General features: G+C 40.3%; 5 protein-coding genes across 19 annotated transcripts; 3 read left to right on the top strand and 2 right to left on the bottom strand.

Moving 5' to 3' along the window:
• Nucleotides 1-2,098: 2,098 nt before the first annotated feature.
• On the top strand, nucleotides 2,099-66,918 carry APBB1IP (amyloid beta precursor protein binding family B member 1 interacting protein). The gene is made up of 14 exons (XM_065830576.2): nucleotides 2,099-2,598; nucleotides 19,125-19,196; nucleotides 21,130-21,217; nucleotides 22,981-23,273; nucleotides 26,652-26,729; nucleotides 29,540-29,699; nucleotides 33,034-33,155; nucleotides 40,955-41,029; nucleotides 42,369-42,512; nucleotides 45,288-45,398; nucleotides 58,199-58,297; nucleotides 59,259-59,376; nucleotides 63,116-63,213; nucleotides 65,463-66,918. Exons 2-14 carry the CDS (start codon nucleotides 19,125-19,127, stop codon nucleotides 65,988-65,990), a joined length of 1,986 nt encoding a protein of 661 aa, XP_065686648.1. The 5' UTR covers nucleotides 2,099-2,598; the 3' UTR covers nucleotides 65,991-66,918.
• Nucleotides 66,919-72,156: 5,238 nt separating this feature from the next.
• On the bottom strand, nucleotides 72,157-96,724 carry LOC136097808 (protein adenylyltransferase SelO-like). Of its 2 annotated transcripts, none has more exons than XM_065830577.2 (19): nucleotides 96,425-96,724; nucleotides 95,134-95,252; nucleotides 94,760-94,888; nucleotides 93,937-94,001; nucleotides 93,776-93,832; nucleotides 93,578-93,676; nucleotides 89,467-89,534; nucleotides 88,696-88,783; nucleotides 87,006-87,075; nucleotides 86,338-86,410; nucleotides 85,574-85,657; nucleotides 83,351-83,480; nucleotides 82,683-82,727; nucleotides 82,515-82,596; nucleotides 82,333-82,425; nucleotides 79,388-79,467; nucleotides 78,548-78,591; nucleotides 73,179-73,258; nucleotides 72,157-72,864 (listed from the first exon to the last, which is right to left on the bottom strand). In XM_065830577.2, the coding sequence occupies exons 1-19, from the start codon at nucleotides 96,621-96,623 to the stop codon at nucleotides 72,742-72,744; spliced, it is 1,728 nt and encodes a 575-aa protein (XP_065686649.1). In that variant the 5' UTR covers nucleotides 96,624-96,724; the 3' UTR covers nucleotides 72,157-72,741. The 2 variants fall into 2 exon arrangements, 1 of the variants encoding a protein (XP_065686649.1); XR_011737764.1 differs by lacking the exon at nucleotides 72,157-72,864 and adding an exon at nucleotides 73,554-76,639 and having other exon boundaries at nucleotides 73,177-73,258.
• Nucleotides 96,725-96,843: 119 nt separating this feature from the next.
• On the top strand, nucleotides 96,844-120,227 carry PDSS1 (decaprenyl diphosphate synthase subunit 1). 4 transcript variants are annotated; one of them, XM_065830579.2, is made up of 11 exons: nucleotides 96,844-97,197; nucleotides 98,873-98,937; nucleotides 99,799-99,922; nucleotides 100,292-100,422; nucleotides 107,438-107,579; nucleotides 108,339-108,450; nucleotides 108,539-108,648; nucleotides 115,168-115,248; nucleotides 115,439-115,552; nucleotides 118,864-118,944; nucleotides 119,700-120,227. In XM_065830579.2, the coding sequence occupies exons 1-11, from the start codon at nucleotides 97,066-97,068 to the stop codon at nucleotides 119,838-119,840; spliced, it is 1,233 nt and encodes a 410-aa protein (XP_065686651.1). In that variant the 5' UTR covers nucleotides 96,844-97,065; the 3' UTR covers nucleotides 119,841-120,227. The 4 variants fall into 4 exon arrangements, with proteins under 4 accessions (XP_065686651.1, XP_071661357.1, XP_071661358.1 ...); XM_071805256.1 differs by having other exon boundaries at nucleotides 96,860-96,922; XM_071805257.1 differs by lacking the exon at nucleotides 108,539-108,648 and having other exon boundaries at nucleotides 97,031-97,197; nucleotides 108,339-108,443.
• Nucleotides 120,228-120,928: 701 nt separating this feature from the next.
• On the bottom strand, nucleotides 120,929-204,600 carry ABI1 (abl interactor 1). 10 transcript variants are annotated; one of them, XM_065831156.2, is made up of 12 exons: nucleotides 204,300-204,600; nucleotides 179,260-179,427; nucleotides 151,560-151,736; nucleotides 141,526-141,540; nucleotides 140,703-140,803; nucleotides 135,988-136,128; nucleotides 133,899-133,999; nucleotides 132,640-132,720; nucleotides 130,805-130,981; nucleotides 127,920-128,006; nucleotides 123,646-123,831; nucleotides 120,929-121,979 (listed from the first exon to the last, which is right to left on the bottom strand). In XM_065831156.2, the coding sequence occupies exons 1-12, from the start codon at nucleotides 204,414-204,416 to the stop codon at nucleotides 121,804-121,806; spliced, it is 1,527 nt and encodes a 508-aa protein (XP_065687228.1). In that variant the 5' UTR covers nucleotides 204,417-204,600; the 3' UTR covers nucleotides 120,929-121,803. The 10 variants fall into 10 exon arrangements, with proteins under 10 accessions (XP_065687228.1, XP_071661355.1, XP_065687231.1 ...); XM_071805254.1 differs by lacking the exon at nucleotides 141,526-141,540 and having other exon boundaries at nucleotides 204,300-204,599; XM_065831159.2 differs by lacking the exon at nucleotides 127,920-128,006 and having other exon boundaries at nucleotides 204,300-204,599.
• Nucleotides 204,601-226,088: 21,488 nt separating this feature from the next.
• Nucleotides 226,089-256,386, top strand: ACBD5 (acyl-CoA binding domain containing 5). Of its 2 annotated transcripts, XM_065830930.2 has the most exons (14): nucleotides 226,089-226,150; nucleotides 226,384-226,566; nucleotides 227,750-227,870; nucleotides 229,363-229,435; nucleotides 233,113-233,224; nucleotides 233,351-233,383; nucleotides 244,392-244,529; nucleotides 245,286-245,486; nucleotides 246,219-246,325; nucleotides 247,897-248,158; nucleotides 249,528-249,727; nucleotides 251,323-251,373; nucleotides 251,652-251,761; nucleotides 255,461-256,386. In XM_065830930.2, the coding sequence occupies exons 2-14, from the start codon at nucleotides 226,491-226,493 to the stop codon at nucleotides 255,471-255,473; spliced, it is 1,497 nt and encodes a 498-aa protein (XP_065687002.1). In that variant the 5' UTR covers nucleotides 226,089-226,150; nucleotides 226,384-226,490; the 3' UTR covers nucleotides 255,474-256,386. The 2 variants fall into 2 exon arrangements, with proteins under 2 accessions (XP_065687002.1, XP_065687005.1); XM_065830933.2 differs by lacking the exon at nucleotides 233,351-233,383.
• Nucleotides 256,387-257,836: the final 1,450 nt, after the last annotated feature.

Consider the following 257,836-nt stretch of genomic DNA (forward strand, 5'->3'; position numbering starts at 1 on the left):
AAGAATGATTTCTAATTGCATGTGTTAGATCTTGAGTCATGCAACTGCTGTGAGACACACAATTGTAACGTGGGTGGGGCGTGTGTCACTTCTTTCCATTAGAAAACAAAAAGCTTTTGGAGAAGAGCAAAATGGAGGGCCGGGATTCAGGCGAATGATTCTGTTCCACATTAATTTTAGCTGAGAGAGGATAAAACAAATTAGGAAGCATTACATATTTCCACCTGCTCCTGCCACAAACTTTGCCTCTCTCTGAGACACACACTGTTAATCAAGTCCATATCTACTAGAGCGCTTCCCTCACCACATTTCTTCCTCATGAAGACATAGTGGCCTCCACCCATCCCACTGGAGCACAATGCTCATGCTTCTGGATGCAGCCAAAAAACTTCTCAGATAGCATTCTGGATTTTCTGGGCTTTCTACAGTTTTCTCCTTGCCTTCTAGAGAAGCACCATTCTCATCTCCGCTGTTGCTCTTAGAGAGATTGATGTCTACCTGTTACAGCCAGGTACAAGGAGAGTTGGAAAATGCTGCCATTCAACTTTCTCAGCCTTATTTCAGGATGCTCTGAGAGGACAGGAACAAATCTAGACACAGAGAAAAAAAAAAGCTCATTTGTACAAGCAGAATAAATGTTTTTTTACATTATCATAACAAATATATTGGTCACACATTTCAACAGCAGCAAAAATAAGTGCAAAACCACTAGTGTAATCAGGGTGTGGCCATTTTATGGATAGGTCGCATGTAGAAATGAAATAACACTTTCTGACTAAAAAATACACCATCAAATATTATTCTTTTAATACATGCAGTATTCACTGCAAAGTGCTGATTTAAAAATTGACTTTGGGATAATTTAAAAAAAAAAGTTAACTGCCAGTGAATCTTTCCTGGGCACCACAATGCTCCCAAAAGCCAAAAAGAGCAACTGCAAAGAAAGGTGGCAAAGAGAATACGCAGTATCCACGGAATCTCAGATTCCCAAGCTGCCAAGCTAACAACTGTTTATTAACTAGGTGCATGATTTTTCAAATGCTAAGAAGTTTGCCAAATTTAGATGCATTTTCACGTGCCTGGCCAAAGGCACAGTTCTGACCTCAGCAAAGTCTCTGGTAAATTTTAGCCAGCTTCTCAGTGAAATAACTTTTTTTTTTTTTTTTTTTTTAATAACACGAGCAGAACAACACACTATTCCCTAAATGCATTTTTAAGTATGGCTGAGCTGTTTCAGCTGGAATTTTTCAAAGCAATCGTCCCTTAAAGTATTGAAACGTATTTGCTATGCAAAACATGGTGGTAATTTAAGATGCTACCATCCTTCTGCTATGATTATTTTATCTCTAGCAGTGTTGGAGGAACAGAACATGGGATTTCTTGGCTGCTTTGAAGCAAAACCTGATGCTTTAATATAAATTGCCTGTAAACGTTAGATTAAGCTAAACTACCCAAGGAGTTTTCTAAACTAAAGTAACAAATAGGAGATGGTGACATCTTCATCCTCATTCACACTGTCAGTGCCTTAGATATCTAAGAAAACGTTTAGCTAAAAGCATTGGTTTGGCAAAGTTATGGAGAATGAAAATAGGACCTGTGATCAGGAGAGGGGTCTCTTTGCCTGCCGCCTGCAGCATGTAGAATCTCATCTTTTTAACTTGATGACACTAATCCCACCAAGGCTGCACTGAATTTTCTAAACGACCTTTGCCTTTTGAACTTCAGATGGAAACCCCTGAATATTTTTTTTTCTCCCTGTCTTTTTATGGACTTTAACATGTTATTAAATTATTTCTGCTCAGTGAAAAAAAAAAAAAATCCAAGTACACTTCAAAGCAGCACTTTGCAATGTTACAAAATGATGTAAAACCGCCATAAAAGCAAGTTGCTGCCTTGGGGCAGCATTACTTAAAAGAGATGTAGAGTCACTAAACGTAGTGGGGTAGGAAACACATTTCTGTCTGAAGACCAGAGGCACCTGACAGTACTGCCCTGCCAAGAGCCGCCGGGCCGAGCTGAGGTGACCCAGGAGCGGTCGCAGGAGAGGAGCAGAGCAGGGGAGGCAGGGCTGGGCTGGGCTGCCCTCGGCACCGCTCACAGCCTCTCCGCCTGGGCCTCCAGCTTCCCAAGCCTTCGCAGGCCGATCCTCAGGCTCCATTTTGGGGACAGCCCAGGTGCCCCTGAGGCTCTGGGGAGGAGGAGGCCTCAGCACAGCACAGAGGGGACGCGGCCGCCCAGTTCTCCACAGCCCTCGGGTGGCCGTCGAGTCCCCGCGAGGGGCAGCCGTCACAGGGAGCGGGCCAGGCTCCCCCTGTCTCCGCAGAAGGGCTCTCACAGCCCGAGCAGACCGTCTCCTGCGCGGGCTCTGCAGGGCGGATGCACCCCGGTCCAAGGCAGAGGGCGGCGCTGCGTCCCCCGCGGCGGCTCCCGCGGAGGTGGCCGCTCCTGGGCGCCCGGCAGCCCGCGGGGCGGCCTCACTTCCCCACAGGCTGAGGGCGAGCGAGGTCGCGCCGTGCCGGGGCAGAGGCGCCTTGCCGTCCCGCGCTTCCTGTTCGCAGAGCCTCCGAGAGCCGGCGGCCCCCTCCCCAGCCCGCCAAGGTAAGCGGCACAGGGAGGGAGTAGCCGGACCCCCAAGGGCTGGCAGCAGTAGCGTGGCAGGGAGTCTCCTACTCGCTGTGGTGAGAAACCGCCCCGGCAGGGGATGGGAATGGGGGAGAGCGGCGCCGCCCTGCAGAGCGGCAGCCCGGGGTGGGCAGCGCGGAGCGGAGCCCGGCAGCCCCCGCCGTGCCGCCCGGGAAGGCGCCTCACACACCGCCTGCTCCCCTCGGGGCAGGGAGCCTTCGGGCGGCAAGCGTGGCCCCGGTGGACTGACATGGGTTTTAGCGTTGCGGTGGTGGGTCCCAGTGTTGGTTGTTCCCTTCGGTTGGATTAACCTGGATCAGACCCTCGCTGTGCGCAGACCCTGAAGGGGCCATTGGGAGATTAATGTTTTGCAAGGCAGGATTGTAAAAGCTTCCTCGCAGCTTGGTGGGGCAGGTGAGATCCCCAGGGATGCACAGGGCCTGGCTTTCGGTGGCTGCCTTGGCAAAGTGGACGCAGGCTGGAGAAAATGCGGTCCAAAGCTGCCAAAAAATACACCATGTGAATGTGCTAATCTATCAGTCTTAAACTAAGTATGTAAGAAGGTGGTGTGGTTAAGGCAAAACAGCCAGTAGAGACTTCCAAGGAAGGCAGTTTACATCTCTTCACTGGTGGTGTTTTTGGCCATGTGGTTTAGGGAAGAAATAAATGTGTGTCCTGACTCTGAGAAGGCCCATCCTGCATGGTAACCTCATTGAACACCATGGAGAAGTAACATAAATACAGTCTCCACAGGCTTGGGCTGATTTTTCAATCCCTTGTGCACCAGAGGAGAAGCTATTAAATCCATTCATTGTCACACTGGGAAGATGTATCTGGTAGGCCTTTTCAGAAGTATATCACCCAGCCTGTTTAAACTGTCATTAAAAATTTGGATACAGAAATGCAGCCTGCAAACAAAATATGCAGGGTGCCACCAAACTGGGACAGACAGTTTGGCTTTCTGAGGTCTCTTCCTGTCCCACATTACTCTGATTCTGTGATTAGCATGCGTCCAGCTTGACTCTACCCATCAAAACTTCTGTTTGCAGGATTTTGGCAGTCATCTTTTGTCTTTGGTTCCAGTTCCTCTTTGTGAATTTCATGATATGCATGTTTTGTCATCTGTTCCTACTTGATTATAAAAAATACTCATTTCACAGAGGCTCTGTTGATATCACTGTTAACTAATTATCCTGCTGCTGCACGACAGTGGTGTAAATATAGTGTTTCCGGGACTCAATTTAGTATATTTGTTTCATTAGAGACAAATAGGTAAGCCCCAGTGTTTCAGAGGGATATACTAGGTGACTTGCTCCACCTCTGCAGGCTCCTACTCATTTATGTTCACTAACTTTATGAAGTTTTTTTCTAGAAACTTTGTGAAGAACGTGAATTTAGGTTAAAACTTTCTGTTTAAAACAGAATGTTTAACTTCTTTCTGAATCTGTTCAATTCTGGTTTTACCTGTGGGCTTTCTAAGGAGACTATTACATTTAATTGTGCTTCATGCTTTGTGCAAGCATTGCTTAAAAATGGAGATAATTTGGTTTGATATATGGATTACAGATGTCTTTGGGAGGTTTAATCAATTGAGCATTACAAATAGCTGAATGATCTTTGTTTTCTGTTCTCAGAGAATTCTGATCCATCCGGGAGGGCACATAACTGGAAAAATGTACTGTCTCTGAAAGGGGTGCTTCTGTGTCTTCTTTTTCTTCTTTAAATACCTCCTGTGGGTACTAAAGACTCTTCTGATGTTTGGAGGCAAATATGACCGAATGCTCAAAGTTATTATTGAGTAAATTGTCTTTTAATTGTCCATGATGGAATCTACGGTTATTTGATGTGCAGTATCTTCAACAGGGTATGATGCCTTCGAAGTGCTGGTGTATTTTGTTACCAAATGTACTTATTCCAGCTAAGTTGGATTTTTACAGATCAAGACTCAGATTGTCACTATACTTGAGCAGTGTCTACTAGATCACACACTATAACTCATGCACCTGTAAATTAGGCTGTAAACTTTTTTTTTTTTTTTTTAATTCTTAAAGATTTTGAGACGAACACCTTTTGGAGGGTAACAATGTCCATAGAGGGTGCAGCAGTATGAACAGAAGGGCCAGCTGGAAGCTGTAACAGCTTGACTTAGTACTGTGGTCTGAGATTTTTTAGGCAGTAAAGAATTTACCCAATCCACTGAGATTTTGCTTTTGTTGTGTTTCACCTTTTTTGTCAGAAGAAATGTCTCGCAGCAATGAGAGCAACAAGAGGCAGAAAGCTTTCCTTCTCTTGCTCTGTAGCTTGTGGTGAAGGGAGAGGTAGGACTTCAATAACTTCTGGATGGAGGGATCAGCTATTGCATCTCTTTGGCCCTACAAAATGTCTAAAAAAACTACCAGTCTGGAATACTACTGGAGCTGAGAGGAAGGGTTGCCTTGTTCAAGAGAGGACCTGTCTTGTTTGCAGATTCATGAACATCTATCCTTTGAGAAAATGTGGGAATGTGGATTTTCTTGGAAAGTTTATATTTCAGAGGTGGCTTTACAGCAATGTAGCTGAATTTGGTCTTCCTGTACACCATTCAGATATCAGGGCCCCTGTCCTTTCCTTTCCTGCTTTCTCCGCAAACTCTGTGTGTTTTTCTTTCCCACAGATTTTTTTTTCATCTTTCATTTCAGTACATTTTGACTTGTCTTATTGTAGGCACATCTGAGCTGTTGTGATGATGACTTCACGGGGTAAGGTGTGGATCTGGGGTGAAAATGAAAATGAAAATAAGACTTCTTATTTGCCTGCAGCAATATAGAAACTTTAGCTTCTTTCAGAAGGTCTCTATAGTGACTCTTGACTTGCATCCGTGCAGACCTTCCAAAGCGCTTCTTGGACTTTACGGGCAGGATCCTGCTCACCCAGACATTAGCATTTTAGTCAGCTAGGGTTCTGAGTCACCTTTACAGTCAATGCTAAAACTTGGTTCAGCTGCCCAGTTTTAGACAGCTACCATGAATCATGCTCTATATGATTGCCTTTCCCTTCATTGACTAGAAGAGCCTGGGATGACCAGGTCAGAAGCAGATGTCATAGAAACTCCACCATATGACTCTTTGTGATTAGGAGTGATCCATGATGTAGCAAAATTGCTCTTGGAAAAGCAGGCACTTCAGGCAGTTTTCCTTATCATCCCGCCTGTTGATTCATGGGTGTCCCTAGACATTAACAGCAAAGCTGCCAGTGTAGAAGATAGCATGTTGCATTGTGAAAGAAATAAGCTAGGTGCCATGTTCTTCTGAAGTTTCTGTGGGAGACTTTTGAGCATCTGCATGAGCATGCATGAATGTGTGTTCCTCACCACCCCTCGATATTAATTTATGGCATTGCTCCTGGACTGAATGAAAAGGAAACACAAATTGCTTTCATCTGACTTAGAACTTTAATGTGGGAATTTACAAACTAGTTTGATAATGACTGTTTTAAAAGTTTAAGTCTGTCATTAGTTTCAAAGCCTTTCTTTCAATAAAGTGACCTTTTAGATCTGTGCCTAGCTAATTGCTCTCATAATTTTTGCTATCAGAACGTACATCAGCCTGCACACAGCACTGTTTCTTCTTGTTGAGCGTTGATCCAACATACCATGAGATTAGACTCAAATAAATTATGGATACAGTTATTGGGAGTAACAGGAGTATTTTTGGGAGTATGTGCATTATGAATCCTAGAAGAAAAAGAAGGTTCAGTATATATGAACCAAATTTTTCTATGATACTCTGTTTAGAAATGCATACAGAGACATTTCTGTTAGAAGTTTTGCTCTGGATGTATTTCCTCAGTCCATTTCCATTTTTTACTTTCACTCTGTATTTGCTTGTGGTTTAAAGCAGTGGATGTAAAAGTGTGGCATGTTAACACTAATATTAAAGGATGAAGCTCCATGTGTATCTGCTATCAGTGATGGGCAGACCCTGCATGGCTGATATCACAGACAACAGCAAGTTCTCAGTTGTTCTCAGACAATCCAAATGATAATATGAAAATGTTGGTGAAAATGTTGTCATTGTACATACACCTGTCAGGGAGAGGGGGGATGTATGGGGAACAGATCTACCTCTAGCAACATTTCTAATACATCAAGCATAGAGAGGACAGCTAGGAGCCAAAATCAGAGGCACTCATCAGATCCTTTGCTGATAAAAATTGCAAAGAACCTTCTGAGTCCCTAGTTTTAGGCAAAATAATGTGTCTGCCTAGAAGGCAGCTCACCAAAAGGGTGGGCAAGCTCTACAGAATTGTCATTTACCTGCTGACATCAAATCCATATAGCCAGCAAATGAAAACTTGCTCCTCAGTGGCTTTAGCTGACCCATTTTGGTACTCTCACTGCATCTTCAGGTAGACCAGACTGCAGACACGTGATTACTTTCTTTCTACTTCAGAGGAAGATTTTGATGTGCTTTTGAAGATTTTCTAGTAGTTTCTAACACTAGAAGCCCCCATTGTTTCACTTGCTATGGGAATTTCATTGAAGCACAGAAATAGGGATGATGTATCAGCCCAAAAAGCATTTTTGAAAGTTGGTATGTTTTTTGTCTCTGATTGCAGATTTTAAAAAATAATCATTTAAATAACAGTCAACTCTACATTCTCTGTCCTTTTTGATGAGATCTTACATTTGGAAGATCTGCTGTACATGTGGCTTGGGGGGCCTAAGTTGGTGAGATAATCCTGAGCAAGTGAGAATAGGTGCTAAAAACGTGAGCACAGATACTATTCCCAAATACATGTTGTGGTTACAGCTTAGTTTTGTACTTCAGTAACCACATCTTCATGACTGAAGGGAAGCCAGCACACCTAATGTTTGAGAGAGCAAATATGAATAAGCCATTGGTTTTGCATGTCTGTCCCAGGAAGAGATACAACATGAATGTAACTGCAGTTTTGTCCCATGGGGACCATGTTCTTCCATAAAATTCAGCAAAGCCTTTAATATCTGTCACTTGATCGACCCCCTTTGTTTCCCCTGTGTCACAATGTAGTTGCTCTCTCTGACCAGATCAGTTGTCCCATCACCCCTCCACTTGTTGAGGGAAAATTAGAGGGAGGCAGTGGCATTTCCTTCTCATGGAAAACCTTACGGAAAAGGAATAATTACACTGGAAATGTCACAAGGTTCTTCTCCTTTTGCTGCATTTTTTTTCCCCATAACTGTTTCCTTTGTGCGGTTCAGGGCTTGCTGGGCTGAGGCAAAGCAGCCGCAACCATACTAACGTAACATCCGATCTGTGGTGACTCCACACTTCCACTTTCCTTATGGATCTTCATCTGAAACCCACTGACTATAGCTGTTTCTGATTACCTTGCATTATGTAAGCTGGAAGAAACAGGTTTTCTAGGTGGAAAGCTAATAATGGACCTTGAAATTGCACCTGACTCTGCCGTCAGTAGTAAAGCTGAGAAAAAGGTTTAGAAAAAAAGTCTTTGTTTAGTTTTCCTACCACTCACTATGGTACTGAACACTGTATTACAATGAAATACCTATAAATTAATACTAAAGCATTAGTTGCTTCATTTGATTTTAATATATGAGCTGTGTATGAAACAAACAGATGGGTTCAATACAATTTTTACAGATTTGTTTTCACCCTTTTGCTTCACTCGTACATGTTAGAGGATTTTATGCTAGTGTCTTTTCATCTTTCAGTCTTCCTTTCCCATACTATCTATGTGTGTCCTCCCTTAAACATTTCTGGCAGTAAAAAGAACCTTTGATTATAAGAGATAAGATGGTGACTTGGAGCGTTTGCTGATGACTAGGGCCTAGGAAAAAGTTCCTTGTATGTGTAGACCGTTTTGTCATGGACCCTTATAGCACATCTTGCACTTACATCTAATGGCTCATTATGGGGGGAGTGAATGTTGGAAAAGATGAGCCATTGATTATTTGACATAGCAGCTCCTGCACTTCAATTTTGTACTGTAACTTTTCACTCATTTTTTCCTCTTGTTGACTTTGTGCTATAATTTTCATTATTCCACCCTTAATATTTCTTGAATCTATAGGGAATCGGTGAGGGAAATTTTTTTCTGCTGTTGTGGATCCCTGTTCCTCTCTCATCTGTGGGCTTCCTTGTCTGCCGTTTTCTGCTTGTTAGACAATCTGCCCATGTGGCATCACTCTACCGTATGGATTGTGAAGCTAAATATCAAAATCTTCATTTAGTAGAGAGCCGTAAGACACAGTTTCTGTAGATCAGTGACCTGAGGATAAGGGAGTTCTGGGAATAGTTCAAAAGTAGCAAATGAGAATGAAATGTTTATAGCCCATCTGTGCCATTGCAGGGTGGATTTAGGCTGAGCATTCTGCTGAATCTAAAAATTATTAATAATTGCACTATTCTCATTTGCTGGCAATCTTTTTAAAGTACAATACAATCTCTTATTACGTAAGTTCCGTATAGCAATGTTGGGTAACTGGAAGAAACAAGAAGGAAAATGTTAACCAACATCAGCAAACTACAAATTATGGGAAGGAATGTGGAAACAAAACAAATTTGTGCTACTCAGGCTTGCATTACTCTTTCACTATTCTGGTCTTCCATCATGGCAGGGAATGGGAGGAACTTGTAACTGACATTCGTATTTTCTGCAGTTGTTTATACCTGAATGCTATCAACACAACACAGATGAGCCTTGATCAGCTGGTTGTTCGTGAGCTGAATTTAGCTCAGGGGACATACTTCCATCCAGATTTCTGCCTTTCCCAGGAGAAAATAAGTTAGGGGAATGGAGATATTGTTCTTATGGGCCATTTATCTGGCACAGAGTAGGGAATTGTTTCTTCTACCAATCTGTGTGAAGACACAGGACTGGAAATACATCTCCTGCCATTTTGTTCTACATGGAGAGTTTGTGCTGCCTGTATGGCTCATGGGGAGAAAGTCCCCAAACTGGACCATTCTGCAGTAAATAAGTCTGTGACAAAGGAAAAAGAAGACGATCCAGTCTATAGTCGTACAGTATTTCTGTCATGTTTTTAGACCCACAGGCCGGATTGAAGCACATCTGCTGGGAGGATACTATATAAAGATGAGCAGAAGTGGCACTGCTTTCCAGCTCTATTAAAGCAGTCCCCTTTGGGAAGTGACAGGAGGCTACAAAGTGAAGTTCTGTTACACAGAAATTGCTCCCCAGCTTTCTCCTCCCTGAGTTTGTGCTTTACACTGGCGTTTCTTTTTCCCGTTTCATAAGGCACTTTTAACTCATAGTCCCCAGCTGCTGGAGTACATTTAGGATACATTTGCTGGAGCCCAGGATCCAGACTCTGTGTCTGGCCTGAGAGCGATTCTGGAGAGGAATGAGCTGTCTTGCACGTAGCTTGCATGCCATGTCCCTCTGTACTCCTTTTCCACAGTCACAGCCTATGCTGTCACTGGTTAAATGTTCTTCATCTTAGCCCAAGAGACCTTTGCTAACCCCCTCCTCTTGCCTTGAGTAACTTCCTCCTGACACACTTTGAGTAGGTGTTTAGGTAGTCCCTTGTTCCCGTCAGTCTCTCTTAACGAAGCCTCTGGGACCATTCAAGAATCCTGCCATCCTGCCTCACCCCGAGAACAGCACCCACAGCTGCTTCTCCCAAACACCGCTTGCAGCAAATGGGGTGAAGAAGAGACTGTGTTTGGGGCAGAGCATGGAGGAGGGTGGGGACCACTGGGGTGATGGATGCTGAAGCAGCAGCATCTGAAGGACCGCCTCAGACCTAGTGTCCTGTGGTGCTTTACAGACATACTGAAACTCTTCCTCTCTCTCGCCAATGGAAAATAAAGTGCTCAAATATATATCACTGAAAAAAATGGTGGTTAACTTGCGCTCAGTTGGTGTACTCATGTGTAGGAGTTTCTGTGGTGTTTAAATTATCATCATCAGCTTGGAAAACAAGGATAAAATACAACAACTGTCATCATTAAAGTGCAGCAGGGTAGCTTTCAAACCTATGAAATCTCGGTCTTTTGGACTAATAAAGACTTCTTCCAGATTCACTCCTAACTGTAGGCTTGCTTCTGTAATACAAGTGAGTTAACTGTGAACATCTAAAACAGCAAAAAAGGGAACAAGCTTTCAAGAGGTTTAATTCTATAAATGGCATAGTTAGAATTTCTGTGAAACAGAAGTGGGATCTGTGAGTCTGGAGTGCTCTTATCTAAAGATGTTTGTGCTTAAATCTGTGTGAATGATTCTGGAGTTAGTAATGAGCCTAGATATCAAGTGCGCCTTTAGTCTTGGTAGAGTCATTATGAGCAATGTGATACCAGATAACAAGTCCACTGGAGTAAAAATTGGTTCCACAGTGTGTGTAAAAATGTGTTTGGAACAATCAATGGAAAATGCTGTGATGTGGTTTTTGTAGCCTGGTCACCTGAAGATGCTCTAGTGCCCCAGGTTAGCCTTAGAAAAGGATTCTCACACATTACTGCTGTTTTTATTTTAATACAAAGCCAATGTGACTTAATTTTAAACTAGGAAGGATATGTTGCAATTGTATCAGTCTTCCTGCAGCATCTAGTGTTTTAGGGTGTCACTGTCATTCCATCATGAGTGGAGTTGTGACATGTCACACCCATCCCTGAGATAAATATGCAATATAATTTAAGCTGCAGATAAACCTACGGGCATTGGCACACAGGATTTCCCAGAAGAATAGGTGATATGAGTAAGAAACTGCTTTCAGAATTATCTATGTGTACAAGCTTTTTCTTGGAAAATGCCATGCTTGTGTTAGGAAAGTACAGTGCTGGAAGCAGTCTGAATGCTTTTGATCCATCCTTTTCAAAACATGAATTAGTAGTAGAAGGGAGTTACATGATACAGGGTCATCTTATGTAGGTACAGAAGAGAAAAGTCTTTGGAAAATGCTAATTACCAAATCTGATTCTGATAGCTTGAGGGGGAGCTGCCATTTCTCCTTTATTACTCCAAAACTTCAATTTCTGTTCTTAGTACCTACTAGAATTAGGAACTAACTGGATTATTCTTCTAGGCAGAGATGTTTTCTTATTCTATTTCATAAAAATTTACCTAAATATCTGTTAGGGGCTTTTTACTAGACATGATGCAATAGCTGGTTAAGGAACTTCCATCCTGTCTCGCTTAAATATTTAAGAGACATTTCAGTAGTCAGAGTTTTTCTTGACACCTAACAGTAAAATCATTGTAAGAGACCTAGTTAGATCTACTTCAGACCTGCAGTTGGTTTGGCCAGCAAGTTGTCTCCCACACCAGCTGGCCTCACGTGCTTCAGAAAGAGGGAAAATAAATCCTGTGCTGGAAAATATGGCATAACCTGTGTATCATGAAAGCTTTACTCTGTTTGCAAATTGGTGGAGCTTTTGTTTTAGGTCTTGAAACATGAGGTTCATTGTCCTTGTCTGAAACTCTCTGAAATACTGATACTTATATGATAGCGACAAGTGCTTATAGAGAAAACCAACTCCTCAGCTTGCTACCTCACCAATTTTGATGATGGGTTTCACAATTACACTGTGCACATTTCCCTGGAACAGTTGTGCAGACTTTCAGTTTCATTAACTATCCCATTTATTTTGTGTTATAAGCCAGGATGAAATGATGCCTCAGTAACTTTCTTCTAGGTTTTGATGTGTCTTTTTGTCACACTACTTTCCTGTTTCCTGTGGCAATCACTTACCCTCTTCTCAGCTTTGTTCTTTACAGTGGGGCTTCTGTTACTTCCATCTCACTTCCCTGATTTTTCCTCTTTTATTCTGTCTTTGATATGGCATGATCTACTTTGCATAGTCTGCTGTAGGTAAGGATGAACCTCTGATCTGAGAGATGTAATCATTGGTCTACTGGTAGGTCTCTCTAAAATGTTTAAGATTTCTTCATTCCACTCCAGAAAGCATTTAAGCATCAAGCATTAGTGGGGAGTTACAGTGCTGGTGGTGGTCATGTGGACAGCCAAACAGCTTGTGTTCGTTTTGGTGGGCTTGGTACTCTGATGCTTACACACTGTAGTGCAGGGACTCGGAGGTGAAGGTCTGCTTTTGGTCTTTCCGTGTGACTTGTAAAAATATAATGTATTTTTATCCTTGCTGTTTGCATATGTAACAGTTTAAGAATAACATCAATGCTTTTAATTTAATGAATGTGTCTGTAACTGTTCACCAGACCACTGTGTGGACTGGTTCCTAATACTGTTGATAGCATGAGTCCGCTGTATGTCTTTGTTCTACTGATACGATGCTGTTTCTCGTTCCTTTTTTGTTTGTAGTCCTTAGGTTGATTGAAGTGCATCAACTCAACTGAGACTGCGTTGCAGAGATGGTAATCTCATGTGCGATATCTTTGGTGTTTCCTGTTCGGCGTTGCACAAGGGCTTTGAGCTTGTTTTCAGATTGCAAGTACAGAAGCCTTGTTACCATGTGACTTAGACCATTCTTCCTGTTGAAAGGGACTGACTTTTGGTAATTCTCAGAGGTATCAGATATTAACAGTTCAAACTCTGCGTAGTACAGTACCATGCCTGTTTTTTTGAGTTACACCATATGATTACCCTGTCAGCTTTCATGATAGTTAATAGTTTCTTTTTTCAAGCAGGGTGAATTTCGTGCCATTGTTTTACTACTTGTTCTGTTAGCTTTCTGCCAAGTGATAATGATTCTATCAAACAATTCCATTTCCTATGTATTGTTCATAGACATAGTGCTGTTGTCTTATGTAAGTGTGCAAATCACAAAACTTTCTTAAAAAAAATAAAGTTGTTTTATTATTCTCTCTAGTATGCAACCATGCAGAAATCGTATCCAGATTTTAATTACAGAGTTCGTATTATAGACTAGGAAAGGCAGTTCCTGCTTCACCTGTCAGTGCATGGCACTAAATAACACAGGTGAGGTTCTACTTAGTCCAGGTAAGATTGTGCATCTTGAGACAGAGTGCAAGGACTGCTTCTCCATCTCGCATCTGAGCAAGAAACCTCTCAGTCAGTGTTTTCCTTTGGTACCCTTGAATACTGGGCCGTCCCCATGGAAAAACAGTGTTGTTCGCTGTCAGCAAAGTCCGTTGCTCATGCAAGCGCAACGGGTTGGACCAGGGAATATTTCCCATCCATCTCTGTGGGCTAAGTTTTCTTTCTGTGCATCTGCCAAATTTCTTTGACATTGGAAATGAAATAACTTAATTCCAACCTCCTATCCCCATCGCTCAAAAAACATAGAAATTTACATCTCAATTTCAAAATAAGGCTGTATATGGAGTGGATATTCAGGAGAGGGAAGAAGCTTGGTGTGGGTCTGTTAACAAGTTTAGTGCACAGGAGTTTCGTATTGTCATCCAGGGAAGCAGGGCTGGTTCTTGTGAAAGGCAAATGGTTGGAGGTCCCTCACAGGGGCACCTGAATGGATGCAACAGGTATTTGGAAATGGCAACAAAGTGTGTGACAGAGAAAAGACAGATATTACAAAAGACAGACACTAACAGGCAAGCAGAAGTAGGAACAAATACACAGCAACTGTATTTTTTCATTGGGTGAGTTGAAATACAAAGAAGCTGGAAGCACAAAGACTACAATAAAATACAAGCTATTCATATCTCTTTATTTAGGTTTAAATTATTTTTATCATCAAAGAGGCTGCTAAATCTGAAATTGGGAAGGTAAAAAAACAGATCTAGTAGGTCAGGGGGACTTCTGGTAAATGGTGGAGTGAATAAATGTGTTGATGAGTCAAAATACAATGAGTCCATATTTATGTGTTCTATAAACCTGTGAGAGTTTAATATGTGTAAAATGAATAGTGAGACTTAGTGGTTAGAATAGCAAGCTGAAGAGAAAATGCCCCAACCCCTACAGTATGAGAAATGTGGGAGGTTTGGTTTGGTTTATTTTTTAAAAGGTGTTTTCATGAGACCTCAGTGAAGATTTGAGAATGTGAAATTTGGGAGAAATAAAAGACAAGGAATACCTTTGCCTGCATGCTTGGTGTAACTTCAAAAAGTGGTCTAGAAGACATCAACTTGAAAATCAATCACTTTAAAAATAGGTTAGGTTTTACACGTATGTCTTCCCACAAGCCCCTCCTTACCATGTTTATTCTTGACAACCGCAATTTCCGCTTTTTATTTTAATTCTGATTTTTTTTTCTGCTTAAATCTAATATATATAACATGGGAAACATTGTAAAGCTATTATCTTTTTTTTTATCTTCAGTTTATTGCAGTTCATAGTGATTTTTAGAGTTACTAGTACTATATACCAAAAAAATCACAGAAAAGTTACTGTTTAGTGGATATAGAGGAGGACTGAATACAAAACTCAGTATTAATCTGGGGACTTTGGTAAACCTTTTCCCCTTTTTTGCTAATAATAGCTCATACACCTGCAGGTTTCACTTTGAGTTTCTGGTTTGAATAAGTTCAAGGCTGTTTATGAAAGTCAAAAGAGTTTAGTGGTCCAAAATGCGGCAACATCTTCCCTAAATGGGGTAGATCCCAAATCTGCATATTGTTATGTCTCTTTGTTCCTACTATGGCAATCAAATTAAAAAAATTGAAATGATTGTGGAGAGGAATCAAAAAGAAGGAGAGTAGATGAAAACTTCCATATTTTGGGAATTTGTTTTGCTATCTTTTGCTTTTCCAGCTCTTGACAAAATCCCTGCTGAATTTGGAGAGTTCTTATATCAGCTTAAGAGATCATTCAGTGTGTTTTAACATAAAAAATATTTTCAGGGTATTTGGTGATTGTGATGCTAATTTTGTCTTCCTAAACCAAATCAATAAAAATTCAAGGGGGAGAAAAAAAGATACCAGGGAGGGCAATGACTTGGTGACAACATGGCCTTATCAGCCTGGTGACAGTGAGGGGTGTCTGTTCGTTGAAAGTGACACTTGAAACAGACACAAATGTATTTCCCTCTCAAAATATATGTTCAGGCCTTCTCCCTTCCCCCATGTGCCTAAGGTCAAAAAAACCCTAGTATTAAATGTCATTTATTTGAAATGATAAGAAAAAGTCATCAGTGACTAAGTGAAGTCCAACCTACAGTGGAAATTGTAACACAGTTATTTGCACATTGCTTTTTCATAGGTTTACATTATTTTCCTTATGAACCAAATGTGTCTGAAGATTCAGAAAATCATATAACTGCAAAGAAAGAAGCTCTAAATTTACTAGAAGCTCTAAAAATCCTGTAATTTGATGAAAGTGTTGTATAATCCAATATTCAATTCTCTTGTCTTTTTTTTTTTTTTGTTAACTACTGAAGAGGTTTCTTAGGGGTTTGGTTTTGGTTGTTTGTTTTTTTCCTTTTTAGACAATTCCTCCTCCTCCTCTTGATGAGGTCTCCTGGTTGTAACCCAAGAGTAATTTTACTGCTGTTTCATAATATAACAGAGGAGGATTTCAGTTTGTCAAGGGAACCAGTACGAAGACTTGTCCCTGAAAGTAGATCTAGCCAGTGCTTAAAAAAACCGCAAAAACGTACAAATGGCTAGAGCTGATAAGATTCCCCTGGCAGATATTTTGTTCTCCTAGATCACAAAGCAGGAAAATATAAAATTATTCAGTATTATTTAAGCACTAATGAGATACTTGTCAGCGTGAAGTGCAGCTCCATTTTTTGTCACATAACAAATTTAAGTTTATTCTGTCTGATCAAATAAGTGCCATTTTATCTATCCTTTTTATGAAAATTGATTCTCCAAGTGCCAGGTGTGTAGGAAGTTACACAGCTGTTGATTCAAATAAATTAATTAAGATTCAGTAATCGTTCACTCAACCAGTATAGTGCTGGATCTACAGAAACAGAATTTTATATAGAAAGCTCTGTATGGTAACTATGATACATTCAGAGAGAGTGAGCCATCCAGTATGGGTTTGTCAGCTGAAAGCAAAGCAGATGACATGACTTCAGGTCTCCATTTGCTCAGTCACGTGTGAGGTGTGTTCCCTGCTCCATGGGCACAGCTGTGGGCTAGGGGTACCCTCAGCCCTGCCAGCCACATCCTACTAAAATGTCTTTAACAGCATCCAGTTCACAGATCCTTCAAGTCTTTGATTTCTGGGATCTGAGAGAACTGTGAAAGTTCCTGGTTGCCTGTGCCTTGTTTAGTTACACCAAAACAAAGTCTAAAGTGGGTAGAATATGCCCCAACCCTGACTGACGGAAGCTGTGTGTGCCTACTCCTAGAGAGTTGGGGTGTCAGAGATAACACAGGCGGTAAGAGAACAAGTGGAAATCAGACTGGTCTTGCTTATGTACATACCAGAAAGACCAAGTCCAAAGGAGGCAGAGTAGCTCAGATTGCTCCAGTATTAACTGTCATATTAAAGACATGCTACCAAATAATTCTCAAACAACAAGCGCTGACTTTAGTGGTTCAGTGGCCTTTATCGTGTAACTATGGAATAGTTATGTGACTCAAGATGCTCTATTAAAGGAAGAGCACTAAGATTGAAGAACAGGATACTTGCTGGTCTTCTTCTCTTGCCAGTCTTTATAGTCATTTGAGTTGTTCCTGTCCTCAGGTGATTGCTTTATTTCATCAGGTTGGCCCTCATTCTCTAAGGTGCTGTTGCAGTTGACCTTGGCTGGTCAGCCAATTACTCACCAAGCTGCTCTATCACTCTCTTTTCTGAGCAGAACAGGAGCAAAAAATATGATGGAAAAGCTCATAAGTCAAGACAAGGACAGGGAGATCACTTACCAACTACCATTGAGCAAAACAGGCTCAACATAGGGAAATTAAATGGATTTATTGCCAATTAATAAGACAGTTGAATAATGAGAAGTAAGAACAAAACTAAAAATGTCTTCACCTCATCCCCTCCCTTCTTCCCAAGCTCAGTTTCACTCTCAACTCTTCTACCTCTTCCCTTCAAGCAGCACATGGGGCTGGGGAATGGGGATTGTGGTCAGTTCCTAACGCTTTGTCTCTGCCGCTGCTTCCTCCTCACGCTGTTTCCCTGCTCCTGACTGGGGGCCCTCCCATGGAAGACGTGAGCTTCTCCAACATGGGACCTTTCCACAGCCTGCAGTTCTTCAAGAACTGCTCCAGCATGGGTCCTTTCCAGAAGGTACAGTCCTTCAGGAACAGACTGCTCCAGTGTGGGTCCTCCACAGGGTCACAGGTCCTGCCAGGAAACCTGGCCCGTGGGGACTCCTCTCCACACGCTGCAGTTCCTGCCAGGAGGCTGCTCCAGCGTGGACACACCATGGCATGCGGTTTCCTTCAGGGCATATCCACCTGCTCTGGTGTGGGGTCCTCCATGAACTGCAGGTGGATGTCTGCTTCACCGTTAACCTCCATAGGGTGCAGAGGAACATCCAGTTTCACAATGGTCTTTACCACAGGCTGCAGGGGAATCTCTGCGCTGGCACCTGGAGCTCCTGCTCCCTCTTCTTGTCTGAACTTGGTGTCTGCAGAGCTGTTTCTCTCACATGTTCTCTTACAGTTGTGGTGCAGCATTTTTTACCCTTTCTTAACTATGTTGTTGTAGAGGTGCCACCATCATCGCTGATGGACTCAGTTTTGGTCAACACCAAGTGCATCTTAGAGCCAGCCGGAACTGCTGTCTATATCTGACATAGGGCAGCTCCTGGTGTCTTCTCACAGAAGCTGCCCCTGCAACCATCCCACTACCAAAATCTTGCCACATAAGCCCAATACAGATGCACACAAGCCCAGTGAACCAGTAGCAGTGAAATTATATTTACATTTCTTGTCTCTGGCAGTGTTCCATGTCAGCCAACCTTCAACACTACTTCTCTCCTTGGAAAGGAACACATGTATGAGAATGAGGAAGAGGGTTATTACAGAAGCTGCATCTCCCCAGTATGTCAGCACCACCATCGTGTGGTGGCTGCCCTCACACCCCCCTCTTGCAACAAGAGCCACCAGTTACTGTCATGCACCATGTACCCATTCTCTTTGTCTCAGTGCTCTCCCTCAGGTGTTTTGAGGTTAGGTAATGCTGGAGTTCTCTCAGTGCACTGGTGTTTGAAAGAAAATAGGGAGAAATATTGAGACAAGAAGTTGGTCACGTACCTAACTGTAACCAGGTGCTGCACTAGATAACACCTAATAAACTCTTGCATTGGTCATCCTAGCCAAAGAAACAAAGATTTCGAGATGAAGCATTCAGGGATTTTTCAACCTCAGACTTTGCTTCCATCTCTTGCTAGCTACATTTCTTCGATGTTTAAGATACAACTGTGCTTTATTAGCTAGTGACTTCGTATGAAATGTAAATAATACAAGGACTTTGGAACTCCTAATGAGTGTAGAGCCTAAGTATGTGTTCAAGCATATACAGGATTGAGATTCTGATCTGTTAGTAGTTATTTCTCAACTATGGATGGAGGGTTTTGCAAGTCATGAACAGTTGTTTTAAAGTTAATTGGGAATGCAATATAAAAGAATATTGTATGTCCTCTGGTTTTGACCGTTGCTGGCTTTCAAAGGAACTTGTGATGATTCTTTGTCTTTTCTTTCAGATGGAGCAAACATGTGATGATATAGATGAAATGTTCAGCAATTTACTTGGGGAGATGGACATGCTGACCCAGGTAAATAATTCTGGTTTTCCACCAAAATTAGAAAAATAGCTGTTATGTGTTAGAGAAAAGAGGTGACCTTTCTACATTTTTAATGTGCCTCCACTCTGAATAAATACAGATACATTATTTTGAAAAACCTTCAACTAAATTTCTCCTTGGCCTTTTCCGCTATTTCTGTATGCTTCATTTTAAATCTTTTTCAGCATTTCATTTGTTTTCCCTTGAATTTCTCTTTGCATGTACTTTCAGTTTTTTTCCTGGGCCATTGTAAGGTGTTACTTGTTAGATTAGTAATGAAAGTATTTCCTTAAGCTCCAACAGTCTGTTTCATCAATACATTTTGTGCTCTCCCTGGCCCTATTTTTCTTTTCCTTGGGCACCATACAACTGTCTCACGTGTTTAATTTCTTCCTCTTCCCCTATTTATACCAAGTCTATTTTTATGAGAGTATTAACACTGGAACAGTGTTTAAAGTTATCACTGCTTGAGTTTCTAGCTCTGTCTAACTTCAGAAGAAACCCACATGTCCTGAGTGGGAAATAGGTGAAAAGAGCTGCCAAGAAAAACTTTTGCATCAATTTTCCTGGAAAATGCCCATCAGTTTCAGGCAACTCCAAGAAATGTAAATGCCTCTGGTAAAAATTGAGTGAGCGTGACAGACATCTCACAGGGATGTATAAACACGGGTATAGCTTGTAGGAAATATGAAGTAATCCTTCCATTCTGTGCAGCGTTGGTAAGACCTCAACAGGGAAACTGTGTCCAGTGTGCGCACTGCATTTTAGGAGAAGGACGGTCAACAGGAGACAATCCAGAGGAAAGCAATGGGAATGATGAGATGGAAAAGAAACGTGACCTATAAGAAAAGATTGCATGAGGTGGTTTCGTCTAGGGGAGACAAATAACAATCTTAAAATACATAGAAGGCAGTGTCAGAGCAGAAAGAAGTACTTCATTCCTCATGTCTGTGGAGAATAGGACAACAGGGAATGGTCTTCAGCTGCAGCAAAGGAAGTTTGGATGAGTGTCACAAGAAAAGTTTGATAGCAGGAATAGTGTTCTTGACAGTGAAGCAGTCAAACAGATTGCCAAAGTTGATGATGGAATTTATCTAATAAGAAGCTTTTTAATTCAGGTCACGTATACATTTTTCAGGTATGACCCAGGTATAACTGACCTCCCATAAGACATGTGCATGGTCTGGACAGACCCTTGAAATTCCTTCCAGTCTTGTCTTCAGTGCTTATTAGAGCTATCACCTTCCTCATTGTGGGAGAATTTATCTTTTTTATCTTCACTGTATGCACTTTTCCTAACTCGTGAAGCACTGGTTCCCTGCCTGCTTCCTAAACAACAATCTACAAACTAGGAATTCTCTATTTAACTATGCAGATTTGCAGTTTACATTGCAAAGAGCAGCATGTTTTGTTGTTTGTTGTGTTTGGTGTTTTTTTTTTTTTTGCAAACAACATGAGAAAGCAACAGCTTGGTTACATTTAAATAAAGAACCCTGGAGTAAGTGGCACTGTGTAGTTCAAATGTGTACATGTACGCAGTTGACTCTTTCAATACTCCCCTTCCTTGAAAACAACCTAAAAATCAGTCTGATTTTATCCACTGTCTCTGTAAGAAACAGCCCTGTGTTCTGTCCCCCCCACCAGGCCTGGATGTTAGAGTTGCAGTTGGCACGGGGCAACATTGTATTGAGAAGTATGTAAACCATTAAACACTTGCGGTGACTGTGAGATGGTACTTGTACACTTGTCCTGGTCCTATTTAATTTACCAGTCTAGGCATAATCCCAGAAACTAGTGTGTCATTCTGTTCCTGGAAGAAGAATTTATTTTTATTAAATAAATTCAGATAATTGATTTACAAATGTTAATGTCTGTAACAGTAATTATGTCATCAGATAAATTTCTTTTTCTTTTACCTTAACAGAGTTTAGGAGTGGAGACTGTACAACCTCCATCCCCCAAAGTGTCCAACGATGAATTTAGCTTTACAGTTGGTTTTAAAGATTTAAATGGTAAGTAGCTCAGTGGACTCTTTCATGCCTTATATGCTTATTTAAAATACCTCACAGCAACAAATGAGAAAATTTTGAACACCCTTGATTAAAAAAAGAAAAAATCAAACCTGAAAACAAACTACAACAACAACAAATGTTTTGCTAGAGGGGAAGGTATATTTGTATGTCTCAGTGTAGGAAGCTTCAAAGGGGCCAATTTTTTTTGAAGAGACATTACCCAGTCTTATATAGAAGTCAGACTTTTTAAATGTCTGATTGTAGAGGTAAACAAAAGTGAGAAGTACCTCTAATTACTTTCTAAAATGCAACTTTTAAAAGGTAAAGATTTAACTTAAAAGAAGACAAACTTGTGAGGTCAGAACTGCACAAGCATTTTTGTCTGGTGGAGGGACCAGCTTCAACTGCTTCCACTTTACCTTGCTTATTCTCATTCTGGTTTCCACTTGCAGCTGCTTGTTGAGGCTGTGTGACAAACCAAAGGAGCTAATTTATCTGTGTGTAAAAAAATAACCCTCCCTTTTAATTTTGTTTGTGTTTTGTTTTGTTTCTCTTTTTACTGAGGGGTGGTTGTTTGCATTTGTGTGAGTTGGTTTTAACCTGTGCTTTTGTCGCAGAATCAGTTAACTATTAAATTACCTAATGCCTCTACTGACAAAGTGGGTAGAGGTATGTAAATAGAGGGGATCATAAGCCAACTTTCCCACCGGAAAGCTTATGAAATTACCCTATTAGCATAACAGGTAAAGCAGAGTAAACTGAGACGGTCTAGTGACATGTTCACGCTTTGGCTGATGAATGATCTATTATTTCTTGGACTAATTAGCATTTTTGAATATCTAGTTCAATGCTCTCCGTCCCTTTCCAAAATCCTACTTAAAGCTTTCCCAATTTGTGACTTTTTTTTTTTTTTTTAAATTAGACTCTTTAAAGAGATTTAAACCGCTGAATCTGTTGGTTCTTAAAGAACTCTTCTAGAAAGCTAAATCATCCTACAGGATGTTATTCTACAGGATTTCTTGTGCCATTGCTAGTTCAAACAACCAAAGAAGAAATTGCATACGAAGTTCCAGTACAGGATTTTATCTTATACTCTGGCAGAGTAGAACACAGAAAGCAATAGTAACAATATTTCTGCCTTGTTGGTGCTTTTGAAAAAGAGACTGTCTTGGTTTGTTCTTTTGTGTAAAGGATCCTCAAAACCCCTGTATATTATATGAAGTATGTCACAGATGTTGATTACACAATTACTGGTGTGCTACAAATGATACTATACCATTTCTTTTGTCTTTTTTTTCTTTTGTCTTTTCTCTAATTCTGCTTCGTGTTAATTTTAGAGTTGTAGAATAGTATTAATATATGAATATATTCTTGATCTAGGGCTCAGTTACATGTTTTGTTGTCTGCCATGCTAAAATTTGCTAAGCATTTACGTATGAACTTAAGTAAATAGCCTACTGGGAGCTAACGGAATTTCTTGCATCCGTATCACTAAGCATGTGCCCAGAAACCTTGCTGGATCAGGGCCAGGTTTTGTAACATCATAAAGGCCTGAGAGTTCCTTGTACTCTGACCTTCAGTATGACCACATTAATAGCTATTCCTAAAACATATTTGTTTTCTTGAACCCATTTAAAATGTTGTTTCCCATAACCCTTATATCTTACAGTAACTGTGCCTTTTGCAATTTTATCTCCACTGAACTGGAAATACAGTGTTTTGCATTGCACTCACTCTGACACATTTTGTGGTTTTCTTTCCAGAATCCCTAAGTACCCTAGAGGACAAAGACCTGGATGCTTTAATGGCTGATCTTGTAGCAGACATAAATGATGTTGAACAGAGAACTTTACAAGCCCAAAAAACTTCTTCTGGCAACCAGCAAATTGTGGTCACTCAGCCTTCAACAGGTTTGGATAGTGACATCTATTCTAAATCGAGTCCCTATGTTACCATTACTGGACAATTTGGGGATGATTTGCCCCCTCCACCTCCAGAACCTGAGTTAGACCTTCCTCCACCACCACCACCGCCTCCTCCTGAGCCCCTCACCCAGGTAAGCCTGCATGGAACCTTGTTCTAAGTGTTCAGTAGTTCTTGTAATTTTACAAGTGGTATTCAGCAAAAAGAAAGGTCTAATAGTATCTGTTTGAATATTCATATGCATAGTAACCACAATGGAGAGAAATTGTTTCCACTTAGGGAATGGAAGAATTTTAGGGAACATGGAAAGTGTTCTGTCTCAGTGAGTTTTGTTTAAAACCATGGGTTATTCATTGCAATTTAAAAGTCCACAAAAACTGAATATGAATCTCCTCAACACTACTGCTGCCTCTGTGTTCAGCATCATACAGCAAACATATTTAGTGAAAGGAACAAAAACTTTGGTAGGAGGAGGACCTTTCTGATTATACAAGAAGTGATTCACTGTATAAAGCTTCATTTGCTGCATGGGACCTTTCAGTGCTGTTTGAAGAGTGAAAGTTGTAAACATGTGGGAGGAACGTTGCTATTTTTCCATATCTCAAAGATAATAGTTAACTTCCTATCTTAAAGGAACATCAACATTTGCAAAACCTGCAGCTAGACAGCTTCAGAAGCTCAAGTATTTTATTTAACTAGTATAAATGATATAGAAGAGATGCTGTCAATGTGAGTTTTATCCATTGTCCTACAAACATATCCCCATTTAGGCATAAGATCCTTAAGGAACTACCAAGCTTCTAAATAGTACAATTTCGAAGCTGAGAAGAACAGTCTGGAAGGATAGCTAGTTAGGTGGGCTCAGACTGGCCAGATTGCCTGGCTAAAAGTGTAGTAATCAATGGCTCAGTGGCTGGCAACAGGTGGAATCAAACTGGGGCTCATATTCCTTAACATTTTCATCTGTGACCTGAGTGATGACATAGAAAAAATCACCTGCAAATGTGCTGAGGCTGCTTTTAATTAAGGGCACTGATGGACAAGATGAATGACAGCTTCAGTGCAGGGAGACCTTGAGAAATATGAGGACTGGGCCAGCAAAACCCTGAGGAAGCCAGCAAGGTACAAGGTCCTGCATCTGCAGTTGGCACAACCCCATGTGTTTGTACAGTTTGAGAGGCAACAGACCAAGCAGCAGCCCTGCTGCAAAGGAGCTGGCGGATGCCACATTAAATAACAACCATGAGTGCAAGGTCATCTCAAAATGGGAAACTGGATTGTGTTGGAGGCAGAATGGCCGGCAGACTTCATCTTGGCACTGGTGGGGCCACACCTGGAGTACTGCACCCCATTCTGAATGTGGAGATACTGCAGGGTGTCCAGCAGTGAGCTACTAGTTTGGCCAGGGGCATGGAGTGGTCAGGGGCCAGTGAGGACAGGCTGATGCTGAGGGAGCTGGGCTTGTTTAGTCTGAAAGAGGATGCTAGGCCATCTAATGATGGCCTAAAAATACCTAAATGGCAGCTACAAAGCTGGTGGAGCCAAATTCTTCCATGGTAGTATTGGGTCATATAACAAGGGGCAACAGCTACATGTTGCTTTGTTGTTTCCAACGGGACATTAGGAGAACTTTTCCATTCCAGGCAGTGGTGTAGCACTGGAGCTGGTGACCCAGAGAGATCACAGCTTCTGTTTCTTTGGAGATTTTCCCAACTTTGCCAGGCAAAACATCATGGCTGACCTGATCTGGTGTTGGTGACAGTGTTGCTTTGGGCAGGGAGCCAGATTACAACTATCCAGACCTTTCTTCCAACAAATACTTTCATGGTTGCTGTGATCTAAAGCTTAATGAAATCAACAGTACTGCACAGTTCTTTCGCTTGGGTCTTGTACTGTAATTCTCTCTTAGCTGGCATCCTGCATTACCTGAGGGTCAAACAAGATTTCTGAGTGAAAAGAGGATATGCCTGCTAAACACAAATGCAATTTTGTATGCAAAAACTTAACTGGAAGTCACCTCTGTCTCCCTCAATTAAAGCATTCCTCTGAGATAGTGGGTTAAATCTCTAGCAGTGTTTTCTGGCCTCTTTCCAAATACAAGGAAAGGGCAACAAAGGATGGGAACAAGAGGTAGATGCATTTTTAAGGAATCTGTTTGCAATAGTTGATTTCCTCATTAAGGCACTGGTTCTGCTTTCTCCCATAGCCCTTGCCTCTTTTTCTGATACAGATTGTATTCCTATACTAATTGCATACCTGTTGTGTGGCTTACTGTCCACCAAATTGCCTATAGGGCTGTTACACAAGTTGCAGTGTGAATGATGAAGGTAATAACCGTTTAAAATTAATATGGAAAGAACTGATTTCAAATTAGTATTTACTGTCTTGCTTAGTATTTGCTTTGACATGACATTTCTTCTCAGTAGAATGAAATGCAGCTCTCAGTGGAATATCTTTTTTTTCATCAAAGTCCATGTTCCTGTTTCCCAGGATTCTTGATAAGTGAAACACTTCTTGTTGTCTGTAGTCAGATAAGACTAGTGTTAATTATTCCCAGTGCATCTGTGATACTAAAACTCTATTCTCTAACCTTTAAGTATGCCAAAATAAAAAAAAGTACAGTGTTTCTTTCAGGGAAACATAGAGCGGTCTCATAAATTTCCATTAACTCTGATATTTTTTTGAACTGTTCTTAAGCTTAATAAGGTTTCTACATTTTCTGTGACATTGTCTGTGTGACTATTACGTGTTTCTGTTTGACAATCCGGAAAACACGGTGGTGATACTCTAGTGCGAAAACAAATCTTTTAGTCTGTCAAGGCATTTCTCTAACAGTGCTAAATTTTTGCATCTGTTAACGTATTTACTTTGCATCATTTCCTTTTCCTGCATTAAGACAGACGAAGGTTATGAAAATGTGAAGGCTCTCAGGTGAGAGCTCTGTTGCACAGATTTGTGCAGTGTGTGAACTCTGTTCAACACAGGTCGCATGGAGGTGAAGCCTGAGTTACACCTGCCTAAAATTCTCAGCAGAAATCCTGCCTGCACCACACTTGACTGCTTTGGTGAAGATGATTTTCCTGCTTCCTGCAGAGAGGTGTTTTGAGATGGGGAGGGCCATAGTTCCATACTTTTGGATTCTCAACTTAAGCATCTCTGAGCTGTAGCATGAAAATTTCCATACCTGTGGAGAAAAAAAAAAAAAGACAAACTGATTGCTTGGTATTTATACTGGAGAATTTGACAACAGCAAACATACTTGAAGCCATCTCGTTCGGGTTGCACACCTCACCTTGTATTTTTGACATCCTAAAGGATCCTGGTACCCAGGGGAAGCAGTGATAAAACAAAAGACATTTAGTTTAGTGAGAGAGATGTCAGTCAGGAGAGAGGGGTGTGATATTGATACAGATGCTTTGTAAAAGAAGAGCCAGGCAACACTGAGATTTTTAGGAATCTTAAACTGCTGACCTTACTCAAGAAGTGTACCAAATATCTTGTGTCTTTTCAGGAAGAAAGAGAGGCACAGGCTAAAGCTGAGAAGATTAAACTTGCATTGGAGAAACTGAAGGAAGCCAAAGTTAAAAAGGTGAGCCTTAAAATAGTGAAATCCTACCATAGGAACTACCAGCTAAATATCTATTATCGTTCTTTGCAATAATAAAGTTCTTACTAAAGTTGCTTGCCTTTTTCATATGCTGTTTGTAACTTGAGACATCTAAAGATATTCTGTGGAGCTGTCTTGTCACGTACCATGAAGAGAAGTCTCCAGGAGAATGCTACCTCTGAGGGACTTCTTTTTAAGAGGACTTTTTTTGCAATGTTGGGGCAAAGCTCAGTGTTCTGATGGATTGCATTAAAGAAAGCGGAATGTACGCAAAAATGTTGCTTACTTATGCTGTGCTGACTCCAGAGTATTAAGCTTTTCTTCTGCAGTGGATGTGGATTTAGCTAATCCCAATTAAATTAATGAGGGTCTTCTTGCTAAATCCTTTCACAGCAGCGTAGTAATATACAAGAGTAATAGGAGTTATTTTAGACCAACAAATTAGAAAGCTTGCAGGCAGTGTCTGCTCAGTGCTGCATTGTGTCATGTCATTATGCCCACTCATCCTAAGCCAGTGTTGTGGCCCAGCTCAACAGAAGCTGCAGATGTTCAGTAACTCTGAAAAATGGATGTGAAAAAAAAAACCAGTCATGACCTTTCAGGGTTGCTCGAACAGGAGATGGGAAGTGCTGGAGATCAGAACCTGCAGGGCTTCCAAGAAGAATTGAAGTTTCCAATAAATTTGGGGGTGTCCAGGCTTGAGATTGTTCCCATGGAACACTTCACATTTATGTACAAATGCTACTTGTGAGAGAATGTGTCGGGAGGATTTCGCCTGAGTTGTCTTTGGAAAGCTCTATAACTAAACTTACCACTGCTCATTGGTCACTCTCTTTCTCTTGCAATGTTAGCAATTCTTCTTTGGGAGGAAACATTTATTTTGAAGACTTTTTTCACTTTCTTTTTCCACCCTGAATGTTTGGAACCATAGGGCAAAAGTAAGGCATAATCTTGTGGCTGTGTCACTATAATGAAATTACTATGTCACTCCTGAATTCTAAATTGACTAAATAATTGTCAAGAATACTAGTCTTCTCTCTTTTATGGAAATCAGAGGGCAGAAGCCAGGGAGTATGGTGAAAAGCAAGGTCACAGTCCTGGGCTTCAGGAGAGCAGGCTTTGGCTTCTTGAAAGATCTGCTTGGAAGGGTCCCATGGGATAAGACCCTGGAGGGAAGAGGGGCCCAAGAAAGCTGGCTAATATTCAACGAGCACCTCCTTCAAGCTCAAGAAAGTTCTATTCCAATGAATGAAGGTCCATGAAGATAAGTAAGGAACTGGAGCATCTCTCCTGTGAGGAAAGCCTGAAACAGCTGGGACTGCATAGTTTAGAGAAGACTCTGGGGGAATCTTGTCAATCTGTATAAATACGTGAAAGAGTGCAAAGAGCATGGAGCCAGGCTTTATTCAGTTTGTGCCCAGTGACAGGACCAGAGGCCATGGGCACAAACTGAAACACGGGAGGTTCCCTCTGAACATCAGGAAACGTTTTTTCACTGTGAGGGTGACTGAGCACTGGCACAGGTTGCCCAGGGATATTGTGGAGTCTCCTTCCTTGGAGATACTCACAAGTCATCTGGACGAGGTCCTGGACAATGGGCTCTAGGTGGCCCTGCTTGAGCAGGGGGTTGAACCAGGTGGTCTCCAGAGGTGCCTTCCAATCTCAAACATTCTATGATTCTGTGAGGCTGGAAGCTGCATCCATGTTTCTGAGCAGTCCACTATAACCAAACAAAAATACCCTTTTTTTCCCCAGACACATTGTAGATTATGCGTGTACAGCATTTCTTTTTCTCTGTAATCTGCACTATGGCTCAGTTGCTTATTTTAGAGGGGAAGATACTTACAAGGGTTGGAATCAAAGCAAGTTCATGTTTTTTGTTACATTTGCTTTTACTTTTCAGAGATAGTGTAGATTTTCTCTTGGGAATCATCACTCTCTGCTTCTATGTCAACTTCAACAGCGATTGTCTTTTTTGGGCCAAAGCTTCTTATGCACGTTTTAAAATAAGGGGCTATTTAAACAAGACTATATGGAGAAGTCCTCCCAGCTCATCAGTTTAGTTCCAGTTTCGATGTACAGATTCTGTGGACAATTTTTCTTCTGTTTTCAGTACTAACGGAGCATTTTTAAATACTTTCCTTATAATGTATTTGCAGTTCTTTATCACATTTTACGTACTTCAGCATTTTCTTGCATTATTTCTCTCTGAAGAAGTGCACAGTTTCTCATTTAAGAAGTACTTTGCAATGTGAAGAAATAATGAGTATCTCAGTTTAATTTGGTCAATTTAAGTAACTCATCTGTTTGCTTATTGATGGGTGTTGGACTACAGCCCATCTTTGTACAATCTGATTTCAGGTTAGTCTATTGCCATGGCAAGATTCCTTCATTTTCTCATTTAAAAATAAGCCTCCCATATTTGCAGCTTGCATTAAGGACACTGTCCTTTTGTACTTGGTTTCCCTATCAAGTATTTTCCTTAATTGAACATCTAGTAGATTTAGAGAAGAGATTAACTTCTGTTTTTTCTCCATAGCAATTTCACCTTTTCTGAAGTCATGCACAGAACGAGGTTCAATTTCCTTTTTTTGAGAAAAGGTCTTTATTTTGGTGGCAATATAATGTGAAAGCTTCCAAGCTGTTTCATTCCCTCAGCTCACTGCGGGACAGGGTGCCTTTGAATCAGTAATAACCTTCAGCCTTAGTTTTTCTTATCTGTGTTAGCAGATTCAGATGAGCCTTTCACTTGGTTCTGAAATTAACTGACTCTTCTGTGACTCTGTACTCAGCTTGTTGTCAAGGTGCACATGTACGATAACAGCACGAAGTCACTGATGGTGGATGAGCGTCAGGTGACGCGGGATGTTTTAGACAATCTCTTTGAGAAAACCCATTGCGACTGCAACGTGAACTGGTGTCTGTATGAAATGTACCCAGAGCTGCAAATTGGTAAGTGGCATGAAAGAGCATGTAGCACATAGATACAGTGAGTCCTATGCTATTGGTAATCTTGAAAAGATAATTAAAAACAGTTATTCTGCCCACGTGTCCACTGGTCCATATGTCCAACATCGCAGTCCCTAAGCTGAGGAGTGCTGAAGGAATGTACTTGGGCTGTTCTTGCTGTAGAACTGAGTATTCCATTTATCTGTGCTGTCAGCTGCAGAAGGCTCCTTGCCCACCACCATTTCCATTATTCTGTTTTACACAAAGTGAAGGGGCTGTGTGAATGTCACTATTTGTCAAGACACTGACAGACCCAGACACACCAGTACTCAACTCTGCTCTTCAAAGAGAGGATGCAGTGCTGAAGTACTGTCAGCAGGTTGTTACATGCTGACCAAACACATATTGTAATTAAACAGGACTGTCTGAGAAGTGTTTCAGCCGTTCCTGATGCTTTTCACTTGTGATAGTCATTTTCTAGAGTATAGTTGTGAACAGGATATTGCTCTCTAACAGGGCTGCAGCTCTGCTGGTGGTACCTGATGATTTAGGATGTAACTAACCTGGCTTCCAGGTCCCTAGAAAAAAGCTGTGCTAAACTTACATATTGTTTGGTGCAACTTCATGAGTTCTGTTTCAAAAAGGCTTTAAAGCCTGATTAAGAATTGAGTGTTCTCTAATTGTGAGTTGTTTCAAAATCTATTTGCTGTCCAGACTGCAAAAATATTCACATCAAAAGGAAAATTGCCATAACTTTCTTCCAGAGTCACATTTGACCTAGAGAAACAGGAAATTGTCAAATAGCCTTCAGAATTTGCAGTTTACAGACTCCCAGCTTAGATGTAAAAGTGCATAAAGGAAGTTAAATATCAATATTGCACTTTAAAAGAGCCCCAGGAATAATAATCCTGCTAAACTAAAACAAAGACATGTAAAAATAGCTGGAAAAAGCCTGACTGCTCATGAGCAAGGAGATACTCATCTGCTTGTAAGAATGGCAGAGATGTTAACTGCCAGTCTGTTCTTTCCACTTTGTTAAGTTGATATACGAAGCAAGGTTGCTGCATGATTTTGTACCTGCTTATCTTAACTAAGGAAAAGCTTGAAATGTCTTTAGACCCTAGAAATGTCACAAGTTTCATTTGAATAATTTTAGTTTTTTGTTGTCTTGGAAAGTTGCTCCATCTGGTCCAGTGTGACTTGGACAAACATTTCAGAATGTTAGGATAACAGCATATGAACAAATGGTTTTCTGAATCTCCATAATCATTAAAAATAATGTAGTTGTGTTTCCTTATAGTCTGGATAGACATTTTTAATTCTGTATCACACAATTAAAACTGAAGACATCAGGGAGATTGTATACTACAAACATTGGGGTTAATGGTTAGGCCTTTTTTTGTAAATAAAAATTACTTGTGTTACTTTAGCCCCAGCTAATCCCAGTTGCTTTGGATTAGGGTATTGGTGTGGTAAGGAATTGCTCTCATAATGAATAAAAACTGTTTTAAAAGCCAGGACAGAAGAAGAGTAGGAAATGAGATAAATCAGTATTTGGTTCAGGAAAAAAAGTCTATGAACTGATGCAGAGCTCTGTCACCCGGTCCAAATCTGCCGGGAATGGAGCCTTTTTGTTTGCAGAAGGGAATTTTGATATGCATGGAATGGTACATATTCTTTCTTCTGCTTCCAGTGCACAGCAACATGCAGTTAATTTTGTTCAAAATCAAAACAATATGAACTATTCTTTATTCTTGTCAGTATACTTCTTGGCAGTTCCAGATAACTCTATTACTATCCGCATGCTTAGAAGACAGGCTTTCTACCTGCTTTCCATGTTAGTATTCAAGAGAATAAAATTAATTTACTTTTAGAAGTAAATCTGAGTAGCAAATATTTCAGGCTGAACTGAAAGTCCAAGCCAGTTTTTTTATCAGAAGATCCTTGACAGAGTATCTTGTATATACTGTTAATTTGAAAGACAATCATTACAAGTGAAATAAACTACAGTTTTAGATGTTAAATATCACAAATTCTCTCAGTAGTAAGATGGTGATATAACACTGATTTGTACATGCCAGCATGTATTTTGCAGTATTGGCTTATAATAGGCATTGAAATTTGACCTTTTTTTTTGGTAACAATAATTATAAAAAGACTTTCCTGAGGATGGTAAGATCATATCTTTTATACAAGAAAAGCCTGGTACTGGAAATGAACAAACAAATGTGTATGTGGCAAAAATGAGGGTTAAATAACTAGTGTTACAACCCGACAATTCTTTTACAGCTGTGCTGGACTATAAGATACTGTTTACCCTTCAAATCATTACTTGGATTTTATATAGTGCCTTGCAGAAGTATCAGTTGCTAAATGAAATCATTACGTTGCTTGTGTTGTTAAAAGTTACTGTGTACTGAAGATTGGAGCTGGGTGAATTCCCAGCCCAATACTGAATTTGTAGAAAAATGCAGTTTGGGTCCTTCCAAAATTGCCTGTCAAATTATGTTCAGTTCCTTTCCTTCCAAAGCGGGTTTATGTGAGTGTTCAGCTACTTTATACAAGTGAAACCACAGAAGAAGAGATCAGACTTGCCTAACCTCAGCGTACCCTGTGGCTTTCCTGGGTGGAGGATCTGGGTTCAGAGCAGCTCAGGAAGGGAGAGAAGTGACACTGGGTCTCCCACATCTCTGGTGAGATTTTTAACTACAGAGATGCTGGGTGAAACAGTGTATCTTCACATCAGTTCTGTCTTCCTATTTCCTGTGTTTTGCTATTTCTGTTTTTAAATACAGTTGCTTGAAACAAAACATTTTTCTTTTCAGTACATAGAATTCTTCCTGCTGACAAAAAGCAATTTTGCATTTGTTCCAATTAGCAAAAAGGCAAGGGAGGAAGTTTGTACTGTGGTTTTTCTTTTTCAATTCAGTAGCCAAAGTGAATATATACCACCTCCCCCACCCCCCCAATCATACTGAAAACCTTAACAAAACCAAAATTAAACAAAAGCAGAAAGCCGTTGAGAGACATGGGTGTAACCATCTGCTCCTAGGGGGTCACTGTTTCCATCCTTTGCAGACTTTGGGCAACAGCACGGAGATGCAGGAGGAATCCAGGACCATGCCAGAGCCACATAAGGCATCCTCTAGGTGATTTGCGCTTCCACATGACACTATTTTCGTGTGGTTTTGCTCCCTTCTGTGCAGTGGAAAAGAGTGCTGGGCTTTCCAATTCTGAGCAAACATCAGATAATGATTACATTCTTGCACAAGAATTTCTGCAGCCTCAGGAGAGGGGAGAGTTTGAGTGTCTTACATTACCTTTTCTGTCTCTCCAGAAAGGTTTTTTGAAGACCATGAAAATGTTGTTGAAGTGTTATCAGACTGGACTCGTGACACTGAGAATAAGATTCTGTTTTTGGAAAAAAGTGAAAAATATGCTTTATTTAAAAATCCCCAGGTAAGCTAACGTGGTATTTGGATCAGAGTCTAAAATTATGTCATTTAGTCTGTATGCTGCCTGTTGCATTATTAATTTGCTTTCAGATGTGTCAGTTTGGAATTAAAGAAAGCAAAATTGCAACAAAGGAAAAACAGAATGTTGAATGCAAGAATTTTAAAATCAGTGCTTTCTGTTCTTTTCTGATACTCTTTTAAAGTCCCATCTGCAGTGGTAAAAAATGAAGCATGTAGTTCTCCGCTGGTACAAGCTGTTGCCTTAGGCACAGCTCTCAGCACTGGGGTGAGATGGCATAGCGGTAAGAACCTGGCCTTTGTCATTACTGCAGTTTCTCCAGTACTTCTGATGAAAATCAACATTTCCTTGAAGGTCTTGTTTTTGCCAGTTGTATGTGAAACTTGGTAAAGAGTTTGCAGAGTATTACAAAGAGTTTATCTGGATTTCATTTAGACTGCGGAGAAGAATTAGGTGAACAGTAACTCATGCGCACTAACTTTGTAAAAAGAGGGTCTGCACGCTGAATTGCATCAAATTATTCAGGATAGATATATACAGAAATGATTTATTTCTCGTGATATGTGGTCAAAACTGTATCCTAGCATGTCCATTTGATGGATTCTGGGGTACTAGGTTTCTTCTCCTTACCAGGGGTCAGTTAGCTTACTGAGCACCTGGTTTATTCCTGAGGGCAGCAAGAGAAAAATTAGCAACTCAGCATTGCTGAAAAAATGAGTCAAATATATAATTTGGCAGGCAATCTCGCCAAGCTGCTCATTAGGAACTTCTTTTTCTTGTTTTTAGAATGAGCCAGTGTTTCAAATAAAACCTGCAAATAGGAAGTTTCCTTCGTTGACATAAAAAGTATCCACAGTCAGGGAAAGAAAACTTACCCTGCAGTCTACATGGATTGATGTTGATTTTTAATATGAAACAGTAAAGCCAAATTTGGAAGTAAAACGTACATGATGGCTCAAGATGTCATAGTTTCTAATGCACATGAACATACCCAGCAGCAGAGGTTCGACTGTACATTTGATTTGGACACTAACGGTGTTATTTGGGCAAGTGGCTTAGGGCAAGGCTGGGAACCTTCCACAGGAAGTAAAACCGATGAAGATTCTGGACATTTTGAGTGCAATGAACTCTAGAAATAAACAGGACCTAAACCAAACCCAGAATTAGAGTGTAGCTCTGTCCTTTCATCTCAGGACATGCTGAGCTTGATCTGGGCATGTCTGCAGTCCTTGAGCTTCAGCTTTTTTGTGATAAGCTCCGAAATGAACAGCCTAAGGAAACTGGATCAGTTGCGGCTATCACACTATTGAAATATTTTGCCAGTAATAAAGTGTAACCATCTGTTGGACTGAGTAAATTCAAACATTGTGCAACAGGCAGAATAGTACAGTCATATTAGCAGTTTGTCTTTTTGGCAGAAAATAACCAGTATTGTACAGAGAAAGCTGGCACTAGATAACAAAACACGGTAAAATACACGATCTGGAATGAGTCCCTGAAAAGGTAAACTGAGCAGAAATGCTGAGTTGGTGGGGGGCAGGGTATATGATTACCTAACTAACTACTTACGGAAATTATGGTGTAACCCATAGGAAACTGAAATCCAGTGCTCTCATGCTGTATTCTCAGTATATTTGGCCTCCTCCTAACTCAGTCAAAGTTACTTTGTAAATTCATTTTGTGAGTTAAGAAATTGCAGAATGTGTTTTTTTTTGACATGGTCAGTAGTAACACAGCAGCAGTTCCTTGTTCTTATTCAGTGCTCATTCTGTCAAGGACTGACTGTGGATATTTCACAGTTTAGTAATTTGCAGGTATTTTTCTGGAAAAAAGGAGGCAAATTCAAAAGGTGGCCAGGTGCCTACAACTTATTGTTAGATAAATTAGTGACACTATATTTTCATTACAATGATTTGATGCAATGACGTGCTTTTAAAAAATAATGATGAAGATATCCATATGCGTTGCTAAAACAAGTAGACTTCTGGAGTAGGTCTATGATCTGTGCCGGTATTCATTGTTCCTTTCTGTGAACTAGTTACATATCTGGTATAGACTAAACAATTAATTAAACATGTTTCATTTTCTAAGGAGGAACTGGTGTTTCAAGATGCAGGATTTCTGCTCCATGCACTAGCAACATGCTGCTCAGCTAATGCCAGTGACATTCTTTGAAGACTGTCATTCTTGTCGTGTAGTCCTCTAATATTTTTCTGCAGCTTTGTTTCTGAAAACAATTTTTTAAAGTATTTGGAACACATTTTGGAAAAGCATTTGCAAAATCCTCAGGTCTCCCTCTCTTCACAAAGACAGGTACACTTTTGCCCTTTCTTCACCGTGATACAATTTACCCTGCAGGGAACTCACAGTAAAAGAAAATTCCATGAATGGCATCAGTGACTCATCTGCAGAGATGGAGCATCACAAGTTTATGACTAAACAGTGAAACAAAAATACATACTGGTACATGTGCAAATAAAGAAAACCTTTAAAACATAGGAAAGGTATTGCTTTGTCATGCAGTTGAGTGATACTGTGCCCGACTCTTGAAAGGGAAGTTTGTTGGGTCTCAACACCTCTTTTCAAAAAGCTCAAAGAATAATTCTCAGCTGAAAAGACTTAAAAAGAAAGAACAAAAAAGAAAAAAAAAAAAAAGAAAAATGTAAGAAATACTTTTGCTTCATTTAAACAAGGTTATTTGGCCACCTTTATAAATCAAGATTTTTCTTTTGTCTCTGCTGATACCCAGTGAAGGAGTCATGTAAGGGTGGCAGGGAACCTGATTATTGAGTGTGCTGGCAAATGTGAAAAGAAATGGAAGTGAGAAAGGGAAGTGGTTTTCACTGTAGTCCCACTGTTTAGTAATCTTAATTTATTTCTCTACTAGTGTATCTTAGACCATGGTACAGTTTTGGGTTGCAGATACTACTTAAATAATATTTTTCTGCATTGGGACTGTAATGCAGAAACAGTCTTCACACTGTTGAACCATTTTGCACGTGACTTATAATCAGCCTACTAAGTGCTTTGCTGTTAACTGCATCCTAGCTTGTGTACATCTTTCATTTGTTCCATATTCCCCCCTCTTTGATGATGAAGACAGTCATCCTCAGGGCATGAAAAATCAGATGTAGTGGGTTCTTCAAACAATATAAAATCAAGTAAACAGAGTTGAAAATCGGTTTTTAAGGCTTCGGAAGAGCTTTGCCTTTAGCTTCAATTTTTTATTTACATTTGTCATCTTCGGAGCAATTATAGGTATCTTCTAATATTTTTAATGTGCGTTTTTTTTAGGGGGCACATCATGATATAGGTTGCAAATATGACTGTGTTCTTTATTTTTTCTGCACGAACCGTGGTACACTCACGACACAGTTGCAATGGGCTGACATGGGACATGAGCCAGCCAGTTCTTGCCTCATTGCGGGTGCATTTTGGATGAGCGTAAACAGGCAGCTCATTGCACAGAGAGGACAGTCATGAGTAGAGAGCAGCTGCCTTGTTTGGTGCACAGTCTGAACTGTGCTGTTGCAGACCTTCCACCAAACAGCTGCCTTGTTTGGTGCACAGTCTGAACTGTGCTGTTGCAGACCTTCCACATCTTCTGGAAAAACAGTTTCAATAGCTTGAAAGCAAAAATACAACCTAAGCAGAAAGGGACGCAGAGGGATGATACTGCCTTGAACACCTGGGTTTTTTTTGCTATGTACTGGCAAGAAGCTGCTGCATTCCAGCTTGGGTGAGGCTGTGTATTAAAAAAGATGAAAGGTACGAGAGAGGTGTTTTTTCGTTTAGGAAATTCTTTTTTATGAATATAGAGACATGGAACACTGACCGGAGAGTTTGGCAGTGCAGTGGTTAAAGCTACTGTTTCCACCATGATCAAAGTTTGGTTTGCTTACATGCCACCAGAGATGTTCTTTGAAACTATGGAAAACACCTTCTGTCTTCTACTGTTTGAAGGTTATACAGTGGAGAAGGATACAGCCTTCCACACAAAAGGAGATGACTGTATCTCTAAGTGGAAAGGTTGTATGCATAGTGCTACTTGACAGTACAAACCACAAAATTAACTTAAGCTGGTTATAAAATCATTACAGGTTTCCTTTTGTGCATATGGAATTCCCTGCTAATGCAAAGCTGCAGATGGGTTATCAGCTAATTTTGCCAAAGTCCTGCAAAGCACAGGGGGAAGTGCTGGCGTAGTGTCTCTTAAAGATGTCATACCTACCTAGCATTACATGTCAAAACTGCCACTGTAGATCCACATTAGCCTGAGTCAGGCAGAATGTTGTGGGAGAGGAGCTGGCTTTGTGTCAGTCTCAGCTCGTCTGAGGTGTGTAGGCACAGGGAATAAAGCAGGAAAAACACTCAACTGCTCATGTCTGCAGCAAACCCAAACAGTGCGAACAAAGCAAACCCAATGACAAAATGTGCCAGCATATTTTGTTTTGTTTGTCCAAATAACCCTTTATGTTTGCTTTTTTTATGTCATCAGCCCAAAGGGATGAATCCATCCTGTTAAGTAAGCTCAGCTCTCTATCAAGAGAAAGACATTGTCTTTTGAATGTAACAAATAGTTAATTCTCCAATCTGTACATGTATGCAGAGATCTGCCCTGTAACCACATCTTGTCCCATTAATGGCCTGACATCCAAAACCAAACATGCGTTTCCCAGTGGTGTCCTCAGACAGGAAAGAGCTTGCCTTTTATCATGACCTTTGACTACTGGACTTGGAATGACCTCTGGTGGACACATGTGGATTGCCTCCTGTAGGATAAATGCTTCTGATCAAAAATAGGAGACCACACAATGATAAAATGAGTACAGCATACAGTCTGCTCCCCAGGTTTTTAGCCACTGACAAATAATAAGGACCATGTACTTCCAGATTGCATGGCAGAGACATAAAGGAGGTAATCAGTAATAAATGAAATGTGTGTTGACAGGTGAAAGATGACAGTGTACATCTGTGTAAGGTTGGCTTGAGTGACAGAGTCCTGTTTCTCTAATGAAAAAGCTGCATTTTTGGAGATCCAGCATGGATATCATTACCACCTTTCTCACTTTACCATTGATTATGTCAGTACAGGGTGGTCTGTGTTTCTGCTAAATAAATGCCAGATGCCTGAATGGGAATCAGTTGTAATCAGAGGAGCTTTGTTTTCTTATTATCAGTGCGCTGAATGCTGACTGAGCCAGATGAATGCTCTCCCCACTGGTAAAAAAGCTGATGAGCCAAGCCTTGTCGAGACAGTGATAAGGTGTACTTGCCTTGAGTGAGAAATCTTCTTTGTGTATTTTAGGGGTTATACTATGTCTTTATAAAGATCTATAGAAGAAGAGGGCTTACAGCTTGCTTGTCCCTCTACTTTCCAAACCATCCCAGAGACTGAAGGCCCAGCCCAGCCCAACAGTGCCCTTTGAGGTTTCTCTTCATACATTCATCAATGCAGTAGTGGGTATGCCAACAGCAAGCCAGCAGTGCTGTGATAATTCTCCCTGTCTAGAGGAGCTGTTGCACATGGACAGGGGACTTGGCTGCGGCTGCTTAGAACAGTGGGATGTGTGGAGCATTGTCACTCAGACCTACAGTTTAGAACTGTGTAGGCAGGCATTGCTATAGGGCTTGCACTGAGAACACATTTCCAAGCAGGTTTTGTTCTGAGCTAGTTTGGTTTTTTCCTGCTATGAATACTATCTTCAGATGTAGCCATGGGGCTGTGGTCCTTAGTGTTTGCTTACCTTCATCCAGGGACTAAAAATGTGCCCAAGGACTGCCTGGGCCTGGGCCAGCTGGAGCTGGCTGTGTGCTGCTGCATATCCTAGAGAAGAACACTGCTGTGTTTTCTAGCATAAATTATCTGAGGTATTCAATGTTCAAGTTTTCTGGTGTTTATACCACAGATGTGGCATCAGCACAGGCCAAATTGCAGGTGGCTTTGTGTCTGATGTCCCCTCTCTGACTTGATGTGAACTTTTAAGAAAGCAGTTTTTAAAGAACAGTTTTCGAGACCATCCACACCTCTTCCCCTTCCTCTCCTGGTGCCCCTCCAAAAACCGTCTGCTATGAGGCTTGTGTTCTGGCAGACAGCTGTTCACAATGTGGCTTGAAAAAGGCGATGTGGTTGTGTGGAAGAGCAGGGTTTGACTTCAGATAAACCTCCTTGCTGTAAACAAGGTATGCTGGCAGGGCAGATTTACTGCTTGTTTCTTTCTTACACCATAGCAACAGCATGTTCCTTCATTTACACAATTCTCATTGTCTTTTGGTAATGTTTTTGTTGCAGTTTAGCCCTTGTGCAGTTCTAGGCATGTAAATATGTTGCCACATTCTCATAGTCTTGAGACATGAAAAATTGAGAGAGATTGAAAGTCAGATGAACTTAGTTTTCTTCCTACAGAACTGCTGAAGAATTACAGAATTAGAAGTAATTTTTAAGTGGATAGCTTTCAAAATTTGTCAGGTTTCTACAATTTTGTCTATTTCCTAGACAATGGTGTGTGTTTGTTTTATGCCCTTTGTTCTGCAGACTTAGCTTTTCAACTAATTCTGGGGAAATCAGTAAGACTGTCTCATGCATCAGGTATTTTCCAAACCCAAGCTCCTCTTCAACACGTCCTTTTGTTTAGAAAATGATAACACACAAGAACTTGGGGTGTGTTGTCGTTCTGGCCTCAAGCCCGTGAATTCAAACACTACTGGATGTATGGTCCAGCTCCTTGATCTGGCTGCTTCCTTCACACGCAGCTGCCTCACCGTCTGCAGCAGCCGGGCTCTGCTCCCTGGCTGTGCTTGCTGCACGCTCTGGCCACTGCACATGCTGTGCTGCCCGAGTCCTAGCATGCTCCAGAGCTACTATCCCACTGCCTGAATTTGCACGTATGTCCAAGTGCTGTCCTTTTGTCTGTCTGTACAGTGCAGATGGATGCAAAATTGGTTTTGCTGTTTAGCAGTGGGTGAATTTATTTTGACCAGTGACTGTGTGAGGCACTGTGCTCCCTTGTTTGCAGGGGCAGCCCAGCACTGAGGGCGGCTGCAGCTTCCCAGCCCTCTGTCACAGAAGCGGAGGGCCATTTCAAAATGTAGGCTTTTGTTTCAGTAGGCTGGAGCACATGTGCCAAGACCTCATGGTGATAATTTCTTCTGATTTCTTCTAGATTTTTGAATACCTTGTTCATTGCATAAAAATACTTTGCAAAGCATGAGCAGGGGCTTAAAAGTAGAAAGCAGTAACTTTAGATAACGGCTTTGACATATAAACACTTTTAATAAAAGCTAAGAGCTGAGTTATATTCAGAGTGTTAGATATGAAGCATGCAAATTACCAAATTGGGTTGCTAGGAAAAATGCTTTCTAGCTTTTTGATACTGCATTGTATTCATCATACATCAGCATGCAATAAAATGTTATGTTCTCTCCTGCCTGCAATAGTGTAGGGAGTGGTGAAAATTTGAATGATAAAATCAAACCCATTGATCCAGAAAAACAGCCAAAAATATAAACCAGTGTTTTTAAAATTTTGAGAGGCTGTATATACATAGGCAAAAGTAATTTTGTAGTGCTTTGGAATGATATTCAAAATAAAGAATTAAAACTTACAAGAAGGAAGCTGTGATTAAAGTTTTCTGTAAGAGTCCATAAGCATCTGCCTCTTGCATCTGCTGGCTTGAGTACTTTATATTGAAAGACTGAGTAACTATTGAATGGGCTCGTAGTGATCTAGTTACTTGTATTGCTGTCTCCATAATGAACATTAACTTCTTTTGTGTCTTAATCAGAATTTCTACCTGGCAAACAAAGGGAAGAATGACAGCAAAGAAATGAATGATAAAATCAAAGAGGCTTTACTGGAGGTAAGCCAGCTTTCTAAGTTGATGATGCAAATGTCACCAGAACTCTGCCGCCATCTGCATCTCCTCTGTAACAACAGCATTTAGTTCTTTGTGGGCAAGTGTGTAACAACAGGAAGTTCTGTGATGGTTGGTGTCTTTGTGTCTGTGGTTTAATGTGTGGATTTTACTCTGCATCTGCTGCTCACCATTAAAAATGCAAATTGTATCCCCTGTCAGAGAAATTAGATCATGGAGAATTATTTTGTTGTTATAGACCCCAGTGCCATGAAATGTTTTTACTTAGTGTTTCTATGAAGGAATGATGCCATGATAACACTAAAGGCAGTGTCGTACAAATATGAATAAAACAGATAGTTGTGCCACACCCTTAGACCAACCCTTCCAACTTTATGTTGCTAGAAGGGTTGATGGGTAGCAAACAACCACCTTTTGGGTTAGAAGTAGATTTAATTCTCACTAGCTCAAATTATTAACTGTACTACAAGAGAAAATGAACCTTTGCACTTTTCCGGACAGTCTGCTTAGTCTCTTGCCTTTTCTGCCGAAGCTTTGCTTCAGTTGTATGTTTGAGAGAGAAAAATCCAGAGCTATATGAAAGAGAAGATTATCACAGTTCCGTTGGCAAGCATTTTGACTTGGGTGAAAGTTCACAAAGGAAATGCTGTTCTCAGGTGACTGAGGATTTCCATTTCAAAATCAGTGATCTCATGAAGGTACCAGATGTCAACCAGCAGAAGTCCTGGTAAATTCTAAATGAAAACACTGAGATGTGTGTTGGCATTAAAAATTACCCAACAGTAGGTCCTTCAAGCAAACTATGAAGTATAGTAATTTGTTTAAACAGTGTTGTAAATGCTAGCATGTATTTCAAAGTGAAAGCAGAGATTGAGGGGGATTTTTTTCTGTAGCTGTTTTTAGAACTCTAAGCAGTCTCTAGAGATTTTCTCTACAGAAGTGGTTCTCTGTAGAACCTATAAATACAGCGATAGAGGAAAACCAGCAGCAGCAGTACCAATCATTCCGTTTTATTGCTTTTTCTGAGCACATCAATGAGCAGTTAAAACCTTTTGTTAAAACCTAAAAAGAGGATGGAGGTTTTGCAAGCCGCTTTTTCCAGTGTGAGCACCCAACTTGCACAGTTGAGTTACCACATTAGCTTGGAAAAGTTTCCTTTGCCTGTCTAAGGTGTTCATCTCCCTGGTAACTGCATTCCCCATGTTCATATGTTCACTGTCACAAGAAATGTCTTGGTTTTTCAAGGGAGCATTTTTTCTCCTATTTATTAATATGGTTGTGCTTAAATCGATTCATTTTGTGTATTATTATTCTTGTTGCACAGGAAAGCTTCTGTGGGGCATCTGTCATTGTGCCAGAGCTTGAAGGGGCCCTTTATTTAAAAGAAGATGGAAAAAAGTCCTGGAAGAGACGTTATTTCCTTCTACGAGCTTCTGGAATTTATTATGTACCCAAAGGAAAAACCAAGGTCAGGAAGCCAAATAATCCTTTTAGTAATAAAACAATTCATGGAGGCGAAAGTGAAGAACTCCCAAGGTGACATTTTAAGAGCACTGTCTGGTGCATCTGAGAGGGTTGGAGTTATTTTTTGTTCAACTTTGGCTACACCACTTGTGCAAATATTTGAATATAGTCACTGAACCCTGTCACGTTTCTCTCCTTTTGATTTCTGTGGATAGATAAGGGCATTAATGAAATAGCGCTCCTCTGGAAGTCAGTAGGGGAAAGAAAAATAGCACAGCACACTTCAGCTGTTGTCGTGCTGCCAAAATGCTTCACTGTTATATGGGTTTGCTGTGGAAGAATATTTTAAAAGTTCTCAAGTAAACTAATATCACAAAAAAGGTGGAATTTTATTTTGTTTGATGCTGACTTTCTGTGCCAGTAACCAGCATGCAGAAATACTATTAATTTTTTCGTACAGTGATCTTTACCTAGAGAACATGTTGTGCCTCTTAAGGCTTTTTAAGACTGTCTGTTCTGTAGAAGTGAGTGAGGCAGAGCATCTACCTGACCAAATCAAACACACTGACATTTAGTGTTGAAAAATATTTGAAGAGTCTGAGTTGCCAGCACTGGAGAAGTAAAAGGCTCCTGGACATGTTGCACATAAGGGCAACTGGCTTCCTATTTCCACAGTGATGAGGTAGAATGGTGGCTTCTGGGACTGGTGGTTTGGGTTTTTTTTTTATATTGTGAAAACTAGTTTTTTGTATTCTGTTGCCACTTACAGCTCTGTTAATGCTTCATATTTAAAAATTCTGGTGCTGCTGATAGAGCTTTATGGTTATGATTTGTGCTGTGAAACTTAACTGTGTGTTCTGCTATTTCCTGACTAAATTGTAAAGGGAAAAAAAAGTAATAGCTTGTAAGGGAATGCTTATGTCCATGTCTCAGCCACTCCAGAGGAAGTCAAGTCTCTTAGCTCAAATCTGTGTTTAATGGTGATTTCTGGGATGTGTGTTGGAACAGCTGAGGGTCAGGTACATGTCTTTTGTGGAGACAGTAACCTCTGGTAGGTGAGCAGGGCCAAGTGAGGGTGCTGAACATCTTAAAGCACTGCAGCAGAATTCAGTAGAGCTCTTCAGCCAAAGCCCTTAAATTGTGAGAGTTCATCTCATGGCAGGGTGGTATGAAGAGCACACATGCACCTTGCTGCAATCATTCAGTTGTGGGTAGAACGATCTTTCATTGAGGTACAGAAACTAACAGCTGGTGGGCAAGAATATCTTCAGCTGCTGCAGCTGTTTTGAAATTCATCGTGTAATCATGTTTTCACTTGTTATAAAAAGGCAAAGAAGTCTGGCATACCTTTGGCACTTCATGTTGGCTGTAAAATACATTGCAAATGTGCAAATACAGGGACACATTCAGATAATTTCACGCTCATGTCTTTGGTGGTTTTTGGTGGTTTTTTTTGTTATTGTTAACAAACCAGGCACCAGTCAGCACTGCTGCTGTCTGAATTTCTTTCTTTATCATTACTCCACTTGTATCCCATTCAAAAACATGCTGTTAATGGACAGGGTCACAAAACGACAGAGAGCGTTGCAGATTCAATTTTAAAATATGTTTCTGTTAATTGTGTTGCTCTGTTATGTTAAGATTGCAGAAATACTACCAAGTGCCTTTGTCCCTTGCATAAAAATTTGTTCCTTACTTGGAAGAAAATAACAACTGCATTCATATTGGTCTTAATTGCCATTACCTGGTTCGTAAAGGAAGGGAATAACTCATTGTACTGCATGGATTTCAGCACCTTTAGGAATTTATAGTGTTGGAAAATCCTAGGTCCACACAGTCAATGACAAAGTCCCTGACATCAGCTTCAGAGGAAACAGGGGTGAGAGAGAAGTAATACGGAGTATTTCCTCTGCCCACAAATCTAGCTTGCAAACTCAATTTGTAAATAAACCCAACTCCAGAGCATATCATAATGAAATTTTCAGTAAGAATGAGAACAGCATAGAACTAGCTTATGTAAAAATATGACTCCATTTTTAGGAATAGAGAGGGTTTGTGATTTGGGTTTTTTAAATTTTTTTCACAATTTCCTGATTTCTCAGTTTAGCCAACAGTGACCATGTGACACAGCCATTTTTGCATTTCCACTCAAAGGATTGCAGAAGTTATGTGTTGTATGCGGAATTCTGCACCGAGAAGTGTGCCAGCAACAGAAACCTTGTTACTTCAGCAACATATTATGAACAAGCAAATATTATGATAAACAGAAACGGAACGATGCCACGAAACTTGAGAAAATTCAAAGCAAAATCAATGCAATGTGTGCTTATTTCTTGATGAGAGTTTATGTTTGTTACATGTACCAAAGAAAATCAAGCTCCTGAAGCAATTTAGAAGCCCAAACCTTCTTTCGGCACTCAAAATTGTCAAGGTGTGCTTGCAAGGCCTATTTCTATTTTACTGAAGTTATTTCTTATTATGGTGTTCTATTTGGTCTTACCAGCCGCAAGCCAGAATCTCCACACAAAGCGGTAAAGCACAGCAAAACCAGAACAGCAGCAAAATGCTGCACTGTGTTATATATTATTCCTAATATATACCGACCCTCTTCCAATTGTTAGTTTAAGAATGCACACACTTAAAAATCAGCTTTCTTCAGTCAACTTCATAACAGTTTAAAATGCCTTGGCAGTCATACACCTGAAAAAAGTCCTATTACTGAGTTTCACATTAAAATTCAATTTGTTCTAACAATGATGTGCTTGGTTTTCATTTCTAGACATCCCGGGATCTGGCATGCTTCATTCAGTTTGAGAATATGAATGTTTATTACGGTTCTCAACACAAAGCAAAGTATAAAGCACCTACAGATCACTGCTTTGTCTTAAAGGTAATGTACAAAAAGAACAACTTCTGTAAATGCCATACACAGTTTCTTTTATATGTAAACACGTTTAAGTTTGAAATTTCAAGAGCCCTGATGAGATGGCATACCTCCTTGAAAACCATGTCTGTTTTCTTCTTTGCTTCATTATTGATCAGCAATATACCTTTAGAAGCTTAATTTTAAGGACTGGTAGTCCTATGATATATGTCTACACTGCATCTATAAAGTTTTCTTCAAAACAAGGCTGAATATGCTTCCAGTGACTGGGCACGTCTGATGACTGGCACACATGAGAAGACTGGCAGTTACCAATGTTGACGTGATGAGCACTGTGGACTATATACTAGAAAGTATGTCTACTTTTTATTTGCAGCGTAGTCATACCTGTTCAGTGGTTTGTTGAACTGAGATGCAAAATCTTGCAGGAATAGACAGATGGCATATTTTATTGCACAACTCTTCGTGGCAGGAGGGCAAAAGACTTTGTTCACCCACTCATGAAACTCAGTACTTACTGTTGAACTAGGTATCTCATTGCTGCCTCTCCAGGTAATAGCACTGCAAATAGGCTGGGAATTCTGTGTTCCTCTCAGGAAAGGGAAAGAAGCCCATGCTTTTCATTTAGTTCAGACAGCAGAAATGAAGCTCTGAGGTTGCAGTAATTAAGCCTTTTTTGCTCTCTGTCATTAATACAGATTTTAGAATACAGTGAGATTTGTGTACAAGACAGAAGGTAATCTTGTTGCTGTTTCACTATTTAAAGACCTGCAGTGCAAACAAGGTATTAGAGAACTCAGTATTGTGCCATCTCAGAAAAAAAGTAGAACAAACATTTGTATTAGAGGTCACTTATAACACCACATTTCTGGCTGTAGCTGCACACTTACAGCACTTTTTTATTCAGTTTCAGGATTTTTGAGGATGCTCGAAATATAAGCCCTACTCCAAAAACAAGCCCTAGTGACAGTTTATTAAAAAAAGTCAATTTAAATAGCATCCAGGCAGCTATACATGTAAAAAAGTATGCAACTTTTGGAGCAAAAATTAACGTAAGACCTTGTCTTATTTTCAGGGAAACAGGGTAGTCTAATTTACACATGGCCAAGCAGAAGTGGTTTATAGACTCAGACTTATTTTCTGAAGCAGATGTATCTAATTAACATAGCTGAGCAGTTTTAATACTATGGTTTTCTGCAATCCTTTTTTATAAAACAGGGATGAGCCTTCTGAAATTGACAGGTAAGCTTTATTTCTTAAAAAGACAACGTCAAATGAAAAAAAAAGGAAAAGTGGAGTTGATTTAAAAAATAAGGGGAAATTGTTTTTCTAAACAGATGACTGGTGAGAAGAGTTTCTGACTAATAACAGTTATTCACATTATATTCAGATGAAAATTAAAGCATGATTTTTTAATGTGTATGTAGCAATGTGTTTAACTGTTCACAATGACCAGGAAATCTTTCTGGGCTTATTGCCATATTTTGTGAAAAGAGGTACGCTATAAGGAAGAACTTACACAAAAAAAAAAGTCACCATTCTACTAAAATAGGTGCTTTATTGGATGTTTGGTGTTAGCACTGTACTTTCAACATGAAATGTGAAGAACAAAAGCAAAAGCTCCCTAGACCAAGCTTTATGTGTAATAGGCTTATAAATGCATGAAACCTACTCAGCGAAACTGTTCACTCTGATGCTTCCAAAATGTGTTGTGGTATACTAGAACAAACATTGTATTGATAAGATCATTATATCCAAGTAGTGCTACTTAGCGATGAATAGACTATGATACAGTGGACTGACTCAGTTTCATACTTGACTTCTTTTAACAGTTGTGTCTTGCAGTGACTGCAGTTGGTCAGGAAGGGTGGCCAAGTATTGATATCTTCAAATCTTCTGTTGTTTCAAAAATAGAAGCCTCCCAAATAGGGTGGCTTTCTGAGGGTGAGGCAATGGAGAGTTTCGTATTTGCTATAATTTCTGTACATTAATTTGAATTCTGTAGATACCTTTTTGAAGGCATGTAGCTGAGTTCTGTCATATCCTTCTTTTACCTTTGGAGGTTGGAGCTGAGTATTTAATACATCTTGAGTCCTGTGGGCTGCAGGAAAGAGCAAAGGTAAATGTTGGTCTCTCTGACTGGATGCTTGATGACACAAAAGCGTGTGGACAGGGACACAGAGCCATTTCTTAATCACATTTTGTTCCTATCTGTTTTTATATGGAAGTCTCCCAGAAGAAAATATCTCTCTTGCTGGTACACTTGTCTTGAGATGCCAAAGGAAAACAAACCATCATCCTTGAGATATTTCTCATCCTGCCATATTTTGAGAATAAAGTTCTCGAGATGAAATGATAGTACTTTTGCTGACAGGTGCGGTGAGCAAAAGGCAGTAGATTTAACAGGTAAACATTTATCTTTATTATACTGATAACCTAGTAATTTTGGAGGAATTTGGATGCCCAGCTGAGTCCAAGCCAGATGGAAATATCTCCAGAGCCAAGGCTGCACTGTGTCTTCACAACTCTTCCATTCCCCTGCATGTGTCTCAGTACGGTGAGCTCTGCATAGCTTCTCTTCCAGCTACGTGTTTGTGGCTGCAGGAGACGATTATCTGTCTTTGAAGCTAATGGAAGAAAGTAATTGAAAGTGCAGCAGCCATAGCCCATGCTAGCTGTTCACTGACAATGGCTGTAAACCAAAGGAGCTTTTCACATTTTGGAAAACAGGTTAATCTGCAGCCCTTATTAGCTCCAGCAGGCTGTAATGCCACTTGCAAAGTTTTTGAATAACAGAACACCAATATTTTATTTTTTTAAAGAATTGTTGCTTTTGGAGGACCCCCTTAGGAACTGCTGTCTCAAAACAGTGAGTGGTCACCAGCAAAGTTACTTGCTGTGATGTGTTCCAGATGTAATGAAAGAAAATGCCCAGCTCAGAGGCAAGAGACCAGCTTGTACTTTATAGTGCAGGAGAAATATCTTGCTTCTGTGCTAGCTGGAAAATTGTGATGAATTCAGAACCAGTCATAATTTGCCAGCTTTGAGCATTGAGCTGAAAAAATGTTGTATTTATTTCTGACTGGTTAAGCTAATTGGCATCCTTACTTCAAGAACAGGGGAAATGCCATTTATTCATTCAAATGGCAGCAAATGGCCAGTGAGGTGGGCTGATCTGGAGGTGAATATGGTCTCATGCTTGAAGGAAGCATCCCTTCTTTTCCTCCAGTCCCCATTTGAATGATGAGCCTTCTAAACAAATAACTAGGCTAAACCCATTAACATTTGTGCCTGCCTTCAAAGTTCCTGTCTCATATTAGCAGGGAAAAAATATATTTACTTTTGCCTCTCCCCAACCTTTGTTGTCTTTATGGTGTGCCTTTATGGAGGGAAGAGCCCTCAAGAGATATAAGAACCAACAGAACTTTCCTGACATTTTTACACCTATGTGCCAGGCATCACCAAGAACTTATGGGAAAAAAGAACCCTATATCTAATGTTAATCACGACCTTGGTGGCTTGGTTTTAGCTAGAACAATGACATTTCTCAGCTTGTCTGGCACTGCCCTGAACTATATGGACTTTTGTGTCAAAGTCTCCATGACGTTTCTTTGAATGTTGCTTCTCCTTGATCTCTCTAAATGGGATGTGGGCTTTTTGTGCCGTTTCTTCTCTTGGGCTACAGTCAAGTGAGGGGCTTGCAGAGACAGTGAGCCTTTGCTGCTAGTGCCTGGCCTAGCTAGCGATCCAATCACTGGGAACCAGCAGCTCCCTCTGGCCTGTTTCTTTTTTAATCTAGCTATTTGATTTCAGCTTCAGTGGTCATACCTGGGTTATGTAGCTGATGCTGGCTTGGGTGCTGGTGTTAGTGTAGCAATAACAAGATTGTGCACATCATGAGCGTGTTGCTTTGATACTTGGCGAGAAGCTGGGGTAGGTTTTGCAGCCTGTGATGTTGGAACTGCACCTAGACTGGCTATTTTAAACTAGCTCAAATATAAACATCCGTGGCTGCGGATCCATGCTCGAAGATGTTTCTCTCGCAGCTAGAGAAGCATGGTGTGTTGTGGGTGCTCCTTGCTTATCATTTATTCTCATTACATCAGCACCTCATTGTAAATACTGTAGCTCAGGTCAAAAATGGGGAGTTTTTTGCTTGTTTGTTAACCATCAAGACACTGAGGAGATACTGGGGGAAAGGGTGGTGTGCCAGAAACAGTTCAAAATCACATCACAGTGTCTATCAGCAAAAGAGAGCACTTTGCTGAGCTTACTCAGGAGTTTTCTTTCAGGATGATTCAGGAGACAACTGCAGTAACTGAACAAAGCAGCTGCTTCCTCATATCAGCTCCTCTCAGGCAGCAGAAAAAACAGCTGAGACCAACCAGAAAGAGCAAGGCTGGCTGGTCAGTGTCAGACAGCAGGGTCACCTTTAGCTGTCCCTGCGCAGCAAACCAGAGCTGATGTGGCTGGGACCTGAGGATGAGAGTGCAGCCTGGCACAAAGGCTCCGATGGAGTTGGCTTTCAGGAATCTGTGGGCTTTGGGGCAACTGTAAAGCTTGAAAAACTGTTTTATTTCCCAGTACCTACTTGGTCTGTGCTGAGCTATAACCTTCTTAAATTGAATTGTTCTATACCAGTGCTAAACAAGCCTCTCCCCTGCCAAGAAAGTCCCAAATTTAAAAAACAAAAAACAACACAAAGAACCCTCAACATATTAAAAAAAGAACCTCCACTTTTGGGGCATCCACTCTTGTAAACATGCAGACTCTTCCAGTTTTCTACTCAGTCTGAATGTAATGCTTACAAAAATTTAAAGATCCCACCCTTCACTGACATCAGGTAAAGTAAGTTTTTTCTAAATAGAGATCTGCCTATGTATAAAAGAGGAAAGGGAAAGGGAAAGGGAAAGGAGGAGGGCAGTGCAGCCAAGTGTGAAAGAAGACCCACACTCAAACCTGTGTCTGTCATGGTGAGGTCTGTCCCACTGTTCCAGGCGGAGGTGGGAGAGGGAAGCAGCGCTGCTCTCTGCATTGCCCTGCAAAGAGTGCTGGCCACTCCTGGCAGAGGAAGGGCAGGAGAACAGAAGTCTCTCTCCTTCACAGAAAAAGTAGTTTCACACACCACACACAGCAAGAGTTCAGGTTGGAGTGGTTTGGTTCCTCACAGTCACCTTTGCATTTACAAATGCAAATTTTTATGCATAGATCTTCTCTTTCACCGCTTACTATGTTACATGGGGAATGCTGCGGAAATGGATGAGATCTTTTGTGGTTTATTTCATGTTCCAAAGCTAAGACCCTTCTAAACCAAGAGATTCCACTGTGGAGGAGGGATCTGTTCATCGTACTAGCAACAGCATTAATTGCATTTAGCAGATATTGTGAACATAATGTGGGTTTTTGTGCATTAAGATAGTATATGTGTGTGTGCACATGCGTGCACGCATACCAGTCCAGGAGCTGTTTTTGTCACACCATGTTGAAAAATATTTCAAAGACGACAAATAGCAAGGTAATCTATATGCAAATTTGCTGGTTTAGTCTGATGTGCCTGTGACAAAGAGTGGATTTAATTATAGTTTATTGGTGCTGGTTGTGCTTGAGTAATCTGGAGGTAATGGTGCATAATGCTGAATTAATCTAGGATGAAAAAAATTGGTTTCCTGGGGATAAACTGAGACAAAGGCAAATCATCCTCTATTTCCACAGCTGGGTACATTTTCCCGTGCAATCTAAACAGCTAAGTTTTCCTGGTGTCATTGGGAAACTACAATTTAAAAAAATAATTTCTAATGATCCAAATAATTTTGGAAGTAATTTTTCAAGAACAATAGCTTCTGTTTGTAGCAGTGGCATCATTCTAGCAGGTAATTCAGTATTTAGTCGTTCAGCTCCCAGTTCCCTCCTCCTCACACCCAGTGTGCTCAGTCACAGACTGAGTCATATACATAATGCATTCAACACAATGAAGGTAGAAGGTGAGAATTAGCAGTGTTTGAGATAGAAAATGGTAGGAAAAAGATATAAAACAAATGGCTAGTGCAGGAAACGAGGATAGAAAACTGGACATTTTCTATTTCTTTATTTGACAGATTTGAAAACTGTTGTGGTAGCATGAATGCTTCACATAAATATTTCAGAGTAAAATGCACTGCTGAAAAAGCAAAAACAGAAGTGTTCTTTATTACAAACCATTTCAGATATGTGGGATTACAGGCATATTTATGTGCACACAGTTTTGCAAGATTAGTGCATAAGCAATGGTGAGAACAGAGACAGAGAATGGACAGTGAGAAATGGAACATAATAGCTTTGGAAAATATTATGTGCTGCATAAAGCCATCCTGGTTACAATGGCTATTACATATATTTTTAATGACCTAAAAGTTTTGCCTCAGTCATTAGAGAAATGTAGGTCAAAAGGATAATTTCCTTATAATAGGACAGTTACTGGTTTATCTGTACCGTTCATACCTGTCTTCAAAAGATCAGTTAAGCCTGATCATGTTAATGCAAGGAGTGCATAGCATCAGAATTTGACCACATTTACCAGTAGATGGAAATTTCAAACCACTCCAGTGTGATTTTTGAAAGGTGCTGAGTATTAATTCTACTTGCAGTCATGGAAACCAGAGAGCCTCAGCTTTTTTGAGAAGCAAGCTCACCGTAGCACAAGGTCATCCGTAGAAGATAAGGTATCCAAAACCACTGACCATTTTGTGAAAATTTGGCCTAAAGCCAAAGCTTTTGATCTGAAGTTACTCTCTTTGTGCTTCTGGCTTTTGTTTCTGCCTCAGAGACTGAGCAAGGATGCGTATATTTTAGGGCAAGGAATCCAATGAGATGCCTGAGTAACTTCCATTTACTTTTAATCTTCAGTGTTGGAAGAAGGCAAAGAAAAAGACCATTTTATTGGGATAATTTCTCATTTCATGCACACATGGCCTTTAGTCATTTGTTTTGGCACAAACCATAGAAACTACATCATTTAGTTCCCAGGTTTTCAATGTGTTCTATCTTTTTTTTTCCCCATGGGCAAAGAGCTTTTCATCTGAAAATGTAATTTATGCACAAATATTTTTAATCCTCTCCAGAAGATAAGGTCTTTATATTCAAGTGCTTCTGCGTTCTTTATCTCTAGGCAGTTGATACCTATAGAGGAGACAGTGGGTCAGAGGAGAACATTAGATGCTGTTCCACACCTTTTCAGTGCTTTTCCAGTTGGTACATGGCACACCCTTTTGCAACCTGGCATTTGAGGTGCTCAGGCCTTAATAAGTAGCTGGCCAGGTGTCCAACACTTCCAAAAATTAGGCCTGATGATGCTACTAATTCATCATTATAAAGAGTTTAACATTGACAGAGAAAAAAGGTCACTGTAGTCAAATTATGTTGTATTTTAAAACACCGTATTATTTTTGAAGCGCTATTCCACGGGAAATTTTTTTTCTGTGAGAAAAAATCTGGAGTCCCTGTCTACTTGCATATTACCACTTTTCATTCAAACCATGAATTCTGGGGTAGTTGCTTTTTAAACAGTTTTTTTTCATAATTCATTTTGGTGCTGCATGTTTCAGAGGCAAAGGTGATAAACCTTTCCAGAGGAGATGTTTCCACTTTGCTGTCAGGCGATTTTAGTGACCTTTTCCGGACACGATACGTACCATGTAACAAAATAATTTATCTGTCTCTGTCTGAGACATATAAGCTGTGGCATACTGAAATTAGTGTTACTTTGCTTCAAAATACAGTACTTCTCACATGACTGTCATGATGGATATTGTTATGACCGCTGTTAGTCTCACAGAGAGGTTATTCCAGGGACTATGAATCTAGTTTAGCAAAACCAGACTTGCCTATTGACTACAGCTCCCTACGTCTGTGTGCTGTGCTGAACAAATACCCTGAGACACTGGAGCTGTGAAAGGAGGAAATGGGTTCAAATGGACCTTCACAACAGGTCATTGTTTCCAGGGATTTTCAGCTGTCCAGATTGTTCTCTGAATTGATTATCCTGAGTCAGCATTTTTATGTACTACCTAATAGATTTTGCATGTGACCTGAAGTTTTTAATGGAGAGTCAAGCTTCTAAAGGTCACTGTTGACAGCAGAGACTTCTGCCATTTGTACTGCCAAAGCAATTTCACTGCGGTACACTTCTTCCCCAGTGAGCAAGCTGCTGTGGTGGGGTGGGACAGTTCTTGGCTGAAACATCCCTTCCTATCCAAAGAAGCATGTTCCATGCATCTAAAAACCACAGGAAGCCAAATGCCTCCCTCTGAGCCACTTTCCAATAGTCTTTTACAGGTACAAACCTTCAGCATTAAGCTTGGTGCTGCTGGTGTTTGGTGCCGTGGTCTGGCCTTGCACACAGCTGAGAAGGCAGCCTTGGCATGGGCAGCATGCAGCGGTCCTCCTTAGAGCCAAGCCAAAGCCCAGGAAAGGCAACGGAGATATTTCCAGTCAACCTCAGTGAGCTATGGGTCCAGTACCAAGTTACGTTTTATGTGTCATTGGCAAAGTTACACATAAAAAGAGAGCCAGTGCTGCTGGTGCTTCTCAGAAAGTGAAAGACAACACAGTTCTTAGCTGTTACAACATGAAGTTCCAGGCTGCCAGCATGGCTTTGAGGCATTTAGCCTTCCTACAGAGCTGGGTGTTCAGCAGCTTGCTAGTTTGGACCCTAGTGGAGAAAATACACTTGTGACTGTGCATTTAATCATGGTTGCTGACGGGAGTAATTTAATCAAGGAACTGATTGGGGTAATTTGGAATAGGCCCCTCTGGTGAATGTCAGTAGTTAAGATGAATTGCCCAGTGGAGACAATAGCTAGTAGAGGGTAGGCCATAAATAACTCCCATGTTGTCTGGCACAGGACACCCTGGCCTTGTTCATTGACAGTTTCCTCTCAACTTCTCAGGATGGTGACAACCCCACAGTCTCAAAATATTGACAGATAGGGTAAGCAGTGAGCTGAGACAGCTTGCTGGTGATGCTATGTTATTCAGATCATTGAGGAAAGGGCAGACTGAAGAATTCTGGAATGGCCTTGCAAGGCTGAGGTTCTGGACAGTAAAGTTGTAAAAAATATAGTGTCTAAATATATACACAACAACGTGCATAGGGACAAAAGTGATCAGAACTTCCCCTGTGGAATTTGTAACTTTGAGCAGACCTATACCATTCAGGAGCAAGATGCTCATGTGGTATGTATCTTGATAAAGGTCTGTTTCAGTGCTCAGTAGTGGTCAGATACGTAAATTAAGTATTAGGAATAATTAGGAAGGGCACAGATGATAAAACAGCGAACATTGCCATGCTGTGGCATAAGTCCAGGCTTTCCTCTCACCTCTGCAGTTCTGGTCCTCTCATCTCAAAGAGGATATAATAAAGCTGGAAAAGGATCAAGGGAGGAGCAACAAGGATAAACGAAGGTAAGGAATGACTTTGACTTGAAGAATTACTGCAGAGACTACAAGCCTGTAGGGTGGAGAAGAGACAACTTGCCAGGAATATAATGCAGATCTGCAGGCTCAGGAGTGGCATGGAGAGGTGTGGATAGGGGTCAACCATTCAGTGTCTCTTCCAAAACAAGTACATTAAACCACACTAGTAGCAGTCAGGTTCAGAGCAAAAAGGAGGTGGTTCATAATAGAGTGTGTACCAAATCTGGGAAGATTGTTGCTAAAAGATGTTGTGGATGCCAGAACTCTCTCTGGGCCAAATAAAAAGCTGAAAAAGTACCTGGCGGAGAAATCCATTGAAGAACCTAAATATGAAGAAACCCCATCCAGCTCAGAAAATCCCCTGACCTGAAAATAGCTACAGACAGGGAGAGTGCAGAGGGGGAAGTATCAAAGGGAAGTATCTTACATGCTTGTCTGGTTCTTTCTCCTCCCTCAGTATCCATTTGTGGCCACTGTCAAAGGTGGGACACCGGGTTCAGGGACCTTTGATCTGACACAGTACAGGTGTTCTTGTGAAACTGGTGTTTCTGTAGGCTGCCCAAGAGCAGAGGTCTGCAGCTGCCCCTCTGAGCTCCCTGCAGCAGATCCTTGTGGCAGGGCTGTGTCTACGTGCGGCGCCATTACCTGGCTTGCTCTATGCCGCGTCCTACTCGGCCTTGTTTATACAGTGCGCACTTCTGTCCAAATGTTTACATAGATTATCTGTTAAATTCTAGGATTTTTTTTCTTGTAATAAAAAACTGTTGGTAGGTGTTGAGTTTGAAAATGAGTGGAGATTCGTAGACCCATTGGACTTAGTCGTCATGAAAAAGGAGGGGATTTTTTTCTCTTTGTTTTTGAAAGCTTTGGGTGCCACCTGCTGGGTTCTGTAAGACCTTACACATAGGAGTGAAATTGCTCATTCCTGGTTGAAAAGTGCTTGAAGAATTTAATTTACTCAGGGTTGCAGTGCTTTTGTTTGCATCTCCTGGTTCTCTTGGCTCCATTGGTGATAACGTAACGCAGGTCTGTGGGCTGGGCTGGGCCATGCAGAGAAGTGCCTGCTTATGGTTTCCTTTCAGTGATACCATTCAGACTGAATTCTCTACTGGTTTTCACTGTGTTTAGTCACATAATGGAGAAAGGGTGGAAGGGAAGGGCTGTCTGGCATTGTGTCCTGGCCACATATTGCAGTAACGGAGCCCACTGTGAGCAGTGTTCAGGCTGGCCAAGGATGCAGGAGACCAGGACAGGGACAGGCAGGCACTGAGGAACTGGAGGAGGCTGTTCATCCAGGCACCCTGGTCACTGCCACTGTGTGACATGTGACACAGGTGTACAGCAGCAAGGTATGGCTCTGTATGTAGAACTGTATGAAGGGGTGGTGTGTGGGTGTTCCAGGTGGGTGAGGCACAGCACCATCGGATGGACATGGCATCTGTTCCACATTTCAGGCACCTGGTGACAGTGAGCTGGCATCTCTGGGCTTGCAGTGTGAGATGTCCCTAGCTCTCACCTTAGGTACCAATACGGTAGCCCTGGGCCCTTCCGGAGGGCTGGAGCAGACTTTGCATGTTCACGGCCCAGGGGAGATGGCCAGCTCTGTGCTTGCGGAAGAATGGTGAACAGTATGGCTCCTTCAAACACGCTGCTGCAACCCAGTTACCCACAGCACTGCCTTGGGACACGTCTGTCACTCGAGAGTAATATACATTTGCTTTTTTCTTCCCCATGGTTATGTCCCTGGTGTGTTCACTGTCACTTTGTAATTTGATGGCACGGGGCTCTGGCAGCAATACTGGCTTGAATGATCCTGTTCTCCCATCCATCCCTTGCTACTTGTTCTCTCCCCAAGCCACAGCGCCCCTTGTCTCCATCCTGTATATAGGGCTGCGCTGTACACTGCTGGGTTTAAAAAAATTAAACCAAAGCTACAGCATGATTAAATGGGTTATATTTAACCCAGACCTGTTCCCTTTTTCAAATCACAGTGTGGCCTCATAAACAGTTGGGTCAGCACAAGCAAGGGAAGCCTGGTGTCTACAGCACTGAGGGGGAGCAGGGACACAGGGCTGAGGAGCGAGACCTCTGTGTTCAGCTCTGCTGTTGAGCCCCTGGCTCAGCCGGCTGTGGTCAGGGTTTGTCCCAGCCAGCAGCGGGTGTCTGCGAGGAGACATCTGGCACCCATCTCAGCCCTGGGCTGTGGGGGATCCTGCTGCAACCCCACACCCAGCACTGCTCTGCTCTGGGGGCTTAACGAACCTTAGAAAACCAGGGTCCTTGCTGCTAGGTGGAGGTATGCTTTGAATTTTCTACTGTGCAGGCTGAAAAGAGAGTGCTTTGGCAATATCCCTGGAAAATATTTGGCTGTATTCACAATATTTCACTAATGGTGCACCTATAGTTTATACAAAGAGAAATGAACATATAAATGGGAGATAATGGACCCTTTTCCTTCGGTTTCATTCTTTTCCTTGTTTATCAAGAGATGGCAGTATATTATTCCATCCAAGTGACTGAAGTCTCTGCTGTAACAGGGGAACTAAATTCCTCCAGAGTCCTAGAGAGGGTGTTCAGTCTCAGGCAAGCACACAACCTGGCATTTTGGTGATCTTTGAGTTGTACTGGTACGGCACCACATGCCACTACGATGTTGATCAGTTAGGGGAAGAGACCCCAAATTTTGTCCAAAAAAAAATTTTAAAAGGTTTAAAAATTGTAAAGGTTTCTGGTACAAACCAAATGAAAAAGATTGCTTCTGATGGTGTTACATTTTGAATGATCCTTTGTCTAGAACATACGTCAGCTTTACGTAACTGTTGGCAAACAAAAGCAAGCGTAAAGCAGAATAAAAATCTATAGGAAGAAAGCTAGAACTCAGTTAGAAGGAAAAATCTCTTTCAGCTGGGAGTTTATGCTTAAAAAAATGTAACATACTCTTTGAAAACTAATTATGGTCAGTGTTCAGTCTGGATGCCTTACATATGGCAAACCACATTGAGAAGCAGACTTCCAGTGTTTATACATGGAGTGTTAGACCTTGAACCACAGTGTCTGTAGACTGCATTGAACTCTAGATCACTATTAGACTTCTGTAGCCCTTGAACTCGTATTACAGTGCATTAAAATTATTTCAAGCAAATGTTGCCCGTGGCAACTCATATATAGTTCATGATCACCATCTTTTTTTTATATTTTCTTATAGTCTGTTTTTGCTTCTTTATTTTTAATCATCTTGGTGTTAACATGATGCCTATAGGCAGTGTTCTCACCAAGGTCACTTACAGTGTCTTCACACTTTTGTATAGTGATTTGATTTCTGTGTTTGTCTTATTTTATGAATTAATGTCTTTCAGCACCCCCAGATTCAAAAGGAGTCACAATATATCAAGTACTTATGCTGTGATGATCAAGCAACCCTGCATCGATGGGTAACAGGAATAAGAATTGCCAAGGTGAAATTAAAAGTAAATTTAGTTAAATATGTTTTCTGAAAAATCTTGTCTTGCTCAGGTTACTGACTGTTATCACCTCAACTGGAAATATTGTGACAAGAATGGACATTCATGCTAATCTTACCTTAGAAAGAAAGAGCAGAAGGGCATGACCAGGATGGTTTTTCTGAATATTCCTATTCCCTGTTTATCAGCGTTTTTCTCATTAACACAGGGGTTGAATTCTGTAGCTATAAAACTCATGTAGTCATGAAACTTACTCCAGTTATCTGGCACAATAATAATACACTGTGGTTAAAAATGTGCAATCTCTGGTCAGTACAGCTGTGACATTTTTCAGACAGTTCTGCCCAAATTTTCTGCATCACCCTCTTCAAAAATATCCTAATTCACAGACCATTTTGGTTTGCACAAAACATAAAGGGAGATGGATTCATACAAAGCCCAGTATGCTGGCTATGCAGACCTGCTCCTGTTAGGTATTCTTTTCTGCCAGTTCTGCTGCAGGACAACTTCCAACAAAAGTATGGGGTGAATATGAAATTATTTTGTGTGTTACGCTGGCAGAGCTGTTTGCTCTACAGCCCAGGATTCAATGTCCCAAGTCTCCAGTCTGAAAATGTCATACTTGGAAAGCACTGGAAAAAGAGATGTATTGAGAATAGTTGGTTTTTAAGAAAAGTTTCAAGATGTTTACAGATACTGAAATGAATGTAAAGGGTGAGAACGGTATCAGCAGGGCTGTGTTTGGTCATGGCGATTCATTTTTTATAGTGCTATTACAGAGATGCTTTCAACCTGGTCTTATACAGAAACAGACACACCACTTGTAGAAAACTACTTTTTAACAAAATTGGCTAGGAAGGAATGGGGTCAGAAAAGTTGTCCAAGAGCAAAATGAGTTCTTGGCATGTTTAAAGCTTAACACCATGCTTATTGTATTGTTTTGATTGTTTTGCAGTATGGCAAGACGCTATATGATAACTACAAATGTGCGGTGAAGAAAGCTGGCTTGTCCTCTCGATGGGCAAATCAAGGGACGGTGGAACCAGCTGCCCCTGCAGAATCCCTATCAGCAGGTACTGATGGTGTCACAGCAGTTGAAATCACATTTATTGCCCACTTCTGTCATCATCGGTGTTGCACAGTCTTTGTTCAGAAAACTATCTCATTGATTCAGCAAGATAATATCTCATTCTAGACAGCTCAGTGCAGCTCTGACCTATAACCAAGATAACAGCAGAGCTCTCACTTTAATGTTAGAACTTGAAGAACACAAAGACAGCCCACCAAATGTCAGTTTAAACCTGCATTTTTCTGCATTTTTCTGTTGGCATCTGAATATAAATCCTTTACCCTCCCTCTGTGTTTTATGGACTGATGGTCCATGTCTTGAAGTTCTCTATTGGCTGTATTGGTGCTTTCCTTCCAACGAGTAAAAGGGATGAGTGGGATATTCTGAGAATGATCATTTCAGAAAGAGATTATGGTAGGGTGAGCCACTCTTTTTCCTAGCCTTTCACTCATTTGCATAACAATGTGGGTGTTAGGAGAAGGACATGGAGGAAGAAAGGATTAGGTTACTCCCTACTTTTCCAGTAGCTTCATCACACTGCTGTTACCTATGTTATCATTGTATGGATACAACAGTGCATGATACCAGATGTCACTTACATGATTGCTTTTAGTTTTTATGCACAAGATATGTTTTATTTATTAGGAAGGATGATGGCCAAGTATTTACTGTCACAGGACAGGCAAAGTAAAAATCAGTGTTGGCAGTTAATGTTCTGACTTGTCATGTAGACAACTCAAAATCGTCCAAACACTTCTCCAGGGGCTTCATTTTGCCTTTTCTCACTACACATGACAAGAAGGGTGTCTCTGCTATTCCTCTGAGTCAAATCATGGTAATAAATGCACATTTGGGATGTGGAGACCCAGTAACAGTTTTTTGAGATCACGGGATTTTCTGATGGTTGGGTGTGGGGGTACTTTAGGAAGAGTGGATGGGACAGTTGTGGAGCATTTCGTGTTCTGGTGTTGATGGCAGTAGGTGCTGCAGCCTGTACTGGACACGGGCAGGATCGAGGCCTTATGAAGTATATATATACATCTGTATAACTTTAGCTGCTGCCTAGAATCCAGGAACACTGCATGTGATCATAAAATATACTGTTAACCTTGACTAATGGAGCCCATTAAATGGTTAAGTAGCTTGGAAAGATTTTAGTCATGTGTTTTGTCTCTATAGAAATATCTCTGAAGGATCATTAGCATTCTAATTGAGGCAAGTCACTGTGATTTCTGCTGTCTCACAGTTGTCATTACTGCCCTGTTGATACAGGTTTTATAACCCCAGGTTTTATAACCTGGGGCTCGACTATAATGCTATAACCTGAACCGCCTGACTGTAAACAGTTCTTGGCTCACGCTTTGGAAATGGAACAAAGCATGTTTTCTTCAGTTCTGTTTTCAAAAGGCCATGTAGCCATTGGTATGGGCTGATTTCAGCATAGGCTAAAATCTGGGGCAGCCAAAAGCTGGAGGAGGCAGGTGTAAGTTCTGCTCTCGCATCTCCTATTGCCTTCGTTCCCTGGCCATGCTGCTGCAGCCAGGATTTGTGTGTTCGCCCCTAGCCCAAACTGTATCTTGTTTGTCTCTCTGCCTCACTGTGTCACTGAAAAAACAGTGTTATGTTGTATGCCAGCACAATATCGTGGTGTTTGAAAGATGAAGGATATTGCTTTATTCAGATGTTCTGTATCACTACAAGGCTCAATATTTTGCATTATGTTTTGGGTATGTATATTTTGCATTCTATTTGGACTTTATTTTTCCTTAAAACAAATATTAATTCAACGTACATTTTTGAGAAATTGACTTGCAACGAATACTGTAACATTTAAATTAAAAATAAATCTTGAGAATAGAATGCATGAACTTGGATATTGGATTGACTGGGAGTCCTTTAGCTGGCTGACTTTGTGTAAAGCGTATGTGCAGGTGCGTGGCAGGAGTTGATACATCAAATGTTGCTTTCAAGTCTTGCACAGTTTATGAAACTGAAGACAACAGATTACAATTTAGCCATGTCCCAACTTCCTGGTATATCATATTTGCCAAGTAGAACACTATACCCAGCCCTATATAGAGTGGATCTCTCTCTGATCTCTTTCATTTGGTTAAATCTCAGCAAGACTGAGGGCAGCAAAGTCTTTGAGCAGTGTGAAGCGCAAACTCCTGCTCTGCTCTGGAGGGCACGGTCACAGAACCCAGGGATTTACGTCTCTCTCTGATGAGCACTTACAGCAACAAGACTGGTTTTGTTCTTTATTGGACTTCTATGTTAGTCCTTCAACAAACACAGGCTGTAGTTTGAATGATCAAAATGGTACTTTGGATTAAATATGCCGAACAACATGCAGGCAGAGGCATAAAACACAAGGACTTCAGACCACCTTCTGTTATCCCTTTAAGCCTAAATAGTCCTAGTATATTCAGTACACCACAGAGTTTGTCTTACTTCTCTGTCAAGTGTGTGATTTGCCAGCATGGCAATTAAAATAATTTATTCTATTTATTATAGTAATGAAACCGTTTTGCTAATCAGAAAAGTACATGTTGAGATTAAAACCATCATTGTGCTTAGACTTACATTCTAGACAGCTAAGGGCTCACTAGCATCCAAGAAGTACATGAGTGGAACTTTACTGGATCTCAGAACTGTAAATTATAGGAGAGCTAAGGCAGTCATTAACGTTTACAAGTTATGTATCTAGGCACCAAACTCTGTTATCCTTTGCTATTATCCTTTGACATGTGCAGCTTCCAAAAACCCCAGACTAAACTGGAGAGTTTCTTTAATCCTCATCAGACTGTACAGGGGCTGTGGATTTTTTCCAAATTAAACCCACAAATTTGTTCTTCGGTCTCACATTCATTTACTCCATTTGCAGTACTGGGTTATTTATGTATATCTATCACAAACACAGTAATGGGGGGCAAACATTTTGCAGAGCTTTAACTTAGTCAGCCAGCAGATCTAGACTAATCTGAGAACACAGCGAGGTTCACAAATCTTCCAGAGTTTCAGGTAGAGGGAGAAGTTTCCGAGCTCTTAGCTCATTTACCAAGGAAAATGGATCAGCCTGCCTGTAGGATTCCAAACCTTCAGCTCTCGTGACTGTTACTGATATGAAACTATAGTGCTTTTAGTCTTTAGGCTAAAGGAAAAAACATGCAATAAGACTGAGAATGTAGTAATATTACAGCACACTACAGACTTCAAAACGCTATTATGAAAGACGGGTATTTAACTAGAATGCCAGAGGGTTGGCTTAACTATGCCAGTTTGACTTCTGCTTCGCTCCCCATCTTTATTCCCTTGTCAGCCTTTATGGTTGTCTTCTGTAATCACCATTTCCAACAGTCAGAAGAAAAAGCTCTTCATTTGTCAACACCTTTACACACTCTGATCATTTCCGTCTTTTGTCTTCATAATTCTGCCACTTGCTCTACCTGTAGGATTGTCAGCTACGACCATGGAAGCATGTGGACAGGTATTAGTTGTAATGTAAGGTATTATGTTTATTGTCCTTATGTAATGAACTGAATATGAAAAGTCACAAAATAAACCTGAAGTAGAGGACAGACATCCTCATGGATTTTACTGAATTTTGTATAAAACCTGTAACGAGTGGTTCCTTGCTGGAAGTTGCAAAGACGTTTTCATAGTCTTAGTTTATTATTCCCTGATCTGGTTAAGATGATGAAACTGTAACACTCTTTTCCTTCTGTATCCTCCCCTTGTCACAGGTGCTGTTCAAGCAAATGGACAGATTCCCCAAATTATTCGTCGTTCCAGTACAGAGTTTCCAGAGACTCAGAAGAAAGCGGATACATCGGAGGCACAGGTCAGCAGTTACTACCAATTCACTGGCTAAACGTTACCTGTGAACCAGTTCTCCAAGTTTGTTTTTCTTCACCCGCTGTCTTGTCCCAAGTCCCAGTGTGCTGTTGTGACAAGCATTTGTCTCCTGGGCAAAGGGGCTGGTTCCTCACTGTCCCTCCTCATGCTTTACACACTGCCAACAGTGCCTGTGGCACAGAAGCGCAGGGGTGTAGGCACAGCCACCTGCCACTTCTCTTCTTCAGAACAAATAGGTGTGAGTTCATGTAGCAGAAATAGGAATGTGCCTATGGGGACAGTCTCAAAGAGTCTGTGCTGCCAGAGCCTCAGGGATGTTTTCTGTCTCTTGCCTTAGTAACACAAAGGATACAGTAGTGTTTTTGGCAGGGAACACTCTGCACAGCTGAAGATGAGTGTGTAAGTAGAAGTGTGAAGAAGGGAAAATAGTAAATGTTTTTATTAGGCTCTAAATCCATTCCTTGGTTTCAGCTTCAAATTTTGTCTTCTTGCTCCATCTCTGGCTGTAAAAATATCACTAGGGTACAGTGTGAGGACTTAAAAACATCCTACAGAAAAAAAAAAAAAAAAAAACCAAAACCAAACAACCACCAAACCTGCATTTTTTTGTAGTTCACTATTCAATCCCTCCATCACACATAAAGTGCACAGGACAAGTGCAATGAAATTCCTAGAACTTTTCTGTCACCCGCATTACGTGTCCTATGCTGCTTCTTCATGACTTTGAGTTCCTTCTTTAAAAAGATGTTTCTCTATTCTGAACCTCACTTCCTCTGGAATAGATCACGTTCTCAGAACTCAGGCAGTGGTTCCCTCTGCATATATCTCATTTACTTCCATTTTTGTAGGCAAGGAGAGGGCAGCATGCTACACTTGGCTAATGCCAGAATTAGTACTGCTGACGGCAGGGTTGCAGAGCGCTTTTCTCTAGCAGAAGCAAACATGTTGCTGCCTTCATCACACAGCTTCTACAAGCCTGGGACCAAAGGATCAGGGTGCACTGTACTACAGTTCAGAGCACTAAGCTCGCTGGATCTAAACTGATAGTTTAGCATAGCTAGAAATGAATGTGTTACAAAGCTTTGTTTTCAGGAGAGCAGATTTCTCCCCAGGTTTACAAGAATAGGTAGCATGTTTGTGTAGTAACTGTCAACAGCTAACAGCTGCTACCCAAAAAAACCCCAGCAAATTATGTTCAGAATGTTGATTAGCAAACACAATTTAAAAGAAAAGCCACGTAAAAACTTGTCAAAATAAACATCGCCATAATGAACTGCTACCGTACATTTTATTTTTCTTAACTTGGATGAGGGATGCTTTGATTCATTTTTCCTTCAGCAAAGTTGTCAGAGGCTTTGAACATCTCGTGACCTTGCGAACATGGCTGGACTTCGTGGCTTCAAGGACCTGTTGGTTCAGAAGTGGGAGAGGTGTGTGCATGTGCCTTGCCCAGAAGGCAGAAGGCACCCTTCCCCATGCTTAGCAGTGGCCCTTGCCAGGTCACCGGTGGAAGATCTTTCCCCTGCTGTACCCCCAACAGAACTGGGACAGACGCTTTCCCAAGCGCCTCCCTTCCCAGCACTTTGCAGTGGGCCCAGGGCACTGCCCTGCGGGGGTGTGGATGTCACACGGTGCTGCAGAGCCACAGGCACCGTGAAACCAAACACAGAACTGAAGTCCCCAAATAGCTCCACCTTTTGCTCAGTTCACTGCTGTTGTGCCTAATTTGTTTGGCACAGATAGGTGCCTTCATTATTTTAGCTTTATCCAGAAATCCATCAGTCACAGCTAGTGGGGCTGGGAGCCAAAACTATACCTGCTTTGTATGTCCTCATATATTTTTCATTTTTTTTGGATGTAAAAACACACCACAATTTTTGGTTTTTTAAGTCATGTTCTCAAGGAATTAGCAGCAGGGTGGAATATCAAGGAAGTATCTTTCTATGTCTTACTAACTGCAGTTCTTTGACAGTATTCATAGTGCTTCTTTGAGTGCTGTCCTCAGAAAATGAGTGCGTTAAGATTTCAAAGGGGAGATTCCCACTGTCAGAGCTCTGTGGGCAGCTCCAGAAAAAAAACCAAAATACTATTTGCACTCTTCAGGCAAAATGTACTCCATTTCACTGCACTCTTCTCATGTATTTTCAAATTTTTTTCTGCTGTTCTTAGGCAGTGGCATTAGTTTGCACATGCACTGACTGTATCTCATCCTTTTATTCCTTCCGCTTATTAAAGGCCAAGCCAAATAACGTCAGTGCGCCTGCCCTGGCACAGCCAGCGATGAGGCCACAGAAATACCAGACTAAGAGGAACTCACTGCTGCCTCCTCCTCCACCCGAAAGGCGGTCATCTGCGATTTCTGTTTCACCCATCCTACCCTCCAAAGTCAAACGAGACAGTGGAGATTTCCTAACAGACCCAGACAGCTTTCCAGCACCACCACCTACGCTGATGATCGATTTTCCACCACCACCATCTGATTTCTCTGAACCTCCTCCTGATTTTGTGCCTCCGCCACCGCCAGCCTCCAGCAGCACTAATGGAGACCTGCCATCACCCCCTCCACCTCCACCTGTCGCCATTAAGCCACCACCTCTGACAAAGAAACCTGTGCCACTTCCTTCAAAAAGGCCAGAAAACACAGGACAAGCTGGAGAGCCACGGTCAGCTGGGCCACCCCCACCTGGGGGTGGAGGCAGGCAAGCAGATTTCATGTCTGACCTGATGAAAGCTCTTGAGAAGAAAAGGGGCAGCACCTCCTGAACTCTGGGACCAGGTGAACTTCAAGCCATAGCTGGTTTTGTGAGGCATCATGGAAGGTCGTGCTGTTGTGTTGTTTTTAACTCTTTTAGAGTTCCTCCTGGGGGTCTCAACAAGTAAGGTGGGGTGCCCTCTGTCCCCCACTTTGTTCCTATAACCTGCTGCTTCCCCCCCCCTCAATTAACAATCATCTCAGCATCAGCTCAAGGTAAGAACTGGCTGCAAGGTCTTGTTTCACTGCATCAGGCCAGCAGAGGTGGTGGAGCAGCACTCGCAGAGCCGGCCAGCCAGTGAAACGCATATTCTGTGCTGCCCCTCCGGTAGAACTGGAGCTGAAGGAAAAAATACAAAAATGTCCTCATGCAAATTTTGAGAAGTGGGAAGACCCCTTTTCACAGAATTCCTCTTACAGGTTCTTTATCAGAAAACCCCCAGTTGGTGTGTGTTTGTGTGTGTGTGTGTTTCAATAAAAAGACCCCAGTTTTTTTTTCAAAAATAGTCTGTCTTAACCAGTAAAAACTCACCTAGATTATTCTGAGATACAAAGCAGGGCTGTGGCCATTTCCAGATAGTGTCACTAAATGTTACACGCTCCTGCTTCCGTCTGCAGCTCCAGTCATACCTGTCAGCACTCACAGTTGCTGGCTTTTAATCTTGTTTATTTAGTTAATCTCAGACAAAGAAAAATTTTTATTTCCAAATCTTCTATGCTTCCCTTGGTAAACAGGGATTTTTTTTTTTTCCTGCTGGTTAACATTTGTCTTCAAACCATACCTAGAAATAGCCTGTCTTCTGGAAGATTCTGTAATTATCTTGTACCTGATATGTCTCCTCTTACATTTTTTTTCATTTGTTCTCCCATTTTAATTCTCCGTTGTTCATTTAGGCAACATTCATTATGAGTTCTCAAATAAAAATAGCTTCTATTCTATATCTGCACGAAGTGTCATAGTTAATCAGCAGACATTTTACTGGCAATTGGTACCACTTAAAATATTTTAAAAGTTTTTGCCTCTCGCTTCTGTTATTTTTATTTCTTCAAGTCTTCGCCTCTTCTCATGCACATGCTCTTCTAAGATACCATAAATAATAGATTTCTGTATTTTGCAATACAAAAAGCATAAACAGTGAAGTGTGTGGTCTACATAAATAAATACATTAAGTAGCTGACAGAGCAGGGGGCCAGAGAGCTGCTGTTTGTCAAAATGGAGCCCTGGGTCCAGAAGCGGTAGTGGGAGGCAAGAATGACACAGCCTGGGGAAATTTTGGGTCATCTCTAGTCCTATTTTTGGCTTAAAGATGGTTTGTCAATTGTCACGTACCTGCAAAACAGCCTAGCAGAGATATGAAGGCTATAACCATGTCTCTATGAAGTGCCTTTCCTTTTGAAATTATTTCCTTATTTTTTAAGGTGAAAACACTAATGACATTATGAACCACATGCGTTTTTTCCTGCCACTGAAATAGTTTTGCTTTAAACACTAGTAAAGCCCACGGCTGTGTCACCTCTGGTGGAAGAAGTGGCTGCTCGAGACAGAGCAATAAACACATCTGTATTTGGGCAAAGGTGGTTGTAGTTAATATTCCTCCCTGCTTTTGAACTTGAAAAAAAACTGTAACAGCATTTTAATTACAAAGTTTACAAGATTGTATGTGTGAGACATGCCAAGAGCAAGATGTGCATAAGCCCCTACCACACCTGCACGTTTTGGTGGCTGCATGAGCGTAGTCGTCCATGTGACAGCACAGACCAGGCCTTTGCTATGATGAAGAGCACACCAAGAGCACACAGGACTGAGGAACCAGACCTCGACAAGCAGGAGCAATGCAGGGCAGAGCATGCACAGCTCAGCGCCAGGAGGAGCTGTGGGGCCTGCTCAGAGCAGCAGGAGGGGAAGGATGGGTGCTTGGAAGGAGCTGGCAGCGAGGGCGGTGATGGGCACAGGAGGAACTTGGGGATGCACAGAAGGTGTTTCAGAATAGGGATGCTTCAGCCAGGGAAGTGCTACGTGAGTCACTGAAAAAAGTTTATGTGGCATCCCACAATTTAAGCTGGGTTCAGCTGAGAAAAGTTGAAGCTAAGGGATGTCTTTTTTCTCTGCAATAATCATGCCCATCATGCCTGTCTGAAGCGACTCTGGTGTACCCATACAGGGCTGGGGATGTTTTAACAACTGCTGTTAACCATTTCTTTGCTCTCCAGCCTATGGCTGAGGATCTAGCATTGCTAGCAAGATGCTACAGCTTGTACATCCGTGTCTCTACTGCTAAATAAAGGAGGATGAGGATGCAAGCTTGAGCACTGGCCTAGTGCTCACCCACACTGCTGAAGTCCCGTGCGTGACTCAAGGAACTGCCTGGGCTGGGCACAGTTCCCAGAAGACAACATGGACAAGTCTAAAGCCGGTTTCACTCCCTGTACAGAGATGGCATGGTCCAGCTATGACCAGTCATGGTACCAGTTCATGGGCCGAGGGACTAGTTCCTGGCCTTCCTACTTAGCAATATAGACAGACCCCATGCAACACCCACTGGTCTTCTAGCTCCCTTATTTTCACTGAACTGAGCAAAAATCTCCTACCAGGAGAACTATGTTCACCAAGAATACAAATGATGCCCAGAAGTTTCGAACTGGCATGCCAGACAATTCAAAAGGAATCATTCTCTCCAAACAGCCAAACTGAGAAACACTCTCAAGACCGGTGCAAGGCTCATAAGCTTAGTACAAGCTTTAGTTCCAAGTGCAGGAGGAAAAATACTAACTAGCTAAAAGTAGGAGGGTTAAAACTATGGTTAAAAAAAAAAAGATTAATGTTTCTCAAATGCTTTCCATATGTAACTGATGCAAGGATTATGCAGAATCATTGAACACTAAAGTGCTGCGAGTCATTTTCTGACAAGGCATTAGGAGTGCACATCTTCAACACACTTACGTGACAACAGCTGTCTGCTATCCAACTATTTTTAAATCAACTTAATTTTCTTTTATGAAATAAACACCCAGCATCAAAATAAAGCAGAACATGTCCTTAGAAAAATGTTGCACAATAAGCTAGTTCCTCTGAATGCACAAAGACTTCTACATGGCTTTCCCAGCATTCACTCTTCTTGCCAGAAGGCTCAGCCTGCTGCCCTGTTTCCTCCCTCCTCTTTTGTTACAGCACAATAAACTCAATTTTATACATTTTACATCTGCTGTCAATCATAACTCCTGCACTTAATCTCCACAAAAGAAAAAGTTGGGCTTTCTTCAAAACAAAAGAATCAAAGCCTACAGAAAACTCCAGAAATCCATTTAAATGCTGTGATGATTAGACCTCTATCAACCATTTTGTGTATGTACAGGGTTGCATTGATTTTTCTGAAATGTAAGTATTCAAACTCTCCAAAGAACGGAGATAACATCTTAATGATAACAATTATCTGGCTTTATTTGGTACAAAAAAAAGATGCTGCAATGTACAAAAATATCTTCTTTGCTAAGACTGTAAATCAAAGCCTTTGTAAAAAATATAAATTAATCCTTCACCTTTATCTAACCTATTGCCATATGAAATTGTCTTATTCATATAGACTGAGGTAGTGTGTACATTACTAATGGTTATAGTATTTTAGTCTGAAAAGATCTGAAATTGTAGCATGTTGTTTTTAACCTTTCTCCTTACCTCAAGTGGAAGCAGGCTCAGTGGTTGTCATCTTGTTTGGGCTCTTACATGACTGATATGGAAGAAGGGCCTTCTGCAAGCAATCTCTCTCCTGTCAGTCCTGAGGATGAGACAGCTGGGAATCATGGGGAAAAGTCCACCAGTGGGGCATCACCACTGCAGATGCTCCCAACTGTCCTCTGAAAGAGGGAAACAGTACAAATAAACACCTGTTTGATTACCAGCCACAGTATTTTTATTCCCCATCTGCTCTTGCAGCACTGCTGTGTTTGTGTACTGTGAAGGAAGAGGCATCTCCGGAACCACAGGTGGAAGCCAAGGATATTAGGAACTGTATCATGAGACACAGCATTAATGATTACATTGTCATAAGAAACCATACGATTAGAACCAATGATTAGAAGTGGAAAGGGAGGTGGTATCACAGAAAATGCTGAGCATGATGTGGGCTCATTTCTCTACTTTTAAAAAACAGTTAAAAGGCAGAGTGGTGATTGATAACTGTATTCTTCGTGTGTTTTTCACACACTTTTTTCAGGAGCTTTCAGAGTGGAAAAGTAGGAACTTACATGGATCATGTGGCAGCACTATAGGACAGAACTGTCATTTATGGTTTATCATTGACAGGTACACAGTAACTGGGAAACAGGCATATTTTGTTTGAGGGAGACATGCAGAAGAGATTCAGTACCTTCAAGACTTATGAATTCTCATGGCTTTGCAGCAAGAGTTACTCTAGGGTAGTGTGATCACCATTAACAGTCAGCACGGACCATTATGAAATTGGAGTAGTCAAGATTACTAAAACTAGGTGATGGAAAGTGCGTTGTAAAACTGGCGGGGGTGGGGGCGGGGTGGAAATGGAGATTTCCTTTCACATAAATCAAGGAAAGAAGACATGGCCGAGCCCATGAATGAACTCCTGGAGAAGAGATGTAGCTCACCTCATGCTCTCTGCAGCCAGAGGAATACGCAAAACCACTCTTCCTTCTTGCTTCCCCTGACAGATGTTTCTCAAGAACCCAGGAAAAGCCTCACAATGCACATCACTGCTTGTCAAACAGCTGCATTTGGGACGTTGTATTTCTGTGTGGAGATGCTGGAGGCTTTCTTTCCTTTTAACTATGGGTGATGCACACGTCCACTTGCTACTGTTATTAGGATTTAACATGTATAAAACAATTTTAAGAAGAAAGCAACATTAAAATGCTTTGCATTTCTGTCATTATGCCATGAGGTAAAGATGTACAAGCCACCGTGTCTGGACCCCAGACAACTTACCCCATGTTTGGTTCAACACAGAGTTCCTCACCTCTGATGGGAAACCAGGGTGCAAGTTGCAGAGCTGCTGTATTTCCCCTGTAGGCACAAATACTTTCATGTTCAAATCATCACTTCCTTGCAGCCTAACTCACTCCACTGCAGGTGGTAATGTTGACACTCACACATTTCATCACAACACGCTATTTTGCTTGTAATTATCTGAGAACAGACATCAACACCAACATTTCAATAGGTTGGGCATTGAAGGGCTTCCACAGAACCCCAGCAGATATACTCCTTGTACCTGGAGGTGTTGCCAGCTACACCATTAACCCCAAGGGCTGCAGAAGAACAGGTACTGCCTGCACCAGGAATGGTCACCCAGGCTGAACTGGTGTGAGCTGCTTCAACTTCAGACTGGCCTTTCATTATGATACTGCTACTTACATTCCAACAACTGTATTTACATTGGAACAGCTGTATGGCAGGGAACCATCCTGAATAATTGTGTTGATTATAGTTAAAAAGTAAAGACATTCAAATATCTTTTCAGTCATAGAAAGATTTCTAATAATATAAATTTTTCCCCACTAGTTATATTTCTAGAAATAGATTAGACAAATGCTAATTATGCCACTTAATAGCAGAATCAAGAATTTCAGAATCAAGTGGCACTCGAATTTGGAGTTTCTAAACCGATCCACTTTGGATTTGGGAAGAGATGAGCTAATGTCAAAAAGTAACAAGGCCCCCAAATAAGTGATTTTTGCTGTAAACTTTCAAGCATAACATTGCACCTGACTGCTTATGTATTCGTTTTGGCTTAAACATACACTAAGTTTTGTGATGTGGAACTGGAGTGTCAAACAAGGATAAGTAACAGGACCCAGGACTCAAAGACTAGACTTTGTTACTCAAAGCACTTCTTTGTAACAGCTTCAGCTAAATTTTAAAATTAATACTTACCCTTGCAAGATTTTTTAAGTCTCTTACAGCATCAGGTCTCAGGTTGTAAAAGGTATATTGACCTGATATAGTCATAGTGAGGTATTTCCAAGAAAGTCCTTTTCCCTATCCAATCAGTGAAAATTTTCCAAGGCATTGTATCTATGCACCAACAATCTTTCTATGACTATCAAAAGATATCATTTAAAAGAGCTATGGGCCAGGCTTCATAGGCACCTGACTCCAGCAAAGACACCAACATTATTTTGGGGCAAGTCACTCTCAAGACAGACACATTTGTTCACTATTTAATTGAATTTCCTTCAAATCTTTGTTGGCAGATTAACGGAACAAAATAAGGCCAAAAGGAGAAAAGTTGGCAAGGTCTAAGTGTAAGATAATCCTCTGTTTCAGCTCTGGAAAAGACTTAAGAACATTTATGTCTTCAGAATACAATTATATTTGTACAGTGTGTAACAGCAAGGAGAATTTTCATCAAAATACTGTATGATTAAAACTAGCTTAGATGTACTTTAAATTGATCAGCCATTAAAACTTGCTGAGACCCACATGATCAGCCATGAACTTGGAGTGGCTGTGACAGTTTGGCAAAACTTAAATATTGGGACTCAAATTAACGCACAGCTGAATATGAAGGGCAGTTATAAATGCCAGTAGATTTGCTGATGCAACCATATATCATGGTCCATTTCTTCAATCTTTAGACCTTATAAAGTTGATCAAGGCCTCTTGTGTAGCAGAGCAGCAGACAACAGCACACAAAGTATCAGGGAGAGAAGTTTCTGTGGCTTGATCCATTAATCCCATTTGAAGGACTGAGCTCCGACCCTGATAGTTTTTCTCACTGGTCCAAACTTCTCTCAGGACGAACAGCTCACTTTAAGATCCCTGGCCCAAGGCGGGGGGCGCAGGGAGTAGCCCGCTTTCTCTGCAGCCTGCTGCCTCTGGAATGGACGCTGTAAAATCTGCTGTAGGAGATGAACCTGGAAACAACCAGAATGGGTAAGTTTTTATACAAACATTTTCCTGCAAACAAAAAAAGTCTCTGCCACTTCATATTATGCACCCTCCTGGCTCCAGAAAGTATTCCAAGAGTTGCTTACTATTATTAGTGCTACTATTTATTTTATAATTAACAGTATCAGTATTTTTAATAGCTTTAATATTTTTAATAGTAATTTCTATAAACACAATGTTGGTCAAAGTGTAATATAGTTTTGAAGTGTAGATTCAACAACTCTTTCACTAACCATTATGCCAATTACTAATAAATATGTCAAGAAAGAAATCATTTTACCTCTGAGAAATCATTCAATTTAGCTTTCTTCACTGCTGACTCTGCCATCCAATTCCTAAGTATGTATCTAGGATTAACAGCTGAAACCAAAAGAAAATCATGTTAAATTTAGTTAGATTTATTCAACAAAAGCAAAACATAGTCATTGAAATGTGTCATCGAAATCTTCAACAAGGTTTAATTTCCAAATCAAGAAAAAGGAAAAGGAATTAATCTTTTTATTTTTATAAGCTGCTAAAAGGATTTTTTTTAATTTGCACAATCAGTAATGTCAACATGTGAAACAAAAATTAGATCAGTATAGAACATCACATTGATACGCAAAGGATTTCCTGTTTTGAACAACAGCAAACTTTTCAAACGAGATGAGTTTACCATGGCCTGGGTTCCTGCTATATTGTTGGAAAGCGTATTCCAATGTTGTCAATACATTCTTGGAGATCATAGAAATGGATATTATATTACCTAATTTAAGAAGAATTATTAAGATATTCATTAAAATATATGTACTTAGATATTCCTTCTTCTATATCATATATCAAAAGTTTAGCCATAAAAGCCCTTAATATGGCATTTCAGCCGTATTTTTTAGCAACTACTTTTTCAACTTTTCATTTCTGGGGGTGCTGGTGGGGGGGAGGTTCCCCAGTTTTTTCCACAACCGTCTGCTGTATCCTTTTGGAAACCTCCATGATAGCTGCAAAGCTTCTCTGGCACGTTCCAGGCTGATTATGCCTAATTAGTGGGACAGAGATTACAGGTACATTGAAAATGAAACTGCTGAATTAGTAACCCAGGCTGTATCTTACAGGACGGCAACTGATGACTCATACAAGGAGTTCTGTCAAACTGTATGCTGAGGGGAATTCTCATAAGCACATATGGCTTTTATTATCAATTTTTTAGCAGATAATGTCAATGCGGCTCTTATTTTTGCTCTGCAATCAAAGCCTAGGATTCTACTTCAGAAAGTTTTGCCTTGAATTAATGATCAAAACAATATTACAGATTAATTGTAACAATCATTTCAAGCTTGCATTGAAAGTATTAATTTGACAGTGGTCTGCATATTTTCCCAAATTCAGCAGCGGATTATTACATGAAGAGTATAATTAGTGAGACCAGAGGCATTTCAACCATGGACTTGAAACCAAAAGTCTGTGATTTATCGACACACACAAACTTCATATGTTTCTTCTATTTCCATTGATCAGAGAATCATAAAACATCCTGAGTTGGAAGTGACCCACAGGGATCATTGAGTCCAACTCGTGTCCCTGCAGAGGACAACACCAGAATTCACACCAGGCCATCTTCTGCCTCCAGTTCACACAGGTCTAAGGGGTTGGTTGTCTCACCTAGGTGCCAACATAAGTTTTGGATCAAAGAGCTGGTGGCAGAAGCAGCATTAAAGGGGATGCTGCAATGATGGAGACTGTCTCAGTAGGCTTTGTATTAATAAACGTTAGTTCAAGCCTCATACTTTATGTATTTCTTTAAAAAAAAAAATCATGTAGCTTTATAAAATTTTCTTATAAGTAGCCTTACAGCATATTTGAAAGAGGCAATTAGAGAAAAAGCAGAGTATTCATCAAAATCACCATCCTAAATTTCCCTCTACTCAATTCCTCTAATCTATTTTCCTCAAGTTGCACCAGTGGAGGTTTAGATTGGACATCAGGAAAAATTTCTTCATGGAAAGGGTTGTTGGGCATTGAAACAGGGAAGTGGTTGAGTCCCCACCCCTGAAGGTGTTTACAAGACATGTAGATGATGTTCTCAGGGACATGGTTTAAAGGTGGACTTGTCAGTGTCAGGTTAACGGTTGGACTTGATGATCTTAAAGGTCTTCTCCAACCAAAATGATTCTATAAATCTATGCTAAACAAAAGCCAATAAATACAACTAGCTGTTGGGAACCCTGAAAACCTCTACATAGTCACAACACCACTTTGCCCTAACTGCTAAAAAAAAAATTGTGTTTTCCCACTTGGCAAAATAATTTGCTCTGGCCAAGTATTTGATTTAATCCAGTAAATGGGTTTTCAAAAGTAAAGTATGATAGCAATATAAAAGAATATTTCAAAGGTGGAAAAGTTAATGTATGAATCATACAAAAAATAATAATTCACATTAAAATCATGACTCATATTAGCAACAGAATATTTGTCCCAGAAATATATTCTTAACACTTGCAAATTGACAAGTTTCACAGTGGCATTAACAATATCTGTAATTAAGACAAGTGACAAGATAATTATGAGACAATAACACAAGCCAGATAAGAAAAGGACAAAGCAGAAGAAATTTTGTGCCCTTATGAGAATTTTATGATCCAGTCTACGATTTATTTTTACATGCTTCTTTTATAAAGAAATGCAATGACAGACTTGTATGGGGATTTGGATTGTCAAAACTCCTTTATCAACTCCTGAGGACTTTTATGTTTAGGCAGTACAAGAGAAAGTGCTACTGAGGTCTAAAAACCAAATGAAGAAATAAAAAAAATGAAGATGATGAATCAACTTCAAATGCTTCAAGGTAATGTACTTTGGGACATGAGATATTTACTAGACCTACTAACGATGAGAGAAAGGCGATGAATAATAAGGTGTTAATGGCAATATATTCAAGGTCAGTCAATACTAAGGACATCAGTAAGAAATGTAGTGGGACTTACCACCCCATACAAAAATCTAGAGAGCCCTGTCAGTTTTTTCTTTAACGTGAAATGCTGGGTAAAAATGCACAGTTGACTGAGTTAAGCCAGATTTCTGCTGCAAGTTGTACTGACAAGGAACAACTGTCACAAGCAAATACTTCAAACAACCCAATTTTAAAGAGACCACAAGGGGTATCTGAGAGATATATTCAAATGTAGAGTTGTAAAAGAGAACAACAAAAGAACTCTGTAAGAAACTTCAGTCACACTGTAAAATGGAGCAGCTAGCAAAAAAAACCCTGATGATTTTAAAAGGAAAAATAAATTTTAAATAAGACAATAACAAATCTGTATCAGTAGCTTGCTACAAATTTCTATAGCTCTGCTGTATGAATATAGAGTGATGACTGATTGTATGGAAGAAAAGTTAAATAACTTTACCGTGAATCTTTGAATATCAAGTTTTGGAAAGCTACCCAAACTAAGACCACTAGCACAAGTGTGGTCTTGGAAGCAAAACCTTTTCCTTGTTTTGTCTGTCTCCTGTACTAGAAGGTCTTCTGTGGTGCATGTGGAAAAACACTATGCTGGTTTGCAGAAGATCATTCCCAAACTAGAAGCCTTTCTGATTTGGAACTCAGAACATCATGATATTCTCTAAAAGCAAACTAAACAAACCATAGAAAAATAAGAAGTGTGTTTAGACAGTTTTCCACATTAAATTTCAGCTGAGGAAAACAGAGGAGCTCAAAACTTTGAAAGAGGAAAGCATCAGTCCCACAGTTGAAACTTCTTAAACCTGCCAAAACACAAATAATGAAACTTGGTAACTGTTTTCATATTAGCTTTCTAAAAGTACAAGTAAAATTGTAAATTTGAAGGTCCATGTGATGATAAGTTGTGCCCTATGTAGTTTTTACTGTTTTACTACTGAAAGTCAGTGCTATTCCTGCCATTTTACTACTAAGTCAATTAAAGCTTTTGAAGAAAGTGGCCTATCAATATCTAACAAAAGACTACAGTCATTTCCATTAGAAATGAGAATAAAACACCCTGCAAAGCAATGGAACATTGAAGCTTACAATACCTCTCGTGCAGAATTTGATCAGATCCTGCATTTCCTTCATTCCCTTTTGGCCAGAGATTTTCAGTCTATCATTGTCTTTAACAGGCAAATTTCAAAAATTACCACAAGTTACTGCAGAGCCAAAAAGTCACTCCCTGAACAATTCTTAAAATATCATATCTGCTGTTTCTGCTGTGCTAGACAGCTAAATGCAGTACTTCTACCACTTGTATTTAGAATAAGTTGGAGAATTAAAGTACCTTCCTTTCATGACTAGATAGTCCTTTCACAAGTAAGGAGTGGGTGCCTATCAGAAACCCAAATTCTTTATAACGTGTAGAAAGGATCTGGATGTATGTGAACACTGAGACAAATTCCAGACCATTGAGCCAGAACAGGATGCCTCCCAAAATCTTGCCTGATGTTATCAAGTGTTCATCCCCGAGGAATAACAATGTTCTGAGCAATGCAAACTGATACATTCACAGACTGCTGAAGGAAGGAAGTACAGAAGATGTTTCTTGCACTCAGGAAAAGCAGATACGGCAGAAGAGGAAGGGCAGCTCTCACAGGGAAACCAGGTCTGAGGGGCCCTTTCAGAGAGCACCCTACTTTGCAATGAAGAGTTACAACCTGGAGAGCAGCCAAAGCATGTCGACCATTTCAAAACACAAAGGTAAGGCCCCACTTGAGACATGACAAGATACAGACAACCATGTTCCCACAGGCCAATAATTCTTAAGTTCTTAAAGGAAATCAAAAGGGAAAAAAATGAATCAAGTCCACAAGCACCAAAGCATGAGACAAGCTGGAAGCCTGGCATCTCCTAAGCACCTAAATGGAAATTGTAAAAAGGGGGATTTTTAAAAAAAGTAAGAGAAAAAAGAAATACAGAAAGGTAAACAACTAATAAGGGAAATAAAAATAAACAGCAGGCAAATGAAGATTGATATGGTATAGACCATAGCTGGACAGATGAGCTGGATTGCTTCAATGTCCATATTCACATACGGTGTGACACAGGTCAGAGCAGCCTTTGTGGACACTGACAGGAGGAGAAGAGCTTTTCATCACTTGTGATTCCAGTCACCCAAAATATGAATGGACGTGCGCTCTGTCCTTCAAAACCAGCAGAATCTAGAGAAGGGCCACTTGGACTAGTAGTGGTGGCACATTTCTGTGATCTCACTCTTACACCTCAGTCAACTGATAAGAGTATGACTGTATTACAACAGATGGGGTTTGGGTCAGACCAGTTTCCTCATAAATGCAGACAATTAAATTAAGGATTTTTCATTTTTTTTAAGGAGCGAAAAGGAAGGATCCCTAAAGAGGAAGAGTGTCTCATGGCCGAGGAACATCTTGATCATTTAGCTTATATAAAACATATGCACATATTCAAAGTCTAGCCATACACATGTGGCTAGATTCTAATCACAAGATTGGGTGAAACTGGAGACAGCCACAGTGATTGGAAAGTATCACAAGATTTACAGCAATGTAATGAGAGTTTCTCCTCTTTGGAAAAAGAGTACATTTTAGTTCTCCTTGAAAGGAAAAATAACTAACAAGGAAGAAACATATGTAAATAGATCGCTGCCATCTCCAAGCATATGTATTCCTTTGGATTGTTTTACTCACTTGTCATTCTTGTTCTTCTTTTGGTGTCTGAATCACCCTTGTTACTATACAAGAAAAACAAGCCAAAAGAAGAAAAAAGAAAGTGCTTCAGCTAATGAGGGTTATGCTTATTTATTTTTTAAAATACTTTACTTGACTTTCATTAAAATCATTAAGTGTTCTGTTTTTGTGTTCAGTGGAAGCTGGTGTGAATCTCTAACAATGATTAGACTTGGAAAAAACTGCACACTTTCTTGTAAGTTTGGTATCTTGTATTCATTTTTTTCCCCTAACAATTATATTTACTGACTAAAACTTCCAGGTACCTGATATGCACTTCTGTTCACTTCTATTCACTACTATCAGTCATGCATACCATATATAAATTCTATGCAACACCAGCAATTTCCAAACACAATCCGTGTATTCACAACTGTTCAACTTCCACCTGCTGTCATCCTAAAGCAATATTATTACACAGTAAAAATACATGTTTAACCAGTAATGAAACACTGTTCATTCCTACGTATTTGCAAAGTCTGACTTTCACATTCTTGGACTGACTCTGTAGGACTGGTATTTTAACAAAAATTATTAAACAAAGAAATCTGATCAGATTAATGAAGGACAACAAATACAGACCACTCCTCCCATGTCATGTGTGTCAAAACAGAATGACTACAGTAATTATTATGGAACCTAGTACAATCTAGAACCATAAAGACAAAAAAAAAACCCCATGCTTGGGCCAGTTTACCAGACCCACTAAAGACACATAAAAATCACTGCAGATTAAAGTTGCCTGCTTCTGGAAAATGCACACCTTGTATTATTTTTCACTTGAAACTGCATCAGACTTACCGACTTAATCTCAAGAGGTACATAGAAACCCACTCTGAAAATAACTTGTGTTTACCCAGATCCTGGAGAGCCCAGAACTCCTAAAGAGAAAGAAACAATTGATGGCAGGTGATCAGAATTTTATTACCATTAAGCAAAAAACAAAGTAAACACATAAATATTAAAAAGATATGAGGGAAACACAAAATGACCCTTCAAGGAATTTACTCAAAAAAAAAATCCACTAATATATTTTCTTCTGTATTTAAATTATTTCTTTTTGCTAGCACAACACGTGAATATTAATCCATCTCTGTTATGGCAAATCCTGCCCAAACACCTACAGAACTTCCCCCCTATTGTTCCTTGGCTTACTCTCTCACCTATTTTCTTTTTTAGGCTACATAATACAGGTTTTACTTTTTTTTTTCCTGAGTGGATCAGTTCTGTTTGTAGAGACTTTTCTTTTTTTTCCAAAATTGTGGAATAAGGAAAATACATTGATAAAGAAAGATAAGGTGTGGGGAAAAAGGGAAATGTAAGGCTACAGGGATAAGAAAAAACTGAGAAGAATCGAGACAGTAGGAGAGGAAGAAGGAAGAGGAGACAGAACTTGGAAAAGGCAAACAGAGGGAAAACAGAGCCTGGGGTTACTGCCTCCAGTGTTGGCCAACAATCACTGCCACCACCGAGGCCTCCCTGGCTGACCACACGGAGCCAACAGCTGCTTCATATTGCTCGGCCGAGAGAGAGCAGCCAAAGCTCAGAGACAGAAAATGAACTTCAGAGAGAGAACAGATCAGACAGAAATGGACGTGGATAAAAGGAGGTACACAGCAGATGTACAGGAAAAAAAATGGGCAAAAGTTAAGTAAGGGAAATTATAAGCAAGACCAAAATGAAGTTTTGAACACATCTGTGTTCTTTCAAAGGAATGAGAGTCAAAAAATGTAATTAAAACCACATTTGAGTATAAAAATCATTTAAATTACGGAAGTGGCTAAGAGCTGAGAAACAACAAGGTGGCTAACAGGTGAGTCTGGGAGTCATGCATTTGTTCAAAGATGTGTGCAGGGTTAAGGCTGTTTTAGGAGGAATTTCAGAATGTTTCCAGTTAATGCTAACTATAAGGACTCCTGCAGTGCTCCCAAAGGGTTCTGGCATTTTTGTGTCAATTTTGGTGTGCAACTGAAAGAAACCTAAGTGATCTACTAATCAATATGAGAACTGACTTTGTTACTGACAAAGTATTAGTGTATGAACAGACAGCAGGTGAAGTTGCTTTAATACTGAAAAAAAGAAAGTTAAAAAAAAATAAAACTTTTGACCAGCATACAATTGCACCTGCTTTACCACATCAATTCTGGAACTAGGAAATTGTGGCCTAAATAATTTCAAGTGAAGACTGAAAATGACCCTTGGTGTAGCAGCAGGGTCACAACTACACCATGATCGTTAGATCCTCAGCCCACACCTTCGAAGAAGGTGAGATGGAGTTGCCATAAATGCCATGTCTGCAGAAATCTGGGACTGACTCCATCCTGCATGAGAGTGGTTTCTGCTCTTCCTGTTGCACACAGGCTACTAAGAAATTGAAAAATCCTTTGCATTCTATGACAAAAATACCTTTTCTTACAAACATACCCATCCTCTTATCAGCCCTTCTGTACAAATAACTAATTCCACAGCTATAGCTCTTTGTATTTTTGTTGCTTACCACTAGAAAATCTCAACTTTTTAACTATTAATGCCTTCCAGCTCATAGAAAGTTCTGGTTAGATCTCTGACTTAACAGAAGAAAACAAGGAAAAATAGATAATTTGGTCAAAAATCACTTAATTATCTAGGACACAACTGGAAAAAAGAAACAGTAACTCCTCATTTTGTTTTACACACAGTCATTCTGCTCCATAAAACAACCTTGTAAATCCACCTGCTCTCATTTTAAATTAGATTCAAAGACAAACAGAAACAATTCAGAAGATACAGGAAGACAATGAAGTTTCCCAGGCAAAGTGAATAATAATCTACACATGGAAAAGGCACTGTATTAAAGCAAAAAAAGAAAAAAAGTCCATTTTGGCTCTTGCAAAAAGCCTTCCTTTTTTTTCCTTTCTAGATGAGGTACTTAAAAACTTTCCTTCAGAATGTCCCCTCTACATTTTATCCAATTATTATTTGTCCAACATCTCACTCCAGTTCAAACATTTCAGCCATATTTTCACTTCTAAAGGTTGCACTATATCCAGGTAAGAAGATAATCTCTTTTATGTTAATACTCTTGTCTCTTTTTTTGATTATACCTGGTTCTGACAAATAAGTTTAGGTTGAGTTTGCAGCAACACAGGCTGAGATTCTAGCAGGTGTTTATGATGAGATGGGATCTCATTTGTCATTAGATACTGAGACAAGCTGATGGGCCTGAGAGCAGATATTCAGGTCACCTGGTAGACCTGTGTTAAGAATAGTTGAATTGAGCCAAGGCTGAAATTTTCCTTACCAGCCCTGTCCAAGTTCTTTTGTGTCTTATGAAATACAACCAGAAGGTATTCCAAAGCAAAATGATCAAAAAGAAGGCATGGGGGGAAAGAAGGAATGTTCCTCCTAGCAGACCCATCTTAAATGTGAAAAAAAATCACATTCCCACCTGTGTATGAATCTTTCTGACTACTCACATTGGCCTTGGACTAGAGGCTGAAAATTTTACTTCAGCAATCTTCATTAATGTATCTTTCATCAGCACTCGTCATTAATGTATCCTTCAGTACTTAGACACAAGCTTAACATGGGGTGCTTATCATGACACAGATGTATTAGCCTCCCTGTTCCTTAATAACGCTAGAATGACACGTTTCCTAGGCAAATCATGGCTTGAGACATTCTCTATTACACCAGCTTATGTCCAACACAATTTTCTTATCTTATGTTAAATATTCCTAAAACTGTGTGCTTGTATGAATTAATACCTCAGGAATATGGAGCTCCTTTAACTGGTCTTGAGTAATTTCGCTGAGCTGTCGAAATGTCATTGTAAAATCAGCCTTTGTGTCTTCCATAAGCTAGTGAAAAAATATACTTCTATCAGAGTTTTTGAAGTATGGGGTACCAGTCCAGATGTCTGCCAACAAAATTAGCAAAGCAAACTCACTTTTAGGAGGAAAGCAATCAGATAGTTATCATCCTCATTCTCCCCAAGAAGACCCAGTTTTGTTTTGAATAGTTCTGTGAAACTGAAAATAGTAACCAAATAAGGAAATTGTTACATAACATAATTTATAGTATTGTGACTACGAGTTTGAGCTCTGGAACTTCATACCGGCTGTAATAGCGCTCACCATATCCCTCCAAAATCCGGGAAGCTCTGCAAAAACAAAAGAAATGTCAAATTGTATGGAACTACAATACCACTGTGGGTATAATGCTGCTGTACACTAACCAATGTAAACTTCTTCTGTCTGATACCTCACAAACATTGATATTCTGAATATACTGGGATCTGTAATGGGAAAAAGACTGATGGGAAGCATTTTAATAGGCTTCAAAAACATAAATAGCTGCTACAGAAAAGGACAATGTTATTCCCTTTCATATTGAATAAGAAGGCAAACCTTTACAATAAGATATTAAAATACTACCTCATTACTTCAGGAGGATGTGTAGTCTTCATAAGTAAGCACCTTAAAGAACTAGCTAGACAAACCTATAACAGAAAGCTACAGGCCTGGGTCCTACCTTAGGGAAAGTAGAATGGACTATACGACATCTAGGACGGCCTTCCTGTCATTTTTCTGCTACCATTTAAGCGCAACAAAAACCCTTCTCTCCTCCCCTAACCTTAATTAATTAATTGATTCAGAATCTATTTCCACTTAGAAAAAAAATATGTTAAAAGCTAATCTCTTTATTTCCTATGCATATGGTGATTAGAGCATCTCTCATCTCACTAGCTCTTTTAAGTATTAAGATATTTTAAGGATTACTTACAGCTGCTTTTGCCTGGGATCCAATAAAGGTTTTAGAGCTTGTAACAGCTTGCTCAGATTAAACAGCCCAACATTTGCCTGGTTTCCTATTTTATACCTTCTTTCATCATCAGACGTATTTGGAACAAAATCTGTTTCAAACAAAACATTACTGAAGTGCATTCATTTTTATACTTACACAGCAAACTAATAAAACCGCTAAAGTTACTAAATATTTAAAATCAGATCACAAGGACACTTATTTACAGTGAATTAACTCAAGATCTGTTATTTGCAAATCCAAGGAATACATCCTTCACAGACAAGTTCCTATATGTCAGAAGAGACATACTCTTACTCAAAGGTACAGGATAAATTCAAATGCCTAAACAGAAAAAGATCATTTTTGTGCTAAAGAAATAGTCTTATTCAATGTTTTTACTATATATAGTGCTACTAGTTAGCACACAGACTAAACAAACAGCTATACAACCAGATTCAAGATTTACAAGTATTTTTTGAAAAGTAACATGTATAAACAGGTGTTTAAATAGCCCACCTAAGCAAGATTTGTTTCAGTTGTATAAGCAAGCTTTAGGTACACACATAAAAATTATGGCTAACATGTTCCAGTATGCAAATGTATTATTGGAGAGATAATAGATATCTGCTATGAAAGTTCCAGGTAATCCAGTAGAAAACTGTTTGCACACCTCCAGCAGCAGAATCTGACTGGCTGCAGCATGTGTCCCTTGCTCAGATCCAATGCAGATAAGCTGATCAATGCCCACAGCACTGCCTGAGCCCTCAGAAGATGTCAATAACAAATGGAGTGTTGAGGAAACCTGTGACACGTGTCAGATCTGGTGAGTGGTTAAAATCTGAATTTGAACTCTAAAGCATTTCACCTGGTTCTGGGGTGTACTGGCTCTGGCTCTGACTGAGTTAATTTTCTTCCTAGAAGCCTGTTGCACACTGTGTTTTAGACCTGTGGCTAGAATGGTGTGTTTAAAACACCAATGTTTTAGCTATTGCTGAGCAGTCCTTCAAGGCCTTCTCTGTTCTCTCTGCAATCCAGCAAGTTAGGCTGGGGGTGGACAAGGGGCTGGGAGGGGACACTGCTGGGACAGCCAACCCCTGTTGACCAAAGGGACATTCCAAACCATATGGCACCATGCTTAGCAGTGAAAACTGGGGGTAGTTTTTCCAAGGCAGCTGTTGCTTGGGGACTGATGGGCCATCAGTCTGCTCTTGGGAGGTGGCAAGTGGTAGCCTTTGCATCACTTGTTGGTGTCCCCCCGGTCTTTTTTCCCTTTACTTATTCAACAGTCTTCATCTTAACCTGTAAGCTTTTTCTCATCTTTGCTCTTCCAGTTCTCTCTCCCAGTCCGCAGCAGCGGAAAGTGAACGAGTGGCTGGGGGGTCCTTAATTGCTGGCCGGAGTCAATCCACCATATAACAATCTAAAACCAGGAAAGGCCTATTTTTTCAATACAAAAGAAACAATATGTCATTTATTCACATGAGATTTCTTTAATTTGAGGATGCAATCTCATGAAAACAGATAGCAAGATAATCACTGCTAGTTCTGAAGTGCTTGGATGCAATGTCTAAAGCAGGGGTGTCAAACTCATTTTCATGGGGGCCACATCAGCCTCGTGGTTGCTTTCAAAAGCCAAAAGTAGTTTTAGAACTCTATCTAATAATAGTCTAATCTATCTAATAATACACATTTATGTACATCTTGGACACATATCTATCAATCCTGGACTGAGTTCGTACTTCCAAAGAAAGGCTGCTATGACTGGGGAGGTTTGATTTGTTTTCTTCCAACATATAATTAGCTGCTGAGACTAAAAAGCTGGAGGATGATGCATACAAAGTTACCGCACAGGACTTTTGCTTTTAGCGGCTTATAGCACTAGGCAATTTTTAGTTCTCTAGGTTTCTGTTGCGGGATCTATTCAGTTGATGAAGTTCAACTGGAAACATTCTCATGAAAATGGGTTGAATCGTAATATTTGATTAAAAAGACTTTTACCACTTGAAATGCAACCTGTATACCATAAAAAAAACTGGCCTCTGAAATAATTTTTTTCCCTAGAACTCTTCAAACAACACAGATGCTCAGGATTTTCCTGCTAATAATTTTAAGAATTTTCATGCACATAGAAACTATATAAATTAAAATTTTAAAATTATTTTAAGTAAAAAAATAATAATTAAAACCAGGTGTTACACTCACTTGGGTCATAGGAGTCCATAAATCCAAATGGACCATAATCTATTGTTATGGATAATAAACTGAAGTTGTCTGTATTGCACACACCTACAATTAAAGAACAAGGAGAAACAAAAGTTAAAATCCCACCTGAAGCCTGCAGTCTCTAGAAAATTCCCTGTGAAATAGATCAACTGAAACTAGAGAACTTTGGAGCAGTTAACTTTCAGAAATCAGACTCTGGAAAGCAATTTTCTTTCTTACTCTTGACGTGGCATGCATTTGAAGTATGAAAATGAGAAACAGTTTGCTACATTGTCTTGCATCTGTTTTGTATACCTAGGTGGCACTGTTTCCTTTTCCTTCAGTGCTACACGGTATTAAAATAGCATCCTGCAAACTGGTTATTAGCTGCTTTCTTGGAAGCTGGCTTTGTGTGCTGTATTAGCACGACAACGCTATTTTATTTTTCATAATACAAATCTGAAGAATTTATTTAGTGGCAGACTGGACAGTGTTAGGTTAACAGTTGGACTTGTTCATCTTACAGGTCTTTTCCAACCTGAATGATTCTGTAATTCTGACAGATAGTAATGTTTTGAAATATTAGAAAATGCTCCTAACTCTGTTACAAAAAACCTTGTATTTTGTATTAATGCATAACAGATGCTGCTATAGGAGAAGATATCAGAAGAACTGAAGAACAAAGTGACAGATAAAAGCCATCTTTAAACATATGACTATGAAGAGTCACTCCTGTAAAGCCAATGCCATCAGCTGCAGCTTACCATGTGCAAACCCCACAGACATCCACAATGCAATCAGATCTGCTGTCTCTGATACGACTGTAGAGAAAAATTCCTAAAATCAAATACATCTTTTACTTCAATTATTTTTAATCAAAAATATGGAATACAATAAATAACATAAACATTTGATTCAGTTTAGAAATATTACATACATTCTATTTTTAAATGTATATCTCTGTCTGGACTTTTCATTCACATTCTAAATGATCTGACTGCACAATAACCTCGTCCAGCAAAGATAATAAGTACATGCAGATGCCCTAAAATATATTAAAAAGTCCAAAAAAAGAAACAAAGACACTGTATATATCGGTGTATATACTAGTATATACTATATATACTATTTTTATACTGGCAAAAGCATAATTCATCACTTCATGACCACTGCTCACAGAAAATGGAAGTTTCCCAACAAACATTTCCACAATGAAAAATGGTGAAGAATGTTCATATTTTACTTCAAGAAAAAAAACAAACCTTCAAGCAGCAGATTTTTACTGAAGAGAATTAACAAACTTTTGCTACCAAAACCTGGAAGCTTACTTCAAACTTTAAAACCTTTAAAAACTTTAAACTTCGGAAAGCTTTGTATAATTTTTGTTCACATGCTTGTGGAACATAAAAATAACTTTTAAAAAAAGACTTACCAGATATCTGTTTGAATCATCCATGGCTATTGATGGAAAATGTTCCTGGATGATAAAGTCTAGCAATCTTCTGTAATATGAGAGGCAGAATTCTTTAAACAAAACTGGTACTTTCAGAACCGATCATTCAGAATTCTTCTTTCAAGCAGTTAAATGCTAATATACAGCTTGCTGCAAACAGTTATTAGAAAACTCTAACTATTTATTCCAATGACCCTTGGATTAAGCCCTTCCAAATGCTTAGAGATAAAACCTAGGGTTCCAGTCAAATATGACCACAGGCGGTCACATAGAGTTAAAATTATTCCCATGCGTTAAACTTTCAGAACACACCAGGATCTTGTTTTGCATGCAGCAATATCCATTTTTTAGGGTGAAAAAAAAAGTTTGCATATCCAAAAAAAAAAGTATAGGATTAAAAAAATAGTTCTACATCAGAATTCTCACGAAGAAAATTTTATTGCTGGATTCTTATAAAGTAGGGTTACTTGTCACAGTAACCAGCCATTCCCAAAACAGCACGGCATAGTCTCATGAGACCGGCTGAGGCAATTGGGATACATGCATTACAAATTGCAATGCCTGTCAGATGTATATCTCTGCTGATCTAAAGCTTTAAGGTAGAGTGGCTGGCATTTAGGACATGTAGGAGCTCCCTGTAGGATGCTCCTGTGGCCAGAACCAGCCAGGGCCATTGGCCTGGGAAGCTGGAAGCACCATCTACATGTGGGGTGGGCAGCCCAGGCAAGCGCTGGACCTGGGCAAGGACTGGACATGGGCAAGGACTGGACCTGGGCAAGGGTTGTGTGGCTGTGTACACAAATATCAAGGTTTTACCTTGTGATCAGGCTGTTGGAGCAAATCACTGAACTCTCCCCAAACTGTGATGGTTTCAGCAGAGTACCTAGCAACCTGACTTTTAGAGGGGTATCCAACCTATTGCCTCTGAATTTTAGATGGTTGCTCCTCTTTCAGGAGGATTTTCTCTGAGGAGGAAGCACAGAGAGTCACACCAGCCTTGACCTGCTCTTGGCCACTCTTCCCTTCGAAACAGGCAGGAAGGAGTCAGCTATTCTGCATGACTACGACTGATCTTCACATGCTCCTTAAATCCAATGGGTCACAAATACTTTAACCAAAAAGAAAACCAAAACAAAACTTAAAATTTGTTCCTTAATTTAGTCTGTCAGTTTTATAACAAAAATCTGCTGAAATTTCAAAAATATAGGGAAAGAAAGACAGCACAGGGGTCATGTGGGAAGCTTCACTGAATTATCAGTTACTACAACAAGCAACTGCTATGAGCTCTTGCTTGTTCTTAAGCACCCCAGAACAATGTTTACTGCAAGTGATTATGGACCTCTACATTCCTCCTGAGGAGGAATGACCAACTGTTAAATATTTACAGTGGAATTAAAAATTTGTCATGGCATAAACCACACAAATTAATATTGCTAAGAGGCTTAAAACTGTGCAATAATTTCCTATATAGCACACTTCTCTGGTGCTGCATGTTTCTGGAGAGCATACTTTATATAACATAATATATAAATAATAAATAAATAAATAAATAAATAAATAATAAATAAATAAATAATATATGTCTAAATTCCAACGGTATATATACATTCTAATACATATTTGATTGCCAAGAAAACTAATATCGTTACTATGAAGATTAAATTCAAACCTTTGTAAATCCAGTTCCCCAGCATGAGCTAAGATTTCTAAGGATCCTATTCGAAACCATGATTTGGCAAGACGTAGCACTATTGCACCTGAAATATAGACACATGTTTAAATGTAAACAGAGTATCAGCAAAATAAAATAGTCCCATAGTAAAAGCTGCTCTGTATTATTTCTATAGACACAGAATTAATATATGCATAGTTGAACTGGTATTTTTATAAGTATGCTCAACGCAGAACATTGCATAATATTACATGTATAATATTACTTTACTACACATATTTTTATGATAAAGCTTAATTTGCTATACCAGCAAACACAGGCAAAATTCCAGTACTGCATTAATATCAGAATTACTCCAAAGATGCTACCAACAAAGAAAGAACCAACATAAATAGGTTTTTCCCCAGGCTGTGCCATCTCACTCTTCTTCAGAGCAGGTGTAGATGATGCAGCAATGGCACAGCCACAGCAGCATTCCCACTGTCCTTGTATTGCTATCACAACAATGAAAAATTTCCCTAGTTTTGAATATCATTTTTGTACCTAGAATACATCACCCACAATCACAGCAGACCTGTTCATCGGGCTTCATTTCTTTAACTAACATATGTTTGAGACTGATTTTCTCAGGAAAGGTTTTATGTCTTAATAAACAAAATGAAGCCTATTTAGTACCTTTGTTACACATATATGACATTGAAATTCATTTTTGCAATGGAAAATTAAGTTACAGTGTTGCAACATATTATTTTGAAATGTGTTCATTACCTCTTTCTCTCCTAATATTTCCATCGTAAAACTGGTCTCTCCACACATCATCATCACTTACAATTAAGCTGTAACAAACAAGAAATGAACACATAAAAGTTATTTCAGGAAAAATAATTTCTTGCAAAGATAAGTAATATTTTATGTAACTTTATTTCTTCCATAAAGATCTTTTTTCTGGTACAACTTTGTGTTTACAAATGACACAGCCAATCAGTAAACTGAGGCTTAACAAGTTTCGTTAGCAAGATGTAGTTATTTTGTATTCATATAATGTTGTCCAATTCCCACTACTTACATTGTTCTTGGGGACGGGGCTGCATTCAGAAAAAGTGTTGCACTCATTTGGAACCTCAGGGACTGATTACTGTGATGATAACATTAAATAAGTCACAATTTCCCCGAGGACAACAGCAAAATTAGATGGACAGAGACATTAGAAACCAAATTGTTTTATCAGATGGAGGTTGCCCTTTACAAAAGCTAAAACTGTTGTCTCAGGAACTTGGGGGACAGATTTGGGACCCTTAGCAATCAGGAACTCTTCAAATAGTATCAACACAGAAAAAAGGCATAATTTTGATGATACATTGTAATTATCCTTTTCTTCTTCACTGCTACTTGTAGTCGGGTTTTTAAAAAAATCTCTCCCTTTCATATGCCTTAAAATTAATTTGCCTTAAAATTCTGCATGTCCTATAAATTTTCATGTTTATCCAAATATTGAAATCTGCAAGTACTTGGAACAATTTTGCTGGCTCAGGAGTATTTCACAACTTACATTCATTTCAAAAATAAAATATGTAATTTCACTGTATTTTCTGTTGTATCAGGAAAATAAAATGGAATCAATCCTCACAAACTATGGAAGGGCATCATGCTCCCCTAAGGTTACCACGTAGGAAGTTCTCTCTCCAAAGCAACTGGGATTACACTGACAATCCAGTAGAAGTAACGTGTTGTAGTATCTGAAAGAGCTGTTGTCTCCTCAACAGGCACAGAAGACTTCTTGTTCAAGCCCAGAAGCAGGAACATTTAGCTCATTTTGTATAATTCTTTTTTATGTTTGCTTGCTGATAACTGGAAAATATTCTTGTATTCCAATTATTTAGGTAGCATGCTATTTGAAAATCAATGCAGCTACTTACAGCTGCTATCTATTAGGTAGTTGAAGACTGCACCAAGAACCAAACTTTCCTTGGAGGTACACAGAAAAGAACAAGAGGCAAACCTAGTATTCCATTCATAAACATGACTGAAGACAGTCACAGGTCAAAACAACTCCCAATCGTTAAATTTTCAGAGTAAACCAGATTATGGTTTTACATACTTTAACATCAAAATTTTAGAAGTAATTGGACTAAAAATGTGGGGTATGCAGATAAATATGTACCCAAACCAATGAAAATTAAAGATTTGTCTGAATTCTTAAACAGTGCAGTTGCTTTCAACAGTAACTGTGACTTTGAAACCAAATTATTATTATTATATTCTGTATTTTTGAAGGTTATTGGTTATCCAAACTGAATATTCTCTGTCAACTGCAAAGAACAGGCAATGAATTGTCACAGAAGGAGAGGGAAAAAGTATCTAGAAATCTATCTCCTCCCATTACCGGAGCTATACTGATACAGGCAACATTAGTATTTTTTTGCAGGAAAAGAGTCTTTTGGAAACAACCATATGTGATTAGTATGTCTGTAGGAGTAAGTACAAAAAGTGCTGACATAAATGAAAGGGAAGAAAAACTTAATCCTTCGAGAAAACCAAAAACATTCAAAAACGGGGAATGAACCCCAGACACTAACAAAATAGTGTTTGCATCAGAGCACTAGGAGAGAGGAGTCAGAATAATAAAGCCATTAAATTTTACTGTTTTGAACAGACCTCTGCCAGAAGGCTTGTTTCTTTCTGACTAGGTAACTCTTAACAGGCTGTCTGCAAAATTCCTGCAGAATACAAGTGCTTCTCTTAGTACTGACAAAAAAACCCGATGATTTGGTTAGTTGTTAATACAAGTTAATGGTTGAGCAACACTTAAGAGTTGATCAGATAGCGGAGCAGCCACATAAAAATAGCTACATTCGCACTATAAAAAAAAAGTTTTTTAAAATGGTCCCTGTAGTTGGTAAGTAGCATAATTTAAGAGAAGGCAGCAGGAGACCAGACGTACACTCAACCACAGGTAACAGAGCACTGAAACTGTTCTCACACGAGAAAAGCTGGAGCAGCACTCACAGAAGGATAAATGGATTACCTGGCTCTAGCTTAAGGGCTGGAATTTACCCTGCCAAGTGCTCTGCTTGCTGTTCTGCACAAACATCAAACCCTCTGCAAGTAAGGGCCACTCTGAAAACTGCATATTGACTTGGTTTTTCGATCTAATACATAACACTGCTAACTGGTAGTCCCAGTATGTGACTAAAATGGCACCATATGAAGAAATGTTCTTTATCTGGCAGTAGTCATAAACTGTAGCACCCCGTTGGGAACACAGTACTTAAAATTAATAGAGCAAACCAGCCTGCTGGGTGTTCTGGGATAGTCTGTAAGGTTTTTCCCCGCACTTCTGCCAAGACTTGACAAGACCTCTGCAAATGCATCCCACCAGCGTCAGTGTAACTGCTCCCCATTGGGAGGAATATGGATATCAGCTGGGCTTTTTCCAAATGAAGTCTTGCAAACAGCCTGGAGAGCTTGTACAGCAGTTAAGAGAGCCAGGCATCTAACCAATTTGCCAGCAGAGAACTGAAGCACACTGTGTACTCAATAGCATTTGTGCACAATTAAGGAGTAATTTCATATTGGTTTTGCACCGAACAATTTGTTGAGACGACAGCCAAGAAAGGCTATAACCTTGCCAGATGCTTTCCTGCTGATATTCAGACAGATTTAAAGTTTTGCATTAACAGCCAACAGCAGAGGGTCTAAAGGTGAAGTCAGTAAATAAACCATCAAAAATGTCATTTACAAACACTGCACTTCAACAGAGTAAATGTGTTAGAATTATTGCCTGAGAGATTTGCAGACACTTTGCAAATACAGACACCTACTCATGTGGCAGCTGAGTACAGGCCTTTCAAGCAGAACATTTACTTTCTTTAAAACCTGAAATGCTGCAGTACAGACATGAGACCACTTGGAACACAAAATGAACTTGACATTTTAAACACCATAATCTGAAAGATTCAGTTTACTTAACTCTTAGAAAATTATCCAAATAGGTGAATGTATTAATATTAGTCAAACAGAATTAGCTTTATATTACTTTTAACAAAATTTCCTTCTCTGCTCAAGGGGTGTTTGCACAAATAAGGAATTGAGAGCAATGGCTTACTTTCAGTACTACCTCCAATATTAACGTCTGTTCATCTGAGACAAAATTTTTTCCTACCAATCTTAAAAATTGCAACTAGGTGACTACCACAATACAGAAATAGCCACTTCCAACATTTTCCTACTTGGCCTGATTCTAGAAAAAATCATCCAAATACTATACAGTAGTAAAAGACTCATTAACCATGTAAAAAGTATTAACAGACTCACTGATTATCTACATATAGTAAAGGTATTATTATTATTTACAAGGCAGGAATCTAGTCCTGTTGTTTTGCAAATCTTTTGGCAAGCAATGAGGGAGAGAACAATTTCATTTTTTTTAAAGAGAATAAACCCTTGATTGCAGTATCATAAAAGCTGGAGAGGGGAGTTAGTGTCAGATATAATAATTCAACATAACTTACACTTATTACTTTCTTTACAAAATGAACCAGATTTCAAATTAAGGTAATTCAGTTAAGACAGTCTAAGAAGTGAACAACAGCTGTTCACCGCAAGACACACACACTACAAAGTATTGTATTTAAACAAAGTAGTACTTTAAAGCATACCAAAGACAAAAGTGAATTGACTGATTTCTGGAGGTCATTATTACTGGAAAGCTTGATCCAAAAATCCATGAAACTGGAGGGATATGTTTTGTTCTGATCACATACATATGAAAAGAAAGATCTATCATCTTGGAAACTGTCTTGCTTTATTGATGCTCAATGAATCTCAGTAATAAAATTACCCGTAAATTAGGATAATATGAAAAAGAAAAGAAATATACCTAGCAGCTCTGCTTGTAGGAATTCCAAGATAGTGCATAGCTTCACTACACAAAAATTCTCGCACAGAAGAGCGAAGCACAGCTCTTCCGTCACCACTCCTACGCAGAACAGAGAAATAAGGAATAGGTCATAAAATCAAAGTAGATTTCAAAAACAAAGCATCCAGTTTTGGTGTACATAGATGAACTGCAACTCACCTGGAGTATGGGGTCTTTCCTGACCCCTTTAACTGTAGTTCCCACCTCTCACCATGCCTGCAAAAATACCATTAGTGTTCCAAACAGTACACCTCAGGCTATAAGTGAATCAGCTAAATAGAATACAGAGTTGAATCAAGTCACTTAAAAAAATATCACACCTGTTTGTATATATTCCAATCAAGTGGGCTCTTCCGTCACCCAGCTGCCCTGCCCAGCTACCAAACTGACAAAAATGAAAATCAAGTTATTTTCCTCTATCATTTATAGCATATTATATTTTAAACAGTACAAATTACACATAAGTTCTCTGTGATCCACACAATATAATGACAGATTTGCTCAGGTAGTCATTAAGATATTGATGCCTAAAGCTGTTTTCCACACACACACCAATATAAATCAGAAAACCACAGAAAAAAAAATTATGCCAGTAATCTCCATTTTTTTCTCTACCTTCCAGCTATGACATACAGCCACAGGCCAGTCTTTTCTGTATAATGAGCCTTTAAACTGACACATCTTGTAATTTTTTTTTAGTTGCAAATTACAGATCAAATTCTAACATTATTTTCCATGAATAATCTTACTAATTTCAATCAAATTTAACTCTTGGTAATCACGGTATTGCTGAATGCAGTGAGGCTCTGTCCTTCTTCACTCCTCTGAGCTGATGCCTACCATGAATCAGAGCTCGTCAGGCTGTCAGGGTGCTAAGCAGACTGCAGCTAACAGAAGTTAAAAAGATAATTTGCTTCTGGCATAAACAGAAGCAGAGAAAGTAGACATGGTACCACAAAAGAATATTATAGTTCTCTTCCACTTTCGGCCCTTTATGAAGAACAAATCCACAATCGAAGCGTCAGTAAGCGTTCATATACTTGTAGGTATATACTAATACACTTACAGATATTATCAAGATTAATAGAATTCACATGAAAAGACCTACATAATTCCACCTGGAAGAACAAGTGTTATAGTTACCTGATGACCTCCATATCTATGGGCCAATGGAACAGACCCAGATATTACTTTCCCACCACTGACGAACTGAAGAAAATCAGATGTTCCTTTGACAGATATATCAAGATCCAAAATATTTTCAAGAACCTCCTGGAGAAAACATAATACAGGTAGTACTTGAATAGGATAAAATATTCAGTGGTAATGAATGTGTTTTCTCTACCAATTTTGCTAGTCAAAGACATTTCACAGTATGTTTTATATGTTCTATTTGTTTAAAGTATATATTGATGTGATGCTTTCACAATAAATAGCATATGAATATTAAAATATACTTTAGTGCATGTACAAACAATCTCTATTAATTAGACAGGAGAAAAAAAATAATAGCCAACCTTTGAAACAGCTACAAGACGAATCCTAGATTTAAAAGGTGTAGGATAGACAACTGAAAAAATGCAGTTTCTCACATTACGGACATAATTTTCCTGGATCACATCAACTGGAAAGGGATCTATCAACAAGAAATACAGAAGAAATGTTTCTTAACAACAAAACCGAAAAGAAAACAAACAAAAAACCCCAAAAATTGACCATTCTTAATAGCTTTTCTCTTAAATCAAAATACTCCCGAAACCACCCCTCAGTCTTTACCACAATGTATATTAAACCCACGTGAAAAGCAAGCCAAAATAAATTCAGGATTTTGTTTGGGATTTTTGAAACGGATTGAATTATGCAGCTAAAGAAACTAGCAGAGCATGCCAGTTTTAAGATCTGAAACATATTTAACCATAGTTATTTTGCACTCAGTTATATGCAACCCTAAGTGATATCTGCATGAGACAGAAAAGTTCAGCTGCCATCCCAGCTGAACGACATGGTGCGACAGATGAAGTCACTGTGCACCAGCAGCTGTGGTATACAGTTCACATGCAGCAATGATCACTAAGTAACCTAAGAAACCAGCTCAAAGTCTTCTCTGAGTAATGTAAACAGCGAACAAAAGGGTCAGAAGATGCAGGTCTTGCTGTACCATAACATATGTACTCAGAAGAACTCAATTCTTCCTTCAGAGTTACTCTGCGCCCTGACCCATGGTAACAAAGGACAAATATTGTTTCAAAATGCTGCACTGTGTTTTAACATCTTTATGGATTTTTGCTTGCAATGGCCTCGTGATTCCACGTTAATTATTAGGTCCCAATACCTCATAGTCAGTGTTCTGTAAAAATCGCAAATTACTCTAGTTATCCCTGGAGACTTGCTGCTAGCTGTGTTTCTCAGTACCTCCAATGACAAACCCTGTTATTCCCAGTTGCCACAAGATTTACCATTGACTGTGATTTCTTAATGCTTGCAATTAATTGCATTACCCAAAGAAATTATTTCTATAACATTATAATATAAATTACATTAATTATTACAAGCAATATGCCTGAGAGCTACACTGCTTTGTGCACTTCCAATCAGGTGTCAGGTTATCAATTTTGCATTAACACATAATTGGGACCCACATCTCTCCACCCCGACAAATCGCTAATACAAAAAAACCCCTCATTTTGGCCAACCTAGTTTTAATTTTAAAAGTAGCATCTGATTGTGTATATAAGGTCTCCACCACACTGAACTTTCGCTTTGGTAGCTGCTACCCCCAGGAAGCAGCAGCGGCCGGGCAGGCCGTACCTAGGAGGCTCTGGGAGGACAGGGCCCAGGCGCACAGGTCGGTCGCGCCCCGCGGGCACTGCCCTGTTCCCGGCTGCGAGGCGTTGGCGCCGGGCGGGGCCGGGCACAGCCCGCGGGAGGCGCAGAGTGGGGCCGGGCTCTCGGCACCAGCTCCGGCGGCCCAGGCCAGGCAGGCGGCCAGCCAGGAGGGCCACCACATGTTCCCCTCAGCTCGCCCTCACCAAGCCGCGCACGAAGCCGGCTCGAAGTCTCCCTCCTCCTCTCTGATCTCTTCACAGAGATTTCAGGGGAGAGCTGGTCCCTCTCGGAGCGGGACGGGCAGAGCGGTTGTCGCTGAAGCCGCTCTCGCTGCACTGACTCGGTCGGGCGGGCTGGCACAGTCGGGTGCCCGGTGAAGGGCGGCGGCCCAAGCCCAGTCCCACAGCCGGGGTGTTGGCCGGGCCCTCAAAGATGGCGCCGCTCACCCCTCAGCCGCGCTCAGAGCCCCAAGGGAACAGCGTGAGTCAAAGCAAAGCGGCCCCCCGCCCGCCCGGACGTCCTCCCGGCAGCCCTGCGAGAGGGTGGTGGCGGCGCCGGGCTTCCGCGTCCGGGTCGCGGCGGTGCCGGGAGGCGGTGCCGGCGCGGCGTGGCTGGGGGACACCATGGCCTTGCGCTGGTGGTGGCGGTGGTGCGGCGCCTCGTCCCGCCGGGCGCCGGCGCTTGGCTCCCTGCCGCGCCTCCGCCCGCCGGGGCCCGGCTGCCACAGCCCGCCACCGCCAGCCCCCGGCGCGGCGGTGAGTGCGCGAGGCGGCGGGCGACTGGAGGTCACCGGGAATGAATGGGGCGGCGGGGGGGCCCGAGCGGCCACGGCTGCCCTTGGCTCGGGGCCACCGCTCCTTCGGCCTCTCTCAGCCCGCGTCCTCCCTCCCGCCGGACAGCGCGGGGCCCCTAGGCGGTTCCGGGGTGTGAGAGCCGGCCGGGCGGCTTCGTGCCCGGGGACCTTGCCGGAGGCAGGAGCGCTCTCGGCGCAAGGTTAAATACCGGCTGAAGGGCTTTCAGGGCAGGGCTGGTTGCTCTTGTGGGGAAGAACCTCTTGGACTCTTCTCTGGGTGGGAGCAGGGAAAGCGATTCCATTAGTGTGAGATTTTGAGCGTGTTTGTGTGTAACTCAGCATGACGAGCTGTAGCGGGGGCAGCTCTCTCACCACACTCGTTTACGCTGTCCTCTCAAGGCCAAGCCACTGTTCTGACCCATGGTAAAGTGATCTGGCTGTGGTGTGTCCAGCATCGTGCATGACCCAGTCTGGTAGTGTTAAGCAGCAGTGTAAAGGAGAGTCTGTCTGTGCCCTCACTGAAGGAAGAATAGGGAGAGAGTGGCTATTTTTTAGGCAACAGAAAATTATGAGAGGTATGAGAGAATGAACTTACCATGGTCTTGGCTATAGGGCTGGGCACTTAAGTCAGACAGCAGCGAGCTGCAAATCTATCATAAGTTAGGGTTCCTCTTCTCCTTCCTCTCCTTCCCTTATCTCCTTACCTGACCTTTTTTCATCACATAAACAAGGAGGATGAGAGGGTGCCCTGGAGCCCGTGCAGTACTGTTGTTTCTCTCTCTATGTCCAAGGAGAGCAACACTTGAAGTCATGTGCAAGGAGGCACTGAGGCACGAGGAGCAAGTTGGGGGAACTCTTCTGCAGTTCTAGGTCTCCTCAAGCATTTCTGTGCAGGCTTTCGCAGAGGCATTTCGGTGAACATGTGGGTTGTGGTGAGTGAGGGCTGGGTCAGCCCTGAGTCAGTGTGCGCTCCAGGGCAGGGCTGGGTGGTTCTCAGCAGCCCTGCCAGGAGTGGAGCAAAAGGTGCTCTTCCTTCTCAGCCTATCTCTGCTGGAATGGTGTACCTGGGACTGCACCTCCTCTCAGGCTCCTGGGCTCTGTCTGCAGGGAGGCATCGCTGGAGGGACTGCTGGGTTTGGACGTTAGGTTCTTGACATCTAGCAGGGAAGATGTGCAGGTGTAAATTACCATAAGAAGCAATCTGAACTAAAATTGCTTTAGGGGAAAGCAAGAACATGTTTTTCTTCTGTTAGTGTAGTGTTTTACAGAAATGGCTCTTGTCCTTTTCTATGTGACTGGTGCAGTCCAGTTTTATCTGTGAGACAGGGAACACTGGAGCATTGCCCCTTCCAGGAGTGCAAAAGCAAGGTTTCACTAGAGCAGTTCTGGGAAGTTACCTGATACGCCTTCTGGGCTGGTCCTGTGAGGGGAGAAACTCCAGCGCTCCTGAGTGGAAGAGTCAGTTTTATTGGCAGTTACTTCTCACATGATATAGAAGGAGATTAGGAGACTACCTTTGCTTCTGGGTTGTTAAAATGGAGAAATAAAGCAGTGCTGATAAACAGACACTTAATTTTTGTAATCAAATGTTCTCTGTTTGTTTGAAGTTCTGTTAACCCTGATTTTTCTTTGTGCAGGTGTGTCACTTTACCCAAAGAAGTTCAACTTTTTCATTTCCAAAAATATGTAATATATTTTGGCGGTAAGTTGGAGATTCATATTGTTGTGTATTGGCTAAAGACATAGATATTGGGTGAACTTGGTGAGCTGTAAAATTTGAAAATAAGTTTCTTTGCCCTAGTACATAGTTGGATAATTCTGTATACACTGTTGCTATGGTGCTGAATTTGAATCTGAGTCTTCTGTCCTGGGGAGCAACAAGCAAGGCAAGAATGCCCCAAGAAAACCCATCCGGTTTACTTTGAAAAAGGAGACATAATAAGAGGCACAAACTTCAACTCTAGGGATCATTAAAAAAATCAGGCCTAAGCCTACTGCATTTTAACGCATCCAGGTGGAGCTTTCACTGATGAACTTTCATAGCATCATCATGCTACCTAGAAGTATTGATTTAATTTATAATGTTTAACGTAGCTGAGTGTGTAAAGGAAAATTTTCAAATCCAAGTCAGGAATATTTTTCCAGGAGTAGATGGGAGAGGGAAGAAAGTAACAGAATAATTGTGTAACTGGAAGATGAAGACTTCTTCTCCAAATGTATGCTATATTATCAATAATGTATTCAAAAGGAATACAGTGAGAGCAATGTCGTTTTATGTGTCTCGGAAGACTTCTGTAATCAGGTAAGGGCGTGGGGGGGTGTTATTGTTTGCCAGATGCTGCTCCTAAAAGTCTGCGATCATCAGTACACAGCTGTGCTGTCCTTGCACCGTATTCCCTGGTTGAAAAGAGTGCTTTGATGCCTTCTGTTTTTATTTTAGCCATTTGGTTAAATTTTTTTGGGGGGGGATAGGAGGAGGAAATGCTTTGAAATGTTTCTGTTTGGGGCATCAGGGAAAGTTTGCTTTTAACAATGTTACTGTCTTGAAAAACACTGTCACCAGGTTTCACCATACCAGTATGTCCCACTTGTGCAGCTGCAGTAAGACAGCTAGTGATGAAAAATACCAAGACCCTTTTCAACTTGGTAGAAAAGACTTGAAGAATCTCTATGAAGATATTAAAAAGGTAAGGGATTTTGGTGACTACTCTGGGATGTTGTGATGATTCTGACTTTAATAGCAACCGCCTCTTTGGAGGATAGTTACTGAAGTAATATTCTTTATGTTCATGAACAGCTGTCTGAAACTTGAACTGAAGGCAAAGAGAGCATTACTGCATGTCAGACGAGACTGCAATTTTTGTTTTCTCCTGTTTTACACTGCTGGAAAAGATCATTTATGTTTCAGATTACTTGTACTAATTTTAAAAACTACTTCAGCTTGCATTTGGTATAATGAATACAGGCAATAACCTTATTGATACATAATGTTTTGCTTGTATTAAACAGAATGGCTTTGTGACTTTTATGCTGATATATTATTTTCCTTCTTATAGGAATTACTTGTATCTACAGTAGAACTTAAGGAAATGTGTGATTATTACTTTGATGGGAAAGGAAAAGCCTTTCGACCAATGATTGTGGTGCTAATGGCAAGAGCTTGCAACATTCACCATAATAATTCCAGGTGAGCTGGTCACTTTTAGATATATGGACATATATTGTATTTGAAATTTCTCATTCTTGTGTTCCCAAAAATATGTCTAGTAACTTTTGGAAAAGAAAAAGCTCCTCAGTAAAACCTCAATTTAAGTTCCGTTGTGAAGATGTGGTTTTGTAGTTAGCAGTGCAAAAGGAACTACTGGGTTTATTACATGATTCCATGTGTAAAACTGTGGGTTATATTGCAGTTGTAACTGGTGATGGATAAATAATGTTGCAGAATTCTGATATTTGTGAGGCTTTTAGTCAATTTTAGCCTCTTACGCAAATGGTTTATTAGAACTCGTAATACTCCTTGAAACTATATGAACTTAATTAAAAATATTTTTCATTTGTAACCATTCATGTAGCTATTAAACTCGTCACAGGTAAGACCTGCAAGAAGAGACTTCCACAGCCTTTTCTTTTTTTTTGTAATTATGCAGAAAAGCCATTAAGTAGTATTCAAAGCTGTGAGATGTTAAAAGCAGTCAGATGGTTTTTTTTCCCCTTCTAGGAACAAGTTTCCACACTTAATTGTAAGATTCTAATCTTGGAGCTGGTGTAATCCTCATGTTCTTCAAGGTACTTGTCATTTGAAAGCAGTTTTAACTGAGCAGAACATCATGCTCACCCTGTACTCTCTGTCACTCCTTGCTCTGGCTGATTGCAAACACTTCTTTCCACACTTTCCTATCAGTTACATTTGCATTTTGAGGAAAGGTGTTGGCCAGAGTGTTCTCTACCTTCCAGCTACATTTCCAGTCTTCCCTTGTATAGAATTTCAAATATGAAATATTAGGTCCTTTGCCAGAAGTGTTTCTAGACTAATTCATCAGCCTTAGGGGATTTTTCTCAGGTCTTGCTCGGTATTTTCCTTAGCGATAGGTTAATGCCTTGTTGGACTTGATTTCAACCTCAGAGCATGGCATGTACTTTGCTGCTTGTTATGGCACCTCTCCCAGTACACTCCCTCCTGTGTGAATATAATTTGGAAGAAGAAAGCAAAACCTAGTTGGCAGTGTCCTGTCCTGTGTGTGCCAGTTCCTCTTGTTTTAGGAAAATATTGTACAGGACTAAAGAACTTCATTCCAGCCTGATTCTGTTCTCTGTTCAATACCACTCCTTGTCACTGTCTTCGAGGTAGCAAAAGGAACAATATTGGTTGTGAAACTCCTCGAGTATGTCCTTTGTCACAGCACTGCTTGGCCTACTATAGCCACAAGTGATCTTGATATGGAAAACAGGAGTGTGATGGTGTCACTTTTTGATAACAGAATCATTCTTGATGACTGGCCATCCATGGTGTAATGAGAAGAAACGCAATAAACCAAAAATTTCTGCTTGAGCTTGGAGGTTCATGCATGTCCTGCTAGGGCGTAATCCCCATGTGATCTACAGCCACCTTCTCTAAGAAAAACCTCAAAGTAATCGCAGCATACATCAACCATAGTATATCCAGTTCAGCTATGGGAGTGCTGATACCCTTGTATAGTGCTTTGTGAAATCATCAGGATGCCTGGATCTTGTGATCAAAAAAGCTAAGTCCAACCAGCTTCAGGGATGGACTGCAAAGGTTAGTAGGGAGAGTGAGGGACTTGTGGTCTGCAAATTTATCAGAAACGGGCAGAAGGAGCTATTTAAGACAAAGAACAATGTTGCTAAGAGGATGGAAACATAGGAGGATATGTTTAACAACTGGGACAGTGAGTTTTTGAAGCATCCTTCTAGTCAGAATAACAGGAACAATAGTTTTATTTCATTCTAGTGTAGCATGAGAAGCTTATGAACAAAATTATGTACTGTACATGCAATACCCTGAAGGCTGGAATTGATGTCATATAGTGTAGGAGGTAAGCAGTGAATCAGAGAAGAAAGCTGTAGAAAGAACTGAATTTGCCTTTATATGCTCAAAACATATTTGCTGTCTTCTGACATACACATGTGCTCATGGACATGTTCTTGTCCACGCATTGTGCTGTCTTGAAACCACCAGGACCAGTTTTCAGACCTGCCCTATGCCATGAGAATGTGTGATCTCAGGGTTCAAGTGCCACATATGCCTGGGGCAAGTGTTTGCTTCCTAGTAGTCGACCCTCAGCAGAGTGCTCTGATTTAGAGATGCCTGTGTCATTTGGCAGCTTTTGTCAGCACCTCCAAACCATGATGTTTAAAAGCCTTCTCATTAAGCTGAATGTTCCTTATATAAGGACAGACTGAGTCACTGTCTCTGTGGTGTTGTTTTTAGAATGAAATTTTGAGTAGGGAGAACAGAAATGTTTCAGCAAAGGAAGAGAATGAAATCCCAGGGTATTTACCTTCCTCTTCTTTGCCTCATGCCACTTTTCCCCACTTTGTAATTAAAATTCACATATGTTTATACAAGTCTTCAGTGTACTGCTTTTTGGTTCATGCATGATGACCAATGTCTTTTAAGGGTTCGGTAGGCCATGTCGAAAGAATATGCTTTCTTATTGTGGATATCCACTTACTGTGAGTTGATGAAGTTTTATGGGCATTTTCTTCTCTTTTGAGCTTCTTGAAGCAGGCTGGCTTACACCTGCTTTGTCATACATATACTTCTTGTTCACCCTGATACTGCTTTCATTATTGTTGCTTCTTAAAGCAGCATTGCTTCCAGGTGACAAATTGTTCTTCCAACTTCTTGCTGTTTGTGTGGAAAATTGTATATGTAGAGAAGGCAACACTGCGTATTTGTAACTCTGCTACTTACATAGGGGAAAATAATACTTGCTTTCTATTCTGCTCCTCCTGACATTTTTTAAGATATTTTTCCTCTTCTAGCTTGTCATTTCCCTTAAAGCATTTTGTCATTCTTTTCCTCAGTTAATATTGATTCTTCTCCCAGACTTGTTTTTCTTTGTTGAAGCTTTAGTTCCTTCACATGCAATCAGAGATACTGGCCACAACATCTGTAGACGTGTAGGGCGAGCCAATATCCTGTGGTGTTCATCCCTAGCATTTCTTTTGTTCTGCCTCTGGTGTTTGTGTTACTGATGTCGAGTTTCTCCTTCATCTCACTCCCATTCTCAAATGTCATATAACTTGCTGAACACAGCATGCTTTTGCCTGTTCTTTCATCTGTTGTTGTTTGTTTTCTGTTTGTTTTTACTCTTTTTTGTGCAATACTAGTACAAAAGGTAATACTCTTTCTTGTTTGGCTGTTAAAATAACAGGATGCAACTTTGTAAGGTTATAGGTCCTGATCTTACAAGGCGGATCACGGACACCTCTTTTTCTTCACAGAGCCCCACCAGAGTCGTTGAGACTTCTCAAGTGGATGGAGGGGAACATGCAGGTAGCTCTGCTTACAGTTTAGGGGACATCATCTGTATGTTTAGATTTGAGAAAGGAACAGTATTTAGAATGTCCTCAGCAGGTTAACTGTCTGCCTAGAGTGATGTCACTTCAGTGTAGTCATAATAAGGAGAACGACAGTTTTATAAAGCATCTGAACTATCATAAAAAAATATAAGTGTGTGAAGCATGCATGTTGTCCTGTGGTGGTATGTTGATATTTTTCCCTTGAAGATCTGAGTGTCAGAAGTCCAGCCCTGAGTCCTTAGGTCCCTCAGGCAATGGCTTTTTACTTAATGATAGCAACTTACCTTTGTGCAAGAGTGAGAATTGCTGTAAAGAGTTTAAGCTGTGGTCAAACAGACCCTCAATTTCACACATCCTCTGGCATTTCTTCACATACCTGTGTGCAGAATTTCACAGAATTATCACTTAGCCCGACTGGACCTAATGTTTTTGTTTCAGGTGTATTCTCCAGAGGTGTTTGCCAATAGTAGTTGTTATTTCTATTTCTGCACCAAAATGAGAGAGACAGACAAATAAGAAAAGGCCAAATAACTACAGAGGTATCTCAATAGAGAAAATAGTGAGCACAAAAGATTTAGGTGGAAAAAGGGGAATAAATCCACCAGAACGGTGCAAGAAATGTTTAAATATAATGACCTGGCCAAACTTCAAAGAATAATATTTCCTAAAGATATGAGGACCTGCCAGCGACCTTAGTCCTCTTCTATTTAATTTCTCCAAACCATGGTTGTCAGATACCTGTACTGTGCGCTGGTTTTCAGCTGTTCTGTAATTTGCTCCCATGTTAACACATCCGTTCTCTATGCCTCCCCCCAGTTTGGAGTACCCTTCTGTGTCACAGGCTGTGTTTTTTAAATGTTTGGTTTTTTTCAGCTACAGGGACTTAACAGGAAAAACTGAGGAGTGTGGTTGTAACACAGTAATTTTGCAAGTTCTTTTGCAACATTTCCTGTCTTTAAGCTAGCAATATTTAATTGCTGGCAAACATGTTGCAAAGCTCTTTGTTGCAGACTATAAATACTATTTAAACACTGTTTAGTGCTGTTTTAAGTTCCTCCTCCCCGCGCGCCCCCCCCCCCCCCCCTTTTTTTTTTTTTTAACGAAGAGGGATATTTGGAGGGAGTTTGGTTTTAACCTTAAGATCAGCCTTGGTCTTGTTCAGTGTAAGTGAGACAAGTTCTGTAATGGAAAAGACCTCAGCGTACTGTAGGTCTGTAAAAACTTATCACAGAATCAAGCAGCGGGTGCTACTGAAAAACATAGAACACGATCAAAGACTTAAAAATTAATGTAATGCATGTGTAAAAAGATTGACTTACAGTTGTACAAAAATTTTGTGTAAACATACATTATCTTGAGGTGCCTTTACTTTGAGAATGACCTAAAATGGCATCTTTCCACTTACTGGACTTTTGGGGACCTAGTTATCTATTGACTTGAGTTACTGCTACTTTTTGCTTTTGTTTTGCAGGCAAAGCAGAATGAAAAATGGCAGGGAATCAGAAGGCTCCCGTTTCTTGTGTGTTTTCCCTAAAATAGGCATGCTCTGATTCAGAATTACTCCTACAAGATGTTTGTAGGAAACTTGACAATTTTTTTGCCAGAGATGGAAAGAACCTTGCTTGAGACCTTACAGAAATAGTTGTTTAAAAAAAACCCACCTCTTCAGGTTAAATTATGACATTTGATATAACATTCCGGGAACCAGGCACGTGAACCATGAGAATTCCTATGCCATTTTTAGTCATTGTCAGAGATGAAATGCACTATAATGCAGAACTCTTTGAAAACCTGCTTTTGAAGTGTCTATCCTTGTGCTGTCTTCATACTACTGAAAGATTTTTGGTGTGTCGGTGAGTGTTGCCATTTACTGCTACTTCCCAGCAGGAAGTCCAGTCTGCTGACATAATTAAAGAAAAAGGGAGTCCCCAAAAGGAGACCAGTGCATGAAACAGGCTGGAGACCTTTACAGTTTTTTTGAAGGTAAGTTCTCCTACTTAGTAACAATAGTTTATTTTGGAAAACTACTTACACTGAACTAGCATTTGACTAAATTACTAGTCCACAGTAAAACTTACTTTCAAACAACCGTGAAGGTTTCCAGCTCTTACTTTCTGTTGTTCAAAAACCACATTTCACAGCCTATGAACCACACATCCTGCTATTGTTCAGGATGTAGAACTCCCACTGACAGCAATGCAGTGTTCTGCATAGAGGTAGGTGTCAGAACGCAGTGTTATGTCAGCAGACTGCAAGATGTTCTTTCATTTTGTGATTAATCACTAGATTTTAATAGATATAGGCAATGCAGGAAGATTTTAAATTCCCTTCATCTGAGCTGAAATGATTGTCTTTTATTTGTCTCTGTTCTTTTTCTGTTTTGCTGGAAAAATAGTGTGATTTGCTCTGTTACCTGTATACCAGAAGTAAGGCACATATATATCTGACGGGCTTTTTTGTTTTGGTATTGGTGGGTGGTTTTGTTCATTAGTTTGGTTTTTGTGGTGTTGGTTGGTTGGTTGGTTTTTTGTATGTGTGGAGTTTTTTTGTTTGTTTGTTTTGTTTTTGTTGTTGTTTGGTTTTGTTAGTTGGGTTTGGGTTTTTTGTTTGTTTGTTTTGTCTGGTTTGGCTTCTAGTGTTGTTTCTTTGTTTTGGTTTGGTTTTTTTAACATTGACGTGGGCTTGTCCCAGCTGTAAGGCAAGGCTGACTGGGACAGCCATTTCTGGGATCCTGTATGCAACCTGTGATGAAAATGGGTAGAGAAAAAGATGATACTAGAGCAAGACAATGCCGGTTGGATACTGGGGTAGATGGTACTTTGTGTGAGCTAAGTTTCCTCTGTGTTCATTTTGCCAACCTTGATCCCTAGATAATTGTTTCTATGTTCTTCCATTATCTTCTTTTCACCTGGTATAAAAAATAAAGTAGGTGTGAACTACTGAGACTTTAATAATAGATGTTAGATCTTCCCAAAGGCTGAATTTCAGGGAGTGTTAGGTAGTTGGTGTTTACAGTCCTAAAGTGATTGCAGTATAATTCCAGCTAATTCCTCAGGCTTTGGGAGAACCTCTAAGGTCTTAAGGTAATCAGATAAGATAAAGGATAAGATCCCTGAGTTATGTCTTTCAGATACAGAATGCAGGTTTCTGTGCCTGCTGGTCTCTCCAGCTGGCTGGTCAGTAGAGTTCAGCTTTGAAGAGTTTGTGATGCTGTGTCTTACAGGTGGAGCAACACAGAGATAATGAAAACTTTACAACTCTTCTACAAAGCTACCTGGAATTCTTTTCTCTGCCGTTTTCCAGACTTCTGTCTCCTTGGAACCAAGCATCCTTGCTGCTGTGCTATTTATTGCAGTCTGGATTTAGAGGGATTAGAGTCAGTAACTCAGGAGTTTTGCAGTACTGTTAATCCAGCAAGGCAGAAACAGGCCTCATAAGGATGGAAATTTCCCATTGCACTTACTGTACTAACATGACCTTACTTTCTCTTGTCTTCCTAATTCCAGGTTTGAAAGATGGGGTTCAGACCATGGAAAAAGTGCAACAGCTGTTTTCAGAGAAACATTTTTAGTTTGGTTTTAGTAGAGATTTCTTTTAGTGTATTGCAGCACGTATAATTGAGTTAATTATTTGACAGTTCTTGTGTTTTGTTTTAGGGAGGTGCAAGCAAGCCAGCGCTCTGTGGCCATAATTGCTGAGATGATCCACACAGCTAGCCTGGTTCATGATGATGTCATTGATGATGCAAATTCTCGCAGAGGAAAAATGACAGTCAATCAAATCTGGGGAGAGAGGAAGGTGAGTTTGCTATTATGTGCAAGACTTGCCTTTGAGTTTCAGCAGAGCACAAATACCCGGGGGGTTTGTCACGTTACTGTCCTTAGGCACAGGCTTGGGATACACCAGGAAAAGTATTCAGAGGTGCGTAAAGATTGTGAGTAAGACAAATACATGTTCCTTTTCTGAACTGCTGGAAGCATTAGATAATGTCTGATTGCAGTGTGATTTTACATTCCCTATGCCATTCTCTTCAGTGTTGTTGGAATGCTTCGAACTTGTACCTCATCCAGAACTCTATAGGTTACCATGATTCAGTAGTAAATGCAAAAAGGTTTTCAGTCAGCATGAAAACTTTTTGAGGGAAGTGTTTCTTTAGAGAGCAGTAAAAGGAAGGTCTTAGTCAGAAAATACAAGGAGATGAGTACACTGCCGATGCATCAGAACGTATGGCAATTTAGAGCTGACATGGTGAAGCAGTCCCAACAAAATGGTCAAATAGAAAAGTAATGTTCAAAAAAACTTCACAGGCAAATGTATTCAGATATTGCAAACAGGGAAGACAGTGCTGATATAGAAAAATGTAAACACCACTATAAGGCAGGGATTAAAAAGTGGTTCCAATTTTAATATTTGGTTATCTTCTGTTTTCTCTCTGTTACAATGCTTTATGTAGGAAAATTATGTGATGTCAGTAGACCTGCCAAATAAAGGAAATTGTATTGTCTGTACCAACAGGAAAAGACTTAGAAGATCAATTTATTTTTTTTTTATTCTTAGGCTGTTCTAGCTGGTGACTTCATCCTTTCGGCTGCTTCCTTAGCTTTAGCACGAATTGGAAACACTACTATCATCTCTGTTCTAACTCAGGTGATTGAAGATCTGGTGCGTGGTAAGGTCTTTTTCTGTTTTTATCTTCAGATACTGCTTAGGCAAGCAAAAACCCACAAATAAAAACTCCCATCTGTGCAACTTTTTAGGTGAATTCCTCCAGTTGGGTTCCAAGGAAAATGAGAACGAGAGATTTGCTCACTACCTCGAGAAGACTTTTAAGAAGACTGCGAGTCTTATAGCAAACAGTTGTAAAGCAGTATGTACGTCTGTCTCTTCTGAAGTTAACCTACCATACTGTAAGCTTCACAGCTAAACTCCCAGTTATTCTGGTTTTCTCTGGAGACCCTCCAAAGCAAACCCTTAAAATGGTATTCTGCCAGAATGTGGATGGGTTTGTGATTGTGCATTTTATCACAGTTCAGCTCTGTAGCTCCCAGTATTACTTCTCACTCTTTCGTGTCTGTTTTCTATTCATACACAGATTTATTGTTAATCTCATTTGAATCAAAATAAGGTTCACTGTGGCAGCCTTAAATTTATTAAATTCTGCAACATTGAGATAGTGTTTTTAATCTCAGTTGATAATTCTTGAGCCTATAATTTAAGTCTTCTTTGACGTCTGATTCCACTCCTTGATGCCATGTGGGACCTTAAATGATAACAGTGGGAGGAAACAATTGTTTGTACTCTGCATTGTAAAAGAACAGAAGCATGCATTTCTTGATTTGTTTGGGGTTTTTAATTATCAGTTGCTATATCCAACCCCATCTCTCATTCAGTTCTGTTACTTCATTACAAAAAGATCTGATTGAAGATGATGTTCTTATTCAAAAAAACATGGTTACTTTTAGTGCGGAAAATGGAGAAGGTGGGCAATAATCTTACACCGAGGTTTGTGTTTGTTTTTTTTTTTTTTATAAAAGGCAGCATAGCTGGTGTATCCTATAGCAAGAGGGAGTTCTAAGTGAATTAGACTGAAAATCTGTGCTAGTGTTAGTCATCTTCCTTTGTTCTCAGAGAACCGGTACATTTGTCCAATAGACAGCAGTTGAAAATTGCTTAAATCAAAAGGATCATACAGAATGAGAGACACAGATTTTGTTGGGAGGGAAAATATCTTTAATTCTAATTGGAGGAAAGTAATTAAGTCTTCCGGATTGCTCGTATTAATAGCAATATGACCCTGGCAAGAATTTCCCTTTGGAAATCTCTATTTATATTAGGGGCCAATTGGACTAGTAAAGAGCATCACATTATTCTGCTACCCCAATAAAAACATACAAGTTTTTGTATTCACTTTGACAGTCTTACTAAAAGTACCTTCACAGATAGAAGAAGAAATCACTGGCTGGATTCTCCTTACAAATGTGCTATTTTGAGTTTTTTCCTTTTCATAGCTCGTAAGAGTTAAGGATTTAAGTGCTTCCCTCCAGGTCGTGGCTGTGATGCTGCTGTTTGGCTGCTTTTCCTTTAGTGGTTGTTCTGAGTTGTTTTATTGCCAAAGTGCTGGAATTTCATATGCAGTAAAATTTGTGTTATAAAGGCAAAACCAGAGAGGGGTCTGTCTTTATGGCAAAATCATACTTATTGCATACAGTAGCAATGACTTGTATGTATATGCCTCCCTCAGTTTCTTTCTGCATGGCCTAAGATACCATTAAAAAGGGGATTTTTGTGTGTGTGATTAGGTTTTTTTGGAGGTGGTGGGTGTTTTGTTTGTTTTGTTTTTTGTTTGTTTAGGTGGTTTTGGCTACTAAGGAAAAGGATGGAATAAGAAGGAAGTTTTCAGTAGTGAAAATTAAAAGCAGGATCCTCATTTCTAGCTTGAAAGCAAATTCAGTTGGGAATCAAGTATTCACATTTTCAGGGACAAAGCGAAGGAGAGACATTGTTTTCAGAACATCAGTTACAACCAGGCTAGTGTGCCATTACAAACAGTTCAGTTCCTGTTAATGATCAGAAAAAACAGTAGTTTGTTTTTGAGCATAAATAAAAGTATTAACTGGAAAGAAGATGTCAAACAAGTTCAGGTGGCATCTTAAGAATTCTAGAGAGTCATGCTTTAGAGATGGAAGAGTAGAGTATTCCTGGAAAAATGTCTGAACAAGGTAATAGTCTGTCAACACTGGTTAGTCACTTTATTAGATACCTTCTGCATTTAAATCAAAAGTCCTTTAAGTTGGTTAAATAGTTTTTAATGGACAGAACACTCTGTTCAAGATGTTGGAGCCATCCCAGTCTCTAGTTTATTTCTATAATAGTTCTGCATGGGGGAATGTTACTGAAATAGTAGTCAAAGTGATGCGTTGCAAAAGGAAATGATGGCAGATGGCCCAGAGGGCCAATGAAGCCTTAGTTACTGAAAGGCATTTTTCAGAGAAACATGAGAGGTGACTTTGGTTCAAGAATTCAGAAACAATAAAGCTGAAGTGGAATTTCTATTAGTCATCAGGCAAGCTGGAGATGGCAAAATAAGCTGAGCAGGTTCTCTTTCTGTCTTTTTTCAAATCCTGCTGTAATGTGACCTCCTAACCTTCACAAAACTGTTTGTATTTTGCATAGCATACTTTCAGAAGAGGGATTAAACCATGCTTGTTTTGAGATAAGCATGAAGTTGCACTGGAGATTCTTGATGATTAGGAGAAAGCACGCAGGCTCCTCATGTAAGGCGAGGCTGCGTCAAGCCTTAGGGACTGAAGAAAAGGAACAGTCTGCAGCTCTGGATCTACCTGTGAGCTCCTGCTTTAACTAGTTCATAGTCTGGTGTGCGCACAGAGCTCCATCAGAAAAACCTACCAGGGTTTGGAACTGGTGTCCAGGAAAATAAGGCCTCTGATTCCCCAGCCCAGCTAGGCATGTGGGGCACAAGGACGTCCAGTGACAGATGTAGGGCAATAGCATCAGTAGCATCAGATATTATAGTCAGCCAGTAAATGTCCTTATTTATTATTTAAAATACAGTAACTCTTTGGGGGGTATTTATTCTTCATAACATTTGCTATAAAAAAAGATTAGTATAAATATATAATATAAAATACCATTCTTCATAAACAAGTACTTGCTTAACATGTTAAAATATTAATTATTTGAGGAAAGGTCAGATGTGTGAAGGTGCAGACTCAGGACAAGATAGTTGTCTGCTGGGGCTAGGTAGATCTCATCATTTCTGTAACTACTCTTGGGAGGAATTGAAGAGCCTGGAGAAGTGAGCGCTGAGCCCTGCAGCAGTGAGCGTGGCTGCATTGCTGACGGTGTAGCCAGCACGTCCAGGGAAGTGACTTCTCCTCTGTTTGGCACACATGAGACCTCAAGGCCGGGCTCCCTCCTACCAGACAGATGTTCACACTGTGGAGTGAGATGAGTGAAGGGCCACCATGATGGCTGGGGGCTGGAGCAAGTGATATGCAAAGAGCTGGTTTTAGTGCGGAATAGAGAAGGTTCAGGGGGAATCCTCTTGCTGCCTCCAGCTGTGTAATGGGAGGGGGTAGAGAGGATGGAGAGATGTGCAGTGAAAGGATAAGTTGTACCATGTTAAAATTCAATTAGCTATTAGGAAAACTTTCTCCATGAGGTTGGTCAAATGCTGGAACAGGTTGTGCAGACAGGCTGTGGGATCTTCATCCTTGGAGATGCTCAGAATTCAACTGGACACAGCCCTGAGCAACCTGATCTAACTGTGAAGTAAGCTCTGCTTTGAGCAGATAGCTGGGCCAAATAATCAGAGTTCCCTTCTAACCTAATTGTGTGATTCCACTGGAAAGAGGAACAGTGCTCCTGTCTGGAAAAACAGCGGTGGATGAGCCATGAATGAGAAGGCAGGATCCTGACCGCTTCAGATGGGTGTGGAGGAAAAAGGCTGGAAAAGGGGAAGATTTTGGAGCCTTTTCCTTTCCATAGTGTCCAGAGATCTAGGAGCGTGAGAGCAAACATCTCTTGCACTGTTTGTACAAGCCTACCCCTGCCCGGCAGCGGGTTCTCCTCTCTTACAGGGCACTGGTATTGACATGCAAGGGCTTTCAACTCCTGCTGCTCTATTCTCACATGATAAATAACGGAGCAGGATGTATCTGCCCAGAGCTGATGACAGAATATTTTATAGATGTGAAATTCAGTAAAGAGGCAAGATTGGTTTATAGTCTCCCATGTAACGTAAAATAATAGAAATGATTTTTTATTTTAAAAAGTGTGTTTGAAATAATGCCAAGCAGATTGACTTGCTTTACTGAATTCAAAGAACCTTTCTAAAGAATTTGTTCCACTTGGTATTAGGAAGGATTTTTCATCAGGATTTAGTGGAGGACAAGTCTGACTTCTTGCAAGATTAAATTCGTAATCAACCCAGTCATATCAGGAGAACTATAGGATGCTTTCCAAGGGTGAGCTTTATCATTTAAACATATATCACAGAATCACAGAATGGTTGGAGTTGGGCTGACATTTTTATCCTGATTTTCGTTTGTCAATGCTTGGTGTTACCCCGGTCTGGCTTCAGTTAAACCATCGCTCTGAGAGCGAGTGGCTGATGGGAAAGGCTGCCTGTCTGCATCCCAGCGCGTGTCCATGCGGGGGCAATAATCCACAAGAGCAACTGGAGAAATTGGCTCCTGGAGGAACTCCCTGGTAGACAAGACCTGATCACGTTGCAGGTTTATGATGCGGTCAGAGTGTTGGTCACTTGAGGTGTGATGGGCACAGCAGTCTCCTGCATTTTTAACTCTATTTTGTCTTTGAAAATGTTCATAACGTGCATAGGAGCCATAAAGGTCTTCTCTTGCAAAGGTGCAAGAATTTTGCATTGATGTATTTCGATTGTGTTACATTCTGTAGCTCAGGCTCCTATTTTTTAAACATACATGTACTGCTGCCATTATTTATATAGGTAATGTCTGTGTCCCCAGAAAACTCTGCACCTACAGGAACAGCTCTGCTCTGACTTTTCAGATTAAATGATAAAGCTCTTCTCTTTACGTGGCACTTCCTCACCCACCTACCCACTCGTGCCCACTCTGACCCTTGGCCACTAACCAGGATCTTGTCACTGTTCTACTGAATTCCGTATTTCAATTCTTCACATAAAATGCAGTGGTAGATAAAGATTTCATTGAAACAGGGTGGATGTAGTCCTCCTGCCTTGCTGATGTTGTTTGATTTTTATTACAGAAACAAACAAAAGTTTGCTAGGTATGGAACAGCAGAAGAAGACATTAGCTCTTTGGGGCAAATACTACTATTTAAGAGACAAGCATCAGGAGGAAGATAGAAGGGGAAAATGCTGTAGTTTAGTAGTCCCTAGCAATGTCTATTTAAATATCGCCTATTAATATTTGTAGCTCACTCTGTTTTAATAGCCTTCAGGATTTCATGTGATTAGACATAAGTAGCATTATTTTCCTGCTATACGATCCTCCTCTTTTAAATAAAATTGGGAAATGTGAGATGCTGTTAATGCCTCAGGCATCCACATTCCTCTGGGTGTTAACTGTTATCCATGGATGTCGGTTATGAGTGGGAACTGTTCTGATGCTCAGTTACAACATGCACTGATGCATGAAATAGTCTCTAATCTTGTGTGAGTTGCATTGCATTTATTAGGATATAATGTTGTTTCACATTTCAATCTTCACCTTCAGTGCTACTGCTGGACTTGCTTTTAGTTTGGGATTGGTTTTTGTTGGTTTTTTGTGCCTTTTTTTCAAATTATCCTACCTTACCTACGCTTAAAGAGAAATTTTTATGTATGTATACATATTTTATGTTGTGTGGTTTTCCTAGCATGTATTTTCAGTCTTACATTAAGTAAAATGTATCTTCACTCCTGTTAGTCACAGCACATTTGGAATGTCTGCAGTGAACCAGGATGGATTTTTGCCCCCTGTTCCTAATTGCTTTATTGAAGGCTGAAATAAATCTGAGTATTTAAATATGACCAATCTCATTCTGCAAAGTGTCTAATCAATATATGCATGCAAAAGCATAAGTGCCCTCACTTTGAGGCAAGATATCAAGTCTCAAATCTTAATTTGTGTCCTATATTTTAGCTTTGTGGAGTTTATTCAGCAAAACTTTTTGTCTCTCAAGTAGTCGATTCCTCTATCTGTACTTAATGAAAACATTTTATCTCAGTTTAGTGATAACTTCTGTTTAGTTTGGTATACGTTCCTTATTCACTGTCATGTCTTTGCCACTAATTATCCCTTGATACCTCTGTCTGCAAGCTAATCAGCTCATCTTCCTGAGCAATTCCGTTATAGTTAACATCACCCTTAAAAATAATCTTCCTTATCTCAACTGTCCCTCCTATACTGGATGCAACACATCAAGTTTTGTGAATCTTTTATGAGGCATGTAATGTCCATTTATCTCTTGTCTGACCTCCAATTATCTCCTGGCTGATTTATTTATGTAATAAATTTAATTCCCCTGTCACTGGACTGTGGATCACTACTAGCCTGCATGTGCAGTGCATCCACGTTTCTTCTCTCTTCATCCTTGCATTATAATTTCTAAGTCTGATAAATATTTAATAAAGCTCATCTCTTTCCAGACCTGAATATATTTTTAATACTGCACTGCTCTTCAGCCTTGTTTTCTAGTAAGCTTGGCTATTTGTGTGTATCCATGAACTGAGATAAGCCAGACTGTGCTAGTGAGTCAGCTTATTTTCCTTTCCCAGATCCCTACTGTCCGTGCTTGCTATGTCACACCTATGGTCAGAGACTAAAAGCGGATGCTGACTGAAGCCTTCTATTTACCTGTTTTTTTTTTTTCTTTTCAGGTCTCAATTCTAGGCTGTCCTGATCCCAAAGTTCATGAGATTGCATACCAGTATGGAAAGAATGTTGGCATAGCCTTTCAGGTAGCGCTTTTGTTGAACTTAAGGGAATCTAAAATCTAGACTTTTGCAAACTGCCTTAGAAATCAAAGTCTTAATCCTTTCCATTAATATTTTCTTAACAAAGAGTATTCTGTGTTTAGTTCTCATAAAAAAAAAGAAAAAAAAAGAAAAAGAAAGTTTTAAAATAATCTGTATGTTTATCTCTTTCCAGCTAATAGATGATGTGCTGGATTTTACATCGTGTGCTGACCATTTGGGGAAACCAGCAGCAGCAGATCTCAAACTTGGATTAGCCACAGGCCCCGTCTTGTTTGCTTGTCGACAGGTAAGTCAACAGCAATCTATTTCCCCAAAGCAAAGTGTTCACTGTTCTTCACAGCACACCCAGAGGTCCAGCCAAACACGTGAAGTCTACAGTGTAAGTGATGAGCACGGCCTAGGCAGGTGTGAAAAATCAATGTGTTCCAGATCAGCTGGATTCAGTGTGCACACACGTGTTCTTTCAGGCCGAGAAACGCCTTCCTACACAAGTCCTCTTAACATCAAGCCCTTGTATCAAAAGCAGAACTAGTCATCTTTTGCTGCCTTAGTTCAAGTGCTTCACCTTCGCAAAGGGGCAGGTATTCAGAGAGTTTTTGCATGTTTTCTGCAGGTTATTCGTAAGTATTTTCTTGCTTATGTTCTGGGCTTTGTATCCATCCCAAGGCCAAGAACTTAAATCTCTGCTTAGCTTTTAGGTGGGTACCTCTGTTTATTGGATTTGATCTCTTCATCTCGTCGTCCTCGAGTCCTATCCAATTATAAACATTGGAAGCTCTCCCTTCTGAAAGTAAATGTGATAGTAGTTGGGATAACAGAAAAAGGAGTATTATAAAGAAAATAAGCTTAAAACTGGTCAAGATTTTTAGGGAAGGAGTACAAGGAAAAGAGAATTACCAGCAGCACCAAAAGAAACACTGAAATTAGTGCTGATCTGTAAAAGGGGAAGAAACTAGCTTAATGCATCTTGCTTAAGCTTCTGGTTCACCTGAGGAAAGATTTGGGACCCAGAAAGCAGTCCTTCCTACCAAACTTCACAGTATAATACAAAAACTGGCACAACTAATCCCAGTAGAGTTCTAGTCTCTGATCTTTCATTGGAATTGCTCAGAGCTTGACATGGGAAAAATTTTAACTCATTGAAAAAAATATACAACTTTATGACATTTACTTCTCCCTGTTTCTTAAGGAGCCCAGGGGTGGAGGGAGGTGGAACATACGTATGTGTTTATTTCCTCATCCCTTGGGCATTTACAAGGACGTATGTCTTGGAGAAGACAGGAAAGCAGAGAGTATCAGGCACTTAAGAATGCAGACGAGTGCATGCTGAGAGCAATCTCCTCCATGTTCTCAGTTCCTCCCCACAGACTCATCTAGGGGATTCACAAACTTATGCTTTCAGAATTTGTTGATAAGCAGCAGGATCTTGTTAGTCATCAGCAACTGGAGTTGTCTAAAGAACAGTGAGAGACTTGGGCACAGAAAGAGTTGCAACTGTGAAATGGTTTGTTTGTTTGCCTGTTAAAGCTACTTGTAGAGAGAAACAAGGACATGTTGCAAATACTCTGATTTTGGCAGAGAATGGGTGACACTGATTGTCTTGTGGGTGTTGAATATTCCATTTTTTTAAATTAAAACTATTCTTTTATTCATTTGTTTGGGTTGGCTGTCTCTGACTTCCAACTTCATCTATCATTTAATTAGCCTTAGAAGATAAATGAGTTCATAATATGGAAATACAAGAAAAGAAAATCTGCCAGTTCTATTTTAAAATCTTACTTATTCTTTGTAGGTCGCTTTTAAATGCTTTTCCTCATTGATAGATGGGAAGCATTATCCTTTTGCATTGAAAGATAACTTGAGCACCTTGCAAAGTTTTCCACATTAACTGGAAGGCTTCTTTGCTGAAAATTTCCTGCTGTTTTCATGAAACGGGAAGAACAGCACTACAGACTTAAGTGAAACAAAGTATAAGCGCTACAAAAATCTGGAGCTTCAACAGACACTTATCTGTGCTGCTACTAAAACATATTTCATCTATTTGTATCTGAGAATAAAAACTCCTGAGCCAGGATGTGCAGATAGCCCAAAATGTAATTGTTAGCTTCAGGCTGTCTTTTATCTTGAAATTAATATTACTACTATCCTGCACGCTCTTCAGTATATCTGCTAATCCTCACGTTGTCTTCTTGACAAACGTACTTTAGTTCTCAATGTGCTCTGAATTTTCAATGACAGCCGCCTTTTTCTTGTCCTCTCCCCTCCCTCTGAAATATAACCTTATGCATTAGAATATTAAGGACAGGATTTAGTACAAAAAATGTTTAGCTTGATGTGAGGCCTATTTATTCAGTATTTAGAGTTCACTCAGTAAAAAAAATAAGGAATACACTAGTATCTGCTAAGTCTAAAGCCACACTTCAACTATTAGAGCAGAAGAATGACAGTTTATTTTAAGCATTCTTGTAAATGCTTATATACTGCCCGTTAAATCTGTGGAACTGCTAATAACAGGTTTGGGGATTTTTATATCCTTTAGTGCTTAAATATAAAAAGTGAAAACATATGCATCCTATATTGATGTAAATATGAATAATATGAAAATTGATTACATGAACATTGCAATTAAATTGCCATTACATGGGAAGAAAGCTAGGAACTAGAGAAAGCCAAGTGTGAATCACTAATAAGCTTCTAAATGTATCTTCCAGGAAGACTGCCTGTGAGTAATAGGGAGATGTCACAACACTGAGGAATGCTACTTGCTTGTTCCTAACAGATTCGTAGAGTTTCAGGACCAAAGGTGTGCAAGGAAAGCAGATCATTGTTTACAAGTGTATGGCAAACTTCCTTTGGCTATAACCCTTTCAAATAAGATGAACAAACAACTCTTTCCTTTAAAAATAATTCTTCTGCAGAGAAGCTGCCTTTAATTGTGGCCTTTGTTAAGCACCAGGTTTTTCTGCTTCTGGACTGTCTGAAGAAAGTGCCTGTGTGTTTAGATAAGTGACAACTGACTTTAGTTATCTACCTGATTTGTAGGGACTTGAGTTACAAGTTCAATGTGATTGAAAACAAAATACATCACAGTTACCTTTGACTGTTATATCTACTTATGATTTCCATTGCTCTGGCCAGATATATATATTTTGTTTTAATAAGAGAAAAATGGTATCAATCATGAAGGATTTTATAGGTTAAACTCTGCAATAGAGATATAACAAACCTCCTGGGTTCTCTGTTGTACATGTGGGGGAAGAGGTGCTACTTCTAGGTGTGCCAACACTACCCATTGTTTGTGATACAGGAATACCTGAACCAGATTACACACCTGGAAGTAGCCACATCAGAATGTGCCACAGCAAATGCTGACTCTCACTGCCAACTGCCTACAGCCAACAGAGCCAGCCAGTTTAAGTTTTAAATGCTTGGGTTTTCCTGTGCAAATTAAGGGCATTAACCTACAGCTATAGCTGTAGCAACAACAGTGGCAGGGGGAGAGGTGTGTGCTTTCATTTCTTTTTGACCTTAGTGCAACAGGCAGCTACACAGAAAACAACTCCTAAGCAGCACAAAACCTTCTCTCTTTGTGCTTAGTTTCCAGAAATGAATGCTATGATAATGAGACGATTCAGTAAGCCAGGAGATGTTGAACGTGCACGGAAATATGTGTTGCAGGTAGGACTGATATCAAATATTTAACTCCTGAAATGCTGCCCCCACTCAACTCCATCTGAAAATCATCGCCTCTGAAGTAAACCAGCAGGGGTGCATTTTCAAATCCAAGCAAAGTAGCATGCTACCGGCAACACCCAGTTAGTACTCCAGCTGTCTTACTGGCACAGTGTTTTAGCAGAAATGCTAGGTACTGAAGCACTCTTTTTTTTTTTTTTTCCTCTCCAATAGCATAAAATCCACATAATTTAAAAAGCTCATGCATGAACTCAGTTCCTTCAGCTGAAGAGTAGCTGTATCCAACAACTGGTGTAAGCAGCACACAATTACCAGTCAGTGTTGTAACTGCAGTGCACATTCCATATCAGTTTTAATGGATTGCAGTCTGAAAAGACTGAATAATCCTCTGTGCAAAATGAAAACCCATTTTTTCAGCAGACCACAGGTTTTTTGTACATCTCCATTTAAGGGAGGATGGGAGGTGCTAAACCATTAGTTTCTAATCCTGCTGAATAGTATGTTCTTAATACCAGTGTTGTATTGTATTTATACTTAAGTTTAGCATGGATCAGGTTTAGTATTTTGAAGCTTTGGGGAAGAGACATAGGATCCAATGAATGCAGAATTTCCCCTTCATAATATAATTAAGTGTTCAGGGTACTTACTGACCTGGAAACTTCCCCTGTAACTGGAAGAGACAAAAGGCAGGAAAGAGGCTGACCAGTTACCCATTGCCTTTCACTGTCTTCTTACACAAGAGTGATGGTGTGCAGCAAACGACCTACCTCGCCCAGCGCTACTGCCACGAAGCCACACGGGAGATCAGTAAACTGCGGCCATCCCCAGAAAGAGAAGCGCTCATTCAGCTGACGGAAATGGTACTCATGCGAGACAAGTGAGAGAACTCCTTCCACTCATTCTGGCAGCTACTTACCAGACTGTGCCTAAATTTACTTCAAAAGTTACTTGCTTCCAACACAGGCTACCAAAAATTATTTTTTTAAAAAAACTTTTTTTTTTTTCCTGGAAGTTCTACTTTTTTTAAAAAAACAAAAGTTTAAAGTGTTTTACTGTGGGGAGTCATACAATTCAGAGCAAATCAAATTGTGCTGTACAACTGTTCTAGGGTGGGCTATTAATTGTGGGTGGGCAGGGAAGATGTTTACATGTTGATGCACAAAGGCCACAATGAGAATAAATATAAATCAGTGTATGAGAACTGAAGTTGCTCCAAATTTCACTTGTTCACACTAATAAACAGAGCATGCATGGTACCATCTGGTAAACTCCTGTGAAGAGGTTTGAATGCTTTCCCAGCTGTTAAACCTGGAGTTGTATACATGGAAATTGGTCTATTACAAAAGACTATATGTAGACTTGAATTGGTTACAAACATACATGAGAAGTTTCCAATTCAAATGAAATACAGATGTTATTTGTTGCTACTTGCTAGCAGTTAACAAGATGCAGAATTTGAGATTGCTGCAGTTAAGAAAATGAAAGGCTCAGTATTTTTAACTCAAACTAAAAATGAAGGATTCAACAACCAGTCAAAGCTTCAATTCCCTCACCTTCCATCACTCATTTATATTCAGTACCCTCCTAGAATTCAGCTTTCAAGTCCCTCTTACAGGAACCTTCCAGCACTACTAAATTCCGTGTCAGGTTAATTAAGCCACAGAATCTGTAGAACACAGCAGTACCTCATCTCTTATCTCCACCTGTGGTCCCTTAACACACTGGCTGAGCACATTGCTCCATTCCTTGGAAACAGAACCACATCCTGTCAAGTGTGCTCCCCTTTGTCACATTTTGAGGGATGCCTGCCCTCTCTGCTCAGCTGGGCACAGCACCAAGCCACATCTCGTTTCCACTAAGAAATGGCAATTGCAGACTGTGTCCAACTTGCTGCATCTAGATCACTAGATAGACTCAAGAATCCTTGCCAAAATTAATTTTGGGAGAAAAATAACTTTTTAAGAGTATGTATAAGTGTGTAATTCAGATTTAATATCTAATTTATTTGCCCTCTGTCAGTGAAAGTCACATTACAAACATTTGCTTTTTATAGTACATTGCCTGGGATAACACAGCTGTGATTTTGCTACGTTAGCATTCCAAACTTCTTTGCCAAGCCAACCAACAAAGTAATGGACAAGACCTTTGGTTCACTTATATATTTATGAATGGAAAAAGTCAATGTAAATTTACTCATTAAAAAAACTTGGGTACAAATTACACATACATAAGACCACCCATTTTTGATTCACATGGACACCTTAGACCCAAACAACTCATTGTAATAGACTTCAGTGAGAATACTCCAGGTAAAGATTACAACAATTGGAAGCATCTTGGATTTTTAAAAAAGTATATTTCAATACATCAGTTTGTATGCATGCTTTAAACAAATATAGTTCAAGAATGAGCAAAGAGTCTAAACAAAAAGTAATATGACCAGCACTAACATTAAACTTCTCATCCAGATTTTAATATGTTAGTCTAACGTAGTGTTAGTTACCATGCTGTACTGAAAAATGTAATGGCACAATCTGATCATGGTTCATTAAATATTATACCCTACTTCCCCAGAATATTTAGGCTGGTCATAAAATTAACAATGCATAAGTAAATAAGTATAACCAGTTGTAGACAGTTGCTTGTTTTACAAATTGCCATCAGATAAGACATACTGTCTCCAGAGACTTTGAGAGATGGACATTCAATCATACCATTAAAACAGAAGAAATGGGCACATTTTCTTGAAAGTATATTATGACAATTCTGTTAGCTTTTTAGTTACCCCTTGTAAATAATCATGGATGACTGAATACAAGACCCAGCTTTGAAAAGCAAAGGATTTTAGTCGGCATAGTGCATGATTGATTCAACGTAATTCCCAGGAAACAAGCCAGTTACTCGATTGCAAACTCCTTCATACCAGCCGTCATCGTTCTTCTTTATCACATAAATGATTGCACCCTCCATAAACGACAGCTCATCGTCTTTGTCCTTTGTATAGTCATATATAGCAACAACTGTGGATTGAACAGGGACACGTTTAGCATTTTATTAATAGCACTAGTATTAACATTTTTTGAGGTATAGTTATTTTTTAAGGGACTAGTTTGCTATCCTAGGGCTTTCCATGCTTTCCCTGTTGAACATTAATTTCAGTTTTCTTGCAATATTAGCTACCATTTAGAAGTGGGTGGTGACTACATGGAATGTTCAGTTAAACTGTTGACAGAGGTACAGTTGACTGTGACACAGTAAGGCAGAGCATACAGACACTTAAAAGCTGGAGTATGAAATAACTAGCTCCATGAGTATGACAGTCATTTCTGGTGATATTACCTCAAAAGCAATAGGGCCCTGTCTAAGGATCTCCTGATTAAAGCAAGCATTAAAAAAAAAAAGTCATCCTGTAGAAATGGACCCAACAGGAAAAAAACACAACCGTACACTATGGCTCCTGCAGCTTTATAGTATGTACTTCAGTGTATGATCTTGTCAACACAGGTACATAAAGCCACTGTACAGAAGTGGATGGTCTTGGCTACAGAACTGTGTGAGAAGTTTTGGTGCTACTTTTCAAGAAGGTGCACTGAGTGCAGGTGTAAAAGTTACCATAGGAAAAAGTAGAAGCAAATTTACAGCAACCTCAGCTACTTTTGGTACCTGCTTAGCGAATATATTATTCTTACTAACCTCCAACTCATTGCGTGCAATTAGAAAGTGGAGATCTCCGTAAGGAAAGTAAACATCGCCACCAACACTGGAATTAAGGAACTACCGCTAGGAATCCACTAACTTTGGACACCACAGCCTTACACTTCAAAAACAGCTAACACGGATTTATGCAATTGATTGGTTTTATGAATTCCACTAGTTTACATATATATTATCAGAAATCTGATGTCTTAATGCCTAGCAAATAATGATGTGGCATATCAGCTATTTTCATCCCATGGGTATGTCCTGCTCACAGTCCAGCCAGGAGCCAAGATGGAACGCGGCCGTTCGGCCAGGAGCGCTGCCACAGGTACCCTGCCCCGTGTCACGCGCGCTGCAGGTGCCAGCCAGGGCAGGAGAAAACTTGCAACATTGCTGTTGACAAAGCGGTCGCTGGCAGAACACAGACAACTCTCCAGGCAGGAAATGAGCACCTCAATTATTCATGGGAAGAGACATTTACTGTATGAGTTCATACCTAAGCACAGCTTATAGCCTGCTGATCTAGAGACACTGCTAAGTCTCCAAGGAAGACTCACTACATTTTACAGTTGGAAGTCTAATGATCCACTCCAGCTGTCTGGTTTGATGGGGTAAACAGAGCTCAGACTTTCTGGCCTTTTTGCAATGCTATTTCTAGATGATCTCCCAGCAATCCTGAAGCAGCTACAGACACAGGGCAGCAGCTCAGCAAAGATGAAAGCCATCCCATTTAAATCTGCCTCTCATAACTAAGGATTTTTTTAATCCACTCTAGAATGCTTTAAGGTATTTTATAATCCTTCTAAGGAAGGATTATATTTTATCACATTAGGTGTAGCTACAGACAAACTAAGAAAAGAATGGTTTGAGTTCTGACTTAGCAGGGACAATGACTGTTTTCATCAGACCCAAGCTGAGTCCTTCATTCCCTTCAGATACCATTAATCCTCTGATACCGCAGTAATACAGTTGCAACGCTTCTCTTACCTTTCTCTATATAGTTTTTAGGTGCCCAAGCAGGATCTCCGTCTGCGTAGGGATCACTGTACTGCACAACAGCGGCCTCCTCATCCTCATAATCCACGGGGGGTGGGGGTGGAGGAGGAGGGGAGTCATCAAACATCGGCATCTCATCAGGAGGCGGTGGTGGGGGAGGAGTCGGGCTATCAGCAACTAGAAATGTTTGGAGATTATTTTTTCTCTTAAATCAAAACAGTGTGGAGATGCAAACAAACCTGAGGCTGTACACTGTAAATAAAAGGGGTGGGGGGACAACATATATAGCATGCACTATAATACCATGCACTGATTAGAAACAGAAGCTTTGTATTAACAGCTACAACATACAACTACATTTGTGATTAGTGGTCAAATCTATGTGTAAATGCTACTAGAGTCAAAGCACATGCTGCAGGGTAAAAGCTGAACACCAGCAGAGAGGGGGCAAGCTGCAGCGGGAGCTATGGGAGGACTCCGAGCGGCACCCTCTGAGCCAGGCTGCAACAGGCCTCTGCACTGCACCAGCAGCTTGATTGCTTTTGAACAAATCCTTTGCCTATAACAAACCAATTGATTTCTGAACACTGCTTCCTTGGATTCCTTCTCTCTCACGAGCTCACATTAAGGGGACAAAAAAGATCTAGTGTGGATCATAAAAACAGGGAAGAGACTAGTGGTTAAGATTTAACCAGGTAAGAGAAAGCCAAGTAATCCCTTCTGCAGAGGAAAAGCTTTGATCCTTATCTTGCAGACAAGCTTGTGTGTGCACACATCCAGGATTCAATTAATAAATGGAGAACTACAACAGGCAGCTCTTGCTTTTGGAGAAAAAAAGTGCTCAACAAATTAAGTGTATAATCCAAAATGTCAAATCCCTGCCCTGAGATTCTCCAGTCAGCACATTTACAAGTTGCTTTGGGAAAGGGAAAAAGAGAAAGACATTATGGTAAAAATTGCTCTTAAAATCAGTTCATCAAGTTAATTTTCAGCAACATTCACAGCAGCTGTCAGCAAAGGAAGAGAGAGAGCACGCTCAGATGCAAGACTTCAAGTCATCCTATTCCTTGGGAACTGTGGTCACCTATACATGGAGCTAGGTGTAAGCACTATGAAGCCACAAATTGCTGAAAGGAAGCTACTGTCACTAAAATCAACTCTATTGTGTAGCAATACAGATTTAATTACAAGACATTTGTTTGGGACTCTGCACATTCAAAACACAGGCTGAAAACCACTGCTCTAGAAAAGGTTTGACTGGAAGGAACCATCAGGCTGAGCAAGTGCTCCAGCACACTACACTAATTCTGAGCAGAAAGCCCAGCTGCAAGGCAAGGAAAGAACAACACTGAGTGAAGCTTTAGCTACTGCTAGCTACAACAGCACTGGAGATTAGAAATAAGGTTTCTTTTTCCTTTAATGCTCTTTACTTTTGCCTGGCCACTACTCCAGCAGTGATGAACCTTTACTCTCCAGCCACATACCCCTGACAAGGGGCTCAAGCACAGCTCATGTGTTCCGGCTGGGTCCCACTGGCTGTGCGGGTGTGGAGGAGGCGAGAGGCAGCAGGGGCCTCAGCCCGGGCCCCCAGCCCACTAATGCTGTTCTTCACGTGCAAGCCCAGCTGAGCTGTATATCCCACAGCTCTCTCCATCAGTCAGACTGGCTGCCACTGTGTTAGTGACTCCTCTCTCATACAGAAGCCCATTTATGTCACTTGGAGACAGACTAACAAAGTCTTTGGCTGAGTGAACGCTACGTCTTGCTTGTGTTACTGAATAGCACTCACAGGCAGGCTTCATTAACCCACCACAGACATGACAACGCTGTTTGTGAATGGATTGGTTTTGTGCAGTAGTTCCGGCACACCTTTCACAAAATCTGTTTCTCCCCTTAGTATCTGTCTACGGCCAGGGGAGAAAAATAGTATTGAAACAACAATCATTTGAGATCTTAAGAAATCCTTACTTTAATAAATGCAAAAAGTTGTATTTGTTCAACAATGAAGTCACTTATTTGCAGAGGAAAAAAAAAGGGCAGGAAATGCAAGTGTGAAAGTGCCAACACATGCCCTGAGATGCAGTGCAGAAACTGCATGCTTTATGGGAAACATTTAAAACAACTCAGTTTCACATTTAAACAAGGGGAGAGAATGGAACAGAAAAATCAGACAAGTGCCACCCCATGGAAGTATCCCCCTGCCTCTTCGATTTTAACCTAGACTTCTCCTGTTCTGACCTTAAAACAGGCAGACTCTAGAACAGCATTACTTTTCCTATGGGTGGAAAAACAAAAGCATACAAAACCCCACACTAAATGAGAAGAGGTAAAAGGACCAGTATTTATACAGCTCCAAGTTGATATATCTTCTCTTGTATGTATTCACATTCCTGTTCTTAAATGGGGTCCAGCAGACTCCTTTTGAAAGGACTGGGTGTGACTGTACAGTGATTTACATCCAATTGGATGTTCCTGGGCACTCAAGACACTGGAAACCTCTCTGAAGGAGATACCCACAGTCTGGGCACAGGGCGCAGGAAAAAAATAGGTGTTACATAGTTTCTAAGCCCTCTGTCCTTGTCCTCTGGAAGAAGTCCACAGAGCAGAGGATGTTGCTTTCTAAAGCCACAGATCTTTATAAGTAACAGACAAGGCCACCCCACGTCTCCCTAACTCTGCTCCCCTGTAGACTTCTTACAGAAAATGAGTCAGATGAAAGTCTAGCACACGATGCCAAACCTCAACAACAGCCTCCAAAGCCCGTTTTGCTGAGCGTATGCGCAGACTGCCACACGCACCCCTGCCTCCCAAATGAGGCGGCAGCAGCTCCAAGCCATACTTATTATGTAACGCTCAAACCCAAGGGACTGTTAAAAGAAAGAAAATAAACAGAACAATTCCTCAGACCAGATTTCAAGCTTCAGCTGTTTTTGCTGCAATCTCATTCACAAGTCAGCTTGCATTTTGTTGTTGCACACACAAATAAGTCTGTCCCTTTCACCTCCGCTCTCCCAAGGGCTGTGTTATCTCCAGGAGGACAATACTTGGAACAATTCAGAAGCAGGTGTCAATTTTCTCAAGTTTATCTGCAAGTGAAGACATTCTGTAACCTTCATCTTCAGTAGGTTTACCTCTACACTTCAAATTTTGGAAAGGTTCATCAACACAGTTTTGTGGCATACTATTCTACATCAACATCATTCTTACTATTTACCTAACAAAATACCTTTTTGAATGAGAACCAGAGATTCCTCCTATCTCTAGAGGAATGCTCAGAACAGGACCCCTTAAAAGCTCTAATAGGAAGGTGAACAGCAGTGCTAGTCAGATCTAGGGGCCCCTAAATGCATACTGGAGCTACATAGCTTCTATGTAATAGTATCCCCTGAGATCCTAGAAGACTTTGCTGTGGCTCCCAAACACTTTAAAAACATTTTCTACTTACTTCATGCCCTCTCTACATTGCATCCATTCTGTTGTTTACAGAACTGCAAAATACTCCTACAAAGATGTCCCCAGATCAGGAACACTACTTTACACATGCACCAGCATTTGGGACAGTAACACTCACCTGAAATGAATCAATGAATCAAGCAATAAAGGTAAAAGCAGAGTTACCAGTACAAAACACCTTGCAGCACAGCTCATAGCCTGCGAGCAAACCTCTCGCAAACCTAACAAGCAGAGCTATGCTGCAAGAAGCTCAGTAGTGAAATCCAGGTAGAGAACACAAAGAAATAGAGAATGAAAGGCTTACGAGAGGAGAAATACCTTACAAGCTCCTTTGTAATGGCATTAGATCGTACAACTGCACGTTTTCAATTGATTGTACAGCTTCCTGAAAACTACTACATTATTAGAGTCAATGGTTATACAGTACATATTGTGACAGTCTACATAAGCCTTTCTAATAAAAACTCATCAATTATCCCTAGTGAAAAAGCCTCAGGCAGGATGATTCAACATGAAATTAATATTTTTTTAATTAAGATACATTTCTATATTCGTATCAAGCAGATGCCCCATATTTCACACTGTATTTCTATAATAAATGTGCAGTTCAGAACTTAAATGGGTCAGTAATAATCATGCATGTTATAAAGTATTGAAGAGTGTGCCCTTCAGCTCCAATAGCGTATTGACACTAGAATGCAAGATGGTATTAGCTTCTGGAAAAGGAAAGGAAATAGAGTCTGACTTGCCAGCCATGCATGCTAGAAGAAAGTAGGCTCTACCCTTTAACAGCTCAGCTTGTCCAAACTTACTGTTTTCCTGCACCCTGGCCACGAAGCCTGTGAGAGGTATCTGTGGAGTCAACTGAGGCATAGGGGGAGGGGGTGGAGCAATAGAAACTGGTAGCAACACACACACCATATTGGGGAAAGTCAAACAGACAAAGGAAAAAAAAAAGGAAACACAACAAAAGTAGCCATCAGTAACAAGGACCACGAAACAAAGTATGTAAAGAACAACAAGAACACATACACGGAAGAACCTTCTTCAAGCTTGTGCTTCCAACAAGGCTGAATTTGTGGTTGGCCAATTGAGGACGCAAAAGCGAAACGTGCCCGAGTTCAGCTGAACCAAAAGTCGAGTGCAGTTGTGCCTGTGAAGGGACTTGCTCCTTCACTTGAGGAGCACACAAAACTGAGCTTTCCCTCTTACTGCCAAATAGGGATTACTCAAATTTAGTAGTTATCTTTTAAAAGTACATGACTAGAAGTAGAGATGATGTTTTGCAGGATTCCAGACTCTAAAATAAGAGTGGAGTGCTACCTCGAGTGCAGCAAAGCAGCACCAACACACAGCAAAACCAGCTGCTTTACAGTGGAAACAATGCTGCAACATCAACACCTCACACTCATAGAGAGCACCTCCTGTAAGTTTGTTCTGCTGGGGCAGGGGGTTGGCCTACTATGTTTTTGTTCTACATAGAAAAAGGGGCCTTGTTGCTTGTTGGTAGGAAAATCAAATGGATTTAGAGCAGAATGGAGCTTTATTTTAAATTATTAAGTCTTCTGCAGTTAGAAGGCACTCAGCAGCCTGAGCTGGCAAAGGCTTCAGCAGCTTCAACTGGCTACACTGGTGCCCAGGGCTCCCCAGGAAACACTTGCAAGCTCATTTTCTCTGAAGTGTGTACCTCGTTGGTGAGTAATGAGCTATGAGACATGGCACCAGTGCTCAGAGATGCTGGGCTGACAGCTGAGATGTTCCACTCTTCCCTCTACAAGTAGGAAAGAGGACAAGCAGTGGTTGAGCACACCATTCAAACTATCAGCTCTGGCAGCACATCTCCTCATGAAGAAGGGCGGGAGGAAAAAGAAGAGAAAGAAAAAACCCAGCAAAACATCAACTCATTTGTTCATAACGTGCCCCTTCTCAGTGGAATTTCTATTGCACTAAAGCAGAGAAATTCCTGTGAAGGTGGGAATTCAGCAGGGTAACCAAGTTAGAACCAAATTTGAAAGAGGTTCTGTACTTCCAAGTAAGCCAAAGTTTTAAATAAAGCCATAACTAAGATTAATATTTGATGAATAAAAATGGAGCATTTAGTTCATTACAAAACCAATGACCAAATAAACTGTATGGGAGAAATGATCAATAAAAGATGGAGAACAAACAGATTTCTCACAAAACTGAAGTAAACATCTGAGAAAAAAAAAACCACGAAGCATTTGTTAGCATGGAAATTAAAATCTTACAGGAACATGGGACCTGGATTTAATGTCAAGACAGTAGCATTAAACAAATTTTAAAAGTCACCAGTTACAGAAACAGAGGAAAACAGTTTAAGTAGAAAAACACACCCATCAAAATACTGTTTAAAAATGTTGACAATCAGTATTTTGAAAATACCAGAGAGGCTAGGTTAAGGAACAGCACCTGCATTTGAGCAAAAAATTGCTTTGGACAAATGTAAATGTTCAGAAATAGTGGTGTGCACAGCATTTAAGACAACTGAACTATTTCCAGAAGTAAAGCTCTGTTTTTTCAACAAAACAACTGTTGAAATAGGAAGGGGTTTTGTTGCTATGGTGAGTTAAGTTGGGGGAACAAAAGTGTAGAGGAAAGTGAAGGGCCAGTATGGGTGAGAGAGGAAAATCAGGACTGGAAAAAATAAAAATAGATAGGTACTGCGTCTGCGTATAAAAATACTTTCCAACAAATGTAATACTTCTAAACTACTGAGAAAACTTTTCACCTCAGTGTCTCAAACATTTTATATGCATTCTTTCCTTAACAGTAATTACACAACAGCAAACACTGATCCAAAGTGATCTTCAGCCCAAACATCAACATTTCTTTTTAAAAGAAATAGCACTCCAAAGTTTAAAGAGTTGACATGCTGAAGAACATCACATCATGAGAAACCATTAGAGGGCTATCACTCTTCTTTGTGTATCAGGTCAAAATTTATGGAAATAGCAAGGAAGACATTTCTGGATAGAAACAGCCTTCTACCAATCCTCAAGTAGATCCTCGTTTTGCAGATCTTCCTGCAATGAACCTTGTTTGCCCTGTTGGGTAGGTGGGCAGGATGCTGCTGACTGAACCCTGCTCACTTGCCCATGGCATCCATCCCATCTACACTGCTACTAGAGTGGAAGCACAGTGGAGGAGTCTGCTAAAGAGAGACTGAGCTCCTCTTTAACAGTCAAGCTTAGAAATAAGAACAAAGGAGAAACTTGGAATCAGGAAAGAGACATAGACAGGGAAGAACGGTGTAATGAGAAAAGTTTGTTCCATGAGCACTGTGCTTTGCCAGTACTCTCTTGCCACTAGCCCAGTAGTGGAGGGACTGTAGGACTACAACCATATTACGACTCCTGCAAAAAAAATCTGGGTTTAGTGTATGTTCTCCAAGCACACCTGAAATGTTAAGTATAATGTGCCTATAATTAGATAGGCAATCATAATAATTTCTTGTCACGAGTAACAGCAAACAAGTCAGAGGGGAAAACAGTATAATTGCATAGAGTGCAATCACTGTACAGCTTCAATATGGTTGTTCTTGTTTGTTTTTCCTTCTATTTTAGGAAAGAAAGCAGTAATCTGATTGATGCTCTTCATAAATGAATTAAAATGCCATGCATGCCTTTACAATAATTTTGCTCAAAACAGTTTGTGATTTCAGAGCTGAGAAGCTTACTTGAATTTTGAGAGTAAAGAGGCCCGCCATTAACATGAGGTTGAGCAGAAAATGGGGCAGTCACAGAAGGATTCCGTCTGTATCCACCAGAAGATGTTGAAGAAGTGGTAGAGTTGTGTCGCGAGATTTGCCTGGTCATTGTGCCATACTGGGAACCAGGAGCTGAACCCGGAGCAGCTGAAAAGCATTAGCCAGAGGAACCGAGGAAAAGACTTAAGCAGAGTATTACTTGGGATAGAATGCAGAAAACAGAAAAAAAGCCCAGACCATAGGAAATACTTGATTACAGGACTCCAATAATTTAAGGCCAGTATCAGGAGATTAACAGAAAAACAAACATACCTGTTGTAATCAATAATGAGAAAAAACACACAAAACATAAACCATCACTCATATAAAGGGCATTTGAGAAATGCTGAGAACTATGAGAGACTGGACTGGAAAACTGAATCAGCTTCCAACTCCTAAGCACACCTCAATTATTTTACATGCAATACCCTTTATTAAAAAGCACACAGGAAAAAAAAAAATCAACATTCTGCTCAAAGCAAATGTTTTCCATTGTGAACCAGAACTTGTCTCCAATCTAATATAAAAAGACGCTCTAATAAAACAGTAAAACAACTGTAATGGGCTTTAGACACATAGCATGTTTATCAATCATATTTGTTAGTTGTGATTTTATATTGATGGAATTTGCACTAACAAATCAGAAACACCAATGCCAAATCACAGAAAGACATGTCACTCATTCTTCAACGATGAACACCCATTTTTACCTTCCACATGCTTGCTGCACAAGCCTCAAGGTTAATAAACCAATTTGAGTTCTCTTTTGGATTCACCTCTCACAGAGAGAAGAAATCACACCTTATAGATCAGTGAATCTCACATGGTAAGGTCACATGGATTAACACAATTTTTAAATGCAAAAATTGTTTTGCAATAAAATGTTTTGTGTTTTTATATACATAGGTATATATCTTAGTATGAATATATATAAGTATATACAAAACTGCACACACACATATATACACAAACAGCTTGTGATCAGAAGTTTGCAACCCTGTAATAATATCCAAAGTCACTTTCACTTAACACTTCAGTACGGGAAAGTGCAAAGGGTTACGTGGGTCAAAGCCTCCAAAGCTGGTTTCATAGCACGATCAATGAATTTTGTCATCAGCCTGTGACAGGAAAGGGTGGGGTATTTTTTCCCACCTGTTTTGAAAAGTACTACTTTTAGATCCCATCCTAACAACTGTATGTAACGCTTGAAGCAATTTTTCAAGAACTGTTAGTTCATTTTCTCAAGTCTTCCAGTTTGCCACCCGCCTGCAGTGTTACAGAATCAACCCCAAGCCACTGTGACAGACACTCTGCTTTTTGGTCACCTTACACCCACAGAACAGAACACATACATCACCCTACACATCAGCTACCATTTCTAAGCCAGAGTGCAACTGTTGTGACTTGGTTTCAGCTGTGGGAGTGATAAAGCAGAATGCCAATATTCAAGCTGATTTTGAATTCTTATAAATCAGACTAATTGTATCTGAGCTTTACTGAGAACTGAGATTTCGAGCAACTGTCAACCTTCTCCCTGTACCTTGTGCATTTATCTTCAGAGGCTTTAACAGCAGGAAATTAGTAGTGATTAGATTTGTTTAAATCAAACAAAAATAAAACAAAAAAATCCCAGAACTGATTTTTATACTAACGTCATGTAGACTCCACTACAGAAGAAAAAACACCCTCATTGAGTCTATTAGGAAGAGATGATTATTGATTATGCAGCATGACTGCGATCACTTCAGCACTGACACAAGTCTCACCTATCAGACTGCCCAGCGGGAGAGGTGGTGGCAGTGGTGGTGCTGGCGGGGCTCCGGGAGGAGGAGGAACAGAAATGTGTGCTAATAAAATAGTTTATATTCCCAATTAGGCCATATATTTTATAAAGAAAAAACAAATAAAGCACAGGCACTTCACAGGCTTTCCAAATAAGTACAGAAATTCAACGTCGGTCAACTGATACAAACTCAGGCCCTGATCCCATACAGGGTTCTGTACCTGCAAATCTTTATTTCAGTGGATTTTTACAGGATGCCAGATACCAGTAATATTTCATGCCTATTTTTACTACTACAGGATCACAAACCCCTGGGAATGGAAACCTACATGTGTGTAAAAAAGTGAAGACTTGTCATCTGAGGAACAGATATTTAAGAAGTGCAATATCAAAATTACATTACACCAAAGCTCCACTGTTTTCTCATGCAAATTAGCTTTATGTGCTTACAAAATGCACGGGTTATAAAGAAGTGACAGAATTAGTTTACTACCAAGATAATAATCCTGCCAGGCTTATAATAAAGAAGGATCCTACATATCCTCACTATTCATCATTCATAATACAAGGGAATATGCATTTGATACCAAGAGTTCCTGCACGGTTCTTTTTCATTGCTATACTATCTTATCCACACTAGTTCTCCTGCCTCTCTCAGTGATCTCCATTATAGCTTAGCAACTTCAGACCGTAATCACAGCATAAACAACACTGGCGGATAATCCTGATTTCTACTACTAGCAGTGGTTTTGTCATCTTCTGCATTTTATTTGAAGTAAGGAAATTCATTTAATTAAAAAAACAACATGTACATACATACCATCACTGGCAGATGGTAATTTTAGCAGGCTATTGCAGAAGATGTTTCCCAGCAAACATGCACATAGTTGCTGCTGCTGCTTCTCAAGGCATCCAGAAACGCCAAATTGTAGACAGGCATTTAAAGATAAACTTTAAGAGGATACACCTCTCTCCTTCTATCCCCTCCCCACCTTGGTTATCTTGTAAAAACATGGACCAACAAAGGTATTTTAACCATCTGCTATTCTGTAAGTGATTGTTCTGCAAGTACTTTTGGTAAAGAATGAAAACTTTAGATGGCCCTCAGCATTCATAAGATATTTCATGAGTAGGATGGTGCTTCAGGACAGTTTCTACCCTGTTGTATTCAGTCCAAATCCCTCTGCAAACACAAGCGACTGACATTACAGCCTTAAGTGAACATGGAAGAGTCCTACATACCTGGTCCAACGGTTGGCGGTGAAGGGGTAGGCACGGCAATGGGAATGCCAATACTGCTGCTTCCACTATTCTCTCGACTGCCACTTCCTCCACTACTACCGCTAGAAAAGGAAAACACAAGTATTAGCACAGCATTTCCTACCATTTCCTGTAAACAGTCACACTCTTTGTGCAAGCTCTGCTAACCTAACTCAATTTTAGACTGTTGAAAAATCCCCTATAAAATGCCTCTGTCTCTACCTACAATTGCATACAGCTAATCAAGTCTGGATACGTAAAACTCCTAATAAATGGAATTAGCTAAGCTGATAAACATCACTATGCATGAAATATCTAATTAAATGATTTAAAAAATAAAAAGGTAAACAATTATACCAGTTCTAGGTAATGGAGTAACAACTGCAGGAATAGCTTGGTGCCTTGTAATAATTTAAAGTAATAAGCTAGGGATGGATGAGTTCATATCTAAACTGTAAGTCATCATTTAAGATTATTTATACTGTTAGCTGAAGGAACATTTTCTCCACTCATAGCAGAAGTTTAGACTGAGAACTTCTGAACTGATAACAACCATGATAAATGAACTGGGATGGGATGTGGTGTGGATAATTTTCTGTATGTTTCTGTACATTTCTGTATATAGCTGAAAAAGAATCAAGGTTCAGGCAGAAGCTGTCCTGATTTTTATCCAAGAGCACCGCTTAGGCCAAGGCTTGAATTTACATGGAGTAAATGGATAATATAAAGGGAACTAAGTATTCATATTTTGAAGTCAAAACACCACTTTAAACCATCCATGCTAATTAAAGAGTACTCAGTGATGCTATAGTTTATTTACCATTCCTGAGTAGCTACAAATCAGTGCTGTCAAGAGTCAAGACCAAATCATACAAATATATGTTAAGAAAATAACACTGGTACAAAAAAGAAATCAGTGGCGTGAAATGGAAGCCAAGATTATTCCTTCGAAATTAGTGTTCTGTATGCTGAAGACCTTGATCTTGTCACCATGGTTGCAGCTGAATTTCTACCTGCAGTCTACATAAAAGAAAATCTTGTGAGACAAGAGTAGGAAGCATTCACAGTAGCCAGCTAAACAGATTAACAAGATCTTGGTTGCAGCCAGATTTAGGAATTATTACATTCTGACAGTATCTCATGATCAGCTGTGTCCAAAATAGTCTCTCAAACTCCACTAGTGACCTACCATGTTTAACTGCCTACTGGGAGCTAAAAAAAAATTAAGAATGAAGCTCTCAAAAATAAGCTAACATTTACTTCTAACTATATTGAATTCTTTGATCTGTTTTTCCCCTGCAGTTTGAAGCCCATGATAAAAATCAAACTGAAAAAACTGAATTCACTCAAGAGGCTCAGAGAAAGATTGAGCCTTGCAATTGAGAAAAAAAATGGCACTAAAAAAAACCCAAAACAACGAGGTACAATCTGAAATGCCCTTCTCACCCAAAACACACACTCCTCTTTCAAAGCCCTTCAGCAGGTGGAAACAAGTGGTTGATGCCAATACCTGCTCTGTGAATAGCTTTTATTTTCTACTTCTATTATGCTAGCACTGATGAGCATTAAGTTCTAGTAAAAAGAAAGCAATCAGCTCTTTCAGACTACCTTAATCATGGTGTTTCTAATCAACAGAAATTTCCCTTTGCAATTAGTGGTCTTGAGAACAACAATAACAAAAAAAACCTAAGTGTATTTCAGGCTAAGGTTTATAATGCAGTTTCAAACCCATTAGGACCCAACACTACTCTACCTTGCAACTGCATAAATTTTAAAGTTTTGCTTATTCTTGGGAAAGAAATACCATAGAACAAAATAAATTTATTATATAAAACAAGGCCTGTAGCTATGGAAGCTGCTAGATACAATGAGGCTTCCATAGAGTATGAAAGCAGTTTTATGTGCTAGAGAAGTCAACATATTCATGTTCTGTTAATGCGGAGTGGTAGAATAACTCACCTTTTGCCTCTCAACAAAAAGCTAACAGGCACAAAGCTTCAAAGCTTTTCCATTATTTTAGTAAGCAAGAGTATGCCAAGCAGGAAAGCGTTACAGTGAGAAAATGCTCTACCTGTGTGTTCTTGGTCTCTGGTTCAAGGAAGCCGTCCTTCCTGGACTGTGCTGACTGCCCAGTCTGGCAGGACTGGTCATGTAATCGTTGGGGACTGTTGGCGGTTTGACTGGCTCCAGGGTTTTGTAAGGAGTATTTCGTCTGGTCAACAAAAAAAAAGATTTGAAGACAGATAAATGAGCAGAAGATCAAAAGGATAAATGAATGAAGTAGTGAAGCCATTTGTTTCCTTAAGTTTTCATAAGAGATCACTGCACAGTGACCCATATTACAGTATATGAAACGAATTCCACTGGGCAGGGTAGACAGGTCACATTCAACTCTCTTAAGTGCTCTTATGTAGATCCATACAAGTTGGCCTACAGCACATAAAGTAGTTAAAAAAGCCTGAAGTAAATTTACCACCTAAAATATATTATTTGAACTACATAACATATAATAGTTACATCTGTATAACATTCTGGAGTTACCTTTCAGTACAGTGTTTGTGAGCAGCTCTTCCACTGTAACAGTATCATCTTTCCTCCCTCCCTCCCCATTCCCCCAAATGCTTTCCAAAAGTATTCTTGGCTAAAGGTATCCAACTCACTGAGACAGGAGTAAGGCTGAAAGATTCACAGCTACATTTGCAATCACCAATGCTCTTCCTAGCAGCATCATTTCACATAGTAATCCAGCAACCTCATATCACTTAGGCAGATCTTAAAGTGCCTTGGATGAGCTTCATTGTCTCAGTTTTCCAGCCCAAAGAAGTGAAGCCCAGAGACTCCCACAGTCACCTAGCAGACTGCATCAAGTCAGAAATATAACACAGATCTTGTGAGATCTATTTACCAGACCCGTTACTGCCTTAAGAACAGTGTGTTTATTGTACTGAATTGCAGAGCTCCTCAGTTCTCACCAGTAACTAAGAGATCCCTTGCAAGGCATGGAATTTGGCAATGCACCAGCTAAGCAAAACCAAAAATACTTAACTATTGGCATTTAATCATTTCTTCAGTGACTGGTTTTAATTGAGCTGATAAGTTACACAGCTTCCTGGTATTTTAAGAAACTTACCGACTTCCTTTTTACAATATGGAATGCAAGAGCACTAAATTTTAACTACAACATTCTACTACTAAAACCTCTAAAGGAGAGAAGTGGAAATACAAGAATTGTTTGCATGCACTGTGGTGTTTGTAAATTAGTTTGTCTACATAAAGAACTACAGATGATTTTAATATGCAGACTGCCACCACCTATAGATCTGCCAAAAGAGACCAGTCATGGGAAAAATAAATATACTTTATATTTTGGTTGTAAGAGATAGAGCTCTAAATACTACCAAATAAAATGATAATCAAGGAAGATTTTAAATATGCTTCCAACAGAAATAACCTTGAAAACATTTTAAGGTATTCTACCCTGGAAGGCCCTGGCAATACTGCTACTCAGGTCTGTAGTACTATTTATTTTGCCTGGACAATTTAAAAATACTGTCAAAAGCAAACCCCCACTACACCATCAGGTTCAGCCATGCCTCAGTTTCTCCTTTGCTCTTCTCGGCTTCACTGAAGAACTCCAACACCTAAGCACCAGAGAAGTCAAAAACATTTTCTTTCCATCACTCAAGTCCAATCCTTCCCTTTGCTTCTCTGCCAGCCCTAGAGAGGAGAACCCTCCCTCCTGACACTGCCTGGTGCTGCAGTGTGGTGTGATGCCCATTGCCACCAGGGAGGGTTCAGGGACCCCAAGACCTTTGCTCTGCCCCAGCACCCTCAAGGCACAACGGCTACTCCCCTCCATCCAGCTCCAGCAATTCACTCCTCCTCTTGTGATACTTCCAGCCAGAGCATCCAAGCTCTTCCACAGTCTCTCCCAGGTCCAGTGAAGAGATCCCTGCTTCCCGCAGCCCCTTTCCCTTTTCAGCCCACATGATTTCTGTGCAGAACTCCATCCCCACCATATTCCTTCAGCTAGTCCTGCCTCGGAGGGACAAGCTGCACAATAGAGAGCACATGCTTAATGGCCCGTGTTACACATCAAGCTCAGTTCTGATTTTACATGGTTCTCTCTGTTTTCTGGATCAAAGGGAGAAAAGTAGTGTCTTTGCAGTTTCTAGCAATTTTTTCTGCATATATTAGAGAAACAGTCATGCCTATGATATTTCATGCTTTGGCAGAACACGGATGCTCGAGACAAGAACTGTGCTTCCTGAACAAGAAGGGCAGATAGAAATCTCTGTTACCCACCCACATTATTCCTCCCCCTCAGCCAACTGCTGTCTCTTGTCAAGCTCATCTGGAAATGACATTCAGCTGATTAATCCTTATCAGGCATCAGCTAAGGCAACCAAACAGCTCTGTCTTGTTCAGGGGAGAGCATTAGAGAGAGGCAGCTCACCAGCACATCAACACTGCTGTTTCAATAGCAAGCATCCAAGAGGACATGAAAGCGCTACCCAGCTTGCCAGGGCTGATAAACAACTCTTTCTCAGCTGGGATAAGAGAGACAATTGGAATACTGATTGCATGCCCTTGAGCAATGGGAATTTTCACAAAACATGCTGAGGAAACCTCCAGGGTAATTTCTCTGCAGAACGCGAAACAAACACTGCCATGGTAAAGCAGCAAAACACCAAATCAGGATCAAAAAAAAAAAAAAGCGCTAGTATTTGACAAAAGGAGTTGCTGCTTCTAATTTTCCTTGACCTCTGCTGCTCGTCCGCCATCCTGTTCCATCTCATCACTCCTCATTTTTCCAGCTCACCACCTGTCCCAGACAACATACCTGAAGCCAACACAATGTGGCGGATGCACTCAATTCCCCTACAGCCAAACTGGCAGCAGTTTGGTCCAGGCTCCAGAGGAGGTGAGGGCCTGGGCCACAGTCAGGCAAAACGCTCTTCCAGGAGACCCACAAGGAAGCAGAACAGCACACTGAACACCGGTAACTTGTGGGCGCAGGGAGTCTCGTGCAGACATTCCTGCTGTATGCAATCTGACTGTGAGTCACCCACTTTATTCTACACCCTGGATGAGACCACTTTGAGCTCTGCCTGCTAAATAAGGGAGCTGTATGGCACTGGTTTTACTACTCACAGGTCAGTGGATGTGCCCAATTCAAGTTCAATATAGTAATCATTTAGCTTAAGTAGATGCATACTAAATGTAATGAATTATTTAGAAATATAAGGTTGTATGATTTTCGATATATTCTTTGCTTCATGTTACTTCGTAAACTGTTTTTTCTAAAATTAAGCTGTAAAGTTCTGCTCATATTTACCAAAAGCAACTACAAACTACACTGAACACTTAAAGATAAGACCTATTTTGCACTTAGCTGAGAAAAAAGGATTTATTCAGACAAAACAGTATCTGCAAGGCTATGGACCATAAACAACATCTACAGCTGAACAAAACAAAGGCCCACATGGAATCAGACAAAAAAAGATCCAATGAGAAGCAAGAAGATTCAAAGTGAAATATTGCTATTGGACTGAATCATGGTATGAATGGCCTGTAAAGATACAGAAGTTTGTAGTTTTCTATGCCTGGGGGGACCTCTGTGCAGGTACCCAGCTTAAGCCAGCCCTTCTGCTATTCTGCTCCATTAAATTTTTATTTTGTAAAAATTTTGTCTCCTGAAAGTCTGTTCTGCATACAGTTACCAGGCCTTGCCTGAAAGTTTGCCTCTGAAGTTCTAAAATACAGACTCCAGAGTGAACAGTTATCATGGAGGGAAGGTGTCTGAAAGTTTGCTTCATGAACAGGTACGGGCACCTGGAGAGGTCAGCAGCATGTGGCTTGGCATATTTCCCCCATGCAGTAAATAAAAGAGTGAACCTGCCACTGAACTCTTAAGTTGCATTTCTCTTTAAGAAATCTAAACATTGTTCTGCAGTAAGCAAAACCCTAAATTACTCCCCCCGGCACACAACCATGCCACAGCTTTACAGTGCCACAGTCCCTCACAGCATAAAGGAAAGACTGAGAGTGACAAATAGGCAAGATGGGCTTGTTTAGGATGCCTTTTGGAAGATGTTGCACAGCTGGACATACAAAACCATATGGTACCTGCTCTTAGTTTCTCAAGCATTAATGTTTTGCTCTCTAGCAACAAAACTACTTGCTGGCACATGAAGATAAGCAGATTTCATTACCCACAGGTCCACAGCAGCAAAATAGATGCTACAGCAGGGAACTCTGCTCACAGAAGCACTTGGGAATAGCAAAATCCTTCCTCATTTAAGCATAAAAACAGAAGTGCACAAGCCTGTGAGAATCAACTTTGCCAACGTGTTCACAATGCCACTAATTTTGCTTTGATAATGCAAACAGATATGGCACCAAACAGACACTTCATTCCTCTTATAATATTGAAAAATGAGTAGACAAAAACTTCAACAATAAAGTCTCTCCCCCACTGAAGTTAAAACCTCATTGATATTCTTTTGTGTCACTAAGGATTTCTCCCCCAAAATTGGAAATAACAACCACCCCCTCATTTACCCATATGTACAATAAAGTCTTCCGCCACGAAAAAAACAGTCTTTCAAAAGGTCATAATGAAAATAAGAGTTAATGCAACTGAAAGGCTTTATACAGAAGAGGTAATTATGTTTTTTTTCTGAAGAAAATCAGAATTGCCATCTATCCACGTATTTAAGAAACACCAACACTGGCACAATTAAAACTGTTACCCAGGCGGGACCAAGCAGTCTTTTTTCTTACCCCAGAGTCCCCCGGCCTGACATGGGAGGACTTGGTGGTTTTTGCGTAGGTGGATTTGTTCTTGACAAGGTGCCAGTTCTTGCAGGCTGGTTATTTCCATGCTGAAATAAGGGAAAACATGATTTTATTTTTATAACAGAGCAGCTCTATTATTGACAGCTTTTTTTTTTTTCAAGTGTAAGAATATGAAGTGAGAATTCCCAGACAGCTGTCAAACTGCAAGTTTTCAGCTACACGCAAGACAGCAGTAAACACAGACTCTAAATACAAGCTTAATGTTATTTTTGCTATTAATTTACAACAGACATCAGAAAGGTAGGCAATTGACAGGTTCATGCACAAATCTCTTACATCCTCTTTTCTTTAAAAGGAAGCCACATTTCTGTTCATCTCCATTCGGGTATTAATAATTTAAATCAAACTTTAACACTGACAGTACAATACAGTCAGCATGGGCCAGAATTTCTCAATTTGCCCCTGCTATTTGACTAGCAGAGTCATTCAGGTTGTCTGGGAAGTCTCCTGCAAAAAATGTAAGTGAAGGGAATGAAGGCGTCTACTTAATTCAGAGCAAAGCACTACATGTGTTAGAGAAATTAATGTATCTATGTATAAATGCAGATGTCAATGTATTGCAGTTATATTGACACACTGTAAACACTGTAAATTAAAAAAAATCAACTAGAGCTTTTTTAATCTAAATATCCTATGGAAAGCAGAGGAGAGCATAAGAGAGCGCTAGTTTTCAGTTTTAATGGCTCTGCAGCCTCTACTATCAGTCACATGAGGCACTGTGGGTCAAAGGAGAAATAACACTTCTTACCTTGGCTTTTAGCCACTTAACGTTGGCAAAAAAAGGGGGGAAAAAGGTAGAAATTAATGGCAGATCCATCATAACTGGTAGGACAGGTTAAACTACAGATTATCACATTTCAAAAAAGCATTTCTATCTACTGATAATTAGCTGCACCCCAGTACACTAACAGAGATTTTAACAGCTCACTTTGTCATTGAAAGTTCTGTGTCTAAGTAACCACAGGAAAACCGCCTGTGTCAAATTAAGTCTAGCTAAGCTTTGCCAGATTTGTTTGCCAGGCTCCTCATGGGCAATAAAGGGTTGAAAAGCACTTTGCTGACCATTCAAGTCCAAACCCAAATCAATGCTATTTCAATGGCAACATGCACTTAAGAATTCGTTCACAAAACCACAGTTTCAGCTATATGATGCAGAATAGACTTGCCTGTTGTTTTGACACTTAACCTTCATGTGCTGTGAAGAAATCCTAGCAGCTGCATTAAATGATAAATAAAGAAAAGGGCTTTCTCAAACAGGATGAGCAGCAACGCCTTTCACCTCTGGTTTATTGATTGAAATCTGACTCAAGCCAGCACAGCGCTGGCTGCTCAAAACTGTATTGGTAGTGCTCTAATGATGGTTACTCTGAAATTTCAAATCTTAGAATCAAGTCATTATATGACTCCACCACACCATTTTTACAGGCTTTGTAATTGCAGAGTTAAAAAAAAAATTGGCATCATAAGGAAAATGAATGTAAAACTTTAAATAAATTCAAGTTCTATGATTTTATTTGGGGGGGTGAGGGGGGCATGACTCAGGTTTTTGAATGGGGAAAATTATTAGTTTCACTGATTAAAAAAAAAAAAAAAAAAAACACACACAAAACAACACAACTAACAATCAACCAACCCCAAGCAAATACAAAACCCCCAAACATAAAATAGTCCAAATTTTTTTTTGAGGTTGTTTGGAAATAAACCGTCGCATCCAGAACAAGCCTCCTAATGCACATGTTTTCAAACTGCCCTTTGCACCTTCTCCTCTTTCAAGACACTAAGACCAGTTTAAGGGTCTTATAAAAACTCAGAAAAATAATTAAAACATGCTATACAGCAATGCGCAATGAGATTTCTGACAGGGTCTGCAAAACCACTGAAAAACAGCTGGAGTTTAATAAATTGAAAGAGTTTGAAAGCAACTGCCCTTAAGTTATTCATATTACAAGAACAGAAACAAAAACCTGCTCCAAAATTCAAATTAAAAAGTTTAGCTGTGGTAAGTTTGAAGGTTTTGGGCAGAGGTTCATCAGCAGAGTGGCAGAATTAAGGCATTTAAACCATGCTGTCCACACATACTCATTTAATGGAAAAGCATGAAGGCTCAGTTTCCAGGATGCCAGGGTAGTCTCCGAAGTATTGTATTTTTAAAACAGGCTTTCAGCAATGAAACTTGCTTTACCCTCTCACAGAAATATGTGACCCTTTCCCTTACTTCATCAGTTGCCAAGTGCAACGGCATAATACAAGGAATTTGTTAAAAGAGACCAAAAGGCAAAACTTTTGGTTTTGTCCCTCCCTAGCAGCCATAGATAGAAACCTTTTAAAGGCTTAAAAGGAAGGGTGGCACGGGTTCCCACCCAGCCTCTACTACTAAATTTGCCTGCCTCAAAAATACAAAGCCCAAAAGCTTCCTCTCTTTCCTTATGCAGTATCATTCAGCACTTCCTGTGAGTCTTTCCACCTCCTCCCTAATCACTGTTACATTCTGCCTCTGCTGCAGCAACACAAATATCAACATCTAGCAATGATTCAGGAATCTTCATCTTATTTCAAACCTTTCTACTGCTAAGTATTGCTTAACATACTAAACGTGTATCCAAAGTCCAACAGCTCTTGACCTTTCTTCCTATCTCTACCACTGTATCAGGTGACCTTCATCTCTTTTGCTACCAGTTAAACAACATGCAGACAGATGTACACACTTTACTGTGCAGAATTAGTAACCGCTGTCACACTGCTTTCTAGAAGTAAAAAGCTCTGTACATGTCCTCTCTATTGCTGTCAATACAAACAAGAGTCATATGAGCAGGAAAACACAGAAGGAAGGAACACAAAAGGAACAGGGATCCTTATGGGAGAGGAACTCCTGATCCAAAAGACAGAAGTAAAGGAGGAAAGCAAATTAATTGAAGCAAGATGAACCATATGGCTATTTAATCACAGTTAATAACCTAATTAGCTAGAAGGAGACATCATCTTCTATTTATTGGCTCAGCTTGAGGTCAACCTTGCCACATTTCTTGGTCTGAAAACCAAACATAACACTTTCTAAGCAATTAAAAAATTGCTCGGAACTGGGAACAGTTTAGGCAGCAGAATCTAGACTCATTATGATTTTAGGAAAAATGAGAGAACAAAAAGAAAAAAATGGTACATGTTTAATGCAAGTTGGAGCATCTCTACAAGAGCCTCTATGCCAGCCAGCCAGTTGGTAGAACATGACCATCACCAACTGCTTGATTGGTATTGAGAAGGTCAGAGTCAGGAAGGAAGGAAATGCAGGGCGTGAAGAAGCAAAGCAGCAGCAGCAGCGTGCATAAGGTTCACAGCTTGAAGAGGGAAGAGACTGTTCTGAGAGTGATCTATAAAATAAGAGATAGGAGGTGCAAAAAGAAAAAAGCTTAGTCAAATGAAGAGCAGCACTGGGGACTCCCACAGAATCTGTAAGGAGCACAACTCCCTTCTTCTCCCGCTAGCTGTACTACTGTACATGCGGGAGACAGTTTTCAGCCAGATACCAGCATCGTGGATGGCATACACATCCAAACAAAAACACGGTGTGTAGGCTTGCTGGGGATGCTTATGATGCAGAGGCAGAGAACTAGACAGATCAGGTTGTTCCCAGAAACAAGACAGCACGGTAAGCAGCAGTATTGGTTGAGGTTTCTTGCAAGCATCAGAGCATAGAGAAGTCTTAAAGAAGCAAGCAGAACAATTTTGCCTTTCCAAGGAAAACCTGCCAAGCATGTGACAGTCCTGAATAAAGTTTTAAGGGTTGTCACGAAATTAAGAGCATGAAACCACCGTCTCAGGTTCAAGAAATAGGAGTGAACCTTGCTGCACTTCCAGAAGATCCCAGCTAGGGCAGTGGCACATCCAATGGGTTCTGACAGTGTGGGAGAGCAGGTCGGCCAAGGACTGAGAGAAAGGAGTAATGCAGTTAAGACAATGGCCAAAACAGGCATTTGTAACAGCCATGCAAGGCGTTTATCAAAGCCAAAAGTGAGGCTGCTTCTGTAACCAATGCCAGGAATTCAGAGCACCTGGACTGAGAACTTTAGCTGTGGGTTTGGACAGGACAAACAATGTTTTCAGACAGTCAAGCATTGACTATAAGTACCAAGTAAGAGGCTTACTTGCTTAAGGCAATTATTTCACCAGTTCTGGCATGCTCAGTTCTGGTGGGCTAAACAGTACAAAAAGACCTGCCAAAAGAGAGAGTGCTGCAGGTGTCTGTAAAAGGGGGCAAAGGGATGAGACCAAGCGCAGCACAGAAGGGTAGCGTGTGAGGCAATCAATACTATCTACTGGTGGCCAAAGGGTGTCCAGAGATTGGAGGGACTCTGCTGGCTGGCCTCAGGAGGCAGCCATCTAACTGGTTTAATAGTTTCCATGCCAAGTAACAACTCATAGGGGAACATTAGTCATGATTAAGGGAACCAGAAAGTTATTATTTGAGTTAGGAACTGTGTTTGGAAAAGTAGGGTGAAGGACATTACACACAACTCAGTGAGCAAATGTATCTAACACAAAAGGCCACTTGCACACATGAGCAAAATCCTTATCATGCTGACATCCAGCAAGATTCTCCTGCACGCTTCAGCTGTGAACTGGTCAATTTCAGACTGCAGACACAGGTCTCTGTGCAGGTTGGTTGTACTTCCCCTGCTGATGTCACTCACTATTACTCCAACTGGTGAATTTAAAGAGCCAATTTCACACTATATCCTGCCACATCTAGGATCACTGAAAGTCGCCATTAAAGACCATCCAATATAAATGCTGACCAATGGAAACAAACGTTTAGAACTGTGCTAGTCTAATATGCATTAGCAGTAAGTGGCAAACTCAGAACTTCAATATGTGTGTTCTGTAGAAGCAATAACCACCCCTAGATCTGTTACCTTTGACCAGTAATCACAGTCATCAATTGCAGCAGAAAAAAAAATATGATTGCTTTTGATCACTCTTTAGTTAACCTCCCCTTTTACTTAAAAAGGTATTTCCTGTATTAGTCAAGTGAGAATTACCTGAAACATCCCTACAGAAAAGCAGCTGGCCTTAAGACCTTTTGAAGTGCTATTAGGGATCTACAGCTAGGAAATTTCATTGCCCCACAGACACCCTCAGTTTTTTGCACAAGGTTGCCTCCTGTCACATCAGTGGAGCATCTGGAGTACCACAAGATGCCACAGTCAGAGAAGGAAAAGCAGCTGGAAGGGCACTTGTACATGAAGGTATGGGATGCCTAAAGAAAAGATACGGTAAAACACTAAGTCTAGAACATGGTTTCCTTACATAAATCAAGATATGTAATCAAAGATGTTTTTCAGAAGGCAGACTGTACGTGGGTGTCAGACACTCTGGGTAACATGCTTCTGCCACTAGTTCTGTGCAGTTTTAAAGAAATTATTCCTTTCTCTCAATTTCCTTAATAGAATGGGTCAGAAGCCTTTTTTTGTTCTTTATTTCTTTATAGTCTATTGCAAGGCAGATTATTTTGAGAAAATTTAGGTTCCAAATCAATATTTCGTTCAAAATTGAACATGAGTAGGTAAGTCCCCCCCTTCAGGGTAGTTTTGCCTTTATCTTTTAACTGACACCTCTCCCAGTATTATTTGCAACCTAGTAATTACATTGTCTTCTCTTAACAGTAACCAGCTGAAGCTTGTCAGTATTGCTTCTCTTTTTTTTTGTTTCCAAACTAAGCAGGCAAAAATTTTCATGTCACATTTGACCTTAAAATGTTTTACCGTATTAAACTGCTATTAACATTTAAAATTCCACTTATACTGTTCCCTTAGCACTCAGTAGTCATGTTCAGAGAAAGATACCTAGATTCTTGCCTTTAAATACTTCAAGCTTTTTGAATTCTTTGAGCTGGTAACTTTGAATCTAACTATAATAAAATAAGGTTAACGTAAAAAAATAATAGAAAATAAAGAGACCTCTTAGTTTTGAGTTTTCTTTGCAAGCAGAAAGGCTTGAAACCTACATTTTATCAGATGACACTAAACACGCTTTCAAGTGCCCTATGAAAAGCACAGTGTCAACACTCACAACAGAGTCATTAGAATTGGCAATGGGATGAGTTACTTCTTCCCCCAGAGAATCTTTTTTTACCCTAGAGCAATATTTACTGTTTGGCCATGACCCCAGAGGGATGATGTGACATTAATGAAATTGGCAATATAACATCTTTTGAAGCGCAAGTGTCTGGTAGACGCTAATACAGGGACAAAGGCAGCAGAGGCTCAGGTTCAGGATCCCCATCTCACTTTATTTTCATTACAGTGAATTATTTAAAAGTTAATACTCGAGTGGCTAACACATAAAAGGCCTTATCCCATAGGAGCAGCAGGCATGATTCTACCCTCACATCAGCACCTCATCTGCATTTTCGTTTTGCGCTGACACAGATGTGACCGTGAGGACCGCAGGTGAGCAGAGCAGGCTGAGAAGTGTAACACCCTGAGAGCAAGGCTCTCTTCTCTAAGCTTAATATTTGCTAAGTTTTGGTCCAATCCCTACTTTAAGGGAGTCACTCCATTTGCTCCAGAAAGATTTCCAAATAATTAACTCCTGCTCAACTTCCTAGGCTAGAAAGCTTCTTACAGTTTTAATGCACTGAAATGCAAGTGTGACAAAATCCCAATTTTTTTTTCTCAAAACAAAGCTGAAAAGTGGTCAATCTTCATATAAATTTTTAGTCCCATAAAACAAAACAAACCCCATTACAGCTATTAGGCATTTCAATTTAGCATGTATTCAACATTTTATCTGCCTTTACCATAAGGCATCATTTCTATTTCCTACTTAGATGCCATTTTACAAATTGCTGTAATTCTACCTGCCCATTAAAAAAAAAAAAATTGTAATAAATTCGAAGGCCAACTTCAGGGCTTTTAAGGCAGCTTCCAAGCTTCCTCCTCCTTCTCCCCCCTCTTAAACTGAGGATTTTCTGTATGAGTAATTGTATTTGACCTATTTATTTGCTGGCACACTACTATTTTTTTTCATTTCACAAAGGAAGGGGAAGAGAAGGAAGGAAATGTTAAAGTAGCCTCTGCCTAATAATTTTAAGCCAAGCTGTACACAGGAAGGTAGGTTCTCACATCATGACAGTTACTCTTATTTACCAAGAATGACTTCACCTACATTCCCCTCTCGCCAGAGGGTGACAGCTGAGCAATGATTTAACAGGCCGGCAAAAACTGCTTGCCTGTGTGTTTCTTGGAGCCATCTACACAAAATATTTCTGTTGCAAGGGAAAGCATTCTCACTAGCAAATCACCTTTAATAGCTCTCCTGATTTTGACTGATGCTAGCTTTGGCTCCATAGGCATGAATATATATATATACACATATATGTAAACCAACTTTACTCCTTTTGGAGACTTTGTGCATATCCGCCCCTGCAAAGGGAAGAGGCAGGGAGTGGGGCAGCTGGGGCTGCCATGGAGCTTTCAGGCCAAAGGAGAAAGTACCTCTGTGATCCTAGGATGCTCTTAAAAAAGCTTTTCTACCAAGAAGCTGCTGGAGGTGAAACAGCACTGCCTTCCAAGGAGGTGTCTCCCATCAGGGAGAAAACCTGCTAAGGAGAGCAGCCGCTTGCCATCACTGCCACCCTCATCACCTGTCCCCACAACTGCTGCATGTGAGACAGAGGGGGCACCTAGCGCCCTTCCCCATGGCTCAGGCATTTGCCTTTGCATCCCCTCTGCACAGCCAGGAGAAGCAGAGACACACAAAGAAAATGGGCTCTGTGTGTGCAAGAGGTGTTTCTGCATTTGCTCAGATGGGACATGTACAGGGCAAGACAGGATTTACCTCAAGGATTACCCATCTTTCTATTTATCATTAAATCTGTGAGACAGTAATTTTATTTACACTTTTTATATAAAATCATTCAGGATTGCTCCTTAAAATATACCACATATTTTAATGATATTTTTCCTAGGTTCAGTATTTGATGAAATAAAGAGAAGCAGAAACAGCCTGTATCTTTGATTCATCTTTCTTATATTTTTCCTTTCTGTTTCTTTATCAAATCCTTCACCAGAACACAGCACAGAATCTCATTAGCAGCAATAATTTGCCATCTACAGATTTTGAAGTGTTGCATACTTTTTTTAATACTTAAATGTCAATGTACATGTGGTACTGTATTTTATTGACAGTTGTCACAGCAGAAGACATTCAAGGATCTGTACTGATAGTCAAATCGACAATTGCTTTACACAGAACTCAAATTTCTTTTCCTCTAGAAAACCATGGTTTCTAAGGTCTTATTGGAAATGTTGCTGTCCAACTTGGGGTGAAATCTTTGGTCAAGAAAATATGACTTCAGAGTCTTAAGCATCTTCTAAGACCATTCTGGACATGACAAATTTTGTAATTCAATTTATTAGAATCACAGAATCATTTCAGTTGGAAGAGACCCTCAGGATCATGGAGTCCAACCATAACCTGACTCCAGCACTAAACCATGTCCCTAAGAATCTTGTCTAAATGTCTTTTAAACACCTCCAGGGATAGTGACCCCACCACTTCCCTGGGCAGCCTGGTCCAACACCTGACAACCCCTTCCGTGAATAATTTTTTCCTAATATCCAATCTAAACCTTCCCTGGTGTAACTTGAGGCCATTTCCTCTTGTCCTGTTGTACATTTACCCTATAGTGTATGTTCAAGAGGCAACTCAGATTCTCAGTGTCATCTGTGCTGACTTCCAACAGGACCTCATCCAGTTTCTTAAGTTGTTGTGGTTTGATTTTCTTATAACAGCAGTAGCTACATCTAGGTTTGCAGACAAAGCAAGCTACTTCCTTCAGAGCTATGATGGCCAGAAACATCTAATTATATCACTCACTACCTCAGCCCACTCTTCTCAACAGTGTGTCCAATGAATGTCAACACTGGTGAAGGTATCAAATGCATGACAACCAGCTTCAAGTACAGACCTGAGGCCTGGCTGGCAGCTTGTTTCATTTGTGTAACAAGTCTATAGAAAATTTTCTATAGAATATACCAACATCATTTTTCTACTAAGTCTTTCATGCCTTCCACAGTCAAAAACAGACTTCGGCAAATCACTCAATAAAGAAACAATAGCCAGATATAATTTGTAGTTGACTTGTAATGAGTTGTTAATTTGGTTATTACTGGAAGGTATTTTACCTCTGAACAGACCAAGCTTTTAATATAAAATTAAAACACTAGGTTCAAAAAACCTTTGCTAAAAACGTTGTGTAAAAGCTGCACAGAAATAGGTAAGCAGCACCTCATTGCTACCCCCTAAACAAAAAAGGGTCACGTTAATAAAGACCATTACTCCTAAAAGCAAATAGTCATATTAGAAAATACAACTGCTACACCTTAATTTTGGCATCTATGGATCAAGCAAGCAACCTGTTTTGGGCCTGCACAATACAGAGCATCAACTTCAGAGACTAACAGTAATTACTCTACTCTTAAAAAGCCTTCTGCAGCACTTAATCCCTGGAACACTTATATGCAGAAACCAATATCCTGACATTGAATTTGTGGATTCCTGTATTTGCTATTCATAGAGCTCTCTCTTCAAATGCGGAGAGTGTACTGAAAAATTATCACTTCCTCCGACCCTAGTGTTTCTCTTTACAGCCATTCAGAGTACGTCTTTCAGGCTTGTACACAGGACTGTGCCAACTCCAGTCTTGCTTAAATTATTAGTGTAAAACAACCTTAAAGAGTTACAGGTTTAGCTACAGACAAAACAAAACATCAGGTAGTCTGAAATCACTACATTAATTCATAGCCTAGAGATGTCATGCTATAGAGGTGCTTTCTAACTTAGGCTGGAATTAGACTCCTGTGGGCATTCAGAGGGTTATTATGAAGCAAGAGGTGCCCTGACACTCTTTTGTGTGGAATAATTCTGAAAGATCAGTTCCTCAAGAGCTCAGGGATTCAGAGGGCACATGATGGGCTGCACAGCTGACTGACCAGAGCACATCAAGCTTTAGAGGATACACAGGGTTGAATAAAAGCTTTTTAATGCCATTCAAAGGAAGATCGTTGTGAACTGAATATATCTGGAAGGCCTGCTCTAGGGGGATACAAAGCTTTTTTTTTTTTAATCAAAATGTGTCCAGGGAGCAAAGGGTGTTCTATTAATTCACTTCAACTATGACCATTTCAAAGGAGGTAGACATTAATTCATGAAGGCTTTTGTTTAAAGAAAGTGAAAATGAGGCCATACAAAAGCACAAATGGGAGTGAGACATCAAATGCCACCAAGATTTAAGTGCCAACTAGCTGACCCCCTTTCTGCTGACCGCCCTCCAAAAAAAACCCCAACAATAAAGACCACTCCACTAGCCATTTTCCCCATAAGAGATTACTTAATTTTTGTCAATAACAAAATAAGTAAGGGGAGTGGCAGAGACAATTAATTCAGAGGAGGAAGGAATGATAATTTTAAAAGTCAGTCATGGCTTTTTTGACCAGTCTTTAGTCCAAGATCATACGCTATTATTTCCAGACACCGTGACTACCACTGACAGTCACAAGGTTACAGCAAACATTGCTCAAAAAACCCTCACTGTAAAAAAAAAAAAAAAAAAAAAAAAAAAAAAATCCATTTTGTTATTAAAATGTGTGCATGTGGGAGCATACTGAAACCATAATCCTTTCTGCCATAAATGAACTAAACATTCTAATGTCATTAACATTCTGCCCCAAGCCTATCTCCTGGTCTGTGTTACTTGGGAGTCCTCAAGTGCCCAGGTATTCTTACCTTCACGCCATGGCCAACATCATCCAGCACCGTGTAGTCTATAGGTTTTCGAATATACCTTACAGGACGTTCCATGTTCGCTGGTGCTATAATTTTGTGAGTTCTCGATGTGTTCTTATTGGTCGTCAAAATGCCTATCTCTCTGCGAGCGACCTTTTCTTTATGGATGTCCACAGTCTAGATTAAAAACAAGAAAGTATGGGTTTTTTTAGGCATTTGCTGCTTTCTTTACAGAGCTATCTACATGTTTAGGCTTCACTATGAGACAGAGTCTGAAGGAGGTTAATGCTGCTGGAAGGATGCCACTTTATTGATGAAGTGAATTTAATCTACATGAACACTGTTTGAAAATTACCCTTTAATGAAATAACCAACATCAATAACAAAATTACAATTATACATTACTACTTCAACACTCTAAAGACACTATGCAGATCAAGTACTTGCAGATTAACCCTCAACATTCTTATGACTGGCACTAGTAGTAAATTACTCCAACTTCACATCTTGGGAAACCAGGACAGACAAGCTAAGCAATTTGCCTGCAGCCTCAGAGAGGGACTAAGCTTGGGAAGTCTGTGCAGTAATTTCTTTCAGCAAAGTTATCAGTGCATATAAGAGCCTGCACAGAGAAGGATTTATTTCAGCACTGAGGCTCGTTTCAGTCATACTGTTTATATAGCAGCTTTACTAAAAGAAAAAAACAAAACATAGGGCCTTAAAGATGCAAGTAAAAGAATATCAACATGTTCAGCTCCATCATTTTATTAGGAAATGCTTAAATATAACCACTGCTTAAACCATAGCTAAGGGAGACAAGTACAAATCAAGCATCAGATGCCACAGGGAATCTCACCTTCAGGAAGCCTATTTCAAGATTCAAGGATTGCATTTGCTGATTTAAGTACCTCAGGATCTCATTGCAGGAGATGGTATCTGACAAAAACCACCAGACTAAGTGACTTTGAACAAAAAGTATCAAGCCATCACTTTTTCCACTAAAAACAATAGTTCTCAGCCTGTAAGCATCAATTCCTCCTGGAGAGATTGTCACAGAAACAGAGTCAAGGTTCACAAAGAAAAAAAAAAAATTTTGTTTGGGTACATCTCTATAATTGGCCTCATCTGAAGTGGACATCGTGACGTGTAAGGTTTTGTTTAGTGAAGCAGAGTCAAAGATGAAGCACAAAATTACTTTACATTTAACTCTATTTCTATATGAGGCAAGATGAATAAAAGTAAGCATCCAAGAAACAACCATTTCTAGGAAAGCCAGCATTCAGTATTCAGAGTTCACTACAAAATGCCTTCAGTTGAACTGTTTCTTTCACTAGCTAGTACACACACTCAAATTAATCTTAAATTCTGCTGAGTAAATCGAGAAAGAAATAAAATCCTCCTTAACAGCTTTGAAACATGGCATTGCAGATGTGTGAAAACACGTGGAGAAGCACCTAGAACAGTGATATCAAGCAAGCTTGTTTTCACAGCTTAAAGCTAAATAACAGACAACTTCTAACATCGCAAAAAGTTTTTACTTTAGAATCGTGCGGAATCTCAGTGAAATAAGAGTTGTGACTTTCCAGAGCAATGCAAGACGTTAAATGCATATGACTGCATTAGCTTACGTGGAATGAGTTAATTAAATATCTCAGTAAAGCTGTGGAGCAAGATTTATTGTTCTATATACTCATTTTCTGAAAAATCTCGAAGTCAGGAATAAAAAGCACCTTTCCAAATGAGACAATCCTATACATCAAGCATTTACCACTACACCAGTATCAGATACCAGCCACTATCCCACATTTGCTCTGGCAGCCAATTTCAAAGACAGAGTAAAGACTTAAGAACAAGACTACCCGTATTTCTTCAAATCGAGCTATTATTTGTTCTTTTCCTTTTAAGACTAAAATACACGTTAGTTTTGCCTTTTAGTTTGCTTTCAGTGAGATCAAGAAGTGTTACCTGAGTGCTGTGCTACATGTTCTTAAATCACCTCTTTTCCAATTCCTCCATACAACTTGAACCCTTTTGTCAAATGATAACACCACGTCCCAAACTATCTTAGAAGACTCTTTAATTATATGCAGCTCTTCATGTTTTGTAATACATTAGCACTGCATAGGTGAAAAAAACATTTACAGCCACCTAAACAACAAAGCAATATATTAATCCGAGGACATGCATTTAAGGCATATACTACAATGTTTTAAAGGAGTATTTTAAAATATTACTACATCCCTTGAAATAAATCCGCGCTTCTACTTCATTGTCATTAGCAGAATCTGTTGCTACTAATAAATTCATTTCTTGTTCAGTGTATGTATAAAGATGCATTTTTGTCCAAATGTTGATGTCAAGTGAAAAACAATGAAAGAAAGCCTTTCACAGTACAAAAAGATGCATCTTCTCCTAGCAGGTAATCCACAAACACTGACTTTTCCGCCCTGCTATGAATAATGACAATTCCATAAGCTACCAGAGCAGAGTATAAGAAATTCCAGGAACAGATGCTGTACCATACACGCTTTAGAAAATGACTTAAGTTATCTTGCAACAAATTCTTCTTAACAGAAAAAACCCTTAGAACAGGAAAAGAGCATATATTAATTACATTAGACAGCTTATCCAAAATTAAACATAGAGCAGCAATTCGTAAAGTCTTTCCACAGATTTCAGTACTGTAAACCAAACAAAGAAGACTATCTGTAACAGGGTACAAGGCCAGCATCTTATGGTACATATGTAAATCTTGAAAGGCATGCAGGCGTGCCTGCACAACAGACTGATTTGCTGTTCAAAGCAAATGAGGCTGCAACTCTTACCACATCTGGGACACTGCAAAAGCAAGGTGGTATTTGGCCCCTAAGCAAAGCAGAGGCTCCCATCATGCGCTTTGCTCAGAGCCATATGCTGCCCATCAGCTACTACACAGCATCTTGCGTCAAGAAGAAATGATGACTTCTAGATTTTATAAAGACTGCATGTTATTGTTATGTGATCATTACGCAATAGAAAGCATGTAACTTATTAATTTTTGTATTTTATTTATATCTATTTGCTTGATGTTAATGTGGAAGCTTATTGTTTAGTCATAGGCAATGTTTTTCACTTCCAAAAGAGGAAAACCCCAAAACACAAGCAATTTTTAGCAGGACAGCATAGCTATCCAGCCAGACAACAGTTAATACCCAAGAGACAAGCCACATATACCACAAAGCTCACACATTCTCAAAGCTCTGGCCACTCTAGGCACCTACAGCTATGCCTAAGTGTACGCTCCAATATGGTAACAAAGCAGCTAAAGAGTGATTTTATCCACAAAACCTACTTTTAAATATCAAGGATGGAGAACAGCAAAGTATGGCAAAGTGGCTTGGCTTAATGCAGATAACAAGCCCTAGCAAACAGTCAGACCAGCTTTAAGTATATTTGGCCTATTTTGAAACATAAATACATAGCATAATTTAAAATTTGGGGAATAGGAATGGAATTCTCACTTCTAGGCAACATAATCCAGCAGGAATAAGTCCAGCACTATACTGATTTGGAGAAGAAGACAGCCCTTCCAAAAGCTCAACATGTTTCCTTTGGGAAGCAAATTTAAGCCATCAAACAAACCCCTCTGCCATTGCAACTGGGTGCTATGGACCATACCAGCTAATCCCAGAAGCAAAGTTAAACTCTGAGGTTGAAGGGACTGTTAATGATTAGCTGCCTCCACTATCTGTCTGCTTCAAACCATATTAAAAAAAACAAACAGTTGATCAACAGGATGTAGAGTTAAATTTTAACTCTTTGCTTCCTCAAAAGTCGTCTCAAGGCCAAGTGCGGCACGGAAATGATACATCAAATAGTTGTTCTTTTCTCCTCTTTGTGCTGCAAATACCAGTTTGCCTGTGTGCTACAGTGTGAAACCCCAGGACAAACACTCTGCAAGAAATAGAGACTGCAGTACATTCAGCAAAGCTAATTTGAACATATCGAAATATTTTAACAAAGCACACATATAGAGGGATAATTAAAGAAAAAATATAAAGAAAAACTACTTCAACTCAAATTTATGAGCCAGATACACAGCCACAGCTCCTCTCACTAACGGCACACGCAGCTGATGAAGAGCAGGGAAGAAGAAAAAAAAAAAAAGCTCCATCAAATCAACTCAGCTAAGCAGGCACTGCCAACTTCAGGCTGTCCTGAAAGACAACTCACCATACTAATGCCAGATTTACACCACGCAAACACCTTTTAGATTGGCGTTACATTAACAGATACTCCAGAAGTGTCGTGCAGGAAAACTGCTCTGCTGCTCCCCAGTTCCTGCAGGATGAGGCTGTGACAGCACAGCCACTCAGCTGGCAGCGGGGCCAGGACAAGCTGTGTGTGCCGCACAGCCACCCTCACCAGCCAGCTGCACAAAGCTGCCAGGCGTTTGGGAAGAGTGGAGTGGTGCTGAGGGAAGAGAACAGCTGCCCAGTCCTGAACAGCGAAAACAGTGGCTATCAGGTAAAAACACCAGGCAAACAAAGCCCCCTAAAAGAGAGTCTAAGATACTGTGTTGGAAGCTACATACTAAAAAAAAACCAAAACACACCACATACTAAAACCACTAAAACACCCAAAGGGAAAAGGGGGGGGGGGGGGGGGGGGGGTGGGAATCAAACCACCACACTTTCACTCATGAATTTGAGGATGAGTGAAAAGTCACTTCAGGGGCATTTCCTTGATTTAAAAATCTAACATCCAAAATATATTAGACGTAAAAACTCAAAATTACACCACTTTTACTGACAGTTTTTCAGGCCATTTCATGCAATGGTTTTAAGAACTTCTGTTTTCACATCATGAACATCCTTCAAACAAATGTCCTGTACTGTACAGAGCTGCAAGTCCGTTAACTTTTCAATTTGTCCCTAGGCTCACCCAGACAAGAAGAAAAAGGCTCAAACTCCACAGGTTTCCAAAAGCTGCTACTTTGGAGAAAGTGAGGAGAAAAGGCAGGCCAAACAGGTTGTTATTAGCAACAGTCTTCTGTAATTTTAACATTGCTTCCTTTCAGGTTGCAGTTGAATATCAGGTTGGGTCTGTTACTAACCTTTTATTTCAAATAAGTAAAGCCCTGGTTACAGGGTAATCAGTGTTATACATATCTAAGTGTTAGCAGAACAGATCAGAACTACTTTATACAAGAAGAAACAGAGACACAAGACACATCAGCCATGCATGCAGCATGACCTGTTACCACTTCCCACCCTCATTTTTCTAGCGTACTTGGTGTAATTACACTTACTTAGTCTTGGTAACCTGTTCTGCACAAAGTTGGTGCTGGACTTCCCAAAAGTAATCTGTTCCCCGCCTCAAGTACTGTATGCTGTTTTAGGCACCTCAATGCAAGAAAGATATCAAACTATCAAAATGTGTCTAGGGGAGGGTGACCAAAACGGTAAAAAGTCTTGAGGGCAAGACTTAGGAGGGGCGGCTGAGGTCACTTGGTTTGTTCAGCCTGCAGAAGAGAAGGCTGAGGGGTGGTGACTGCATCGCAGGCTGCGATGTCCCTGTGGGGTCAGTGGAGGGGGAGATGCTGATCTCCGCTCTCTGGTGACCAGTGACAGGACACAAGGAAATGGAATGAAGCTGCATCAGGTGAAGTTCAGATTGGACACCAGCAAATCGTTCTTCACTGAGAAGGGGGTCGGTCACTGGAACAGGCTCCCAGGGGAGTGGTCAGGGCCCCAAGTCGGCCAGAATTCAAGGAATATCTGGATGACTCTCTTAGTCAAAGGCTTAGACTCTGTGATGGGTCCCTTCCAACCTGAGATGATTCTATGCTAAAGCCAGCATTACTGAAAGGCAAGTTCATGGAGAAAACAGTATTTTATTCATTTCATATCCAAGAGCAGTTAACTTTCCTTAACCAAAAGGCATTGCTGGCAGTATGAAAGAAAACAATGGCATAAGAAAAAAAAATTCTAGTCAAAGACAAGCCAATTGGAACACTAGATTTGACGTATCAAGTCAAGCTAGCAATCCATCAAATACAGCATCTTCTTCCAGCAGAAACTGTGCCTGATATTACATAAAGTGCTGGGCAAAGATGCAGGTTTCAGATCAAACCCAGTCAATAAAACTATGTAATACATGTGACAGTGAGTGGTGCAGAGAAAGGAGTTTAGTTTCCTTCTTCAATCTCTGAGAAAACTCTGGATTCCAAGCTTACTTCTCTATGTTTTAACATGAAAGATAAGATCTGTTCTTCTACCTGTAAAAATAAGTCACAGCTTCAAGTTTAGTTGCTCAGAGCAGTAAAATACATAGATAGTTGAATGTTACAAACAGTATAACAAACACCAAACATCTTATAGTAAATACACATTTTCTTTTAAATACCACAAGCTCATACACTCAAACCATTTCTTGTACTGTTAACCAAAGGAAACATAACTAAAGAAATAAAACACTATGGTGCTTTCAGCAGCAGTTAGAAAAACAAACAAACAAAACCCCTCACTCTTTGCAATTGGCTCCTAGATCCAGCTTTAATATTAGCCCTTATTGTCATACTCCAAAAATGCACTTTCACTGTCTTACTATACAGTTTACACAATAAGCTTCCCTGAAATGAAAAAAATCTGACAAGATTAAGAACATTAACCTGTTCTGTTTTACAAATAGAGATCTATCCCACTGGTCCTTTCATAAACAAAGTATATTTAATAAGACTTTTTAAGTAAAGAAGTTCCAGTTAATTGAATAACAGCACTGAAGACATCCTGGACAATGCACATTGTACAGACTATCTGCAAGGAAGTCAGTTTGACCTACAAAAAGGATAATAAAATCCCTAGCTTCAATGAGCTCAGCCAGACAGCTAACTTCTTTCGGGAGAGTACCATTTTATGTGGTTATTTTGTGAAGGAAATTCAAAAGAAAATTTAGTATATTCAACGCAGGAAAACGTGACCATATTCACACTGCAAGAGAAATATTCTACAGAAAAGATCAATTATTGTTTCAAGGCAAAAAGCATAAGTGAATAGTTCAGGTTTTTTAAGACATCATTTACAATCAGATGTCTACATAATGTTACAAATTACATTTTTCGTTAACTCCTGATGAAAGTGTAAGTAACTTATTTGATTCGATTATTATTGCTTATATATTGTCTGATGCCCATCAAGATAGTGTTCAAGAAACTCAAGAATTTACTTACAAAAATAAAATCCTTTATTTCCATCTCTTGCCCAGCACAGCCTGAGTGCTAAGCAAGCCTGGCCTCACTGGCGCTGTGGAGAGCAGAGCACCAGCGCAACTGGCACCGCTCACCCTTGTTTATCATTGTGCACACACTCGTTTATCCCAGGGGGATCTTCTCCTAGGTATGAAGCTCTACTGGCTTTGGGAATTATAACTGCCAATTCCATTGACTAGAAATAGCTTCAATACCCCAGCTGTGCCATTTATAGACCCAAACCGGGCACTTCGGTGAACCTGTCTCTTCCCAGTTCTTCAGTGCAGACATCTGGTTAAGTTAACCAACATCTGAGGAGCATATAAAAAACCTGAAAGAAACTTTGACAGAATCACTGCTCTGATAATTTACCAGTGACTGAAGGGTCAATCCTACCTCTCAGGTACAAGACTGATACAACCTTTTATTATGCCCAATTAGCCATCAGTTGTGTGATTTTCAAGTCCTTATTCAGCTTTGAACAAATATTCATCTGAAGGTACCATACTAGAAGCTTCCTACTGGTTATCTTTCATTTTCACAGTAAAAAGGAGAAAGGCCCTCCCTACCATCCCTGCCCCTCCCAAGAGATGAATTCATTACATCTTTAACAGCCCCTTGGACAGCCACCAGAATCGTCTCTTAAAGTACAGTCAATCCACAGAAGAAAGGCAGTGCTAGCAACAAAGTAAGAGTTACTAGAGAAGAGGAAAAAAAGAATTGCATTATTTCAGTCCCCCAGATTTTTATAAGAATATAAGGCTTTGTTATTGTACAACCCTTCAGTCCAGTTTTCACTAAGACTAAAAGTCAGTTGCCTGAACAACAGTGTCTAATGTCATCTGAGACTCCTCAGGGTATCCTGCCGTGCCTTCTGAAGCTGCACCATGAAAGACAGGTCTCCTGTCACCTCTGAAGCATTCAGACATCTAAATTTCACCTTGTGTGTTTGCTTTGCATGCAGTGCTGGCAACGTAGGAGGCAACTGAAGTAGATTTGAGAGTTTTATTTCCAGAGCTGCAAATCCAGCAATATTTTCTTCTAGGTTTATAGATAGAAGTTTTTCACAGATTCCCTTCAGCATACAGACAAGTTACAACAGTAGGACAGGCTCTCCAGAAAGCTTCATCTCCCAAAGTCCTGCTAAGTCCAGGTCTCTTAAGGTAAAAGGCTAGATGAGCCAGATAAGCCATGTCGCATGTAATCTGATATGTCATCTTCCTTCTCCTGCAGAGAGAGTTCACAAGAGCTTTCACAGATTAACACAAAGAAACTGACCATCAACACAGATGCAGCAACTTGCACAGTCTATGTAAGATGTTTGCAATCATCTGAGGTGGAAAGGCACTAGACAGAACAGAGGAAAAATAATGAAAGAAATATTAAATTCTATTTCCAGAGGTAACTCATATGTAAAGGCACACATTTTTATACATAAGCAATATATATTTTAGTATATGTATATAAACACAATGCTAACAACGCATTTTACTAATACCATTCAATGTCAAGGGGGTTGAAAAATGATGGTTGTGTGTTTTTATTTTGGTAGTTTATCATTTGACTTCTTCAGCTATGTCTGAACACAGATTATATGCCAGTTTATCATAGGGAGCTAGCCTTTGACTTAAAAAATGTTTTTCTGTATACACAATAGCAGATTTTCTCAGATTCTCCTAGCAATAGCTATCAGCACAAAGCAGACCAGATTTCAGCAAAGGTTTGAAGTTATTTGCTATTTTTACATAAGTATTTTTCCTGGGATACCAGGACAGCTGGGGGGGCGGTGTCAGGGAAGGAAGTTTACCATAGCCATCCCATTTACTAAGGACAGTTTGCTTGATGTATGATTTTAGAGTTCAGAAGCACAGAATTTAAAACAATAATGCACATGGCCCATAGCGTGTCCTGCTCCACAATTGTTTCTTAAGCTGTACCACTTTACATGCAAGGCATATTTAACAGAAAATTGATTCCTGACCAACAGAACACGTGTTTGAAAGCGTTGAAATAGTCATATGCCTTAAACAAAAAAAAATGGGTGCATTGATAAGCCTCATTAAAATAAAGAAGCTGAAAACAAGAGCTAGAGAAACAGGTTTAAAGCGTACTGGCTGTAAACAAATAGCCTCACCTTCATGCCTCTTGCTGTTACAAAACTGGAAGCCTTTCTTCCGAAAGGAAGACTAGGATTCACTGAGAATTCTACTCAAAGACCCCAATTTCCAAAACAGACTCTGAAGTGGCACATAAACCTATACAACAGCATTGAAAAGGAGAGGGAAGAGAGGTCTGTTCAGCTAAAGGATTATTTCTATAAACACTTTTCAGAGTACCCTGTTGGCAAATCTAGTCACACATTCTGCTGGAAAAGCTGAGCAGAAAGGGGACACGAGGCAAGGACAGACCAGAAGGGCTGGGAGAGGATGCATGATATTCTAGGACAAGAATCAGAGCAAAGAAACCAGCCCACTCGTCCAAGAGCCAGACTTCGAGTTCACATCTGATTTTTCTTCCCTGGTGCCAACTGGAAATGGGAGGACTGCTATGGAGAACACATATTCATCCTTCAGTCAGGACAGAAGTAAAGAAGCTTCTCACATTATTCTTTAACAGCTATTTCAGGGTATGTACATGCAAGTGTTGGGAACATAAAATGGGGCAGCTGAAGAAAATCAGTAAGTCTCATCTGTGAAATGCCACCTTGTAGAATTAGGGTCTATAAATGAGAACCATCTACAGAGAGGTACAAGCGCATCTCATAATGGCCTCACCCTCTGCCCCCCACCTTCCCCAATTGAAAGGAAGATTATGTCAACACAGAGCATAAGGAAGGAAGGTCTGCGGGAATATCTTTGGGAACATGGACAGGGATATGGGAAGGAAGACTAGCAGATGGCAACCAAAAGCAAATGGAGTTTAAGTCCTACAGATGAAGAGATTTTTAGCAGCTCTACAGAGGCCCTCGTTATGGAAAGAAAGGGTTAAGACAACAGTCCTCCTTCCTCCCCTTTGCATTGGTAAAATGCCAGAATCACTTTGCTAAAGTTCACATAAGCATGGGGGAAATGGAACTTCAAACATCTGGAGTATGGAGGTCAGACAGTGCTGCAGAAGCAGCTGGCCCAGCACACAGGAGGCGGCCCTCTGCCAGCACGTCAGTGGAGTGAAGGGAGGAGGTGGGACGGGTCCGTGTCTGGGAGCAAGAGCCTGGGAAATGGCAGACTGAAGCTCTATTCCTGGCTCCATCAGACATCCCACACTACACCAAGCAAGTTGCTTCACTGCTCAGGCCAGCTTCTCAGAGCTGCCCACCTGCAGCAGCTTTGGGAACAGACATAGAGCATAGGCGGGCACAGGTACAGGCAACACAGTCATGGGTGTCTGCTCTGAGCACGGTGAAATGCAGCAACAAGCATACCCAAGATACCTTTGTAAAACAGCTTCCACCGGTGCTTTTAATTGCTAGTGAAAACACAGAAGTGAGTTATGGATCATACAAATGTACATGTGCTTCAATAAGAATTTTGCTGTGAACATTATTATTGAAAAAAAAAGCAAGCCCTCCAATGATCTCTGATACATGTTCATGGGCAGCACAAATTTTTACATTATTATTTTTTGGTCCTTCAAATTCAACTGCTAGTTCAATTCCCTCTTCAAGAGTCTGAGTATAATAATCAGGTAGAAAAGAATGCCTCCCCAATGCAGATCTCTGTGGGAAGACACAGAAAAGGCGAGATGGGCGATAACTTGCAATTATCTTCTACCTGCTTCCTAAAGTCTGCGGCTTTTCAGCATCAAAAGCTGGGAACGGGGGAGAGGGAAGCAGCTTCCATGGTGCTGTTCTCTGTTTTAACACAAAATCCCCCATCACTCTAGAATATGCTTTCCTGTACTTGCTGGAGGTTCAGCTGTGGGCGAACACCACAGCCCCCACTGCACAACCACTGTGCGATAGGGAGCACAGACCCAGCTCTGCACCAGGTCAAAACCACAGCGCAGGGCAAATTAACAATTGTCAACCATCCACTTGAGTGTCACGGTGTATGATGAAAAACTTTCTGAAGGGCAGTTCTCTTACAGTCCTCCCTCTGCCCCCCTCACCTTCCATTCACCAAAACAGGATTCTGACGAGGAAACTATCGAGGTACATCCCCTCTCCTCTAGTGATCTGTAGGTGTTCTACACAGTGAACTGAATAGACATTTCAACGATTAAGTAACACCAGTTGCATCACTAATACAAGTTTTCAGAGGAAAATACTATCTAAATGGAACCAAAGACTTATTATATTTGAACACAAGCCAGAAATGCAAAAATCTGCTGATTAAAAAACAACTTTAAAATAGAAGACACTTCAAAAGAGAAGTGTTTCAAGTGTACAATCCTACTGATTGATTTTGACAGAACAACATTTGGGATATGCAGTCTTAAAAAGCAGATAAATGCTTTTGATTAGGCAAAGTCAAAATCCCAACTGTATGTGCAAGCGTATTTCAGTACCTGAAATTAGATTTTAGTCATTTCAAATTTATTTTTGCTGGGTATTCCTCAAGATACGTATGCATGAGCAGGCTCATTAAAAAAAAAAGGTAGAAACAAAATATGCTTATGCAAGCTCCCACATGAGAATTTCAGCATTGTAAAGTGGCTGAATGAGTCCCTCCTTTCCTTACTGGAAGCAATGAACTTGTCTAGAATTAAACAAAACATATAAATCTAAAAATATTTTTGACTGAAGGAAAGCACAAAGATAGAAAGGAATAATTAAAAGGCTTCTTCAGTAGTTTGGACTCACTAAAGAACCAACATGGGAGCAGAACAAAATTGTATGTTGAACGAAAAGCATTTTGTGCGCCAAAAAAAGCAACTTCATAGGAGATGAACATGTGCAATTGCAAAGAGCACTGCAGGTGGCTGAAAAGAAAACCATCTGAAAAAAGCCTATAAAAAAAACTTCTACAGAACAAGTTTGAACTTTCTGAAAGATTGTCTTAGGTAAGGAACTGACAAAACTGGAATAATGACAAACCAGAATGCTCATACCTGAGGAAAACAGAACAAAAACCAACCAAAGCCAAACCCCACATATTTATCTGTAACTTCACATTTCAAATTGGGAGGAGGGGAACCCATGAAAAGAAGCAAGCCAACATAGCCTTAGCTTTCATTTATAATCGCTTTAGTGCTTTAGCTTATTACATCTAATAGTAAAAATATTTTCCAACAATAAAGGTTATATTACATGGTTGGGATAGTGGATTTAATGCACATCTCAAAAATAATCATTATGCTAAAGAATAACAAAACTCCCACATAAAAACTATTCTGATCTGTCACATGTACTTACTTTAAGGCTTTCTGAACTGATTTTCAGACACATGCTTTTCTTAAAACCAAACAGAAAAACCTGGACAACCCAAAATAAACAAAAAACACACAAGCAAATGCCACACACCCACACACAAATTCCTCTCCCAAGCACCCTCCTTCTTCATGTGAATTCAGAGCCTATCAAGTGTCCAAGATGGACAGTTCTGAGAGAGATTGTTTCTCTAAGATATAAAACAGGGACAATACGTGTGGAAATGATGCTGAGTATCCTTTAGCCACCTGCCAACATAGTTTTGATTACAAATCATCCAAGGTACAATGTTATTTCTATACCTCTTAGTTCATATCTCATTTGATGGCAGTGATATAAGCTAGCAGGAAATCTGCTGCACCAAGAGTAACTCAAGAGTTTTAATTAAGCAGCCATCAGATGGCTAAAGGCTGTATTATCCACACCACAAAACCTCTTGGTTTAGTGCCACAAACACAGCTTACCACATGTAAAATTTCTTTTTCTCTTCCTTTATTTCCTAAATGTTCAAAATTTGAAGATTGCATTTTTCTCCAGAAGAGAACTATTAAAGTTCTAGATTTTTTTCAAGATTTTGTACAAAGCAAGTCTCTATGGCAAACAACTTTGTTGCAACACTACAAAGCGTTCCTCCAATGGGAAGATAACCAGCAATGGCCAGATTTTTCCTCTTATCCCCATTGCCAGTGAGTAAAATACAATGGCAGGAACAACCCTTAGCCACTATAGATCCCATTTAAATGTTTTCATTATATTTATTCCACTCTGCACTTAACTTACTACCCATACTACCACCTTCAGCATATTATTGCAGCCCAGAGCTCTTCCATATCACTTTAATATCAAAACAACTATGATCTGACAAGCTCCTCACTTTTATTTTCAAAGGCAAAAACAGAACAAGACAGTTAAAGTCTCTGACCTAGACTCCCGCTTTGCAAACTCTCTTCATCAACCAGCTATCCCTTCTCAAAGTACATCAGAGGACAAGCTTAGAAGCATCATGAACTTCACTCAGTTCAAACTTCTTCTGAAATCCCAGTTTCTGCAGCATTGCGCATGGAAGCCTATTAAGACATTCTAGCAAAAAAGGAGTGTTAAAAAGTCCCTCACATGTTTTGTAAGACTGCGTTACTATTTTGGACTGATTCATACAGACTTCTTGTAATTTGGGGTATATTAAGTAAAAGCAGAAGACAGACAATCAAATCACAAGCATGTATGACATTTACCAGTTTAATAGGGCAGGGAGGAACAGGGCACAGATGGAATTGCTAAGGCTGCTCTACTTCTCCATTTCCATTTTAATCTCCACACACAACTAAAACAGGAAGTTACACATTGTTTCTGTAAATGGATTTCCCTTTGCCTCCTACTCTTGGCCACCACCAATATGAAACACTGCAGTTGCATCTGCTGCGAACATCCACACAGCCTCAACAGTCCTAGCAGCACTTAGTACTGAACAACAAGCTTCCCCAGCCAACATTTTTATACTGGGCACTCTGGTAGAAGACCCTGGCCCAAGAAGAAACCATGGCACCAGTCAAGCCCTTCTCCTGGACCACCTCTCAGACTTGCATTTGTATACACCCAGCAGTGGGTTCTTGGCTCTGTCCTGTGCACATGCACCTGAACACAGACGCTGCAGTCTGGTGGCAGGCGGAAAGGCAGTACAAGTCTTGAAGTCTTGTGTGTAGGCACACAGAAGAGGACATCTGTGTCCCCATGACTGAATGCATTATCCCACCACTGTTACGGTGAACTCATTAGTCAGACTGATCATGTGTTCAGAAAGTAGACATTTCCACTGTGTAGTTATTAGCATGATGATTAAATTTGATTGCCAACCCTTGGGGAGGAGTGTCAGCTATTGGGGATGACATACAGAAAGAAGCCTGTAGTTCTCAAGATCCTGTCCCCAGGATAATTGATCCTGCAATCCAGGAAAGGGGAGGCAGAGAACAAAACATTGTTTGGCATGAGAATGGCAGGAGAAAAAAGACTGGCCACCTCTTAGAGTCACTTTAGGCAAAAGTTAAATGTATACTACACAAATACCACCCAGTGAAGTGTTTAAAGCTAACTGAGGAAGGTACACCAGTGCCCTGGGGACGGTGCTCCAAACACTGTGGTGGGTTACAAGCTTCTGACCCGCACCACAGCATTTCAAGAAAAGGCCTTACAGCTCCACAATAAAAAGCACCATGAACTGGTGCACGACCGGTCACTGCCCTCTGCAACACCGCACAGCTGAACACATGCTGAAAAGTGACTGAACTTCTCTTCAAGAAACCAAACTGCATGGGGAAAGTGGCTGGGATCAACATGCTGCTACAGTTACCCCAATTGGGGAGGGAGGTGTTGGTGAGGAGCAAGATATTTCCCTGCAAGATAAAGGAGTACATCAGGACACAATTTAATGGACTACAAAAATACAGCTGTGCAAACTTCTGTGGCCTGCTTCCTGCCCACAGCTTTGGTAAAGCCTGGTTTTCCTAAGTGAGGTCAATGTACTTTCTGGATTTAAGTTGTGTATATCCATCCAGCAATACAGATAGTGTTTACTCCCAGAAGTATAGCTAATGTAAACAAAAACTATGCATTTGTTTTAAGAACTACCATGGATGAAGAAATTTAGGTAACGGGGGCGGGGGGGGAGGGGAGTGGAAGTGCACACAGGAAAAGCATCTTTATTCCAGTAAGATCTGCAGGCTGCTCACAATCTGTTTTTCCAGGATGTTTGCTTAAGTCATGTAATTATTTGCAGAGCGTCTGCTTTCTAAAAATGCATTTGGAAAAATTCACACCACATTTTTTTATTCCATTTCTGCTGATTAGGTGATGCTTTTAAACAATATTGAACCAGGTGACTTGTCATTATCCAACAATGACCAGTCAGCAGCATTCTTCAATCTTATTTCAGGCAAATATTTCACATGGAAAACAGTCTTAAAAAGTTTTTCAAATAATTTCCAAAAGGATAAATGCATTAGATTTATTTATTCCAAGTAATTTAAGCAACTCTAGTAGACAGCATCTCTGAAGAGTTTCTGCACTGACTGAAGGACTACACATTCAATACAGCCCAGGGAAAGACAGTTTCATAAAGATGCTGAGTTGAAAGTAAAATGCAAATAACTTGAATTCGTGCCATTAAGCTCCTTTTGCTCCCAGGTCTGGAGGTCTGGAAGTAAGAAGCAAGCTAACTGGGACTGAGGCTTGATATACTCTCTGCCGCCAAGAGGCACACTGCACTGCAGGAGGATTGCTTAAAACAGCAAAATCCCAAGTGATTCAACTTTAATTTCTCTCAGTGAGAGCTTACGGAAACCATCCCCCACTTCCTGAAGTTTCATTATTTGTTAATGTGCCACAGCCTGTACTAGAAAATGGAAAGCCACATTATTTTAACTGAAATACTGTGAATACCTCCAGAAGTTCTGTCCTCCAGTTTTAGCATCCAGAGTAGCAAACAGTACAACTACATCAGGGATGCTTCAAAACTGTAACATATGAAGGACAAGCACTTCTGTGGTCAACTGTCAAACTACTGTCAAAATAAGGCACTGACAGGCATGTCGTATGGATTAACATCATCCATGTAGCACAGAAACAGATATACTTAACTACACATCAGTTTAGGAGGAGACTGGAACAGTGATACCTGAGTGGCAATTAGACCATCCTCAGTGCACAGAGAGGAACAAATAAAATAAGGGATGGTCTTGCTCCTAGCAGTTTACAGGCTTACAACCCCGCCAGTGCTGTCTCTTTACATAAGATTTAGGGTGTATGAGGAAACTAAATCGAAACACAGTGTCACAGGTAAGAGATTATATAGTTGAGAAAATCTAACTTGTTTCAGGCTGTTTGACTGGACTTCTCTCTTTACCTTAAAGACCCATAATTACATGAAGATAGCACATTTCTGCAATGAAGTTGCACCTCCCAAATGGAGCTTATCCCCAGTTACTTCAGCACCTTACTCATCAACACAGTAGGCAAACAGTGTTCAGAGGTAGAGCACTAGAATAACATTTCTACCATTCATCCACTCTCAAATGCCATGTTTTATTTGCCAAGATTCACATGCAGATCAACTGCATAATTTCAAGCTAAGTTTATTTTTAAAAAAACATCCAGGTTTAAATAGTACTTGTATTTCTTCTGATTAGGAAGAATAAACAATTTGCTAGTCCACACGAGCTGGCATGTTATTAGCTTACTGTATACCACCTGTCTGCTATTAGAGAGCAAAAACACATACACTGCTCAAAAACTTCAGTAACATCTTTTCAGCCTAGCATAGGAGACAAGCCTTATCTACAGTATAACTTATCTCTTTTAGTCCTGTACTACATCTGGCTATTGCTAAGTCTTGCCCAATACTTAACAACAAACGTAAGAAAATCCTATAAATGGACAAAGAAGGATCAGCTTCCCAAAGACGACATTTATCCCCTTACCAGTCAGATAAAGGTTGACTTGTGGTTTGAAGGCTTATCCTGCAACCTTACACAGCCTAGTTTTGAACACAGTTCAAAAATATAATTTAAGAAAAAACAATCCCATAAGACATTGAATTCAACAAAAAAGCAGAATTTCCCACGATCAAATCAAGCCTTTCACTCTTCAGTCAATATTTCCTTGCTCTTATATTTTCAAAAGACAGCCCAACTGACCTTTCCTGAAGCAATGATATGTTTTAGCATTTCCATCATGACCCATCTTAACTCTAGGGTCCCCATGCTACTTGTTCTCAGTTTGTATAGAAGCCTAGTAGCTTTTAATCACACCTTACTGCTCCTGGTTTTTGAGATAGCACGACAAGATGAGGTTGACAAGACATTCTTCTTCAGAACAGAGAAGCCAGTTAGAGAAATAGCAAGCTATGCTTCAGTCCTCATGTGACACCACACCGAACTATACTGATAGATACATTGTAAACTACTATCGCAGGACAACATACAAGGGGAAAAATGAAGTGCTTTCAGGCATGAACAGGTGAAGGTGCAAAACCACTACACATTAGCATTCATGCAAGGGTACATTCAGGAAAAAGTCACAGCTATTTAGCAGATTGTCCAAGAGGAAGCAAATGAAATAGACGATATGTGATTCCATGGTTACATACTACTTAGATTTTTCGTGTCCATAAGATATAATTAGGCACAATATTAGGCAAAATTATTCAATAACTTTTTGCTAGAACCAGGAATAAACATTAGAAAGGAAAATGACAGCTTTAGTCACCTATCTTTTGAAATTGAGGAAAAGGCAGACACTTCTACCTGCACAACCAGTGTTCCAAATGGGAAGGACTGAAAAAGATAATCATGGTCTCCACTAGCTGTCACTCAAACTGTGCTAGCCCAAAACGTATTCCAATTTTTCTCAAAAAAACTCTACATACAGTACAGTTTTTATCCAAACAAATCTACAATCTTATTTCCACTACCACCATAATTCCATTTCCATCGTGGCACTAGCAGAAGAGTCAGTTAAGAACTAACAATATTCTCCAATGGAACAAGTAATTCTGAAAAAATTTCTCTTTAGGTGTTTAGCCATAAATTATATCAAGTAATAAAATTTCACACACTTTTTTCCATTACAGTAAAGGGAGAATTTTCACTTCGTGCTCTGCAACTGCCCAGTGATGCAGAGGTGATACTGTCCCAGATGGTGTTGGGGAAGGGACACACACTGGGTTACAGCAGCCACATGACAAGCATTCGATAAGATCAACATGGATGGATGGATGGATGGATTTCCACACTTTATACACACTCTTTCAAAGTTACAATAAAACAGCAAAAGTTGTCCCAGCTTCAGAAGAGCAGCTAAAAAGTCATTCAAATACCTCCTATGAACTAATAACAGAGAGTTTGTTCACTCCACATACAATCTGTAAGGGAGGTTTTACAAGAGGTGTAACAGATACCAGTGGGTCCCAAAAGGCTGCTTAGCAAAGAAAAGTCAAACCAGCAGCAGTATAAAGAGAGAGCGTTGCTGCTGGCTCATAAATCACTCATGTGTATCATTACTTGGGTTTCCATCTGCAGATTACCATTAACTAAGCACTTTTGTGACCCCCAAATAAAACCAGCCAGCAGACAGCACTAAGTGGGCCTTCCAAACGGCACAAGAAGTCCAGCCACAAGCACCCAGCAACACATGTTCATGTGCCTGAGTGGCAGATGATGAAGAGGGGGAGCTCTGGTGATGCAGCACAACCAAGACTCATCTGCTCCACAATAAGCTTCTTGTACTCACTTTTCCTCTCCTTTTCCCCAAATAGTCAGTTCAAGCATAAAACTACCCAGCTACCATGAAAACCAATGTCCAAATAGCTACATTAGGTAGTGCAAATACAATGACCCACTTAACGCTTTGCTAGCCCCTTACCTGCTGCTGGTTTAGATACAACATTCTTATAACCATTACCTCATACACTGCATTTGCTTTCTGCTTTGCCACTAAAACATTGACAGAAGTAAAAAAAACATAACTCAATATAAACCAGGAGCTATTCACATGTGAAGACTGATGGCTTACTGAGACTTGAAATAGAAGGAAAACTAATTTCAGGCAACAATCTGATCAGATGCCTCTGAAATAAAAAATAAGTTCAATATGAGACTTTACAGCAGGTTAGTGACGCATTTCATTTATGTGGTGTATCTCCCAGAACAGAGGTTTTCATTAAAAAAGAAAGATTGCACAAACACCCTTGACTCCTTTGTTCCACAAAATTATCAAAAAGGCTTTCAGGGAAATGTTCACAGTCCTAGGATTTTTGGCTTTGATTTCCAAAAACAAGAAGCTGCATCAGGCCTCTTAATTTCGTATTTAATGAGGTATCTAGAGCTTATGGCCAAATACTCATTCAGCAGAAAGGAGGTTTTAATGGTCTAAACCACCTTGAAAACTATGTATTCAGACTGCCCTTCTACCAGACTGAGAATGGGAATCAGCATGTGAAGGAATTCACTACAGTCAACAGCTATTGGAGTTAGCAACTTCCCTCATTCCCCAAAAACATGTTAAAACCCTATGTTCACAAACAAATAATAGCAATAAAGAATTACAGGAAACAAAAGTTTCTTGCTCTGTTTCTTCCTCTCCATCAAAGCAACTGTGCTTCCCTGTCACAGAACACCTGTCTGTCAGTTGTGGCTACTTCCTCATAGGTGTAGATAAATCAAAACAAAAAAATCCCCATGATACTTAGTTGATCTCTTTTTTCTCATTGGTTGTGTGTTGGGGTTTTTGACTGCATCAGCTGAATTGTTTAGGAATTACAGGCAGATCCTATGTGTATTCATTTGTGGTCACGGAAGGAATTTCTCAACAGAACAGCTGACAAGGCAACCCTTACATGTTATACTACATTCTAAGCAATTCATACGTATCATGTAGATGCTGATATGCACAAAGTTAACAACAATTTTAATGAGCAGATGCGTAACCAGAGCAAGCACTGTACAACTTCTTGGAGCCTTGGCCTCTATCACAGAGAGTACAGGAAGAACACGATGTGAAGCAAAGGTCACTGAGATAACTGTCAGCACTTCATTAGGAGAGGGAACATCACTCAAGGCAAAGTTAATCTAAATAAAAGGTGCAAGTTTCTTCACCATATTTAGAATATTTGTGTCTGCTGACAAGCAAGGGCAGTCCAAAAGAACCAGAGAGAAGACATTTTTCTAATGTATACAATAGTAGATGATGCTCTACTTCCTGCAGAAACACTTGGTCTCCGCATACACTTTTGAAAGTGTGGAAAGGAGAGTTGGTATGGAAGTGGAGCTTACAAAGATTTGTAGACAGGGAGTGGCAGTTTCTCCTCTGATTTAGTAATCATCTTCCCCCTTACTATTTAGTTCCTATAGCTTATGGCATGCCTTGCAAGGACACAAAGACAGCTTTTAGGATATATCCAGCTACTGCAGTGTAACACTAAAAAGAGTGACACCAGAGGATAACCTGTTCCAGTGCTGCACCACCCTCTACAACAAAAATGATTTTCCCAACTCTGTGCACTAACCTGACTGAGCTTCAACTTGTGGCTAACTGTTCAACATTAGCCTGTCACTATCAAGAGAAAGACTAACTGCAAAGATGAAAGAGCCAGACTTAAGCATTTGTAGGCTACCATTATGTCACTGTTTTGCTTCATTTTAGTTAGACTAAACAAGCACAATTCCTTCAACCTCTCCTTGGAGGCTGCATGTCTGTGCCCCTGACCATCTCAGCATCCCTCTCTGATGGACTATCTCGTGTTTCCCTAAATCACTCTTGTGCAAGGCATGGGTAACAAAAAAATTAGACATCGCACTCCAGATGAAGCTTCATCACTGCCAAGCAGATGATAATCACTGCCCTTCACATGCCAGCCACACTCTTCCAAACGCAGCCCTGTCACACTGTTTCACTTATTCAGATGGTGTGATGTTGTTGGCTCATGCTCAGCACAACATGCACCAGCACACTGGCTCCTCTTCAGCAGAATGGCTACTCACAACATCACCTCCCAACACATACAAATGCACAGGGTTATTCCACCTCAGGTACAGGTCCTTGTACCTTGCCCAGTTTCCCAAGTTTTTTTGATGGCTCAACCCCTCAAGTTTCTCAAAGTTTCTCAAAGTTCCTCTGCACTGAAGTTCTGCCATCCAGCATTTGAACCACCTTTCCTAATCTAGAGTTATCCCCAGATTTGCTGAGGACATGCTTTAGAACCCTGAATGGCCTCCAAAGAATATTCTGAACAATCTGGGTTTCAGTATTAATCCTGCTTGTTAGCAGGTATCAATTGCTTGCTAGTTCTGGCTAATTTTCTTTCCAGTTAACGGTCCTTTTGTCCAGTCCATATGTTCTTCATGTCAGAGATCAAGATCAGAGTTGTAAGCATCTTTTTAGAGGCAACTTCAGGATAAAAGTACCTGGACAGCTGTCCTTTGGAGCACAGTCATCACTAAGAGGATCTAGAGAGGTCTTTTGCTCCCATCCATAAGTGTACTTAAGTATTTCACATAATGGCTTGTTCCTGGGCATGATCACCCACATTCATCAACAGATTTGTCACATTTTCTACCCTCTTTCCACTTCTTGGCTTTCAGACATGAATTCAAACTACACTGTGATCATATACCACAATCCATGAATTGAAGTATCACATCAGTCCAAAGGACAGACACTCACACTCAGAGGGAAAGCTCCCACAAACTCAAATGCTGTTTGCGTGCTGCCTTAGGCCTCTTTAAACATCAGAGACCTGCTGAGCACCTCACAGCTCTTGTGCTCTCCTTCCCTGGTATCAAACACCAGTTTTTGTGTTCTCAACTTGATACTACTTTGGAGCTCACCACTTCAAGCCCCACAACATCTTCAGCAGAGCTTCTCTGAAAACTAATCCACATCAGTCCTGACTGGTCGCTCACCCAGTAGAAAAGGCCTCAGTAATTGGGGACGAGTGGTCTGTATGTGTGACACAACACAAGCTATAGCTGTAAGTTTCAGAAGTCCTACAAGAAACTGTAGCATCTGTGTACTTCATTATTGTCCCGACTTCAGCTAGACAATCACACCATAAAAACAAAAGGCATTTGGTTTTCTTCTTGCATGCACTATTTAATTACGCATGCAATGAATTTGATGTGGATGGTGACAGGCAAGATTCCTCTAAACTAATTCCAGGATTTTAAAATTTGTTTATTTATTAGTTCTAAAAGCTTCTAACTTGTAATGGTGACAAAAGATGCCAATTTCTTTGCTGAGTTATGCTTTCAGAACATATTGTTTTGTAATAGTCCCTATTTTGCATTACAGGAAAGCTTTAGATACATAAAAAAATTTTAACGCTGAATGTTTAAGGGGTGCACTATTTCCTGGTGCAAATCAACATTTCTTAAAAAGGAGTCTATTGCTTCTTTTACACTTCAAGAGGCATGGATTTAAATTCTGAGCTATTTTAAAACTGTTTATACCCAGTAAAAAAAAAAAATTGCTACACCCAGTACTGCAGCTGCTCTGACATAAATGCAAGCGCTGATCAGTTACATTTTTCGGTTTTGACACAGTAAACAAGGATGTCCCTGTCAACCTCTCTCTCCCCAGATGAATCTGGCTCTGTCCCATCTTCATTCTCTTGAAGTTTGTAGAAGTGAAGCAGCAAAAAATTTATCTTAAAGTACATGTTTAAGTCAGCTCTTGTTTCCAAGAGGAGGAGGGAAGGAGGGAGGACAACCAAGAAACAGCAAGTCAAAAGAGCAAAAGAACACAGACCCAAATTTCTAGAGAAGCAGTCTTTCCTTGTCAAATATTCAAGCTATGAAAAGCTGAACTTTTAACTCCTCTACTAAAAGATACTGATTTTCAGAAGGAAAAGAAGGGTTATGAGAGGATTTTTTAATTCTGCTTTTTAAATAATTAACTCATTGACTCATGGACCTATGCAAGAACAACACAAATGAACAACGTGTTTAAATAGGAAACTAGATTTTCATTTAATATGCATAGGAAATAAGCATAATGAAACAAACTGCATTCAGAGCACAAATATACAGTATCTTACTTAATTCATCATCAGCATGCATGAAAAGATCCTGGGTTTATTTAGTTACAGCACACCTTACAAAACATCACATTAAGGTCTTCATTCCCTCCCCACTTCAATATCCAAGGTCCTTCCTGGTATATCCAGTTACAGGCTGACCCACAGCTTGTCCTCTCCCCTTCCACTGTCCAGTCCATGCATTCACTCATCTTCCCCAAAATTGCTACAAAAGAAAATACTATGTATTCCAGACACCTTACACTTCTTATGCTATGAAGAAAGGAAACCACCTGGCTATTGTTGTTCAATCTTTTTCAAAGAAAGTTTCTTTCTGGTTGCTGCAACTGAAGGCAATTTATACCACAGCAGAATTGCTGCTCTGCGACTCCCTATCATTTGAGGATGGGCTGGTCAGCAGTGATGGCCAGAAACCACAGAGGGCTCAAGTCGTTACTCTGTTGCCTCTTTTCACTAGTGTCCCATAAGAACAGTTGAGATGCCACATCATAACAGTGCAGCACTCAGACTGGCTCTGCTTTCACACCTTAGATCAAAACTAGCTCAGCTCCCACCTGAAATTTCCCTTCTAAGTATGGCCATTGTCAAGGTAAATAAAAACACAGTAAAGCACTGAACAGGAACAGAAATATGCCATATAACCCTGACTGCAACAGAAAGCTTATAGCAGGGAGTCTAGATATATATATGCCTTAATGTCTGTAGTGAAGCCTTGATGCTCACATTGGTCCAGAGTATAGACTGGCCACCTTTTTTCCCTCCAAATCTTGCCTAACAGGATGAGTAGGTTCTCTTACACCATATGACTCTGCAAGCTTCTCCAGAACAGTGATCAAGCCTCTGCTCTGTCGAATCCGAGAAACTTGGAAAGGTCAAGTCAGCTTGGCAAAGCTGTCCTGGTTTTATTAAAACAAGTTTCTCTTTCAGTGAATTTGCCTGTCAGCTAAAGCCTTCATATTAGCTGCATTTTCCTGAAAAAGTCAGATACACGTTTTGGTAGACATTGCAATGTTATGCAAGGTTATTGATCAGAATGCACGCACATCACGTGAGAGGGGCAATGAGAAACAGGTGACCAAAAAAAACTGACCAACTGAAGTATTCCATCCCATTCATGTCATACTTCATATAAAAGTGGGAGATCACGAGGATCTCGTCCCTTTTCCTCATGGCTGACATTAGGAGAGGACCTTGCTAGTCGTCCCTGCCAACCGAGGCCTAGTGACGGACTGAATCCAGTTCCAGTTGGCTGCAGAGTCCAGTCCAGGACTTCAGGTGCTAGCTCTGCAGTTGCTGGGACTTTCACAATTGGTTTTGTATATTTTGTATTATTTTCTCTATTCTTATTACTAGCATAAGTAAAACATTTTAAATGTTTCCAACTCTCTTCTCTCTGTGCTTCTTTCCCTCCTGATCACCTGTCCTTAGTGGGAAGGGGGGAGAGGGAGGGGCTGAAGTGGAAAGGGGGGAGAGAAGGGGTTAACAATACATCTGCCACGGTTTTATTGTAATCGCGTAATCAAAACCTTGACAAAAGCTCAACATGAATACCAAGGGTCTAAGCCAAAGAGCTGAGCTGTATGTCCACAGCTCTGTATATTTGGTGTAGTAAATAATTACGTGGCAGGTCACTCCAGACCCACACACTACAGCTGAAAGACAACTATGACTGCAGAAATATACATGTAGCAGCCAGAGCAGAGGTCTGCTCAGATATGTGGAAGCCATTCCTGGAGCTGTCCACAGCCTCTGTGTGCTCAGAGCAGTGGCTCCCACACCACAGCATGAAGCCTCTCTGAAGCTCTCAACAAGAAACGCAAGTTGAATTAATTTTTTCCTATAACAGCAAACTTTCCATCTGTAAAATTAAGCTCCAGTAACAACAGAACACACCGCTCCATCATGAGTGCTTCTTCCAGTGAAGAAGGTACATAGCTAGGAAAAAAAAAATATAGAGTGTCTACTAATCAAGATTAGCTATCTAGCCATTTAGCCTAGAGTCATTTTGGAAAACATGCATAGAGAACTGAAACACAGCAGGGGAACAGAAACCGCCTGCAGGATTTTCTTCCATGGAAAGAAGAAAGGTTTTTTTAACCAGAAAAAAGCTATCAAATTGTACCTTAACTCACAGATATCTGCTTTGTGTTGCAAAACCCAGAATTGAGTAATTGACTGGCAATGCCTCAGATCTGTGTTTCTAGGCAATACTACTTTCATGAAGAAGAAATCCACTTTGAGAATGTGTTCATCCCCATGCTTTAATGGCATGAAAATATTCACAACTGATCCAAGCACTGGGAAGGACACTCTGTAGACCTCAGAGAATTTAGAAACAGTCTATCAAAGCAACTGCACAGCAGATTTAAGATCTACAGTTGAAGCATTTGAGCAGAAACATTTCAAAGCAAATAGCTGAGCTGGTATGCATGCATTATCTGTATCCAGTTTAATTCTACAAAATTAGTCTGCAGAGGTTCATTTATAAGCAAGGATTAGTTTCAGAAAGACCAATCAGGACAGAAACTACAAGCAAGTGACCTTGCTAAACACTCCTCAAAAGCGCTACAAAGCACTGATTGTTCAGAGTCTTTAGCAAACAGTTCATGTATCAGGTAACTCAATAGCTTTCATCATAGCGTCTTCAATTCAAGCGGCAAACAGTAGAGAGGGTTAACACCTTTTGTGCTAGGATCAAACATTTTGGATTTTTCCATGGTTAGTCATACCAATGGGCCAACCAAGAATTTAACAATCATTTCACACACACTGCAGCTCTGAAACACATAAGAAAAGATCTGCTCAGTCTGAAAGGACACCCAATGCTTGGGAAAGCCCTATAGGTTCAGTCCTTTATCCAGTCATTTCTTCAGAGGTACTCATAACCCTAGCTTCAAGAAGTCTTCGAATACTTGACAGAACAAGAAACTTATCTACAGTAACTGTACTTAACCTACTTTCCTATTTCAGTGGCAGGTACTTTTTAGATACCTGATACAGCTCTGAACACACTGTAGATCTTAGCACATATAACTTGACAAGCCTTTTTCACAGAATGTCCTGAGTTGGAAGGAACCCACAAAAATCATAGAGTCCAACTCCTGCCCCTGCATATAACCATCCCACAGTTCACACCACGTGTCTGAGGGTGTTGTCCAGTCTCTTCTTGAACACTGTCAGGCTTGGGACTGTGACACCTCCTGGGGAGCCTGTTCCAGTGCTCCACCACCCTCCAGGGGAAGAACCTTTTCCTAATGTCCAACCTAAATCTCCCCGGCACATCTTTTTGAAAGGTTTACTATTAGGAGGGCCCTTCCACATGCAGCAGAATCTTCACCCTGCTGACATGCTTTTAGTGAACCACTGTGCTACCATTTAACTGAAACCACAGTTATTCTAAAAGAACAGTAAACTGAGGGTAGCAGGGCCTACAGGGAAAGAGAGTAGAGGCCATGCATGAGAAGCATTTTCTTTCAAGTTTTTGGTCTAACATGTACCACTAACAGGGTATTGGTTGATCAACAAAGGTTTTAAATTCACCAGCTGCACTGAAGAACATTTTAGCTTTGAATCCTCTGAGATTTGTTTATGAAATGTCTCAGACAGGCCTAGGGCATAAAGCCCAAAGATCCAAGTATGAGCGTATGACAGAGTGGACACTGGGCCCTCAGCAACTCAACACCACTTCAGAATAGCAACATTAAGAATTAAACAGATCTTGTCCATCCTTTCCTTGACACTAGTATGGCACACACCTGGTTATGTAATAAGCCACTTCCAGACATTTTTTGATTGAGTCACTATACAATCAGGCCAGTGACAGATCAAGTACAAGGCAGGCAGCAGCATCAACTCTCCTCCCTTAGTGGCAGCTGGGCAGGATGAAGCCTCAGCCAGGGGCACAAAGGCTGCCACTGACAGGGACAGGCCTGTTCTTTCCCATCATCTATTTCCACTCCCCGCCCGCATCAACCCCAGTAATGCTGCAGTCGCACTACAGGTCAGGTCAGCTCATACATTCAACTGCCTTGGCTTAAAAGAGTTTGGCCTGAGCAGGTAGTGGCAGCATGGGAACCCCTCTCCACACAGCTCATAAAATTACATCCTGCTAGGGTGTGGAAAAAAAAAAGACTACTGTATATGCTGCAATGTTAAATAAAACACCACCACTTATATGGTACTTCTGTCTGGATTTCCCTCAGAAACAGAATCCTCTCTACCACTCACTCAACTGCAGCTTCAGACCTTAGAATCTTAGTAATTAACTCCTGCTTTAAAGCAAACATACATTTCAAGCACTTCTAGTTATCTGTTTTGAACTGTTTTGTTTCAGTCATGATCTCCATCACAAAGTGGTTTTCATAAACATTAAAAGAAAAATCCTCACCATTTTCTATCACATTACTCAGAGAATTCAAAGAAGTCAACATAAACTATCCATCTCAGTACTACAAGAGACAAGATAACGCCTCCTCCCAATGTTGTCAGTTCTCTATTAAAAAAAAAATAATTAAAAATATACCTGTGAGATATGGTTGATGGAGGACTCCATCCTCCGTAGCTGGGAAGCTTGGATGTCCAGCAGTTGTAACACATTGTTGGCCAGTGCATTGATCTGATAAGCAACACTGGCTAAAGATTGAGTTGTGTAGGCTTTGGTCTCTTCTAATGCTTTCCTTTTATCTGGAGCCTGTAAAGCAAAAGAACAAGATGTTTGCTTAAGGCCAGGAAAAGGGTGGGGGGGTGTCAGGGAAAAGGACAGGAACAAAAAATACAACCTATATTTAGAAGAATCTGTAATCAAGAAGATCTGACTGTGCAAAGTACTCAATCTGCACATACATTTAAAAAATTCTCAATAATAAGGAGCAGATAAAGAATTTGAAAAATATTTAACTGTAATAAAATTACATACCAAGAAACAATTCATTCAGGAGAAAAACCAATGCTATCATGATTTGTTGGAGCTGAGTTTCTGAAGCCTGCTCAACCAGTCATTTCCCAAAAAGCTTCCAGTTCCCCAGGAACACCAAAACGCAGCTTTTGCCATCTCTTATGAGGTCAAGCAGCCCAGGCCAGTTAAAGACAGAAAAATATTTTCCCACAGTTGGGTGTCTCCTACTGCATGTGTCACCTATAAAGCCAACCCTCCAGCTATGCTGGCTGCTACTCCCACAGCCCAGTAGAAGGGTGAGCAGAGCATCAAGACAGCATGCACAGAGGGTTCCTGCATGTAGGAGTATTTGTGAAATTATCCCTCACACAAGAGATAATAAACTTTCCTTGACAGTTGAGGAAGTTCTTCATTGACTGAGAAGACACACATATTTTGAGGTGTCAGAAAGGAGCACAGCTTCCCCTTGAAGGGTAAAAATATAAGGAAAGGGTCACTTTCCCACTGAAATAATACCTTGCTAAGATAAAGTCCTTAATCTGTCCTGAGGCATCACCCCCTAGTCAGAGGGCAGGTTACTGTCCAAGATCAGCAACTACTTATGTGACTTGAACCATATGGCCCAAGTAAATCCCTTCTGACTGGAAGGATGGGAGCTACCAACACGACCTCCACCTCAAAAATACACATGCACCCCATTTTGAAGTGCTCCTGTATCACAGCTGGGAGCTGGCTGTGGAGGAGGCCATGCACCTCATCTGTTACTCAACTTGCAAACTGCAGCTACCCAAATTCTCTTTTCTTCCCTCTGTAGGAACAGTACACTGCAGGAGGATTTGCAGTACATGATGACTCAATGTTAGCATAGTTTCCTCCGCATTTTATTTGTTTGTGGAAGAGTCAGTCAGTCTTGGCAAACAAAAGGAAAGGTTCCTATTAATTGTCCCTTCCAACTAGACTTCTGTCTGGGTTTTTTTTTTTAATCGATTTCTTTGAATAACACTCACCACACACATTGTATGCAACAGTTACAATACTGAGAACAAAGTCAGGAAACAAAGAAATTCTGCTTGCATTCAACTGAGACCTATGTTTTCCACTTTCCACGTACTCATTAACTCTTGCCTCCTTTTTCTTCACCTCAGTGTTTCAGTTTAACATCCACATGTGTTGAATCTGCCCTAAGTTAAAGTATGAAAAGACGCAACAGCTATAAGGAATCCTTCTTGTCTCTCTTGCTTTACAGAGAAAACCAGAAGGCAAGCTGTTCACATACATTATAAAGTTGCAGTATGACCTCAATACTGCAACACAAGCTATGGTACCTTTTAATTTTTTTATTTTATTGTATTTTAAACAGGGGTGAATTCCCACCCCATCCAGCAAATTTGTTCATATTCATGATTAATGTTCCTAGCAATGTTTTGACACGTATTAGAACACTTGGTTAATGCCATCCTTCAAACAGATTCACGTACAACCGTCTACAATGTGAAGCTGCAAGAACAGTTTAATACAATGTTGCCAAAAGGTAAAGTAGCTATTGCATGTACTAAGGCCACACTATACAAAACTCATTTTTTTTTTTAGTATTTTCAAATGCAAGCAAAGCTTCCTTTCGCCTAAAAAGAATACTGACATTTCTAGCTGTCAGAAAAAAGTAAGTCATTTTGCTTCTTCAGAAAATATGGTGGTAAAAGATCTGTAAAACTACTAAAGGTTTAAGAAGCAAATTTCCCAAAGCATCCTGGCTTTCCAAAGAGGCATTTTAGACTTCAAGACGTCACTAGCAGCACCTTTAAAAACACTGTCCCACTGAGCTGGACCATAAAGGAAACAACTGATGACTTATACTTCAACTTCTATCACTCTGCACAACGGTGAAAATGCAGGTAGCAGCTCCTGTGACATCTGAAATAAGAGGTTTACTGAACTAGGCACAGCCAATAAAGGCAGCAGGCAACATGATTCATTCATTTCATTCAAATTTGCTGATGATACCAAACTGGGAGGGAAGGTCAACACACCAAAAGGCTGTGCTGCCATTCAGAAAGGCCTGGACAGGCTGGAGGACTGGGCAGAGAAGAACATAATAGAAGTTCAACATGGGCAAGTGTAGGGTCCTGGACCTGGGGAGGAATAAGCCCAGGCACCAGTACAGGTTAGGGGTTGACCTGCTGGAAAGCAGCACTTCAGAGAAGGACTTGGGAGTTCTGGTTGACAATAGATTGACCATGAGCCAACAATATGCCCTTGTGGCCAAGACAACCAATCGTATCCTGGGCTGCATTAGGAAAAGAATGACCAACAGGTCAAGGGAGGTTGTTCCTCCCCCTCTACTCTGCCCTGGTGAGGCCACATCTGGAGTACTGTGTCCAATTCTGGGCTCCTCAGTTTAAGAAGAACAAGGAATTACTGAAGGGAGTCCAGCAGCAGGCTACGAAGATGATGAGGGATCTGGAACATTTTTCTTATGAGGAGAGACTGAGAGAACTGGGTCTGTTTGGCCTGGAGAAGAGAAGGCTGAGAGGGGATCTCATCAATGTTTATAAATATCTCAAGGGTGGACGTCAAGAGGATGGGCCCAGATTCCTTTCAGTGGCGCCCAATGATAGGATGAGGGGCAACGGGCACAGACTAAAGCATAGAAGGCTCCATCTGAATATGAGGAGAAACTTCTTTACTTGGGGGTACCAGAGCACTGGAACAGGCTGCCCAGAGAGGCTGTGGAGTCTCATCTCTGGAGACATTCAAAACCCTCCTGGACACATTCCTGTGCGATCTGCTCTGGTGAACCTGCTTTAACAGGTGGGTTGGACAAGATGAACTTCAGAGGTCCCTTCCAACCTTGACCATTCTGTGATTCTAACTTCACATAAACTCAAATAGTTTTCTTATTACTAAGTTTCTACTAAATAATGTTAGGCTGAACACTAACAAGTTACAAAGACATATCACTCAATTACTGAGTGTTGTCAATTGAGAAAACTTCAGTGTACAAAGTTTCTTTTCTTCTCTAATGATCAGTTAATCAAATGCCTTGCCCTCATTTCCCTGAGCACCTAACATTTTAGTTATTTGCTAAAATGACTGGTTTAGTAGCAGGATTAGATGAACATGGTTTGTGATGTGGAACGTATTTAACGTCCTAGCAGAATTAGTTTAGAAACATATTCAAGTTTTGCAAATAAACTGCAAACTGCAGTTGCCCAAGTTAACCGCTTAGACTAGAACTAATTTGATAAGTCTTTTGCACCTTTTAATTAGGACTGCTGGCATTGGCAAGATAGAAGTTAAAGGCTTCACAGCCAGCAGAACAGGGAGGGGAGCAGGAGAAGCCAAGAGCTATGTTGCAGGAACAGGAGGGAGACAGGACTTCAGTGTTCTTCAACTGTTACTTTAGTCTCCCTCTTTAAGTAAAACCAAAAAGTGCCATAGAAGATATTGCACATTTACATGCTTTCGGATACTTCAGTGTGATATGTGAGTACCAGCTACCTATCCAGATTTAAAGACAACACAATACAAAGGCTGTCAACTGACTTTTTTCCCTAATAGTTCAGAATTTAGGATCTCACATTAAAAGCTTCAAAGATACCACTGTTCCTCCAGTAGTCCTTGATATACATGGAAGTTTCGAGTGTTCTTCGGTAGCAAAGTGAATACTCTTTAAATCCAGCACATAACAGCTTTTGAAGTTTCCTTCTCTAAGTAAACTCCCACCTGTATTGACTCTCAACAGACACGTTACTACGGGAAAATTGCAGTTTGAAATTGCTCTCACGTAACTAGGTTTAATACTAAAAAAACCCCAACCCTCTCCTATTATCCAACTGGGTACCTAAAGAGTCAGTTAAACTAGCATGGCATTCCACACTGCATGTCATGTATTTTTGTCAAATCCAAACTTGTATCATAATGCTTCCTTAAGAAGTTTGCATAATTACTGTAGCCAAATCAAAACTGATTCTGCACCCAGCAACTGCCACAGTAAAAAGAGAGTAGGGGCTTGTTTACTGATTCTTCATTTCAGTGATATATCAAGGTCAAACAATGAGGAATCTGTCCATCACTCGGCAGCTTATCTTTACAAGTTGCAGAGTCAGTTTTTTCTTCCTCTCTCCAAACCGTCACTCACACAAGCACATCGCCACAACAGTGTCCATGCAGTGTTCAAACCATCTGCCCTCCCAGCTTTCTCACTCAGGCCATTCCAACCATTTTCTAGTTCATACAGTATGCAACTACACATACAAGCTTCCTCCGAAAATTGCATCAGCTCACACTGCAAAACATCTTTGGAAGCCAAACCTTCTGTTGCAAGGTCCATACCTTCGTTCCATGTTCTCTGGCTTCTGTTTTCCCTCTTTCCACTTCAGTCCCATTCATTGTGCCCAAAACTCCCTGAAAGATAACATGCCCACCAGAAGAACTGGCTCCATTTCACAGAGGTCAGAAAGCAGTTCATCAGATCACACCAAGACTAGTTGCCCTAGCAAAACAAATTAATTTGCCTCCTCAGTATGTGGCATGTGTTGCTCCACATTTTTCATCTTCAGCTGTTGGAATATGTGCAAACTCAAGCAGAGAAAAATCCATCCAGGATGAACTACTAACAGAGCACTGCCCCAAAGCAGCCCTATAACCACTAAGCCAAACAGAGCTGTTAATTATTCAGTGCCCAACACCTATTCAGATGCTTGGCATTCTGTTAAAGGGCTTGATCACTCTCAGCAACCAAGCTACAGGAACAACTCCACACTCAGTTTTATATGTCTTTGCTGTTATTGCTCATGCACATTTAATGAATTCAACAATGCAATACACTTGTGTTTGCTTCACAAGGAAACACAAGATAATTGTTTGGGTTTACATCTTGGTTGTGTTTTTTAAAAAAAACTTCCACCTCTCATTAATTGAATAGAAAGAAAATTAGGATTACTACAATCAGTTGCCATATGGATTTAGCAACCTCTATCGTGTATCAGCATCCACAGAATACAATTCTGCCAAAGTTATCAACATGACCTTTTGTATTCTCTTTCGTTCATGTTGCCATTTATCTATCTTTGACATTTACAGAATGCATACTTCCTGCTAAGAGATACTACAGTTGAGGTTTCGAAGTCCTGCTTCCTTCACTAAGGCCGTGCCATTTTAGCTCAGAGATCTGGCCCCAACAAACTCAGGAATAAAGTTTTACTCAGAACAAAAACATCCAGCCCAAACTTTTAACTTAAGGTAGCTACAATCTACAGCATTTCATTTTTCAAGTCAATTGGAAATACCTTTATAGAATGATGAAGATGTATGTCCAGGCAGTGGCTTGGAGACTCCTAGATATCAATACTTTACTGCACTCAGAACTTGCTGGGGACACTCCAAGGTAGAAGGAACATATTTCTGAAAAGTGGCTTCCCCACTCAGAAAACAGGAGCACTCAAACCTTCCTAAAGCAAGAGCTTTAACATTATGTGAAGCTTCCAGATGCATCTATGAGTTTGAAGTTGCTACTTCACTGATCTGATAAGGCTTTTAATAACTCAAAGCTGGTCTTGAGGGTTGGTTTGTTTGTTACTTCTGACTGCTAATGGCAAAGAGTCTGGGCATTTCTAAACTATTCACAATGTATGTTCAGCTTAGACCAAGTATTCCACATCCAAGTTGCAGTAACATGTTCCAAAGGTTTCAATATACCATACACACTAGATAATATTTACCTACTCAGCAAAAGTCTCATTTACATTGAATATCAAGAACTGTAAATCCAGAGATCACTGTAAGTAACTGAGGAGCTACATAACAAAATAAGTAGGTAGTTCATGGATACAGAATCCCCCTTATCCATAGTTCACAAAGCTTGTTAGATTGCTTTGTAAACACACTGCATCATGGTAGACTTTTTGTCTGTTACTGTTATTACATCAGAATATCAGTTATAAATGAGAGAAGAAAGTCAAACTGGCAAGTCACAGCAGCAAGTGCCACAAGGTTCCACATTCTGAAGAACTTTCAGTAGCCAACTACCTACCTGAAAGTCACCCAAGGAGATCCAAACAGGCCCTGGTTATTACTAGCAGGTGCTCAGCAGGGAGCATTCAGGGTCTCTCTCATCACGGGCACGGCCTTACAGGATGTATACCATTCCGGAGTGGCAGGGAAAACTAAGGCTTCAAAAATCACAAATAGGTTTTACTTACACTGTGTATGCCATCAGATGAGGACAGAGTATGAATCAGATGTGTCACCTGCCTCCTGGAACATGCTTACTGTGCTCATGCCAGTGCAATCTCATTGAAGAAATCCTCTCTGAAATACATTAGGCTAGGACTTCAAGGGGATGACACAGGGAATACTTCTCAATTTCCACAGGGCTATTCTAGGCCTGGTGTTTACCTGCCTACAAGTTACAGGCTGTTCCTCACTGATCAGCACCTCAACTCCCCGACTGGAAAGTGAAGTCAGCCTTTGGGAGAGTTAGTTCAGAACTTTAACCTCAACATTTGCCCAACATACTAACACAAGAGACATTCTCCCATAGCACCACAGATAACACTTCAGAGGGTCACCAGTACACTTCATCTACTGTCTGTCTTCCAAATAGCCAGCCCCAGATCAGCCACCATCAATATTTCTGTTTCTGAAACCACCTGCTTTGGCCTTCATATCATTACTATTGGTGAAAACACCTGTGGGAAATCTAAAAAGAAAGCATTTACATGGGAACAAGGAACAGGAAGAGACTTAGTACAAGCACGGTCTGATAAATCAACAGGGCAAACCCAGTCTCCATACAAAGGGGAACTAAGGCAAAAAACCCCAAACATCCCAGGGCACAGGCAAACCTCAACTAAAATTCTGCATCACAAAGGTCAGTACTACAACATGCACAGCAAAAAAAATGTTCAGGTGCTTTACTGAAGTGATTTGCCAGTAATTTTGTTCTACTTTTCTACCATTCCTGAATTTGGAGGTGAGGCATTGAAAGCTCAAGATCTTAACTAACCAATAGCTTGCAAGTTATTAATAGCAATATATTGCAGTCACTGAACATGTCCACCATCTGTTGAAGGCCTTCTCTCCAGAGAACTGGCAGACAATCCTTCACTGACAGTGAAAAAAAACAAACAGCAGAGACTATCCAACAAACCTCTCCCTATACATAGTGAGAAGTGGTGTCAAATCAAAGTATCAAAGCTCTCAAACACTTAAATAACTGGCTGTTCCAGGAGGACAAAGTAATTTAAAGACAGGGGAGACAGAGAAGTATGCCTAACCATTCAGAACAGTTCTAAAGCCCAAGATACCCCTCACTACACTAAGTCAACAATTAAAACCAGGATGATGAAATTATTTCAAGTCCATTCAGTAAACAGCAATTCTTCCCACCTACTGGAGCAGAAATCCTTGATAAACACAGCCAAGCTATCATCTACAATTCAATTGAAGTGAACTTCCTTCCAGCATCCACAACAAGAAGGCCAATTGGGACGAAATAACACCACGTCTGAGTTTCTCCAAGATAAGATGCAGTAAGTCAGCTATACCAAACACAGAGGAACTGGTAGAACTTGAAATCTCTTCTCCCCGGGTAAAGACATTGCACAATAAATCTGGCATTCATTCAAGATACCAGACGATATGTTGATCACCACCACAACACAGCTCACAAGGAAGTCTGTTTCCTTTTAGAAATACTATCTTTACAAAAATCGCTGACTAGTCAGCTATTCCATCTCAAGGGTCAAGACATATACCAAATCACTGTAGTTTAACAAACACATAGGACAGTGTAACAAACACTGCCTACAACTTCCAGGCTCTGTTTCAGACAGGGCCTTCCCCCAAATCCCAGACATGCTAGACAATCAACTAGAAGCAAATCTTTTATTTCCATCAATAATATTCCCCTGACCAGTCCTGAATAGCCTTGATAGCAAAATTAGCATTTCTATGGGCCGAGACCAATTTAGCCAATCTGGCCATGTCCTTCTGGATTTTCTTTCACTTGAAATTTGCTTTTCATTCTGTTAACTGTAAAAAGATGACTCTCTGTTTTCCTAATCATTATCTCCTTGGGGGAAGGTAGATGGAGAAGAGTTTCTTCTTTAAGGGGAGAAGTTCATTCCAAAGGAGAGTTTAAGAGACATGCATTTATTATCTATATACACAAACATGTACCCCACAATGGTAAAATTGTATCAGTCTTGATATCAAAAAATGCGAGATTAACATGCACATCGATGTTTATAGAAAAATACGTGCTTAACTTTCTCAGATACACTGACACAGATTATCATCAGATCCCAGCCCATTCTGACCACTGTGTATATGGCAGAGAACCATGTATTTAAGATTATGCTTTCAATAACTACCTTACCCTCATATGTTTTTTACTTGAACTAAGACACAGCATTCACAGCGCTCTGACACAGACTTTAATAGATCTGTAAAGGACGGCACAAGTAGCCTACAAAAATATTTTATTTTTAAACAGCAAGTAAGTACCACCCCACCACCACCACCAAACAAAACAAAATCAACCTAGAAATTCTGTTTAAATCCAGGTTGTGAACCTTATAGCAAGAAACGAATTTATCCAATAGGAGTGCGATTTCCAAAGCAATGCCGACTGACAGATGGAGCCTAGAAAGATATGTGCCAGCTGCTCTGTTAGCAGCATTTTCTGCCCAATGCAGCCAACAGTGTTCATGTTGGTTCTGAAATAAACCACTCCCCTTATTAAAAACTGAAATATATCTATAAATATATTGTTGAAAACACAATTTTCAGTTCTCCTACCAAATCCAATAGAGATTTCATAGTAAATATATATGTTGGCACAATGCACTGTTAATGTGAGCTGTTCTATTCTGTGTATACAACCAAAATAGCACACAGCACTGAACTAAAATGACAGAAGCAGAAATGCCCATGTGTCATTTTCACACAACCCTTGTACACTGAAATAGTAAGGCTTCAAGACTGCATATGCAGCAAGCTTAACAAATTTGGTCTGAACCTTTTATTCTGTGTTTCACATGATTTAGACAACACAAGCTTCAGGACAGAAGCCACACCTTCCATTCCTGTAAAGTACTGCACACAGTATTAGCATGTACAGTCACTTCAAAATTATGCTTTTAACTACCTTGCAGTGCCTATTATTTGCCTTATGACAAACACCCAAATTTCTTCAAAGCTGAAATAAGGCAGACTCTGCCATCAGAAACATCAGCCAGAGCTCCAAATACAGACTAATGTCAGCCAGGAAAAGAAACCCTTGGCACTTCCATAGTGGTCTTTCTTCTTCAACACTAAGAAAGCTACCCAAGGCTTTGGAACATATTACTATTTCGGCACACTAGACAGCAGATAATAGGGAATTAGAGAACTTATGTTTCATTTGTTCCCTTATATACACTGTCTCTCAAATATTGATCTTCTGTTTTCTGTTTGCAGTGGGGCTTGAAATTAAAATGGCTTTCTGTTTATCCTCTTGAGTGCTAGCACCCACCCACAAATTTTAGCTCATCTAGCAAGGACATGATCTCTGATAAGCCAAAGACTTAATTTTCACTTCTTTTTGGTGGGAATAGGAAGGAGACACTTTAGCATTTATTAGTTAGCTTAATATCCTCCTTGTAATATAGTGGCAGCAACACAGAAGCTAACTGGAGTGAAAAATCAGAACTGGGTAGGTTTTCAATGCCATGCAGGCCTTTGAATCTAGACAATCTGGTCTAATGTGTTTTGGGGTAAAGTTCTTCAAGATCATACTGTGTGAAAGTATCTTTTCATATCAATGACAGTGCTTCCTTCTATAGATTTTATTTACCTCTTCAGTTTCCTCTCAAGGACTGGTGAGTGCTCATACAGTTAGAAGATTTTGACAAATCAAATGGAAGGAATAAGCCCATAATACTACAATAAATCTATATCTGAAGCCAAGCAACATGCTAAAATTCAATGACCTTTTATACGTGAGCTTTCAAGACTACCTTTCCAGTTCCTCACTCTCTGGTGCTCCCTAGGACCCTCTAGGCAGGCCTGGAATCATACCAGAGAGCACAGAGCAAGCACAGTTAAGACAATAATATTTAGCATAAAGAATCAAGTTATGGAGTCACCTCAGCATGTCCTGGTATCACAGATTATAGGTCAACAGTGCTCTGCACACATACAACAGGGTAACATCAACTGCTGTTTGCAAGACAGCTAACTACTGAACATCAACATCTACAAAAGGGTTGGTCCAAAAGCAAGCAGGGTCAAAGCTACAGTCTGCACTGCAACAGGTTTCCCCCCACAGAGATGTCAGAAATGTCACAGGACAGCAAAGCAAGGAGTAAAGTGGGGAAAGAGAGCACGGAAAGGCATCAGCAGGTCTGTCCAGCGCCAGGAAGAATCCCAAGGCACTAAAGTATAGAGCCAAGAGTTACACAGGCCTTCTGACATACGGCAGTGTCTGGGCTGCAAATGTTCCTAATTCAGGAAGAGTTCTCATGTTTAAGAAAGTCACTTTTGACATACAGCCACTGGCCGGATTTTACAATTCAGGCAGTTCACAAACACCACAGTATTTTAAAAACAAAGAAGAAAACAATGGTTGTTACAGGGTCAAATTCTCTTTTCATCCTTTGTAGCACTACACTGCTGACTGTTCAGTGTCTTGAAGATCAATATACTCACTCCAGCAGGAAACAAGCCAAGGGTTTGCACGTATCTCACAACACCAGCACAACATTCTTACAGCAGAAACCAGTGGATCCCCACAGTTTTGTAGTAGCTTGCTTCCTGGTACAAGGCATACTCACACAACACACAGGCTATACAGTCATCTCATGGTAACAAAGTATAATAACAGACTGCAATTCAAGAACTGATTGTTTTTACAAGAACTTGCATGTAAATGGAGAAAATCAACCTAGTTTCTATCTGATCATATAAACAGCTGCTAATATTTCTTTGAGTTTTATGCACTCCTGGACCCCACTGTACATTTTTAATCTGATAGTTGCTGTAAGCATGCTACATTCAGTTTCTTTTTGAGGAGTTACTTTTTATTATGTTAAAATCTGACCCTATGGTTAGCAAAAGCATTCCAAGCTCATTTGAATACTGGGTTGTTTCAATTAGAGCAAGCAGGAATTTAGCTCCTCAAAAAAAACACACATACAACAGAATAAAACAGATGGCTCAGGAGAATGGAGGAGGAGAGGGAGAAGGAATGGCGAATCAATCATATACCATTATTTCTTTCCCCAAAAAAATGGGAACAGGACAGTAGGTAACAAAAAATAAAATAATATGGTAATCTCCACATCTAGCACCAACATAAGACAGAAAGCAAGTTCTTCAACAGGAAATAAAGAGTCAAATTCAGAACTGAGGGAGTTGGTTTGGTTTTTTTTAAACAAAGCCCTTGGAGGGAGTTGCTGTGGTATTAGTACAGCAGTACTTCAAGTGAGTAACTTTTCCTAGAAATGCAGCTGCAATGCCTCCGGTAGACACAATTATAGCAAGATTTTCTAATCCATATTGAAGTTCCACTAGTGTTTTGACGGTGCTCTTTCACATGGTTATAAAGACTGCTTCCCTTTCCCACACAATGTAGAGGAGGGTGGCTTTAGGCAGGTGCAGGAGGTGCAGAGTCAAATGGATGACAGCAGTGCTTGCACTTCCATGCAATCAGATGCATGAAAATAGTCACATCCACATCACTCATAGAATCATAGAATGTCCTGAGTTGGAAGGGACCCACAAGGATCACCGAGTCCAACTCCTGTCCCCACATATGACAACCCCACAGTTCACACCATGTGTCTGAGAGTGTTGTCCAGTCTCTTCTTGAACACTGTCAGGCTTGGGGCCGTGACATCTCCCTGGGGAGCCTGTTCCAGTGCTCCACCACCCTCCAGGGGAAGAACCTTTTCCTAATGTCCAACCTAAGCCTTCCCGGCACATCTTCCTGCCATTCCCTCAGGTTCTGTCACTGGTCACTAAAGAGAAGTGGTCTGTGCCTTCCCCTCCCTCTCCCCTTGTGAGGAAGCTGCAGATCACCGTGAGGTCTCCTCTCAGTCTCCTCCAGATTGAACAAACCAAGTGACTTTAGCAGCTCCTCATATGGCTTCCCCTCCAAAATCTTCACCAACTTCATGGCCCTCTTCTGGACGCTCTCTAGTAGCATAATATCTTTCTTTATACTGTGGCACCCAGAATTGCACACACTGCTCCAGGTGAGGCCGCACCAGTGCAGAGCAGAGCGGGACACTCCCTGTCCCCCGCTCCAGTAATAACACAACTCCTGAACTGTTGTATTTCAGCACTTGTAGTAGGGCCATCAGGACACCTTGCTACTATCTCATCAGTAATCAGTTTGACAGAGTGGCCTTATTACAACCACAGAGGACATGAATTTAGAGCAGTAGTCCTTTCACAACAGGAACACACATCGCCACCATTGTGTACCCACCCATACCCACACTGTGCCTATCTGCACATGTGTGCGCCCCAGAGGAAGCTGAGCACCCACCCTCATTAGTTAAAACTCAGGGGAGGCCAAGGGAGGACACACACAACCATGGAGCAGCATGTGGGACAGTGTATCTGGCATATCCAACTGCTTCAAAGCTTGGGATGGCCTCTCTGTGCTCCAAGAGAAGCAGGAGAAATAGTCCAAGCAAATAATATGCCAATTAAGTCTGCTGGCAAGGCTTCACTACCAGAGGTAAGATTCCCACTATGATGTGAGCAGATGCAAGCAAGTCCGGGACTGGATAAGCATTTGATAAGCTCTGCCTGAAACAGCAAGAATTGGCTGTGTCTGTAGCAAAAAGAAGTTATACCCTAAAAACATGCTCTGAATTTTACTAAAGAATATACAATATATATATATGTAAATACAATCCTGCATGAATGGAAATGGAATGGAATAGGAAAGACTTTGTATACAAAAACCACCTAAACACTGACAATATGTCCAAAGCAAAACTGAAGACTGGTCTTTTTACCACTTCCCCTCTAACAAGCTCTTACAGTAAAAACTGCTTTTCAGCTTCCCACCTTGTCATTTTTTAAAAGGAAATTGGGAACAACAACAAAAAAAGCCTTTTCTGTTCAACAGCTAGAGAAACTCATTTTCCTACTCACAAAAAGAATTTTCTTACCATCATGAATGGCCACATTTTTGCACCCATTATACTTAGTGATGATGAATTTTTCTTAACTTTGGCGGTGGTTAGTTTGCATTTAGTCATTATCTGAGGAGGCAAGAAGCTTAATTGAGTATCTTTTGCTCATTATTTTTATCTTCTCTTTGCATAACTCCTTCACAACTGCTCCATTAAACACCTCTTCCCCTCCAAGGTCAATTTGAAAAAGCCTCCTGGTTTATGAGACTGACAACCATGACTCACAGTATTCCCCACATTCATTCCCCCAGGCCTCGTGGGATGTTGTACAGCCAGTAAGTACCTGCTTCAGTTCATATTCCCCCACTCCCAGTGCTGCTGCAGTAACCCCTTACAGCAATCTGGGAAAAAAGTAAAGCTACCACTCTAGCTGTCTGCTGTAGGTAGGAAGCAAATAGGAACAGTATTTGCTTTTAATCTTGTCCACATCACAGTTGGCAAGAGAGTGGCTGAAGACAAGCACACAGCCCAAGAGGGTTACATGTTCTCCCCCATTCCTCCTATGCTTTTTGCAGAAAACTGAGAGTTGCTCGACTTTCTACTTGCTTTCTAGTCAACCTTCAAACCATTCCCATCTTCTGTCAGCTAGCCAGCAAGCTATTCAACATAGATTATTCTTTATCAACTCTTAAGCCCCCTTTCCATGCCTGAGGAACACACTCAAATCCCCACACTCATCCCACATTCAGGAGCAAAACCAGCAACTTTTCTCCCCTCAGCAGAGGAGCAGCAGCCCACAGGTGCTGTATCCCTGCATACTTGTGTCCTATCCCCAGTAAACAAGCCTCTCTTAATTACAACAAATACCTTCACTCTTGGAACTGTCAATGTTCACTGCAGAGTACTGACAGGAGCTGATTTTACAGTTCTTGTTCATGGACAATAGGTTTCCAAAAAGGTAACATGCTAGAAAGCTCTCCATTGACTGTTAACTTTCTCCACTATGACTGCTAAAAAAGAATAAAATATACATATAGAAATCACATAGCCCCTATTCAAGTGATACAAGACTTATTACAAAGTAAGCAGCATCGTATGAGCCCACGCTTCAATTACAGCTATGGCAACAACCATTTTCTCTAACATTCAGAGCTAAAGACATCTTAGAAATTAGATACAAAATCTGTTGCCATTTAAGATAACATGTACTTTCAATGCTCCCAGACAAGTCTCAGGACTACTGCGACAACCAGATCATTTCAGTGCTGGGAGAACATATGGGTACTGCAGCAGGAAACATACCCACAGAATTTGAAGAGAGCCCTTGTAGAGCCAAGCACTTCCAAACCAGACACACATTTTATCTAACACAGCTAAAGCCAGGAGTTTGCATCACAGAAAAAATAGCTCCTCCCAGAGATTTAGAAATCCTGCAAGTCAAACATCAAATCAAAAGCTGAACAATCCCCAGCCAGGTCTCCAAGGATCTTGCCAACGTAAGTGCATTGATCCATCATATCTCTATTTGTTAGTCTGATGCTCTCTGGACCTTGATTGAAACATCACCCAAGCCACCTGCCACAAGGCCTGACAGTAGGAAATCTGTAGGCTACTGTCACATTTTATAAAAACTCTTCAGGATCAGGTCCAGCTCTGATTTGTGGATGCATACCTACTAACGTTAACAGAACACCATTCCCCCTAGTCCATCCACCTTTCCCTCACTGCTAAGAGATCCAAAGTGCTCCAAGCAGAGTAGTTTTATTGAGCCCTTTCCACTCCTTGGTCTCAAGAGTAGCAAAAGGATCAGCTTCCTGAACAAGATAGATTCCTTACAAAGGAAAGCCTGGTCACATATATCTGTGAGACCTCCTAAGAATTTTACTAGTAGACAGAATTATGTCAGTCTCATTGCATACTGTGTCTCCCCAGCTGCCTTCTGCTTCCTCCGTATCCTGCTCATCACGACTTCCCTAGGTGGTTACAGACCACTTCACAGCCAAGGCCTTAGACTCAACTCTGTGCCAATAAAGATAATTAAATAAAGAAGTGTATAAGTAGCTGCAAGTTTCAAATTATTCAAACCCATGCTAGTAGAAGCTGTTTCTCTGAAAGGCATCATGAAAAACAGCTGCATAATTTAAGCTGCAAGGCAGTAAAATATGCAGTTAAATAACAGAAAGATTAATTAAAAGAAATAGGCAAGGGAGAAGAAGTGTTCAGATGAGATCCGAAATGAAACCAGAAGACAATAAGGTAGAGAGCAAACATGTGAGTCTGTTTCAGAGGTAGATGCTGTGATGAAAGGACTCTTGTGTCAATGGCAGCAAAAGAGAAAATCCACAATATGTGGCAGTAAAGGAGTAAGAAAACAAGAGGTCTAGGAAACCGCCTGTAGCAATCAGACATAATTCAATGAGAGAGAAATAAGGAATTCAAATTAAGGTCACAGGCTAGGAGAAGCACCTGGAAAGTTAAAAATGCTGTCACTAGTAACATTTAGTGACATAGTAGTGCCTAACATTATTAGGTGCATGAATGTGAAAAGACAAGCCACGGCACGACATTCTGCAGCTTAGCGTTACTGCAGTAGTCTGATGCAACTGCCTGGACACCTTGTTCTTCTCATCTGTTTTACGCAAACATTTTCTCATCTCAGCCTTCAGAAAACACTGAGTTATTGCATGGGGACCACAGTTCAAGTATTAATTAGTAGCACAGCTGCTACAAAAAAGTCAAATAAGATGCTCAACTGACAGTGATTGCCACAGGACAGATATTGGTTGGTGGTTTTGTTGACCCCAAAATACAGCAAAGAGATCAGAAGATGAAAGTGAAGATACATCTACTGAAAAATTAGCTAGGAAAAAAAAAGCCAACAACAAAAACACAAACCACCACACATTTGCCTGATAAAGCATAGCTTACAAAAACATCTTGTGAAACTCTGGTGTGAAAGGAGCCAGAAGAGGCTACACTTCAAATTTTTTTCCAAGGATATCAAAGAATTGTTATGTTTCAAGTAGTAAACAAGCAGATTTTTTTTCTTGGTACTATTTTTAACCTTAAGACCACCCAGTAAGAATATTACGTTCAGCTCTAAGGATGTCAAACCAGCATTTCTTTTAGTAAGTCACCTCTGCCTGAGTTCTAAGAGGCCTCCCTGCTTTCTTAACAAAAGTAGGAACAGTACCACTGTTTACTCCTATTTGTCTTTGAGGTTAAAATAAAATTAGGAAAGTGAAGCACAGTTTCTTCCCCAGGAGTTCTCTAACTGCTCATCACTACAGTATCAGAGCCTCCCTGCACACTGAGCAGCGTGCTTGCTCTTTAACATCTGATGTAGAAAGAACACACAGAGTTGATTATTTTAGGTTCTTTGGAGAGGGAGCGACAAAAGGAGAGGGAGGGAAGATACTATCACAAATATATCTGCTATCTTAACATGAGACACACAAGAAACATAAGAAAGCTGTATCTCATTGCAGAAGAGACTACCTTTACTCTTATTTTTGAATATTCCACCATGGCAGAAGATACAGTACAGCACACATCACCTGCAGCTGTTATGAAGAGACTGTATCATAGTAGAGGCCCAAACCAAGAATAGCTTTGAATTTCAGAGTCTTTTTCAGTTTGCCAAACCCAACACTTACTAACAAAACACAGTTGACCTGGTATCTTAAAACAAGAATATTATTAAATTCACCTTGTAAGGAGTCAACTTTTTTCAGAGTAAAACTAATTGCCTTGTCAGCTTAGCCAGCAGGTTGGCTACCAATTTCAACTCACATTAATACAGGCTGTTAAATTTTACAAGTTGTATCTGAAAATGCTGCACTCATGTTTCTCTCCAAGCTGAAATTCTCCTTCAGGGTCCACCCCCCTACCTTTTCTTCTAAAACATCAGCATCATAGTAACAAAGCATACATGCCTCCCACTAACAGCATTAAGAGCTTGCATAAGTAATGAGTAACACTATTCGCATAGTTTCAAGCAAAAGTGACACCTACACTCTTATTAATTAACCCAATAAAAACAAAAAAGCCATTCCCTCCAATACCAAGAGGAGGAGTTTAGAGTTCTGCTTTCATTTGCTGTACAATAAACGGATTCCTTGAAGAAACCACCTGTTAGAAGTTGTGTATCTTTTATTTCACTACCTGGCCCTAAACCAATGAGACACCTGACTGAGCCCCTCCAGTGCAGCGAGAAGGACATGCTGATGGGCTGGAGCTGAAGGAGAAAAGGCACCTGCAGATACCATCTTGCTCACAGAGCTCTGTTCAGGAGCGTATCATGATCTCCTCTCCACAGCACCCCAGTCTTAGCCTATGCAAGTTTTGAGCTGCAAAGGTTTATTTCTACAACCCACAGGAGACATCAAGTCTCTGTCTGCAGCAGGTGTCTCACCAGCAAAGTCAGGAAAAGGGAGGAACCCCACAGAGGCACTGTATCTACTATTACAAATCCAGCAGTTACTTCCCTTTATTTAGGGGTGGAGGGAAGCCCACCTGCCTCTGTCACTAGTGCTCAGATTTCAGGGGGGGCCAAGTCTGAAGAAGGAACAGCATCAGAGGAACACCAGCCTGGGTAGCATAAATACTGAAAAGAGCAAGAATGCTCAGGTAACTATGAACAAGCCCAGACACTGAATGACTGACAGCCCGCAAGTCATCTCCTACCAAGCAAGAACAAATGAAAACCACACCACACTCTTTTTTTTACTCCAAGCTACTAATTAAGGACCAAAAGCAGGCACAGAGAGCGCAAGATACCTTCTTATCCCTCAAGGATGTCTTGCTACACTAGAACTGACACTTTGTCCGTACAGTTGCCACTCTGTTGTTCTGCAGATAAGTAAGATTTCAGTCACCAGAACCATCAAACACAGACTGCTTTCACTAATGGGAAAGAGAGCGGTATCTTCCAGTGCCTCTGCCAAGCAAGAGACCCGCCAACGTGCAGACAGACAGTACTGTGGGCATTATGCAACTCCAGAAGTTCACAAAGACAAAAATAAGAATCTCAAGGTTCTTATGACAGGACATATGTAAAACTCTTAAAAGTAGTGCTGCTAATGAGCTCAATGATGGTTTCAGGTGCATCTTTTCTCAAGGGATTCACTGCGCAGTCTCTGTGGACACTTTCTGCAAATACGCACTTGTGTTGTAGTATAACAGGCAATACGGAAAGGAGTGAGGGCAAGAACCCTTGTGCACGGCACTAGAAGTCCAAACAATCAGGTTCTGTTCCCAAATCTGACAGCAAGTCCCTATATGACCTTCCACGAGTCAGTTACAAATTCTATGCCTCTATTTATGCTTCTGTAAAACGAACACTGTTCAAAATACTAAACAACGATACTGGGAAGTTGCATCAGGTTGGGTTTTTTTTGGTTTGTTTCAAGAGTTTGGAGTTTTAGTTGTTAAACTTAGATCAGTGGCACAGATACTAACAGGAACTTTGCCCTCAGAGGTACAATGCTTCCTACTTGCACACTGCCTGCTCCTGTACTCTTACTTTATTACAATGTGATCCACTTTATGAGCCCTCCTCAAGGCCCATCTATTTTCTCTTTACCGTAAGAGCAACTTACTGCAACAAGCTTCCAGAAATGCAGAGGGAGGCAAGTACTAGACAGTTGCTCCTCTTACACACGTCTTGTTTCTTCCTTCCAACAATTCCACAGGGCACAGCGAGAGCAGCACAGAGAGCAAGGATCATGCTTAACACACACTGACAGACAACCTGCAAGCTGCTTCCTTCCAACATATGTGCAAATGGAAGGGAGCAGGCAGTGCTTCCATTGTGGAAGAAGCAGTACACACCTGCAAAAGCTCATCCTGATCCACTTTACTCCACCTGATGGAAGGCAGCACAGTGCTGACACAATCATCTGCTGAAATACTAATGAAAAATGGAGCAGGAAGAGCAGCTGACATCTTGCTGTCTTCATAAACCAAATGTAACAAAGTTAATGGAAACATTTCAAATTTGGATAAGCTGGTCTCATATCATCTACCTCCGTTGGACACAAAACAGACATACCACACTCCAGGATCCATTTCCTGTATGTGCAGAGTAATCACTTGCTGATTCAGTGAAGTTGTACTATTGTCCTATTGCTGCTTTCAGGCTAAATATACAGCTGTATTTTCCAAAACACAGACAACTTACGCAAGCCACAGAAGAGCTACAAGCCTAGCCCACCAACTTGTACCCAAATTATTATTATTAAAAAACAACAACAAAACCCAAACAAACAAACCCCCCCTCCCCCAAACAGCCAGTGCCTTTTATACTGATGGCAAATGTATTTTTTAAAAAGTATATAAAAAAGTATAAGCTAACACATTTTCTTAAAGAATATGATTTAAACCTACAAAGTGGGTGGCATATCCATATTTTATCTTGTTGCTCTTCAGCTCTTTGATTTTGAATTATATTTTGGTGTTACAGAAAGTAAACTAGCTTAATTTGCTTTTTCTGTAAAATGTTGTAAATTTTAGCAATGAAACCAGGAAAAAAAAAAAATCACTGTATTTACTCTCAATACAAACTAATTAGCCTATGAATACAAAACATGCAAGTTCTCACAGCATGTAAAAGATTTGTATTAGCGACAATTTAAGAAGTTTATCCTTTTAAAACAGGTCATTTCCTGAATTAGACATTCTGAGTGAACTTCTTTGTACTGAACAAATCTAAGCCACTTTCCATACACCAGGCAAGAAGAAACAGTGTCAGATCAGTTACCAACATTTAAGGAAAAAGAAACACCACGAATAAAGCTATTTCCTTTCCAAAACATACTATCTACCACATGCACAATGCAGAGCATCTGACCTATCAAACAGAACGGATTCCAAAACGCATACTGGAACATAAGGGTTTGTGAAACTTCTTGCACACAACACTTCTGCTCAGCCCCACACATTTATTTTTCTACCAACCAGAGTCTTTAGATTTTTTTTGTAATAACAGTCAAAATGAAATCTGTCCCTGATTTTGTCTATTTTACCCAGAATAGCTTGTTAACTCACAGTTCAGTTTCCCCACACCAGTTGGAAGCTACAGAAGGAAATAACATCACAACAAAAAAACCACGCATTTGGGCAACACAGCACTTCCTTAAAAGGTCTTTCACTTAATTTATTTTCTAAAGCTGCTAAATCTACCCAGTAGAGATCACCAAGATCAAAATTTACACTAGTACATATTCCAAGCTATTCATTTAGAGGTTCTCACAGTCAGATTAAAATATCAGAACTAAAAAAAAAAAAAAAAAAAGAAATATCTTCCCAAATGGTCCAGAAGAAGAGAGGCTGAGGAAAACTATGTATCTCTCTATGCATAAACAAGACCGTAAGAAACATGCAATCCAGACAGTAGGGGAGAGTTGTAAGCAGCATTTTACAGCACAGAGAGGCCTCTCTGTGCTACACCAGTCAATTGAAGTTGTCCAAAAAGGAGTCATCAGTGCAGTAACACTGGAGACGCTGGTTTTCTGTGCCGTTGCAAAGCTTCATAGGCCAGTTATTGTAAATAAGTTCATTAAAGACTGAAAATACTTCAATTCAGCCAGGAAACTGACTGTAGAATCTCTCTGGAAGTTAATATTTTCAGCTGAAGAATCATAATTGGAACTGTAAGTGCTTTAGCTCTATATGTCATTTCTGTATTAGTACTCATGAAGTTCATACTGTTTAGGATACTAATGAAATTCCTCACTAATATCTTCAGTTTTATGCTACAGATTTTCAGATAACTTTTCATGGCTACACGCACACTGAAACAGACTAATCCCTAAGTTTATTCCCAAGCAAAAAGACTTGGGGAAGGCATTAAGTACTGGAACTTACATTTATATGGCATGTATAAAAATTTCATTTATTTCCATTACAGTTTTACCACTCCTCTTCTCAATCTCACTGTGCATTTTTATAATGGTATGTCAATTTACATGCAAACACGTCCATCATAATAGAGAAGTCACATCACTATTCTAAAGTGCCAGAAAAAAAAATGTATAAAATATTAAGAAAAATGTAATTCCTCTATATTTAAGAAAACTTACTTCAGGAGACAAAAACATGCTTTCAGTTAAAGATTTAAGGTTCAAAACCTGTTCTCAAAACTGGTCAGTTTAAGTCACTGATCTAAAAGAAAACAGGCATCTAATTTTCTGCATGCTTGTGAGTGAAGCTTCCAACCAGACACATATTTTAAACCTTGTCACAGATTAAATACAGTAATATATTTCTAATGTCTTTTTCCTCCTAGTCAAAGCCAAAATCCCCACCAATAGCATCACAAGTTCCTTCAATTACTACTCCTACATTTGGTTTCCCTTACCCTTTTTCTGTCCCTTCCCCATTACCCCCAGGACTGTCACCACTGTATTTTCCTTTCAGCACTGCAGATCTTTCTCAGAAACTTATTTGCTCTGCCTCTCCTGAATTCTCTTCCCTTCCTATCAGATAAAACTTCTAGATAATCAGAATACATACAGGCTAGAGGGCAAACTGTGTAACTGCCTTGCATTCCGATTTATTCACAATTTGTCTTAGCAAGAAACTGCTTCCCACTTTCCTAAGAACAGATATTTTCAACTTAAGAGTCACAAATTCTGTCATCTTTCCTAAATGCTTCATTCAAAGGATGCTTACTGCTAATAGAGCTACATTCACTATTAAGAGAACCAAGTTCTGCCCAGGTGAGTTATCCCCTCAACCCCCTCTTTTTTCATGTGTGTGTGTGTGTATAATCCGTAAAGACATCAAAGATAAATTATCTCAAAAAAACTCCGCAAAACTGAAATTTTACCAGAATTATTTCCAGATTTAATAAAAGAGACAAAACAAGATTCATACATTTTCAGATCCAAAATACAGATATAGTTTGGATACAGCAATATTGGGGGTGGGAAATGACTTTCCTGCTTAGGTAATCAGAGAATACAAAACATGAGATTGAGAACATCAAGAATTCAGAACAAATATCTGAATGCTATTACGATTACTATAAATAGTTAGCACCAGCACTCAGAATAGTCAGAAAAACTTGTTCCACCTCACTGCCACAACACAGAGTGGGTGACAGCACACAGTAAGTTCTTCTACTAAGGAGCACATGGCCTTTCCCACAGAATGGGAGAAAACTCCCCAAATCCAATGCTATCCAAAGAGGCCAGACTGAATCAGGTATGTGCTACACGATAAATTACAATGCACAGCCACTTCATGGCCTGGTTCTCTGTTCTGGCCTTTTTTTTTTTTTGTCATAAAATGCTCTATTACATTAAATACAAACACTTCGTATTATGTGCTGGTTAAGCCTCTTCCTCTCCTTCCCATCCCACAATACATACACACCCCCAAATCTCATAACCCAGTGCCCTGGCTCATAGTGCCTAATCCTGCTGTGGCCATACCACTACAGGCACTGCGAGTATAATCTGTTCAGGAGTCCAACTGGAGAGCAGATGGCTTTGTATAAAGTGCTGATTAAAAAAACCATCTCCATCACACATTAAAAAAAAAAGTGATTGTATCAGTGTATTTGCCATTTTTATTGAATAAATGTATAACGCCTGTACAATACAAGCACGGTAGATGTTTTTCAAAGCTACTGCTCAAATCCTCATTAGGAATTTTAGAACTCCAGCTTTCTTTCAAAAGGGGTAAACACAGCTGTACACAGATAAAACAGACCATACCAATCCCATATCCAGCTGACCTCGATACTTAAAGTGAAAATGAGCTACCAAATTTAAAATAAATAAATAAATAATCATGCCCCCCACCCCAAATGACAGGATGGGAACTAGCTCAAGTGTTGGATTTTTTTGTTTGTTTGCCTGAAGAAAGAAAAGACAAGTTTTAGGCCTCCGAAGAAAATGATGTAACTGAAGATTCTCTGTAACTTTCTGACATAGGGAAAAAGTCAGGAGCAGGAGACAGGTCACAACTTGTGCTGCAATTACCATGCTCATGTATTTGTCATATTTCCCATGAGTAAAACCAAATGAACCTCGCCTCTTCGAAGCATTATATCAGCAGCTTTCTTTGGGTGGAGCAAACAACTCGGAAGAGTAAATAGATATTAACTCATACTACCTCACATATCACAAAAAAAAAAAAGGCTTGTAAGAGCAGTTTTAATCCAATTAGCTCACTTAAAAAAAAATTCACTTCATATTATTAAAGCTCTGGTTTCAAATTTGCTCCTCCATTACAAAAAACAGTAGGACAGCTTGCGAATGACACGTCAGAGAATTTAATGACTTGTATTAAATACTCATCACACGTAGCCTTAGATTCAACAAGTTCACTTTACAAGTTGTCCAGTAATTAAAGTGGAGTTTATTTGCTTTACTTCTTAATTTTTTTTAATTAAAAAAAAAAGTTAAACTTGAGCATCTTTGGATGGTTCTGTGTCCACATTTGTATGACTACATATACAGACTTACAGAGTCATGTACTGCAAATCCTGAAAAAAAATAATAATAGTAAATCGTGCTTAAAGCAGCTTCACAAAACTAAACTTAAAGCAAGGCCAAAAAGTACTGGCAATATAAGGGAAAAAAAAAAAATACACCCTGACTGGTGGAGACACGCTACAGCCTATGGAGCCTCTCCAGCATCGGTGTGAACCCGGTGTGGCAGGCTGCTTGGCGTGAGAAGCCTGCGGGAGGCACGGATTGCCATTTTGAAACGCCGCCTCCCACTCGCACACCGGTGCCTGCACACGGGCAGTTCCCGCCCCCGCAAACCCCGAACCGCAGCGCTGTCGAGACCGCGGCTCCCTCGGCCTGGCCGAGAGCTGCACGCCCGGGCGGACCCGGCGGTTCCCAGCGCGGATCCCCGCCGATGACTGAGCTCCGTGATGTCACCGGGGTGCGGGGCCCCTTCCGCTCCCCGCGCCGCTGCCAATGGCGGCACCGCGCTGCCGCCGCGGCTCTGGCAGAGGGGCCAGCCGGCACCCGCGCTCCACGTGAGGCGCAGGGGGCGCGGAGCCATCCGCCTCAGCAACCGCCACCAACCGCCGCCCTGCCGGCTTCCCGCGGGGGAAGCCTCGCCGGGGAGCGAGGGGGAACCTGAGGTACCGGCTGCGAGCCGGCCGCACGGGGAGGCTCACCGGCCCTCACGCCCCACTCAGCCCCGGCCCAGGGAGGTCTCCGGGATGTGACTCATAATAAATAAATAAATACAAAAAAAAAAAAAAAAGGGGGGGGGGAGGAGGGTAAAAGGGAAGAAAAAAAGGGGAAAAAAAAAAAAAAAGACACACCCTCCGAGCCGGACTGACATAATAACCCCCTCCCTTCCCCTCCGGAGCGGGGAGAGGGAAGCCCGTTCGTTCGGCTGGAAAAGTTGAAAGAAAAGGCAAACCCAAGGGAGCCGCGGCGGGGGCAGCCAGGCGCCGCGCTGCCCCTCAGGCGGCTCCGGCCCCACCGCCCGCACGGAGAGCCCAGCCGAGCCCAGCTGAGCCTCCCAGCGCCGGCCCCGCTGCACTGCCCAGCCGCCCCTCACCTGGATGTAGTTGTTTTCGCAGTAGTCGGCGACTCGAGTGAGGTTCTGGTAGCTCTCGAGCAGAGCCCGCTTGCCAGAAGGGATTTCCTCCTCTAGCAACATCTGCAACTCTGCCATTTTCCACCCCTCCGCATCGCTTCCTCTTGCATTAAAGAGACAGCAGCAGCGCCGGGCTCGCAACCCGCCTGGTATTGTGGGATTCCTCCTCGCCTCGCTTTCGTGAGCGCTCGCTTTCCCCACCCATCCTTCCCCCGCCGAGGGGAGGGGAGGAGGGAGGGAAAGAAAAAAAACCACCACCACCCCTGTTTTGCAGAGCAGGTCGGGAGCTGTAGGCAGCGCCGCAACGCGCATGCGCAGATGAGATGGGGCGGGCGCTGCTCGTAGCCACCGCCCGTAGCTGCCGACGGGAGATGGCGGTGTTGGGGGTGCTTGCTCCGCTCGGCCGCTGTGGAGCGTGGCGGGAGAGCGGTAGAAGGGCTGTGGGACCGTCCTAGAAACTAGAGGAGACGCCTGTGTGCTTCCCCCGCCCTCCCTCAAAAAAAGCTCCCGCCCCAACAGTGCTGCCCTGAGGCGGTGTCTCCCTTCAGGAGAACCCAAAAGCGTCTGGAAGGGAAGCACCGCCCTTGTCGTCCAGCCTCCTTTCAGGCTAGAAATTTGTAAGATGACAACAAAATTGGTAAAATGATACGATTATTGAGATGGCCTAATTAGTCACCAGGGGATTACCCTGAAGGGGAGGGAGAAATAACTCAATCTAAACTGTGTAGATCTTTATGAAGCCCTGCCCAGGAGTAATAATTGACAATTAGCGTTTTTTCTGGGTTTAGTTTCACAAAACAAACTTAAATATTTGGCTGAGGTAAATACATTATTCCTGCCACTCCTTTACCTCAGTTGTTGATCATCGTTCAGGGCCTGCTCTGGTTGTTGTAAAGGTATGGAAGATTAAAGTCCAATCTCTCTTACATGCGTTTTGTTGGGGTTTTGGTTTGGCTTTTTGTTGTGTTGCTTGTGGGTTTTGTTTGTTTGGTTTTGGTTGTTTTTTTGCTTGTTTTTTGGTAAACAAAATCCTGCTTCTGTGATCATACCAGAAGAAAAGCCAGTAACAGCAGGTGGTTTCTGTGCTGGGTTGTCCAAGCCTGCCTTTGCAATGAGTAAGAGGCCCAGAAGAAGCTGTCTCCAAGGCCATTGTTCATGCCTTGGCCTTGTGTGCTGTGTGTGCACAGTTACAAACGCAACTGGAACCTAGGCCTTGCATTTTAGTAGTTGTCCCAGAGAAAACCCCAGAAGTGAAAAATCAGCACACTTCAGAAAAAAATACTCTCAAACACAGTATCGTAAGAGCAGACTGCCTCACCTCCGCATAAATGTGTGTATTTTGCATGTCTTTGGAGTCAGCACTGAAAACCATTCTGATCAGGATCCTTTAGTATACCTGCTGATGTCTCTAAATCAAGGCAGAGAGAAGAAAAATAGGTGTCGCTTCACCTCTGAGGTCAGCAAAGTCCAGCAACTCAGTCTAGAGCCATGAGGTGAGGATGCATGGTAGGGAGCCTGGGAAGGACCAGTGAGCCTGGTCTTAGCAGGAGTTACAAAAATCCAACCCCTGGCTGGGAACAGCTAATCAGGTGCTCAGAGAGATATTTGAGTGCTGTCTGGGACAGCAGAGGAAGGAGCTGGTATAGTCACAGCACTTGCTGAGAGGTAGAAATGCACCTACATTGCTATCTTCTGATGGTTAATTCATTTGGCAGCTTAGCAAAATTATTTCCAAAGTGGTTTTAATAACTCTCTTTAGGACAGCATGTAATTTCCAATAAAAGATTTTATTTTGTATTCCAAATACCCTGTTAATGTAAAATAATTAAATTTCTTCTGCAACAGAATTGAGGTATAGACAAGCTTTTAATGGGTCCCAAGGCAAGCGTGATCAGAAACCACCTTGGGCACTGGCTTCTCCTTGTTTCCAGCTATCATAAAACAAACGAATTTGATTTCTCTATTCAGTCTGCAAATTGCTTAACACCCATTGGCTTGAATGAGTCTCTAATTGCCTACAGATCACAGACTGACTTCATGGAAGCTGTTAACATCCTCAAATGTAGCACAACTGTTGTCGGCTCTTCTTAAAATGTTACTGCCGTCCCTGTACCAAGAGACAGCAGATGTGTGGGACCTTGCACGTCAGTGTTTTTCAGTATGAAAAAAATAAGTCGTGTGTGTTTTGCGAAATGTACTTCAGCAGGCATCCCGGTCCTACTAGCAGATGGCAGGACAGCAGCTGAGCAGAGCGCTGCTGGCTCCCAGGAAACACACCCGCCTCAAGCAGCAGAGCAGAGAGTACAGTCCCGTTCCTTCCAACGGAGCTCGACCCAAAAGGCCTTGCACAAACCAAAAAACCTACCAACTCTTCCTCAAAATGTGCTCGCAACTCAAGACGACCTTGGAAGACTCCATCAAAGAGCGCCACCTTGTGACGTCTCCCTCGGGACTTTTCAGCCCTATTGGCACAGCCGGGCGTTATCCCCGTGCCCAGTAGATTGAGCTGTGACAGGTACAGAAACTCCCAAGCTGCCTTCACACTGAGCTAGGTCAGGTCCAGCAGGAATTTTTAACTTAGTGCCATACAGCCAGGACGGTACTGCTGTGAGGGCCAAGCAGAGCAAGACGTGTCGAGAATTGTGGTGCAAACATGCTCAGCTAGTTAGGTCAGTGGGCCTTATTAGCTCCTATTCCATGTTAACCCTCCTGCTTTTAAAATTACTCTGCAGGGTCACTTGAGTGTCTTTGCAGTGTCTTCCTCATGTCTGAGGGTTTATTAACTCAGACACAATAGACCCAAGCTTGTTCCGTTGATGTTTATGGTGTGTACACCAAGCGATTCCAAAGCACAGAGACATTCGGGTAGCTATGCAAGTGCTAACCAAATCTAGCAGACCCAGCACTGAGCCAGAGCAAATAAACCCTGGACTTGAACTGATCTTTGCTGAAGACACAAGTGTGCATCTGAACTGCATTCATTGGGTCTTTCTTTAGAAGCTGTTCTGTTCTTGGTTTTGCTTTTGTTTTGCTTTGTTTTTTTTTTTACTTACTACACCTTCTCATTGCTCTAGACAATAAACTGCTCATTAGAAGAAAAAGTTAGCTAACTTAAGGTACTTCAAGTGGACAAGACATCTGGGAATTAAAATTTTCCTGGCTAGGGTGGCTGGACTAGCAGAGTAAAAAATGTAATAGTGATCCTCAAGCTCCATCCAAATGATCACCTGAATGAGATCCGATCCTCTCTTGGAGTCTCAAATGTCTGTCTGAGATTTGTTCCTCCTCAGCAGGGCATGATGATCTCCAGGGGCAGTACTGTACTCCTTGGACATAGCCCATTTTTGACTGGAAGAGAAAAATGCAACTGTATTCTAAACACACCTGTTTAGAACAGCATCAAAGCAGCAGCATCAAAGCAGCTTCTCCTGCACTGTAATTTGTGCAGCTCTGTAATTGTCTATTCCCTTTCTTAGGCCTTGGATTGACAAGTGTCTTTTTTTTTCTCTAGGGAACATTACTTGCTTTGGTAGTGTTGGTTGGACAATAACCCTTTATTTTTTGTTGGGCTGTTTCTCAGCAGGATCAATTCCTGATTTGGTTGTTTCATTGCACAAGCACTTTTGACAGTGCAATGGAAAGGGAGATGAGGGATCTGAAGGGGCAGCTGGAGGCACAGAGGACACAAGGGCCACCACACCAGCTCTACTGCCAAATGCCAAGTCTCATGTTCTTGTAAGAAAATTTTTGTTTATTGCAGTGATATGTTTACAAAAGTGTGTCTGTACTGAGACAATCCTATGTGAATACTTCATGCTTTTTTTTTTTCTGGGAGCAAAAGTCACCTTTTTGGTATTTCCAATACCAAATTAGAAGTAGCTGCTCAAGAAGCTACACAGTTGTCTTGGTTTGCCTTCCTGTGCTTTAGATCTAGCCCACAGAGATCTAGCCTTTGCTTAAAAACCAGAGTAATTAAACATATTGATATTTCAGTTATCATCACAGGGTGTCTGAGTATTGCAGAGATGAATGGGGCTGTTCCCACTTCTCAGACACAATCTGTCAGGCTCTCTGTACTCTTGTGGGCACCTCTGCATGCCCTTTTTTCCAGTTAATGTTTTTAAGGTTTTCCTCACAGCTGTTAACAACTGGAGATGTTCCCTCCTGCCTCTCTGCAGGAGCAAGGGTGTTTGGGGTAGGGCTGTGTCCCTGAGTCTGGTCTAGGGACCCTGTGGCACCCCCCTACCAGTTGCTAGGCAGCCGGCGAGCTCTGCGCAGCAGAGGCAGTGCATGCCAGCCAGGCATTGCTAGGCAGCCCGAGCTGCTGGAGAGCACAAAAATAATAAGATTCAAAATTGCTGCCTCAAGAATGCACAAGATAAGAGCAGCACAAATATAAATAGTTCTACTGTATTTTGGCATGACCTTTCTCCTCCAATGTATTTCCACTTGCAGGATTTGCCTTCTGTCTCAACCTGATTTTTCATAAAACTCTCTCCCCTTCATCCCTCCTGCATGCTTATCAGTGCTCTGGTGTCAACAGTCCTTTTTCTCTCAACCCTGCTACTCTTCTTAGTCTGTCATCTTGGTTGTTCCCCTCCCATGTTCTGCCGGATCCCCCCTGTTCCTTTACCCTCTTTCATTTTGGTCTTCATTATTTCATATATCTAGGTGTTCCTGCACTGGCCAGGGGGATTGGGCTAGATGATCTTTTGAGGTCCCTTCCAATCCCTAACTTTCTGTGATTCTGTAATTTCATCTTTTTCAGCTTAGCCTCCAGCCACCAGGTTGCCTCTTGATTTTGCCTTTCCATTTTCACTGCAGGAAAGAATTCCTCCCATATCTTCTGTTCCCAGCTCCTAATCTAGGTCCCTTCTGCTGCCATCACTTCCAACTGCCCATCACATGGTAGGCTTATCTTCTTAATCCCTCAAAATACTGGCAAGGCAGAGGAGGCATCCATTGCCCTAAGAGCAGAAAAGAACACGAACAAAATAGAGGGAAAAGTGGAGGATCCAGACCCTGGTGATGCAGCCATACATGTGCAAAGCCTCAAGAAAGCCCCTTTCTTTCTTCTTAGACCTAAACCAGGTAACTTGGGTATTGTGTGACAAATGACAAGATGGCCTCCTCACACCAGTAATAAATGAGGCTAAACTATTTTGTTATAAAAATGTTTGAGGTATATCTGGCTTTAAAGCAACCACTTAAAGCAGGAGGTGGATTTCCGGTAGTTTCCTTTTTATTAGCAAATGGTTTTTTTGCCTTCTTTTATTTAATGGCTTTGAGGGGCTAGTTTAAATATGAAAAGAATCAATCCCATTGCAAGGGGTAGGCACTGAGTGAAAGTCAGCTTTCTGAATAGACTCATGCAGGCTTGGCCCACTCATTAGAGGGCAGGTTGGAATTTCCTGATGAAATAGCTGTTTGTTGGAGGATGCCAATCATTTAAAATAGAAGGCTTTCTTTGATATGTATGTATGAAATAAAACTTACCCTGGGAAATGTTTCTCACCCTGCATAGAGCTTCTGGTCAAAAGCAGAAAGAGAGACATCTTACCCAGAATAAAGTAATATTCGGATAATTAGCAGCGAAAGATAATATAGCAGATCCAAAGGCAAGTTTCCTGTGTCCTGACTTGAAAGGAGGCACTGAAAGGCCCAGTGTCCTTCTCACTTAGCACTTTGGAGTGAGTGTCCCTAGCAGGAAAAAACACTGTTGAAGGTCTTGAGAAATGTTCTGAAGTCTGAAAACACCATTAGCACCATTTCTGTTCTGTTTTGCACAGCTTGATAAAAGCTATGAGAATAACATGAACAAAAATGTTCCAGAGTGAACTCACATACCTGTAGAGCCATCCCAGGCTTAGAGGGGCTTATTGACTCAGACATTATTTGTAGAGTCATCAGGAATATAACTGCTGCCTTGAGATGTAGAGCCTAGGGTGGCTTTTGCAAACACATGCAACACTGTAAACGATGTCTTGAAACCACTGGCTAGTGCTGAACCTAGAGTTAATAAGGTCTTTTGTACTCTATTTACTATATACAGTACTGAAATGTCTCTGTTTGGTGTTCCCTGGAGCATCTCTAATATCCAAGTTTTTCTGTTCTTCACCAGTTCCCTGTCTCTGATGATCCCAGATAATGGAGAGTTGACTATAATAATACTATCATCTAATTTATGTGCACCTCAAAATTGATTAGTCCGTGCTCATGACTATACCTAACTGCAATCTCTAGCCTAATTTATTTCCTATCTTCAGTACTAAGTTTCTGTATATGCATAAAATCTGGGAAGCAGTAAACATCTATGTTTCAGTTCTCAGTGTTTCAGAGCTAGCATTTGATCTGTCTCTATGGATTTTTGATTTTTTTATCAACTGAAATTATTTATCTATGTCCATTTTTATGCTAAATAAAAAGAAATCAAAGACTCATCAAAATGGTCTTAGCATAATGCAAAGCCTTAAAAGAATATATTATTGTGACAATAATTTAATTGCACAATTGCAATTTTTTATTGTATTTGAGGAAATGTGAGCATGGATAGGAGTTAATTTTATATACTTTATATTTAAAAGATTAGTGTTTTTCTAAGCCCCACTTTTTTGAGGCAGATAAAAAGCATTCATATTCTGTACTGATTAATTGGTATGCCTCTTTTGCATTTAAATATATACTTCATTGAATTGTAGCTTTCAATCATAAAGCAGAAAAGAAAAAATAATTAAATGATAACATCATGCTACTACAGAAAGAGTGCTATTTTCCCAATAAAAATAAATATTTGATAGCAATTTCTCAGCACAATATTTGCATGGCAAAATAAGGCACAGCATAATAGCTTTTCTTTTTTTTTTTTTTTTTAGCAAGTAAAAACACATTACAGCTATTGGGTCTGTTCCAGCTCCCAGCAAAATAGCAAAGCTTTAACTGGAAGCAATATTGAGTCTATGGGGTTCAGCAGAATGTGAAAAAGAGTCTCTTCAATAGGCGTGGAAGGCAAAAGAAGTGGGATTGGATGCACAGCAACCCTCAGCTGCAGTTGTCTCCTGGAAAATCATTTCCACACTAAGATAACATTGACATCCTCCTTGGTATTGTCCCAGTCAGAGCCCAAACACGGACTGTGCAGATAATGAGGGTAAAAAGTCATTACACATAGACTGAGGCTATTCTCTGTTGGGAACATTTAAAAATAAATCAGGCCATTTAGTGCAATCCAACGGAATTTAAAGGGTAAGCATTGGCTATTCAGAATAAATAGGGCTTTTCTTTCCAGTTACTTTTCATTACTTCACAGGAACAATCTCTTGTGCCTATGAGATTGATTACATGTCTCAAACTTAGTTTAGATATTAATCAATCTCAGCAACCACTTACTGTTTCCTGTAGCATAATGCAGTAAAAATTGTCCTTTAATTGCAACTAATGAAAGTTACCTGCAGTGAAAGTGAATATATGCCACTGGAAAATGACTTGGTTTAGAGGGCAGCAAATGCAAATATGAACTATCTTTATGATGCACAGGCACAATTAGAAGTGAATATGTAAATTACCAGTGGCAGCTTCCTGCTATGCTCAGCTATTTGATGTCAACATTAGCTGTGAATGTTTCAATTTATTTGGTCATAATCATCATAATATCACAGTATTTTTCCGGCCAGTGTGTTTCCTAAAGGATTGGAGACTTTTAAACACTGTCTTATAATAAATACGTACTTAGTATTAAAACTGTTTCTAACATTTTTAAAAATGAGTGTGAAGTGGGCTAATTATGCTTGCCATTGCTTCTCTTTAAATGTCTAATCCTTCAGTCTGTATCTGACATGTTTGTACTTCTCAAAATTTCTTCATTGTATCAGGTGGCACTTACCTAGGTTTTTACATCAACTGGAAGATATCTCATAACTAGACATCTTTGCTGATACACTGAGGAAAACAAAAAATTAATACTGTTCTGACTGCAAAAGAAATCAAGATGCTATTTTACATGGACGATGTGGTACAGACACCTCACTGTACTGTATGTGAACTTTGTAGTTAAGGTTCCCCTCGTAATGCTTTGCTTTCAGTTGCTTATACTTTTCAGTCTTAATTTAGCCCTAGTAGTATATATTTCTATTTCAGACTTCTTTTTTTTTTTTTTTTTCACCCTTCAGGGAATTTGTGAGAAGGAAACAAGGAGAAATGCTTTCTATTGAATCCATTACAAATATTTCAGTAGAGAAGTTAAAGGCCCGGCTGCTCTATATTTTGAATGAGGGTTTTCAAGTTTGGCAAAAGACCATACTCAGGGACATACCTCCTGCTCTTCCTGAGAAAACCTGACAATCTTTGGTTAATTCCTAAATTTCTAAAAGCAATATATTTATATACTCTCAGTAGAGTTTTTACAAGTTAAGATACATCCACTGAGGAATTGGGCTATGCTGATGATGTTTCGCTGTGCGTTGCACAGGCCAAGGGATTTTCTCTGCATTTATTCATATTGTGATGAGTAATGGTACAGTGGGTTTGTGTCCTCTGGCACCTGGAATATGACAGCTGGATGAATTCTGGGACAAGAGATAGTGGAGGGATTTGCAGGAGCCAGAAAGAAGGGGCACGTACAGGTGTGAAAGAGGAGGAGAAGAAGAGTAGGTCAAGAAGAACTATGATGAGATGCTGATTGCTTAGGTATGTGCTGTAACAGGATCATGGCTGAGAACAGGCAGGCTGAGGAGAGCACTGAAAAACTAGAGACACTTCCCACACGGGACATAGACTTGGTGTCAGGAACTTATTTTCTCTCATTTTCTCACAATAGCTACAAAATTCACAGAAAACTGTGGACTACAGTCTACAATCATTGCCAGTTACTCCTGTTATGTAAAGGTCATTTGCTGTAGATCTGAAAAGCTAAATCCTGGTGTTGGTACTGATGTTGACCACACAGTGAACTCTTAGCAGGCTGAAACAATATATTGGCCAGTTAATTATCTGGTAAGTGCTACCATCCTATGGTCTCATAGACAACGTGATACTTGGCTGGGCATCATCACACAGGCTAATAAAGGGGACAGGCCTTTTTTATCCTAGAAATTTGTTGAAACAAACTCTCTTTTGAAAATTCCTTTGGTTTTCACTGGAAGAAAAAATGTTTTGTCAAAAAGAATTGGGTGGAATATCTTTGCTCAAATGGCTAATGTATGTAATTTTAAATTCTTTTTATTGTGTGGCCTAAAAAGTTCCTTATCTCATTCCAGATAAAAGAACTCAGTATTGAAATGCTTTCTTGTTCTGCATTAGGAAGAGCAGCAAATCTGACATATGGTACCTCATTCAAAAACATTATGTCTTCATATCTGAAAAAGTCTCATTTCAGTTCACTCTTAGTATTATTTACAATAGCCTCATGCTATAGTAGTCTATTAGAACAATAAAATTGCTGTGAAGTGATTTTCCATTACAGGTCTGTGGTGGATATAAGCTACATCAACCTGTAACACAAGCCTATAGCTCAAGTTATTCTGTTGCTGCAGTTCAGTTGAAAGCCAGGAGGTGTTGGCTGAAGTAGCAGCAAGTCAGTCACATCCCTCCTACCTGCCAGTGTGGTCACCACTGGCCATCACACACCGTGTTGGACTGGTAGCTACCAACCATTCCCTTGGCACATGGCAGACAGCTGCATTGTCTGGATCAGAGCATCACTTATTTTACCCCTTAACAAATAATAGCAAGAGTTAGCAAATAACTATGAGAATATTGAATATATCAGTAGAAGATATTAATAGGAAAGCCTAGCAGGTCATCTTGAATGTGGAAAAGTTGTCCTCTGTATTTCACAGTCCACCTTTTTTGCTCTCTAAATATGCCCACTGAAAACAGCCCGGAGCTTCCAATACATCAGCTGTCAGACTGTTCCACGACCTGCTATAGTCCTGCACAACTTGGACAGTGCTAATGGTGACATTGCCATTTGACTTTTCACAGATTTGCATACAAATGTACTTTACAAAGGTTTAGTGAAGCCACAGGGGAATATATTTATTTATAAGTGCCCAGGAATAAGGGTCACAGCAGCAATCTAACAATTCATGGTTAATCCATCGCTAGGGCTTATTCACAAAATAGATTGTATAAATTATGCTGTCCAATACATAACCATTTTTGTGTGAACGTTTTTAATCAAATAAAAAGAAGTATTTTGTCTCAAAAGTACTTACAAGCTGCAAAAGATAAAATAAGTAAAAAGGCTTATTCATTGTGAAATGAGGGGTTTCCTATGCAGGGTAATACCAAAACAATTATATCTATTTAAATTAAGGCATTAATGTGTGTCAGAAATCTCACAATGGTCAGCTGGTTTTGTGTGTTTGCCCCATCCAAAGCAGACCTCTCATCATTTATATTCCGAATTCGTGTAGGAAAACTTCAAAATAATCAAGTAACACGTTTTGCCCTCAGTTGGCGTTGTATTTATTTATTAAAGTGATACACTAGTTGCTTTACATTATAATTGCTAAAACTGCAAACTATTTGATATGACTTGTATTTCTTAACTTTCTGTGTTGGTTAGTAGGAAGAGATTTAGTCACAAGAGAGTTTGTTTTCATATATATCAGTGATCTGAAAGCTAAATTAAGGACACAAAGGCAATATATAAGTCTCTGATTTTAGCTGGAGGATTGGTATGAATAGTATTTCTTCCTTATTTCTATTCCTAACATTTAGAAATCTGTTTTGATATTTGTTTATATTACTCAATAATTAATCCAGGATAGTTTAGCACATCTTCTCCTGCCAATTAAAGTTATTTGGTTTTGCTCAACCATTTCTCAACATCACACATGTAGAAAGGAAAGGACAGGAATTTGTTTACCATAAAACATACCGCCATGTTTATTATTCAGGGAGGGCAACATCAGATGAATCAAATTATGTCACAGCAGGATTAAAAAATTGATCCTATCTACCTACCTAATCCAGATGTTTAGGACACACCTCACTTCTGTATGGGTGTGAATGAATGTGCCTGCACCAATAAAAAAAAAAAAAGTGCTCCAGCAGGACAGAAATACCTGGTACTGTATTGCTCAAGTGCTTCAGCTTAGCTGTGGGAGCCTGGTTCTCTACTATGGGATGGTGTAACTAACCCTGGTGACAACAACAACTGTGCTGTGACCATAGAGGTTTGTTGAAACATCTGCATCCACGCAAAAGGCTTGTGCTGACACAGTTTTGTAACCAAGGCTTGGCCATCCTCACACAGCCTCACCAAGACAAATCTGTAGCAAGGATTTGTAAGAAAGTTTAAACTCTTTAATTGAGCCTGGTTTATTCTGGCTGAAACAGGTAGAGAAGCATTTATGAGGGCAGATGGGAAGGCAGCAATCAGCAACTGTGGATATGCAGGAGGTGGTCACGTCTTCATCCACCTCCCAGGTAGCTGGCAGGTAATGTGTGAATGCAGCCTGTGTTCATGGAAAGAGGTTTGAAACTGCATTTACTTTATTAAAATGGAATTTAACACTATCAATTAAAAGGGTGTAAAACTTGAAAATTAGTCATTTGTGTCTACTTTGGTTTTAATTCCCAGCCTTTGACTTGAAGGGGGAATTGAGTTTCACTAACAGGGTGAGCTGACACCCTTGTTCTAGCACCTTTCTGCTCTTTTCAGTAGTGCTTGATCTGTGAGGTAGTCTGATAAATGAAGACATTTTGTGCACATTTGGTATGCACTTTAAAGAGCTTCAGTGTGTTAACGAACTGCTCTGAATATGGTGGGCCTCACCAGGAAGCACATACTAATAATTTCAGGCACATGCAAAGGAGTTTCTGATGTGAGAAAGTAAGGATGGTTTCTGCGAACAGAGAAGGACTTGTGGGTGACGTGATGGTTGGAGGCCATCTTGGGCATAGTGATCACGAAATGATTGAGTTTTCAGTTCTTGGTGAAATAAGGAGGGGGTCAGCAAAACTGCCACCTTTGACTTCTATAAGGTAGACTTTGGCCTGTTTAGAGGCCTGGTTGATGGAGTTCCTGCAAAGGCAGCTCTGCAGGGCAAAGGCTGGACATTCTTCAAGAAGGAAATGTTGAAGTCGCAGGAGTAGGCTGTCCCCATGTGCTGAAAGACAAGCTGGTGGGAGAGAAGACTGGTCTGGCTGAACAAAGAGCTTTGACTGGAACTCAGGAAAAAAAGCAGAGTATAATTATGACCTTTGGAAGAAGTGTCAGGCAAGTCAGGAGGACTACAAGGATGTAATGAGGTTACACAGCAAGAAAATTAGAAGAGCCAAAGTCCAACTGGAACTTGATATGGCTACTGCCACAGAAAACAATAAAAAGTGTTTCTATAAAAACACTAGCAACAAAAGGAGGGCTAAGAAGAATTTCCATTCTTTAGTGGATGTGGGGAGAAACATAGTGACAAAGGATGAGGCAAAGGCTGAGGTATTTAACGCCTTCTTTGCTTTAGTCTTTAATAGTAAGACCAGCTATTATCTGAGTACCCAGCACCCTGAGCTGGAAGACAGAGACAGGGAGCAGAATGAAGCCCCCATAATGCAAGGGGCCAGTTCTGTTTAATGTCTTTATCAATTATCTGGACAAGGGGATTGAGTGCACCCTCAGTAAGTTTGCAGATGACACCAAGTTGAGTGTGAGTGTTGATCTACTGGAGGGTAGGAAGGCTCTACAGAGGGATCTGGACTGGCTGGACTGATGGGCTGAGGCAACTTGTATGAGGTTCAACGAGGCCAAGTGCCGGGTCCAGCACCTGGGTCACAACAGCTCCAGGCCGCGCTACAGGCTCGGGGAAGAGTGGCTGGAAAGCTGCCTGGTAGAGAGGGATCTGCAGGTGATGATTGACAGCCAGATGAATATGAGCCAGCAGTGTGCCCAGGTGGCCAAAAAGGCCAACAGCATCGTTGCTTGTATGAAGAAGAGTGTGTCCAGCAGTACTAAGGAAGTGATTGTCCCCTCACTGGTGAGGCCACACCTCTAATCCTGTGTTCAGTTTTGGGCCCCTCACTACAAGAAAGACATTGAAGTGCTGGAGTGAGTTCAGAGAAGGGCAATGAAGCTGGTGAGAGGCCTGGAGCACAAGTTGTATGAGAATCGGTTGAGGGAACTGTTATCTTTGTTTCCCTATACCAATTATGCCACAGAGGTGTTTTGGTGTTGCAGATGATAGCATCCAGCAAACATTAAACTCTTTATGGTGATTTAGAAAATGTCCATCTGAGTCTTACTGGGACTGCAAATCTGAGTCAAGAAGTAAGGGTAATGGCAGGTGGCAGAAGAAAAATACAATGCCAGAACTCCTGACAGCCAAGGGCTCCACCTTGTAAATGTACACAGGACTTAATTGTACTGTTGTGAAACCAGTGGGATGCTCAGGACAGTGAGCTTTAACATGTGCGTAATCGCAGACTTAGTCAGCGCATCTGGTATTTTATCTTCAAAGGACACATAATGGGGCTGTGGTTACAGTGGTTTAGTCTCTGTTTTGTGAATGGCTCTCATTCCTTCCTCTGCCCCTGTGCAGTTTTGGATTTGTTTACGCAGAAGAATGGGGGAGCTGTGGTGGGAGCCGGGACAGAAGCTTGTGCAGCCAGGAGAGCACCCACTGCCATGGGAGCCACAGCACAACCCACCTAATCCAGGCAGGAATGGGCTCTCCAGTCTCTTCTTCTGTTTAAAATGAATATATTGCTTTGGCCAACAGTTCATAATGTATTAATCAATTTCACATATAACTTCACTACTTAATATATTATGTATGTACAAATATATGTGTATAAGGTTGCTCATTGTATTGCTTCCCGTATTACAAACCAGAAATACATTCATGTACTTTATCCAAATATTTAAATATTTTTAAAACTTTTTTGAAAAGGGTAGTTAGTAAATAGTGCCCACAGTGCATTTATCATGACACAGAAATTTAGACTTTGGGACAGACAACCCTAATAATGAAAAGCTTTACTTTTTAAGAATTTCAGGGGATTTTTAGAACTACCATACAAAAGAATTAGAAAGCACTCCAAAAGTTTTAAAGTGAAAAATGAACAACAACTCCCTTCAGTAAAGGTTAGAAACAGGACTGAGCTGCTTATAATGCATGATTTGCTAAGGTAGCTGCCAGACATTTATCCCAAGGGTTCATACAAGTCAAAGGTAATCTGCAAAGAAATGTGTAGCTCCCTTTAAAAAAAAATCTTAGAAATTCAGAGGCCTTTCCATCTGCAGGATTTCAAACAGACAGTGAAACAGTAAAATACCAGGAGAGTGAACAGAGCTACAAAAAGAGATCTTTAATCACAGTGTTTTAAACCCATTTTTTAATTTACATTAAAAGGAAAACCAAGGGAGATCTAGTTATCTGCCAGTTCTAAATTTAGATTTTTTAAATCAGTGTGTACAGATTAATCACATCTAATGAGCCACCAAAGAGCACTATGGACTGTTAATATTCACTCTTAGTCAGTTTTCAAACTTTGGAGAAGCTCCAGAGCACTGAAAGAAAGCAAAGGTTGTGCCAATATAGAAAAAAAATATATCTAGGTATTGTAGTCCTATCAGCTTAATATTGATCCCAAGTATAAGACAGAATTAAAGTAAAAGAATTAAAGAAAGATAATTTAATTAATGCTACCAATAGAAATGCATAGAGAAGTATATGTATATTCAGGGTAACTCGATGTCCTTTTCTGTGAGAATACAAGTTTTATAGATGTAATTCTGTTGTAGAAATGTATTTATACTTCTGTTAAATATCTGACTGCATAAAATTTTGATCTAGAAATGGCATCAAAAATAAATTATTTTAATAGAAAATCATTATGGTGCATATTAAATAAAGAAATGGCTAATAGATTTCAAATGTGGTCATAAAGGGTATACTGACCTTGACTCCTTCTTGATTTACTTATTTTGAACAACCTACAAAAAACCAATAAAATCACTAAAATCACTGCTGATAAAATTTGAAGAGACCACAGTGATTAGGAGAGTGACAAATAATTAAAAGAACTGACTGACATGATAGAGTACTCTGATAAACTCATTGCAAAACCAGCATAACTGAATACAACAAAATACTGTTCCATCATTCTGAACAAAAGCTTTAAGAGTACACACCTATAACATGGGTCCTCAGCTACAGCACGGTAAGAGGATTCTCTGCTTTGAGCCCTTCGTCCACCTCTGCATCTAAAGACCCAATGAATTCTGGGCATACAAATGAGAATGTTGAGTTTGGAGGCGGCGGTACCTCAGTGTTTCATTGCCTCTGACATGAATACAAGTATTACTGCAGCGTTGTACCTGGCAGCAGTATCTATGATTCAAGAAAGACGTTAAAATATTGGAAAGACATAAGAATGAATTGACTGGAGTGGAAGCATCAGTTAATTCAATTTGAAATAAAAGAAATCAAGAGGTTGCTTGACTTCTATTTATAAGGATTCATAGGATTATTGGAGAACCCTTCAGGAGGATAATAGTGACCTCTCTAATCCAGCAAACAAAGCTACGGAAAGATTAAAAACTGATAATAAAAGCTAGGCAAACAAATAGAAGAAATAGGGCACATTTTGGTTTTTTTTTTGTTTTGTTTTTTTGTTTTTTTTTTTTTTTTTTGGGCGGGGGGGCGATGTCTTTTTTAAATGGCAAATTTGTAATATTAACTTTTGTTTTCAGGATGTTTTCAAGTGATCTACCTATAATGCCTCCCAAAACTGCCCTCTGCCCTCTATTAGATCACTCAGGGGGACAAACAGACTCCAACATCACTATTGTCACAGTGACATGGCTGCCCAGCTTCCCATTTAATTTAGGGCTGCATTTCTATCTTTATCTGTGGCAGAGTGACTTGACCTTTAACCCCTCTGTTTAGCTGGATTCAAATACTTCTGTGGATTCACTAATAATTTTTATTTCATACAGCTCAATTGTCTCTGTTTCTTGGGTTTTTTCTTAGAAATGAGTGGTAATTTACTTAGAAAACTATTCAGCAGGTTCTTTGATTTTTTTTTCCTACTTTTTGCAGAACAAGAACTGACAGCTGTCTTTCCTCTTTAACCTTTCCAGCATTTGCAGAAGCTTTGATATTAAACTTCTCATGCAGAACATAGGTTATAGTAACCAGAACAGTTTAGTGCAAAGGAAAGTAAAAAAAAACCAACCACTTCTAACACTTCATTTCCTAAATTTTAATTCATCCCATTTATTCATCCAATAATTTTCTGCTTAAGAATTCCCTGGCTAAGAATTAATTTTCTGTTTTAAATGGGAAAACCAAGAAGGCTTCAGTCTTGAGATGCTGTACGTTGCTGTAGTTCACCTGTCTCCCTCACCTCAGTGAAGCAGACAGGCCTTATCACCCCAAAACTCTGAAGCAAAGATGGCTCCTTCATGTCGGCTGAGCAGAAATGATCTAACGCTATAAACTGAAACAGTTCCTGAATGTCAGATTTCTTTCCCAATAAAGCTTCCCAGATAAACTTCCTTGGATAATGTCCAGTACCAGACCCGACCTGCATATGAGAGTGAGAAAGCCATGATTTATAGCTGGAAAAAGTGTCCAGCTGGCACTGACTTCTAAGGAAGTCTGATTTTTCACTAGGGGCCCTACAGCAACAGAGATGGGTGACAACAGGAATAGTGACAAAGTGGTGGTCCTGTGCTGAGAAACCAAATTAAACTCAGTCTTAAATCTTGACAGCTTGTTTGTTGGAGGATGGACTCCAGCAATTCACCCTTAATCTGTTAGATTATATTGTTGAAACCCATTTACTAAAACCACAGTGGTATATTTTCTACCAGAATAAATATCTCAAACAACAGATGTGGGCCTGAAAACACCTGAGTTCAGTTATCTTTCCCAGTTATATTCCAGGTTTTGCACACTGGCAAACGCGTGTCATGAAAACATTTCTACAAAGTTTAAGGTTCTTAGGGACATGGCTTAGTGCTAGAGTTAGGTTAGGTCCTAACTCGATCCTGAGGGTCTCTTCCAACCACAATGATTCTATCATTCTAAGTCATTTTTCAGATTTGCTAGAAAGAATGATAACCTTCCTTTGCTAGAATTTTAAAAGAACACACATAAACTAAGAGTGTTTTGTTTTTTTCCCTTACAGATATGAAAAAGAAAAATCACAAGAGCTGTCTGGCTATAAATACACCATTGCATAAGCACATTAATATGATACAGTCACAGTATTTTGTTTGCTATTCCCAAGAGGCAAATTACACAAGGATAGGCTTCTAAAACTTTAGCAGCAGTAGCTGTAAAGATAAGAAGCACAAATGTCAAAACAGAAATAATATACCAGACAGTTAGATTTTTCAGAGTCAAATTCTGCTCATTTGCATTATGAAAATGTGTAACACCATAAATATCCCCAAATCAGCTAAGTAAATCCAAATTTAGATCACTGTAAATGACAGCACAATTTGACCTCCAGATACTGTATTTTTTTACTGAAGGGAAAAGAACAAGTATTTGTTATGAGCTGTCTGCTGCTCTTGTTTATAATATGACACAGTTTGTCATTGCTGCAAGATGAAACTACATACTTTTCAAAGCTCATTTCATGGCTGTGTAAGGGAACAGGATTTTTAAAATGTTCTTTCTAGAATATGCTAAATCTGGACAATTCTGTTATAACTATCTGCTGGCTCTACAAGAATAATACCTTGAGGCAATAAGAAAAACACAACTTTATTAAAAATTTCGTAAAATAAATGAGTAGTAAGCTTGGAGAAAAAAAGAGAGGCTTAAGACACAATATGGCACTGCATTACACTTTAGACCTGCAAAGATATTAATATAAACCTGTAAGAGGTTTTGACTTCATAAGTACTATATAGTTCAACGCAAAGTCAAATGCTGCTAAATGTCTTTGAAAGTGTGGTCATATTTTGTTCTTCAAAAAGCATTGTATGAAATGGATCTCAACTTATACTTTTGTTACTGCATCTTCTTTTTTGGAATATGTGAGAAGTGGGGAGACATGGGGGGAGACAAAAATGCAGCTCAAAATATTGATTACTGAAAGACCTGAGATACCTGAACAGCTCAAGATAGATTTGAAATGGGATATATTACCTTTAATGCCTTTGATAACATAGAGCCTGATCCTTAGGCAAAGCAGCTGCTGTTAATAGTGGTTAAAAATAATTCCATTACTTAATCCCCAACTGTGAAATGAATTGGTATTTCTAGTTGAGTTATTAAGGGGTGTATCTGAACCTCACAAGGAAACTTCCACCCCCAAAAGCATTCTTGCTTTTGTCAAACTGGTCCTTTGCCCAAAGGGCTTTTCCTGAAGAACAGGGATTGGCCTACATAGGTGGATAAATTTCAGCTGCTGGTTTTGCTGTATTCATGGTAGACAAATAGTTCTCTTTCTCCAGAGCTGTTGATTTTGACACAAACATCCTTCATAATTTCATTAAAAAATCCTATAAGTAAATGTCACTTGATACTTTAGCATTTCTTCTGTAAACAATGTAGAAAACTACTCCTTATGAAAAGCTCTACCCTTCTTAGACAACAACTTCCCATTCTTCATCAGCATGTAGATTTGACTTAGAAATTGTAATGCTAATTTAGTTCTTCATAATTATGACTATTTGGTTTTAAATAATTCATTCTCCCTCCCTGCTGGATTATATACTTCAAAAAGTAAGCTTTGCTAAAATTACATGCTCTAGGATCTGGTAGCTTACAGAACTTGCTCATAATGCATATGAGACTATGGTCTACTTTCTTAAGAACCATTTAAAAATACTTCTGTAAAATACAGTCCTATGATTCACACCCTTGAGGGAGCAATAGGCATAATTGGCTCCAGTTTCTGCTTTTCACTTGCATAATTTAACTGACTCCTGTGTCCCTCAAGTAAAATGAAGGTGCTCTTCAAGCCGGACTGGGGCGTAGCTTGGCACTGGACATAACTGCTAGAAAACTAAGGCAGACCTGGGACACAAATGAGAACAACCTGAAGGGACAGTGGCAGCTTAAACGCAGACCTGGGACACAATGAGAAAAACCTGAAGGGACAGTGGCAGCTTAAACAGAGCTCAAAATGAGGACTGTAAGGCAGCTTGGTACATCAGACTTTCATAGACTGTCCTGTGCCATAACACCACTGGACTTGGTAACTGTCCCTAATCCATCTTTGAAGGACAGGTCCAAGGTTATACTCAGCATCATGCTTATCTGCCTTTTCTCCAAACATGCACTAAGTGTACTCCTTCAGGGACCACAACAGCATGCTTCCATGCAAGATTTTTAAGTGTCAACATTGCCAGGAATGCCTCATATTAGCAATTCACAGGTTCTCCATAAGTAGTTTGTGAAATACCAAGTGAAGAGAAGTGTGAGAACAGCAAAGCACTGAGATATGTGAAGTGTCACGCATTGTGCTACCTGCCAAATCACACTGGTAGCAAAGTACCATGGCCTCTTCTCTCTCACACCTCAGCTGAGGGGCATCACTGGCCAGTCTTTCTATCACAGTTCCCAATGTTCAGCTTCTCACACATTGGATCAAAAGAAAAGAAAAAGAACTTTTCATACTTATGATTTCTATGGAGGCTGCTCTTGCAGAGCAATAGAAACACAACCCAGTTCAAAACAGAGTTTATAATTAGATTTTACAAGTGTGTGGTCATTCCCAATAGGTAGTCAGCAGACGACAGAGAAACATCATTTAAATTTGTGCCCTAAAGAATGGAGTCCAGATCCTCAGCTTGAGATGAAGCTGCAGATCCATTCCTGTATGTTCGCAACAGATGAGAGCATCTGCTTTATTACCTGAACTCCACATTTGGTTATTGTTAATCCTAATGGAAGTCACTGCAATGAGAATGCAAAACATATGCACAGGGACAGCTAATAGCAATGCTAATTAGTATTATGTATGAGCATTTAAATTAAATAGTCATTTGTGCAAAGTTCACACACGCTCACCAGTGCTCAAAATTTGGCTCTCATTTCCTATTTCATCCTTGTCTCAGGGCATGATGGTACTGCCTATTTTGGGTTACTTCAAGCACCTCATTCTGGATCTGCAGATCTCACACTCTCACACATCTTCAGTGCAAAGAGGGAAGCTTCTGTTTCTGCACACAGCCATTAAATAGGTTGTCATTTACATCTCTTTTAAAGCCTACTTCCAGTGAAAGTCTGGCAACATTCATTATAAAAATGCAGACTGCATTTCTCTTAAATCAATTAAAATGGCATATGTCATTATCGATTTTCTCAGGTAAATAGAATTTACACATCAGCTGGCCTCACAAGAGGTCCTTAATGTTTTTATTACTTTTTTTGCAATTAACTCCTTGCATCCTCCAAGAATCCATATTTATACAGAGACCCACTTATCTTCAAACAAACACTTCCCTTTGATCTGAGCGTGTCATTTCTACCTTCATGGATTAAAAAAAAAAAAAATGATAGATCTTAGTACGTAAATCACATGAGATTTAGAAATCTAGCACTCAGAATGAAAAATTCAGAGAAATTAATGTGTAGCGTTCACATGAGTGGAGCAGTGGTGTTCACAACACAGGTTCATCATTTGCCTGGTGCAGGGAATCATGTTTGAACACCTCTGGAATTGTCAGCTTCTCTCCGGCAAAGCTCTCCCTGCTCCGCTGGTTGCTGAGCTTGTGGAATGTACCAGCTCAGCAAAGCAGGGGCTGATCTCCTCTAATTTCCTCTCTCTGGAGCTTTTCTTTCCCGCCAGAGGGCATATACTCTGAGCAGACAACTGCCTTCAGAGGAATCTAAAACATATATTGTGTACTAGATAAACGAGCTGAATTGAATGCCAAGAGTTTGTACTCAATTCTATTCAAAGGGGCTATTAATTCATCCTGTTGCTCACTGGGTAAATTATTCCACTTGCTACAAAAGCAGTTGGTTTAGCATACTTTTGTTTGACTTCGTAGAGCGCTGGACACACAGTGCTTTTGAATAAGGCCATTCATTTATTTAGCTACCACGCAGGCTGGTGATTCTGTACTGGTATTCACCTCGTCTCCAAACTCCATGGAAATAGTCACTCCCCGGGTGCCAGGCTTTTAAAATGTTATGCCTAGAGTTTTAATGCAAATAGAAGTCATTAAAGCTGTTATAAAAATGTGTGACTACAGTGGTAATTTAGGTGAATTACGTGGAACTAGGTGTGGGCAGGAGGACGGCTGTGAGGAAGGGAGGAACAGCAAAGCAGATTGCTGCAGTGCTAGGGATCTCTTGAGGGATAACCAAGGTCCATAAAACAGGCAGAATTTGGCATGTTCTGAAATCTTCATTATCCTGCAATTGTAGCAAAACAAGCAGGGAAGAGAAATATAAAGAGACGAGGAAAGCAGAGAGAAATAAAAAACGAGGAGGCAGAAAGAAAAAAGGAGAGAACCATTTCCTCAGTACACGGGACAAACTCCCCGGGATCTGCACTTCAGCAGCTTCTCAGGCCCAAGCAAGGACTGAACTGGCCACCCAGAGCAGCGCTGGGAGATCTGAAGGGACAGGCCGGCCCAGCGGTTCCTCCTCGCCCTCAGCTCAGACACGCTTGTGGCGAACGGCGCTGTCGCATGGCCGCTATTTCCTACCCCTCGCAGCAGGGGGAGGAGGAGGAGAAGGCGCTGAGCGCTGACACCTGTGAGGGCCTGGCAAGGCGGCCGAGGGGCGCGGCGGGCGGACTCCGTTTCCCGGCGTGCTCCTGGCGGCCCCAGGGCGGGGTGAGGGGCGGGACGGGCGCCGCTGTGAGAGACAACATGGGCGCCTGAAGCTGGAGCAGAGGTGGGCTGCCGGCTGGGCGGGGGATATTGCGGGCCACGCTTGGACTGTGGCGTGAGGCCGGTCCGAGGTGCTGGGCGGGCTGTGCTGGAGGGCTGGGGGATCGAGGCGGCGGCGGCGGCGGCCGCCGCCGGGCGCGGCAGGGGCTGGGCACCCCGGGGGCCGGGCACCCCGCCCTGCTGCCGCCGGGGGTGGCTGCGGGTGGCCCAGCGCGTCTCAGCCCCTCTCCCGTGCAGTCGGCTGCAGGCGCCGCGACGAGGGAGGCTGAGTTGAACCCGCCGCGCCTGACGGGGCCCGGTGGCCGAGCAGGAGGCGGCGGGCGGTGCGGGGACGGGACGGGGACATGGCGGAGACCGGCTCCGTGCACGCCACCAGGTTCGAGGCGGCCGTGAAGGTGATCCAGAGCCTGCCCAAAAATGGTGAGTGCGGCCTGGGGCGCGGCGAGGGGAAGGCCAGAGGCATCGGCCGGGGCCTGGCTGCTTGGCCGGCACCTGCGGGGTGGGCAGGCCCAGGGGTGACGAGGGTTCTTGCCTGCGACTGCCTCCGGGGCGAGCGGCCCCAGGCATGGGCGGCGGCGTAGCGGGCCGGGGCAGCAGGGCCGCCCCGGGCTGGGTGCCCGGCAGCAGGCGAAAGCTGGACAACTGCTTGGAAACCGCGGTCTTAGTGATGCCACCTCCTCGCCTGGAGAAACGGCGGTTCGGGGGCTTCAGGGCCACGACAGAAGGTCCTCCCTCAGGCGCCGGGAGGAGGGGCCGGTCAGCACCCCCGGCCGCGCTGCGGGGCGCGCCGGGGAAGGGCCTCGGCCTCCCCGAAATCCTGGAAGCGCTTTGGCGGCTTCAGAGCTGTTGACATGAGTTCCCGCTGCTGAGAGACTTAACAGAAGAAAAAAAAATATCAGACCTGTATTTTGATAAGAGTAAGAAAAAAATGTTGGTTATTACAGATATAATTCATTCCAGTGTAGTAAAACTGAGTTTGTTGAGATGCTAACATAAAGGTCACAGTAAACTTTTCCTAGTGACTAGAACTGAACATCAAAGTGTTTGATTTAATGGATTGGCTATGAACCTTCCCTGCCAGCTGTTACAGTTCTGTATTTACATTTCTTACCTCTACAGAATTGTGTTTCACAAGATAGAAGAGAAAAAGTGAAACTGTTATTGAAAGTGCTGTCAAATACCCAAAGTAAACAAAATCAATGTGGAAAGCTGTGTTTTGGGCATAGTGACTTGCAAGATATTTTGTTTACTGGGAACTGAAACTATCCGTTTAAACTGAGTGAAAGGATTCTTGCTTTCACAGAATGTTGGGGATTGGAAAGGACCTTTATGTTACTTTTTTTTTAATTGGAATTGTGGAGTCTGACCTTTGAAACAGTGAAGTCCCTTAAACTCAATCTGAAACTTGCTGTTTGTAAAGTAAATGTTGTCAATGGTGCTGGTTCATGGTAGATAAAGTGACGATGTTCTCCGCTGACTTAAATTGTACTGCTGTGAATCAGGCTGTAACAAACTACAGGCTGTTTTTTTCACAGAAATACCGAACTTGTAAAATACTTGTTAATGATTACAATTTAATTGTATTTTAAAATGCTTTCAATAGGTTCATTCCAGCCAACGAATGAAATGATGCTCAAGTTCTATAGCTTTTATAAGCAAGCAACTCAAGGACCCTGTAACATTCCACGACCTGGATTTTGGGATCCAATTGGTAGATATAAATGGTAACTTTTAATGAGTTGTTGTTTTGTTTTATTTTGGATTTGTATGTTTGGAGTGAAGATCTTTAGAAGAGTGGCACTTGAAGAAAAAGTTTAATGAATTTATTTCTCTTGTAAAAAAAGGAACATTCACAACCTTTGATGCTGGAATTTGTTTTCTGTCTTCTGTTCCAGCTTTCTAGCTCAGATAATTTGTAACTTCTCAGAATTGCAGGTGAAATCCTTCAGATTCTGCAGGTGGGCAGGTTTTTCTTGGGCAAGTACCATCATGGTACCTCTGCAGTGTTTATCCTGTGTTGTAGAATGGAATTGTAGGTGCTCTGCAGAATTAGTGATGTGGACGTGTCTGGAATTCTTCCTTCTCAAGTTCTCATGGATGATGTGAGCCTGAAGTAAATAAGTGCTTATTGACAGTCGTTGATATAGCTTCCAGCTCTTGGGGAGAGATCTGGTTTACGTGCCTTTCTGGTTTGTCTGCTCAGTGACAGAGCTTCCCACTGTCTGTGTTTTCCTTGTGTTAGGAAGACTTGTGATTCACCACATTACTAAGATCTATTTGAAAATCCATATGAATGCTTTGCTTATTTTAATAATGATTTGTCCTGAAGAACAAGTATTATTGTCTTCTTGGGATCTGTTAAATTATTCCTTGACTTTTTGTTTGTTTTTCCTCCCTCCCCAGTCTCCCCCAAGTCAGGGTGGAAGGGGTGTCCTTGCAGAGGACTAGGGCAGTAGGCTTCCACTCACCTGGTTGGTTGTAGGTGAATCTGAGCCACCAACCTTAGGGTTTTGCTCTAGGTGGGACAAATACTCTGTCAAGGGGAAGGGACAGTGTCAAATCATGTGCAAACCTGAGTAAGGAAATGTTTTATTCCAGTCTGTGTTGTGACAGATTCCTTGTGCAATACTTATACATTTGATTGGAGTTTTCTTAGTTGGAGGGGGGGAGATTTTTTTTGTTTTTAGGTCATAAGTAGCTGCTGTGATAACTGGGGCTGATGATTAAACTACTTGCCTGCTAGGCTGATCTGTCCTTCCCCAATTGCTAAACTCTAAAAGGACAGATTCTTCTTGTAGCCAGTTCTAACTTGCTGACAACTGTTTGCAGGTGCTGGCTGAAGTGTCTGTGCCTGTTCTTTTTCTGCAGTAGAGGGTCTTAAAAAAAACCCACAATCCTTGTTAAAGGGGAAATGTTTGTGTCTCTTATTTGGGCTTGTTAACAACTTAACAGGTACAAGATCGTAGCTGGTCAGTGGGGAACTCTTCAGCCTCCGGCCTGTTCAGCTTGTTGCTTCTTTGTTGATATACCACTGTGTGATTATCCTAGCGAATTATATATTTGGACTTCAAACAGGAAAATAGTTGTGAATTGTTGTTGCGTTTTACTTGTATCACAGAAACCTGGGGCATTATGTAACTGACCTACTTAAGGCCAGGGTGAAAAAATGCAGTAGGCCTTGAAGATACTGAAGATGTATGTGGCTTTCTTTCCTAGGGATGCTTGGAGTGCATTGGGAGACATGTCCAAAGAAGAAGCCATGATAGCCTATGTTGAAGAAATGAAAAAGGTAAGTTTACTAATGAGTGGAGGGGTCCTCTAGAACAAACATTCCAGAAATAAATTGGGGAACACAAGGAGGTTCTTGTTGACTACTGCTGTCAAAGCTCCAAATGAGTTATTCCTTATGTAAACTGTTACATTTCTCTACTATGCCGTTTGGCCTGTGGGGAGAATAAAATTATGTGGTTCTTTCCAAAGCTATAGAATTTGGGTTGTTTTCAGAGAAACATGAGAGCTCTAGCTGATATGCTTAAATGGCAGAGCTAAAGAAGGTGGATTATTTAAATAATAGTAAAGGGGAAGGTTGGGAAAACAGTGGAACTTAAAAGTACGATAGAGAAAGGCAGATTTACTGCAAACTGTCTCAGTTCTCAGAGTTGAGAGAAGTAAGTGATCTTATATTGAAAAGGGAAAAAAAACAACCTTCCAGGAGGACTTCAGGAGCAAGAGTCTCACTCTCATGACTGGAGACAGGAGTGTAATCAAATAGGTAAACTTAATAATTGATTTTTCAGGAAGAACTAAGCAACCTGTATTTTCTGTACTTGTCATGAAAATATTTCTTGCATGTTGCAGTTGCAGTCAGTTAGAATTGAGTAATTAAGTCTGTCTTTTGTGGAATAGATGTGTAACTTGTAAACCACTGTAGTTACTATATTAAGCAAGAGTTGCTGCATTAACTAAAGTAAACATTCAGAATTAAAGTTGCTTGTGTTATATTAACTAATCCTTTTCACTGAAGCTCTACTAGGTGGCCTTTTCAGTTTAAAGATTACAATTATACTTTAATCCAGATTGACAGTAAATAATGTATTGTTATAATGAGATTAACATCAAGGAGGGAAAACATAAGTTCTACTCCAAATATACTTGCTTTTCTCCTAGGCTGCTATCTTGATATTAAACTTTTTACATGTTTAGTGATGAATACAACAAAAACTCTTACTCGCTAAGGAGCTTGAGTCTGACTACTGTTCTTTTTCCTATCTGTAATTTTGTTAATTTAGATCCTGCTGGTATTACTGTATCTGCTTTAAAATGGAAAATAAACAACTTCAGAAAACACAGGAAGCCAAATATTATTAATTTGGTCAAAAATCCTACTAAATTTTAATAATTACTTTTAAATGTGTACTGCAAGATTTAGTTCTTTGTTTCCAATCTTGGATGCAAAATGTGTTAGTACTTCAGTAGAGTACTACTTTTTTTTTTTTAATGCAGTAATTGGTTTGTCCAGGACACTAAAAGTAAATGAAACTGCAATGTTTGTTCTAAAGAAACCCTAGTAAGCCTCCTCTGAGGAAGTCTACTTGGCCCAAATGAAGTGCAAATGTTATGCTGCTGTCCAGATTACATGTAGGGATTGGAGAGCAAATCCCTTCTTGCCTTGCTCGGCTTTGAAACTGGGGAATCTGTTTACCCTGCTATGGCACTGTTTCAGCTCTTAGATTTGAAATACCAGCTTCAGCTTTTCCAACCTGATTGATTCTACTTGAAATGGCAATGGAAGTGCATTTCAAATGAATCCATGGGGTTGTTCTATCAGCATATACTGCACTAATCCTTGTGGTGTTACTGTGGGCATTCTGCTGTTGCACAGGTAACCATGTCTAAGGGGTCAAAAAACACCTGTATATTGGTGTCACAGAACTGTGTTTTGCCCCTGCCACCTGGGGTATGTCCCTGCCATTTGCATGCTGTGTTTATGACCCTGTCACAAGATACTTTCACTGTAAACTTGTTTGGTTTTTTTCCCCTCTTCATATGGTGGCCTTGAAAATCGCAGCTGTTGAGGAGTGTGTCTGGATGAGGTTTTGAGATGCTTGTAGGAAATTACCAAACCCATCTTAGTCTTAACTAAGATGAATCCTAGCTCAGGTGCATGTTGTTTAAGGTTAATTTATCTTCCAAGTAGCATTTCTGAAATTTTATGTTGCAATTCACTTTAAACTAGTTTATACTTCAGATATATTGCTTTGTTATATTAGAAATAACTGATATCTTAGAATAAATGTTAGCACTATATGATGTTTCTAATTTCAAACCAGTCTTCCTATATTAATTGTTTGGCATCCGAAGAAAACAATAATTCAGGATACATAATAACTTATTTTCCACTTTCAAATTTTAAGTTTGCGTATTATGCTTAGTGGCTATATAAGTAAGCAATATACTTTGTTTGTGGAAGTATTTTCTCTTTTCTGGCTGGCAATTAAAAACTCTAACAAACTGTGTGGTAAGATTCTAAGAATTACTCCAAGTTGCAGACAGTATACTGAGGTCTGTTTAGAATAGGTGAAGAACAGTTATGTGCAGACATCATAAACATGCACATATGAGAGTTTACAGTGCAGACTATAGAAGTAAATACATAGCAGATACAAGTGTTATTCTAGAATAGGTTTATTGTTTAGCGTCAATAGCATTGAAAGAAAAATAATGAAGAAAAAATCACAAAACTGCCCTGTCTTTGTTTCATACTCAGCTCTGTTTTCTGAGCACTGAGCATTTCTCTCTAACAAATAAAGAATGGATTATATATGCTGAATAGATCAGAAGTGGCAATGAAACTGCAGTTTGACAGGATTGTTGTTTCTTGGTGTCCTTGATAGATTTCCAAGTGTTGACTTGTTACCTGTTGGCCTGCCTGGAGCTCCTACTTTGTGCAGTAATGCTGTAGCTTTTGCTTCTGCTGCTTAGTGACGTGCTTGGTGCCTTTGAGCAGCATGTTCTGTGGCAACTTGCACCTTCATCTGTTGCTTTCTTGCTGCACTTCTTGGGGAGGAGGTAAAGTGTAGCTGTTAGCTTGCTTCTACCTGAGTCTTCATGTATTTATTACCTCTTCTGAAAAATGATAAAAAAGAAGAGGATGAAGGAAGAACAAAGCTGTCAGCATTAATATTGGCTGAAATGACTTAAACTAGAATGGGAAAATAATATCGCATGCTTTTAAAATAATATTCAATCATTAAATCTCTTCTGTTTAATCTATTTTAGACTTAAGATTTTGTGTTTCTATCATATGACCAAAGGTATTTGGTTTGTAATTTAAAATCAATAAAATTTGTTCAAAGATAGAGCTCCAAATGACTTCAAGAGCAGAATCTGGTTCTAGTTTGCTGCTCTTTTTGGGTTTGTACTGTCCCAGTTTTGCTGTATTCTGTCCGTTTTGTTGTTTGGGTTTAGATGGAACCAGTAGGGCACTTCTGATCTGGTCCTTACGTTCCGCTGGAGAGGGCAGAGTTTGACAAATATGAAGAATCCTCTAAGAAAACAAGTATTTCGATTTCATTTTCTCAGTGGGGAGACTTGTCTATAAAATAAATTGCGTCAGATAACAGCAGCCTGTTGAACTTTGAGTTGGTTTAGTTTGAAATTGTTGAAATAATGGATTCTAAGGTCTACTGATGCTGTGCTGAGGCTGTCCTTCTGTGGTGGCAAATGCATGAGCTCTCCCTTCTCTTCACTTAAAAAAAATTTAATACAGCCAATTAAGATTCTTGTTTGGTAAATCAGTTTTATATTTTTTACCTTTAATAAAAAAGAAGAAAATATGAGAGTAACATGTTAAGTGATGTATTAGAATGTTACTGAGTTTTACAATGACCAGCAGTTTCTAAAATGAGTTGAATGTATCATTGAAATGCTGTTTCATAAGATGCTCCGTATTTTGGACTTGTACAGATTCTTGAGAGTATGCCAATGACGGACAAAGTTGAAGAATTACTACAAGTAATAGGCCCGTTCTATGAAATAGTGGAAGATAAAAAGAACAGAGGATCTGACCTAACCTCAGGTTCGGACAAGTAACTTCCTTTATACTACTAATAACCACAACTCCAGATTTTTTTGGGCTTGATATCTGTAAATGATTTTAAAGCTAAACATTGCATCTTTCTGTTTATTCTCTACCATATGGCAGTTCAAATGGAGAAAGTCTCTAAGTATTTGGAAGGTAGGAATAATAAATTATCTTGAAGTCCATCCTTTCCATTGTTTTGTTGCTCTAGTCATGTCCTGCTAACCCTTATGACTTCTGGGCTTGCCACTTTGTTGGGCTGGATTTTGTGTTATTTTGCTTCCGAGATACAAAACAAAGTTTGACCCAGGAAGTTTTGTATTTAGTCCGTGTTTACAGGCTTTTTGAGCTGCTGAAGCAAGCCTCTTCCTCAAAAAAGAGTATTTAAAACAAACACCCTCTCCAACTAAGCATAGTTTCTGCTTTTCCATTAATAGAAGGAACAACTCTGAGGTGTGTACTGCTACATCCTGATGCAGCTGTGGATGTCAAACTGCACGGAGAGCTGGTAATCCAGATCTGTCATCTGATTTAAAAAAAAAAAAAATCTACAATCAAACCCCTTAACTCCATCTTTTTTTAAATCATAGTTTCTCTAATACATACAGAATATAAGATGGGTTCATGAAACCTGCAAGTTAAGTTTTCTGAGGCTCAACTTCATGAAGGGGATATCTATTTAAACATCATAAATCTCTTGACAAGTGGCAAACCTAGTGGTGTCATAGCTGCATAAAAATCAGTGTGGTGATTTTTATTTAGCAATACCATTGTGAGAACATCTTTATAGTAACAGTTATTATGTTACAGGTAATGTGTTCATAATGTTGTAATATAAGGCTTACAGTTATTTAAATCTGGCTTAAAAGTCTAGTTAAAAATTGAAATGCAACAGGGAAAAACTTGAAACAGTTTTTAAAAACCAAACAATTTCACAAATTAGTTGTTTTAATGTGTTTAAGAAGTAGGAGTCAGTTGGTTAAGTTGCCTTTTGTATGTGCAGTTTTTTCCCCCACCTTAAAGGAACATAGTTTTGATTTTGCTTTTGGTATCAAGTCTCAAAGAAACAGAAATAGCTTTTCATTGTTTTTGAGGAAAGGAAATGGTAGAAGTTTTTAAATGGCCACTTTGAAAGCTATGTGACTTTTTTTCTCAGCTGAAATTTGTATGCTTCATGTTCGGGACTTAATGAGCTTGCAAGACAGCTGGATTGACAGACAAGTCTGTAAAAGTATCAGTAGATTCAGGTCAATGATCTGTGTAATAAGGATTTACTTAGTCGTGGTGTCTGGCATAGTGCCAAAAGCCACCACTTAAAAATGTGACTTATCTAGGCAAACAGAATCACAGAAGTTAAACCTAACAAATTTTGCATATTTTTTTTTTAAAGAGGCAGCTTAAACGTAAGGCAGTGTAAGTAAAACAGAATAGAAAATTTCAGCTTTATCTTGTTCCATCAGTGTTACAATAAATCTGGTGATGTGTCATCCTTCATACAGTTTAGAGCTGCAACACCTGATTATGCCACGGTGAATTAAGACAGAACTTTCACAGAGTCCATTGTATATTCTAACTTTACCATTTGACTTAAGACTTTGAAACGCTTTCTTCAGCACTGTTGGCATTTCTGCAATTAATTATTATTTTCAGATTCACTTTTATTGTTTACACTACAGGTCTCAAAATTTTTCACACAAGTATGGAAGCATGAAGTACCTTCAGTCTTCCAGATACATGCTAAAGAATAAAACCAATCTGCCCAAGTCTGTGTTTGAGATGGTGTAGACACTCTCTGTGGCTTCTGTTGTGGAAGGTAGTTTTTCCTGGGTGGGCAATTGGTATGTTCTGGAAACTGAGGCTCATCTCTTGCTTCATATTGTACTCTTGCCATCTTCTGGCCCATTCTGTTCTGTGTTCAACTTTCATCCTTATCATCAGATTTTAGTCTGTATGAAGGTAATTGTCTAATTGTTTAAGAATTGCATGGCACTTCCTCAAAATCAAGAGTATTCTTGAATTAGTTGAAGAGATTGTTTGGTAGTTTAGTGTACCTCAGTGTGGCTGGTGTATTGTCTCTAGTAGATACACTTCAACAGAAAAGTGTAGCCTTTTAAAATTTAATTTCTACTCATTGTGGTTTAATAGAAAATGTTAAATATAAACCATTGAAATACTGTCTACCTGAATCAATAGAGCTTGTGGCTCTCCTTAATGAATAACACCAAAACCTGACATGCCAGCATTAAAATGACTTATGACATCTGCTAGACAGCTAGGACAAACTTGCTGGATCTGTGGGTTACGAATATCCAGACTTGGATGACTTGGTAATGGAAGGAAAATAGAGAATTCCCTCCCGTAGGCTGAGCAAATCTGAGGGGTGTTTCAAAAGCCTGTAACCCAGGTAGTTTTTTGAAAGCTCATCCTGCAACTGTTTGTGAAGCTTAGGTTCTCTGCAAAGTTCAGTCAGTAGTTTCTTTCTGACAGGTATGAAGTAACTTTTTACAGAAAAAGATCATTGAATTATTTTCAGGTAAATAAAATACTAGACATCAAAGAAGTAGGCAGGCTCTTAGGCATCATAGTGCTGCAGAAGAGAATAGGGAGCTGTTACAGAAGGACCCTTTTGTTTGCAGCTGCTGGAAGAGTAGAGGAAGGACTGTCAGGTAAGGTGAGGGGAGGTGCTTTAGAAGAGCAACCTTTAGATGTTTTGCACTTGCTAAGAAATGCACAAGAATTTGATGTCCAAGCCAATGCTGAAAAGGCAGAGAATTTTCAAAATACTATTGCTCAGTGAAACTTTCAGAATGGGCATTCTAGCTTTCTTCTTATATCTGAAGAAGCCAAAGGTAGGCTAGAATTGGCACCCTGCTGATCTGATACTTGGTGAAATATTGAGAGTTTCAGAGCCAACTCGTCTCTCTGAATATTTCCTTGAGAATGTTTGTGGATATTTTCTTAATTCTGAATGCAAGTTAGTCCAAAGTGGGGCAAGAAATCCATGCCTGACAGGCCCACACTAAGTTATTTCAACAACTATACAAAGTATCTGGAAATTGTTCACAAGTTCTTTAGTAGAATTTTCCTGTGTATTCTTTCTGCTTTGTGACAAGGCATTTCATCTGTTTTAAAATCCTGCTAAATAAAGATGACCATTTGCTTTTATGCTGAGTAATAGTACTCATTGTAAGCCTTTGTGAAGACTGAATGTTGCCTCCGGTAATGACAGGTTATGCACTGTGGAGACCGTGGCAAGATTCAGCATTTTAATATTCCTAACCTTTGTCATCCTGCTGAGTGTTTCTCTCCTGAAAAGTGTGCTTCCAGCTGTGTTGCAGTTGGACCAAATGAAGCCCTATTGATGGAAGTTGACTCGTCCTGCTGAATGTGCTGCTTTGGGCAGTGCTGGTTGCACTGGAGCATCTTTGTGCCAGGAGCCCATACAGGGCACTGCTTCAGCAGCAGCTGGAGTGAATGGCACAAGTTGTCCTGGCTCACAGGCAGATACAGCTATTTGACAATTTCCTCAGTTTCTTCCTGCATCGGATATGGGAGCCAGGTTTAAAAGATGGCGTTCACAGAGGTCTCTGTGCTTTTGGAACAAGCAAATACATGTAAACACTCCTATTTCAAATGCAGTAGTTAGTACAGGACATAAGTAAGCTTCAAGGGGAGGATTGCACTTGAAGAAAATGGACCTGTTCTTAATTATTTTCTGGTTAGCAACACACTTCCTCCTAAAATGCAATATATCTTCCAACTGTGCTTCTGTAGAATGTATATTATTAGTTTCTCTTTTCAAATAGTTTTAGTTTCTTGAAGAGCTCATGTTATTTTCAACGTCTTTGCTTTCTAATGGAGTATTTGGTGGATACTCTTCCTGCTTGTGTGTGGGTCTCTTCTGTGAAACACCTTGTTTGCTTCGTAAGCTCACTTTTTCATTTCTTTTTGACTTCAAAGATATTTGCTAAACTGATTTCCTTCCTTCTCCTTCCTCTCTTATTCGCTATGATTTTTAAGGAATTCAGTGGCTCAGAATCTCCTTAATGCTTTGTAAGAAAAGAGGCAAAATCTGTTACTCTGAAGTTGCTGTGCTTTAGTAGGGTATGTTGAATGGGTGGCAGCACCAAAGCTAAGAGGCACATAAAGGCAGGGCAAACATGGGGCAAGAGAAGCTGGTGGGTGGGTGACAGCAGTTTTAAAAATTCCCTGCTTTAAACTTTTTTTCCTCTTTTAGCTTCCAGTGATAAGCTAACAGCTGTAATCAAGGTTAAAGAGTATATTCAGGGAGGCCAGTGTGAAATTTGCTATACAAATATTTTGTTAATATCTCAGTAGTTTAATAGTTAACCTTCAGAGCATCTAGAACATTCTTTGCAGGATGGGATTACTATAGGATTAAGGGCTGGGCCAGCAAGTGCCGGAGTCAGTGGAGAGTCTCAGTGAGATGTGAATCAGTGTCAACAAGCTGTGGCTTGTCCTGTTGCCACATACACTTGCTCCAGGCTTTCCAGTTCAAATATGAGCCTACTTGGTGATTTGACTTAAAACTGATGGTTTTATGCCAGTGCTATCTCACAATGTTGGAAACTAGGGCAGAGCATCTGTTTAGCTCAAGCCTGAGGATATCAACAGCTCCTGCCATACAGAGTAGAAGAGAATTGTATCACCACTGGGTGAGCGGCAGAGTATCCAAATGTGAAAATGTAAGAATAAAAGTTGTTTCTTTCTAAGTGGAGGGAACTATGGGAAGCTTTCTTCCATGAAAAGAAAAGTCTGACTGTAATCTGCTTTGCGCCGGATTCAGTGAACAGTAAGAGTTTGTGTGCATAATTGGTCATTGGACCAGTGTTTTTTATTCTTCCAGCCAGACAACAGTTCACCGCAAAAGTGAAAAGTAGTTGTCAAAAGCTGTTCAGGTTTTGAGAATCTAGCAGACATACCTACTTGCTATAAAATGTTGATGTCTTACTTTTTAGAGGTCTCAATTGTAGTTAAGATCTTGTGATGAGAGAACCAAAATCCAGATTTCTCACAGCTCTGTTCTACAAAGTAGTAGTAGACAGAAGTATGGGAGGCTAGGGGAGAACAGATGTAGGTAGTCAAACCTTGATTGCTCTCAGAAAAAAAAAAAAAAACCAACAAAAAAACCCAACAAACTGCTCAGTTGGCATGGGCTGGTGTTATATGTATAACTTTACTATAGCAGAAATAATTACTTATTCATAGCCTCTAAGATGTATGGAAAAAACATCTGTGCTGTCTGTGAGGCTGTGTTTATTGTGGGCATTGTAAAAGGCTGTTCAACAGTTAGGCTTGGCATAAGTGCAGGAGAATATAATCTTAATGTTATTCCCTGTGTCTTGTTTTGCCCTGTACAAAAAAAAAAAAATAAATCAATTCAGGCTACGATGTTATGGACCAGAGTTTCTGAACTATAGGTGACTCAGCAATATGGTTTTCTGTTGCTTTCAAGCATAATTCAGTTTTCTTTATGGGGTTCTGAGTTCACTATGTTCATGTTTTGTGTTTTCTGGGACAAAACTCAAGACCATAATACTCCTCTCTTCTTGCCACACAAAGTAAAAGTTCCAAATGTTGATTGTATCTCTTCCATACAGAAGAGATCTTAGCAAGTCCTGCTCATTGTTGCAGAGGGAAGTAGTACCAGACATGAGGACATCTTGGATCCTGGAATGGTCTTGCTATTCTTCCAAGTTACTATAAATATCTAAGCAGCAGCTATTTTTAGTGTTCGTTCTCACACGTGATTGCTGGCTCTGGTGTTGGCAGTAAGTTGGCAAAGCCTGGCTCCGCTGGTCTCACTCACATGCACTGTGTAACTGAGCTGCATGTGCTTGGTGCCCCGTACTCTGGGTGTCTGGTGGCCTTGGTGGAACTACCTGCCGGTGCTGGCAATGACTGCAGGGCAGCTGCCCTCGGTCAGGAAATCCCAGGTGGATTGTCTCCGCTGGCAGAAGTCTCAGGGGTCACAGGGAGGAGGGAAATATATCAAAGTCAACACAAAAACTTGGCAACCTTGTTGATACAGAAAGTATTCTGAAAATTTAAGGGAGCAGGTACTGGTGATACGGATGAAGATGAAAAACTCCATAGATATTGAAAAGTGAAGCGTGAATGCACAGGATGAGTAGTCAGCAATCCTAAATACCATGCTTGCAAGTTAATATAAGTGTCTAAGAAGCTGCTATTGTCTGTTTGTTCTTATCCACAAACAATTGGTTTGATGTTTACAAATTGTAAATAAAGACATTTTTTATTAAATTGCTTTTTTGAACTACAGTGCTGTCTCTTGGAGTGTAGCAGCTTGAAAAGCACATAAGCAGAGAGAGGAATGCTGACAAAACAAGGCTGTAGTCTCTTGGAGTAATTGAAATAAAAATAAAAAGGAGGAGAGGTTATTTTTCTTTCTTACAGTCAAGTTTTGGAAGACTAAAGAACAAAAAAGGAAAACTGTACAGAGAAAGATTCGGCTCCTATGATCTATGTGCTCAGGGAATACATTTTTCAGAGCACTTACACTTAATCCATTTAAAATTAAGTGATAAAACAGTAGTAGTTAAGGAATTTTCTGTTTCAATTTTTGACAGACCCCTCTAAAATCTCTTTTTATTTGTAATGGCAGCTTGTTTGTAGAACAGATGTTACAGAGAAGGCTTGGCCCTTGGAAATTTTCTTTGTAGTGTGCTATATTGAAAATAATGGAAGGAAATGAGGGTATAGAAACTCTTCTAGCTAAAGAGCTTATTGCTCCCAGATGCTCACACAGAATCATAGAATAGTTTGGGTTGGAGGAGCTCATCTAGTCCAACCCCCTGCAATGAGCAGGGACATCTTCAACTAGATCAGGTTGCTCAGAGCCCTGTCTCTGGTCAACCTGGGCCAGTGTTTCACCACGCTCATTTTAAATAATTTCTTCCTCATGCCTAGCCTGAATCTCCCCGATGTAGTTTTAAACCATCACCCCTTGTTCTATTGCTACAGGCCCTGCTAAAAAGTCTGTCCCCATCTCTCTTATAGGCCAAATTTAAGTATGGAAAGGCCACAATAAGGTCTTCCTGGAACCTTCTCTTCTCCAGGCTCAGCAACCCCAACTCTCAGCCTGTCCTCACAGCAGAGCTGTTCCAGCCCTCTGATCATTTTTGTAGCTTCCTCTGGCTTCTCTCCAACAGGTCTATGTCTTTCCTGTGCTGAGGGTTTCAGAGCTGGGTGCAGGACTCCAGGTGGGATCTGAGTGGAGCAGAGGGGCAGAATCACCTCCCTTGACCTGCTGGCCATGTTCCTTTTGGTGCAGCTCAGGATATGATTGGCCTTCTGGGCTGCAAGTGCACATAGTCGGCTCATGTCCAATCTTTCATCCACCAGTACCCCCAAGTTGTTCTCTACAGGGCTGCTCTCAATCCCTTCATCCCCCAGCCTTTATTGATACCAGGGTTTGTCCCAGCCCAGGTGCAGGACCTTGTTCTTGACCTTGTTGAGCCTCATGAGGTTCACATGGGCCCACTTCTCAAGCTTGTTGAGCATGTTCCCCTCCTTCTCACTGTGCTCACTCCTTGCAGTATGGGAATGCCTCAGTTTCAAAAAAGAGGTGGAGATTTGTGCAACGAAGTGTGTTGGAAAGGGTGGAATGTGGTTGTGTAATCTTGCAATTGAAGGAGGGAGCTTACTTGGATCAATAGCAAACACGAAACATCCAGCTGTCATGGCAAGCAAAGAATTCTAATTACCTGATTGTCAAAACAGTTTTGTACAGCCTATAATTCTCTCTGAGACTTTAAAATTTTGACAGAGCTTGAGTCTACTTAAGAGTGCAAATAGATGGCCATAGAAGCTTATAATAAGTCGAAGTCTTTTACTGACTAAGATTTTGCTGCTATTGAACAGATAGTAAAATTATAGCATTTTGCAAAAGCACATCATTTTTTTATTGAATGGTGAGGGTGTACATAGCTAGTTAAATGTTTTCTGATGTTTCATCTGCAGTTGTAGACTGTTTCCTGATCACTGCTATTTCCAGAGAATGAAAGAGGCTGTAGGACTTGTGTGAGGCTACTGTGTTGTGCTAAGCCAAACATCAGTACAGCTCCAGCAGTGCACGTTAATTTTATATAGGAATTATGTGCCTGTTCAGAAAACAAAAAATATAAAGCATTTGAGAAAAACCTGCTAGGCTAGGTTTTCTTTTTAAAATTACCCTCGAGCTGGGGCAGATCCACAGAGGCATTTAAGCTCCTAACTCCCCTCCAAGTAACAAAAATTGCCTGGAGATATGTGGGGAGTTAGAAATTGAATACATACTTCAGAGAAACTTGTCTCTGTTATACAGGTCATTGAAAAGAATTGTAGCGCTGCCTTTAAAGAAATATATTTAGAATCTCTCTCAGGAAATCTCTTAATAGAGCTGACACAATAAACATCTACTGAAAGCTTGTAGAGAGGCTGTGTGTCTGTTCTTCACATCCTTTCCACCTCACTGTTTTCTTTTGTTAAATCATTCCGTTTGCATGTTGTTACTGCTACACAGCTCTTACTATATAACATTTAAGAAAATCAGTCCAGGCTTTTACGGTATAATATAATTCTTTGTACAGCTACAGAACAGTACAGCTTTGATTTAGAAAACTCTGTCACAAATCTCACAGTTTGGTGTTGTAGGCAGCGAGATGAAAACAAGCCAAGAGGGATTCTGTAGTATCTGAAAAAGGGCAACAGAAAAAGCTGCCAATGTTTTGCGTGTAGTTGAAGTGGGTGCATGGAAAGAAGACGGGTGGGTGAGATTAGCACGGAGCAAATAAAGTTTTTAAAGCTTGCTTGGCTCTTCCCATCATATTAAAAGATACATTCCTGGGGAAGTAGCTGTTAACCTGTTGGGGATGGACCAGGTGAGCAGGGCAGTGTGAGGGTTCTGAGGCAGAGCACATGATTAAGCATGGTATTTCAAGTGGCCAAAACTCTTTACAATGCTGTGTGCTTCAGAGTCTGCATCAAAGCGATGCCTCTGTATGGTCTTGAGGAGCATTGTTGCTAAGAATGGCTTTGTGGAAGAAATACAGTCTTGATGGGTTTCACTTGTTCAGGTGTCCTGTGGCACGATAACATAAATCTGTTACTGTTGATGCTTTATCTGAGTTCCACCTCCTTATTTAAATATACGAGGTGTATCACTTGGAAGTTTCTCCAAATGAATAATCTTACTGAAATTAAGAGAGAACACGCTTGAATGTTCAAAGGCCTTCCCCTCAAAAAGAAAAAAAGCAAATCTGAAGAAAAGCTTATGGTATAGCTGGGGCTTTTTACACTATCTTTGGCAGGGTGAGGAGGTTTACAGAGTTAGTTTGCCTTCTTTCACAGCTCCTGGTCTTGTTGTTCCTATTTGTTCCCACTACTGGGTAGGATGTGTGGATGATTGTGTCCCAACACCCTTTTGTTTCAGAGGGAAGGGTGGTGCCTGCCTTAAGGTGCCAAGGGAGATGTGTCTGTGCTTAATGCTTGTGTTGAGAGGACTTAACTGATATCTTATCTTCCTCGCACTACTGCTGCTCAGAAAACATCTCCAGAATTGGGTTTCACAATAAATGAGACATCCTTATGCAAAATAAACTGGAAATGTGTTGGGATTTTTATTTTGTGAAACAAATTCTTTTGCAAATACAAAGTGTTCTTCAGTGAGGAGAGAAAGAGCAGGTGTTTGCTGATGTTCTTGTAGTCTACAAGACAGACAATAGGTTTTCCAGTTCTCTTTTTAAAATAAGGAGGCACTTTTTAAAATCTTCAAATGAAAATTGAATTAAATCAATCCAAAATTATGATGCAGGGTGTCCATAGAAAACTTTCTTGCCCTGAAACTAATGTGAACAGTATATGTAACATATTCATTATTTCTATACCAAAAGTTATTTTGCCTTTTTTTATTATTATTTTTTTTTTTAAAGTGTTATGGATAAGCTTTGAACCTGGAGGAATGTGGGAAGACTCTTCATTGCAAGATAAAAGCAGAAACCCTCTAGCTCTAAATCAACATGCAGCAAAGAAAGTAGTGGAGCTGGTTTGGCAACTCCAGTATAATTGAATGTTATTTTGCTGCTTAATGTTAAGCCTAAACGTAAGAATTAATCTTTCAAAGTTCTGACAAGGGAATGTAGAAGTTATGCAAATGGAACGCTGTGGTGACAATTAAAACAGACAGAATTCAGCCTTGCAGTCAACATGTAAACTGTGCGAGTGTCTCGCAGAAACTCTCCTCTCTTTGTACTTTAATTCTCTGCCCTAACAGAGGAGGCTTAACTGATCATCAGCATGTATTTAACCATGCAGTTTTTACCAGAGATGGTAGAATTGTCCCTTAAATTCTCCATATTTTTTAAGAATCTTTACCTTGCAGTTCTTTGTACAGAGTAAATTGTGATCCTTGGAGTAATCAAAGATGTGGAGAACAAGCAGTTCCTTTGTCTCTTTCAAGATTAAAAAAATATTTGTGTAATTAGACATGCAAACAAGTGCTCAATGTATTTATTTCATCATCTTTTTCACTGAAATCAGAGAATTTATTTCCATATGCCCTTTTGCTAGATAAAGATCTGTATGAACTTGGTTCTTCTTACCACATCTTGCATCTGCTTAAACTACTGCAGGAGAAGATGCATGGGATATTTACCATCTTCAGAATCCTGTTGCTCACATTCAACAGAATGTTTCAAAATTTACCTTTGAATTGAGAGCCGTTTTGAAGCATTTCAACCTAAAAGGGAACTTTATAGAAATGTTGACATCTGGGTTTAGCAGATCATGGCCACGTGTGTCCTTGATAAAAGACTACTGCAGCCGTACCATAAATATGGGTAATAAATAGAGTTGGTCTGAGACTTAGTAGTGAAAGTGGCCTGCTGTCCCCTGCCAGCAGCCTTCCTCAGAATCACTGAGAATCTCTTCAGCAGTGGTCAGGTGCTCTGTGTTGAGCCACAAAAGAGAAACATTAAACTAATTAAGGAGGAGCTTACGGATATAAAGCTGGCATTATTTGGTACATCTTCTAATATGGAAATACTGTTGTAGAACTACGACTGGTAGTTTTAGGTGGGGGAGGGTTGTATGTTTGCTTCTTTTAATAGAAATCTTTTTTCCCCCTCCTTGGATTTTTTCTCAGACCTTAGTAATGTCATGAATTCCACTCCAAATATAAAGGCTGTGAATGGAAAAGCTGAAAGTAGCGATAGCGGAGCAGAATCAGAAGAAGAAGGCCTGCGTGAAGAGGAGGAAAAAGAACTGCAGCTAAATGGAAGTGGTATGTTTTCTGCACTTCAACAATTGTTTATTTCAAAGCTATTCTTAACCACTTGGCAGAAAATCCCAAAGGATTGGGAATGCTGTATTTCTTCAGGAGAATTGGATGCAAATACACATCGATGTGTGTGTGAAGAATGGCAGTGTCTCTACCTGGGTTATAAGATTAAGAACTAATACAAATTTTGAGCTATGCCGTACAATTTTTGACTTGGCTAGGAAGGTCTGTCAGTAGGCTAGCTTAAAGTCTATATGCTGTATTGGTTTGGTTTTTGTTGCCAGTGCTGTTTGTAAGATCCATGAATAGCTATGTGAGCTGCAACACTAGAACTGAAAATAACTTTCTTTTTACCTTCAGAGAAAACAAAACAGAACTTTCAGTGAGATTTGTTTAGAGGATCCACAAAGAGGTTTGAGAAATACCAGCATCAAGTGAAAACCAAATGAAATTACGTATTTAGAATTCTGTACAGGTTTTTTCCTCCAAGGACATGAGGATAATTATTTAATTTATCAGAGAGACCTACTTGGATTTGCTTATGTTTTAAATATCACCTGCTCTTTATGAAAATTAAATTTTATATTTACATTTTTACAAGAACAAAACAGTCCCTGCAAATGTGAATCTAAGAGCGTTTATACATTTTGTTCTGCAGATGCGTTATGCTTGCCATCCATTAGAAAGTTAGCTACTTGAAGAAATATGTTTTATAAGTGCGTAGTTTTCTATTTGCAAGGTTTTCTTGTTCTTTTACAGACTATAAGAGTGTGAAACCAGAATCGGCAGCTCCTAAGGATTCGGAAAGTATTGTTACCAATGGCTGTTACAAGGACAGCTTCATCCCAGATCTGCAGAATGACATCCAGACCAAATCTGCCCTGAATGGCTTGAACCCAGAGGAAGAAATGAAGAAAACAGAGCCAAGCCCAGAAGTAGCTAATAACAGTGCTCCGCAAGGTATTGTCCTTGCAAGACCATGCTTTCATTTGCACATGTTTTTCTTGGGAAATATTTATTTTCTAGAAAGCTTAATGCTGGGATTCAGAGAAGAGAAATGGTGTCTTTCAGTTGTAGAAACTTGAAGAAAGAATACTCAAAAAAATCCCAAATTTAATACGAGGTTAAAATACAGCTTTCTTTTAGGATCATCTGTCGAAAGAGACATGAATTCAGAGACAGGGAAGCCCAAAACCACAGAAATGCAATTGTTTTCTTTTAAATCATTATACTACCTATGCAAATACTATTTGCCTTTGAAAGCTAATTCATAGTGAAGTGAAAATCACTAATACCTTATTTGTCATTCTGAAAGGCTGAATATGTTAGAAGTACCAGTTTGTTGAAACTAATATTTCTTAAGTTTGTAATTTCAAAACTAACAGATAACTTTAGGCAAAACTGCTTTAATCTGAGCTTAGGAAGGAGACTGTAATGAACAAGGTAAAATTAAAATTATCAACTTATGATGCAGAAATGCCAATATGAGGTATAGTTTTCCCATCAGTAAAAGTTCTATATAAATCCTATATTAGTATAACCTTTTTATGCAGAATCTAGCTTTAAGATGACAACCGTAGATAAAAGGGGCATGAGTTGAAGCTCGCCTAGACATTTTAACTCATTGCTTTACTCTTTGCCAGGGTTGACTCACGTTTCCAAAGCACGTGTGCGTGTCTCCTTTCCATATAGGTGCAAATGAAGAGAATACTGAAGAGGCCTCAGCAACTCAGCACTTAACCAGTGACTCAGACAGTGAAGTTTATTGTGACTCTATGGAACAACTTGGCCTAGAAGAGGTAGGGGTTCTTCTAAGCCTTAGCAGGTAGCCTGGAGGCTGGTGCCTCAAAGTGGCCTTGGTTTGAAGAAGAGGGAGATGACAATGATTTCAGAGTTCTCTTGCACTTCGTCAGCCCTAATGTACATCTCTGACTTTCATATAAAAGGTGGACAACAACTGTGCTGGCTCAGCTTTGACTGAATTTGTGCTCCTGTTCATGGTATTAACTGTAGTCTTAGTTGACATACGGGCTTGGACCTCCTTCGGGAGACTTTGTAGGTTGTACTCAAGCGCCTGGTTTCCTGATTCTGGGGAGGAATATATGAATGATGCATGGGATCAGAAAGACCAGTAAGCTCTCTAATATTGCATTGTTCTGTTGTCTAGCAATTTCCTGAGGATCTAGAGAATTCCTTTTAGCAAATCAAAATTTTACCCAGTAATGAAGCACGTTGGCAAAGGTGATTTGGCTGAAATGCTGCAAGCTCTCTTATCTACGTGATTTCCAAATCGTCTTGTGTATTGTTTGAGACTCTTTAATTGAAGTGGGTGGATAATTTGTCAGTATTTCCCAACGTGCATGAGCGAAGTTTTAGTTTTGAACAAAATAACAAATGTTCAGGGGTATGTAAATAAATATACAAATAGAACTATAGATGGATCAAGTCAAACCAGAAGAGGTTAATTTCAAGAAATAAATACAGCTTTCTATTGGAAAAGATGTATTACAGTGAACACTCTGTCCTTCAGTTCTGATGATACAGGTTTATGAACCACTATTTGACAAATGCAATTTTAGCAGCAGTTTTCATTTCTTTGCCCCTCCTTTTGGTTACATTTTGGCTTTCTCATGGAGTGATTTTTCAGCTAGCTGGGGTCCCCAGTCTGCTTTAGCAGATGGTTGTGCAAGTGTGCTTGTCCTTATGCTGAAAGAAGGATTGCTTGAGCCAGCTTATGGCAATCCTGTCGTAGAACATGTAATTGTGACCTGATTAATGGCGTATGTCATCCGTTTTTAACATATTCCTACAGTAACACCGACTTTGAGTGAAAAGTTGACAGGATACTGTGCCTTTTGTTTGGTGAGAGGTACAGGGTGCAGCCCAGCTGTTTTCAACAGGCTCATAATAAACAATATGATCTTTGCCCTCTGTGTAAACGTTGCCTACTCAGGGTTGCTGACAGCACGGGACTTCTGACAGGGTGGCTCACGAGTCCGAGTTAGGATGCCATGTCACTGACTAGGGAGCAAAGCCAATTTTACGAGGGAAAACGGAACATTTTCAGATCTCAGTGTTCTATTTTAGTGATTACTGAGTATTACTATGTGCTGGAAATGTTGGAAGTAATTCCAAGTGGTATCACTGTTCTGAGGATGTTTGCCCCAAATGAATGTCTAGCTTTTTCAATCTGAAAAGGATATGTAGACAATAGTAAGCACATTCTACAGGAAAATACAAACTCCTGTTAAAAGAAAAGCCTTAATTTTGGGCAAATGATGTTGTTAAAGTAGAGATGATGCTTCTTCCTTTTTATTGGTTAACCATCACATTTTACAGAATTTAATTACTTACTAATGTTAATTTGTAGCCCTTGGAGATCATCACATCACCTAAAGGATCTTTAAAGCATTCATCCCATTTCTTGGATGTAGATCACAGTCTTCTGTTAGAAAATACGGATTTTCCAAGGTATGCTTGCATGGCTTACGGAAATACTGTAGAGGAAGCAGCTCAAGAACAAGGTGAAGTCAAGTGTGGAGGAGAAGATGGCAAAGCCAATAACGGGGGACCTCACAAGGAGAAGAAAGGTGGAGAAAAAGTGGATTTCTACAATGTCAGAAGAGGGAGAGGTACTGTGCAGCCTGCTTTTGTTTTCTGCACTCTCCTGACTGCCTTAAGTTCCTGGTGCCTGAGAAGCACTTGTCAACATTGTCCAGTAAAACAGTCATACTTTATAGTGCTTTTCTGCTTCACAATAAAAATAGGTAACAAAATGCTAATCACAAGGGGTAGCAATCAGTTTTGCATTTAGAGTATTTATTTCATTCATAATAAGTATTACAAAAGGATTTTCTTGTACTGTGAAGATCTTGAATAAGCATATTGGCTTCTTCTGTTTTTACTTACCTTAAACTCCAGTTGGTGTTTATAGCACCTGTCTTTTTAGAAACGTAATCTTCAAAACCTCTCTATCCATGGTAAGAGTTTCTTTACAAGTTACATATTTATTTTTCAATGCATATATATTTATACCTCTATGGTCTCTTATTTGAACATCTTGGAAAGGTATCAGTGACACATAGTTTTATATATAACTGGAGCATTTGCCACACCTTTGAGTGCTTTTGGTACTGTCTGTTATGATTCTTGAAATTTAATTATTCTTAATCACATAGGAGTTCAGATGTTCAATTCGTGTTTAACCTCTGCCCTTTTAAATTCCATAATACTTCTAATGCTGTCATCGAGGAGCAACACCATATTCTGGTGGTATAATCTGTAAAGTCAAGCATAAAGTGGTTTTTTTTGTACTGAAAAAACCAAAGGCCAGAATGTATATTATTTATAAATAACATGCCTTTTTGTATGGTACCTATAGGTGATGCAACGCAAAAATTAAAAAGAAAATCCAAATCACAGAATCATAGAAAATATATTTATGTTGAAAACTATTATGAAGAACATATTAGAGGACTACACATGAGTTTAACCATCTCTTCTGTCATTGTTGTTTTACTTATGTTTGCTACTTGCAGCAGCAAGATGTTAGTTTAAAAGAGTATTGTAGGTTTCAAAAAATTTTCTTCTCTCATCACTCTGTTCCAGTGTTCTTTGATTTCCAACTGGAGACTGTGCCAAATGTAAAACACACCTTGTACAACACAAATGTGAAACACACAAATGTAAAACACATCTTTCTTTTTGCTAGGGCAGAATTTGCTCCTGAACTTGACTGGATGTGAATTAATCATTTTTTGCTCAATTTTTATGCAATTCTAGGACCTTGAATGATAGTGTCACACTGAGGCTATAGGGAAACATCTCAAGTGATGCTGCAGTAACCTCCCAGTGCTTTTGAACTGTCTGAAAACAGCCTGTGATAAGGAGTACCACACTCTGTTCGGGAGGGAGAAAATTCAGCTGTTAAAATCAAATATTTTTAATAGAGTTGGTAGCCCATTCTGTTTTTTGTCTTTTTCTTCTTCTCCCTCAACATAGGGCATAGACTTCAGCCTGTAGGAGATGGTTCCCAAGGCGGACAGATGGGTGGTGGAGGGGACGGAGAGCGCTGGGGGTCAGACCGAGGACCCAGGGGCAGCCTCAACGAACAGATTGCAGTGGTGCTGATGCGGTTGCAAGAAGACATGCAGAATGTCCTTCAGAGGTTGCATATGCTGGAGACGGTTACAGCATCACAGGTATTATTCACCGAAGTGAGCTGATTACTTACTATTAATTTTCCTTGGATATTTTAAAGCTTTTTCAGATGAAAATTTCAGATAATGTTTTCTTAAACTGTAAAGACATGACAGTTATAGTTTGTAGTTTATACCAGCTTAACGTTTCTTATTGGTACCTACTCTCAGGAACACAACTCAGGACTCTTGTGAGCAAAAGCATACATTTTGGTGTAGAAAATAACCATAAATTATTTTACTGATTTCTGATAAGACTAATTTTAGCTGTAGTTATTGATACACATTACACAGTCACTGTATGGAGTTTGCATAGTTGATGTTAGTAATACACGATCCCAGATAATTTCTTCGGCAGTAGATCTCAAAGCATTTTCAAAGGAAGAGAGAATTTATCTTAATCTTCCAGATTGGTAAGTATTTGCAGGCAGAACTTCTGATTCTGTTTTTCAGTTAGCAGAAGACTGATTCTTCATAGCATTCTTTCACCGCAAAGTAGTCCAGTTTTTTTGATGTTTCACATCATATATACAAGATAGGTAAAAGAAGTCTTAAGCAAGCGTAGGTATTTATTGAGAGTTTATTTTTTTCGTTCTATTTCAATGGAAATACTGTACATTCAGGAGAACAGAATACGCTGTGAATATAGTTGAACCAGCAACCTAAAAATGTTTGATTTTGTTTGGCTGCTAATATACTTTGATCTACCTGAGAATGAGGGAGCTGTACAAGTAGTATCCTATGGGACACATACCCTCCAAATCTAAGGCAGACAGTGAAAAGGGTTTAATAAATGCCGTGATTTTGCTCCATCACAGCTATTGAAGAATCTGATGTTTGGATACAGATTTATTTTTCTTTTTTTTTTTTTTTTTGGCTGAGCAATATATGAAGAAATAGTAAAAGATTCTTCCCTAGCAGTTCATGCTGTGCTTGCTGCCCTCACCTAAAAAGAAACAGAAGCTTCTGTTTCACAGTTACGTAAATTAAGAAGGACCTAGAAAAATGACTGCTTTGGTTTTGTGAAAGCACCACAATAGTGTATGGGAAAGTCTAGAAAAGTTTCTGGTACTTCTCTTTTTTTTGATTGCCTGGAAGATTTGGAACACAGTATTCTCTTTTCTTGATGCTGTTAGACATGCCTGTAGCTATAGCTCAGGGCACACTAAACCAGCGCTTTGTGCCTTTGGACACACTAGTGTGGATAAATGCTTTTTCTTTCAAATTAAGCTGTGAGCATTTCTACTCTGGGTTGTAACTGCTGGGACTGGTCAAGAGTTGAGGAAGTTGCAATGACATGTTGAGCGGGAGGGGCCCTGAAAATCTGTAATTAGGGGTCCAGTAAGTGACACTCATACATTTTTTAACACAAAGATGTGATAGAAGTGCTATAAAGAGTAATGGAAACATGAGAGGTAAGTTGGAAACTAAGTGGTGAAAGGGGAGTTGCATGGGGGTGGTCTGTTCCTTAAACTGTCATATACACAGATTGCAAAGCCTTCACAGGATGAAAAACTTAACATTCTCCTTTTGTGAAGCAGAAAAATTTTAACTGCAGTTTCCTTTTTATACTTACCAGCCTTTGTTTGTATTTAAAGGCAAAATCTGCGACACTACAGTCAAATGATCAGCCTGCCTCCTCTGTCAAGGTAAAATAATGTTTCTTCTACTTGTAAAAAGCAGTGTGAATGGTGAAAAACATTGAGATGAATATTTTCTATCTAGCTCTTAGTATGTGCTTTCTGTATATTCTCTCCCTCAACTAGGAGATAAAAAATAACCTGTGTCTGAAGAAGTTATTTGATAGTAAGACCAAAAAAAGAGATTAATTTAGTATTTTTGTACTCTGATACTGTAACAAGTATATATGCGGTATTCAATATGTACACATAGATTGCTGACTAAATTTTTTGTGCGTTTTCCTTAGAAACCATCGTGGTGGCCCTTTGAAATTTCTCCTGGTATTTTAGCTTTTGCTGTTGTATGGCCGTTTATTGCCCAGTGGTTGGTACATGTGTATCTTCAAAGAAAGCGAAGGTAAAGATGTGCATTCTGTAGGGCACATATACTATATTTCCTCTGTTTAAATCAATATGTAGTATATTGCTTTATTTAGAGAAGACATAAACTACTGCCTTCACGCATAAGAAGAATGGAAGGGTACACCTCAGTAAGGATTTACAGTGTATGTAGATGAAACATCAGGTCAGTTCAAAATGGGGATCTTGATAATCATTGCTTTGATAAATCCTGTTTCCTTGAGTTCCTTGTTTCAAGACATCTCTTGCTTAATGTTCCATTTTATTATCAGTGACTCATAGTTCTGAAGCTAAAGCAGTAGAGTCCTTGGTATGGTTCTGATAGGAAGGTGTTTTTTTCAGTCCCAAAAACTGAAGCCAAATGTGCATCAAGAAATTCTGGAAGCTGGTAGCAGTGCCTTCCATTAGCCGGGAGTTCTGGGAAAAGACTTGTATAGTTTTCTTTGCCTTGAAAGTTTCTCAGCATAAGAAAGTATTGGTTAATTTGACTTTATATTTGGTATTGCTTTATATGTGGCAATTTAAGTTAAATCCATGAATTACGATGCAGAATAAATAATTTCAGTGAGCATACACAAGTGGTTGAGGCTGGATAGCTTGGAGGTGTCTCCATGACATTCTTTGACTCTCCCAGTATCTTCCCGAGCCATTTTCACTGCTTCCAGACTTCCTGGTCACATTGTGTCATGAGAATTTTTTCCTGTCTAATCCTTTGCAGAGTCCCATGTGTCACCTCTTTCTTATTTAACACTTACTAGCACCTTACTACAATATTTCTGTAATGTCTATTTGTTTTGACTTCCTTCAGCTGAAGGACAGTTATACTCTCTTCTTACCTTGTCTCAACTGTCTAAATAAACATCAGAAGACGCAGTGGATGTTCTCTAGTTGGTACCTACTTACTTCAGCCTCACACCTGACTTTGTTACCTTAGTATGATCTTAAGTTTTTTCTTCTCTGTCAGTCTGCAGAGTCTGGATATGTGTAGATCTTACTAGAATTAGCTTAAATTGTTCTAGCTGTTTAACATTTGAAAGTTTTCATGGTATAGTTTTCTCTCATATGGTAAATCACACAGAATGGTTGTGGTTGGAAGGCACCTCTGGAGGTCATCTGGTCCAGCCTTCCTGCAGAAGCAGGAAAACCTACACCCAGAACTGTGTCCAGATGGCTTTTGAATAGCTCTAAGGAGGGAGACTCCACAGCCTCTCTGCCAGCGCTCATCTCTCCTCATAGAAGAGATGCTCCAGTCCCTTAACCATCTTCATGGCCCTTTATTGGACTTCCTTCAGTACTTTTGTGTCTCTCTTGTACCCAGAACTGGCCACAGCACTCCAGGTGTGGCCTCTCCAGTGCTGAGGAGAGGGGAAGGGTCACCTCCCTCAACCTGCTGGGAGGGACAAGGCAGCCTGCGATACTGTTGGCTTTCTTTGCTGCAGGGGCACGTTGCTGACTCATAGTCAACTTGGTGTCCACCAGGACCCCAGGTCCTTTTCTGCAAAGCTGCTTCCCAGCTGGGCAGGCCCATCATGTGCTGCTTGTGGCTGGGGTTGTTCCTCCCCAGGCACTGGACTTTGCGCTTCCCCTTGTACTTCAGGAGGCTCCTGTCAGCCCATTTTTGCATCCTATCGAGGTCCCTCTGAATGGCAGCACCACCCTCTGGCGTATCAGCCACTCCTCCCAGTTTTGTGTCATCTGCAAACTTGCTGAGGGTGCACTCTGCCCCATCATCCAGATTACCATTAATAAACATGTTAAACAGAACTGGACCCAGTACTGACCCCTGGCATCCACCGCTAATAGTGGCCTCCAGCCAGATCTGTCGTGGATCAGCCCCCTCTGGGCCTGGCTCCTGGTGTTGTAGACAATACAGTGTCCGCAGAGGCCTCCGGTCTGGCCGGGAGTTGCTGTGTCTCAGAGCTGTCATCAGCTGCATTCACGTTACTTGCACTATCTGATGAAACCAGAGATTTCACTGCTACAGCTTTTAGGCAGTTATACGCGTTTTCCTCATTTTCTGCCCTGGTAAATTGAGATTTCTTTTCGTCAGCAAGGACAAAGATTTTTAAAAGCAATACAGGTTGGTTTTTTAACTATCTTGTGGGAAGCTCTTATGAACTTCAGTATTGTTTAGCTAAGAGCTCTCGAATGGCCATGTTCTCGCTGTCTCTCTGAACAGTACGCTGTTCTTGTAAATCTTTTTCCTCACCCATTCTGACCTCTGTTGCACCCTCAATCAATTCACAGGTTCAGTCAGAAATCAGCTTTTCTAAAAGTGCCCTTTCCAGCAATTTTTCTAATATATTATTTTAATGATTCAGAGCTTAAATGAACAACCAAATGGTACATTATTTTTACTCCGGATTTGTCTAGCTTCAGCTTTCATCTGTTAGATTTTTCCTAGATCTTTATCTATTTGACAAAGAGCATGTGATGTGTTTTCCATTGGTACTTTATTACTATCCCCAGGTCGTCTCTTAATCTCTTGCTCAAGCAAAACAGATGAAGCAACTGGAATCTCATTTTAAAGTTGTTTTCCAATCTTTGGATGGTTCTGGTGGCTCTTTTCTGAATGCTTCACAGTTTATTAACATATTTTTTGAGCTCTGGACACCAGATTTGTACCACAGTCTACCAACAGTAGTACCAGTATCTATGGGACACAGAGCATAGTCCCAGATAGTCCTTGTTTGGTTTGCTCATTCATGGCTTGTGTGAAGATGAGATGAACCTCAAGAACAGAAGCAACTAAAGCAATTTCTGTGTTCTTTAGCTTTCTTCTTCGTTTCTGAAGAAATCTACTGATAGACATAATTTAAGGACTATCTGCTTCTGTATTACCTCTGCATCTGGAGTTCAGTCTCCTTCAGTAGTGGGTAGGAGGCTGATCAAGCACACTCAGAAAATGACCACATCAATGTCCTTCTGGTTTTAAAGTACACAAACTGTCCTGGAGCAGAAACCAGGAGTCTGTGCTACCATGTGAGGTTTTCTCACCATGGAGCTGTGACTCCTGGACTCTTGCCCAGCGGAGCAAATTCCATGGCACTAGTGGTGAGAGGCCTTCTGCAGCCACAGCTCTGTCCTGAGCTCCCATCCCTGGGAAGGGGCAGCTCAGCTCCCTCTTAGCACCCTGCTGGGCACTGTTCTGGCTGCTTTGGGTCTTCTGAGCCTCTTAACCTGTCTCATCCCTTTATAGGGAACCTAATGCTGAAAATCTGGTTACTCATAGTAGAACCTTCACTGAAGAAAGCCTGAAAACCTGAATCCTAAGGGCTCTAAAATCAGATCACACATAGAAATATATTTTTATTAATAAGCAAGAGTTGTTTAGTTTCAGCTCATGATTTGAGAACATTCTGATTGCACATTTTCTAGAGTAGCTGAAAAACCAGCTCCTAAGGGTTGTTCTGCTGTGAGCCAGCAAACCACTGACTGATGTGGTCAGGGACTGTTCTGAGGAATTTCAGCAGTCTCAGTGATATTTTGTACTCCTCAGTGTAAGTTGTGCCAGTTCTGTAAACTTACAGGTTGTTTTGTAACTTAAGAGGGCGAATTTTCAGGTGTCTTGAAGCAGTGTTGTATTTAAATGACTGGAAATCATTCACATGTAACATTAACTGATTAGTTTATTTAGACAAAAGAAAAATCATCTTGTGAAGGGTCATTAAACTAATTTATTTGGTTCCTCTTCTAGAAAACTGAACTGAGAATTTGTGACGTTGCTTAAAGACTGCTAGAAGATGGCCCTGGAAAGAAATTCTGAATTCTCACAGAAACTCAGGATCTGCGATTATGTTCCTTCTGTTATAGTAATATTTTGTACTACCTTTGAGCTAAACATTTAAGGACTAACATTATTGAAGCTTGAATGATTCACAGCTCCTAGGTTACAAGCAAAATAAATTTAATAATTCCATCCTCAAAACCACATGAACATTAATTATTTTGGAATGTGCTTGTGGATGGGCCTTCAGTAATTACTGGTCTCGCTGATGTCAGATGATAAAGAGAAGATCATCTTTGTAAAAAATAAGTGAAAAATATGTAAAGCTGTCACTTTAATGTAGAAATAATTTTACAGTTGCAACATCCCTGCCTGTTTTTCCACAGAGTTACATATAACTAAATGAAAGCACTAATAAAGTTTGAATTCAGTACATTGTAAGCTGTTGGAAAAACACAATATAGCTCTGAGGAATTCAACTGGTTATTTTTGCTGCTAAACCAATGTGGGGCAGACATCCCTGTAAATTGGTCAGAAGTGAAGCTGGATGCTTCACGTCCTTTAAAATTGTAAAGGAGAGATTTGGGAATTGATATAGTCTTGCATGTTAGAGCCCTTAGTAACAGAGGGACTGTCAAATGTAAGTTTGGAACCTGTGTGTGGTACAAGGGATCCACCTAAGGAGGCTGCACCTTATCTTTTTAACTTTGATAATTGTATTTTTGTTGACAACAGCTTGTTTTAATGGAAGAACAGTTTAAGCACAAGGTGCTTTAAAATTAGGTGAAAGCTAGCACTGTAAGTATATCTCTAAGATTTTTGAAAAGCTCAGTGCTCTGTGAGTTTTCTGTTGTTGGTTTATGTCAAATTAAATTAAGATTTAATCTAGCCCTAAACTGTTGTGGACTTTTTCCAACACACATTAGGAAAAGTATCAGTTGTGGTATTTCCTTCTCCCTTCCTTTCACAACAAAACTTTTAAGCTAATTTTGGTGCTGATTTTTTTTTTTCTGAGTATTTATTAATCAGTCTACAGATAGAGTTATGACCTTGTGAAGTTTGCTTGATTAAAGCATGCTTTACATTTTATTTTAAAATAAATTAATATATTAGTTATCTAAGTCTCTGGAAGACAGAAATGCACTAAAATTAGATTTGACAGAAAACTAAGACATTCATTTGTGATAAGGAATTCCATCATAATATAAACCATGCTTAAGATCTGAATCTTCAGAAATGTCACCATATTACGGATATGATTTCATTCCCCATCTGGACTATATATTACAAATTCTTCAGGAAAGTTTATTTTCTGTCCTTCCTGAAAATCTTTTATACTTTAGTAAACACTTTGCATACAAGGTATACTGTATAAAAATGTAGTCACAGAATTTAATGTTTGTTTTACCAGTGCAATTCTATTCTTGTTTTTAGTTGTTTGTTTTTTCTAAGAATTATTTTCCCCTCTTCTGATTTTCTTATTGTAAAGCTGAATTAAAAAAGGAAATAATCAGAAGCTCTTTGAAGACTGCTGTTTCATGTGCCAGAGACGAGCTTTGGCATGAGATATACTGAAAACTCATGTTTGGACAAAGCTTTTGGTAGAAGGGAAGTTCTGCCTGCAGCTTGAAGTCCCTGGAATGACTGACTTCTTATCATAGAATGATAGAAACTATTATACAGGAAGACTACTCCAGCTTGGAGGTCATTTTGACAAAAAGCCCCCACAGCAGTATGTCTCCTGACAGGATGCAGCACCCCTGAGTTCCCCCATCGCCCATAACCACCTCACCTCTAGGTGTCTGGCTTCTAGAGATGGTACAGGCCTTCCCAAAGGTACTTAACTGTTACCTCCCCCCGAAATACCTGTAGGCAAATGCCACCCTTGTTATTTATTCATATTTCAATAAATCAATCCCTTAATATTTTGCATTTTATCTTGACCTTACTTTCTTAATGTAAGCGCTGTACAGTGGATGCCTTGGCTGGTCAGAAGAGCCTGCTGGCTACATTATGAAGAAGCAGTTTCAGCCTTGAAGTTGTCATACAAACCATCATTTTAGAACCATTTACCTGCAACTCATAACTGGGCCTCAGCTACCAGCTTTGTCTCAAACTCACTGTAACTTCAACAGATTTCTAGTCAGCTGGTATTTCATCTTAAAGGTAAAGAAACATTATAATTTGCCTGGGTAAAAGATATGCAGCATTAACTTGGAAGAAGTGGCACAAGCAGGTCCTATAATTCTAGCAGGAGCCCTGGCAGCCAAAACAGTTCTGGATAGCATTAGGAATATCTGGGCCTGGCTTAAAAAAAAAAAAACAAAACACACAACAACGAAACAC

This window comes from Patagioenas fasciata, chromosome 2 (assembly GCF_037038585.1).
Source record: "Patagioenas fasciata isolate bPatFas1 chromosome 2, bPatFas1.hap1, whole genome shotgun sequence".
Taxonomy (NCBI): domain Eukaryota; kingdom Metazoa; phylum Chordata; class Aves; order Columbiformes; family Columbidae; genus Patagioenas; species Patagioenas fasciata.

What these genes read in the sequence shown, in the direction of transcription:
- ACBD5 (XM_065830930.2), top strand. Translation starts at nt 226,491, where the DNA reads ATGGCGGAGACCGGCTCCGTGCACGCCACCAGGTTCGAGGCGGCCGTG. An exon ending in CAATGTCAGAAGAGGGAGAG is followed by an intron (nt 248,159 to 249,527) that starts GTACTGTGCAGC and finishes CCCTCAACATAG; the next exon opens with GGCATAGACTTCAGCCTGTA. An exon ending in AGACGGTTACAGCATCACAG is followed by an intron (nt 249,728 to 251,322) that starts GTATTATTCACC and finishes TTGTATTTAAAG; the next exon opens with GCAAAATCTGCGACACTACA.
- ABI1 (XM_065831156.2), bottom strand. Translation starts at nt 204,416, where the DNA reads ATGGCAGAGTTGCAGATGTTGCTAGAGGAGGAAATCCCTTCTGGCAAG. An exon ending in CCATCAACCATATCTCACAG is followed by an intron (nt 151,737 to 179,259) that starts GTATATTTTTAA and finishes TTTTTAATCTAG; the next exon opens with ACTGTGGACATCCATAAAGA. An exon ending in TCTTTACTCTCAAAATTCAA is followed by an intron (nt 128,007 to 130,804) that starts GTAAGCTTCTCA and finishes TGTTGCTACCAG; the next exon opens with TTTCTATTGCTCCACCCCCT.
- APBB1IP (XM_065830576.2), top strand. Translation starts at nt 19,125, where the DNA reads ATGGAGCAAACATGTGATGATATAGATGAAATGTTCAGCAATTTACTT. An exon ending in TGGTTTTAAAGATTTAAATG is followed by an intron (nt 21,218 to 22,980) that starts GTAAGTAGCTCA and finishes TTTTCTTTCCAG; the next exon opens with AATCCCTAAGTACCCTAGAG. An exon ending in AGGAAGCCAAAGTTAAAAAG is followed by an intron (nt 26,730 to 29,539) that starts GTGAGCCTTAAA and finishes CTCTGTACTCAG; the next exon opens with CTTGTTGTCAAGGTGCACAT.
- LOC136097808 (XM_065830577.2), bottom strand. Translation starts at nt 96,623, where the DNA reads ATGTGGTGGCCCTCCTGGCTGGCCGCCTGCCTGGCCTGGGCCGCCGGA. An exon ending in TACCTCTTGAGATTAAGTCG is followed by an intron (nt 78,592 to 79,387) that starts GTAAGTCTGATG and finishes TTTCTTGTATAG; the next exon opens with TAACAAGGGTGATTCAGACA. An exon ending in AAGAAGAACAAGAATGACAA is followed by an intron (nt 73,259 to 78,547) that starts GTGAGTAAAACA and finishes TTTTGGTTTCAG; the next exon opens with CTGTTAATCCTAGATACATA.
- PDSS1 (XM_065830579.2), top strand. Translation starts at nt 97,066, where the DNA reads ATGGCCTTGCGCTGGTGGTGGCGGTGGTGCGGCGCCTCGTCCCGCCGG. An exon ending in ATTCACCATAATAATTCCAG is followed by an intron (nt 100,423 to 107,437) that starts GTGAGCTGGTCA and finishes GTTTTGTTTTAG; the next exon opens with GGAGGTGCAAGCAAGCCAGC. An exon ending in TAGCAAACAGTTGTAAAGCA is followed by an intron (nt 108,649 to 115,167) that starts GTATGTACGTCT and finishes TTTTCTTTTCAG; the next exon opens with GTCTCAATTCTAGGCTGTCC.